The sequence below is a fragment of the Anser anser genome, assembly GCF_964211835.1.
Source record: "Anser anser genome assembly, chromosome: Z".
NCBI classification, from domain to species: domain Eukaryota; kingdom Metazoa; phylum Chordata; class Aves; order Anseriformes; family Anatidae; genus Anser; species Anser anser.
In genome coordinates this window covers 50,358,939-50,591,407 of record NC_139723.1, presented here as the reverse complement: position 1 = coordinate 50,591,407, position 232,469 = coordinate 50,358,939, and the positions used below count along the sequence as shown (strand labels likewise).

At 40.5% G+C, this 232,469-nt stretch overlaps 3 protein-coding genes and 1 long non-coding RNA gene across 16 annotated transcripts; 1 reads left to right on the top strand and 3 right to left on the bottom strand.

Moving 5' to 3' along the window:
• Positions 1 to 13,910: 13,910 nt before the first annotated feature.
• TJP2 (tight junction protein 2) lies at positions 13,911 to 79,644 on the bottom strand. Of its 5 annotated transcripts, none has more exons than XM_083817082.1 (24): positions 78,835 to 79,644; positions 65,654 to 65,774; positions 37,540 to 37,593; positions 35,400 to 35,524; positions 33,164 to 33,266; positions 31,845 to 32,418; positions 30,292 to 30,395; positions 29,991 to 30,144; positions 28,863 to 28,971; positions 28,627 to 28,766; positions 27,856 to 27,922; positions 25,656 to 25,806; positions 24,753 to 24,861; positions 23,844 to 24,054; positions 22,443 to 22,630; positions 21,274 to 21,369; positions 21,087 to 21,166; positions 19,827 to 20,037; positions 19,305 to 19,405; positions 18,718 to 18,930; positions 18,239 to 18,349; positions 16,915 to 17,250; positions 16,384 to 16,469; positions 13,911 to 14,834 (listed from the first exon to the last, which is right to left on the bottom strand). In XM_083817082.1, exons 3-24 carry the CDS (start codon positions 37,582 to 37,584, stop codon positions 14,666 to 14,668), a joined length of 3,483 nt encoding a protein of 1,160 aa, XP_083673208.1. In that variant the 5' UTR covers positions 37,585 to 37,593; positions 65,654 to 65,774; positions 78,835 to 79,644; the 3' UTR covers positions 13,911 to 14,665. The 5 variants fall into 5 exon arrangements, with proteins under 5 accessions (XP_083673208.1, XP_083673209.1, XP_083673210.1 ...); XM_083817083.1 differs by lacking the exon at positions 78,835 to 79,644 and adding an exon at positions 78,244 to 78,708; XM_083817084.1 differs by lacking the exon at positions 78,835 to 79,644 and adding an exon at positions 78,265 to 78,708.
• On the top strand, positions 79,518 to 82,787 carry LOC310889522. Its single transcript, XR_014576600.1, has 2 exons — positions 79,518 to 79,658; positions 79,881 to 82,787. It is a non-coding gene; the product is annotated as an uncharacterized lncRNA (long non-coding RNA).
• FXN (frataxin) lies at positions 81,892 to 93,974 on the bottom strand. 5 transcript variants are annotated; one of them, XR_014576597.1, is made up of 7 exons: positions 93,624 to 93,974; positions 92,448 to 92,530; positions 90,941 to 91,061; positions 87,377 to 87,474; positions 86,863 to 86,971; positions 84,644 to 84,726; positions 81,892 to 84,048 (listed from the first exon to the last, which is right to left on the bottom strand). XR_014576597.1 is itself a non-coding variant. In XM_083817093.1 (6 exons), the coding sequence occupies exons 1-5, from the start codon at positions 93,750 to 93,752 to the stop codon at positions 86,863 to 86,865; spliced, it is 540 nt and encodes a 179-aa protein (XP_083673219.1). In that variant the 5' UTR covers positions 93,753 to 93,974; the 3' UTR covers positions 83,912 to 84,048. The 5 variants fall into 5 exon arrangements, 4 of the variants coding, with proteins under 4 accessions (XP_083673218.1, XP_083673220.1, XP_083673219.1 ...); XM_083817093.1 differs by lacking the exon at positions 84,644 to 84,726 and having other exon boundaries at positions 83,912 to 84,048; XM_083817092.1 differs by lacking the exons at positions 84,644 to 84,726; positions 86,863 to 86,971 and having other exon boundaries at positions 93,624 to 93,842.
• Positions 93,975 to 97,548: 3,574 nt separating this feature from the next.
• PIP5K1B (phosphatidylinositol-4-phosphate 5-kinase type 1 beta) lies at positions 97,549 to 210,523 on the bottom strand. 5 transcript variants are annotated; one of them, XM_083817088.1, is made up of 16 exons: positions 210,362 to 210,523; positions 207,610 to 207,826; positions 176,606 to 176,687; positions 174,300 to 174,368; positions 155,349 to 155,479; positions 143,504 to 143,621; positions 138,938 to 139,090; positions 136,670 to 136,969; positions 123,039 to 123,250; positions 121,547 to 121,630; positions 121,391 to 121,439; positions 120,772 to 120,856; positions 117,648 to 117,803; positions 116,738 to 116,882; positions 106,377 to 106,494; positions 97,549 to 98,291 (listed from the first exon to the last, which is right to left on the bottom strand). In XM_083817088.1, exons 4-16 carry the CDS (start codon positions 174,366 to 174,368, stop codon positions 98,289 to 98,291), a joined length of 1,623 nt encoding a protein of 540 aa, XP_083673214.1. In that variant the 5' UTR covers positions 176,606 to 176,687; positions 207,610 to 207,826; positions 210,362 to 210,523; the 3' UTR covers positions 97,549 to 98,288. The 5 variants fall into 5 exon arrangements, with proteins under 5 accessions (XP_083673214.1, XP_083673216.1, XP_083673213.1 ...); XM_083817090.1 differs by having other exon boundaries at positions 207,781 to 207,826; XM_083817087.1 differs by lacking the exon at positions 207,610 to 207,826.
• Positions 210,524 to 232,469: the final 21,946 nt, after the last annotated feature.

Sequence of the window (232,469 nt, the reverse complement as noted above, 5' to 3'; positions counted from 1 at the left end):
AGGATGTGTGCAGATCTGTCAGCTGAGACTAAAAGGGATGTAGTTTTGAGAACTGGCCCTGGCTTACTGACCATCCTCCTTCTGTTGGCACAATCCTCATGGGAAGGGTGATATGGACATTTAGAGGAGGAATTTTTCCTACTACCAGAAGTTATCTGGACATCACAAGCTAGCAGCAGTGGAAATAAAATGGATGAGGAAATGATGAAAGGGGGACTGTGATGGTTCCTCTTCCTTTCTTAGTTAAGTCCCACTTTGGGAAGCAATAAATACCAGAAATGCAGGGGGAAAAAAAAAAAAGGAAAAAAAAAAAAAGCCCTTGTTAAAGAATTCTTGCAACTACCTTGTGGGTGATCTCTCTCCATGCCATTTGTCATTTTCCTTCCAGCTAACTTGGGGAAAGTCATGTGGACATCCCCTCCATGCACACGCATGGAGAGAGACTTCACCTGTCCCCCTGTGTGGTGCCTCAAAAAAGCTCCACATCAGCTGGGTTCTGCTTCCCAAGTGGTGGTGTCGTGCTGGCTTCCCACCATATACTTGGGTTCCTAGGGCATGGTGGGGGACTCTTCACGCCCTGACAAAATACCTCATCCCTTTCATAACATGGCCGGCACCACCTAACACACCTGGTCCTGGCTAGGTGTCCCCAGGTTGCCATCAGACCATTTGGTTCTCCTGAAACCACAATGTCCCAACAGTATTCCCAGCCACACCACAGTGAGGACTTCCTCCAGTACCTCCCTACACCTGAGGAACCTTGGGCCACCTGACACCTCCACAGTCCCCCATGTCCTGACTGCCCTATCTGCTTCCAGCTACTGTGAAACACCAGTGCCCAGTTCTCAGGTTTGGGTACCCACATGAAGGTTGCCCACAGCCCTTACACATAGCACAAGCCTTCACATGTGTGTGTGCTTCCACATGTCTCCCACAGACTGGGCCAGAGCACCAGGGTGCCATGTGTCTGGCAGAGCAGAAGACTGTGCTTAGGAGGGCACATAGGACAAGGAAAGGCTATAGCTGATCCTCTCTTTTCGCTTGGCTAGGAGACACCCCTGGAGCTCACAAAAAGTGGCAAGCCTGACAAAGGCCTCTGCTTGAGGCAGGCAGAAACTGGCAGCTCATAGAGGGCTGGTGAAATGACAGCACTCTGTACCACATTAACAGACACATCCCACTGCTCTGGTTTTGTTGTTGTTGTTGTTGTTTTTGTTGGTTGGTTGGTGTTTTTTTTGTTTGTTTGCTTGTTTTTTAATTTTAATTCTTGTTACTAGAATGTCCCGAAAGGTTCCTGCACAGCAGCATTTTTTTCGATTATCTTTCCATGAATCTGCACCCAATTAATGCAGGTATACCCTGCTTTTCCCCAGTTGCTCTGAATGACATATACTTTTTTCATATACTGAAAGGCACTGGGGGTCTTGTTCTGCAAAGTAAAGAGAGGAAAAGTGTCACTCCAGGGCTGGAAGGAGCCACAGTGGTCTACAAGTGTCTTCCTCTGCCAGCCTGGCCCCTGCTCTGGGACCAGCTCCCGCCTTGGCTGAGGAGATGCTTTCTCTCTGCTTCCCTTCTCCCACACCTGGCCTCTAGAGCAGGGTGGGCAGGATCCCTGATACCAAGGGAAACAGGGCCATGGGAATGTCTTGCTGCAGAGCAAGGTATTAGCTGTCCTCCCCGCCACCTCCTGATCAGCTGGTGCTTGATCCCTGTCCTGCCACCCCTTCCCTTCCCTGTGTCCTCTGTGTGGGCCATGTGGCTGTGGAGCACTCCTGCACATGGGGTATCTATGTGTGCTACTGCGAACAGTCTCGCCCTGCCTGTCACTGTCTCTGGTTCCACCAGTACACTTCTGAGTTGGATTGGCCCCATGGCTGCTCCAGTGACTCCAGCTGATACGTCCAGCACATTTGCACTAATAACAGCAGCAGGTGAATACTCACTGAAAGCAGCTATGACCATCAAGGAGAGGACTGTCATGGTCCTCTTCTTCAGCGTGACAATATCTTACTGGAAAAGGATAGACTCCTGATGTTACCAGTGCTCAAGAAGTGTGTTTGACCCCTTTAGGGGGTATTTTCTCTTACAAACTGAGAATGAGTAACTTTTGAAGTCATCTGCTGTCAAACAACTGACAGAACAGACCCCAGAGGTGCAGGATTCCTGTCAGCCCGCTTCAGCATGTCAGGCAGAATGGGCTGAGAGGAAGTGCTACAAGAGCACCCTCAGAAAAGAACACCCTCAGAAATTCGCTTTCCTCCTCTGGGAAGAAATCAAACAGGTAGAACTGTGAAAACCTAACCAGGGAAAGACACACTTGGGCTGTCTTTGTGGTCCACCTGACTTCTCTTTTGCTAAGGAGGCTGACTGTGTAATATTTGAGAAGAAACTCCTCTTGTATTGGTGTGTCCTCCACAGGGCCGTGTGTAGCAGCAGCCATTTAGTATGCCTCTCACCAGCCTCTGCAGCTCCATACCACCTCCGCCAAGCCAGAAGCCGGTAAAAGCAGTGGTGAAGCCTCCCCCGGCAGGGGCCCAGCCCTGACACCAAACACTCCTTAAGCTACGCTTAAGTTAACTCCCTGGTGGCTGAGGTTTTGGCCAACGACCTATGCACACAGAGATAAACTGCAGCCCTGGCAGCATCCAAGCTGGTGCCAGTGAGAGCCGTGGCCTCCTAGTGGGGAGCACCGCCAGCCTCCCCTACCCACCCTGACCCAACTGGCATCCCCGACTCTATGGCAACTTTGGACAGGTACTGGACTCACACGGTGGAGATGCTGGCGCTGATGCGTCCCTGGAGGTAAACTGGGGCAAGAGTGTGGCGGTAACAAATACAGAGAACCATTCCTGGCAAAGATGCAGAAAAAAAGCCTGAGGATACTTCTCCAGGACACCTGCATGGGAATGAGTCAGACCCCTGCAGGGAGCTGGGCCTCAAGACTCGATCTGGCACTTGTTTTTCCAAGAGAGGAAGACCTCCTCCAACCTCCACAGCACAAAGACTTTTTGCTCCTGATGTCTCTGCCTGGCTGCCAGGGAGGTTAGAAGGACCCACAGCCTCCCCTCACAGGCCTGCAGGCTAAGCAAGGGATTTGGGGCAGGAGGAGAAGCGTGGTGGGGAGAGCTTCTTTACACTGACTGGTATGCAGGTAACAGACCTGTGGGGCCATGGGAGCTCCTGCCCTGAGCGTCAAAAAAGGAATGCTGTGAAACAGCTCTGTGTTGGCTCCCAGGCCAGGTGGCATCTGTTTGCAGACAGCAGGAGCTCCCTCAGTGGCAGAAGTGGGAGATGGGAAGGGCCCCACAGGTGCTTCAGCGGCTCGCCCTCCTGCTGGAGCTCCCATCCAGTGCATCCATGCTACTGCTTGCAGCGGGCAAATACTCACTGAGAGCAGCTACAAAGGTCAGACAAAGGAGCATGCAGAGCCTACTCTTCCTTTTGGTCATCTCTTTCCTGAAAAAGGGAAAGGGAGTCCTGGTGTTCCCTGTGCTCAGGTTTTGGAGCAGACCCCTTTAAAGAGGAAATGACACGTTGAGAAGCAGCAATTTTGGAGGTTGGCCACTGACAAAGAACCAGCAGAGCATCCCCCCCAAGCACCAGGCTTTCTCTAAGCTACCTTCAACACCATGAGTAGAGCTTGCCAAAAAATTTTTCCAATAGCACCTCCAGAAAAGGCGTTGCAGTAATCCAGGGCAGAAAGCAGGTCTACCAAGGGAAAGCAGCTCTTGGTCAGGCTTTGTAGTGTGCTTTATTTTTCCTCTGCTATGGAGGCAGACCTTGTTATACTTGAGATGAAACACCTCTTGTTTTGGGACATCCTCCACTGGGAGGGCGTAGCAGATGCAGCCATTTACTGCTCCACTACTGCAACTCTCACAGCCCCCCACCCTCACTTCCCAGCCAGAGTCCTGGATGATAGGTTTTGTCTACTGTTAAGTGTGAGTATGAGGACTTGGCTCCCATTCTCTCTCAGGCAGCTGCCATAGTCCTATCGGCACCCAGCCTGCTGCCAGTGAGAGCCACAATCTCCTGGTGGGGAGCACCGGCAGCCTTCCGTACCTGCCCTAGCACACTGTCATCCATGACACTATGGCCACATCAGAGAGGTGCAGTACTCACACAGTGAAGAAGCTGGTGCTGAGGTGTCCCTGGAGGTAGACCAGGGATGAAGTTGGAGTGTATACAACCCAGAAGACCATTCCTGGCAAAGATACAGAAAAAAAAAGTCTGAGGATCCTTCCCAAGGACACCTGTCTGGGAATGAGTCAGACCCCTGCGGGGAGCTGGGCCTATGCGCAGCCTTCCAGGGGCAGTGGCAGGGGCAAGGGCAGGGGCTGTGGCAGGGTTGTGGTTATGTCCTGGAGGGCTAGCAGCCCGGCAGTGGGGCACCAAGGGCCAGGCAGGATCCCCTCACAGGCATTGCATTGATGGCATGTCCTGGGTAAGAGGTCAGCTTGAGGCTTTGGCCTCGCAGCTCCTGTAGTACTTGGGTACCCCGTGCTTGCTGCACCATCCTACAAAGCCTTGGCAGAATGAGGCAGCGCAGAACTTACCCTGAATTTCTGCAGCGTCACAAGAGCAGCTGGCTTGGCCTCGCTGCATCATGCCCTGGGCCTTTTGAGCATATGTGAACCTATAGGAGGAAAATGACAGAGCCCTGCTGTGCAACGTCTCAACGTCATGGGAGCTAAGGCAGGCTGAATCGGCAAGTGTGGAGGCGCTGGCTAGAAAGCACGTCTTAGGAAGTCTCCCAGGAGATATCCCCACCACAGTGAAAACTGGCAGAAGCAAGAGCAGCCAGGCAGCACCTCACTCCATGTTCCCTTGGCACCCTGAGCCGGTGCCAGCAGCAGCACCAGTGCAGTTGAGTGAGGAACCTGGAAGTGCTTTCAGCTGAACTTCTTCCCTGCCCACAGTAGGCTTCCTGGGAAGACCCATGGCTGTTGCTCTGCACCGAGCCCTCTTGGCAACCCCGCCATGTCCTGTTCAGCCGCACCGTATCTCTGCTTGTGCAGCCCACCAACTCATGTCCCCAGGATTAACAAACCCTGACAGGGTGCTGACAGCTCCTCTGCTTGCTGGGGATCTCGGTGCCCCTCATGTTCATCCCCTGACACCTGTCAGGGAATGAGTCAGACTCCTGCAGGGAGCTGGGCCTATTCACAGCCTTCCAGGGGCAGGGGCAGGGCTGTGGTTATGCCCTTGAGAGCCAGCCGCCTGGCAGTGGAGCACAGAGGGACAACTCATGTCTCCAGGAGTAACAAACCTCCCTCCTACCTGCTCTGTGGAACCTTGCAGGTCCTGGTTTCTGCCCCTGCTGGGTTGCTGCCAGCTCCTCTCCTTGCTGGGGATCTCAGTGCCCCTTGTGGTCTTGGGGGAGCCTTTCTCCTCCCCAGGGCACAGAGAAACCAAGCTCTCTCCCAGCTAATGTCACCTCCCCTTCAGCTACAGCAATGCTGCTGACCCAGGGCAAAGACACACAGCAAAAGCCCCAGACCAATCCCCAGAAAAAGCGCGCCTCCCACGGGCACACAGCCACTGGGACAGCACGAGCTCCTCCACCAGGAGGAGCACGGTTCATGACACCGTAGTAATTTCAACTACTGCTAAACAATGCAGTGCTTCCCGAGCGCCAGGTTTCCCTGGTTTCTCAGTGTGCCCACTGAGGAACGTAGTCTCAGGGTAGGCAAGAAGCTGGGAGAGGACAGAGCTGGCACAGCTGACCCAAAACGACCAAAGGGCTAGTCCATGCCATTTAATGTCTTGCTCAGTGAGACTGCGGTTTTAGTCCTTCCAAATCGGCCATTGCTTGGAGATTGCCTGAGCAGTGGCCTGCTTGTGGTAGGTGCTGAGTGTCTGCCATCGCACTCTTTTTTTTTTTCTTCCCTGTTTTCCTTCACTCACTAAACTGTCTTTATGACAGCCATCAGGTCGTCTTGCGTTTGCTCTTACCATTCCACCCCTCAGCCCGCGGTGGGGGGAAGAGGGAACAGCTTTGCGGGTGTCCGTTCAGTCTCAACCCCCTTCACCTGTTCAGGCGGGTGTTGGCCTCGTGCTGATCGCAACTGGCAGTGCTGTGGGAGTGCGCAGGGTGGGGAGGGGTGGCGTGCTGGCAGCGCAGGAGGAGTTGGGGGCTGCCCTGAGCCGGTCACAGCAGTGTCCAGCTGGCTCAGCAGCAGACACCACCAACCCACCACTCTGAACGGGCCAGCAGGTTTCCTCCTCCAATGCTCAGGGAATGAATGCCTGGGCAGGTCAATGGCAGGCACCCTCCACACCTCCCTGTGCTCCTGAGGGCCTCCTCACACCTCTCGGATCCCCTCAGTGCCCCCCCCCGCCACCTAACCCAGTGTGGGCCCCCTCCACCCAGAGTCCCCTGTGCGGCTCGGGCTGGGCAGAGATGGAGGCCAGACCCTGTGAGTAGGGAGGGCACCATAAGGTGAGGGTGTGGCCAGAGGAGGGCCTAAACCTGGCCCTGGCCCTGCGGTGCCAGCCTGCCTCCAGCACCAGGGGCTGCACAGGCAAAAGCAGAGCCACGGCGCCCTCTGAGGGGAAGGGGGCATTGCTGTGAGGAATCATGGCCTCCAGATAGTGACTGGCAGCAACGCCATCCTGGGACAAGGTGGGGGCACCTGGAGTGCCAAAATGTTAGCGTTCATGAAGACACATAATCCACAAAGTGATTATATGAAGGTGCTTTATTAGGCGCCGGAAGTTAGGGGCATGCCTGCCCAAATCTAACTTCGTCTGATTTGTTCTCTTAGTTCTCTTTTATCTCCTAAGATATTGTATATGCATTATGTTTCACAACTCATCTATGCATGTTCATTTCCTAGCTCCACCTAGCCTCGCTTCATATGCTAATTATCAGTCCTTCTGCACTTGCATACTACTCTCTGGTGGTCGTCCGGGTGGTCGTCGGGATGAAGTAAGATGTCTTCATCAGAATTGAACTTTTTAAACTTTTCTTCTTACGCATGCTCTCTGAGCCCTCGGTCTAAGTCCAAACCGCAAGGTTGGTTTGATCCAGTTCCCAGGGTCCAAGAGACCCCAGTTATCTAGATGTCTTGCAAATTGAGCATTCTTTTAATCCTCCTTACTCCTCATCATGAATCGGTTTATTCTCTCATGCTACCCTTGCACATATATTTTGTATCTTCCAAGCGCAGCCCCGGAACAGTACATCGCAAATGTAACATATTAAGCAATATTGTATTATTTCATCTTCTATTACTAACAAAAAGACTAAATGTCTTTTATGTGTCTCTTATGGCAGCGTTGTCTCCTTTAGTTACGTTCGGAGAACACTCGGGGTCAGAGTGAAAGTGAGGAATTTCTGTGTCAGGCAGAAATAGGCTGCTTGGAGAAAGCCTACGAAACAGTAGTGCTCTGCATCACATTAACTGACACATCCCACTGCTCTGTGTTTGGTTTTTAATTCTTGTTTCTAGAATGTCCCCAAATGTTCCTGCCCAATGGCATTTGTTTCCATTATCTTCCCATGAATCTGCACCCGACAGACGTGTACACACGTGAAACAGCTACGTCAGACCCAGCCAGGAGAAGGGCCCTTGCAGTAGAGAAGTACCCTGGCTAGAGGCTGACCATGTAGTACTTGAGAAGAAACTCCTCTTGTATTGGTGTGTCCTCCACAGGGCTGTGTGTAGCAGCAGCCATTTAGTATTCCTCTCGCCAGCCTCTGTGGAGGACTTGTTAGTGTTAGGTCAGAGGTTGGACTAGGGGATCTTGTAGGTCTCTTCCAACCTAAATGATTCTGTGATTCTGTGCCCTTGCCCTGCAGAGACAGCACTCCTGTAGCTGAAGGGGAGGGGACATCAGCTGGGAGAGAGTTTGGTTTCTCTGTGCCGTGAAGAGGAGAAAGGCTTCCCTAAGATCATGAGGGGCACCGAGCACAAGCCTTTCTTTGCACAAGCCTTTTTTTTAGACAAACTATTTTCTTTGGAACAGTAAAAACTTGCATCCCTCTCTTCAGCTGGTACAAGAACCTCAAGGATATTCTTAGTGTCTTAATTTTGTCTGCAAAATATTATGTCCAGCTATTCATCAAATCCATTAATTGGATCTTAATTAATTGGATTTTAATCCAATTAAATCCAATAAAATCCAACATAAACAAACAGCCCACTATCTTGAAAAGCAAAGAAATGTTTCCTAATGCCTGGCCCTCCCCTGGCACAGCTCCGTGCCGTGCCCATGCACCCTGCCATCAGTGACCAGGAGCAGAGACCGGCACCTCCCTGCTGCTTCCCCTCCTCAGGGAGCTGCAGGGAGCCGTGGGGTCGCCTCTCAGCCTCCTCTTCTCCAGGCTGATCAGCCCGAGTGTGCGCAGCCTCTCCTCACGGGCATGCCCTCTGGGCCTCCTGCCGGCCCTACTGCCCTCCTATGGACACCTTCAAGTACCTGAACACCTTTTTTATGCTGTGGAGACCAAACTGAATTTCATTCCCTGGAATTAAATTAAACAGGTTTGAAACCCCCTGTTAAAATTCCAGCCTACAACCACGTTCAAGGGGAACTAACAAAGAAAATTCAGTGCTGCTTAAGCAAGTGCAATTTCTTTTTTTTTTTTTCTTTAATAGCAGCAATGAACTTACGCATGTTGAGCAGCACAGGAGCAAATAGTTTTTAAGTTTGGTTCTATTGAGTTATGTCACAAAATATAACTTAACTAATCCAGAACCCAACAAAATAGGACAATAAAGAAAGAGCTACTTTGTCTTACGCATTCTATCATGGCATAGAGAAAGCTGGCCATTCCAAGACCAAAGTCTATTCTGTGGATGCTAGCTGCTATTTGGTTTCTCTTAGAATTCAGACAAAGGAGGTTATACTAGCAAAACTGAACAGACTCTCCTCATCCTACGGAATACCAAAACATTCTTTCAAAGTTCAGACACCCTAATGCTCCAAGGAGAGCAAAAGCTGAACATTTCTCCCTTTAATTCCATTGTTACCTTGTAAAGGAGTAGTACTTGTTCTGTGTTACATGGCACTTCAGAAAGTTCCAACACCTGCTACTAAAAAATTGGCTGAGCGAAATAAAGCCACATACTGCCAGAATTCTTTACAGACTGGATTCCAAACTCAAGAGCAGGTTAGGAGAAATGGCTCTGTCTTCATTTCTGCTTTGCCACATGAACTCTGAGTCAACCCATCCCTCCACCACCAACCCTCTGGACCACTCTTCCTCCATAGGGAAAGAATAAAAGTAGAAGAAGAAGCAATCCTGAATTTTCTCTCACTCCTACAACAAATAAGGCAAACAGATGAGCTTCACATCAACATTTAGTTTTGTGTGTCATCCACAAAAGAAGTTCTTCCTCATATGGAGATGAAACCCCCTGTGGTTCAATGTATACCCATTAACCCCTGTCCTATCACTGGCCACCACTGAGAAGAGTTTGACCCCATCCTGTTTATATTGTCCCCTCAGGTATTTGTAGACGTTGGTAAGATCCCCTCTCAAACTCCTCTTCTCTGAGCTAAACAGGCCCAGATCACTTGGTCTTTCCTCATAGGACAGATGCTCTAATCCCTTAATCATTTTTGTGGCTCTGTGCTGGACCATCTCTAGAAGTTCTGTGTCTCTCTTGTACTGGGGAGCCCAGAACTGCACGCAGTATTCCAGGTGTGGCCTCACCAGAGCTAAGTAGAGGGAGAGGATCACCTCTCTCGACCTGCTGTCCACACTCCTCCTGATGCAGGCTAGGATCCTACTGGCCTTCTTGGCCACATGGGCACACTGCTGGCTCATGGTTAACTTGTTGTCCACCATAACTCCAAGGTCCTTCTCCACAGAGATGCTCTCCAGCAAGTTAGCCCCCAACCTGTACTGGTGCTTGGGGTTATTCCTCCCCAGTTGCAGGATCCTGCACTTGCCCTTGTTGAACCTCATGAGGTTCCTCTCCGCCCAACTCTCCAGACTGTCCAGGTCCTTCTGAATGGCCACACAGGCCTCTGGTGTGTCAGCCACTCTGCCAAGCTTTGTATTGTCTGCAAAGTTGCTGCAGGTACACTCTGTCCCTTCATCCAGGTCATCAATGAGTAAGTTGAATAGCACTGGACCCAGTACTGAGCCCTGGGGGGTCACCTAGCCACAGGCCTCCAATTAGACTCAGCACCATTGAGCACAACTCTCTGAGCTCTGCCATCCAGTCAGTTCTCTATCCACCCCACTGTCCACTCATGGATCCCACGCTTCCGGCACTTGCCCAGGAGTATGTTATGGGAGACAGTGTTGAAAGCCTTGCTGAAGTCAAGGTAGACAACATGCACGGCTCTCCTTTCATTCATCCAGCCAGTCGTCTCATCATAGAAGGCTATCAGGTTGGTTAAACACGACTTCCCCTTGATGAATCCATGTTGATTGCTCCTGATCTTTTCTTCCATGTGCTTAGAGGTAGCCTCAAGGATGAGCTGTTCCATCACCTTTACAGGGATTGAGGTGAGGCTGACTGGCCTGTAGTTTACTGGGTCTTCCTTCTTCACATTCTTGAAGACTGGAGTAATGTTGGCTTTTTTCCAGTCCTCAGGCACCTCTCCTGTTCTCCAAGACCTTTTGAAGATGATAGAGAGTGGCTTAGCAATAACGCCTGCCAGTTCCCTCAGCACCTTTGGGTGCATCCCATTGGCGCCCATAGATTTGTGGGTGTCTAGCTTGCCTAAATAACCTCTAACCCAATCCACTTCAACCAGGGGAAAGTCTTCCTCTCTCCAGGTTTTCTCTCTTGTTTCCGGTAGTGCATGGGGGCTAGCCTTAGCAGTGAAGACTGAAGCAAAGACGGCATTCACTAATTCCGCCTCCTCTGTATCCGCCACCACCAAGGCACCCGCCTCATTTAGCAGCGCACCCACGTTTTCCTTGGTCTTCCTTTTACTGCTGATGTATTTGAAGAAGCTCTTCTTGTTATCCTTGATGTCTCTTGTTAAATTTAATTCTAAGCAGGCCTTAGCCTTCCTCATTGCATCCCTGCATTCTCTGACAATGTTCCTATATTCCACCCACGTGGTCTGTCCCTTCTTCCACATCATGTACGCTTCCTTCTTCTGTTTAAGTTTTCCCAAGAGCTCATTGCCCATCCACGCAGGTCTCCTGCCCCCCTTGCTTGTCTCCTTCCTTGTAGGGATGCACGGATCCTGAGCTTGGAGGAAGTGGTGCTTGACTATTAGCCAACTCTCCTGGGCCCCCTTTTCCTCTAGGGCCCTGGCCCAAGGGAGTCCTCCAATTAGGTCCCTGAAGAGGTCAAAGTTTGCTCTCTTGAAATCCAGGGTTGCAAAAAAAACAGGGCCTGTGAATGCGAGGCAACTTGCAGCTGCCTGTAGAAGGCCTCATCCACTTCCTCTTCCTGATCCGGCGGCCTGTAGTAAACACCCACCACCACGATGTCACCCCTGCTGTCCTGCCCTTTAATCCTCACCCAGAGGCTCTTGACTTGCACTTCGACCCCCTAGGCAGAGCTGCATAGATTCCAGTCGCTCACTCATGTAAAGAGCAACTCCAGCACCTCACCTTCCTGGCCCGTTTTTCCTAAAAAGCATAAAGCTGTCCATGGCCACATTCCAGTCATGAGAGCTGTCCCCTCCTGTCTCAGGAACTGCGAAAAGATCACAGACCTGGAACTGCACGCACACCTCCAGTTCCCCTTGTTTATTCCCCATGCTGCGTGCATTTACGTAGAGGCATTTGAGTTGGGCTCCCAATGCATCTGCCTTTCTGGATGGGGCAACTATAACTCGTCCGTGTGGGCCTACAGCAGCTCTCCTGTTAAGCTCTGTTCCCTCTCTAGGCTCTGGGCATCCTTTGCTGGCTCTGGTGTTCAGCTGGCGTGAGCGGGATGGCATGTCATCCCGTACCTTACCGCTAGCATCCCTGATGATATCCCCCTCCACCATCGAATCTAGTTTAAAGCCCCACCAATGAGCCCTGCCAGCTCATGACCAAGGACCCTCTTCCCCCATTGGGAAAGATGAATCCCGTCCGAAGCCAGCAAGCCTGGTGTCATGTAAGGCTTCCTGTTACCTAAGAACCTAAAATTTTGGCGATGACACCAGTCACAGTGCCACATGTTAATGGATAGTATCCTTCTGTTCCCATTGCTGTCAGTACTGGGGAGAATGGAGAAGATGACTTGCGGACCCAAGTTCCTGATCATCTGTCCCAATTCCCTGAAGTCCCTTTTGATTGCTCTCGGACTATGCTTTGCCATTTCTCCTCCCAGATGTAGGACCAGCAATGGGTAATACTCTGAGGATCAAACCAAGCCGGGAAGTCTCCTGGTGACGTCTGTAACCCAGGCCCCAGGAAGGCAGCAAAATTCCCTTAGAGGATGGTCCTTCTGTATGTTGGACCCTCTGTTCCCCCTACCATGGAATTACCACAACTAAACCCCACCTTTTCTTCCTCCTGTCTGCAGTCATGATACAGGGGGTTAGCCTTTCTGACCCTAGCAGTATCTCTGGTGCAGGGGAATCATTGCTTTCTCCATCCATCAATTGCCTTTCAGCCTCCAGGGCCTAGTACCTGTTGCTCAGGTGTACATGATAGGGTGAGATGGGTGAAGGCGGATTTCTCCTGCCACCTCAAGTGTGGACTTGTTTCCAGTCGTTCACATCTTTGCAGCTTCTGCCTTGTGTCTGCTGAGGGACGGATACTGCATTCCCTTCTCGTTGGGGAATTCCTGGTGCCTTTTCTTGTTTAGAAGAGGCCAGAGCTTGGCACCATCCTTCTATCTCTCTCTTGGTATTCCAGATGCCCCTCAGTTTTTGCACCTCTTCTTGGAGCTCAACTACGATGCTGAGCAGGTACTTCCACCTGCTCACATCTCATGCAATTGCTATCTCTGCAGCTGCCCTCAGCACTCCCTGCAGCCTGAGACTGGACTTTTTCAGAAGCTCAGTTTGGGTCCCCACCTTCTTTTTGGCAAGTGTGATCATGGCCTTTTGCCGACCAGTTTCTGTGACCGGTCTCTCACAGAAGCTCACCGTGACCTAATCACACGAACTGCCGCGCAAACTGCCATGCCGTGCTATGACTGCCCCTGTTTATGCACCCTGGTCCAGGGGCTGCCTTTGTACAACAGAGGAGGGGCCCTCCTGGCTCCACCAACGCCTTGTCAGCCACCCTTGCGAGAGCTGCCAGGTCCTGGTGGTTCCCTCAAGTGGCCTCAAAGCAGAAACCCCCCTGCCCGCCACGATCCCCCGCTGTGCTGCAGGACACATCTGCCACACAGCCGATCGCCTGATCATAAAATGATCGTGACTCATTTTAGCATTCTTATACTCAACCAAGCTATTAGCTACAATCTGATGTTTGCAGTACATAACCATTGCAGAGACAGAGTTGTGATACAGGTATTTAGGTGAACCCACATCTAAAAACAGCTGATACAAAAAATGTTTTAATGTCAACAAATTCTCCCTTGAGTGTAAAAAGGCTTAACGAAAGTCAACTACGGTGAGCAGCCATTTCCTCGTCTGAGATGCATCTATTCCTTTGTTTCAGCAAGAAAATTCTACCCTTTGTACTTTTTAAACAGCATTAGGAAACCATGTTTTCTATAGTGAGTAAAAATAATTTTTCTACAACCTTTTAAGAAGTTCTGTTCCATATAGCAAATTAAGGATTAAAAGAAGGAAAGGGGAGGCAGAAGTTAATATGCTAAGAGCTAAATGTCATAGTTCTGTGTTGGTATTATTTTAAAATAGAAAAAAAATAGATATGATGCTTCAAAACACTAGGAAGATTTATCAACAGTGCAGTTTTCCAGTTACTCGAATAGCAGAAGATGAGACCTGGAACCGAACAGTGCACTGCTGCAAATACATTTACAGAAGTCAGAGGTTCTAGCAGACTAATGCTGTTCAGAGGAAAATTACGAAACACAAGATTTGTCTAGAATATATCCTTTATTATTTGCAGTCTGTGAAAATTTTAATACATGATTGAATTTCTACATCATTTTCTCAGTTTCAGCACATCCTGGTCTTTTCCAATGAACCCAGTCAATTGCACCTTTATTATGTACAGTCAGAATTTATGACATATTGCATATACATCTACAAACTTAGAAAAACAACACGAAAAGTAAATTGTTGCCATTAAACTGATAAAAAAGTTAGGTAAAAGAGTCAATCCCCCTTTAGTGTGTTATGACTTTGCACAAGTATCAGATGTCAAAATGCACAATTTAAAATGCTTCTTGTTAAAGGCACTTACTGTTCTTTAAATACACTTTCAAATTTAGTTCTATTGCATCAAAAAGTGTATCTCCTGGATCATACTTTCATAACACAGCAGAACAGCCCCAAAAGGCAGCATTAATAAAAGGAAAAAAAAAAAGGTTTTCATCGTGTTAAAATATTAAAATACTAAGAATTAACACAAAGTTTTAAACAGGATTTGGTCCTTGTAAAACAGGCAACAGCATTTAGGCAATAGTGATTTCTTTTCTTAGATGCTAACAAAATAATATCCCCAAAAAACAAAGTCTTCCAGTTTCAGTGTATGGATATGTCTAAGTTGTGTAGCATACCTACTAATGATCCCCAACAAAAACATAGCTTCTCAAGACTAACTACTGCTCCACTTTGGCTGTGAGAGAAGAAACCTCAAAACAGTGTTATACTTCACATACTAGAAAGCCTACAATTCTGTGTCTCTGTATCTGGATGGCTGTCCATAATACCCCTTTATAGAGTGGTCTGATAGCTGCCGGCGGTACTCTTCCTCCTCCTCTGCATCGCTGCCACAACTGCCACGATTCTCTAGGTAAGGTCTGGTAGGAGGTTTCTGTGGTTCTGGAGGTCGGCAGCTAACACAGCAAGACAAGAGAAAAAGAGAGAGAGTGTTTACTTCTATTCTGAAAAGCTGAAGAAAATATATATCCAATATTGATTTTACGGCCACATACAACCTAGAAAGGCACATGGAGCACATGAAGCCCCTCCTAGCCCTTTTCACAACATCATTTGCATGGCCATGGTAAGCCTCCACACAGAGGCATGTTATTTCCAGCAAGCCAGAGCTTCATGTTCTGATTTGATCCACTCAACATGCCTGGAAGAATGACAAATCTAAAAGTATTAACTGCTCCACCCCTCACCCACCCTGTTCAAGAGCTTTACAGTGCTTTATTCCCTGAGCACAGAGGTTTTCAAGCTCCTGCTGCTACCCCAACTGACTGACATTTTCCTCACACTTTTTTGCACCATTCTTTCTATGCCTGCTTCCTTTTTATGCATCTTCAGTCTCCTGTCTCAAGGTCTGAAGACTTCTTGCGTGACATTTCTTAACTTGACAGACTTCTCTCTTCATTCAAGGTTCTTACTAGGGCTCTTATTCTTAAAAAATAAGCAGAAATAACCCGTATATTTGCTATTTATACATTGCGATGCTACCCATTTACTGTGAGACTAAGCAGATATACATAGATAAAATCTGCCAAGGAAGGGCATTTCCCCAGTTTCAAAAGCCATTATTTTTGCAATTCCATGCTGTACAAAAATAATATGTTGCCCTCTTTCCATACTGCCTCTGTGCTCAGACACTTCTTCAAGGTCAGTCATTAACATTTCTCCAACATGGCAGCAGCACTGATTTCTGTAATTAAGCAAATAACTCTGGATATGCAGTTAAAGGTGACTTTTTTTTACTACTTCTTAAAAAACTTGTAAACCTACATAAAAAGCATGCTGTTTTGAATCCAGCAAGAAAACCTGTAATTATTACTTTGTTTTCAATTTTTGCATTTTAAATTATATACTACGACATCAAAGGATTTGACTCTTTAGAAAGAAAATGTCCCACTTCTATTGGTTGTAACTAAGAAGCAAGAGAAACTCAGACCTCTGCAGAGCAGAAAACAAAATCTATCACACAGTGTATTAGCTCCTGCATAGGTGACTACCCAGGGGTAAACTGACACCATGATCAGCCGATCCAAAACTCACTGAATTTTAATGAAAGACTCTCCAACTTTCATGAGACTCCAGTCAGATTCAAAAAAGAGAGTTCTCTCCTCAGCTGTACCTAGATGATTGACTTCAGCAAGGTTTCATCCTTGGTTTCCTTACCCACACAATAAATCTGCAGTTGACTAAGCAGTTAGGTAATTAAGCATTAAGTAATTACAGTGTTTCTTCCTAGGTAATTCAAATACTATGAAGAAACTAAAAAAAAATCCTGAAAACAAAAAGTTCATTGAAGTTTTGCCCCACCTATACAGTAATCTTGGAGGCACCACAACAAAGCAATATACCAAAGTAGGATTGTTTTTTATGAAAAAAACTGGCAAGATCAGTTCCTTCTTGCTGGTGAAGTAAACAATTTAGACAGAATACTACAAATTGGATATACCTTACCTCATGGGCTGGGGCCAGTTCTGTTCAGACTTCTGTGTTTTGACAGGGACAGCATAAATATCCGGGTGCTTCTGGGCTATTTCAAGCTTTAAAAAAAAGTTGGAGAAAATAACTGTTCTTTCTTAGTCTATCCATTAAAGAATCCTAGACTGTAGGTCTAAGCAGGTCACAGCAACATCTGAAACAATTAAAGCATAAACTGAAAACTACTCCTTTTCATATTCCTACAGTTGCATGATCTTTTGCTAGAGTACTAATTAAAACTACATGTGAAAATGATGGAGTGCCAAGAGCAGCAGGGTTTTTAAAAGACAGCTTGCTATAGCTACAATAAGAGGCCTAAAAAAATATAGCCTCTTTTTAAATCCAAATCTTTATATTCTATGAAAGAAATGATACTTCTATTTGTGTGGGTTACCACACTTCTCCCCCCAGCATCAACACAATGCAAGGGCAAGATTTTCATTTTCAGGATGCAGGCTGTTTTGTATGCTGGAAAGTACAGCAAGGGGAGAGTGCGTCTCTTCATACCCTGGCATTCTGGGCCTCTTGTAGCTCTTGCATTCTTTGCATCCTTGCCTTATGACCCATCTCCTCAAATATTTTGACTTTCCTCAGCACAGATTTTGGAGTATTTTCTTGTTCACTTCCTTCCTCTTCCAACTTTTCCTCCTCTTCCTCTGCAGTTGGGACTGCTGGCTGAGTGTTTCTCAGGATGGGCCGTCCAAAAGCAGGTTTCATAGAAACAGGTGGTGGTACTGCTTTAGCTGATGCAGTTGAAGTCTCTCTGCTGGCATTGATGCTACTTGTTTTGGAGTCAGAGTTTTTGGGGAAGTCATATTGATCCTCTTTGTTTTGCAGCTTCCCCTAGAAGTATTAAAATGCAAACTATGTTTACAATAGCAATTTCATGATTTTTCATTGCAAATGAAGGCTTTAATCTGAAATTAATCATTTTCCCTATGTATTTAACAGGTCAATTTTCATCCAAAGCAACACTTGAAAAGGTACTTGAACTGCTGCAACATTTTGGCCATACATTCATAAACTACACATCACCCCATAGAAGAGTAGCACATTTAGATTTGTTTGTACAGTTCTACGAAGATCACCAGAACTATAACATGTCACAGAGGACAACACAGAGAATATGGACCTCCCAGGTGATTTGTCCATACTGCCTAATGCAGAATACCATTCCCTGGAGTTTAGGAGTGCACAGAGCCTAGCCTGTTTTCTGTTCCACCATTATTTTCCATACATGTGTCCAACTCTGCCCAGTCTCCATTGTCAAAGCACACTGAATGTATTTTGAATGCAGACTTCAAGGGCACCCACCCTCATAAAGAAAAGACTTCGGAGTAAGGAGAAATCAGGAGTTGAAGGAGTAGAATTAGGACTCCAAGCACTGTTTTTTTTTTTTTTTTTTTCCCATGTATCATTTTGGAGCAAGGTTTGCATAGCCAGTTAATAATTTTTAGTGATGGAGACTGACTTAGTGATGGAGATGGTAGATTTTAATTTTGTACTTCACAATAATGACCATCAGATACACTTTTCCTGATGATTAGCTTAGATTTGTTTTTGCTGTTCTAAAAAAGGTGCCTTTCAATTAATTAGCATAAACAAAGAGGAGCGTAGTTCCTTTTCCAAATAGAGATCACATGTATTTGAAGACAACTGTAATCCCTTTTCTTTCTGCTAGGCTCTGCAACCCCTTCCTTCATTTTCTCTCTCTCTCCACACTTTTCTTGTTTTCTAGTATCTGATCACTCTCCTTGCTTTTCCTAATGTGCCACCCTGGAGTTTCTCCAGAAAGCAAACTCTGTATTCAGATCTGGTTCTTCAAATTTACCTTAGGTGGTTCTGGCTTGAATGCTGGAGGTGGACTAGGTTCTCTAAGGATCTCCCTGCTACCAGCTTTCCTCAGCTGAGCTCTTGGTTCCGAGCTAAGTTTCCTTACGTTCTATGGAAGAAAATAAGAGGTAAAATCACCGTAGTATCCAGTACTCAACCATTTCTGGTCTCTCTGAAGTTTACTATTTCGGAAACGGTAACTGAGAGTCAAATGACTGACAGCCATCTGATCACAATCACTGCAGATATAATTGCCAAGTTGAAGGTGATGAGACATCATCAGGAAACCTATACAGTTAGGCAGAAAAGCAGACCTATTATTAACTTTGCTCTACACTAGGTACTTCTGAAACACTACTACATAATGCTGCAGTTTAAAGAAACTGCAAGAGAAATCTCCTTTTTATTCCTACGCCATACATACTGGGCTTTCATGAAGTCCAAAACCCAGCCTTGTTGAAAATCCAGGCATCTCACCTCCTCGTGATGCGCAGGTTCGGAGGACCGGCTAACAGATGAAACCCTTGGTTCGTCCAAGGTTTCATCCAGTTCATTGTCGGTGTATGCACCTCCTTCACCATCTGTATCTTCTAAGTCGCTGATCAACCGACTATCACAACTCAAATAGTCAGCACCCATGGCAGTAAGGTAAGACATGCGATCATCTGCATCATCTTCCATGCCATCCATCTACAGAAAAGTCATTAAGAATTAAGGAATAAAGACTAAAGAAGTAAGAATTAGAGTCTAGTTAGGTCTCAACATCATGCTGAACAGCTCCTTAAAAATGATCTTCCAAAACCAAAAGAAATCTTAATGTAGAATCTTAAAGGAAAGACCTGTAAAAGTCCTCTTTGCCACTTTCCCTTAGCCACAGCATTAGTGATGAAAGCTCCAAATTATAACAGAAAGAACGATAATAGATCATTTTTGGTTACAAAGACAGACATTAACCCACTCCTTGTCCAATTTATCCAGTGTAGGCAAACAAAAATTTGAACAATTTTTCCCTCAAGAAATTATCTTGAGACACCTGTATTGCTTCGTGTGGACTGGCTGCTTACCTTTCCTTCTGATACCCATACTGCTTCACCTTGCTGTTGCTGAATTGTGTCTTTCAGACTACCGTACCAGCTGTCATTGGCTGAATTCAAATTGATGGTGGCTGTAAAAATTGAATGAAAAAGTATTTATACACTGCAAATGCAATGTGATCGTTTATTTGGTCTTTTCTGTTTAACTTTTTGTTTTAGTAAGGTGAGTGTTAAACAGATACTTCATTTAGATCACTGACTTAAAGTATTTTTATTTTATTGTTTGTCCACACCCCAAGCTTATTAACTGACTTACTCATCGCCTTTGAATGACAGTATGCTGATTTTCAATTTCTTTTGTGTTATAATTTGGCAAAACAAGGAACTCTGAGAAGAAGTCAAAGAAGAGATTGCTCATGACTGTACTTTCACACCCATTTAGTTCCAGCCACATGTGAGTTAATATACAGTGCAGTAAGTGGATGTCTGAGACTTACACAGTTGCATCCACTATTCTCTTGGTAAACAGGTTTGACACACATTCTTCCTTACCTGTGAAGAGGTGGGAACAAGTTTTCTTCAGCTTGTTTGCTTGCTCATAAAGCTTCCTTGAGCTCTTGTTAGATGTGGAACATAACCTTTGTCTCATGATTTTCACACCCTGCTTACTGTCTGGGTTAAAGAAGACTACAATTGGAAACCACTGGGTATAATTTAGGAGATCCACTGCTTTAGGAGTCACATCCAAGAGAGCATGTTTATCCTGTAAACAAGAAAGCTCAGTCAGTGTTCTGCCTGTGGGGAGCAAAGGGCAGTGAATGGCACCCTAGGAAAACTAGGATGCTTTCCTCCACGAGGCCATAACATGTTGGATTTTTTCCCACAGTTACATTACATTCAGAAGCCACAGCAGGCAACCTTTTACCTTCAGCTCCATTTTTCTGAACAACTTTTGCCTGAATGTCCACATTCTTATGTTAATTAACTAACTCTTCTGTTAAGTTAAATGTACATATTCCACCATATATATATATATTTTAAAATAAGTTGTGGAATTTTCTCTTGCTTTTCTCTTTACCTGTCCATACCACAGCTTCCACTGTCACAACTCTTCTGGGTACTTACTGTGGAGTTTTACCTACACTTACTAATTGAGGTAAATCTCATTTTTTTTTTCTTTATTAGCCTTCTCAGGTACTTCTAGTGTCAAGATGAATGGGATGTGTGCTGTGGTGGGGCCCAAGCTCTGAACAGACTTCTGTGTGACATTTTAACCCCTTTGGTACTGCTTTTATTGGGCTCAAGGCAATAAGCAGCAGGGTACATTCCTTAGCCTACTTTTTAAAGTGATTTGATTACAACCTACCTATTTGATCTCTAAACAGTATTATTAAAACAGTCATTGCAGTCCCAGTAGATGTCACTTCGCTTCCCAGTTACCACTGTATGAATTGAATGGGAAGTGATTGTGATAGCTATATAAAATGCTACATTTCTGATGACAGTAAGGCCAGCCTGGCAAATTCAGGAAGCATACAGTACAAAGTAGATGTGCCTCTGCTCAAATTTAGAAAGGACTGAAATAGGAGAATTTAATTTCTAGTGTTAGGTTCACCTCCTCATTTAGAGGACAGCTATCAGAATCATAGAAATTGTTCTTGAACACATTTCAAGACAGCCCTATCGTTAAGCCAACTCTGCTTATCAAAGAAATAGGTGTAGTGAAGATTTGAGGTCTCTCAAGTTTTAGGAGCAAACAAATCAAACAACATGCCTTTAAGTATAAGCATTTTTCATAGAGAAATACTCTACCTGTTCAATGATTTGCCTCACAGTGTTCAAACGCACTACCCCAGTTGACTTCTCTGAACCTGCATCTCTGGGCTCCGTCTCTGCAAAGACAACATTTCAGTTCATCTATAATAGCAGGGAGGCTATGATTATCAAGTTACCCATTCTCTCATTTAAGGATGATGAGGAAGCTAGGAGGAGAGCTTACTTGCTGTCTGGTATAGGTGAGGCAAGTCATTTGACAACTTCTCCATAGCAACATCTGCAATAGGGCCAAATATCACAACAGGTCTCTTAAAACCAGCTGAAAGAAAAATATTTGGAGAAAAGATAAGCCTGGTAAGATTGGTTTGATACCTACACATAAAGCAGCAAGATCCTCAGCTAGTACACAAGGTTAGGAACTCATTGAAGATACCACTAAAAAACATGTAACAGATTTCATTTATTTAGTCTGTGCAACAGTATAATTCATTTAGAAAGCTATCAGCTGAGAAAGCATATTTTAATTTAACAACTTTCTTATTTCTCCTAATGATGACAGTTTGAGAAGATTCTACATTCTAAAAATACAGTGTATCTTCAGCTATCTTTCCATCCAGAAAAATAGCACGAACCTTGACCTAGTGGAATTTGTGTGAATAAAGATACAAATGCTATATCAGGTGCAGAGTAGCCTAAAGAAGCAAAAGAAATGCATAATTCTGTTATATTTATGTCAAAACAACTGTAAGCATAGTCCGTACAAATTAGTGGGTGAATGCCATTCCATTACTCAGTCTTCATCTTGACATCTGTAAGTTTCTTTAAAATGTTTTACTGTGATTTTTTTTCCCCACAATACTATCATGTGCAAATATCCAGGAAATTATCTCGACTTGCCCAACATCACTAGCAATATAGCTAATTTAGAATGAGAGCATCCAGAAGAGATGGATGTCATCAACCTTAATCTACTAAAGATAGTTGGCTTTTACTTTCTCTCAAGATACTGTTAAGCGGTGCTTATGAGCAAAGTAAAGATGGTGATTCATCTCAGGCACATGGATGGTACTTTCCAAGATAGACACACAGAAGCTGAGGAAACAAACAAAAAAAACCCTGCTTGTTCCTTCCCTTATTTTAAACCTTTAAATCGGCATGTGTAATTTAGAGTCAAAGGAGAACAGCAGTTTAGAAAACCTAGAAAGCTTTCTTCCTAATGTAGTTAATAGCATCCAGAAATCTGCAGTCTGATAAGAACATTATCCCTTTCTGTGGTTCAAATCTAACACTTAAGCCTAAGTTGTTCCAAATCACTTATTTTGCTAAGCAGACATTTGGACACTAAAACAGCCAGCAATAAATAGGCACCTGGTTCAGAGCAGTCTCACTTACCCTCACGCAACTGAACTCGCTCATAAGCTGGGAATTTTGTGCTCACGGATACAATAGCTGTCAGATCTTCACGACTCTTCCTCAGATTCTTTTTCACTCCAGATCGCTGGCCACGCGTTCTCCAGAAGTCTGCCCTGTCACTTGAGCCATCTTTTTGAGCATTTTGAACACTGGCCATCTGCTCAGCTCTGACAGAGAAAGCACAGAGCTCATTTGTATGGATCTAGTCAAAAAGGGCAAAGGATCTTTCACTGAAGAGCTGGGTTTTGAACTTGCAACTGGTAATTTGCCAGCCATGAACGGGAAGTAGAAAAATACAAGAATTCAGGTTCTTTTGCCTTGGAACAAACCCAGTTAGAGTCAAAATGATGATCCAATTTGCCGCAGCTACAAGATTGCTGGATCAGCTCACAGGTCTTAAACTGAAAACTCATACAAGTATAAATAAAATACTGCAACAGTACAGAACTGGTGAGAAACTGATGGCCTAAAAAGTTACTGCCATTATTCTCTGCTCCATTAGACCTCTTAAGTCACTGCAGCATAGAAATAAAGGCTGGTTTGGTAAGATCAATTACCAGCAAGGACAGAATTTACTAACCAGGAAAGGGGCAGGGGAATCTCATAAGAAGCATATTTCAGGAACTTCTGTATGACACTATTTAGAGCTTTTATTTTTTTCCCCATCATAAAACCATGACCATACTCAAGGACTGAAAGCCTACAGTCTAAAAATAGCCTTACTGATTTTTTTGCTGAAGAATTTTAAATCTTTACTCAATGCACAAATTATGGACACTTGTTTTGATCTCACAGTAACTTCTATTAGGAAAGTATCATTTAAGCAAAAACCACTGCTGTGTTTTACTCTGTACTTATAAAAATAAGTACTATGGTTACCAAGAAATATTAGTTTGGAATACATTCTTGAAACATTTTCCATAAGAATTAACAAAAGAAGTTCAAGCACTAGAAGTTCTTCTAAGAGATTAATTATCAGAGTATCTTTGCAAATACAGTAGTGAGAGCTTTCTTTTTTTTTTTTTTTTTGAAAAAAAAAGGACCCTCTACCCATTTTGTAGAAGAGGAATTGAAGCCACTAATGGCCAAAGATTGACTGCTGAATCAGAAGCTCTAGGTCTGTATTCCAAAGATCCAGTCCAGTGTGCAGGCAGCACAATCCTCTCATCTTCTCCTCACATAATACCATGGTTCTAAAATCTACAGTTTTGCAGGCACAACTATTGTGAAAATAAAGACAGAACAAGTTCTTCGTTCTTGCAAGGAGGGAAAAAAAAGAGGTATGACATAGGAAGCAAAAATGTTTTGTAAAAATATTAACAAAATTATTACTTGACATTAATGGTGACAGACATTAACAATGACAGAATGTTTACTTACCTGCTCTTATTTGGAATGAGGCCCTTTTCAAGTTCATTTCCAATTCTCACAGCTAGCCAGCTTCCCAGTTTGCCATCATACAGTGTATCAACTACTCTAAAGATCTCCCCTCTGGTGAAAGCTAAGCTCTGTGGTGACTCTTTATCACACTCAAAGTGGCTTCTGATGAAGAACGAGTCTCCTCTGCCACAAGCCATGATGTCTCTGTAGACTGAAACAGGAACTCAATTTAGTTTATAATTTTTACACTTGAAAGAAAGATTAACCAATTATTCCAGAGAAGAGTTTTGAACTTCTTCCACTCCAAACAAAAATATGCAAAAATCAGCCTCCACATCCATTGTTCTTCACGAATATTACCAAAAATGTTCTGTATTTGTACACATATAGCCCTTATAGCAGAACTTGCGCCGCGACAGAGCAAAAGGCAGCTAGAGTACTTCAGTATTACAGCAGGCTATGTCTCCAAACAGGAAAGCAAGAGGTACTGCTTGTTCCTTAGCCATTTATCAAATTGTCCATTTGCTGCTGCCTGACTGTGAATACCTTATGACTGCCAAGGCACAGCTGAAAAGGAATGTAAACAGCAGATCTCAGGCCAGCTGCTACGTGCAGAAAAGCAGAAGGAATAAGTACTATGTTTGGAAGATTAAGAAGAGATGCTACTTGCTAGTAACAAAAAAGGTAGAGAAATACTCTGATAAACATATCACGTAGGCACCTCTATGACTCTTGTGGTATGGAAGACAGCTATCTTCTAAACTTCTGAAAAGGAGGGTGACTAAAATGCTACTAAGAATAAGCAAGAGAGAATGTATTTGTGGTTTCAGTGACAAAACAGAGCTTAACATCCTCCTGATGACTGCAGAAGCTTCATGGATATACATACTTTTTGTTCAAAGCACCTACCTTCATATTTGCTTTGAGCCAGAATTGTCACCGTTTCACCTTTGGGAATTTCTAAGAGGTACAAAACAGCATCTTCCCGAACAATGCCTCTGAAGTCTTGAGTGTTTACCTATGTATAAAAGAAGAAAATAACATCTGAAAAAAAACCAACAATTTAAAAGAAACACCCAAAGCTTTGTTTCACTTAAAAAATCTTAAATATTATCTTCCTTTATTTTATATACACACACATATATATAAATATTTTCATATAATATATATATATAAATATATATAATATGTATAATATATATTTATTTCATAAATATTTTCATATAATATAATGTCAATATAGATATTTTATCCAGCCATTCACAGTAATCTTTCTGAAATAACAATGCCCTGGATATGCACTGCTAGACTGTTTCTTCTACTTGAACAGTCTCCATAAGGCCTTTAAAATAAAACCTATCAAAAGAGAAAACAAGCAGAAGAGAAAATTTGATTAGCCTCCTATCTGAATATTAAAAAAAAAAAAAAGAGGACAAAATGGCATACGAAAATAATTCAGAAACTGGGAAAATTAAATTGCTGTTACCCAGGGAAATTAGAGAAAGATTAAAAAGAATACTGGCCTCATTTTTTTCCCTCCAAGACTGGGAGGGAAAATTTATTCTCTTCCATCTTGGGACTGTTTTTTTTTGATTAATATTTCTCCTATCTCCCCCTTCCACAGAAGCTTACACAAATCTATACCTGATATTTAATTTGAGTTGTCCTTCAAAAGCTGATTTCAGTGAAATCTCTCTACCACACATACACATATCAAGAAATAACTTGCCTGAGAACATAATTTCTTCCATATTTCCACTAAGAAGCACACCAGAAGAATACAAAAGTGGTCTGAATTCCAGGAACACATACCTTAAGAATCTGATCTCCTTCCTGCAGTCCTTCCTGATCGGCTGAGGTCCCTTCTTGAATTCCAGCAATAAATATCCCAACATCATTTCCACCAGCCAGTCGTAGACCCACACTGTCCCCTTTCTTGAATCTCACCATTTTTGTATTAGGACTACAAGATTTACAAGCCAGAAAAAGGAAGTAAGGCCAGATGTTAGGCATATGACAATACTAGGTTGTCAAGGGTAAAAAATTGCAACCGTTTCAACAAAATCATATTAGTAACATTCTTATCCCCTTTCTCTCATTAGATAGGCTACATTTACTCAGGTAATTCTTCAGAGAACAGAAAGCAGAGAACTTGCATTTTTCAAAGTGGAAACTTAACTAGGAAGAGAGACCAGGTGACACACATTGACTTGACAGAGCAGGAAAATGACTCTTAGTTCCTGAAGTCCTGAAATCATTCCCAACCTACTGGATCTTCTCTCAGCTGAGCAGCTTGGTTTGTTTGGTTTTATTTTGGTTTTGTTTGTGAAAACAGCCTGAGTTATGAGTAATCACAAACAGTTTTTTCCTCTAAGCATCTGAGAAATGTCATACAAATTTACACCTATTTTCTTTGCAGTTTAACATTTATTAGATTACATGGAACTCTTCAAGTTTTCTTGTACAGAGAAATACTTCCAAGTATATTCTATTGCTGTGTTAACAACCATACCTTTCATATTCCAGAGAGGAAGAGGTTACTGAAATAGGTTCAGTGTTTTTCCTGTCAGAAAAGCTGTATGCCTAAGTGACCTTCCAACACAGAGGATAGTACTTATCTGTCAGCCTTTCTCAGTAATACCCTAAGCCTGTATTATAAATTTCCCTTCACCAAAATAATCACTTGATTAATTTGTACATCAATGACAACACATGCAAGGTCCAACCTCAGAAAAGATCCGAGGAGAGAATCTATTTGAGAAAAAATCTTCAAGCTACACAATCTTTAGGCTTTCCCGTACAATCCTAGTATTCCTCTACCTTTAATTTCGGTATTTGGAAACTCTCAAAGAAAACATGCAGGTTGATTTCATATCAATACAGCATGTAACTTTTAGTATCTTAACTCTTATGGAATCAACAGTACCAGATTGAATTTACCCACTTTTAAAAAACATCACATATGCACACCCCTTGCGAGTAATATTTCGTTCATTTAGAGCAGAGATTAGAACTGCAGTATGGCCTGCATAGGCTTGTGCAGAAATGCAAATTTCTGTATACAAGTTTCCAGCTTTTACAGAAACACATATATGTTTGGCCTTCTCTTGCAATAGACTTGTTTCCAAATTAAATAGAGGACATTCTTTTTGTATATTAGTATTAAGAGAAAGAGGAGGGTTGTCTTTTGTGCATGTATAAAATAATGAAGAGGTGTAAAATTCTTTTTATGCATGCCATAGCATTGCACAGGTTAGAATGGACCTTTACTCAAAGCAGTTTGTGCAGGGCCTTGGTCAAATAAGCTTCTGAGTATCTCTGGTGGTTGACATACCACAACATACATGGGATAGCTGTTCCAGTGGTTAAGCACCTCATAATAAAAAGTTTGCCCCGTTATATCAAGCCAGAATTTCCAGTGTTCCAACTTGGGTCTGTTGCTCTTCATTCTACCACTGTGTCCCTCTGAGAAGAGTCTGGCTCTGTTTTTTCTACACCTATTCATTATGTAGTTGCAGACAGTCAACTTTGCCTTCTGTTCTCTCTTCTCCAGGCTTAACAACCCCTACTCCCTTAGTGCCTTCTCATATGTCATACGCTGAAGCCACTGACTCTCTTGATGGCTCACGGGTAGACTCTCTCCAGTATGTCCATGTCTTTCTTGGCCTAGGGAGCCCCAAAATGGACAGAATACTCCTAATGCTGTCTAATAAGTGCAAAGTAGAGAAAAAAATATATATACCATTTTGTCAGTTCCTCTGCAAGCACAAAAGCACAGGGTGTTTCTATGCCTTCCAAGTAGAAGGAAAGTCCATACCTTCCACACAGAAAATTCTAAAATGAAGTTCATCCCAAGTACTGTCAGTTAGAAGGTACATCATCTCTTCTCAGCATTAAACTATGAAGGATATCACTCCAAATGGGCAAAAAAGTCCAAACATACACAATCAAGAAACGGGTGCAGGTAATGAAGAACACTGAGTGCAAAAGAATACAGCAAGTGCCTCCTTACCCATATATTGCTTCATCTTCAGGGCTGGGTTTAAGAATTGTTCTTGCAACTGGTTTGGGTTGAGACACTGTATATAAAAAAAGCAAATGGAAGTTATTAAGCTATTAAAAACAAGTTATAGCAGGAATTTTTAGTGATCAGATAGCAATCGATCTCCCCCATGCCAAAGATTAATACAGATTTTAATGTAAGGCTTTTTTTTTTTTTTTCCCTAGAATTGATTTACTTTCCACCCATCCATTTCCCCCCCTTTTTTTCCCCTCTAATTCTTGAAAATACAAATAGGTCAAGGGAGGAATATAGAACTCTCAGGCAATCCAGATCAGACTTCAGAAATAGCTTCACTTGGCTGTTTAGGGTACCAGGCTACAGCAGAAGAAGATCTAGATGAGTACTTGCTTTTAGAGGTTGTAATTCTAATAGACAACTGCCTTCAGGTAATCTCAGGTGTTCCTTCCTTCTCTGCACCACAAAGCAAAGACAGACTTCCGTGTGCCAGGATGGGATTAACACGAAAACTACACTAAACACGTGGATATGATTGAGAGAATAGAATTTTGTTGTCACGAGATGAAGACAAAGGGGGAAAAGGAAGAGAAGATGATGAAAGTGAAGGCAAAGGAGAAGGAGAAGGAGAAGAAGAAGTAGAAGAAGGAGGAAGAGAAGACAAAGATGAAGGAGAAGATGAAGACAAAGGATGAGAAGACGAAGGAGAAGAAGACAAAGATGAAGAAGAAAAAAAAGAAAAAGAAAGAAAACTTCAACTCTGACCTGCTGCATCATCTTGATACTTTGGTTCTTTGTTTGTGTCTACAACTGTGACAGCAGCAGTAGCAATGTCACCAGTCGATTTAAATGGTGTAGGCATTGCTCCCATCCTGGACATCCTACTGGATGAATCATCTTTTGCACTAAATGAGAAAAAAAATACAGTTAAACCAGTTATCAGTGCATGTATTTTAAGCATTTCCTTGATAGGCAAAATACTAGAAAAGAACACTTCTTACTTTGGTTTCTCTTTTAGTTTTTCATTGGATGAATGTGAATCTACATCAGAATGATGTAATCTGTCATCTTGAGGGGAGAATGATCTGTTTGACTCTATTTCCGAAATATCTATAAAAACAGTAACAAAACAAGAAATGCTTGTATTATCTGCGCATATAATCACCACATTTATTTACAAAAGCTTTCAAATATAAAGTAAGTTGACACTTCAAGACCGTTTCCTTTCCAAGTTGGATTTGTCTAGGATTCAAAAAATGCTGTATGCTTTTTAGTGTTTCTTCCCCCTGGAAAATAGCTCAGGAAGACTTCACACAACTTTTGGTAAACATGGACACACCACACAACAGCTATGACCAGAAAATAGCCTGATTAGCTAGCGTTAACAGACGTTTATTTGAGCTCTTCTGGAGATACAGAAACAGAAGACTACATTAACCACCCTTGTTACTGCTTTTCAGTCATGAAACAAAATGGCCCTCAGATTCAAACTGTATCTGTCATCACAGTAAAACCTATGAAGAGTTGTTCTGAGTATGCTGACATCACAGAAGCAAGTATCTTGCATTATTTAATATAATATCCTGCTCCCCCAAACATCCTGAGGCCTTCCCAAAGCAAGATTATGTTGTGAGATACAGCTCATGCACTGTCAGAGATCACTAGTACGGAACAGATCCTGGAAATGGAAACCAGTTGTCCAAGGGATTTAATTTTCTTTTGTCCTGACCATTTTTCCCTCCCATTGAACGCTGTAATGAATGTTAATGCCCTTGGAAGGAGAGACCAGTCCGTTCCATTTGGTTCTGAAACTAAAGCCTTTTATTAAAGCAGCTGATTTGAATGTTATGAGAACAAAGATTGATTTTGCCTGATCACCATTGCTTCTTCTATCTCTGCTCCCACACAAAATGTATGATTACTACAAAATTCTTCTTTCACCTGAAAGGAAGTTGGCTTGATGCTTATTTGGATAGTATTTAGTTGTGTATGCATTCAGTGTTTTTTTATTTTTATTATTTTATTTATTTATTTTTTAAGAATCTCATGTCACTATATCACAGAAAAACACTAGACTCCAATTTATCCCTGTAAAGAGACAAGAACTTTTTATCCCCATTAAACCTCACCATCCATTTCTGAGTCGCTGTCATTCAATGAAGGAATGTTGAGCAGTGTTTGCTTTCTGTCCCTGAGGACAACCAGCTGTAGCTTTCCCCGTGACTTCTCAATCAATTTTCGGGCATCAGATAAAGACATGTTCTCTGTCACTGTACCATTGATCTGCACATAAAAAGGCAACAATAACACTACAAGTAAACAAAAAAGTCCATATTGCACTGAAGTGAACTTGACTATAAGATGACACAATCCAGAGAAGCCATTTTAACAAATAGCTTCTACATAGCTAGCAGTTTAACCAGAATGTACCTTAAGAATGATATCCCCTTCATGAAGGTTGCCGTCTTTTGTTGCTAGGCCAGTACTGGTCATTTCTTTTATGAAGATCTGACTTCCAAGCCGAAGACCATATTCTAGAATCAGGGAAATAACCCGCTGTAGCTTAGATGATGAGCAAGAATGCATTTTTCAAAACAACACTATGTACATGCAGTATTATACCATGAGAAATGTAAATGGGGACCCATTAAACCTACTTAACCTCAAGCTTTTTCCTATTTTAGCACTGTCACCATAGCACAAAAAATCAGCAGCCCAAAAACAATCACACACAGATGACTAGCCTGCACAGTCAACAGCAAAACAATGCCTTTGTTGCAGAGGTGCTCATAAACACACTGGACTAGATTCTCTCCATATCATATTTTCTATGGTGTAGAAAGGCGTGGTAAAGAGTCAGAAAGTGCTAAAAGAAGGCCTGGTTCTTTTACCAGTTGTTTCATGCAGACCCTCTCCTATCTGTAACAACCCAATAACATGTCACAGTTGTTTCAGGCAAAAGGAAAACAGAAAGATAACATTGGTTTTAAAACAAGCATGCCCTAGAGCATTAAAGGACAGAAACACAGTCACCTACTTGAAAAAAAAAGTCACCATGTTTGAGAGAATCTGCGAAGTATCCATATGAATGGTAGAAATTATTACAGAAATACTGGCTACATGTTGAACTTTTTAATAAAGACATTTTAAATTTTTCCTTATTTGTATACTTATCTGCATTATCTTTGCAATTTTAAACATTCTGTGCACGGGAAGAACAAGAAGGAGGGACAAGCACCCTTGCCATAGTTGATTAAAAAAATAGAGAATAGCTCCTGTGTACAAAGATTACACCAGCAGAAAATTCTTCCAAATCACAACAGGCACATTTTAAAGGTATATAAAAAAAAGAAAAACAGCAGCACCAACACTCAGAAAAAACAGAAAAGGTGGAACAACCTAATCTCAGATATGCTTTGCAGCACAACAGTCTTTCTTTCACAGCACATTATAAGATCACACTTTTGGCCGCCATCTACACACTCCAACACTCAACAAGGAAAGGCTGTTCCAGTTGTTGCTATTTCAGTAACCATTAATTACACTCTGAAGTATTCAGAAACAAACAATCCTTGGAACCACTTCTTCCCTTCAGTATAATTAAATTAAATGCTCTATTAAAAGCAGAGCCTACTGTTCACCCTTTACAATTACCCCTTTTGTAGATGTGCCAAGTGTAATCTGAATCATGATCAGATCCATGTTTCTCACCATATTCAGAAGAATAGGGAGGAGAAAATGGAAAACCAAAGGACACAGAGGCTCGAAAATACTGAAATTATGTGGGTGAGCAGTTTATTGTTCAAAGGTGAAGTCCACAGTTCTGGGGAAAAAAAAGCACCCAAAACCAGTCATGGAAAACGAAAGAACAACTTAAGCAACCAGTGAAAAAGGCCAACATTTACATTCAGTGCCACTCCTGCCCCCAGCAAAATAACATGCTGCATTGAAAGCCAATTCCTCTATTCCCCTCCTGTACCTACCTTCACTGTGTTTGCCTTTTGTTAAGAGAACACTGATCGGTCCATTCTGGTCCTGCGGTCCTAGGTACTCATGTTGATGGTGCATTTCCGGCGAAGGACTACGGGAATGAAGCCTGTCTCTGCTTCGGCTCCTCACCTCCCTCGCATATCTAGGATCAGGTTGAGATCCATGACTGTAACTGGGTGGGCTGTAGTCTCCTCTGTAGTCCCGTTCATAGCCACCATCTCTGTCGATGCTCCTTCCCCTGCTCCGATCTCTTCCATAGTCTCGATCCAAGCTTCTGTCAACACTCCTACCACGACTGTGATCACGGCTGTATTCCCTACTATGGTCTCTGCTTTTGTTGCGCCCTCTGTCTTCATCATCTCTATAGCTCTGATCCAGGCTGTTTCCCCAGCTTTGGCTGCGCCCTCCATTGCCACTACGCCAGCTTCTTTCACTATAGCCACTTCGAGCACTTTTGCCATCAAATTCTGCATGGTCATCCATTACATCTAAAGCTCTGTCCTCATAGTCAAGGGAGGGGCTTCTCCTCAAAGCAGCAGCCGGCACTTTCCGTGGTCTTTTCACTACCTGTTCAAGGCAGGATGAAACAAACAAACAAACAAAAACCTCCAATGGTCAGAATGTGACATTTGACAAATTCTTCACACTTCAAACAGAGATGGGGAAAAACAGAGAACCTGAAAACCCTGAATCACTGCAGGAGTGTACTTATCACACTGGAAACCAGTCTATTTACAGAACAACCAGTAGATGAGATTATTTAGATGTACAGAAGAAATACTTACTAACTAGGAGAATAATAATAGTAGGAGAATTAAAAAAAAAATAAAAAAACAGATCAGCAACCACGTGATTTTACCTCTGCAACAGACACACTACGGATGTTTTCTCTTTCTCTAGATGACTTCTAAAAATGTGACAGCCCCCTCCAAAAGAGATGTAGATGCATCTCTCAGAGAAAGCCAGTCTGGACAGCAAATTCTTGGACAAGGTCTGTGTATGCTGGACATAATTTTACTCAAATAATTTCATTTTTTTCAACTACCACTCATCATTCAGTAAAATTAAAAATTGAAGACAAATTTTATTCTCAGTTTTTCAACAAGATAACTTTGTGATGCTGTAATTTAACTTCCATTTGCTTCACCTGTATGAAGTATGTCTTTGCTTTAGTTTATTTACTCTGTATGTTCTATTGAGCAAATGCTTTGCTTTATGCATTTATAGTCCATTTCATAGAAGAAAACCAAAATCTTGGTTGGTTACACAGGTACATACCACTGTACAGTGAATATATTTGTATTTTACTTACAATGGTGGCCACTTTTCCACTTTTCCTAAGCTGTTGGACTGCAAAAGAATGTGGAACATTTTCCATTGGGGTCCCATTAACTATGACCACCCGGTCATTTTCTCTGAAAGAGGGGAGAGAAGAAAAAATAAAAAATAAAAGTATTTAAGAGAGGCTTTCATGAAAACAGCAAAATGCAATTTTATTTTTTTCTCAGGGATGGGGGTGAAGACAGACCAAAGGATTTCATTCACTTTAGGTAGCATTTTTCACAGCAGCATAAGGATTTCAAGAGAGCTTCAAATTGCTGCACACCATAGTATTCAGACAAATCCCTACAAAGTACCACTGTACCACACAGCACACTCTTCTGAAAGACTGGTATTCAGGCCCCATCTACACTGGAAGAACATGATTGGTCAAAACAAAACCAAACTCCCCGAAAGCAAAATGAAATAAACAGAAAAACAAAAACCTAAAAAACAAACAAAAAACACCCAAACAAACACAAAAAACCACCAAACCACACAGACCAAAAGAGATTACAGGTTCATCTATTCCAACCTCCTGCATGTCTAATAGACCATTAAGACAGACTTAGCCACCCCTAAGAGACAAACCCATAATACATGATAAATTACAAAAAAATGTTTCTTCCCAAAAGGATTTCTGCCCCCAAAGTACAGGAAACTAAAAAAAAAAAATAAATCCACCACTCCTTATATTAGTTTGTTTTGGTGATAGCTCAGTTACTAACCTTGCAGTTAAAGCATTAGTCCGAACAAACACTGGCTACTGTGCCTTTTTCTGCTAGGTAAGAGAAATGTTTAGTACCCATTATTTTCTCTTAACTGTAATCAAGTCACATCACAATCTTCTTTTTAAATAAGAAGATTACTTATTTTAAGCCTCTCTCTGTAGGGCATTTTCTCTAACTCCTGATTTTTGTGCGTCTTTTCATAACCTTCCAATTCCTCTTACTGGAAAAGTATTCCAGAACAGCACACTATATTCCAATATCAGTTTAATCTGCACATTATGCAAGTTAAAATAGCTCTCTTCACAGTCTGTGTACCCAAATATAACACTAAATAATGTTACAACACTACATGGAGAGCCCACATGTGGGTTCACTCTACTCTAGCAAGGCTTGCAAGGCTGTAATACCCCACACCTTGAAGGTTGGGCTTACATTCCTTAAGTTTGCTGGAGGAACAGCTTAACCTTCAGTTTTCTTTAGAATGTGTTCTGTCTGCATGTCCACAAATTGCTTAGTATTGCCTTGTCATCACCGATTTACTTACGATCACACATAATTTGCGGACATGATTTTATTCCCCAGTCATAGATGATTATGGATCAATATTTATTATTGTGGTGTTGTATAGGAGTCACTGTTTTAGATGAAGGTTTTGCAGGCTTATGTTGAGAACAGTTTGTTACATGCTCTGCAATACATCTCTTATCTAGTCCTTCATTAACTACTCAGTCAGTCTTTTCATTACCACGCCAAATTTATGTTTGGCTAAATGGCCACAACCCACCCACTCTTTTGAGCTACTATTACTGTGGAATTTCATCATTCTTCCAAACTGTCTAGTCCTTATCAAGGTATTCCAGGATGAAAAACTGATCAGCAGAGGACTAGAAATTGTTCATCTCAGCCTACAGATTTCAAAATACTTGTCTGTGATAGATGTTGCCTCACCAATGAATGCACTATCAGAAGGACTACCTATAACCTGCATTTTCATATTTGTTTATTCCAACTATAAAATAAACATTTAGCAAAGGCTTCTGTTTCTCTTCCCTGCCCCATTATCATGCCCAACATGATAAAGGTTGAGACCTGCTGTTGGGCTCTCTATCCAACTTAACGCCATTCTCTTGAAAAGTAATGACTGACCAATATGTTTCCTGGAGGAAGAACAGGAAGAGTGTTTTGAGATGCTAAGTATTTCCACGGTTCATTTAGAAGATATACAATCTTAAGAGAGACAGAGCTGACTACAAAAGCTTTTCAACACCACTGAAATTTATTTGCTTAAAAATAGCAAAGAAACACCCCCATGGCTTTTTTTTTTCTTTTTTTTTTTTTTTCCTCCCATTTAAAACAGACATCTAGGTCTTCAAGAAATTATCACATCTCAGTTGGGTTAAACCAGCAGGATGTCAACCAAGCCCGATGAAGGTTTTACGTATTCTACAGCCATGACCCTCAAAATACGTCAGACAGAGAAAAAAAGACTTTGCTTACTGAAGTAATCCATCTGCTGGGCCACCTGGGAGAACATCTGAAATGACTATCGAGGTTTCACCATTTTCAAAATGTGGGTTATCTCTGCCACCAGAAACTGCAATCCCAAATCCTCGTTTTGAATCCTTTGAAAACAAACAACAAAATTCAATTCCATCAGAAGGCATTTTGATATAGAGAAAGAAGAGCAGCATGAATGTTCTATGATGGCACTCTACCTAGATAGTATTTGAAATATGATAGTTACATGCTGAGTTGCAGAAATACACAATACCTCTAGATTTAAAAAATAATGGATTTATGTAGCAAGAAGACATGTTCTTGTGTTCCAAAACCTCAATCTACAGCCTTGTGATGGTTAGTAATTAAGCAAAGTTCTCACTAACTTAGCCTACATTTTGCTACATCATCCCACTGGTTATTCATGCCAAATTTATTGTTAGATATATGACTCTATTGTGTTTGTGATGCTTGGGGAAACCAGAGAAGCATATTCAGTGTCTCACCTTCATTACAACTGCTATATAGTCTTTAATAACTACTTACTCCTCCGTCAGTATAATCAAGATCATGGCTGACTACAAAAAGCAAGCAGTGAACTTGTGATTGGTCTGTAATTATCCTCTCTCACAATCAAGCATTTTAAATATGTAATTCATGTGCAACCTGCCTTCACAGAAATGTCAGATCTCTATAAACTCTTATGTTTTGCATTCATAACATTAAGGAAGTACATGTGAAGGAAGCATGCCTGTAACACTAGACCTTAAGTGTTAGTACAACAGAACTGCAGAAAAGGTGTCCACAAAACTGCATCTTTTTAAACACAGATTTAATGTTATTAGCTATTCAATATAGACCTTCTATCACTAAAAACAAAACAAAAACAAAAGCACAAATTATGCCACATTTAACACTTAAAAAATGTTTTTAACTTACAGATGAATTAATACTCCAGGTTAAAATAGCACTTTTCCCACAACTCAGCATGTTTATGTTATCACATGCTAGCTTGTGCTCCACTAATTTCAATATTAAGTGGGTATTTATTTGAGAAGGTAAAAAAGCAATGCTTTACACTTGCTGCGCCTTAGTTTTACAGGAAGCAGACTGACACTTCAAGCCAAAGCAATATAGAATTAAAAATAATGGTAGAACTCATCGGTAGTTGAGTTGGACTTGACAGAGGAAGTCCAATCGGCTCATACTGCGTAAGTGGCAAAGGGTTATCTCTGAAGCAAAGAAGTAGTTTACAGGTTATTCAAGATCTGAAAAGTTTGAAATTACAACAACTAAGATCTCCTTCTGCAGTGTTTTCTCCTGTCTATCTCTGCAAAATGAAAAACAGTTTTTCCTCAAAAACTCAGCACATAAGACAGGTTCTGTAGGCAAGATGACTCTTTTACCTCAGGTCGTGGTCATCAAGGTGATTTCATTGCAGAACGCATAAAAAAATGTTAACAGCACAGGAAAACCTACTCATCGAACCCAGATCATCAAAACAGTTGGGAAGACCACCACTGCTGCTGAAGGACACATCCTGTACTTTGTTATGGTGGCCTAGCCATGACAGAACTCAGAAGCAAGAGATGTACTTTCTTTAACTCAAAAGGACTTAGTATACGTTGAGTATAAATTCATCTTTTCTTAATGTAACTGTTAAGGTAGCATCTGTAGCCCACATATTTTAGAAATTTAGATAACAGTAATTTTCCACTAGATTCTACACTGCTAGATATGAAAGATATGAACAAATCAGAGAAAATGTGTTTAGTGATAATTATAAAGCTTGGACATTAACTACAACTGCTTGATAAAGCCATCTGCTTTGTTTTTAAGGTTATTCAATGATGAATTTGGCTTTGTGGCTGGCATGTGGTATATTAGACTGTCATAACCAACATGAAATAAAAGCAAGTATAGCACTTAAATGGTTAATTTAATTTACTCTTAACATTAAAGAGTCACATTATAGTATGAGTAACTAGCAATTAAGCTTTAAAATAGAAAAGATATCTGATTTGCACAAGACATTAATCATATTCTTGACTCATATATGATAATGACATTTATAGTAAAACATATTTAGACTACTGCAGTAATTGAATATTTGAAAACCAAAAATATAACAGGTGCTCACCTTTTGTAAGGTCACAGTGTACTGTTCCCATATCAGCTCTTCCATGCCTGGGGCCTGTTGCACACAGAAACCAATTAGCAAAACACAAAGCACACAACAATCTAAACTGTGAAATACCCCATTAAAACACAGATATAAATATGATAAAAATAAATATATATATTCTAAGCATTTGGTAGAGTTAGTATGAAGTGCATGTATTTAATGATTATTTATTTAAAAATGGAAAAAAATGTTAATAGACTCAGGTTGGTAGACTGTCTTCAAATTTCACTGGTTTAACAGTTCATTTTCTGGAAACGTTTCATTCAGCGTAAGCAAGTCATTCAGATCACACTAGCATTATATAGTCCTGATTCAAATAACACAAACTCCCTAATGAAGATCTCTCCATACCAGTATACCATTCAGCAGTTGAAACTGGGATCTTCAAAACCAATAAGCCTTCAGATCTGTTCCTTTTAGTACATGTGGATTTAACAAATGCTAAATCCACCCCAAATTACACAATTAGATATTTTAATTCCCCTTCTGAAATTCAGTTTTACAAAAAACAGTTATCACTATATAGCACTGGTATATCCATTTCTATGACACTTCTCAAAAATCCTTTTTTTTCCCCTTCCACGTTTCCAGTTAAAACTGATCCAGAACTGACCAGTTTATCTTACATGATATAACCTGAAATCTTTCCAATATCATAGCTTAAAATACAATACAGAATAATCACCCAGCTGTGATTCATCATATAGTAAGTACATAGCCAGCTTCTGGCCTTTAAACCAGGAGAAAAAAGGAACCACTGTATTTGACACTGAAAACTTTCACAAAGCAAAGCACACTTTTGCAGAAGAAAAATCCAAGCACTGCATGAGTATGTGCATGCATATACTCAAGCCATAGATTTATGTGTTTTTACTGCTGAAATAAGACATCTTTCTTGATAAGGTAAGAGTTTTGTCAGGAAGCAGAAGTTCAGACAGAAGCTTGCTTTTGACTTAACGGCCTTTATAAAGGCTTTAAAGGGATTACTGGCAACTAAACTCCAAAGAAAAAAAAACACAAACAAACCAACCAACCAACCAAACAAAAACAGATAAGAGATGTGACACAAGAAGAGTATGCCTGTTTTAACAAATCCCTTATTTTTCAAGAGTAAATGTTTTCTGGCAGTCAGCAACTATTTAACAAGCCATGGAAGCCATTTATCAAATGCAAGGAACACCACAAAGTATTCTCCCAATGGATTTTGAGCACTCCAAAGCAGAATGAAGTTTATGTTTTCCATTGCACGGTCACCACATTAAAAACCAAACATCAGTGTAAGTCCTGCTTGGAGTTCCTGAAGGAAAATGCAAAATATTCAGCATTCTTATCAGCAAGTTCACAACACTGAATGATGTTAAATATGCATCAATACTTTTCGCCCAGAAAATGGACAACACTTTCTAGTTTCTAGGACCCTTCAGGTATAATTAAAAACACATTTCACATGGCTGTTAAGAGAGGACGTCGTATTAAAATTGACACAGGTAAGTATTTCTAAACTTCTACTTGTCTAGAACAGGTAAGAATGCGTGGTGTTTACAACTTATTAAAACATACATGTCCTGGATATGTTAATTACTCTGTTTGCTGAAGCACATGGTGAAATTATTTCCTCTGATATTTCCATGTTAGCAGCTGACATATCTGACCCTTCAGCTTAGCTGACACTGAACTGTCTCACTACATACATTCCCTTACATAGAGGATGTCTATGGTAAAATAAAAATAAGGTAAAAATAAATAAATAAATTCCTCCTTAACTACATGCTTATTCTGAGCCACTGTGATAAATAGAAGTGACTTGGATTGCCTGTTTTGCTTGTAAGAAAATGGATAGTTTGCCTACTAGTGACCCTTGGTTACGCCATTACTGTCCTACTTTTCTATATGGTATTTTTAAGCTTTGCAGAAAAACAGTCTGATCTAAAGAAAGGCCTCAGTGTCATTTAAATTCCAGTTGGCTTCACTGAAGAGAATTTTAGAAATGAAAGGATGAAATGATGGGTAAAATTTAAAGGACAAGCATCTGGGTTCAAATTTTGCAGATGCAGGTTAGATGCAAAATCTTCTCCATCCATCTTACTGTACACAAGCCCAAAACAACTTACAGGTGTGACAAGAACTTCACGTGTATTCAATTTGCTCTGCCTGCGGACCTTACCAACACGTAACAACCCAACACACTGAGACCAGCTCTGCGCAGACAAAACAGGGTGCAACAGGCAACAGCTTGCTGCCCTTAAGGGTGCAGAGCAGCACCCTCACCCTGCTCTTCCAGCAACTCTAACATCAGGTCTTTGATATTCCATCTGCTAAAGGACACTCTGAGAGAAACGACTGCTTATTCAGTACAACAGTGCAGCAAAGGGACTGAGGAAAGCATAGTAAAGATACTGGAAAATGGATTTATAGGTATGAAATGGCTAAGCTGACAGGAATTTCCTCCAAGAACATGATGCCTCCCATCCGTAGTGGCACAAGTAGAACCTTCTACACAATGGAAGAGATTCATTGTGTAGTAAGTCAAAGCATCGTAACCTAATGTACTTAAGTTTATTATGGTCTGACAAGCAAGTCTTGCGGTATCTGGAAACAAAAACAAGTAAAAGAAAGGAAAGGAAACTACTGCCTCTACGATTAAGAACCTGCAAGATGTTGAGCCGACAGCATCATGCATCTGTACCTTGAAGGAGTTCCTCAGAGTATCATTTATGGTCTTCAAGTACTTCCTTTGCAAATTTGGGGGAGGGGGTGTATTTTTGGCTTGGAGCTGTTAGTAAGCATCAAACAAAAGCCAATTAAATAATTCACTTTGTAATTTGTAAGCAATACATTTTTAGAAACTGCTCCTCGGGAAACTGCCTCCCAGTTGCTGTATGCTATATTACTGAAGGAAAGTACAGGATGTACTTGCAAACTGATTTTGTGCAACATAATTACCAAGACAACAGGACCAGCTCTGCCCTACTGATAAAGCTATGCAGGCTATGTAACACAGTTCAGAGAACTGAGTGGTCACCTTGGAAGCCCGTAAGGCACAAAACACATCTGTACTCCCTCAAATCTCTAAGCAATAATCTCTTTAACATCATAAAAAGTACTGCTGCTTGCCATTGCCACGATACTAACCCATACTGACAGATTAATGGAGAAGATTGAGAGGGAGGGAGAGACATGTTATAAATCACCAGTTGAGGACTTCATCAAAACCACAATTAAAGTCTCCACCACAGTAACAAAATTCCTGTTATTCCACATCTAATAATGCCTCTCCTCTGAAGGCACCAAGTGGTGGGTTACAAAAACCCCCACACCCTTGCCAATTTCTTCACACTTCATCCGCAGGATAACACAAAGGCATCCTGAGCAGCCTGGATATCCTTCGTAGCATTGCCACTTTGCTGCAAGACTGCGCATCAGAACACTGGCGAGAGAAAGGCAGGCTGAACAGTAAGGATCCCACCTCCAATTACCAACAGTAACTGCTTTGCAAGGTTTCACACAGATAGCAGCTAGCTGCAGCAAACATAAATTACTGCAATTAGCTAGTCTATATTCATTAGTGACTAAAGTCAGTCCACTTCTAATTAGAACACTGTGCTCAGGATTTGCTTAAATCTGCCTAATTCTCCTATACCCAAACGATAGGTACTTTCTACGTGCCCAGAACAGACCGCTTAACCGAATCTCTGGCAGGACACAATGCAAAGTGCTAAAATCACCCGCGTGCTACGAACAGGCAGCTGTTGCAACTCCCACTGACAGTCGTCAGAGATTTATTTATGCAACTCCTTGCTACTGAGAGATGACCCAAGCCAGCTTCTTTCACAGTGAAAGAAAAACAGCACCAGAAGACCTGCCACTGCAGTCATCTGGCTATGAAAGTGAGTAGGAGCGGGAAGGAGCAAGGCACGGGGTGGGGGGTGGGGGGAGGAGGAAAGACCTGGAGCAAGATGCAACAAAAAGCAACTCACGTGCCCCCTTAAAATCCTCAACTTTTTGACTGCATGTGACCACATTCTCTGCAGAGCTTGAGCCGTCTTCATTGTTGCAGGATATAATCTGTTAGGGGACGCCGTGCATCCCGGTCTTTTCATCTGTTTCTACCACTCAACGCGGTTATGTAATTCTAATACAATAGTGGCCTACATACTCAAACAAATCCTGCTGCCCGTTTCGCACAGAAACACATCAAAAACACAGCAGGGAAATCTGCTCGGAGTTTCACTAACTCTCACTTTCAGAGGCCCCAGAGAAACCCACGAGCATATCCTTACGTTTAAAAATAATAAACGTCATTATTATTTTAAGTGTCAGGAACAGATCAATATGTAGCAAGATATTCTTCTTGTAAGCACATATTGCCCTCCCCCCTCTCCCCCCCAAACCAATCTGAAACTTTAAAGAAACGGGGTACTTGCAATTTCAAGAAAGACGTGTGGAGAAGCACAATGCAGATTACCCGCAAGTTTATATTCTGACTATAGCATTTCATAGTAAAAATTACTCAAGTTAATGGAGTGAAGGGTATTTTAAACTGTATTTATCAGCCTCTATCAATTCTTAGCACTTCAACTGCTGAATCTGGAAGTCCTTATGCAGAAATAAGTGTAAATGTGCAAGTAATCCCTTCATCTGGACATGTAAAATTACATTTAAACACTGGCAAGACTGGTGACATGGCTCCAGAAAGCAAAAAGGCAGAGAGCAAGCAGTTTAAAATGTGAAACAGACAGGAAGCCATGCCAAGTGCACAACACTTCTCCGTGCAAAAACCCCATCCACAGACCGCATTTTTTCAAGAGCAGAGGAGTTTTAACTGCTGAAGATGGACAACAGTGGAAAATGTGGAGTTTAAGGTTCTTCCATTAAAAGACCAACTTCAACTTCTGGCATTTCAACTGTGACCCCATTGACCTTTTGCACTTCCTGGCACAAGCCAGCAGAACTGGAGTGTGCAGAGCTTTGTGCCTGAGCACTCGGCTACCGAGGGCAAACACTATTCAGGGAAGTGCACTGACACCGGCCTCTGGCTGGGGGCCCCCGGCTCTGGAGCAAGTGTGCTGATGGAATACCGTCCCGGGAGCTTGGTGGAAATAGTTGACATCATCGCTGTATTGCGTTTACGTGGTAAGGCTTAGGCAGCGGGGGGATCCAGGGGTGGCCTTTGTGAGAAGAATCCAGCAGCTGCCCCATGTCAGATAAGGGCCAGTTTCAGCCGGCCCCAAAGGGACCTGCCACTGGCCAGAGCCAGCCAGCAAGTGATGTTGTTTGCGCTTCTGTGAGAGCAGATTTAAGAAAGGGGGAGAAAAAAACCTGCTGTGCAACAGCAGCTGGAAGACAGAAGAGTGAGAAGCAGCCCTGCAGACACCTGCAGACAGTGCAGAAGGAGAGGAAGGAGATGTTCCAGGTGCCAGAGCAGTTCCCCTGCGGCCTGTGGAGAGGCCCCTGGTGGAGCAGGCTGTCCCCCTGCAGCCCATGGGTCCCACACGGAGCAGATCTCCACGCTGCAGCCCGTGGAGGAGCCCCCAGTGGAACAAGTGGAGGTGATCTGGAGGATTTTTTTTTTTTGTAAATCACTGCCCCAGTAGATCCATGGTACCTACTTCTAATGGTACAACCACCACTGTCTTTTGACTTTACCTGCCTGACTCTTTGCAAAGACTAATGGAAACTATCTAAAGCCTAACTTCACACACAGCACAAGATTACAGTTGTACTTACAAGCCTTTGACATTCATATCCATTTCCCAATTATCTACAAACATTAGAAATTGAAGCTCCTTTTGAAGAAAAGCTGAACTCCAAGCAGTGAACCACACCTTGGTTCTTTGTCTATCCAGAGTCTATCCAGAGTTTATCCAGACAATAAAGCATTTGTGATTCATGTGGGGAGAATAAATTAAAAACTAACCATGATGATCTGTTCTAGAAACCGGGACTGTGAGAAGAGAGGCAGAACTTCGAGAAAACTGCAGAGTAACCTCAGAATGTCACAATGTTCTGGCAATAGAGGCTTTTCCAGTCAATCACATGAGCAGCTGAGTGGAAATATGCCATAGCTGTTTCAAGATGTCAGCAGCATTCCTGGCCCCAAAGGCTGTAGACTGCAGCAAAGGATTGAGAAACTGCCCACATGTTGCCTGCCTGTTTCAAGGCAATTATATGATACAGAACTGGATTACACTAGATTTATGGGCATTCCAAAATTCTGATCCGCTTCTGCTTCTGGAGGACCCCCATGAGACTTCCTCAACAGACAGTGGAGGCTGAGTGAAAAAAAGAAGCAAGCTCTGTACCGGTTTGTGGTATAAAGGTTCACACTTGCTCTCTTTCAGCAGGAATTTTGTAGGCTGTAGCGTTCTAGGCTAATTAAAGTTGACTATGAAAAGACAATCAGTTAACACAAATAGCGGATCCAGAAGCTATCAAGCGTTCTGGATTACCACACTGAAAAATGACTGAAGATGAACTGCACCTTCACCAGGCCTTTCATCCTGTTGTAAATAAGGGTACTCAAGCCACTTTGAAGTAAGAAGGCTTCAACTTAAGTGTTTTCATTAAGTATCTGCATATTATACAGATGTATGCGTAGGATCTAGGAGGATGAGAAAAATTATTTATCTGTGGATTTTTATAATAAAGGCAACATCTCACAAAAGAAAAAAAAAAGAAAAAAACACTTAATTGAAATATTTCCTACTTTTTGTGTAGGAATAGTGCAACTCCCAAAAGAGCAACGGATTGTACTTAAAAAATGGGTCTCCAGAACAGTGAACAGTTCAGATTAAGGGAAGAGAAGTGTTAGAAGGTGGTTTGCAAAAGATAACCACTAGGAGTAACACTAAATTGCTCTTCATCAAGGCAGAAAACCTTTTTTTTTTTCCCCCCCTATTGTCATGAAAGAGAAACACACATAAGGGGTAACTCCATGTTAGAAGACACTCTGTATTTAGGAACATCAGTCCTACTCCCACATTCGAGTAAAATCAAGATGGCTGCTAGTGTCAAGATGGGTATGCATCAGGATGCAATAGCTAAAAAAGAAAAAAAAAAGAAAATGCAAGCCCTGTCACTTACTGTACAAGTAAGTATACCTACAGCTCAGCACTGGAATGACATCTTTTGAAGAAGAAAAACTCTTTCAAGAGGAAAGAAGCACTGTAACAGTCTCATCTTCCCCTTACCAGTTAAAGCCTATACATTCGATATAGCTTTGCTTTTTCCCAGATTACTTGACAAAAACAAATACTTTGCAACAGGACACAGCAAAGGTAACTTGCTTGTAACAAGCAGACTGATCCCATATTATCAGATTTTTATTTACTAGGAACATGAGCCAGCAGTGTACCCCGGTGGCCAAGAAGGCCAACAGCATCCTGGCCTGTATCAGGAATAGTGTAGCCAGCAGGACCAGGGAAGTGATCGTCCCCCTGTGCTCTGCTCTGGTGAGGCCGCACCTCAAGTACTGTGTTCAGCTTTGGGCCCCTCAGTACAAGAAGGACATCGAGGCCCTGGAGCGTGTCCAGAGAAAGGCTACGAAGCTGGTGAAGGGCCTGGAGCACAAGTCCTGTGAGGAGCAGCTGAGGGAACTGGGGTTGTTTAGTCTGGAGAAGAGGAGGCTCTGGGGAGCCCTTATTGCTCTCTACAGCTACCTGAAAGAAAGCTGTGGGGAGCTGGGGGTTGGCCTCTTCTCACAGGTAACTAGTGATAGGACTGGAGGGAATGGCCTCAAGTTGCACCAGGGGAAGTTCAGGTTGGAAATGAGGAGACATTTCTTCTCAGAAAGAGCAGTCAGGCATTGGAACGAGTTGCCCAGGGAAGTGGTGGAGTCACCGAATCACCGTCCCTGCGGGTGTTCAAGGAAAGGCTGGACGTGGTGCTTGGGGACATGGTTTAGTGGGTGACATTGGTGGTAGGGGGATGGTTGGACCAGATGATCTTGGAGGTCTTTTGCAACCCTAATGATTCTGTGATTCCGTTGCAGAACTGAAGAGACAAATGGCAACAGTACTGTTCACCACACTACTTGTAACGCTAAGTGACGAACACACATCCCGGTCCCATTTTCAGTGTAGCCCTGCTACTAATTCACACTGCAATGTTCCAGATCTTCTAGTACACAATTACTACTACTTTTTTAAAAGTCAAAGGAGATGAAAAAATTGCATACGTGCACAACATCTCCACTGATCCAGAGCTCTGATAAGTTGTGTGCTTTTTAATTCAAACTGTATCACTTAATCCAGCTCACAGTGTGTGAGTGACATATGAAGCTTAAATGCAATGAAGGATATCACACGATCTGCCCATTATGGCAGTCCCTGCACTGGAACTCTTAGAGTGGTTCACAGTGGTGAAATCAAAATGGTTATCTTCAGCTCAAAGATTTTTTTGCAGAATTTTGCCTGGATACAGTTAAAGCTAGAAACACAGGATTTGAGTTCTGCAGGTATTTAATTACTCTTCAATTCCCTATAATAAATGGGATAACAAATAGCCTGGATGCTACAAAAAAGCCACTACAGAATGTGGTATTAGAAATCCTTTTGCTGGATTACTGAGTAAAGCACATAATCTCCGAATAGTTTTATTGATTTTAATTATGTATTAAAGAAACTCCTAAACAAAACCAGGGAGGTTGTACATATAATTGTCTGTGCAATGCATATGTCAGTCTCATTTGGAAAAAATATTAACTGTTTTTTTGTGAAACTTTTTTTTTAATCTGTCAATGTCAAAAAGATACTGCATAGGAAACTTGTTTCCCTAACATTTAAAGCCTGACACTCACCAATTATCTTGAAGACTCTCAGAAAGCAGACTAACCATTTTGAGGGAAAGAAAGAGGAGTATTAAGAATTTCCAAAAGCACTTTGAGTTCCGGTCACTTTAGAAAAAGCTAATAAAACCCCCACAAATATTTTTGTTCATTTGTTTGCTTGTTTTCTTAAGATGATTTCTTCTACTCAGGCCCACCAAGGTTTTTGTTTCTTTGCCTCTAGAAACGAGCATCTTTGGGAAATTCATAGAAGACAAGCTGGCAAGTTATTTCCTCAAAATGTCGACAATCCATGCACGTTGGGAAAACGCAGAGCACAGACTCAGTGACCGATTCACAATTAATCCAGAGAGCCACTAGGTGGTGCGGTGATGCTGTAACAGAGGCCCACGCAGTCCCCCTTGCTGCACAAAAAGTTAAGCACAGCAGTTGTTTCAAGTTCTCAACTTCAGACTATCACTTTCGCACACAAAATGGCAATTGCTGTGAAGAGCTGGACTCATTATTATACAATATCTTATTTTTCAGAATAGTTTGGCATTTGAGCGATTTTCATAAATACAATCTGTATAAATAAAATAAAAAAAAAATCTTGAGAAGGGCCCAGTATCTTTTTAGGCTAAAATCCTACTTTGAAACTTTTATTTCAGATTAAAAATGACAAGAATCGCTCAGGAGAAGAGCACCTGAAGAGTGGCACAAAGAAATTCCAGCCACTCCAGCCAGCTTCCTCCGGGCCCGACTCAAGATGTCTCAGTGCTAACACCTGTAGCACGGGGAGTAAACAAGGAGTTAGCGATGTGCACGCCTGCGGGGCTATGACCTCATCGACATTACACAGAGGTGGTGGGACGGCTCCTGTGACTGGAGCGTTGGAATGGAGGAATACAGGCTCTTTAGGAAGGACAGGCAGGGGAAAAAAAAAAGGAGCAGCTGGAGTGCGTGGAGCTCTGCCTGGGGATGGGTGAGGAGCTGGGAGAGCTTGTGGGTCAGGATTAAAGGGAGGGCAGGGACAGGTGACACATCCTCTTGGGGGATCTTCTTGCTAGAACACCGTGGAACAAAGCCCTGAAGGGAAATAGGACCCAACAAAGCCGGTTAATATTCAGGGATTACCTTGAATATTCTGGTGGCCTGTGACAGGGTTACAGAATTGGTGGATAGGGAAAGAGCATCTGATGTCATCTACCTGGACTTGTCCAAAGCATTTGACACTGTCCCCATGATATCTGTGTCTTTAAACTACAGAGACATGGGTTTGACAGATGGACCACTCAGTGGGTAAGGAAGTGGCTGGATGGTCGCACTTAAAGAGTTGCAGTCAGCAGCTCACTGTCTGAGTGGAGATCAGTAACAAGTGGTCTTCCTTAAGGGTCAGTACTAGAACAGGCGCTATTTAACATCTTTGTCAGTGCCACAGACAGCATGATCGAGTGCACCCTCACCACATTTGCCAGTGACACCAAGGTGCGGTCAACACTGAAGGGAAGGTATTCCATCCAGAGCAACATGGACAGGCTTGAGAGGTGGTTCTCTGAACTTCTTAAACTTCTGGAACTCAAGAAGGTCAACAAGGCCAAGTGCAAGGTCCTACTCCTGGGCTGGGGCAATCCCAAGCGCAAATATAGGTTGGGCGGAGAAAGGATTGAGAGCAGCCCTGAGGAGAAGGACATGAGGGTGGTGCTGGATGAGAAGCTCAACGTGAGCCGACAATGCGCACATGCAGCCCAGAAAAACCAACTGTATCCTGGGCTGCATCAACAGCAGTGTGGCCAGCAGGGTGAGGGAAGTGATTCTCCCCCTCTGCTCTGCTCTTGTGAGGCCCCACCTGGAGCACTGCATTCAGCTCTGGGGCCCACAGCACAAGGAGGACATGGACCTGTTAGAACTAGTCCAGAGGAGGGCTACAATGATGATCAAAGGGCTGGAGCACCTCTCCTACAAAGACAGGCTGAGGGAGATGGGGTTGTTCAGCCTGGAGAAGGCTTTGGGGAGACCTTACAGCAGCCTTCCAGTCCCTAAAGGGGGCCTACAGGAAAGCTGGGGAGGGACCCTTTGTCACGGAGTGTAGTGATAGAAGTAATAGTTTGAAAATAAAAGATGGTAGGCTTAGATTAGATATAAAGAAGAAATTATTTACTATGAGGGTGGTGAGGCAGTGGCACAGGTTGCCAGGAGAAGCTGTGGATGCCCCATCCCTGGAAGTGTTCAAGGCCAGGCTGGATGGGGCTTTGGGCAACCTGGTCTGGTGGGAGGTGTCCCTGCCCATGGCAGGGAGTTGGAACCGGGAGATCTTTGGTTTGGGTTGGAAGGGACCTTATTCTATGATTCTAAAAAACTAATACCTTGTTTTAACAGATTATTTATTTATTTATTTATTTAATCTCAATTTTTAGGAGCACATATTCTATATGATCAGGCAACCATGCTTTTTTTTAAAAAAAATCAGCTTTGTTAAGTCACTTTCTTCCGCAACTATGCCATGGATTAATCGCACAGATTATATAAAAGAAATAGACACGTCCCCCCAGAACATTTATGTTCTGAAAAGGGAGAAACATTTAGTACTCTAGAGATAAACCATGCATATTGCTTATCAATCCTACCAAGACCCCATGGAAATGAGTAGCAGAAAAATTCTGAACAAGAATTCTAAACCAATACAAAATGACTCATATAAAGTTAGCAACACCACATTTCAGTACTAACAATAAAAAGAATCACTGTCGTGTTTTTGGAGTAAAGCTTTTTATTCTAGCCTACTGTTTGACCTGAATGCAAGTAGTTAAGTACCTTTACACTTGCCTGCTCCTACTTCTCATCAGCAGAATGATGACACCTTAAAGGACTTCAGACACAGTTGTAATTTCTTGTTAAACTGGAAAAGGCAAGCAAAACACACACAGGAACTTTCTAAAGTCCATTCACTTATATTCCACAGTATTTGTTATCTCTGCCAGTAAGAATGAGAGTTAATCATTCCAATTCAGTACCTAGAAGCTACATAGGATTATGTGGTGCTTTTTAAAACTATAATGTTTATTGCACAACTATGCTTTTAACAACTGCTCCTTCTGTAACTATTAGAAGAGGACAAATGCAAAAACAGCCACCTGAGCTCTTCTGAGAACACGCTACAAAGAGCAGTCCTTACTTAGCACTGTCATAAGGAAAAAAAGATGCGAAGGGCAAAAAGAGGTATATTCCCAGTAGACTGTAACAAATTCAGAATGTAAACTCATGATCAGTTTACAACCTTGGCATGCTACACCAAGAATATACATGCAAAAGTTCTAAAAAGCCTGGGAGGGGGGTGGAAAGGATAAGCAGAGTAGACTACTTTTCTTACAACTGAATTCTGTTGAGCTTAGATACATACACATGCATCAAAGAACAGTACAGTATCTCATTACAAACTAAACAGAAGTCTATTCAAGAAGAAGAAAAAAAATGATTGTAACCAGAATACAGCTGCAAGATCCACAGGTCATACCTACCAAAAACTTAAAGACTCTCAGAAATATGGCTTAGATCTATTTCAGGAGCAAGTCCCCTCAAGTATCTTTTGCCCAACAACAGTTCTGTCATTACCCTACCGAAATTATGCCTCAATTGTTCTGGTGCTTCCCCCAACAGGAAACAACCAATTGTTCAAAATTTGTGCAGGGAACAGCTTCAATTGAAATACAAAATTGCCATTTTGGAGAAAACATATCCCATTTCCAGGGGGAAAAAAGAAGAGCAAAACTGTATTAAATTATTTTCTTCATTTTTCAGAAAGCAATTTCTGCCTCTTGAGAAATAACACTTTGGAAACTAACATTTTTTCCATCAGTTTTTTTTCCTCTTTTTTTTATTTTTATTTTTTTTGATTTTTTCTGTTCATGTTGTTTCAGAGGAACAACAGAAATTGCTTTCCATTAGTGTTCTGGGACGTGCAGCATCGCTCCAGCAGCGGAGCCCTGGAACGTTCACTTACTCTCCCACAGGCACTGCAGGGGTCCTAAAGGAAAGCACAAGCCTCACCCCTCAGCTCAGTGCGTGCTCAGTCTTGCAATGAAGTGTTTTTCCCCACCACCTCTTTTCAAAATAAATGCTTCAGGACATAAGAAGCTGCAAATAGAGCAATTTCAGTTGAAGATCAAAACTAATCTAGGTAAAAGGCCGCTAGATCAATAGCACTTGAGTTTGCAGCATATAAATTACCTTCACTTTCCAGGGTGTGTGTGTGTTTATGTATATATGTGTATATATAATATACACACACGCACTGTTTCTTTTTCCAAAGTTTTCCTGGACTTTCACTTGTAATACCGTATGGAATAAGGTACTGTACACATTTTTTTTCTGAATTCTACAAAGAAGGTAACGACAGACAGGTCGCTAAACTTACAGTCCCCCTAATCCAAAATGGCTTTAAAGGTTGTCTGACTTCATCACTTCTACTTACTTTAACTGTAAAACCTAAAGCATTTATTTCCATTCACATTGTTGCTGTACTTTCTGCTCTTTAAGATGCTCATGCAAACAAAGTCCAAGAAACAAAATGCAGTAGCAGTTTGTGCACAATCTAAGTTCAGCAGGACACTTTTTTCTTAGCAACCATAAAAAAACTCTTTGTACTGATGCACCTGTGGGATGGGGAGGTAAAGCTCAATAGGCATAGACAACCAGTTTCATTACACTAGGTAAATTAAATGTCTTTTTATTAGCTTAACTGAAAAATGTAAGTACAGCTGCTATTACCCAAGTGTCCCACTTCAGAATCTGCCATTCTGCGCAGCCAAAGTGTACATTTTACACTTGCATCTTAAAAATTTGAAAGAAACAAAACCCAAAGATATCCATCCTGTGCATGGATACAATTTACAATTTTTATTCAACTTCAGTGATGGACCTTCTACTGCTATTGTTTCTGAATGCTTCTGCTCCTGGCACCCATATTAGAACAGGAAATCAAGGCCTAGAAGCAACCAATTCTAGCATCAAGCAACTACTGCTGCAAAAACCTGTTTCTGCTATTCCATGACCCTTATAGACTCTGATTGCATGAATGTCATTAGTTATCCAAGAAAATTCCCAAATTTGAGAAAAACAACCTGGTTATTGGTCTACTGCTTCATGTAACTTGTTTGTTAAAAGATCGATGCATCGCTGGGATACAATCCAATCAGGTCAGCATTTATATTTAATTATCCAGTCATAATGCAAGACAATTCAAACAGTTGTACAATTGTTAGCTGTTGAGCTCAGTCCCAAACCACATTAGATTTTCTTTCCCTGTTAAGTTTTCTAGTTTCCTTTGTTCTAAGTCTATTAATAGGAGAGTGATACACCATATTCTTACAAGCATTTTGCTTTTGTTCAAGCATTCCTGTGGCAGTACAATTATGTACGGCCACATTAGCTTTCTTTTCTTGTCTGGCGGAAATAAACTTGAATAAGGTTCTGTATAGTGCAGAAGTTTTGATGGTATATTGAGCTTTAAGACTACATCCTACTACTACCACAACATAAATGTAAGAGAAGGTCACTGTCACACAAGGTAGATTTAAAAAAAAAAAAGCTGCAACTTCATTTGAATGCCCATAATACTAAGAATATAATTCAGACTTGTTAAAAAATGTTAAAAGTTAACAATTAAAAAACTCAAATCTCTGTAAAATGAATTCAGTAGTTTTGAGTGAAGTTGTATTTTCAGTATCATTCAGATAAATACTACAATGACTTGTGTATCTTGTTTCTTACCTAGCTCTTACAGAGCCACTAAATTTCTTAATCACCACACAGCAAAATTATTGATCATTCTGCTGCCCTTGTTTTAAAACAGATTCCCATTTCTCTGATATTCCAGCTGTCAAAGAATTTTTACAGTTCTGTTTTCTAGTCCCACTGCTCAGACCTCTCCTCCTTCCTCTCCTTCTGCCACCTCACTCCTGCCCCCAATGTCTTAAGCAACCCACCTCTCCCTCTCAAGATGTCTCAACAGCTTACTCAGCCATGCCAGAAAACATTGCTGAAGTTCACTCCTAAACTTTAACATATCTTGCTCGTATCCAACACAAGGCCTAAATCTGTTGCAAAAGGAGTTCAGCATTTTTTCCTGACATCCATACAATGTCTCCTGGGATTGCATTTGAAGGGTTGTAAGTCTCACACTGACACTCCTCCCAGTACATGTGGAAGAGGAGGAACAAACAAACAAACAAAAATATCACTCAGTTTTGTCCCAACGCGTCAATTACCATGAGATAATAGGTTAAGCCAGATGCACCTGCTTAGCAAACCACATTCAGAATCCCTTTGCTCACAGCAAAGTTTCCCCCTCGGGGCCTCCTGAGGACTATAATTGCTTTTTCAAACAGTAAAACTAAGCATAAATACTCCCCTCAGCTCTGCATATTTCTGGGCCAATTCCTCCAGCACCCTATGATCCCATACAAAATTGCGTTACACTGAACCTCACCACATACCTGATCACACTCGTAGAATACTTTAAGATAAGAAAGCAATAGAAGGGAAGATGAGGATGGAAAAATTTCAAGTGCTTTCCATTCCTTCTCCCCCGTCCTTTGGCAAGGGAGGATGTGAAGCTGAAGTGTCACATGCAGTTATGGACTAGCACATGACATTGCTAACACCCAAACACATTGACATAAAGAACATTTGAACCCTCCCAGCTTACGTAAAATACCGGAGTGATTTCATGACAGTAGTCAATCAATCACAGGAGGAGGGTGGGGAGGGAGGAAGAGTGTGGACTGAAGTCAACCACCCCTTTTTTCTTCAGTATCAAGCAAGTAACTTCCACTTGGCTGATTTGTTCCCATAGCGGTAATCTGAGTTTATCTGCAGCCATTCTTGCTTCACTTGAAAGGATGCCAGCAGAACAATTTGAAACTACAACCCCTTGATGAAATCTTTCTGCCCAGTCAACTCTTCTCTTGCATGCAACGTCAGTGTAAGGAACTTCAGGCATCTCTCCAAACGTTAAGTGAAGCCAAACTGTCTCACCCCTACAAAACGGTGTCATTTCCACTGAACTGCACACTGAAGTGCACAAAGGATAAACTGACCAGAACTGAATCAGCTGAGTGACAGAGCAAATTTTATTCCTCCTTTCACAACTACTAGTCTCTCTCATAAATCACACGAGGCTTTGAAAGAACCGGGAAAGAGCAAAAATCTTTCTGCGCATGTGGCTAAAAGGAAATTGCATGGCTCAGAATCGCCAGGATCAAGAAATGCTTCCATTCAGTTATTGCCTAGAGCAAAGCTCAGTTCAGCAGCAACTTCACTCTCAACCACGATTCAGAACAAAGAGTTTTCTTCTTGTAGTTTGATCCACATAAAAGAATATTTTACGCTCAAGGACTTTCTGACACAACAAGCAGGAGCAAACCATGATGAAGTGTTCTGGTTCCTCCCCTCTTAAGAAAAAAACGTTACGTACCTGTCTATAGGCAAACAAGCCTTATAAGAAGGCAAGAAGAATTAAATCCATTTTCAAATCATTGTGACCCGTGACTTTTAAGTCCATCCTTACTGCTGCAGAAAACATAAGGAAAGTATTCACTAGCTTCTACAAGGTAAAGCAGGAAAAGAAAACTTAGAAAAGAATGGAAAATGGAGTCAAGTTATTACAAGAGGTGGGAAGTTGGTAAATGAAATTTAATGAGTGCAATTCCATAGTTTAACACCACAATACTGTTAAAATGGCATCATAACAACCTGTCAAATTAAAAGGTAAACAGAAAACAACAAACCATGCACTTGAAGCATCCTTGTGTGTCAGGCTGGATTATAAATATTTCTCATAAACCCAAGGGACAGCAAAGGCTGATGTACCAACAGTACGCTGGTACAGGGTTTTTCCACATTTAATCAGTAGCTTGGCAAGTGTGTCCAAGGCATGTGACAGAAAAACTCCCCACCTTCTTCCTCCATCTTCTGTATCCTTCTACTTTAAGTTCACTGGGCACTGTCCACAAATAACCAGGGGAGCGCAACTGCCAAAGGATAGCTTTTGGAAATGCCAGCAGGCATCCATCTGCAGTCAACGCTCTGCATTAAAAGTCTGACCCCAGGCCTTTTGCAGCCTGACCTACTGTAGTACACCAGCCACGCCGAGATAGAGCACACACAAGTATTTGTCAAGCTGGTCAGCAACTGGAGGGGAGTTGCTGCCAAAGAGCAGGGTCAGGAACAACATCACCCCCTTTGATGCTGAAGAGCAAAACATTTTCAGGAAATGTGAAGTGCTGGAAAACAAAAATTTACAGCCAAACCATAACCACTACATAGGTCCTCAAGCAAAACAATGCTAGTACAGATATACACAGAAACAGGAGTTGTGATGGCACCCTCTAAGGAACACGTGCACACATTACCGATCAGCTATGCTACTGCCACTTTGGTTGTTTAAAAACGTTCCCACGCAACTCTTTGAGCAGAAGAATCAAAACCACTGACCATTTTTTCTACTTACGGAACATAAAGTTACGTAGGAAAACAAACCAATTGATAAAGTAAACTGTTATTCATTCTGTCCTGCAACTCTTCAAAAAGCCTCTGAAACACTGTACAGAAGAACCGTCAGCCCTGGCCACTAGAAGAAACGCACATTATCCAGCAGATTCTTGCAGTGCTGGGATGCAGAAATAAGTGCAATCGGTGCCAAGCGCTGACCCTGGCAGCAAGCTCTGTAGCTCAAAGGCCAACAGTTTGTCTCTGAGAGCTCTGTTTGCAAAGCCTGGAATGACAGTCTATCTGGACGTACCGCGTTCTCTGCAAAAAGCTCATATGGGCTACATATCCTAAGGAGCAAGCACCTGAAATGCTTTCCTATCATCTACTAGGTATGCATGTGCAAAGGAAAGACATGGCAGGCTGAATAGATACATTAGGAAATCATAAATAATAGGTGTATCATTTCTTGTAGATACGTAAAGATGTCGTTAGATCAGAGCTGTGGTTCTGCAAAGCTTTCTTTTTTTGGTGCTGTTTTGTTTCTTTAAAAAAGAATCATATATTGAAAATTCAGTGGTGGAAACACTAAGCACTGTTAATCAAATCTAGAGACTCCACCAGCAGAGTATGTAAAAAGATACTGCTCTCTGCTTCACAGGACATGACAGAAGGCACAAACATACACACCTGGAAAGCTGCTGACAATCATCTGCCTGCCAAATTAACTGCTACAAGTGCAGGCCTTCAAGGAGCATTTTCATCTTCATTGTAGTTTTAAGTTACTGGATAGAGGTGCCTGGAGGGTTCATGAAGGCATCTCCCTCACTGTTAAGGAAGTTAGATGATACTTTATTCTTGCATAGCATCAAATGTAATTGCATATATGTATTAGTTTCCATTGTACATTCCATCTAAGATGTGTTTGGGAATATAATGCTGCCTTAAGGCAGATACTTGGAGTCCCTGTCTGTGATCAGCCTGGGTCACATAAAACTCTTATCAAGTTCTGCATTTTGATGATAAGAAATACATTCCAAATACAGGTTTAAAATACAAAATGATTTTAAGTTCATTTACATTTTAAACACAGACTTGAATTCCACTATATTATTTGGCTTGTAAGCCATATACAGCTCACTTCATTCATAAAAGAGTTCTGCAGCATCAATGGCATTAGCTTCCCAAGAAAACACTAACTTAGTCCTTTGTGTAGTAGAAAGTGGTCTTTAAAACGTTTCAAGTGTCAGTTAAATCTGCATGTGCCTTACCTTTCTAATAACCATAAGCTGTGAAAAACAGAATTCCTAGAAATAAAGTCTCAAACTTTGTATTGTTGGAATAGCCTCATTAAAAAAATATAGCAGAAACTAGAAGTCATAGCTGTAGTATCTCGCTAGATCATTTTTCTGTCTGCGACAAAATAACGAAAAAATTGTTGTCTTTATAAAAGAAACAGAATTACGGACTTTAATAACCATAATATAAAGAATATAACCATTGGAGGAGCCACACTTACAATTTCTCCCCACCAACGTTCAGTACGCTTAAGAAACTTTAGCTCTTTCACAATCTCTAACAATAATAGGAAGGAGAAAAGATCAGCCAGAGCTCCCTTTTTTGTTAATATAGACACTGCCACTGAATTCACAGCCAAAGCAGACTAATTCCAAACTCTTAAGGGCTTACAGCTTCCCCCCCCACCCTGCCGCCCAACATTGACAGAATCAGGTCCAAAAAGCAGCAGCCATTTGGAGGTAAGGAGAAAGAGACTGGCAACAGGTCTACCAACCCACCCTGTGCTGAAATACACTGCAAGTCTTCCACTTCGGAAACAATTCCATTTTTCAAGTATTCACTGAAATAAATTGATGGTGAGTATAATTTAAACAATAGCCCTCTAAAGTGTTTATCTGTAAAAGCAAAACTCTGCTGTAGCTCAGGCAGTAACTGCACAGTGTCAGCCTCTCCGCTCACCTCCGGTCAACATGCTTCAACCCCGTTCTTGCAAAACCCCTGCAAAGCAAGTCACCAAAACCTACTGCCGTGGGTATTTCATGCCAAATCTCTCTCAACAGAACCACCAGCACACAGCTACTTATTAGATGCACTGCAGCAACAGAAATGTTCAAGCACCACGGGAACCACATCAAAAAGCCAACAAGATGGATTCAGAAGAGGCAAAATGGATAAACACAGCAGATGAGGAAGACCACAGAACAAGATGGGTGGAATAGGAGTGGGACGGTTACCCAGACTGACTGTGTAAACCTTTCTGTAGGACTTCTTTTGTTCCCCAAACAAACACACAAAGCATTAACAGGTAGTTCACTCCAGGCTAATAAATACCCATATCCCACCTAGCATGTGTTACAGTTAACACAGAGAAACACCATACACAAGCAGTATACTTACAGTACTAATTGTCCCAGAAGCCACAAAAAAAACCCCTGTTGTTTACCGTGGTTTCCACTCACACTTTTGCAGAGTGAACATGTGTGTGTATGGTGGGCTCTGCTTTCTGCCTGCGCACCATACCAGGTCTGCCGTCCTGCCAGGCAGCCTCCGCCGCCCTCGGGTGCTTTGCAAGCATATCAACTGCTTCCCTTACAAGACAGGTGTCAGAAAGCATGTTTTCCCACTAAAGCACACAGCCCTCTACAGACTATTAGTAGGGGCTCGGGAGAAGGAGAAGAGATTGATTTATTTTACACTGTGGAGTTTGCTTCTCCACAGAAGCAGGATTATTTTTGGTTAAAACGCTGACCCACGCCCCCTGAGCACAACCAACGTTTGAGACACAAAATTCCGCCCTTGCCCTCCCACGGTGCGAGGAAGAAGGCAGCGCCCCATGCCAGCCATGGCACACGCAGCCGTGCCCCCAGCGCTCTTCGCTTCTGCTCACCAGCCTGAACCTCCCAGCTCCGATTTAACTGGGGGTGCATGGAAAAACACAGAAAACGGGATTTCCACGGTCTCTCAGCCTCAGCTGGCCAGCTTGGGTGAAGAGTGACCCTGCAATCCTCCAGCCCACCCTGCGCAAGTCCTCCACGTCGGCTGCACGTGTGCTGCTAAGCGGGACACCACGGCCCACGACAGCAGCTACCAACACCCGCTGCACCCGTGTTTTGTGCGCGTCGGGCGAGGGGAGGCTACCGACCTGCTCCTCCCCTGCAGCGGGCCCGCGTGGCTCTCTCCCGGCGGAGCCCTGCGTCGCTCCCATGGTGACATGGCCGGGCCACCCGCTGCCACGGGCGATAACGGCGGAGCCCACCGCCCCGCACACCCCCGCCAGGAAGGGCTGGAGGGAGCCGAGGGGAGGTGGTGGCGGGGGCGGCCAGAGCCCGGCACGGACAAAGCCGGCACTGAGGAGCCCGCCACAGAGAGACTTTGTACCGCCGGGGCCCAGCCGCCCTCAGCCGCCGGCCAATCCGGCCTGCGGAGGCCCCAGGGAGGCGAAGAGACATTGTCATTCTCCCTGGGATGAAAAGAATTGTTATTCTCCCTCTACAAAAATATTTCTTGTCTTCTTGCCCTTGGCAGCTGCCAGTAGCTGACGCGTGTCACGGGATAAACCAGAGATGTCCTGGGTTCAGGCCTGGGTGGGATTTCTGGAAGTAGTGCAAAGCTTTTGGATGGCACCCACAGACCTGCTTTATCAAGCAGAAAGGCACCCATCACTTCTACCTTTTTGGTCCATATGCTTCCTGAAAGAAAGCCCCCCCCAGACCTGCTGACATCCCCAACCCCACAGCCTCCATCAGGTACCCTCCCATCACCTAACAATCTTTCCATATCTGTCCCAAATACAGCAGTGCTGCAGTTAATTCAGAGGCTGGATTGACCATGTTGTTTTTGAGGCCATTGTTACATTTTTTTTTTTTTTAAAACGCATGCTCTTGAGGTAACAGAATTCTCAAGGGCTTTCAGAAATGACTGGGCATTAAAAAGGAGAAGACTGGCAGAAGTTCAGCCGCACTGTTGTATTCACAGACACGGATTCTTTTCCCAGTGCTACTGTCTTCCTGGGGCTGCATTATTTTGGGTGGATGAGTCAATACTTGAATCAACTCTTGGAAGGAAGAAATTAAGGAGGACAAACCATCAGAGAAGAGATTTCTTAAGCCAACACTTTAAAAAAAGAATGCAAACAGCATGTTACTTTGTGTGGCCTACCCTCAAATTTGGAGAGAAAAAGGCAGTAAAATGCCAGAGCATTAAGTTGGCTCTTCTTTCATCTGGTTTCTACCCTCAAGTTTTACAAGTAACTGACACCACCCAACTTCTGTTGAAGTACTAGCAGTCCAGTATATGTGCAAACATCAAGGTCACTAGGAAAATGAAGCACAGAGACCAGTCTCCTCACATAAACAGGGTAGAGTGAGATACGAGAGCAGCATCTGGCCTCAAGAATGTCTTCGTGAGATGCAGCAGGGCCAGGCAAACCTGCTCTAGGCACTGCTGAGCACTTCTGCACATCTCTGAAATTGAAGACAGCTTTCTGAAAAGCTAGCACAGGCTGGCAGTATCAGCATAGGACATTATGCCACTGCTTCAGCAGGGAAAGCCACTACCCAATACACACCTCCCTGAAATGACTGGACATGATGACAATTATATGGGCTAGTTTTTACTTTGATAGAATACAGTAGGATTTTGCTGCAGATAAGTAGACAGCTTTAAAAGCAAGAATAGTTTTAGCCTGATGGCAATGTATTCTTGCAAAGAAAAGAGTTGACAGGCACGAAGTGGGACAGGGAAAGGAGAAGCCACGAGATCACTAACGCATTCTCTTAACACACACGTATCAAGTTCATGGCAGCAAAAAGTACGGCACCAGCCACCTGCAACTGCTTCCCTCCACACAGGGTCTGGCAGGGGACGAAGAGCCAGCTCTGCCAGCTCCCCCTCTTGACACAGCCCTGTTGGGAGTGCAGGCAGAGCATGTAAGCCTGTCCCATGGCAAGACTGAGGAGGATTGCTTCTCATTCCATGCAAAAGCCATGGCTTGGCCTAAAGCCTCCTTTTATCATGTTTTGTGACTATCAAAGCAACATGGTGTTAACACTAACAGTGAGGTCATCTGACTTCACTTCCCTGAGCTGCAAGGCTGCCACCATGGTTAACACACTTCGCTAGCCTGAGGTAAGTGCAACACAAATGCAGGAACTGACCACAGTTATGCAAGCAAAACAGATTTGTTTTTAATCCTTTACCACAAATCATCACCTGGGAAGGGCCTATCAGTTTGTCTCCATTCAATTTCCTGCAATAACAGATGGAAAACAATTCATTTGGGCTTATAAGAATATTTCCTATGTTTGTCCACAACAGTATATTGGACATGTAACTTTTTCTGCTTTTTTCTTTTCTCAAACCAAACAGCTACCCTGCCACGATAGGCAGATAAATTGTCCTGTAACAGCCTGAAAGAGTGAGCAGTGACTCCTAGTGCTCAGGCTCACACTAGAGCTTGGCCAAGTGCCCAGATGCCCATACTGATGTGACAATCAATGCAATCACAATTTACAAGCTATTCATCCTACAATTAGTCCAAGAGAACAGACTTTAAGGCCTTCCTGGGTGCTTTCTTCCCTTTGATGGAGCTATCCTCCCAAGGTGGGTATGTGGTTGGGCCTTAGGAGGGGAAGATGATGCCACTGAAACCAGAAATGGAAGGATACAGTACAGCAGTCTAACCAGTGACAAGAGCTGCAGGAACTACTCCTCTGGCACAAGTTACAGAACTCCTACAGCAGGAAAAGGAGAGCAGGTACTCGAGGCACCCAATTGACCTAACAGCTATTCCACTGGAGGACAGCATCCCCATTCTCCTCCCTTGTAAGCTATAGGGAAGAAAAAAAAAAAAACACAAACCTAAACCACAGCTCAAACAAGCACATCTTTAAGTGTATAATTAGATACACCTTCTCTTCCTGACTATTTGTACTGAAGGCTACAAGACCCTGTCCATCAATCATGAGTGACTACACAGAATATGTGCAATCTAGTCAAAATTAGCTTGGGACAGCAGCACAAGCAGAAGAGGAGCCAGAGACCCAGCAGGACAGTCTGTTCTGTCTATGCAGGTCTCTGCATGCTCAAGAGTGAGTGTCTGGAGGCAGGGCTGCATTCATCTTTCACTCCTTCTACTTCAAAGAGAATATCTAGGTGCAACTGAAGTCAGTCCTAGAAAGGATGCTGTTTCATGGAAAGTAATGGCTGGTTATCAATACCACGTCAAAATTACATGCATCAGACTAACAATGTGCAGCTCTGTTCTCAGCAGTGTTTAGGACCAGCTATTCTGCATGTGCAACAACTGTAAACGCAGTATTACATTCCAGGGATTTCATGAAATGTTACATAGTTGTTCAGAGAGTTTACTACGAACTTCCATGGAACAACTAATCATTATTAATTGTATGAGAAGCACGGAAATAACTTTTAATGACCACATTTTCCTACTGAGACTTTCAGCTTAAGTAATCAAGGCAGACATTGTTTGACTAGGATCAGATTCAATCCACAGTCTGTGTAGCGCTAATTTAAAGAGATTGCTTCTGCAGCTTGAGTCATGTAAAACCTAGGATGTATTCCATAAATTATCTAATTTTACTGTGAATGCAGTGGTTGTGCTGCTTCTACCATCAGCAGAGGGAACACCCTTTTACCATTACACGACAGGATGCAAATTTAAAACAAGCAGCAGCCTCCCAGTTACTCCTGCCAACCAAACAAGGTAGTCCAGCAATTTGCCTGCAGCAACCACGAGCGGTTACGGTGTTGTGACATAGGTGATCTCTGCTTCCTTCCCATCCTCTCCACACCTCCAATCAAGCCTTTTAAGTGGCCCCTCTGACAATCATACATATTTAGTTATTTGTTTGTAAGCAGAGTTCAACACTGAACAGTGCTAGACAGCATGTCAAACAAGCAAGCTTAAAGAAGTGGGAACTGTTTTCAGTAAGAGACACTGGGAATGTACGCTGCTAGTCCACCTATTGAACTGTCTGAACACAGACATCAGTTTTGCTTTTGTTTTTAAGCATGATCTTTTTAAGCATGATCTTTTAATGAAAGGCACTGTAGAAGTTTCTAAAAATACCATGTTGCCAAACAGCCTTTCCCCCTTCCAATCTCTTTAGACTGCTTTTTGTCATCAGTCTGCAAAATCACACAAATCAGTCAGCCCAGTCCTACTTAAATGATTCATAAATCCAATTATGCCCACTTCTTTATATAGCGAGCTACACCCTAACAGATTCAACCTTCAGGATTAGAGGATGTGTAGGTAGGTGACCTCTGACTCTCTACCTGCTCAGGACATACATATGGTTCAAACAGCTCTACACAGCAGTTAAACCACGTGAATGGCACAGTAATCTTAATCTGTCTTGAGGGGACGGGAATGCTGCAAGAAATGCTGCCCCGAACTTGTTACTGTGTGTAGGAGTGAATCCAGTGGCGTGCCACCAAGGTGGTGGGGCTGAAGAACTGACCCTGCAGCTGGAGGCTGTGGGAGCAGGGCTCGTTCAGCCTGGAGAAAGGATGGCTGCAGGGGCACCAAGCAGCAGCCCATCAGCACCGATGAGAGGGGATCGAGGAGATGCAGCCGGGCTCTTAACATTGCACATGGCTGGAGGACAGGAGACAATGAGCAAAAGCTCAAACAAGAGAGGTTGGAGCTACAAGCTATGCAGCTTGTAGAGTCAGGAATGTTGGCCATCTCTGGTCTACTGTTAAGGATGCAGAAATATATGTGCTCTCCATGTTCCAAAGCAGTAATTCCAAGGCTCTTATTTTAGAAAGCATAGGTGTCCTTGTAAGAAACATTGCCCAACTTAAAACTGCTCCTATGCTCCACATGTATTTTTTCTGAGGTAATAACCAGTACAAAATTATTCGCGGTTCACTAAGCCACCTCTTTCGACCTTCATGTGGGATTTTATTTTTTGCAACCTAGACATACAGACTTAGACATTTTGCAACCTAGACATTTCAAATCAACAAAGCTTAAAAGACATTGGTAAAGATTTAGAGTAAGATGCAGCATCATTCTGAGCTAATGAAGTTCAAGTTCACAAAAATCGGAAAAAAGTACTGTGACAGATCTGTTACATGATCAACAACTAGGACTAGGAACAGTACTACAATATTTCTTACTGTTAATTTCTGTAACATATAGTATATTTTTCTCAACGGTTTTGAAATCTTGGTCTTCAAGTCTACTAGATGTCACACAAAGATTCCAGAGGTTTATTTTGCTGAAAAACAGCAGAAGACACTGCTTGTTTTATGTTGCCATGTCTTTGAAAAGAACATGTGAATTAGTAGATAGATGCATAGCACCTTTCACAGGATAAATAAAATCAAAACAGCAAAGGCATTTGGTAACAGGCACTAACAGAAATGATACCATTGAAAATAAAGAAATACAGCTTCTATTTGTCCTAAACATGTTGATACAATACATTTTCTTCTCTGCAATGTTTTAAACTGTACAGTGTGTTCAAAAGTATACCGGTAAGCAAATGAAATACTGTGACATAATGCTAGAGCGTGATGCCGGGATGTAGCAGTGACTATCTCAAACCTTCTCTCTCATCCTTTATAATAAAATAAGTTTACCAGTAGAGTAAGTAAAATTAAAACAACTTCCTCTGGCATATGCACTTCGACCTCTATTAATTTAAGAAGCTAGTACTGTTATTCTAAAAAACAAAACAACAAAGTAGTTTAAACAAAGTCAAACCACATAAACACGCACTGTGTTTCTCTTCGAACATCATACAAAAGTGCATATCAACACTCAAAAGAATCTCTCTTCTTTGCCCTCAACTTGCTCATTTTACACAGAAGGCATCACATGAGCACATTCTGGTTGAACACTCATTTTGCTTACATCTCATTTCCTTCCTCTATCCTCCATTTTCCTTGACTGCTCCTTGCAAAGCAGTGAAACAATCTTCTGCTTTTAGCAATTTATCTGCCTTCCCTCACTAGAAGTCAAGCCCTTACAACATCAAAAACTTTACCATGGTAATCAATTCTTATGGCACAAATTAAGACAGCACAGTAAAGAAAGATCCATTTCTCATGCAGCTCATTATACTTATTAAGAACAAGTAAAAAATATGCAGAATGCACAAGACATAACATACTCAAAACATTCTTGTCCATTTTTTTCCTGATACAGAGGTTAATTTAAAAAACAAAGCTCCAGACAGCAGCTCTTCAGCCAAGTTCGTTCTTTAGAGCACTAAAGCTCTGCTTCAAAGCTCTGCCTCTCCCTATCCTATTTATACTGGCAAACCTCCTGCTGAAGAGCTCGTTAAGAAACAAAGCAGTTCTGCAGCCCTATTTAGTAATAGCAAGGTCGCACACAGACTGAGGTATTGTGACCACTTTCTGGGTGCCGCTTTTCAGGAAAGACTGGAATTAGCTTGAAATTAGTCCCCCTACACTGAGAGTCCAGGGAAAAAGAGAGAGAAGAACCATCAGTGACAAGGCAGATGGACACAGCCACCCCAGTCATTTGCTTGCCTATTCTGTAACTCCTGGAAGCTCACAAGCTGGGTGGCCGGATGCAACCTCTGAAGCATCTTTTTCTAGGGGATAACTGGTTCTGGAATTCTGCTCAGAGTTGTGCTTACATGTACCCAAATCCCCTGCTGTAAGGCTTGCTTACCATTCAACTTGAAAGTTTTTCGTTTCAAGGGAACAGTGCTAAAGAGTCTGCTACAGAACCCAGCTAGAACATTCCTGCCTATCCATGCTTCAGTGACATTTTCACGTCATATTTTCCCCCACACTGCTCCCTGTGAAAACAGGGCATTGTATAAAATAACAAATAAGCAAGCCAACATCTTATCTTTTTTTTTTCCTTTTTTGTTTGGTCTTTCTATCATGTCTTTAGAGTCTTATTAACCAGCATCCTCTCCCTTTACTCCCAGAACATTAACCAAAGCCACTCATCTGTTAGTTTAAGTATATCACAAATTAGGAAGACCAATTAATACCCACATTTCCAAGTAAGTAACTAAAGGAGCAATAGCTATTCATCTCTCAGGAATGAAAGATAAGTCAATTTTAGCTTCATAAAACCAACATAAAGATCGTTTGCTCTCTTAAAATTGTCATCTGTTAATGACTTACAAAAACAAGCCAAGCGTGCTTGACTGACACATAAAAACTAAGTACGCATTTTATATTCTCTCTGGAAGCACTTGAGAAAACGTTTCCAGTGTAAGATTAAGATGCCAAAAGGATTATATTTACCTTAATGATGTACTATAAGAAAATATGCAGCAAAACAACTCTCTTTGTGTGTGGCTATTCTGTTTCCCAGGACTCTACTGAGTCACTAAGCAATTCCCATTAATATTACCCTCTGTGCTTAAAGTAATTTATTTATTCCCAAACCCACGCTAAATATTTATATTTGCTGAAGACACCACCATAGATTAAATCCATTCTTTACCAATGTTTAGCTAAGAGATGAACTAGTCCAGGCCTGTGCGTTAGTATTTGCATAACTTTAGCACAATATTGAGTTCATTGCAGAAGTCTCTCGTCTTCTGGAGGCCTGTGGTACATCATCAAGCTTTCAGTAAGTGTGCGTGTGCTTGTTCTATGTTGCTACGGAAATCCAGAAGAACTAGTTCTGATTTCAATATATTACTTACTCTAGTGAGTACTGCTTCATAAAACCTTTTAAAAGCATAGCTTAAAGAATGAACGTGACAGACAGAGAATGACAAGAATCCATCATTTCAAAGTAATGACTGGTTCTTACGGATGTAACTTGACCACTACCTTGTGAGGAATGTTGATTTTTGGGAGTCTTGGTCTGCTTGCTGTGAGATGCTTCGGGCGTGATGTACAGCCGTGCTCCCAGTCCCACTCGCAAGGAGATGGCAATGCAGCACTGTGCTCCCTGAAAAACAAAGCCTCATTTTAGTTTTGTGTAATCACAAGAGAACAGACTGAAAGCCTGGGACACTAAAGTCCTTGAGATAAAGAGGATACACTTCCCCGGTTGGTTTGGCATGCTTTAGCTTCCCTGGCAGTCGGGTTGAAGCAGTGCTCGAATGAGGGAGATGTCCATCCATTTTACACTTGCAGCAACACTATGAACTTCAAGTCAAGCACTGTTCCCCATCAGGCGCCCACACAGGCCTGCACACAAGGAAAAAATGCATTCTTGCAAGCTAAATAAGGTACAGACAGGAAGCATGCTTATTTTCCATTTGTTGCACTTGTCTTCTCCTTAAGGCATTTGGGCCTTTTGTTTTGATTTATTCTTTAGTCCGATTGCTTTGTTCGCACAAGATTGTACAGAGCTAAGCTAATAACAGCACTCTGTCCTAAGTATAACCTCACTAAAAACAGATGCATACGCTCAAGTTATTTCAGTTGGTAATTTAACAGCTCCACTTGCCAATTGCAACCTCATTTTCTACTCCTTCCCCTCCCAGGACTGCTTAACAGGCCTCCGTTACCACTCCGCCGCGCAAGCCGTGTGTCAGCTTCCACTCAGCATTCCTGCCAGAGGGCTGCACCTCTCCCCACCCCTCGTCACAGCCCTTCATTATCCTGTGAAGGAGAACTGAAAAATGAGTGGTTTAACTACAGTGAAGGACAGACTTTTGACAGGAATAGAAACAGAAGCTAGCAGTTAGAAATTTCTTTTTCCCGGCACATCTCGATTGCCTTAATTCCTCTCAAAGAGCATCTTTCCAAAGTGTCCCACCTTCAAAGATATACCCAGACTTCCTTAGAAGCATATTGTATTTCAAAAAAAAGTGTTTTGTTTTTTTTTTTGGTTAATAATCCATAGCTGCTTCTGTATAGCAGGAAAGCCATAAGAAATATGATGAAGGAATTTTGCTGAACTACAGTCTACACCACGTTTTATTGAAGTGTCTTCTATGCAGCACCCACTTCTCCCTGAGTACAACCATAATGAGGTCCCAGATTCAAAAAAGGACACTTCAGGCATCTAACATTTTTAAAAGCTACAATTGGTCTCATTAACTTCTTCAAAACCTCACAAATGCAAGCACTTGCCAGATGTCGCATTGTCAAGCTAAAATGTTGTTTTCCATCTCTGCTGACTTTTCCAGCATAAAAGCACCTTTCTCAAAGTAATATGCTACTCTTTTTAATCAAGGTAGGATTTCTGAAGTCACAGAAAAAGAGAATGCTTAATATTAATTTCTATTATCACCAAAAAGCAACAAGAGCTACACATTATGAACAAACATCAGCTTCATTGTTCCAGTCTTCATCATTCCAGGCTGTATGCAGAATAAATACTCTTTTGGAAGCAGCAGGAAAGTTACACAAGGAAGCTAAAACTATACTACTATTAATGTTATAATTTGCCTCTCTGTGAAGATGCCAAAACTTGTAAAAAAAAATCCATCTGCCACAGAAATCACATCACCATTCCAAGCAAAAAAATGGAAATAGGAAAACATACTTTATAATGCCTTTGACACAGAAATGTAAATGAATACCTTAGCAAAATAACGTATTTCCGTTTCACAACTTTCAAGTGATAGCACTGGAGCTGGCGTCACATTCTAATGCTAGTTTTTGTCTTAGGAATAATAAGAGCAGTGAAGGAAAAATTTAAGTTAGGAATGCACATGAATTTGTGCAGTAAGGAGTCAGATGAGGATCTCTACACCTTACATTCAGTATTAGCTTTTGGAAGCCATCTCATGATCTTAATATATATATAACGTAATTATATATTATTATTAGAAACATATATATGCTTTTAAAATGCTTATTTTGATTTTTATATGAACCTGAGAGTACCTCTAGAAGCTGAATGAGAAGCAGATGTTAACAAAGTGAATTATTAATTTCCTTATTCCAGTTGTATAGAACAAGCAGTCTGCAGCTACAAAAAGATCGGTGTTTTTTTCTTGAACTTAGTTCACTTTGCAGCAATAATTTGTCGCTAGCCTTTAGTTCCCTGAAAGATTTAATGAAAACATAAAAGAGATCCCGATTACAGTCCAATGACAACAGCTTTTCTGCTTTTGTGAAACAGTTGGAATAGCAAATCCAAGTGTAATCCAGATACATCTTAAACAGCTTGGAATTCGAGGCATATATAACAATTGTATCGACTAAACCTCTCTGTGAAAGGAGGAGATGCCTGATTAAGGACGCTGGAAAGAAAAACAAAGATTAACAGGCTAGTGTCTTTTGCACTTTGATACTGACGGTCAGTAGCAGGTGAAAGAGAAGCAACCCCATGTTTGAGTTACAAAACAAAAAATAATGGGTGCCAAAGTTAGCTAGTTTCATTTTTGGACGGCTTGTTTCAGGCTGCGACTCTGGCCAAACAAGCCCACTTGAAAACAAAGAGGAATTCTGCAAGAATGTACTGCTACCTTCCAACACAATTCCTCACAGCATCGAGAGCAGTCATGTAAACCTTTCGTCAACATGCAAAGAGAGGCTGAAAAATTCTAAGAGATTGGCATGCAGATAACTTACATGAAACAATCAAAGGAAGTCACAGACTGGGACACTCCACTGTCCCATGTCCAAATACACTGTACTAAGAATCCCTTTTACCAGGCAGATTTTATATACATATATATGTATACAAAGCTCAACTACTCGTTAATTCAATACCAAAACCCTAGGACAAACTTGCAGAATTCTTGTGTTGGTAAGAGCCTGGAAACTGTTGGCATCAGTGTATTTTCTAGACTAGTTTTTGTGGGTTTGGAGATACAACTGAAAAGTCATACCGTGGTCTGTGTTTGAACTGCTTTTACTGCTGCTGTTACTGTTAGAGGAAGTGCTCTTGTGGAAAAATTACAGGAGAAATCTGAGTTCAGTCACAGCCAAATAATCACATTTTTACTTCAAACTTGTGTTTGAAGGCTGGCTTACACAGAACTATCCCAAAACAGTAGAAACTTATCTAATAATTGGTCTTGAACAAAAGCCTGCTGCATCTTGCACTGTGCCTGAAAAAATGAAACAGCCTTCTGATGCAGAACAAGAATATGGGAGGCTACAAAGGCTGTGACGATGCCCATCCATCGGCGCTACTTATACTGGGGCAAGTGGGAGCGAAATATAATCAACTCCCTTTTCACGCTATTAGTTTTTGATAGAAACAGTGATGAACAAGATAAGTCTAATACTCAAGTTGTGTTGTACAAGAAAGCATTCTATACTGTTACATAAAAAAACAGAATTGTCTGTATTTCAGAGTCAGAATATTTAATACCCTTAAGCGATATATCTTTTAATAATTAATGCTTCCCCCTCAGAAAACCGAATTCTTAAGTATGAGCAACTCCTGTTTCCTAGCAGAGAAGGAAAGTTTTACACATGCAGAAAAATGTTCTTCTCCACTTTTACAAGCTGTTAGTTCTCCCATAGGTAAGACTAAAATACACTTTTTTTTAAAAAAAAAAAGGAATGGGGACAGCAGACGGACATCCATACAGCAGGTTTAGTAGTGCCCAGCAAACACAGAACAACTATTTTGTTTTCTTTCTGATGAGTATATACCTGTTTATCTTTTCTGTTCTCAAGCAAATTCCTGATTTAGAAATAACGTCTTCTCCTGATTATTCTGCCAGCCAAGGACAAAAGGTACACAGAAATCTCAAGCAAAACCACAAAGTTTAACTACAACTGCAGAAAACAGATTGCTTGGAAGCTACAAAAAAAGATTACCTGTTCAATGAACGATATACCTCTTTTCGGATGAAAAGTTTTCAAAACTGCAAGGCAAGCACAGATTTTCCCATTATTATTCCCTGACAGTATTTTAACACTTACCCTGGATGTTGCCACAGGTTTGCATGTCTACCCTCAGGAAGCAGCTCCCTCTTGTTAAGGGGAGTAATTCCTATTGCTGCTTCTAAAATAGTTATATATTTCTTGTACCGCATCCTCTCTCAGGAGTTTCACCACGCTAAGTTATCACCCAAATGCAGTTTCTGCAACTGAAGTCATGCCTCTTCACTTATCTGAACTGCTGTTTTTCAAAACATGCTGCGAGTTTCAAGCACATAAACAATGCTTTTTCCCCCCTCTCCCAGGCTTGGAGAGTTAGCAGGAGAGAAAAACCAAAGAAAAACTCCCACCAGATTCCCCTGAAACGTCATTGTTACATAATTCGATCTTTGAATAAGACACTAATGAAAATGATTGAAGAGACAATCACGGTTCTAAGCCTGGCCGGATAATGCACACTCTTCAATTGACTAATCCTTTGCTAAATCTCTGCTGCCTATAATCTTCCAAGTACTAATGGAGCCCTAGGTAACTTCTCTGTCAAATCAATCCAGGGAATGAGAGAGATCTGCACAGAAAACTTGGGACATTTTTTAGACACTGGAAGACAAAAACAGATTTTTTTTCAAACTTTCTCCTCGCCACCAGAACTCAATAGAAGTGATATCCAGTCAGAAAAGACACGGATAAGCTTTCCCTTTCTTTACTTGTTGCAGAATTAAGAAAGCTAAAGACTCCATTACAATACCTACTAGTCGTTCAGATGCATCTCACACAATGCCTGTCGCCACTTTCTACGTCAAAACTGTTTTAGCCATGAAGTAGGTGGCCTCAGGTACTAACTACAAAGGCGGATGTGGATGTACAAATCGCAATAATAGTGATGTTTTGGAAGTGCTGCAGCACCGCCAAACGACAGTATTAAGGAGACTTTGTGGATTGCAAGAAGACCAGCTAAGGAACTATTTTGATGCTATTCAGACACTAAGAGAGTAAATATGAATGTTTTGTATATAATTTTAGTGTATTAACTATATTACTACAAAGGTGCGTAACTGTTACACAGAAATGTTAAAAGAACAGATGGGACAGGAAGTATTTCTTCTAAAGCCTTCAGCTACAACAACTCCCTCTGTACACTAAGTTATTCTCTATTCTCTTATTCCTTCAAGGGTCTGTCTTGAGAACAGAGCTGTTTAATATCTTTATCAGTGACATAAACAATTGAGTGCACCCTCAGCAAGTTTGCAGATGACACCAAGCTGAGTGGTGCAGTCGACACAACAGAAGGAAGGGAAGCCATCCAAAGGGACCTGGACAGGCTGGAGAAGTGGGCCCATGTGAACTTCACGAGGTTCAACAGGTCCAAGTGCAAGGTGCTGCACCTGGGTCGGGGCAATCCCAGACATGAGCACAGACTGGGAGAAGAGCTCACTGAGAGCAGCCCTGAACAGAAGGACCTGGGGGTTCTGGTGGACAAAAAGCTTGACATGAGCCAGCAGTGTGTGCTTGCAGCCCATAAGTCCTGGGCTGCATCAGCAGAGGGATAGGCCGCAGGTGGATGGATGTGATTGTGCCCCTCTGCTCTGCCCTTGTGAGGCCCCACCTGGAGTGCTGTGTCCAGGCCTGGGGCCCCCAGCACCAGAAGGACGTGGGGCTGTTAGAGTGGGTCCAGAGGAGGGCCATGAAGTTGATCAGAGGGCTGGAGCACCTCTCCGATGAAGAAAGGCTGAGAGAGCTGGGGATGTTCAGCCTGGCCTCTCACTGAGGCCTTTCAATACTTAAAGGGGTCTTACAAAACAGGATGTAGAGGGACTCTTCACTCAGATAATAATGATAGGAAAAAGGGAAATGGTCTTAAACTAAAGGAGGATAGATTTAGATTAGAGAAGGAAAATCTTCACTGTAAGGATAATGAGGCACTGGCACAGGTTGCCCAAAGAATCAGAATCATTAGGGTTGGAAAAGACCTTCAAGATCATCTGGTCCAACCATTGCCCTACCATCACTATCATCCACCAAGCCATGTCCCCAATCACCATGTCCAACCTCTCCTTAAACACCCCCAGGGATAGTGACACCACCATGTCCCTTGGCAACTTGTTCCAATGCCTAACTACTCCTTTTGGGAAGAAATTTCTCCTAATTTCCAACCTCAACCTCCCCTGGCCCAACTAGAGCCCAATCCCTCTAGTCCTATCACTAGCTACCTTCGATAAGAGGCCGAAGCCCAGAGAAGCTGTGGATGCCCCATCCCTGGAGGTGTTCAAGGCCAGGCTGGATGGGGCCCTGGCCAGCCTGATTTAGTGGGTGGCATCCCCGTCTATGGCAGGGGTGTTGGAGTTAGACAATCTTGAAGGTCCCTTCCAACCCAAGCCATTCTATAATTCTGTGATCTCAAATGAATACTAATAGGCTATCTGTGGGACTAATCTTAGAAGAGCAAAACAAAACTAAGCCTTTTTTAGATTCAGGGAGTACAACTACAAATGACTGACAGAAGGAAGCATTCAGTTTCCACCTACCTACTTGCATTCTGACTTGTAAGAAATATGGAGTCTGAAAATTTGTGATGTATTAAGAGAGATAATTAACGTATTAAGTACACAGAAATGAAATTAAGAAAGCAATTAACTTTTGCAGGTCCCAAAAAAGCACTTAACTACAACTTCAAACATCTGTATAGAAAGTATTAAGAAGCTTAAGAAAGTCAAGTACTACTGGAAGTCTCTAAGGACAGTTAATATCATTAAGCTTGCATGCATCCTGGCTTTTGATAGCTTTGTCAGATCTATTGTGAAAGCAGTATTGACTAGGAAAGGAAAAGACAAGAAGGAGGCAGCAATTCCATCTTTTCAAGAATCTTCTAACTGCAGTAATCTATGCCAATATCCAATTTTTACTAGAACACAAAAACAGTTTGATCAAACCCAACCTTCCTTCAAAGTCAGTTTTGTCATCAACATCAGTACTACAGCAATTTCTCCTCTGAAGTGCTGTTTCTTCTTCTTTCTGTCCTCCTCAGCACTTTTTTGACCCTAAATTTTTCCCCTTATAGATCTAAGGAACAGATCTCCCTTACAAAAACTTCCTGAAAGTGTTTTTTAAAGCCAGAGCCATAAGCAAAGTTTAGAAACCATTCAGTGCACCGTTGGACCATTCTTTGACTCGCTGGGGAACTAAATCTGACTAGAACAGGTGCCTCACGGTTAGCCTTGTGCAAAGCTCACAACCACATTCCTACAAGAAACACAAGCTTCTTCCAAGTAAAGTATCACGAAATCTTCAGATATCTAGAGGGAGTAAAGACTGACTCACCGTTTATCGACTTCCTTCAACTTTGTTTGAAAATAGAAATTCAAAGCTACTAGTACACCCATTGTTATTGAAGGACTGCTTTTGCAGAGCAAACAAAAGCTTTAAAATATACCTTCATCCATTGTTTCCTGTTGAGGAGTTATCATCCACTCCCCTTCTTCTGGTTTAGTATTTTTTTTCAGGAAAAAACATCAAGTTTTATTGAAAGAACATAGCACATTCTTCCTAACTGGGAACATACAAGTGAACAAACTTAATCTAAGAATTAAGCTGTTAAAGAAAAGTATGTGTCAACTTCAAGAACTCGTGGTCCTCAGCTATATCCACACAGATAACAGCAAACCACCTCAGAGTTCAGCTAAAAAGATTATTTGCTTACTCAATGTATTTGTACTCTGCCAACCTTCTCCCCATAGATTCCACATTAATTACTTACTAATCAGTTTACAAAATAAAGACAATCCAGTAACATGCACTTCCATCAAATGGATACAGTGATATATAGTGCCACAGCGCACTGTGGCACTGTATCGAGGCTTGGAACCCATCACTGTCTTACCAAGCTATGCTGCTATAGGGAACAAGGACGCATGCAAACTTTAAGCTTTTCCTATACCTGTTTCAAAGTCCCCTACTCTTTTCTGTCCTCCTTCTGTACCCTCTTCTGTGCTTCCTTAGCTGCAGCAGAAAAAATAAACGTGCTGGGGCAGTGATTTCCACCCTGGTGAACTTCTACAGAGGACTTCTGCAAAAGCAGTTCAGAGTATTTTCACTGTATTGTTCAATGTATTTTCAATCATGTTAGAACTGAGTCTAAAATTTTTGCAGTGGATGGTCTGGAAACTAAGACATATTTCAGGGAAAGGGGAAAGAAAGATGAAAGCTCTTTTCTGCATTGAAGAAACACTTAAGACATCAAAGTGAAGGCATCCTTTACTCTAATCCACAATGGATGAAAACGAGTCATGCTCTCTTAATTAGATGTAGTGCATATTTCTTGTAAAACTGATGACAGAAGCATGATCATATCTTCAGTCACTTCAGACCCAACCCCAAAGGAGACAACAGCTGTCCACTGAAGCCAAAAATTACTTTGGAAAGAAAGAAAATTCTTTTTTTCCTCATCCCTCAACAAAACATCTCTCCAACACCTACAGACCAAAGAATTCTGTCATGAAGAGAGCAAAAAACCAAAGGTCTTCTCCTACGCGCTTATTGGGTGACAAGAATAACAACAACAACAGACAATAGGCTTCCAGAGCAAGTGTTTTGTTTGGGCTACACAGCTAAGAAACAGCAAGGGAAACAAGTCAATGCCTATGTAAAGCCTGATCTGTGGAAACAACCTTGAGGCAAAGGAACATCAAGGTTCAGATTTTGTATTTCTTTTTGGGAAGGGGGTCATAGGGGAAAAAGTTTCATGGAAAGAGAAGAGGAGGACTTGGAAGCTTCTTTCACACAGCTTCAGTGGCTGCAACTGCTTTTGGCCCCTCCCTGGAGAGCATCTCTTGCCCGAACAGCCCATATGTTCCTGGAGATTCTCAGAATCAGCTTATACAAAGTTGTGCTAAGGAGGCTAGAGACACCAGCAGTCAAATCTGCCAGCTATTAGGCAGAGCTAGATGATGAATCAGATGTTAGAACAGAGAGAGCACACTGGACTACAGACAGCCGTGCTGTCAGTGACGTACGGGAGAGATTTATCAGTTTTCTCTAATGATCTCTCACAAAAAAAAAAAAAGTACTAGCAGGGCAAAGCAAACAGCAAATAGGTTGAACAAACACACGAAACCTTGGTTTACATGAACCCGAAGCACTACTGAGCTCAGGCTCAGTTTATCAATACAAGGGGGGCTGATGTTAAAGAATTAGTTTGGCATGACAGCGAAATGACAGCAAAAAGATTCTGGGAGAAGCATTACTGAGCCTGTCTTAGGAAAAATACAAAGTGGTCCAAAATATCTGATCTCATGCCTGGCTTAGTGGAAACATAGCCAAACCTAAACAGAGATCTGAAATCTGAAATTTCATGTGCATATAGACCACGCCTGAGATAACGTGCATGCCTTTAAGAAATAAAATGAAATTTCTCAAAAGCAGTTCTGGATTGCTAGTCCAAAAGAGGTGCAGGCAACAGTACAGAAAGAGACCAGGCTCTAGGAAAAAAAATCTGAACAGAAAGGGATTCTCAGACAGGCTGGCTTTATGTTTTTCCTCACATACCTCTTACTGACCCTTAATATCGCATCACACAGCATTTTTGTCTTATGATGTTATACATGTGAAAATACAGCACTAATGAGTTTCATTCTTTCCACGGCTCCAGATTAGGAACTGCGGTTATCTCTGAGGTTCCAACACTCAGATACACAATGACAACCTGACCTAATTTCAGGAAGCCTTGGGTAGCTCATGTTTCCTTAAAACAAAGCATGCAGCTCATGAATATACAGCAGGGTAGATGCCATACAAGATATCAGGCCAGAGCTTCCACAGCTCTGTGATTTTTAAGATCATAAACATTTCAAGTACGCTCACAGCTGCAAGAGTCATGTAATGCTGGACAGAAAGGAGAAGCCACACTCCACATTCTCATTTGAAACAGAAATACAAAATATCACCTAACATCATGCACTTTCAAAAAGCAATTATCTAATTCAAACCAAGAAAACACACACTAAATTATTAATGTTTGGGCTGTTTTTTTAAGTTGTAAAGTGATCTGTAGTGGTCTCAAGCAAGTTATAAATCACAACTTACGTATTCACCCCCCCCCCCCCCCCCCCCCCACCCAAAAAAAAAAAAGAAAAAGGATTTACTTCTGAAGTGTGACCTAGCTGTAAGGACATCCTCAGTGATGATCCTCAGTGAAATATACCAACCATTAGAGGAGGAGGAGAAGCTATGGAGAATCTGCGGACAAGGAGCAGACATACTTGAGAAGGGAACTGGCACAAGAGCCTAATACAATGCTGCTCTTTCTGAGGAAGAGGGTAGGTTCAGATAGTTGAAAAAGCAGATGGTGGTTGAACAGTTGTATTACGGCAAAAGCATCAGGGAGAGAAACCTGGGCAGAAACGATAAACGTCAGTACTTCCTTGAGGACTGACAAACAATTCAGAGTACGTGCTCATGGGACTGAAACCAAACATTTAACTGTGAATGACGACATGCACCGGTGCACTGCGTCAGCGTGGCCATGCAAAACCAGCAACACCCACTCGGGTGCTGCCGTCTTTATGGGAAACTCCCCACTTCCAGGCATTCTCCACTACAGCAAGATCCACGGCAGAAGACAGACTTAAAAATTATGCCCTATAGTCTCACTGTCGTAAATGTTTGTTTTACAAATCGATTTTCTCATTTTCAAGAAGCCATTCACAGAAATTCACTGCAACGCAGGATTATGATTCACAGGCCTTAAGCTGCTGATCTTATCCAAGATCAACTATCAGATTTAATACATTATTATTTTTTTTCCCCAGGAAGGAGTGTTTTCACACCTGCTTGAAAGTAAGCCAGACCGGAAAATTTCTAACTTCATCAAACTGTACCTGCTATACCATGTCAGTGCTGTCTTTCCCCCTTTATTGGAACAACTAGTCCCAGGACTGCTACAAAAGCATGAAATCAACACAGCCAAAGCCTGATAAAAGCTAGACTGTCCTTGAGACTGTAAATGCTGTTATTTCAGCAATTAAATGAGAACAGTCTTGTAACAAGAGTTTCCTTTGCTGTACAAGGAAGTTTCGGAGACATACAATGTTGGTAACTCAACATACACGTGCACACACAGACGCTTACTGTTGCCAAAATTTGTACCAAGCTGAACGCTGGTTTGAAGGAGTCCTGGAATATTTTGTCATTCCCCACTTGAAGATTACTAAAATTCAGGAACTTTCAGATGCTTTTACGCATCTAGATTTTGTAAAGGTATATCTCAGCTTGTGAGCTATGCCAATGCTTCTATGTTATTTTAACTACTAAGAAAGATTTCCTGGTTGTCCTTACAAGACGCTGAACCAGGAAAGGGGGGGGGGGGCGCTAAGCAATCAAAAAGTATCAGAAACTTAATTACTTTGATGCTTCATTCTGAAGAGCTCTACTGAGATTATAGTTCATGAAAAGAATTGGGATCACTCTAACCCTCCCGCATACTTCCAAATACTTGTCTTTAGTCTCACAAAAGCCCTGCGCAGAGGCGCTGAGTGCAGCAGCAGTTGTTGGCACTGTAATTTGGGGCAACGCAGAACGCAGCCGAAGTTGGATGCAGCTTCTCCAATGCCCTGTCAGCACCTCTGAAGAAGGGAAGAGGAGACCCTGCCGCTACTTGAACACTAGGCACAGGGCATAACAAGGTGTTTGCATATAACAGTCTGTAAGCAATTATAACCGTAAACTTACCTAAAAGTCAAATACATGCAGAAAGCTTCCTCAGAAGCCTGATGAAAGCCCTCCTAAGCACTAGTTTACACTAAGTACAATCTTCCTGACTATCTCTAAATGGCACACGTGCTTGCAGCACGCGCAGCAGCTCAAACTCTTCTCAAGAGCCCTGATGTCCTATCGGCTGATATGAATATGCACACACGAGCTTCCCGTGCTTCCTAATACCTGATCCCGTGGATCCTGACAGGCGGTGTTGCCTGGAACAGCTCGCACACGAAGCCTTGGGCTACCAACACTTCAGGAAAAAAAGAGCAGCAGTTTTATCGGTCACTGCATACGTGGTTGTCGCTTTCTTTTCCCCCCCTCCCCCTCTGAATCACAGCTGAATCACAGCCCTGAACAACTGCCTCGGAAAAAAAAACAAACAAAAACAACAACAAAAAAAAAGATTTTGCTGCATAAAAGAGAGGCTAAGCCACTTTAATTTGCCCCGATCCCACCCTGGTAATCACACCCCAAGTTGAAACCCAAGCAGACCTCGGGTGGCCCCTGCTGGAGCCCAGCTGCGGGGCGCTCACGCAGCCGGACCCGGCGCCAGCCGGCACACCGCTCCCGGCAGCGATACTCAGGCGCCCGCAGTCGGGAAGCGACACGGGGTGGGGGGGGGGAAGCGAGAAAGTTTTCCGATACCCGACCCCGAAACTCCTGCGCGCCCGGGCAGCCCGCAGCTGCCTCCCCGCCGAGCAACACACCCGGGGAGGCAGGGCTGAGGCGGGGGCGAGCCGGGGGGCGACCCGCCCCGACGCGGGCACCGGGCGCGGTGTGGGTACCGCGGCAGCCCCGGGCTGGCCCCTTTGTCCCGCAGCTCCTCTCCCTCAGACCTCCCCCGACCGGCTCGGCTCGGCAGGACGCACCTGCCCGCCGGGGCTACTCGCCTGCTCGCGGAGGTCTCCCCGGTGCAGCGGCAGAGGGCGGCCGGCCCCTCGCCTCACGCCGCCTCCCGTCCCGTCCCGTCCCGTCCCGGTGCCGTGCCCGCCGAGGAGCGCGGCTCCGCTCCCGCCCCGCCGGGCGATTTCCTGCCGGGGCGCGGGGCGGGCTCCCGGGCTCCCGCCCCGCCGCAGGTGCCGGCCTCGCCCCCAGGTGGGGCGGGGGGGCCGGGCTGGGTCAGGCCGAGCCGTGCCGGTGTAGGGGGGGGGGGGTGCGAAGCGCGGCCCCACCTGCGGCCGCCGCCGCCCCTTCCCTCCCCGCCCCGCGCCTGGCGGGGCTGCGGTGCCGCTGCCGCCCTGCCGGCCCCGCGGCGGCGAACAGGAAATACCGGCCCCAGCCCGGCTCCGCGCCGCTGAGTCACTCACGGCGGCGGGGCCGCCCCGGCCGCCTCGGCCCCCGGCCTCTCGCCGCGCCCCCCCTCGGCCCCGCGAACTTCCCCGGCTCGGTGGCCTCTGAAGAGCCGTGCGAGGAGGCGGCGCGGCCGCCCCACCGCGCGTGGCTCTGAGCGTCCTCCTTGCCTTTTGTCCCGGGAGAGCCCCGGCGGAGGTCCCCCCGCGGCGCTCGTCACCCTGCGAGCCCTGCAGTGCCCCCGGTATCGGCTTTCTGCGATCGCTGCTGTCCTCCTGCAGCGGGAACGAGGAAGGCAAGACCGAACAGCCCTAACTGGATTCTTCGGAGTCGTGTTTCTTCTCCATTGTGCAGCACGAAATGTCACAAAGAATTCCTTATCTGCCCTCTGCCGCGGTTGAACCCCACGCCAGCTTCTCCAAAGTTAAGCCGTGCTCTCCCTCAATGTCAGATCTGAGGAACAAAACCTGCTCGGAGCTCCTCTGGCTTCGCGTTAGCTGCCCTTGAGAAAGGGCAGATGGTTTTTCTAGTTGCTAAATATTCCAGATTCCCAAAGCATTCTTAGTTCCGACCTAGTTTCTTCCTCGTTAAGCAGGTGAACGGCATGTTTGTGCAGCATGCCTCATACAGAAACCAAGATAAAGAAGGCAAACAGTGCTCTTCGTGAAGGCGCTGGACTTTGGAAGCAGGCCCAGCGAGCAGAAAGAGCCCAGTTTATTGATACCAAATACCAGACTGTGTTCAAATGTTATTTTGAAAAGTCCTGCTTGTAGCTACAGTTAATAATTAACATGCATGCGCATGCTGTAGTCTTTGACTGTTCCAGTCTAAACGCCCTAAACGGAAAAAAAAAAAAAAATTAGAAAAAGGGACTTCAGTAACTTGATGTTTTCTGTCAGCTATCGAGAGGATCTGGGATCAGTAAGTACTACAACATTGTGTTCAAGCAACCCGAATCGAGGCTTAAGGAGTGGAAACTTAGTCTGACATCCAGGTATGTGTCAGACTATTTGGTTTACGCTGTGCTCGGTGTCTACTTCCTTAATGAATGTTTAAAAAACTTCATTTGTTAGTTCTATAAATGTTTTCCTTTTCTGAAGACGCTTTTCTAACAGTGGCTTTATGATACTTAGTTAATGGCTCTGAAATGTTCTGAAGAGGAGTAATAATATTATCATACTTAATGTATTCCTTTTTTTTTTTTTTTTTTTTTTAGTAGGACAGTAGAGAACACCGGCGGCTTGTACAAGAATATACATCTGGAAACTAACAGTGTTTACAAAAGTACTCATTGTAATACTGACCACGTAGCATAACTACCATGACACAATTTTTAAAAATTCAGCAAATTGGAGAGGGCAGCAACGACACTATATGGCCTGTTTTAAACATGTATTGTTTCCTCATCTAAACTGTGTCTGTCGTTCCTTAAGCTGAACTCCAAAAAAAGGTTTGTAATTAATAACTGTTTGAAAAACTGTGTTTGTTCATAGCTCTGTTTATTCTTCCCCCAGGAAAACAGTCTCCAATGCCTGTCTCCTTTGGTAGAGGTCATGAATCTCGCCTTTGTTTTACGATGGCCAAGAGTACAGTTTACATAAAAGACAATTTGGGATAGAGAGGAACATAACTCTAGACAACATTTTCTTATCTTTAAACAGGAGTTAAATAAAAAGCCTCAATAGCAACATGGACTGGAACATCTGCTTGATTGGCTACACTTGTAAGTAGTGGTGTGCAGCGTGAAATTAAAATATCATCCCCTAAGGTGCCACAACATGATGCCGCTTGCCTCTGGTCTCTTCGCTGCCCTGCCACCAACGTCAGCCAATGTGCACAGTTAATCTCTTCCTGATAGCCTTTTCTTCTGCTCCTCCCATGCTTCCTTTTTTATTTTGAATGTTCTTCCAGGTATTTTGGCAAGCTTCTGCCTTCCTTCCAAGGACTCACTCCTGCAAGACTCCCACACATTCCAGAACTGGTTACCACAATCACAGAGTTCAACCATTAACCAGAAACCAAAAGTAATCAAACACTCCCTGCAATTCCCCTACCCTTACTCAGCTATCAGCTCTTCGAGACCGGTCAATAAATCCCGTTTACTGAAGCTGCTAAAGGACTTAGGGAATTTTAAGGAAACAAGACAGGCTGATTTTGTCATATGGAACAACCTTGCAAGGAAGAGATACCATTGCTTAAGAATTACCACAAGCAGAAAGGAAAATGAACCAAAAAACACCAGACAAGCACTTAGGCACGTAACTCCTGCTGAACACATGTAGCATTTCATGACCACCACAGATGGGGAGCAGTTGCTGTAAGCTTAGCTGAACTACATGTATCTATCAAGATTTCCAAAGAACTCCTTGGCACACAGGAAACAATTTTAGCAAGGTTAGAAATGCTGGGACTTTGGAGCTGCAGGACAGAAGCAGACAAACACAATCACTGACTGCACAAAAGGGCAATTAGGTATTGGTGAAAACTCAGATGTACCTTAAAAAAGAACAACACGCCTCACTTTCTCTGAGTATCGAGTATGGTTTCAGATGTCAATATTCATCTTTCAAAAGCACTCTGTGCTTTCCTTCACTGAAGACAGAGCAACTGTCTTGTGGGGAAAAAGCCACCAGTAATACACCAATTCTTACTGATATTAACCGTTCATAGTGAGTATCAGAGGATTTTCCTTCAGCTATTTCCAGAGGAGTGAAGCAGGAAGCAATTGACATGATGTCTGTCAGGTTTGTAACTGTGGAGCAATCTGCTACTACAAGTAAGTTACAGAAGTAAAAAATAGTACAGAAGCCCTATTTGTCTTGGGGCAATATGAAGTCTGTCACCAGGATCTGAACTCCTCCTGTGCCTCCACTGCACAAGCATGGTGACTGACGGAGTCCTCATCCTTACTTAGGATTTCATGCAAGCATTAGAGCACAAATGAATCATGTCTTACGATTCATTTTGTGTATGGGGATAAAAAAACCCTCATTCTAACAAGCTGATGCTATTCATCTTCCCCAGTTGGAATAAATCCAACTGTTACTCAGCTAGCTAAAACCAGGAAATTGTTTGCCTAAATAGCAGTAGCATTGTGGATGAAAGGGAAGGCACTTCAAACATGAAGGTTGGAGTGCTCTTAAAAACCCACCCTGGCTGGCCAAATTCTGAATAGAATCTTTGCCGTAAGCGCTTTAAGAAACACAAATAATCCAGCAGCACAATACGCCCGACCGCGGTCTTTATTGTCATAGTGGGAAATCAAACTTTACACAATGAATTCAGAACTCTACATGCAATTTTATTTTGGTGTGAACAACTGTGCCAGATGAAAAGGCACAGAGAATGAACCCCAAAATATGAATCAGATGCATGTTAATGAATCAATTGCATGCAAATTTCTTGAAATAATTTTTGGAATAGTCAATAGGAAAAAATAATTACACAAGTTATATATGATCATGCAAAGAAAGAAGCAAGAGGAAGTATCCTTGATTCTAGTATCAGATAATTAACATCTATCCAGATGTATCTAAGTAACTTTCTCAGTTACTAGGAGACTGATTGGAATACTATTGTTTTCCATGTGCTGTAAATTATTTTTACTGTTCTAAATTCAAAACAGCAAAAACATGTTCTGTCTTTAGCTTTCATTTGAGGGGAAAAAAAAAAGCCTCTTTTATTCCTACATTACTTCCTAGTCATTTTATTTACTTCATCCAGTAGAGTATATATTTCAGATAATAGTGACCATGTAAAATTTTGATTGAAAAACATGTAACAGTTTGCACAATTAACATGATCACAGTTTGCGCACTTAATCATGATCTGGTTCCAAGGAAATGGTATTCTATAATTAACAGTGGGAAATAGCTAGTAACAACATATATTTTAAATATAAGTACTGGACAATGATGCTATCTAGCTATTGTTCTTCTGTAGCGGAATTAATCGCACCTGTAATAATTCCAGCTAGCCAGAGAATCATGACAAACTAATCAGAAGTGTCAGAGGAACCACTAAGAAAAGTAATTTGCAGTGAACATCTTTTCACCCCATGATAAAAATATGTTTACAATATGGTATAAGTTATCTCAAGAATCAGACAACAACTTTGTGCTCCCATTTCATAGGCAATTCAAGAATAATCAGTGGCAATAATACGGATACTCAATACAGCAGTGCAAGTGTTAGTGTTCTTGTGGTTCAACGTTTTTAAAACTTTTTGGTGTAAGATCTGGAGTATAATAATTTATTTCATTATCTCTTTCTTTTTTTAGAAACCTATCTGAAAACCCAAAGGGAAATGTTTCTGCATGAACATGGTATTAAGGGAAGTCTCATATAATGGTTAAAAAAGATAATCCAAGCCCACTCACCTAAGAAATGCAGTGGTGCAATTTTTGCTATCATGAAAGGATCTCCATTTACCTTAACTAAAAAACAGGCAATAAATTACATCTTTTTACTCTGTGGAGAGTAAAAACAGGAAGAGAAATTCACAGTAAGAGAATAAAGTATTTGCAGAAAGATTGCTGCACAGCTTAAACATTACACACCAGCCTTTTTGAGTTCATATGATGCTTACAACCATACAGACCTGTTGATAGTTTTAAGTTTAGCTCAGAAAAATATCCCAACATAAAAGAAATGAGAATTTGGAGAAAAGAGCAAGTTCTGCAATACTGAGAAAAAAATTACATCCATCACACAAAATGAAAAGTTTCCATCTGTCACAGTCATTTCCTTTATGACACATTCAATTCGACTCCTATGCCTTATTTACCTGCAGTAACATTAAAATCCCATCAATAGCAGCAACTTTTACTTCAACGCATCAAAGTACCACAGCTTACATCATTGTAATTCAGAGGCATTTCTTGGTTTTGGGCTAATGTCTCAACAAAAAAGTTTGACACTTGTACGCTTGTCAGAACTCACCAGGCAGGCCAGTCCATGCAAAACTACAGACAGTAAGAATCCACAGCTTCTGCGGTAAGAAAGTAAGAAATGCAGTGACAGGAAGGGAGACCTCAACCATGTGTTCAACCATGGGCATAGATTCAAGCACTGACACAGAAACCCAAATGCTGAGCACTTGAGAAAAATGTATTATTTTCATATTGCTGCACAACATGGTGATGTCAGGAAAAACAGTAAGCTCAGGTACTCAGAGAACAAGGAAGGGCTTGTGCTTAAAGTCTTTAAAGTTCCATGAGGTAGAATATCATCAAGTATCTTCTTTTCCAGAATATATTAAGCAGGACAAATCCAATTTAGTTTTTAATGCTGTTGAAAACTCTTTTGATAGTAGTTCATGAAGGGATACTCTATCATGAGAATACACCCAATTCCGTCCAGTCCAGTCATAGCGCTTGGGCCCACTAGAAAGCAAAACACATGCTGTAAGTACAGATTATTCATGGAGAGCTGCTGGAAGCATGTACTTATAACGTAACCCAGAAAGTGCCCAGGACAAGGAAAGAGAGTGGAGAAGGATTTGTGTGGGGAAGCGGAGCAGCAAAGGCCAGACCTGCCTGAGCCATTTAACAGATGTATCTGAAAGGTGACACGATCTTTCAATATTGACAAGCAGACACATGCTCCTTTCCTTCTTGCTTTTGGCACACATCTCCCCACTTTCCTGCCTTACCCCCCTTCTTCCCTCGCCCACATAATCTTCTTGCACACAATTATTACAAAGGATATTTGTGTGAGGCTGAATTAATGCTGTTGATTAGCTGATACAGCAGAGTTATGTGCAGATATTCTAAACACAGCAGAACACATACCACCAATCTCACTTTCTTTTTGGATGCAATAAAAGAATTTACCATCCGAAAGCACATACATTGCCATGTGGGAGATTTACACGAAAATTCTGTTTTCCTCTATGCTATCATATAGTTTTTGGCTTGATTCTTCAGCCTTACATTAAACATCAGGAAATAACTTGAACACCTGGGTTGCATTACAGACCTTTGTATCCACCTAATTCTCCACATCTGAAACAGGAGCAATGACTGACAGGTGCTCACTACTGTTAACATCAGCTACAGAAGCTAAGAAAAGAGAAAGGAATGGAATGTTCAGCAGGGATAAACATCACTCTTATCCTTGAACTTAAACTGATAGGACAAAATGCCTTGGAACTCAGATGACTGCATACAAGGTCTGCTAAGAAGACAGACTACACGTACACGAGGACAATCTGCAGACTCTCTACAAACATAAACACTAACCTGAACCTCAAATACCCTGAATAATTCACCGTATTTAAATGACGAACTTTCAGACCACTAACCAAACTATGAAGTCACAGATGCAAACAGAAATCAGAATGACTTCCACTGATGTCTCACTTGCTGTACGTGAACTGGGAACTGTTCTGAATTGGGATTACGTGCTCCAGTCACTTTACCATGCATTTCTCACTTGTCTTTGCAGAACAAGTATATGTTTATACTGCCCTACAGCCAGAGAGCAACGGAATGGGATGCAGCCATTCACGAAAACCAGGCTAAGACAAACCGTTGAATCAACGAAGGCAAAGAAAAAAAATTGGTCATTTGAACTATTTTTAAATGTTACTTAGTAACTATTAGTGATAAGGTCGACATATGAAACACCTCCACAGTTCTCTGACTCTTCAAAATTCTGTAGAAATGCGATTTTTTCATTTACATTTATCATTTAATGATCTTGTGAGCACTAATAAATGCCTTCAAAGGCTAAGTATTAATTTCTCTCTCAGGGAAAGTCTGCATACATTTAAAAAAAATAAGACAGAAGAACCAAAATATCACCTTAAGGCATTATTAAGGTTCAAAATTCATTGCAGTCAAGGGAGCTAAAAGAAATTACTGCAGTTGCACTGCTGGCAAGTTACAGAGGCATCTTTTTTTTTTTTAATTTGTCAACTAAATTAAGCTATGGAAACTCAAGTTCATCTGCATGTATGATACATGATAGCAAACAGAAGGTCAAAAGGATACAAAAAAAATATTTCTCATATCTTCAGAATTTGTCTCCCTTGGGATACATTCTCAAAGACTCAAAATTCTCCATTCACTGTACAAATTTCACAATTATAATATCAACTGCAAGTGATCACTAAGAGTAACGTTTGCTTCTTCCCCCTCCTAGTATATTGCATTTTAGCAGTACGTCACTCCAGATCGTACAGTATTTGCTGGAGTTGCAACATGTATTTTCAGAGGTTAGGAAATAAGTGAACGTGTGATCGTATTTCAAGAAACACTACTGTTTACTGTATTACCAGTTAAGCAAGCACAAAATGGAATGCTCGTTGGTGAATCATTTTTCACAACAGATGCTGAAAAACACCATCAGAAAATTTTCAAGTTTCTTGCATGTATTTTTATTCACCAGTGGAACAACCAAAGATACTAGCGCTTTAACACATATTCATTCACAAATACTCTATTCTGGTGCTTGTACATCTTTGCTCACAGAACTCTCTGAATTTTGGTTTCTATAAATGGTTGAAAACTTTGTGTCAGGGACCCGAAAGTCCTCTTAAGCAAAATCGAGATTCAGGAATTGTTTATTGCAAAATATATGAAATGAATGAGTGACACACAGCCCGCATTTGTCTGAATGATACGCTTGCTAGGCCAGTGCCTTAAAAAGTAACATGCCTGTTAAATACATTATTTTTAACAAAAAAGGATTCTGGGACTGGAGAGGAGGTTAACAGTAGAGAAAAATGACTAATAAAACGTGCACCAATCAGTACTTAATTACCCTAAAGTGAAATTAAAATTTTCTTTAGGTAAATTTTTTATCTATTAAAATAGATTCTCTTGAAATCTTAAATTCCCTTGAGCTTCTCTCTTTTTTTTTTTTTTCCCCATGCAAACCCTACTACGACATTTTACTACTGCAAAACCATTCCCGGTTTTGCAATTACTACATTCTTTATGAACAGCCTTCAAGAAGTATGCCTACGTAGTTACTGGGTGTGCTCATATTTTCCAGCTAGCTGGTTCCTTCACCAGTAACGGTGACTGACTCCCTCAGTTCTCTCCTTGGGACAGTGGCAGAGGACACATTAGTTTTTGAAGGGGGAATCAGCTTCAATATTTTCCCACATATCTGGCTGCCCCGGCAGGTGAAACCAACCAGAAAACCTACAATGGATCAAAACATAGCATTAGAGAAGGCAGAGGGCACACCTAGCCAAGGCTTCCATGAAGTGCAGGAGCTTGACAAAAACAACTAGTGGGTGAGCACATAAACATATAAAGCAGGAAATCCCACAAGCTTGAAGCGGAAGGAGCCACCCTGTTTAAATACAAAGAGTAGTTTAGATTATAACATCATCATTTCTTTTTCCAACAGAAGTTTTTGTTTTCCTTTTTAATCATGGCTGTGTTATTTTTTATTTTTTATTATTATTATTATTTTTTTCCTGAGTAGCCTATATTCCTGTAGATAGTGGCTTTGGACTGGAACAGAGTATGAAAATTCTGTTAAGCATTTCCTGGATTTGGGCATATCAGTATACTACACCATGCCCCACACCTCAGTAACAAAATCTTAGTGAACATTTAGATTAAATCATGTTTTGAGTATATACTGGAGAAAAGAGCTATTTATGGCATTACATAATCCATGCAAAGCTAAGAAAAAAGGGGAAGAACATTTCTACTCAGTCTTCAGATGTTACATACCTTACACATAACTTACCTAGTGGGTGAGGACAGCCAAATCTGCCGGTTTGGTGTTTGTTTATTGATTACATATGTTCCCATGTCTCCACCTAATTTAACTGTTAAAACTCCACTCTTAAATCACAAAGAAAATAGTGAAAAATTTAAGTTTGTATCCTGTTACTTGACAAGAGTTACATGATCTGCAGTTTGTAAACAGAAACTTACACATCTGTATCACATTCCCAACTATTTTCCAAACAGTAACAGCTTGGAAGAATGATTGTTATGAATCAACAATGTGTGACAATACCTCAGACAACCTGCATATCTTCGAGCCTGACCTAGACTTTAAAACTTCTGGTTAGTTTGATTTAGTGTGTTTGCACCATTCACAATAGCACTACTTAAATAATACTCTTGAGCTTTGACCTGTCATCTTGAAACTGGTAGTTTATTTTGCAGTGACTAAAACATCACTCAAACCCAACTTTTTCTACCCATGAACTGGTGTGGTTCCAAATCAAGAAGATTTATCTGTCGAGACTAAATTCCTGATCCATCCGCTTTTACCTAACTTTTCTTTAAGTAACTGTAACAGTTTCCAAGTGAATAAACACAACTCTTTCTCCAGTAATTCTGATGAAGTGCCTAGATCCTGAATCATACCTAAAAAATGTTCCACTTCTAAACTCCAGGTCTGTTTTGTTTTAGTTATGCCAGCTTCAGACCATTATCCTAGTAAGCATTTCTGTTCTCTATCTTACTCACATTTCTTAGTGACAACATGATTCGTATTTCTCTGACATTTTCACAAGTGTGTTCTGAAAAGCAGCTGACAAAAATGTTTCTGTCTGAAGGAGCATAAAAGAGTAACAACATTTGGACCCGAGTTAACCTACAGATGATTTGAATTTATGCTGGTTAAAAATGGCATCCCTGCAGAACATAATTTTATGATTCAGTTAATAGCTTAGCCATATTTAATCTACAGCTCCTCAAACACATCACGTGCTATAGCACAAAAAAGCTTCTTCGGTGCATCCATATTTTTCACACCTTAGAATATATTAATAGAGCTACTGTTGCTACTAAGGCTATTACCTATGTAAAAACACTTAATTGTGGGAAAAAACATTTTCATTTGTGACTGCCTACAATCTTACTTTGTAGCCGGTGCAGCAGCTTAGAGCCCCCTTCTCTTACAAAGTAATTCAATGTTACTGATTTCTGACATATCTCGAGGTTTACCAGCAATGAAATAATATTCTCAAGGTCTGACTTTTCTTTACTCCAGTCTCCACGCTCTTACTTGTACTGCTAGATTATAGATTTACAGCTGTGAGCAATAAAATATAAATAAAGACATCCCTGATTAATACTGCCATCAGGTTGCCTTGCTGGTTATGTTAATTCGGAATTGGTTTAGAAGGGCAAGAAGAGCCTACTTCTCTGGTTGTCATCAGTTCAATCTCTTCTATATATCATCAGTCTTAGATCTGTAGATAGACAGCAGAGTAAGAGCATGTTGTGCCCTGAATACAGATGTAAAGGTGTCAGTATTCTTCTGTGCGTTCCTTAGTGCCATATATAAGTATTCAGCATGATGTTAAGCTGTATGCTACAAAAGCACTGAAAATAAATTGGTTTCCAAAGAGTTAACAAAATTTTATATCATCACTTACATTACGTGTCAGCTGTGGCAGAATACTGTTGCTCTGTCATTGCAAATTAAGTAAAGGTTAACTTCTAGTGCTGGGTTTTTAAAACTTTTAACCATACATGTGGCAGTACTTTTGAAATACTAGAAAGGACAACTTGAGCTGTTAGGAACTTTAAATGCAAGATACTTTGATCATATTTTAAGAAATTCTACCGCATGTGTTTTTTACTATCATATGAAAGTTTTGGGGCTGCTGGTAAAACGTATATATTCCTTAAAAGAGACTTTTTTTTTTTCCTCCTCCTGGACATGAATATATAACTTGTGAAGAAATGAAGTTTATTAAGAACTCATAGGTATAGGAAGACCTTCACCGCATTCGCCACCTTGTGGCTTGCTGCAGCACTAGCCCTGTTTGTCTGGAATTATCCTCGGTAAACCTGGCACTATTTAACCCTTAGCTCTGAACAGAAACTTTCAAGGCAGTATGTCATCGTACAGTCTGTGCAACAAAGGGGTACACGTAAAAGTTAGGATGGATGTACAAACAACTCTTTAGAGCCCCAGACGGAGTCAATGTCAAGCACAAAACACTCTGCAGTGCCTGGAGATAAAATTATGGCAGAAAAGAATTCATAACCTTCAGATAACAAACTGTTTAAAAATACTAAAGAGGTTAATGATAATCTTTTTGCTAATGTTTGTCTTAAGCTCTTTAAATCAGTCTAATAGATGATAATATGCTGAAATATACTGAATAGTAATGGTTAAACAATTCATTGCTATTCACCAGAAAAGTAATTAGACATAACGTTACTACACATTCGATTAAAGCAAGGAATAATATTTGCTAAGTGCAAGAACAGAATCTAACAACACGTTACTGTTTATCTTAGCTATGAAGAATAAATAATAAACATTATGATGACACAAAGTTACACAGGAGAAGGTCTAAAAACTACAGTTGTGGTTCTTTTTTTGTTTGTTTTCCCCCAGCCCCTGTACAACCCAAACCATCTGGTTCAATGTCCTGAGCATAAAACCTTAACTGACAGAGCTGGAAGAAAGCAATCTCCAAATGGTAAGATATGAACAGGGCGCAGTAGTTATGCAAAATAATAATTAAAAAAAGCTTTATGGAAAGACCTATGCTGCAGACAGTGGTGTAGGGAGAAATGCAGTTTCCTCCAAGTCATGTGTAAGACTGTACGATACAATCCATTTCAGGAATTTTATATAAAACTAATAAACTCCTTAAAGAAATACAATGGCCATTTCTGATCTGTCACTTTGTAAAGCAATTTGAGTGGGTGACCTATTAAAGGCTCCAACTATCACGCTATCAGACACCCAGCGTCTCATGTGACCGGAGCCTATTCCCTGTGCACGCTCACTTCTCAGTTTTGCAACAACCTGTTGAGACATCCTCTGTTGCTCCTCTCCACCACAGGCTCAATCTTCATCAGCGCCAGATAAAACATAATCTGTCATGGCTGTTGAAGGCACATGCTCCCTCTCAGTACTCATGGCCATCAATGAAACTGCTCTACCAGTAACATGATTTACACATACTACACCACATAGGCCTGCCCTAGCATCTACCTTGAGGGAACAGGTTGCTGATTCCAGAAGTCAATGTAAGTTTAGAAAAATGTAGAGGGCACTGTCGAATCAGAAATCAGTTTCTATCTCCTCTTGGGCTCAGTCATTATTCTATACTATGCCTTTCCCTACAGACTAAACATTTTAAATCGTCAAATCAGATAACTGCATGTCACTTCTTACCAAAATAGTCAGTAAAAGAGGCGTATTTTTAGCAGTAAAGCTGTAAAAGAAATACTTTTTAAGTTCTGTCCCTAAGGTGACTAGTTTAAAATTCTCTTTCAAAGAAAAAAATCTACAGTAATTAAAAGTATTAACAGAATCTTTAGAACATACCCCTAAAGAGACATCGTAATCTTCTGGGGTAAAAGGCTTATCTGTTAGGTCCTCAAAGAAATCTGCTAAGGAGTCCAGTGTTTCTTCAGCCAGTTTTTCGTAAGTGGTCTCATCTAAAGAGCTATAAACAACATACAATCATATAATTAGGAGGAAAACATGGACTTTTTCATATAATTTTGCATTTTCAGAATTTTCATATAATAAAAAATACCAAGACTGTGTCCCTGGAGGACACGGAAACCACGAAACAATCACATTAAACAAGTAGTTATTTTTCTTAAGGTGATGTAGGTAGGTAACAACACACCTTATAAATGGAGGTGGAATTTTAATATTTGGGTAGTAGAGAACTCCAATTAAAGACCGTGTACTTCTTTTTTTAGTGACCTCAATATTAGGAAGATAGAGTTAGGTGTCAAAATAAGGCATCTTCATAAAAGGACTTTCTGTAAGAACTAAGCCATAGTTACTGTTTGAAACTCTATGGATAGACACAAGACCCTCCTGTTTAGAAGCACAAGTAATTTGACTATAAGGAACCAAATGTAGCTACAAGCAGAGATTTAGGAACATCAATGTCAAATGTCACATCTACATGCAGCATTTGATTTCTCCCCTGGAGTTACCAATGCAGCCCAGTAACTGGATATCATTTAAAATGTACACAGGAACTAATGCTTTTACAATCAACTTCTTCTTCAGCGTCTCAAAACACCCTTGTAGCCATTACATAAGGCTTACAACACTTATGAAACCGCTTCTGTTATCCTCTTTAAGTCAGTAAAAAAAAGTTAGTGGGAGCAGTCTAGAAATGCAATCAAATCACCTAAGTTTTTCTATCTGTAGCAGTGTCAACTTTTAACTGAGTGTGTAGTTGGTATCTCTATTAACAGACAATTTGGTGAAATCATTTGTTTTGCTAAGAGATATGGCAAAACAGCAGTTACTGTGATCTATGGGGACTTGGTATCTTTCACCTGATGTAGAATGTACTCTTTAAAAACGTTTCTTATTAGTCAATTACTAAAACACACTCCACACCACTTATGTCAGGGATACCACAGAAATACCCAAAGTTCTGGAGAACAGAAGGCCTTAGGATTAGGCAGGACTCATGTACTGAGTCAGGATGCAATTCAGGTACTTAATGGTAAGCGCCACTCTAGACATCTGCACAATACTTCACTGGGCCTCCAACTGCAGCACTGTACAGGGAGAAGTCTCTCATGGGTACCGTGTCACGTCCTGCCTGTGAAAGGCACAAATTTCATGTTCCCTGACATACACGAAATGGTGCTAGACACCCACCTTCAGGTACAGGAGTTGTTTCCTTCCCAAACTCACACAAAATGATCTTCCCTAGAACTATACTTTTCCCGTGAATCACCATATCAACATTATATTAATTTGATAGCCGCACCATGTCTACAATTGTTTTAAAATGCAAAGGCAGTATTTTCATATGAATAATATTATCTCAGAATATTCTCAGAATAAAATTTACCTTCTGTCATTCAGAGTTCCTGCATTTCTTATATTCATAAACTGAACAGTCCTGCTCTTCAGCTCTGAAGCACATTGTAACTGCTGTTGAAAATATGTGTAAGTAAAAGGGAATTAAAAGTTAAAATACGAAGATTATGAGTTACATACTGGTCACACAAATTAAATAGGTTGGAAGACCTTGCCATCCTCAAGTAAAATATTTACATTCTGTATTACAGAGCTAATACAGAAAGAATTATGCAGCTTTAGTCCCTGGATGACTGAGCCAATCTATAATATCCTTGTTTTCTGTTACAAGCTAGTGAGAAAAAAATTAATTTTAAAATAGCTATTTTCTATCGCTATAACACAGAATTACAGAGGAGGCTCAGACAACTGGTTTAGGCCAGGATTTCTACAAGCATCAACTACTCGGACGCTTCACTGTCAGCACCCTGTGTCCCCCTGCCAGCAGCCACCAGCACATCCAAATGAAATGCACAGGAGCCCCGAGCGCTCCTCGCTTACGGACGTTAAGAGCTGACTTTCACCACTTGCCATATTCCAGATCTCTTCTCTGCAACAAGCTGATTTATTTATAATTTCTCTCGCGTTTAAAGGAGATTAATACAGATCAAAATGACAGAAAAGCTGGGTCAACGTGTGGGCAACCTGAGACAAAAGGAGAGCGACGGGCAGCCGCCCTGAGGCTGAGGAAGGCACACATCAACGCGGGTGTGAGTAACGCTGATCCCCAAGTGCAACACGCTCGCGGGAGCACCCGTGCTACCTGCCAAGAAATGCAGGCGGCATGCCTGCCCTTTGCTTCCCCGCCCACGCCACGACGGTGCGTGTTTTCGGCTGAACGGTTAGGACAGCACTCCTGCTGCCTTTCCACGTGCACGCACAGGGCTTTGCCGACCACCACAACGCCCTGAGCGGCTGATGATGAAGCTCTTCCTGCACCCGGAGGCACAGCACCCCGGCACCCCTCCGTACGAGGACACCCACCTCGGCCGCCGCGGCCGAGCCGAGCCGAGCCGAGCCGCGCCGCCGCTCCCCGCGCCCGCCCATGAGCCGCACTCGGGCACCTCGGGCTCCAAACCCGCCGGGCCGGAGGAGCCCCCCCCGGGTGCGCGGCAGGCCCGAGGCCGCCCCGCTCCGTCCCCTGGCTCCCTCCCGGCCTCGCACTCACCGCCCGGCCCCGGACGGCGGCGGCGGCGGCGGCCCCCTCCAGCGGGGCGCCCCCGGGGCCTGCGCTCCGCCGCCGCGCCGCCGCCCGCCGAGCCGCCCGCACGGCGCCGGCCGCCCCCGGCCTCCACATGCCGCCGCCGTTCGCTGAGGAAGCGGCCGGGGAGGAGCCAGCACGGCCCGGCTCGGCTCGGCCCGGCTCGGCCCGGCGGCGGCGAACGGGAGGCCGCGGGGCCGCTACCGCCCTCCGCCGGCGCCGCGGGGAGCAGCGCGGCTGGGCCCGGCCGCCCCGAGGGGCTGCCCCGGCTCGGGCCGCAGGCCCGGCAAAACAGTCTGAAATGAGAGATACTTGCGAAAAAAACGTTACCCGTTGTCCCGTGAAGGGGAAATGAAGCACGCTGTGTGCCACAGCCGGCGTGTGTTTGGCGGCACGTCTGAGGAGAGCTGTCGGTCTGCTTCAGAAAGGAGCAGAAGGGCTGGTCAATTTCCTGTTTAGTTATTTTGTTGCCGATTATATTGCGTTGTTAACGATGTGCGAGGCTGCCAGGAGTCGCAGCTAGGCGTCTTTTATTGTTACTTGCATTAAAAAAAAAAAAAAAAAAAGACTCACCAGGGAGATGAGGGATAAAAATTAACTCTGATGTGAAAGTTTATTAAAAAATAAATAAATCTGTGAGAACACAGAAAAATTTCACTTCAGATCCTTCCGCAGAACAGGACTGTAAGATGCAACAGATTGCAAGTAAAATCATAAATACATAAAATGTACAAGTACTACTGTTTGATTACTGTGTGCTGCATTTTTACATGTCTAAAACTCTCACTCGAGTAAACAGCTGGCACCTCGCAATGCTTTAGGAAATAAGCCGTCAGCTTTTTCAGCAAAACTTAGCTGTTTTTTTGTTTTGTTTTGTTTTGTTTTGTCTTTCACTTTAAGCCAAAAACCCAGAGAATTCAAGTAGGTTGTGCAAATTTCAACTGAGACTTTGAAGCGTGTAGTTAAAAGTGGTTTTACCAAACCAAGTAACTGATCTCTGCCACCCCGTCTCTTTCCAGCAGTGTCCTGAGTGCTGTTTAGTTGCCAGTGCCTTCCCTCAGACTGTATGGGGGCCTGCGTCCTTGTTGCATTCTGCCACTGAAGTTTTTATATGTCATCTAGACACAAGATGCTCTCTTGTTCCTTGAAGACTGATCCCACATGCTTATCACTACTGGAAGAAACTAGTTGTGTTTTTGCAGCTATAGTGGTCTAAATGTTGAGATAAGGCTTGCAGGGAGAAATAGCTTTTATCAGTCAAAAAAATACGTTAGTAAAATAAACAGTTCCTTTTTCATACGTTGGTGGGGAGAGGGTAAAGCAGCTGGAAGAACGCTTTTGTTTGTTTGTTTTAGTAAAAGATAGTGTTTGCTTACACTTTGCCATTCCTATACAGCATCCTATATAGTTTGCCATTTCTATAAAACATTTTCTGGTGGTTTCCAGGTAGTTTCAGTGATTTCTCTTTAATGGTGATATGCATGAGAGTCATATGCAACTCTCAGTAGGAAATGCCCATCTCTTGTTTCTAAGTTAATAACAAGTCAATAAATTAGAGTAGATGGAGCATTATCTTCATTATTAGCAATCTCACTCTCAAAACTCAAGAAATTGATAACAATGTTCACGTTAATGAACTTCACAGTGCACTACTACCAGAGACAATTGTTTCCACAACTTCGAAAGGGTACGAAGAATGTGATTTTTGCAATGATTCATTACGTTTTTTGTCATGATCCTTGTTCCTTAGATTAACGTTCATACCACAGCACGTTGCTACCATTACTTTTTTAGGCTGGCATAAAACACCCACCAAGCATTTCCAAATGCAGACTGGCTGCAGGGTCAGGCCTTGTGCCTTTAGTCTGCAAAGAGTCAGTGTCTTTCTGTGAGCTACTGCATGCACCCTGGCAAAAAGGGGTCAGCAAATGTCCTCTGTGTAGTATAGCTGGAGTGTATGACCTCTTTTATATGACCTTTATCACTGTCTAGCGTTCTGGGTTTGGGCAAGTAATATCGAGTTATATGAAATGAACTTACCTGAAGCGTAAGGAAAGGCAACAGGAAAACAGGGGATAGGAGTTAGTGTTTTCAAACTGCTGAATTCTAGTGCAAGGACACAAAGTACTCTTTTTTTAATAACGGAGGATGACTGTTCAACGCTACTGGTAAAGGCAAAGCTCAGTCTCTGAATACTATATGATTAAGTTACAGCATCAAATACACGTATCTGGAGTTATTCTCTATGTATCAATAAGCAGGCATCAACCAGTGCTTTTTCTTTCTGGGCAGTTTACAGGGCCAGAGCATTCAGATAGCACTGCACCATGTTTGTGCCCTCATTCTTCAAATTTTGCTCCCCGTGGTGAGTTCCATCTGTTTAGACCTGGATAAATAGTCCAATATATCAATTTAATACCCCAGGGAGCTGACTATTTATGCCTATGCCATCTGTACATATTTTATTTTTACTTGACACGTATTGCCATATCCTCTTCATAGATAAACGTCTTTGATTTTTTATCAAAGTACTACCAATGCAAAATGAAGAGAAATCAGATACCCAGGCATTAAACATACACATCCTAAAAGCCTTTTGTAATCTTTGATGTTTAAAGTTTTACACCATTTCACGTGTTAGAGAAAGAAATGGATTCCAAGTTATTGATCATTAACATTGCTTTGCTGTAATTCCTCTTCCCCCTCCGTGCAACCACAGAGTTCTAAGTCCATGTGCTTTGGAGGTTTTCCCAGTACACTCCATAGTCTATATAGGATTACTTTTTGCAAGTATTAATTACTGCTTTCACTTATAAATGACTGTTAAAAGAGACTGTACACAAAGGGTAGTTCATGCTCTGAATCATTTAGTACAGGAATACAGACATTCTGTTTTGGGTCAGAATGGTTGCATTTAAGCTGTGTGTCCTTTGGAGTCTTCCAAAGGACAAATGATTTGGACACTACAGACTGCTAGATAACTGGGGAGAAAGTGACATATATTTGCCTTCTGGTGCTTAAACTAGGAACTTTTTTTTTTCTCCACAAATAAAACTGATCAGAAATATCTACTTTGCACACGGACACCTTTTAACTATACTATACACCATGCATAGTTGAGCAGACACTTTATGTAAATGTACATTTTTTTTTGCCTGTTGGGCATGCAGATTTGTCTCTTGCATTTCTAATGCTGCAGAATTATCTTGCTAAGATGAAGCAATCTAATTTTAAAGCCTGGAAAGGGTGTAACCATGGGACATAGGCTCTAGGTTAATCCAGAGACTCTACATTTTTGGAAAAGAAAATCACTTGACCTCTACGTTTCTCTATTCTGTGCATGGTAAGTGAGTAACACGCCCCTCCCTGTTAAGATTATGGGATTGTAAAAAAATCCCATATGGGATTGTAAAGTGCCAAATTCTGGTTTTGGCAATTCAGCAGGTTTAATAGTACTTATTCCTACAATAAATATTATTATCAGTTACTTCTGCAGTCTTTCAAAGTGACAGCTGTGTAGTTTTCTTTAAAAACACTACTGCATCAAGTCTTGGATTGATGATCACCGGTGCTTGTGATCGTCTCTCAGCCGCCAGGGAAATTAAGGAAACCAGAACAGTTTTTATATTTATCTTGTAACAATCGCTTGTTGAAATGAATGAAAAACGTGAAAAACCGAAGAAGCAACACCTACTGAGTGCATTCCTTTGCCTTTTCTGCTTAATGTTACGATTCCCCTCTTCATTAAAGAGCTGGTAGGAGATAAGTACAGATGCCCTGTTACAGAGTGGTTGGTATATCTCTTGAGATCCCTCTCAAGCTGTTTCATCAAGGTAGAGACGTGCCAGAACAGTAAGTCCCGTACAGACCACGAGCATACTGACAGTTGTGATAGTCTTGAGAACAAAATATTTTATTCATCAATAAAACTATAGTTTACAGTAGTATTTACTAAATAAATTATATAATTTCTCTTTTACAAGAAATAAACTAAAGTTGAAAATATTCCAAAGACAATATATATACACAACATAAGGCCTTGTTATAAATAACATCTTTTCTTCTTTTCACCAACAGTGAAAATGTGTTTAGAGGTTCATTTTCTTCTAGTATGTGCAGAGGCTTACCCTAACCCTTGCATCAATTCCGATTTCCACAGACGTGGATCTAAGTGATTACAACTGAAGGGTGAAAAACATGTGAAATTAATTATATTCACCACTGTGCTTATTTTTAAATAGGTAAAGCAGATAAAATATTTTGCTTGTGCCTAATTACCGAATGCATGCAAATGAAATCACTAGAGAGCTGATAAGAAAATATTACTTTCAAGTCGAAAAAAGGTGATTGGCAATATAGTAGAAAGCAGCTCGAATACGCAGGTCTTCACAGTTCAGCAAGCAACAGCAGATGATAGTGGAGTGTGGAATGTTTCACATCACTTTTGCCAAGTCCATCAATCCTTTCTATGGTTCAAAGATCCTGACATTTCTTAGAAAAAGTTCAGTTGATTATTATTCTTTGACTATTAGGCTCAGCAAATTCCTCCTTCTTAAATCAGGAGTGCAGAAAGTGCTCTTCATTAACCACGGTCACTTCTCTGTCCTGGTTTTATTCTTCATGTATTCTTTATTACTGCAAATACAGAAATAAGAAGCAAAATCAGGAGTTGTGTTTATTTGCTTTCTTACAGAATTATAAATTGGTAACATTTTAGAATTATAAATTGGTAACATTTTTATTCACCTAAAGAGGATACAGCACAGTTCAACAACGATCCTATATTTATCTTGCCCCCTAAAAGCAAAAGCATTGGGTATCTTTTTTTGAAGGCAATCCAAACTGAGGACACTCAGAAGTTCACAACAGCTTTTTTACCTTGCAGAAGTGACTGGGGCTCAATAGAAGTGTTAGGGGACAAAAGTGCAGTTTTTGCGTGTCTTCTGTAAAAGTCCTGAGAGCTCCTGCTGGATACTTTCCCCGTTGAAAAACCACACCTATCCAAAATCTTTCAAGAACAACTAATGTTCAAGATCATAACCAACTTCTATTCACCATAAATAAATAAATAAATAGATAAATTGACTTGCTATTAGTGGTTTAGTTTTCTACAGTATCTTCCACAGAAGCAGCTGTTAAATAATACAAATAGTTGATCACTTCTTAGTATATCTATTGAGTCAGAGATTAATCGAGGAGAGGCTGTTCTTTGATGAATGCTTTATTACTACTATTTAAACTATGCATAAACTGACAGCTGAACAAAATCTTGCAGCAAATTGAATGCATCTCAGCTAACGTATCCGACACGGGGGAGGACACAAAAGCAAACTGATAACAACTGCAGTGACCCCACTCTAAAACCTCCTAAAAACATAAAGAAGCTCTCAGTCCCCATTTACTAAGCAAATTTTTAAGGTCAACTTTAAATTGTACTTTTACGTGCAAGGTTTTAACTAACCTTCAAGTAGTTCAGCAATAATTTAATCTTGTCTGGAAACAACAACAAAAAAAGCTCTGAAGGCATTTTGAAAGCTCATCTTGAAAGTGAACACCAGTAGATTTAAATCAATATTTTAATTATGACTTCTAGCCTTAGACTTTGAACCTGGCAGAATGATACTAAAATGTTGTAAGCTTTAACCTGCCCCTGTATTGTGCACCACTGTTATGGTCAGGGTGTTCATAACCTTTGATGGTTAACAAAGTGCTAATTTCTCAAAGAGTATTCTCTCTCTAGCAATGAAAGACTACATGCTGCCATATTAGCACCTGACTGCCTGCAGATAGAAAAGTAGTCAGTGGGTACTTACAGGATGCAGAACAATTGAATATGCAAAGGGAAATTGTTGGACAAGTGAGTAAAACTAAGGTAAGAAGAGGATGATATGAGGCTAACAAGAATTAAAAAAAAAATTAAGATCAGTTTGGAGAAAAAGGTTGAGAAGCACAGGGTAAACACAATAATCCTTTATGAAGCTGGCATAAATTACTCAAAATTTTCACTGGTTGCATCTAGTTTGTGTCTGAAAGCTCATATCCTGAATGACTGCAAGTCCATTTCTGACAGATATAATGGTGATTCAGCACAACTTCAGACCCTCTGGCTTTATCACTGCTTTTCACTCTCTAAGGAGATCAGCAATATTGTTGATGCTAGCTTTTTGCTATTCCACTGGTACAGTTTTGACTAGATTATTCTTGTTGCCTTACCTCTGATCCTTCCAAAGCAAAGGGATTAAGGATGCAAAAACTATCTGCAAAATTTGAATAACAGAATTGGAAAAGATTGCCCCGACAGAAACATATAGCAACTGCTAACTGTGTGAGTCAGTCACAGAAATGCTGTGTATGCGGTGGGATTCAAATGATCATCTTTGTGTCAACTGCAATCCAGTTCTGTGCATATTATCGTGGGAAAACCTCCATCTACTGCAGTGCACAGAACACGAACCTCTGAGAAACTCTGTCACCACTGCATATTGTATGGGTTACTTTAACCACTGGTGTAGGAAGCTGCACTTTCTGAAAGAGACAGAGTTTGGCCACAGCAATCGGGTCTGAAACAATAGTTAACGTACAGATGACTCTACCAGATGGATTCCTGCAATTACTGTCTGAGATGTCTCGCACTGCTTCTGTAATATATTTACAGTATTTGAGCCTTTTTCTGTTCCAATTCTTTTTTCACAGATAAGAATAAATTGATTTCTTCATATGGTTGACTTTCTTCATTAAAATCCTCAGGGCATGAGAACTTGTAGTATAGCAGCAATATACACTGTCATTTTAGCACTTGGCTTACTCCCATAATGTATTAATTGTGATATGAAATGGTATGTTTTTAATCTAATCAAGCACATAATCCCAGTATCTGATTTTCATGGAAGGGAGACTGAAGTGTTGCTTCCTGCATGACTTTGCTTCTGCAAAAACACCCCTGCCAAACTATATTCCAGTGCTTGGTTGTTGTTTCACCTTACAACAGCCTTCAGTTTTATGAGAGACAGACTCTTTCCCTACTCTATCTAAGATGATAGGTGGATGGATAGAGGGATAAAATCGGTAAGAGAGGAAAGGAACAGTTGCCTCACTGCATGGAACAACTAGGTTTTCCACTTTCAAACTTAAAATAAACTCTACTTCGAGGGATGACTGCTTGATTAGTTCCAGTATGTGCATGTAATATATTAAGGATTATTCTGCTCTCAGGGGATACTCCTTATAAGTGTCTGTAAATGAGGAGGCCTAAATTCTCTTCTCACAGTCCCAGAATTAACATTCAATCTACCATGCTTTTTCACCAATATCTTCAGTGGAGATGGTGAGGCAGAGAAACTGAAGGAACCAGAAAGACAGTAATATATCTTAAATTGAGGTATGCATCACAGTGTGACTGTACACTTAGTAGCTTGTTCTTAGATGTATCCTGCTTAGGAATTGCTTTAACTTCAGGCACAATTGTTACTGCTTCACAGCAGCACTCTGAAGAAATCTACAACATGATTGGAATCAAATTAAATTTTATGAAAGACAGAATCAAAAAGTTCCTGAATGAAAAATGCCTTGTCAAGAAGTTATGGTAGAAGGAGAATCCCATACTTGAAGTATCTGATGAGAATCATAGAAAGGCTTGGTTTGGAAGGGACCTTAAAGATCACCTAGCTCGAAACCCTGGGCAACCTGGTCCTGTGAACAAAGCCCCATCCAGCCTGGACTTGAACATCTCCAGGGATGGGGCATCCACAGTTTCTCTGGGCAACCTGTGCCAGTGCCTCACCAACCTCAGAATAAAGAATTTCTTCCTTATTAACTAATCTAAACCTACCCTCTTTTAGCGTAAAACCATTATTTCTTGTCCTATCTGTACACACCCTATTGAAGAATCCCTCCTCATATCTCCTGTAAGCCCCTTTTAATAGTAGCAAGGCTTCTATTAAGGTCTGCCTGAAGCCTTCTCTACTCCAGGCTGAACATCCCCAGCTCCCTCAGCCTTTCTTCATAGGAGAGGTGCTCCAGCCCTCTGATCATCTTTGTATCCCTCCCAGGTGCAGCTCCTTGCACTTAGACTTGTTGAACCTCATGTAGTTCACATGGGCCCACTTCTCCAGCCTGTCCAGGTCCCTTTGGATGGCTTCCCTTCCTTCTGTTGTATTGACTTCACCACTCAGCTTGGTGTCTGCTGCAAACTTGCTGAGCGTGCACTCAATGCCATTGTCTGTGTTATTGATGAAGCTATTGAAAAGCACCAGTCCCAAGACAGACCCCTTTGGGACATCACTTGTCACCAGCCTCCACCTGGACATGGAACCATTGACCACCACTCTCTGGGTGTGGCCTTTGAGCCAATTCCTTATCCGTGGGAATGGTTTATGCTTCAAATCCATATCTTTTCAATTTTGAGATTAGAATGTTGTGTGGTACTGTGTCTAAAGCCTTACAGAAGTCCAATATCTGTTCTACCATTGAATTACATATTTATACAAGCAAGAACCCTTTAACGTTTTAACTCTCTGTGGAGTAAGATTTCAAATTCCTAACTGTTTTATAAAATCTTTTCTTATCTTTCTGTAATACTTAATTAAAAAAAAATAAAGTAACTGTTTTTATAGTATTTTCCACTGTTTGGTATTAGAATATTTGGAAATAACTTAGACTGGCTTGCACTTACTGCTCAGTGCAGATCATGTTTTAACCATGTTTTATTAATAAAAACTAGAATGCTTCATTTAGGATCTGGGTTAAAAGATTTAAAATAAAATAAATCAAAGGAATTTTAAAGTAAACTTGGATTTACTGACATAACAGTGCTGCTTAGAGTCATAGGTGCAGTAAATGCTGCTTTGCTGAACCTGGTCTTTATTGACAACTGAGGAATTCTATGCCCAGACTGGCCTTTGAGTTGCAAACTCAAGATGTCTCTCTGTGTCCTAGAACAAAAATTCTTGCCACTACCAGATAAATTCTCAATTTTGACATCAGCTGCGGAGTGCAAGTCTGCATAGGTTTCCCTTAACATAACAACCCCAAACCAATGCCCTTACCTGTAGGAGGAGTTTCGTTTTTTACAATCTCTGTTCCCCTTGCCTTAATTTACTGTCTGGATTGGTATGCAACATTGTTCAGACAAATGCCATTTTAAAAGTGTATTTATAATAAGTTATGACAATGCCATTTAACTACTTTTTTTTTTCTTTTTCCATTTATTGGATCAAAAAATCATAGCTCTTAATTTACTTTAGGACAAAAATCTGTCCAAGAACCTTAGCATTTCAAAGCAGGAGACAAACACATCAAAGGATTAGTGGAGTGATAGAAATTAAGCAAATTAAGATGTTTTCCATTATAATACCTAGCAGGTAAGACTATAGCAGCTTGCCTTGTAGTAGAAAAACAGAGAAGGATTACTAACTAAAGGATTAAAGGAAAACTGTGAATGCCACTTACAGCTATGTCTTCACCAGTGCTTTTAAAATGTCAAAATGTATCTGGTAATGTTTTTAATTGAGGGTTAAAATCAGCTAATGTAAACATAATTGATTTGCTTTATTTTTGATACATATATTAGAAATAACTGACCTGTTCCTCCCGTTCTTGAAAACATGCATCTTTCCCTTCCAGTGTGCATTTAATCATCCTCCTACATAAAAACACAACTGCCTCCTGCCTCAGCAGCAGTGAATAAAGCCAGTAACGCATCACTAATCCTTTAGTCTCAGACTCTCCCAACCCATGACTGACTGTTGTTGCACTGTCTGCTGAAGGATATCAAGGGGCCTTAGGAAGTAAAAAGCGCAAAAAACAAATACCTTATTCTATTTCTTTCCACACACACCTCGGCATGCATGCCGGGGTAGATATGATAAAGTTACAGCTCACTTCCACAGTAATCTCAGAATAATTAAGGAGACAACAATATAGCGCATGAGACAGAACCAAGACGGTAGGGAGAGGGAATTTCTCCAGATGGGTTTGCCACCAAAGAAGTAACATGTGCTTAGCCATAGTATCTAATTTCCTTGAAGTGGTCAGCCATGGCATACCTGGAGAATCTACGTTGTCTAGATCACTGAGTTTCAGGTTTGTTTTATTTAGGATGCAGAGAAAGGGTGAAGCTAGGACAAAAAAGCATCTACGGTTTTCTCCACTTAAGACTAATGTATTCTTCCAGACCTTTGCTCATGGGAGTAAACACTGGATGTTTGTATAACCTGCAGAGTAGGGTTTTATTTATTTTTCTGTTGATACTGATTAGTGGAATATACATATACTTACTGCTGTCTCCCACACATAACAGTAATGAATGTTTTACAAGTTCCAAACTATCTAGAGTTAGTTTCACTATCACACTTGTAATGTGTAAGGAGGGTTTTACGGAAGGTATTACCTATGCTTGTAATTAGAGCTTTCAGAACATTCCACTATCTGCCTGATAGAGTCCAAACTTCAAAAAAGTTCTTCCCAGTGCTGAGCAGGGTTAGTGATCCTTGTTTCCAAATTGGCGAGACATGGATTTGATGGATGGACCACTTGGTGGGTAAGCAATTGGCTGGATGGCTGCGCTCTAAGAGTTGTGGTCAATGGCTCACTGTCCAGGTGGAGCTCAGTAATGAATGCTTGTCCTCAGGGGTCAGTATTGGGACTGGTGCTGTTTAATGTCTTTGTGGGTGACATGGACAGTGGGATCGAGTGCACCCTCAGCAAATTTGCCGATGAGCGCAAATTTTTTGCTCATGAAGCCCCACCTGGAGTCCTGCGTTCAGCTCTGGGGCCCCCAGCCCAAGAAGGACATGGACCTGTTAGAGTGAGTCCAGAGGAGGTCCATGAGGAGATCAGAGGGCTGGAGCACCTCACCTATGAAGACAGGCTGAGGGAGTTGGGGTTGTTCAGTCTGGAGAAGAGAAGGCTCCAGGGAGACCTCACTGTAGCTTTCCAGTACCCAAAAGGGGCCCACATGAAAGCAGGAAAGGGACTCTTTGTCAGGGATTGCTGTGATAGGTCAAGGAGTAATGACTTGAAACTAAAAAAGTGGAGATTTAGAGTAGATATTAGGAAAAAATCATTCACTCAGAGGGTGCTGAGGCACTGGCACAGGTTGCCCAGAGCAGCTGTGGATGCCTCATCCCTGGAAGGGATTCAAGGCCGGGTTAGATGGGACTTACAGCAACCTGATCCAGTGAGAGGTGCCCCTGCGCGGGGGTTTAGAGCTAGATGATCTTTAATCATCCTTCCAACCTTTCCAACCCAAACCATTCTATGATAAACAAGACTGTTATAAACCAAAATCAAAAGTTTTCAACAAGTGGTTTCTCTGTTAAGTGGGGCCAAGAAGTTAGGCTGTACCTGATTACTTGTCCATTTCCTGAACATTTCAGGATTTATTGTCTCTCTTTACAGACTATTCATATCATCATCACATCAACACCAGGCCCACAGGAATAGGCTGGTTTAATGGTCTACTTGTGGTCAGAGTTAACTAAGTGGTTCTGTATCTAATTGGCTGCTTGTACCTGCTACTGTTGTTCCAGCGGAGGCAGGGTAGACCAAGAAGTTTGTTGGACTATTAAACTATTAGCTATGAAGTGGGTACTGTATAAACTCAGTTGTTGCTGGCTAAAATGAAAAATACATCAGAAGCACAGCCAACAGAGAGCAGAAGGGAGATCAGAAACTAATGTGATTTGGGATCTCATAAAAAAAAAAACAGGAAATTTTAAAGACAGGACAATAAAGAATGCAGTGAACTTCATCTAAAAGGAAAGCAACCATGACTGTGTGAAACGCTTGCTAGAAACTAGTTAAAAGTCTTTGCTTTTCTCCCTTACTCTCTAGTACTATTTTTGTCACAAAAGTCACAGACGTTTTTTCATGAAAGCAGAAGTAAAATATGACTAAGATACCAGGATTGTTTAATTTGTACTCGAGGAAAACAAACCTTCAGAAAAGAAAGGCCAAGCTTAACACACCTCTGTCCTATACTTACACTGAAATTTTCAAAAGGGTCTAGAAGAGCTAGATGCATAAAACTTCAGTCAAATACAACAGGCATTGGGTGTCTACTATCTGTATGTCTGGGGGAGAGTGAGTGCACAGCTGTGTGGGGGTCAGCTGCCCACCAGGATTAAACCACAACAGCTGCAGATAACAAAAAATTTTAAATGCCATCACAGATGATATGAAGACAACCAAAGATTCAGACTTAAGCTTATTGCTCATCTTTCAGCAGTCAGATAAACTGCTCATTAGGAGCCAAAGCAGCAAAGAAAAGATCCTTTTCTAATTCCAGCCATAGCAACTGGAGAGCCTTTCAGAACAGAAAGGGGAGCCATTAACTTACTTTATATTGAGCTCTACTTCACTGTCTTTAAATTCACTTATGTAAATACAGTACTTGTCTCCCTGGGAAAATTTACTCTCTCCATTGTGGAATATTCAACGTGAAGAAAGATTTTTTCCCCCTCATATAAGCATGAAAAACAAGTAGTATGCCATTCCCCCCTTAACATTAGGAAAAAAAAAACTTCATTATTAACAATAATTAATCGGCACATAGATTCCAGAAGGATTTGCTTTGGCAAGGTATTTAAGCATGTGTCTCATTTAAGAAATATCTCAGTGAACCTCTGGTTCTTTAAGTTCAGCATTTATTTAAGTCCCTTGCTTAGAGTCAGTCAGAGGAATTACAGAAAAAAGCCCACCAGAAACAGTTTGACAACTTACTAAGTAGACATCCAAAACTGAAGCATTATCATTTTCCGTCTCCAGTGTGCTCTGTTCTGAAGTCAAATAGATGGCACTGTCTTCTAAAGTATATGTTGAACTTGAAGGCAACCCTTTACTGGAAAGAGAAGGGAGACTGCAGTTAACAAGCAATACAAGCTGCAGAGGAGCTCAGTCATGGCTGAAATTTTAAAATTTCTCTCTTAAACATACAAGCTTCAAATACTTGAAAAGAAGAAAAGCAAATCAACAAGTATAGGTATCTTGACAAAAGCTAGTTAATTGGGGTCTCATAAATTACTAGCAAACAAACCACGCAGTTTCCACTACAGAATTAACTAAAATGTTATCAAGAAGTAATACAGTTCCTGAACTCTACTGAAAGAATTAAACTACGCCACAGTCAATGTGGGATAATTTCATTAATTTCAAAAGAAGCTACTTCCACATTTAGCAGCATTTTAAAATTTAAAATAGGGGGAAAAAAATAGATTCAGTAATTAAGCAAAGTAGCATTGGACTTTCTCGGGTAGATAAGGGATCACCGGCAGCCAGCAGTTCAGATATGAAAGCAGGAGATTCATGGAGCAGATACACTTTATTATCTCAATCACAGATATGATTTCTGTTCTCTGCTATGGAGAAAGGATGTGAAACTACAGATGGATCTGCACAGTAATCTTGTTTTGCTTTGTAAACACTGAGAACTGCAAAGCTGAAATTGTCAAAGGTGTTCTAATGGAGTTAGGCACCCATTATCACCCATCTACTAGCTGCCAGAAACTAATAGACTCCAGGCTGCCTTGAAAACCCAACTATCAGTTTTGCAGACCCGTATTTCAAATGGTGGTCGTTACCTATTTACACATGCAGGAAAACAAACAATTCAGCATTATAACTGGATATCAAAACATGGTTACAGCCCATAAATGAGGAAAGGAGAATTAATTTTTCCCTCCCTTTGGAGTACTTCATACTTAAGATATGTTTCAGATTGAGCATAATTTCAGAAAGAATAAAGCTAGTATCCAAAGTAGAAAACAATCACAAGTGCTCAACAAAATAATGAATCATTAGTCATCCTCATGTCATATTAGTATTAAGTGCACAGCACTACATTTACCACATCATAAAGCTCCTTTTACTATATAGCGTATTAAGCATCTTTTCCATAGCAAAGATATTTCTTTCGTCCGAAGGGTGATCCAGCTCCCACTGACTTGGTACCAGTTTTCTAACGCTCTGTTTGTATTCTATTAAGCAACATTTCAGTCACATCAGTCTTCTGCCAACACTCATTTTCCTGAAGGGGAGGGGACAGACAGGAAGGGAAAAAAGGGTCTGTTGCCAAATGGTGACTATGGTTTATCATCTCCCACAAAATAAGCGCTATCATTAGGCATACTATTGGTAAATGAAAGAAAAAAAAAAACAACAAGAGTCACTTTTGCTTGCAGAATTTTGACACTCAATTCAGGCTTCAGAAGGTGCAAAGGCACCATATATGAAAACCACATGACAGAAGATGAATGTGCACAGAGCAACTACTACTGCTATAAAAATGTGCGAAGCCAATGGTCAACCATTCTTTCTGGAAAACAGTGTTCTGCATTACTAAGAGCTAGTCAGGCAGGCTGCAGTGTATACCTGGCTTTCACTCCTGCATCATTTCAGGTTTAAAAGGAAAAAAATTGTTGAAGTAGTTATTCACTTCACGTACATATTAGGCCACATCACTGCTACCTTTACTGCTATTATTCTTGACTTCCTGCACTTGCATAAACCTTTGCACTCAGACTAGGTGAGAGATTCTCCAATTCACACCATTGCATTTTATTTTATAACCTTTATGTATCAGAAGAGCAAGAACTAGTTGACCTATTCTTCTGTTTAATTCACTGGCTTACTGTTACACTTATTTTTCTTTCTCCCTTTCCTATTTTTCTGTTAGAAAGCACTGTGCTTCCTTTGCTCCTAGTTTGTTAAGCTGTAATGTCTGTTGCTTCACAGCTTGTTCTGGACTGCAAACAATAGCAAAGTGCTCAGTTTTGGGATTGTTAAACTACTGGCTTTGCCTATAACACATAATAAAGACCATGCCAACTGCCCTTCCGGCTGTGCCTCTTTTTTATGGAAAGCAGTGCGTCATGCTGGGTCTGGCTGCTACAGAAATCCACCATACAGCCAGGCAGCAAATGAGGGTTGACACAAAAAGAACATGGAAACTGTCAAAAGCAGCTCCTACTAATGTCACTGTTTGGTTATTCACTAGTGAACTTCCTAAAAAAGAGACTTAATATATAGAAATAAACAAAAAATATTTTTATATTAATATACAGAAAGAGAAGGGAGAAGAGGGAGACAAGTAGGTACAGAGTAATCTTATGCAGAGAAAACCAGCAGGGACTACAGCCCCTTGAACAAAAGCAGGCATGAATGAAGAGAATGGAATAACAGAAATGCCACTCTATTTTTCTTACAATCAAATCCTCACAACTTATTTGCGTATAACAATCCTCTTGCTACTGTCACTTTCACACTGAATAACTAGAAATCAATTCTACAAGTAGGGAAGACTCATTTCCTCCATGAAGAACTATTTGCAAAAGAAGTGTAGGAAAACTTTCAGGACAGAGTTTTGTTTCATATACCTTAAGTTCAATAAATGGAGACTTTCAGAAGATTCCAAAAATTTTCTAAGAAAAATCTTAATTTTATATTTAAAAGAACAAATACTGTTCTTTTTGGGAAGCCAATCTACTATGCATGTAAAGGAGAAAGTAGTAATTTGATGAAACTGCCATCTTAATTTGCACCTGGAGATGGTGTCAGTCTGAAAACAGTAACTGGAGAGAGTTCAGCTCTTGGTGCACAGTCGCAGTACAGTGCTTATGTGTAATAATGTAATAACACCTTCTTAGTTAAGCTTTTTAGTTATAAATCATTTCCATGTCAGGATACCACAATTATTTTGTTTATTCAACTTGCCTCGTAATGACAACATGAAGAAAATGCATCCCAACTGGATAAGTGACTATGAAATACATAAAGATATGCATAATAACAAGAGTTCCAATTTTCCTATGAAAAGGGAAAAAGCAAGAAGCTTTTTTCTTTTCTTTTTTTTTTTTTTTTAAAAAAAAAAGGTCTCACTGTTAGTTTTAACTTGGATCCTCTTTTGAGAAACACTACACATTTTGACCTTATGATGAAGTAAGGTGAAAAGCCATACTTTGACACTTCTAAATCAGCACACTTCAACATATTTAAAGGCTCACATTCTCTTTCTCTTGAGCAGAAAATAAAACAAAACCTTCATTTTTCAAAGTCCTTCTAAAATGCTTTCCTGGACACAAAGTGCAAAATATTAACTTAAAACGTTAAAGGTGGTCAGGGATTGTGATTTACAAATATGGAAAATCAGGGTGTTCTTAAGCAGGAACAGTTAAATTAGACTGATTTTCTGTGGATTTGTAGAGCAGTGTAATTCTCATACATTTTAATCTAAGGATAATACATGCAAGATCCTATTAAGTTTCTAAGGCATAAAGAAAAAGAACTACCCTTTGTCAAGAAACTAGCATAAGTATGCAGGATTATCTAAACAAACAAAACCCAACCAGCCAAAAGACCAGCCAAAAAACCCTCCCAAATTTTAATTGCTGTTTCTGTCCTTCAGCATATTTTACTTATACTAAACTGTAACCAGTTCCTGAAGTGACAGCTTTAGAAATGAAAGAGTTCTGCTCTCTTAATGGAAAAGAAAATCTGCCTCATTACAATGTGTCTACTTCTAAGTCAGCCTTCAAGACAGGTAGGAGTCTTCAGTCTTCCTTACCAGTCTCCATGGCCTTTGAAGAATGAATGGCAAAAGCTATGCCAGGTGGTCACAACTGATGGAAGCAGAAGTTCGAGGTGTTTTTTTTTTTTTCCCCCCTCCTGCACTGTGAAGAACAGCTCATGTATGAATATAATTATCAGCTTCCTTCAGATGGGCCAAAATACACGAGCTATGAATTAGAATGAGCCACTACGAGTCCTGTTGGGAAGAGTTATAATAAAAATAGGCTTTGATGTCTTTCACTGGATGTCAAATATCCTTTTCTGTCACATATCCCACAGAATATTTATGCCCTAAAAGCAGCACATTTGCAATGTCCAATGTGTTTGAAAGCTGTTATATAAGCTTTTGAGAAAATTATCAGCTCATTGCATCATGACCTTTATAATCTCTTTACAGAAGCTACTCAGAAAAATGTTTTGTATATAAATGGGCAGTAAAACTGTTGTTCTGATGTACAGCTCAATACCAAACACTGCGGAAAATCTAGCCTGCATACATATAAGTATGAAAAGGGACAACAGGTTTTTAAAAGCCTGTTGAACTAAGTGCATTAGTCTAATGTTTACAATGTAAAAATCACTTCTAAAACACAACCTCACATTTAATTTTTTATACATTTCATGCATCTGAAAAAAAAAGTGTAATATTAAAAAAAACTTTGTCAGTCATATTTTAATAACGCTGTTTACAAGCGTGAAAACCATAGACCTGAAAAATCATAGAATCATAGAATGGCCTGGGTTGAAAAGAACCTTAAAGATTAGTTTCAACCCCTCTGCCATGGGCAGGGTTGCCAACCACTAGAGCAGGCTGCCCAGAGCCACATCCAGCCTGGCCTTGAATGCCTCCAGGGATAGGGATAGGTAGACATGACTGATATTCTAAATGTTGTTTCTGTATTCCAAGTGAAAGAGAATGACAATGAGACTCCACGTTACTAAACTTACACTAATGGCAAATCATGACATGCGAATCAGTAAGCATCCCAGTTACATGAAGGTGAAACATACACTCCTTTGCAGTTGCCAATTAGAATCCCAAGACCTGTCATTTTTGCAGCTGACATACATATATAGTTGAAAAGCTTGTAGGTACACGCAATTAGAATTTAGGAACTCAATCTGTATTTCAAAATCCTGAGTAACCACGGTGAAATCCACTGGGCAGTGCACATCAACACATACCAGCTCAGGGAGGGATCTACACATGAAGTCTGTTCTAAGATGTTCCTTTGGACCCTCCTCACCAGAAAGAATTAAGGTCATGAAATCAGACTTGTAAGAATGAGTGTGGAATATGAAAGGCAGCATGCAGAGGGACAAATTATGCAAGGAAACATTTGCTTTTGTATTAAATAACTGCTATTACCACATGCTCATCTGTGCATTTATCGGAACAATAATTTTAAATTTCAAGTTAAAAAAAAGTACAGGCTTTCTTTTCTACTTTTTAACCACTAAATCATTTCCAGTAACATTTCATTTAATCATTTATAAAATATATATATTTTTTTTTTTCTGTGAAGGAAAGCATCCAGATCTGATTTTCACTTCGCATTTTAAGTCAGAAACTGAAATTTTATATTTTGGTATATGTCCAGGACAATCATTTACATGCCTGAGACAGATTCCCTCTTCTATTTCCACAAACACTTCATGAAACATCTCCAATAAGTCTAAACATTAAATTTTGACATCACTGGAGGGGGGGAGGAAGTCAGTTTGCTTAGATGACATAGTTCTTTTAATGCTAATGTATATAATAAAATAGACTGTAGGATTAAATGAAAAATATATTCGTCTTTAGTCCAACATTGCTTTTTGATGCTACTTCGAGATTGCAGATAGCAGTGTTCTGCCCTTTTAACCAATATTTTTCAATCTGTTTTTCTGCTAAGTTTTTTTTTTTCTCTTTTAACCTTGTCACAGTATTGTTGATTCAACAGGACATAATGGATAAGCAGGTAAATTGTTTATTTGACTAAGTACCCCTGAACTTAAGTCACTATGCCTTTGTATCTAGAAGTGTTATCTGCTGTAGCTGTAATTCTATACTAGGATGTAAACAACAGCAACAAAAAATGGATGGTGTACCTTAAAGCATACAAAGCTCTGCGGATACGACAAAATACAGCTTCTACCAGCACACTAATGAGAATTAGAAATTAGTCTTTTCACAAATTAACTGACTGAGCTGCAACCAACATGTACATGGAACTTCTGCATGAGTAAAAAAAAAAAGAATATAATCTCTTAATGCAACATACTTGCTGGAAACGGTAACTAAAAGTTCAAATTACTGCAACAGCCTCATCATAGCTGCATTGGTGATCATTCAGTTTCAATGCAGACTTCTAATAGGACATTCAAAGACAAATTGGGAGTGAGGGGACAGAAGAAGAAAATAAGAGAAGACCCTATATACATGGTGTATCAGAAAGAGCAAATTAGTGGAACACAGGTTTTGTACAATTTCCATGATGCACTCTGTTCTCATCCTTAATTTTTAGACTGAAAAAGAAAAGCCAAAAAAAAAAAGTTACTTTCTCCCATTCAGTAATGATCATCCACAAGTGTGCTCAAGTCTGCTGTTGCCCTCACCTTCCTAAAGCAGTCTATTTTATCTTGGTTCTTAATAAAAAAAAAAGAGAGAGAAAAAGAAAAAAAAAAGAAACCAGAAAGAAAAAAATAATGCCATCACAGCAGAATGGGGAAAGCCTTATTTTTCTTTCAACTACATATTACATGTTGCTTCAATCATAGTCAAATTTTCTTTCTCTCCCATGGGGATTCCCCCACTGTCTCAGTGCATCTGTCCACGAATTAGAGCTTTCAATTCTTTTTCCTCCACTTAGTTGCTTATTTACATTCAGTTTGCAAGAATTTAATTCTCTTTTAATCAAATTCAAGCAATTTTTTCTAAGCTTCAGAAGCTAAAGGTGGTGGGTGGACAGACAGAACATTTAAACATAACACAAAAATTTGCCTATATAGAAAGGCAGATGCACAAAAGGTGTGTATTTCTAACAGCAGGAAAGTTAATACTTACAAATCCCTTCCAAAAACAGCAGAAGCTTTTACTCTTGTTTTCTGAGCTGTTTTAGAAAGGGTTATTTGATAAAATGTCAAGTCTTGGGATATATCAGTTCAAAGCTAGGGAGTTTCAGGAAGTTTTGACGGTGTAAGAGAAAAAAAAAAACCAATCCCTTAAAGACTTCCAAAATTTCCAGTGTTCTGCAGTGAAAAATAGCAATGCAAACAAACAAACAACAACAAAAAAGAAACCTGCAAAGTTGTTACTTGAAATTGAAATGCAGCAAAGAAGAAGAAAGAGAAGGCAGAAGTCCATTCTACATATACACCTTACACAAAGAAGGTACAGAATACATGAACAAGAATTATATTTCATATAGGTTATTTTCCTAGGCTTAAACACATCAGGTAATCCAGTAATCCTCCCTATATAAACCACAGGTTCTTTGTGTAGGTCTACAGACAGAGAGGCAAAGTAACCCTTTATGTATCATGGGATTTTATTTAGGTTTGTAACTGGAAGCTGTGAGACCTTCTGTAAGATAGACTGGAAAGAGAGTTTGTTGTTGTTTTCTTAAACAAAACAAAAAAATCCTCTTGTTTAAAACGTGTCTAGAAGCACCTGTAAAAGCATCAACCTTCTCCAGTTCTTTGCAATTATAAAAGCAATGTTAACTGAAACAACAGACACAATGCTCAGGACATTCCAATTTATCATCTGTAATTTAATTCATCAATACTCACTATGAAAACTTTACCTTCAGAGAAAAAAAAACACATCTCGTATCACTTCTGCTATAGAAGTAATGCCAGATATGATATGTAAGAATTGCCTCTCCTAAAATAAAGCAAATAAACTCTTTCAATTAAGGGTATTTAGACTCAAAAATGAACATATTTTCTTGTGGAAAACACATCTTTTAAATCTTTTAATTACTGAAATAGCTCTGTGCCACATATAAATTTACTTGAGGTGGAGTGGAAAATCTTGAAAGCCTACATTTGCTGAATAACTTATATCACATGATGTTTGCTCACTTTCTCCTTTTTACTAGATGAAGGTCCTTCTGTGCTGAAAAATACAGCCACCTTTCCCCCCCTCACTTCTCCTTCTTTTGCCACTCCTTCTTCACACTGCCAGGGTAACACCTGAAATCTCCTCTACCTCTTCAAGGACTGAGGAATAACTTGGTGAAAAACAAGCAGCTGGCAGCCTGGACAAACACTCCTAATAAGCTATGTGTCTACGACTGCTGCTCAGTCTCCCTGTTTTGCTGAAATCTCAAATCCCTAACCACTGCTCTGTGTTATCTAACAACTGTGACAGTTCTAACCCATACCAAATCAGGATTATATACATGCTCCTCAGATGATAAAGCCTCAGAAGCCAGCTCCAACTCCGCAAGTCACCACTGGATAGCCACACTGGCAGCGGCTCCTCACTCAGACCACAAGTGCTAAGCACCCTCAAGGTGATAATGAGATCCTTTCTTGGATAAAATGCCATGTGTCTCTCCTTGGAAAAAGATTACATTCATGGCCGATAGAAACAGAGGGTAGTTCTGAAAAACTGAGGTTACAAATGCGTGTCTCAAGGTATTGAGATGTGTGCCTCAAGGTATTCAAAAGTATCATTGCTCTTTTTTTTAATGGGGCATACAACAGCATCTGTCTTCTCAATGGTATCGGCACACACTGCTTATCAGCATTAATGGCAGTCAAGGAGCCATCCGGACACTGTACTGTTACTACATATGCAGGACTATTTCCTTTCAATATCATATAACAGAGATTTTTAAGTGGTTATGAGGAAATTGTTGTACTACCTAGTTTGTGCTAGGACACTCTGAAGGAGGAGGAAAAAGCCTGAAAAAGAAGATGCCAAACTGTGGTTCTATTGAAGAACTTAAAGCAGAATTTCATAGTCGATTACACAGTTAAAGACTGACAGCAGGCTTACATTTGTAAACAAATCATTCATTCAGGCTTTGTTTCAAAGACTGCTCCAGGCTTTACAGTTTAAACAGCAAAATGCTGAGTCTTGCAGCACAGCGTTTTGTAACGCTCAAAAGAAGAACTCTAGTGAGAAAAAACTAAGGCATGTAAAACTAGAGGCATCATTCTGGCTTTTTTTTTTTTTGATTTATTTTCCTACCAGTTTTTCTTATTGTATGACTGAAGTGCCTCCAATATATAATAAAAACAAACAAAACTTCAGCTGTACATATTATTAGTAGCATATTTCTTAAAGTTTCTATAGAGGCTTTTTGGGACAACTTGTCATGGTTCTGTAATTAAAAAATCTTATTTTTTTTAGACCCTAAACCATACCTCATTCCAGAATTTCTTTTTTAGCAAAACATCAGACCTATGGAATATGCCACATCAGTGAGATTTATTTCAACTTAATGAAAATGGTACCTGCAAATATCATTTTGATCAAGCAATGCTGCAAGTCATTTTACCTCTTATACAAAAGCAATTGGTCAAATTTTAATAGGGAAGTAAAATTCTACTGCTTCAAGATTACTTGTAAAATAACTTGATCTTTTTGGACAAAATGCAAAGTAAAGGACTACATCTCAGTACATGAGTAAGCTTACCAAATTTATATAGATACTGTGTAGTGCAGGATTCCAAATTACTACAGAGAAATTCACGATACTTGATTTCACAAAAGATACCCTTCCTGACAAAAACAGATAAAGAAACACCTAGTCTGTGATACCGCATATGGCAAATGATCTCTAAGCAGGCAAGACAGCACAACACAAAATTTCCTTTCAGGCACACTTGGTAGAGTACAGGTACACACAATCTCCCAGAAAGCTTTACTGGCACAACAATGGTATTGGGCAGACATGACTACAAGGCATTCAAACACAACTCAGATCACATCCAAGCTAGATCACAAGTGTCTACACTTTCCTTGAGACCTTCTTGTTTTCATCTGTCTTAGGTTAAAATTAGACAGGCTCTCATCACATCCATTGGAGAAGGCTCATAGAAATGCACTTCAGAAATGGTCACTTTGAAGGAATGTAAAGAAGGTCATTCAGCACTCAACATTCAGAATAAATATCAACTTGAAAGCAGTTCCCTTTTCCTAACACATCAAAGTTTTCTGCAGTCTTTTCAGGCTGCAGCCAAGATACAACAAGTATTTCCTACCCTGATCTTAGTATACATTGGCTTGTGGAACAAGTTTTCAATGCCTAATTTAGTTTTGCAACATGACAAAAAATCAAAGGTGTACTGTAATATTTATGCAGTATTTATGCATTTTATTTTGTGAGCTCAGTGCAAAATACTTAACAGGTCCTATGGCGTAATGACACCCCTTCTTCACTGGTGATGGTCAATATTGATCTACAGAGATAGTTTCACATTCTGCATTTTCTTTTGCAGAGCCTCCTCCCATTGCATACATTGTCAGACTTTAACCAGAACAGTGGGGAGTATTATTCCATATATACAACCTTTACCTGCTAGAATAGAGCATAGATTGATCACGTTGACAACGCTCATCTGCATTCAAGGAAGAAGAAGAAAGTGTGGTTGCCAAAGAAGCTGCTTCAAACAGAGAAGGAGTGCTTGGCACTAGATCCGGTCGACGGCGCGAACCTAGTACTAAATTCACAGAAACAAAGAACAATATTAACAACTGTCATTTCAAACTGGATCAAAGAATCTTTATGCAAGTGTACGGAGTCACCTGCTGCTCTCACCAGTTTCTTTAAGCTTCTTGATGTGTTTGAATTGATAAGATAATGATACTCATGTGCCCATACCCACACTCTTTCACACTACGGGGCAAATTACAGTGCTAGCCAGTACATTTCTGCAGATGACAGAGCAAACCCATGGGCAAACATTAAACACTGGTATGAATATCTGATGAGTTCATCTAAGTTCCAGGACTGGTCTCATGCTGTGAGGGCCTGGTTTTCAGATGGGTTTAGGTGGTTGGTTCTCCCTTGTGTCAGGCTGCAGATGCACTCTGAAAGGGGCATACTCTGTGTATCTCTTCAGAAAACCCCGGGGGAAAATGAACTGAGCTCTAAAACACTTCACATGACATGTTCATTTAGAAATCACAGAAAAGAACAGTACTGGCTCTGGCCTTAATCTACCTCCTGTGTTGAACATATTGTTTTAGGTTTCCCTGAAAATGAGGAGAACACTAAAATTATATTAAAACCTCAATTCTGACTTCCTCTTGCTCCTGGAGGTCTATTCCAACAAATAGATCTAACTGCTCTTTCCCTGTATTAACCAAGAATAACCCAAACCTCAAGTTTTGAAAGATCAGCCAAATTGGAGACCTTCTAGTTCAGGCTTATACTAAAATTGCTTTAAAAACACTGTTTAGGCTGTTGATTTGAAAGTCATTACCTTCCTCATCAAGGCTGGAGTAGCTTTGTCCTTCAGTAATAATGCCATGTTTCTCATCCTTCCAGTCCTGGCTAACAGCATACACTATTTCTTGCGATGTTGCCTTTAGGGCCGTGATGGAATTGCACCGTTTCTTGGAAGGAGAAGATCTTAAAGCTGCATTACCAAACAAACACAGGTGTTGAATGAAGTCATCTTAATCAACCTGCCTACCTTTAACAGCATACAGAAAGACAAGCCATCTATAAAGCTAGAGTTTCTGGACACAGACCAAGAATCCAGACAGACTGTATCCATTCAAATACAATATCACTTATCAAATAGCTTAAACCAAGAGCCACAGGCATTGGCTATTCATCTATGAGTGAAGAACTTTAGTTTTTTTCTGAAGTTCCTTATTGACAAAAAAAAAAAGTCAAGTCAGTAAACCAACTTTGACATCAATAAGATACAAATCTACTACGTAGCATCAACCTGTGTAATTAGACACAGAAGAAAACACAAGACAGGAAAACTGAAAAGTTTTGGAGTATTCTGAGAGGTTATGATCACTTCCTTGACCTGTGAGAAGACACGAACACTCCTATTTTATTTTTGTGAAAGAATGATAATGCATTTGAACTATTGATCTATATAAAAGTAGATTAATAGCCTTGTATGCAAATCAATGACAGTGGGATATTAGAACAGGTTAATAGTCTGGAAAAACGAGACAGACAAATTAAGATCAGAGAGAAAATAAGGCATAGTGTCCTTAATTTTACACTGTAGTTTTCAAATACAGAAAGGGTTGAATCTTGTGCTTACATAAATCTAGAAGTAAAAAATAGAAAGAACTGAAAAAAATACTCAAATGTTCAGGAAATGTATATAGCTACAAGATAAATTTAGTTTGTTCAACAGAGAGAAATATTGAGCTCTGTACTGTTTATTCTCCATCAGTATGGAAGAGTTCCAGGTAACAAGGCCTTTGGAGTATATCTCAGACGACACAGCTCCCATCAGCTCTCTAGCAAAATTATTCTATGGTTTAGGAGATCTCAGTCTCAGGAGCCTCCTTCTTCCTTTCATCTGAATTTTGCTTCGTTTTTATCACATTAGCAAACAGTGGATTAATACCATAAAATTATCATAAAGTGGTAATTTTAAGTTCATATACTACATCATTTACCCGTTCCAAAGGTTTTAGTATTTAACACCTTAAGTTGTTAGCTTGTGCTAGTATTTGCAGTAATTCTCCTTTCACTTAAATCTCATTTAGTTCTATCCTTTATTTGCATTTTGTTCTACTTCTCTCCGCGTGGGCTTCCTTCTCACTCAGATAACTATTGACAATGTTAAAAGAGACCAGCCTCACACTGATCACAAAGGTGTTTACAAAACACCTTTCATCAGTTTGACACAATGCTATAGCCTCAATACTCTTCCTGTGGCATTTGAGCCAACTGTCTGTTCCACGTATCAACATTCACCTCCAAACCAAATACACGTACACAAGATAAGATTATCATAATGCTAACCAGGATGTTTCTAGAGTATACGCTTCTCTATCAACTACACAGTTCTAGCCAATCAATCTGTATTTATTTGTCAGGAACTGTGCTTTATGAAAAGCCATGAAACTTACAGAACACTATTTCCTAGAAGATAAATGCCTTCTTTTACCAAATGGGAAAAAAACAAGTGCAATGTCAGCACCTCCACAGATTTAAAAAATAGTTTAGCAGTAAAGCAGTAAGTTAGTAATGGATGATACCAACTGCTTTGTTTGTCTTATATATTACATTTTTTATACCACCTGCCACGATTGCTCAGATAACCAGGACAGCTTTTCCCCAAACTGCGGCTTGGGACACAGTGAAACCCAAGCACTCATCTGTGCCTTGCTGGTATATTCATCAGGTCTTGCTTACAACTTTCATTACTGCACAAATGTTGAGCACTTCTCAGCAGTCACCACCATTCTTCTCTGCATATTTGATACTTCAGACTGAACATCCTTCCAGTAGCATGACCTATTCTATTCACAGAAGAATTATCCATTGACTCATTAATAAAAGACTCTCCAAAAGTCTTATTTTCCTGAATACTTGTCACAACATAGCATGTATATGTAAAATCACTAGGGTTAATTCAAGTTTTCTCTACTTCCTCTACAACTCCCTCACTCTACTTAAAAAAAACAAACAACAACAACAACAACAACACAGTTTAAGTTTGGCTTCTCTCAGTTTTCTCTTTTCTCCATAAGTCCTTTTTCTCTTATTTAGTAATTTCACAAAGTACTTATCATCTTACTGTTCTTATTTCTTGTTGTTCTTATGGTCTGCAGAGGATCATTTTCCCCTTCAACCCCAATGCTTAAGAGGATATACAGTTGCATGGTCTACTTTAAGTTATATTAATAATTCATTTTATTTCTGAGAAGTTACAATAATCAATAGTTAATTTTAACAGTAAATTGTTGCTGAAAATTTTAAACTGAAGTCTTAGGACAGCTCTTGGTGGTAGTGATATCCTTTTGTTGTGAAGGTGGGTGTCTATCGGCATTCTCCCTGTTTTTTTAACCCGTACCTAATAATGGTAAAGTATTAGGCAAAGTACTTAATAATGGTATGTAATTTACCCTTGAGAATGAATTAAAAGATTAAGGAAAGGAGAAATGGATAGGAAAAGCATATTAATAGTGAACTTCCTGTTTTTTTTCCTGACAAAGCACAGAAGAAATCCATATCAAAAGGAAGAATGGCTACACTCAAACATGCTAGAAATGGTATTTAATCAACTAATGCAAATTAAATAAAGTGAATGGGGGCATTTCTCTGAATAGATGAAGGATTGGGCACATAATTAGCTCATGAGATTTATCTTGATATCAATGCCAATATAAGGGAACCTGCCTTACCTTCAGATACCCCTGATAAGACAAAAAATACATAGCAAATAATTCTCCATAATTCTAATAGTAGGATACAATCCCACTAGACCCAGTGAAGAAACTCAACTTCTGGTAATGTAGTTACCATGTGATCTTGAAGAAAGATTTATTCTATTGTCAAGATAAAAGTATTATGAAGTAATGATTATAAAAAAGTGTCTAGAAGAGCAAAAACAACTTTCTTACCTTGAAGTTTCTTGAAAACTCTGGTACTCATAAATTTTAAAAATCTGTCTGCATAAAAACTTGGTCTGTGCACTGAAACTGTGTCCTATAAGATTGAAAAAGTTCTCAGTCACATTTTCCACTTGAAAATCAAAATCAAATTGTCAAGAGAAAAGCTCTACACCTCTGGTAAATTCTATCATATATTTCTGTCTTACACAGAACAACAAAACCACATCTTTTTTTCCTTTAAGGAAACTTGGCTTAGATGAGACTTACCTAAGTTAGACAATTTCATTTATGAAATTTTGTGTTATGAATTATACAGCCACATTCTGTAAAATCTTTCCAGAACCTGGAAATGCTATTTTTCACCTTACGTACTTTCTTCAATGTCTTGCTACATGACTATTGCCCTGAGTAAGTTATAAGGGCAAGATCATTTTATTTGCTTTTTGAAAGATCAACAACTAAAGTAAGAGCATTAATTGGGAAATGGATCTAAAAAACTTCAGCAACACTCTAGATGATGTGGTGATGGCAGACTACAACTATACCAGAGCTAGCTCTTCCCTGGTCAACAGAAGTCAAATTTCCATTACCTAAATATCAGCAATTAAAAATATATATATATATTTACCCCATCATAAACAAGAGCTTTCCATGAGTGTTCCAGCTTCTTCATTAACCTAAGCACATAAAAACAAAGTCAGAATTGCTTTATAAATATTCCATACTTGTAAGCAATTTTCGAATATTTTATTCAATAAAAACATGAAATTCAACTGCCACTTACCTGTAAGACTGTAGAATATCAATAATACCCATAAATAGAAGCAGCTTTTCTCCTTTATGGCTTTTGGCTGGAATACCTCCCATTCTGACAAAAACAAAACAACATAGTTAGATTGTCTTTTAAGAGATCTCTGATTTTGTCGCTTAGCAGGTGAACTGTACCTACTTAAAAATCCAAAGAAGTAATGCACAACTTTAATGCCAGATGTCACAGTGCAAAGTCAGTCAGATGTGGGTCCCTTAGCAAGCAAGTGATTTTAAATGGCAAACTTAAAGTGCCTCAGATACACTGGTAAATATCCATCATAAACAAGGAATATCTTGGGATGACTTTTAGATAGGACTGGAAATCCATGGAAAGACCCAACTGCTGCTTTCAGCAGCAATACTGCATTGCTCATGATCTGGGCAGCACCACATTATCACTACTGTTACATGATACCCAGTCTTGCATATATAATAACCACGGGGACTTTCTCAGATGACCTGTGTAATCAGTCTTAGCTTTTAGTAAATAACAAAAAACAAAAACAAAACAAAAGCAGAACCTCCCCCCCCCAAACCTGCCAGTGCAACACCTCTACCACCATACAAGGGCATTCACAATGATCTGTGTGAATGTTATACTGTAAAAACTCGTTGAAATTCAGCTCTAACTTATATCCTAGACCTCTGAATATTTAGAAACTCTATTAACGCTAAGTATCATAATTCTCCCATTTGTTTGCTCTAGGTTTGAACACACTTCTGTATCATCAGTTGTATTTACTAGAACAGCTCCCTTGAGAACCATGAGAAGAGTAAATCCTTTGAATGTGAAATTAAACCCTTATAATCAAGAACTGACTATATAGAATCGGAATGGTGATCATAATGCTCCCACTAATATGGGATGTATTTCAAAAGAAACAGGAGAATAATTACTGTCTATATACTTAAATTTCTACTGCACTTTTTGCTAGATAGAAAAAAAGAGAAAAGCAGCAGTTTTTAATCTCAGGAAATATCATACACTGATAACGACTGTACTACAGTGGTTAATTAATGATCCAGTTCTACACATTGAGCATATTACTTTAAGATGAAAGTAAACACTGTAGAAACATTCATTTCAATGCTAATAAATAGTTTTTGCTTATGGGCCATCAGGCTGTTTCTAGTTCAGATAATATCCGGGACTCCTGTAATGGCTGTCTTATAACATCTCTTTTATAAGTGAATGCATTTATGAAAAATGCACCTAAGTCACCTGGAAATAAGCAAATTTGCTTTCATGCATTTAAAGACAATCAGTCAACAATCGAGATCTTTATATCTTGGTCTCCAGCAAATCTTGATGGTGTACCTTTGAAAAAGTTTAAACACACTATCTTTTAATTCCTGAAATGCAGTGGTCTCTTGAATGTTTTGCCAGTCAGTACCAATTGGCACAGACTGAAGAAAAATAATGTACAATTTTGATAGCAACCTTAAGAGTGCGTTACGGCACTTACGTGTTTGTTGCCTCTGTGACGACAGAGTCCCCTGACTTCCCAGGCCCCTGTATAGACTCCATGGCTGTGGAATAGAGAACCTTCTGCCCTCCAGGACGTTTTGCATCTGATGCATTCTGGGAAGTCTCACCCTCTTTTTCCTTCATGTGACTGTTCAATATGTGGATTCCCAGTAGAAGGCTGTAATCCATGATCTTGAAACTTTCTAGAACCTATCAACATAGAAGAACTAGCTGTACTAAAACAAAAAGGGCTATATACAATGTCCATTACGCATCAGTATTTTGAGAACCTAAATAAAAATAGGCCTTAAGAACACGTTTCTTTGATTAGTAAAATGTGCACATAAGTCAAACACCAGTTACCTATTTATCTCAACCTTCTTGTAACAAGTGAGGAAAGAAAAAGATACATAGCTGAAATGTAACACAATATCCACAATTGTTTTTATTTATAACAAATAATAAATTAATAGTTCCACTACGTATTTATGAACTACAGTTTTTTTTTGTTTGCTTTTAAGTCACCTGTAATGCATGTTCCAGACTCCTTATTGAGTATTTTTGCCTGAACTAAAAAAAATTTACTCTCCTTCCACCTCCTGTTTATAACCAAAAGAGCATTCTTGGAGAATTTTCAAATGTCAAAAAAAAAAAAAAAATTTGCTATCTCTCTCATTCATTTCTTCTTTCATGCTCATGTATCATGAGTTTCTAGCCAGTTACATCAGCATTAAATCTGGCATACTTCTATTAAAAGTTCAAGTCAACATGTAAACATGTGAAATAAAACAACCTGCAATCACATCTAGCAGTATAAGGAAAATGTTAGCTGACACAGACTGAATTAAATGTCCTGTAAAATGGCAGTGCTACATGGAGAGAGAAAAATTGACAGCAACCAGGAAAAATAGGCTGTGCCATTCAACTTTCCTTTACTTCATGCATCTCTGCAATGCTTTATGATATGATTTGACACACAATACCCAATGATAATGGTGTAAATTTTGGCACTGAACCAAGAGGCAGTAGAACGTCTTTTTACCTGAACAAGAACAAAATGTGACTTCATAGTGATAACAAAGACCATTAACTCCAAGTACGTCAGCTGAATGAAGGCAGTCAAAGCATAAATATTCTTACACAGAACATTGAGCTGGTTTCTGAACTCTAAGACATATATTGCAAATCTAAAATGAGATTTCTTGATAATCACCAGGGAAAGTTTAATCACCTGTGAATTTGTATAAGGAAGTAAAGGTAGTCTACTACTTAACAGTCATCTTCAGAGATAATTTTAACTTCGATGACCAAATATATATGCAAAGAGGTAGGAAAGCTCTGTTCCACTCCATTTGTATTTCTTATATACTTGTCAAAGTAACTAGAAGCTGAGTTCTTTCCTGTCTCTGGCATTTATCTTCCATGAGGAACATAGTGGCTTAATTTTAGCACCACTGTTAGTATGTAAAGCGAAGAAAGCAAGTATAGCACAAAGCAACGTAAGTGTGGAAAGGCATGGACTCATCCCAATTTCCAGAGACAAAGAAGACTAAAAACCATGGTAGGTTTGATCTTGCTCAGAGTAATTCTGCACCGAGGTAGGATTAGAAAAAGGCTGCTATTTATGGCTGTCAATACTCCAGAGCATCCTTTGATAATGGAACCCACCCAGGGTTTCAGGACACAATAAAAAAGCATATTCTAAATTATAACACGACAATGTAATGAAATGTTATTACTAATTGTGTGTTGGTGGCTAATAACTTCCCATTTTATGATCGTGAATTGCAAGACTAGCACAGCTAATGTATATAAATGCAAATACACTAGTGTCAAATAAATTCTGTAACTTCCCTTACCATTTGCTAGTTACTAACCTTTACAAAGGCATTCTCAAAGACATTATTACATAACGCAGTCACTAAAAATACGTAATCAGTGGATATCTGCCACCACATACTGAATTAGTTTCTGGGTTGGCTGGAAAAAAAAAAAAACAAAACAAAAAAAGCAGGCCCAAAACCCCCAGATCAGATCTCATCCTCTATAAAAATGATTAGCTCAACAGATCAGGTAATAACACTGTTTATGCAAAGCCAAATTTCAACAGCTAGCTGAACATGAAAAAAAGTTTAACCACTTTTATTTTACAGTTATAAACAATCTCTGGAAGTTTTGCACTCAACCTATTCCTTACTCTTACTTATATTAGATATGCTACGATGTAACTGCATTAATTAACTGCATAACCTACATTTAAGATTAGATCTAGCCTCATGGAAGGCTATGGTATAATATGCTGGATCTTCTTCCCCAGGGACCTGTTTTGTGATAAAATGAATCTTTCTGACTACATCAACTCACCACTGTCACTTAAACCCATACTCCTTATATAGTACAATGGACATAAAATCTCTATTTATTACTTTGTTCTAAAATCAATGAAGAAAAACACCATAAAAACAAGAGGCCATTTTGTTATTCCAATTCATTATGAAATTGAAGCATGCGCACATCCAATGGATTACTGAAAAAGACAGCGTATGAACTCCCACCCTTGTCCCCCATAAACCTTATTCGTGGTCCTCTAAAGAGGCATGACTGTTTAGTCTTCAGGATATTGTAATATGATTTGTCTCTTTGACTGTGAATGGGCTTGATACACATTTCTGATTACTTCCCCTTAAAAATTTGATCATCAAAATAGACACTCCTAATGCAAATATACATCTTTTGACCAGATCTAAGCATACCTCATTGACCTGTCTGTGTCTAAGGAAAATGCTGGTAAAAAATTATTACCCATAATAATAGGAAAGAACCTCAAATATCAGTGCTGAAGAAAAAAACGTCAAATTCTTCAGCCTGCATCAAGACAGAACTTTTACTTCAGTCAAGAGGATTTCTAAATGAAGGTAACTGAAGGGTTCTCACATACGTATCATTAACAATTTTTAAAGTAACAAATCATGGTTATTTGAAAATGTGTAAATAACATTTTGCAGACAAACCTGCACAAATGAAAAGGGAAAAGTCAAAGAATGCAGCACATCAAACTATTTTTGAACATGCAGCATCTGAAGAACACAAACAGGTATAAGCCTTTTCCTGTGTCAAGTGTTGCTTGCAAATAGTTCTGCTGATTTTAGATGAAACTGCTTTGATAAATGGTATCAAGTTTTTGCTATAAAGGTACTGAAATGAGTTTCTAATCTATTGGGAAAAAAAAAAAAGATCAACACTCAAAGAACTCAATCCTATAAAGGCATATACGTATAGCAAAATGAGCAAGCTCTTTAAAATACCTGATGTCATCCATGTGGGATCACTGGAAACCAACGTTAATGCTCAGAAATGTGCCCCTTGTGTAGGTAAAGTGAGAGAAATTCAATCTTTCTTCTTGTAACCCCTCTGAAATGCACCTTGATAGCAAAATAGCACTAGGAAATTTCAGCAAGAACATTCTTGTTCGTTTCTACAGAGCATGATTGGTGTATTTGATAATGACAATCATAGAATCATATATATATGTGTGGGGTTTTTTTTCACTAGCTACAAAGATTCACACATTCAGCAGTGTCGTCACCTGGTCACCATGTGCTGTTTGCAGGGCTGGTTTTAGCTGCTGTGACTACTTCCAGGTGGCAAGCCTCACTCATTCTGTTCTAGTCATACGCACTCACTACTTTGCATTCACACTATATAAAAACCCCGTAAAATGGCATCACAAAATACGTTGTTTTCTGAACAGGCAAAAATAACTCCTTGAATCAGATTCTCCCTTCTCTGTGCTAATCAGATGTTAAAGTGTTCTGTGAATCATCTTAGACATAGCCACATTGAACAATCTCAGCCAGTGACTAACAGAACAGAAGCACGTACTTCTGCCACATTTTCATTTTTATTGCAGACGCAGCCCAAGGTGTTTACTGTCCGACAATGAAATCTGCATTCATGCTGTTAACCACAAAAGGCAACTACATAAAATTGAAGAAAATATTACTCAAAAAAGGCTAATTTCAAACATTCAAGAAATGCTAAAACTTAAGAGGATAACCATGTAGGGAAGCATTTCCACTCCTATACACATTTCAGAAAGGGACCATAGGAACTAATCTAGCAGAAACAAGATGAATTTAACACCTAATCAATAATCATTCTCCAACATAAGGAGATATATTAAAATAAAATAAAATAAAATAATAATAAATATGGTCTCACAGATAAGCACTTAGAAAAAAGTGTGCGAATGTCAAATGTGTAGTGATGGGACAGGTTTAGAAGTAATTTATCCCAAGAAAATAAATCCCCAACCATTCCAAAGCATTATGTGGAATCCCTTCCCATTTCAGTAGAAATATCAGAATCACAGAACATCCAAGTGGAAGGGACCCACAAGGGTCATCAAATCCAACTCTTGGCCACATATGGGACCACCCAAAAATCAGACTCTGTGTCTGAGAGCGCTGTCCAAACACTTCTCGAACTCCAGCAGGCTCAGTGCTGTGAACGCTGCCCTGGGGAGCCTGTCCCAGTGCCCGGCCACCCTCTGGGTGCAGAACCTTTCCCTAGCACCCAGCCTGACCCTCCCCTGTCCCAGCTCCATGCCGTTCCCTCGGGTCCTGTCGCTGTCCCCAGAGAGCAGAGCTCAGCGCCTGCCCCTCCGCTCCCCTCGTGAGGGAGCTGCAGGCCGCCATGAGGCCTCCCCTCAGCCTGCTCTGCTCTGGGCTGAGCAAACCAAGGGACCTCAGCTGCTCCTCATACGTCTGGCCCTCTAGACCCTTCACCATCTTTGCAGTCCTCTTTTGGATGTGCACTTATAGTTTTATGTACTTCTTATATTGTGATGCGCCAAACTGCACGCAGCACTCAAGATGAGGCCACACCAGCGCAGAGCAGAGCAAGACAATTCCTTCCCTCAACCAGCTAGTAGTGATGTGCTCAATCCACCCCAGGATACAGTTGGCCATTTTGGCTGTCAGGGCACACTGTGTTGACTCGTGTTCAACTTGCCAAACCAAAACCTCCAAATCCTTTTCTATGGGGCTGCTCTCCATCCTCTCATCCCCCAGTGTGTAGGTACAGCCAGGGTTGCCCTGTCCCAGGTGCAGAATCCAGCACTTGCTCTTGATAAGCACATTGCTGGTGATTGCCCAGCCCCCTAAATCATCAAGATCTCTCTGCAAGGCCTCTCTATCCGTGATGGAGTTGATCACTCCTCCCAACTCAGTGTCAGCCACAAACTTACGCAGTATACTTTCAAGTCCTACATCCAAGTCATTTACGAAATTGTTGGAAGAGAACTGGCCCTAAAAGAGAGCTTTGTAGAACCCCACTGGTGACTTTCCATCAGCCTGATGTAGCACCATTTACCATAACTCTTTGAGGCCAACCTGTCAGACAATTGTTCACCCATTGTGTTATGCATTTGTCTAGCTTTATGCTGAACATTTGGTCCAGAAGGATACTGTGAGAAACTGTATCAAAAGCTTTGCTGAAATCCATAAAGACTACATCAACTGGCCTCACTTCGTCAACTAGGTGGGTGACCTTGTCATAAAACGCAATTATGTTCATTAAGCAGGACCTTCCCTTCATGAACCTTTTTTGTCTGTGACTGATGACTCCATTGTCCTTCAGGTGTTTTTCAATAACTCCCAGAACAACTTTCTCCATAATTTCACCAACTATTGAAATGAGACTGACAGGCCTGTAATTACCAGGGTCCTTCTTGCCCTTCTTGAAAATTGGAACAATGTTTGCCAGCTTTCAATCAACTAGGACCTCTCCAGATTCACAAGACTGCTGAAAAATAATTGAGACAGTTCTCAATAATGACATCAGCCAGCTCTCTGAGTATCTTGTGATGAATCCCAACGGGCCCCATAGACATGCATGCATCCAGCTGGAGCTGCAAGTCCTGCACAAGTTTGAGGTTGGCTGGGAGTTAATTGTTCCTGCCGTCATGGAACTCAGGGTAACAACTCAGGGCACCTGGGGTCCCAGAGCCCATCATCTGTTGAAGACTGAGCCAAAGAGGATATTAAACATCCGTGTTTTGTTTATGTCCATCTTTGTGAGGTGACCATCCTCATCGAGGAACAGAGTAATGTTTTCTCTGGCCTGCTTTTGCTGTTAACGTATTTAGAAAAACCCTTTTTATTATCGCCCACAGTGCTAGCCAGCTTCAACTCTAATTGCTCTTAGGCTGCACAAATTTTCTCCCTATAAAGGTAAACAGCACCTCTGTAGTCCTCCCATGTCGTCCAACCTTGCTTTCAGTGACCATACACTTTCGTTTTTCACCTACGCTCTAGAAGATCCCTGCTCAGCCAAGCCAACCTTGACTGCCCCACCTGCTTGACTTCTGACATTTTGGAACTGCCTGTTCCTGTGCTCTTAAGAGGTGGTACTTAAAAACTGACTGGCACTGATGGAACCCAATGCCTTCAAAAGCAATTTCCCAGGGGACCTTACCAACTAGTTCCCCGAGTGGTCTGAAGTCTGCTGTCCCCAAATTCAGGACTGAAGTTTTGGTGGCACTTTTCCTTCTGTCACCAAGGATTTTAAACTTGACTGCTTCAGGGCCACAATCGCCAAGATGGCCAACAATCGCAATTCAACACACGAGACCCTCTTTGTTCACAAGCAACGGATCTAGGAGAGCACTTTCCTAGTCAGTTCCCTTATTAGTACCTGTAACAAGAAGTCATCATCGAGGTGTTTTAGGAATCTCCTGGACCTGTTTGTATCAGCTGTGTCATATTCTCAGTTCATTTCTGGGAAGTTGAATTCATGCATAAAAACAAAGGCAGCTGATCTACAGGTATCTCTTAGTTCTTTAAAGAATATTACATCAGTGTCATTATCCCGGCCAAGTGGTTTGTAGTAGACTCCCACAATGACATCCCCTTTATTTGCTTGTCCCTTAACCTTTATCTTGTAACATATTGCTAGCTAATACTTTTAAAAATTACAATCTGGTTTCTTATTTTCAAAGTAGAAGAGGAAATTTGAGGCTTCAACTTATACTGCATGTGAGATAATATATAAAGACACAAGACATCTGCAGTATCATTCTACGCACATGCTCCTCAAACTACCATTTCTGCCCTAGAGGCCCTTCATCAAAGATTAGGGGATCTTCCACCTCCATGCCATGACATCTATATTTTCATAACTGCTCTTTGCTGCATTTTAGTCCTTCAAGTAGTACTACTCTTTCGAAGGACATGCTGTAAAAAGGGTGACTGAAATGATTTGGGTTAAAGAATAATCTGCATAAACCCTTTGGGATAGAAAAAGAGCAAGAAAATCAACAACAGCAACAACAACAAGGAAAACTAAGGGTTTTGGAAAATCCTGTGAACAAATTTGATCATACAAGGTCTCCTATAGTTGCTACAGAACAAAAGAGGTGTGCATTTATGCAATAAAGCTTCAGATTTTTGCAGCAACCCATTAAAACTGCAGTTATGAAAGTATTAGCTGGATCGGAAACTTATAAGACCCTCCTTGTCCTCAACTCTCAATTTCCTTGTCTTTATAGGCTTCTTAGTTAGTCAGGTTACTAATAGGGGATGGTTGGACCAGATGATCTTGGAGGTCTTTTCCAACCTTAATGATTCTATATTCTTTGTTTATGTGGTAAAGGAAATATGCAGACTTTAAATAACCATTCAACTGTCACTAGTAAAAACCTTTTGAAATGATTTTTTTTTGAAATTAAAAGCCACATGAACACAGCTGGAATAACTGTCGTTGCTTCTGTAGTAGACGTTTTACAATGCAGGTACTAATATATTAATTATTCTAATGTTAACTTAAAAATGAAAAATAGGTAACCACATATATTTGTTTAGAACATCCTCTAAAACTTGCATAAAATACTTATAAATGTAGAGAGCATCCCTAAAAAACTATGCCTGTTGCTTTTCCAGCAATCGGATCATTTCCAACCATTGTTACTGAATGCTTGAAGGAAAAAAATAAAAACAAACAGAAACAAAATGGTTTTACATCACAACAAGTAAAAATATTTTTGGTAAAGTGCAATTTTGGAATAAGTAGGCTCAATTTCCACTTAAAATTATCAGAAGGGAAATTTGTTATTATAAAAAGCTGAACTCAGTCATTTGGTTTGCAATTCTACTTTAAAGTCTTAGCAGCAATGCATTTTGACCCTTACATCTTGAAAAATATTAGGTAATGAGAAAGAAACAAACGTGACTTGAACCCCTATTGCTACCACCCAAAAATGGCATTCAGAAAATCTAAATTTCCAGATAGCATGGTGATACTAGCTAAATAATACTCACAAAACTCCTATAAGGCGCTTAGTTATTATCCCTTTTTTTTTTTTTGGATGCAAAAATATGGTATGGAAATTAAGGACTCTTCCACAGAGGGAACATTGACTCAGTCTTCATACATCAGGAAAGGTTTTCGTTTCCTCATCAGTAGTATGACTTCTTAAGGAGAGGAGTGAAGAAGGCAGAGCAAAGATGACTTGAATCTCACTCTCAATATAGCTAATTTACAGAGGAAAAAAGAAGGTCATTCTTCCAGCCTCATGAATTTGGAAGAGATATCCCCAGTGAAAAATCATAAAACATGAAACATCTCCAGGCATAATTTGCCTATTCATAAATCATTAAGCACTTCAATTGATAACTTGAAAAAATCTCTTCCTGTTGAAACAGAAAATCTAATCACTTAATGCCAGACAAAACCCCTTAGTCTTACAGTGAGCTGGCTTATCTATTTGTGCAAAATAACTTTTGTCAATGTAGTTATGAATGTGATAGGTGTCCTTTACCTTTCTAAGGTTTGAGAGAAGACCAGGGTTTGAGTTTATATAGGCATTGAGTTTATAGTATATAGCATATTATGCAACGTGCTTCATTAAGAAAAAAAAAGTCCTTGAGTAACAAATGAAGATCACTAGTGCTCTTATAAATTGTCTCATTTCCTGCCCACCTCCTCTCCCCCCCCCCTTTTTTTTTTTTTTTTTTAAGTAAACGGAGAATAAATCTTAACTTCAGTTTTCAGAATATCATGTATTTGCAATTTCTCCAGGGAATTATATCCCAAACCTTAGGATAAATAAACACTGTTCAATTTGCACAGACAGTGTTTCCATCTCCAATATTTATATACATCAAAAAGTGTTATGCAAGAGGAGGGAAAAGCACAGGGAACTGCATACTTTCAGATGAAAATAGGTTATCAGAGCGCACACAGATAAACATCTTACTGAGCAGACATTAATAGCAAAGTAAAGAGCGAAAGGAATACTATTTGTAAAAATCTTTTCAATTTGTCCAGTTACTACAGCAAACTGCATTTACATAAACCCTTACTAGCCCTTTTCAATTTTATTTTGTTGGATTCAGCAGCAGATGGAAATGGAAAACACCACCAGACTATTTTTAATAGAATACTCCAAATTCCTGCATGTGACTAGTTGACATTCAAGAACATGCTTCACATACTCACATATATACAGCAAAGATTTACAATAAAAAAAAAAAATCCTGTAAATACCTGTTCTCCTAAAATTAATGTTTACTGTTTAAAGTTGCACTAATGTACTTTGTTGGGTTACTATATGAGTTTGTAAAAGAGTATCTCTGCACAATCATGACACTGCCTGTTTTTAAAGGTACTTCCTTCTTTTTTCCTTTTGATGAACAGTTACTAGTTCAATAGTTTTTCTGCATTTTAAGGGTCTACAGGAAAGAAATTAAGGGTGGACCAAATCCTGATGAGATGTTCTAGTGAACCTTTCCTACAGTAATTTTGGCATGTACATCCATAAAACTCCTAATTTTTATATGTGAACATCAAAAGACTACCTTTGTTACATGTGTGTTTGGACTGTGAATTCTCTGTACCAAAGGACAGTCCTGGTGTCTTCTCCTATGCTTTCTGTCCAGAAGAGAGGTAATTGGTATTTATGAAATTGCTTAAGAGCTCTAGTAAAGATCAAGCATATAATAATGGATGCCTTCAATTTGGTAACACCTATGAAAAATAAAATACTAGTATTAATTCACTTCTAACCTTTCTCATACAAACTAAGTCATGCTCATGTTACTTTTACCTAAAACTACAGTTAGCGACATAGCTTAGCCTTTATCCATATTTAAGTATTACTACGCACAGAAAGAATTTCTGTGGGATTAGGTGTTTATAAGAAAACACAAGAGAGGTAAATTCGACGTGGAGTTGAATTTTCTGTACCTTTAAAAAAATAAAAATGCACTGTAAACTGTCTTTAATACCTTTATTGACTTTAGTTTTGCTTTGTATTTGCTTAGTGATAAAGCTTTTATTTCTTTGTTTCATTCATGAGTGGAACAGCTTCTGTTATTATTTGTAAGACTAGAATTTTATTTGGAAATTGGAGAATCTGCCTTGTTTTTTAATAATGTTACAAAATGATCAGAGTAACTACAGCAGTATTGTTAAAATAAAGTACAGATTAATAGCAGAATAGTTATAAAGGTAGTTTAAATCACTACCTTTCAATACTCTCAATGTTTACCATTGTACAAAATACAGGCACATTGGCTTTAGAAATTAAAGCACTCTGAAGTGAATAAGGCTTTAAATATAACATTTTCAAAAAAGGTGTTCAGACCAGTGAAACATTTATTACTAGTACCATTTGGCTGTATTCCCTCCCTGCCCCCAGTAGCTACAATAGTGCCTGCTCACAAGAATATGATAGCTATATGAAGTTTCCATGATAGTCTGAAATTTGAAAGCGAGTTCAAATTTTCAATTGTATGACTTGTATTGTACCATAAACTGAAGAATGTTACATCCTTATGAACACTAAAATGTTATAATTCTTCATTTAGATATGCTTCAAAAAGCGCAAAAAAGTATGTGAGTGAAGCTTTCAGATCCCTCCGCCTTGAGTGTGAACATGACAAGCAGGGGATGCAGGAGCTGGATGGAGAACACTATCAACCTGTACTTGTCCCAAAGCAGAGAATCTGGAGTGGACGCTGTAAGCAGCAGCCTGCGGCAGATCACCGCAAGCCCCTCAGCTCCATCCTTTAAGTGGACAGGTCACACACATCTCCTCATCAAAGCTACAGAGAGCTGTGACACATGACAGCTAATACTCAGCCATGTCCCACCAGTCCCTTTTCTGCTAGTACAGCTCCGGGGTACTGAGCTCAGGGTCTTCCAGCAGCCCAGCTGAGGAGATGTATCGGGAGGCCAGCCTGGCTAAGCAAGGAAGCCACAGCGTGGCTTGAGTGTGAAAAGGCAGTACACAGGATGGGGAAAATGGAGAGGCTACAAAGGAGGAATTGAGACATACTGCCTTGGCTTGTAGGTACAGCAAGTATTGTCAGAGAAGCCAAAAATCAGCTAGAGGTGAGACATGCAAGGGGTGCCAAGGAAAGCAAGAAGAGCTTCTACTGCTCCGTCAGTGCTAAAAGGCTGACCAAGGAGAACGCAGGCTTGTTGCAGCATGGGGTGGGTGATACAGTGACAGCAGACCCTCATCACCTTTTTTGTTGCCACCAGAAGGGTCTGCCAGGACTCTTGCTTAGTGATGCGGCACAAGGAGAAAAGGAGTTACCAGTTGGGGATGTTTATATTAAAGAAGCAAGAATAAAAAGCATCGCTTACTTATTCTGATTGTAAATTTGAACGTGAAAATACAGCCTAAATTTAAGCAACAGAGAAGACAATGACTGAGTGCTGAAATACTGGAAAGATCAATAATTTCTTCCCTTTAATGAATTCTTAATTCCAATGTCTACACTAACTTTCTTTCTTTGAAGTACAAGGAAAAGTAGAGATTACTTAAAATTTTGAAGCTATGAAAAACTAGGTCAGTTATCACTTGTGCTAAATAGCCATCCAAATACCACGTGGGCAGAAAAAAGCAGTGGCAAAACTTTTCTCGAAATGCACAGAGTGCTTCTAAACTTGCTAAAGGCAGCAGTACAAGGCAGGCAGGTAGATCCAACCTCATTTGTTAAGCAAATTCAGCTATGTGAAATATGCTCCCTTTGTTTTACAACACAGAGCAGGGCTTCTTTAAATAGAAAATAAAAGTTGGTTTACATTTTATTTTTTGTATATACATACGTATATAACATTATATATGTACACACACTTGCTATATGTAGCATATATGTGACGTATGTATTCATGCATACACACTATTTAAGGATAATTTTCTTCTTTTCTTTTATAACAGTAACATTTAGCTGGGCCTTTAAGAACCCCAGGCTAACATATGAGTTATTGATTTAAGATTGCACACTAATCACACTGAAAAAGCTGATGTTTAGTTCAGCACTCAAATAACACATGCCAAGATTTTACAAACACTTTCTAACAAAGAAACTGTAAGAGTCCTCCTTTATATGCAACAGTTAAATGATTGATTCTTGCTTTTACAATCACATTCCCTCTTCTAGATTCTTTATTATTTTCCACATAATAGATTACCTCCCATGCTTTCACTGCATAAGTAACCTTTGACAAGTTGGGGAGAATGCACAAATGGGTGTCCAAATCCCCAGATGTGAATTACTGATGCACTCTGTATTATCATACGTGGCAGGAGCTCAGGAAATGCTCACTGCAAGAGGCTACAGAAAGAACAATGCTTGATGTTAGATAAATGTCTCACGCTGAATATGCAGCTGAATGTTAGGTCACCCAGCTTTACAAACCTAGCACAAGACATTGCAGACTTCTGTGTTAATTAAACAAAAGGTACTACTCATGCAAAACCAACACTATCCATCTTACACCACAGGTGGCAGTGAACAACAAACTGACGTTCAGGATGCCTCTTCAGTGTAATGAGTTCAATCTACCCATTCTGCTGTTTTATCACCAACTTGTTAGAATTCCCTTAGACAAAGCTGGATTTTCTTTCCACATCCCCCTTTGAATCTTGTGAATCCCTGAGAGACCTGGATAGCTCCCCTTTTTTCTTACTTTGTATTTTCTTACCTTTGCTTTTACAGAAAAAAAAAAACCTGCAATTTTTAAAACTATTCTCTGTCTACAAGAGACACTGATTTCATTCACCAAGTTCCTCCCAAAGGATAATGGCAGACATCCTCTCCTGCCTCAAAAATCTTATGTGGACATCAAGCACTACCTTTCAGCTTGGGAAGAAATTACTTTGCTCCAGAACTAAGACTGCTGCCACAAGACACCACTTCTCCATTCAGTTTGCTAGATCCTGTCCACTTACAAAGAGACAGACTTACCAAAGCAATACAGAGCTTGTAGCTCTAAATACACTTCTATCATACGTCACAACAGTTCTACTGTTGCTGTGCATCAGAAAAAAAATCATTAAAATCTCTAAATTAATGGAAAACAACAAAAATAATAAAAATTATACAGAACTACTTTCCCAGATTAATCTGTATTTCCATGAATAGATCGTAGGTAATAAATTTAAGTAAAATACAGTCTTGATCAGTGTTTTGACAGCCATAGTTTTTCTAGTTAAATTGCACGGAAAGGGACTTGGAGGTTAAAAAGCACAGAGAGCCATGTCTTGTTCCTTGTTTTGCTGAAGTAAGTCTAGAACAGATGTGAACACAAAAATTTAAAGTCAATATTTTTACTCACTTGACAATCCCGCTGTAGCGTTTTCATTAATGCGCTGTGAGTTTCAGAGTCAAAATACAACCCTTCATGCATGTCTTGCAAGAAATCCAAATCTTTGAATGTTGGGTTGGACTTCTCCCTCTCTTTTCTTGATGCTCTCCTTTTATATGTGGAGCCTTTCAAGTCGTATGTGAAATGCATTTTCAAGGCTCGTGGCAAAACATTGTTCATTACAACAATTCTAATATTAATGCCTCCTGACTGAACGCAGTACAGCCCGTAAAATTTGGGTAGGAGAGTCCTTGGATTCTGGTTCAGATTCTAGAACAGAAAGAGATATTGTTAAGTATGTTTATTTTAAAGAAACTTACATGCTTGAGAAAGTGATTTTTATGCCAAAGGACATTAACAAATAGCAAGAAAAAAGGGCATGTTTCCCTATTCAGTACAGTTCCTTTGACCAATTTATTTTCTTTGTGGGCCCAAATTTCAGAAAGCTAGTATAAACACAAGAAAGTAACTACTCTGAGTTGAAACTGAAAGAGAGGTCTATAATAGGTCAAATCTACTGTGAAGCCCAGAGCACCACATACCCAGGCTGTCTTTCCAGTGTGAAGGGTAAATAGAAGTCTTACAGGAAAAGAAATAGGATTCTGCTACCACCGTACACTGTTTCCTGCCAGGTGGTTCCAACCTAGTGTAAACTGCCACAATCATACTCCCTGACATGCACTGTCCTGAAAAATATGACTGAATCTCTGATTCCGCTTGTATGCCAGATTTCACTTTTCCACGTCCCATGAAAGCACATACTGGGCCAAACCTAAACATATCCCAAAGATTTAATTTATTATTCTGACCTGAACAACCTTTGCATTCCACCTGCTGGAAGAAGTTTGGGTCAAGTAAAGTTCTCATTGCTTTGACCTGGATTCTGAAAAACAGAAGCCCTGTCTCCATGCTTTTCACAATGAGGGTGAGTGCCAAATGACCAGGTTGTCTCCACATGAGTCTGAGGTCATAACAGAATCATGACTGACCATCAGAATAGAAGGTGTGAAATTACCCAAATTCCACAGCAAGTTAAAAAATAACTAGAAGGTGGCAAGAGAGATGAGAACAAAAAACCTTCCTTCTGAACACAACTACTCTCAGTTTTCGGCATGAAAACCAAGAAAGGGAAAAACTACTTCAGGTTGTGCATTATTACTAAAGTCAAAACATACAGCTACAGGAACAAAGTACTGTCATAGGAAACAATCTCAGTGATTAAGGTTTTACACTTTGGAAACCTCTGCATATGTTAACAGTGAGAATGAAGACCTCAGAAAAAAAAATAAGGTGGTCTTACATCTACTTGTAATAATGATCAATTCAAACTTATGCTGAGATGATTATTCTGATTATGAACAACAGAAGTACCTGCCATCTTTTTTCTTTTTGATGCTGTCAGTGCACTAATTTTTTTTAAACAAACACTGAATCCAATTTACATTACTGTAGTAATGATGATATTCCTCATTTTTAGTGCAAGTGAGAGGGTAACTTTTCAAGTGTTTACTTAAGAAAGCATAGAAAGAAAAGAAAATCAGGCCAACAGTAACAAGCCTAATACTTCAAAGTTCTGTGTACTGCCCAGAAGAATCTCTGTTTACATGTATGTTGAGTGGCCTTATTTTTAAAAAAAGAACATCTTAGTTACATTTATTTGGGATTTATGGTCTCCCTTTCTGATACCTGATGAACATAAACCAAGACAATCAACTTAGCATTAGCTCTCAAAAAAGCTCTACTTCAAAATTAAGTTCTGAACAACTTATAGTTTTAACATCACTGGTTTAATACATGAGAAATGGAAGCAGTCCAGAAACAAAAGTGAAACTGACCGGTCTAGTTTCTTTGCCCACTCTGAGTGAAATGCAGAGGGTAGACAAACACAAAATGGAGAAAAAAAGTTGAATTAGAAATTTAGGAAATCTTTGTTTAACACTAACTTATTAGAAAAGCAAAGTTTGGTATCAAGTCAGAAGATGATATTCTGCTTCATCTTGAATGCTAAAGAACAACTGTAATCTTAAATTTATTCTTGATTTATATCTATTCTTTCTATGGACGTGGGAGTACAAAGTCAAAAGGTAAAAAATGTCAAAAACATATGACAAATATGGATAAAGTTACTGAAAGATTTGAAGACATCAAATGAAACTGAATCTTTAGAAGTGTGAAATGAAACTGGAAAAATACAGGTAATGATTTATAAAGATAGGAAAAATGTCTTCAATTACTTACCATATAATAACCTGGCAAGAGCTTCTGAAGAAACTCAGCCTCTTTGTGTTGAACTGTTTTGATGATGAACTCGTCATCACTAGTTACAAAAAATAAGGACCCACTGGCACCTGGATTGGATAACTCAATTAAAGGCTCACTGCAGATTGAATACTGAAAGAAATAAAAAATGGTTTTCATTGCCAATGCATGCACTACTTATACACAAGCTTAATACAAAGAATTGCAGGTGCAAATAGACACGGGATAATTGGGGAGCTCTATCCTTTGGGCTTCAACTGCAACAAAACCACTGTACGGCAGGCTGGGTCACAGTAATCTGTCTGAGGACATGCTGCACAGCTGTGGAAGAAGCAGCTGTAAGCTAAGCATACAGTCCTTTTCCATGTCTCACTGCACCAGCTGAATTCTCACAGGAGTGAAGTGGGCGAGTGAGGTGGAAACAATCCATCCCCATACCATCAGCACTGCAAATGCAGAAGCCCTAAGATGACATTTTCTTTAAAACCGTTCACGTTTCACATCTGTTTATGACGCACATGTGGGAAGTACATTACAAAAAGCCACAGGAAGTACAGGTATTGAACTTCATGAAAATAGGCAAGTCCTCTTCTGTGCAGCTAGGGCTGACACCATTAGCATAACAATCTCAGTAAAACTGCCAATGTAGTTTTCTGATTAGTTGCCTGCTTGAAACAGGAAAACTAGATGTCAGCAAGTACAAAAAATTGCTTTTTGGAGGACCATTACTTTGGATGTTTAGACAGGCTCTCTCTTCCACAGGGAGACAGTAATATTTATGATCACATTACGGAGGAAAAAGTAACAGAGGACTGTTCTTTCCTAGTAGACCCAGACCTCACACAGAGGCTCATGTTCATTTATTAGACCTCCATTAATTCACACTTTATGTTCCATTCAAGCTAAGTGGCGAAGAGATATTTAGCTCCAAAACCATAGAAAAATCTGTTTATATTAAACTTGAGAGTTTATTTAAAATATAATAACATTAAACTTTGATTCACACAATCTTTTCCTCTGTTATATATCAGCAGCTTTACACACGGAGATTTAGCACACAGTCCAGTAATTTAAGATTTCAGTCTCTGAAAGAAACAAAATTACACAGGCCCTGAATTGTGAGCAATGTAAGCACCAGGTAATTATTCTGTGCAGAGCAGTACATCTTCTGTTCTTATCAGAACAAAAGGAGTAACTGTTTCAGTAACAAATACCTGGTTTATTGGGTCAGTGCCTGAGATGAGTTGAGCAATTCCATGGGAAAAAAACAACTTACCAACCAGTTTTGTTTGCTGAAAATGGCTTTCATTAAATTTAACCAGAATCTGTCCCATGATTTCAGAGAGTTGTGATAGCAAAGAAAATTGACCCACAAAAATGTAACAAGCATGTTTTTTTTTTTTTTTTTTTTAAACCTTTATCTAAGGAAGCACACTTTCTATCTACTCAAGTTACTACTTCATGCATTTTCTTACAGTGGCTCTGGCTCAGTCTTTTCCCACGCTTGGAATTTTTAAAACTTTTGCATGCTATAAAATTTTTGCCAGTTCCTCTCTCCGCTTCTGCGGTTCACAGTTCCAGTTCATAACAGAGATCTTCCCTATTCATCCTAGCATTGCAGGAGGAGTCTAAGGATAGAACAGCATTACTGGTCTATACTGCCACAAGCCTTCAGAGCGAAACAGCAGTTGCATAACAATCTCTGAGTTTTTCTTGCCAAAATATAAAAAGCTTCATTAACAACTTTCGTTGTTGCATGCATTTGAAACCAATTATCTTAAACATTAAAGCTCGACAACACAGTTTAGCATAAGCAAGAATTACTAACCTATAGTGTCTGCTGGTCATTTCATGGTTTAGTTCATTCCTATAAAATAAAAGTCTACGCACCAAACAAAGAGCCCACCTAATTTTGCAACTGGAATTGCTGGAGAGTAAATTAAATTAAAAATGAAAAGTAACAAAATCCCTCAAACCACAGCACTTAGGGACTTTATGATCAAAAAGTTCCTGTATAAAATGTCAGCACTACATAAGGTTTCCAATTCAAGGTGTCAATTTCATTCTGTAAGTTGTTCAAATGCATTGATTATTGCCATCCAGTCTGATTCTTACAATGCATTACAGCTCAACCTCTTTGCCAAAGGTAAAACTGTAAATCTCTGAGCTCTGTCATTCCAAATTAACCACGTAAACCTTCTTATACTTGTTGTAATTTATCCTCTCCCCTATTTAACTTTACTTTCTCTTCAGCCCCAGTTGGACAATCAGTTTGCACATTGTTACTGTAAAGTGTATTATTTTAGATACTGAAAGTGAATTGTGGTCACTGCATGACAGACAGATCCAGATTTCACTAAAACAAGTGGGACTGTTCAGGCAGGATCCTGACACGTGCTACTGGGAGCAATACTGTGGTCACAATCAATAGGGAAAAGGGTTCCAAACTAAAAATAGTTTTGTTTTATTATTTGATTTTTGATTTATGGCTTGGTTTTATGATTATAATGACTTCTCTGATCACATCTGCCTCTGGACCACAAAGGACTGCAACCTGCTCTGATTGCAGTATGATGCCCATTTAGTCAGAAACAAAGATGAATTCTAACTTGGTGTCAGAGCAAGTATAAATGTAACAGCAACCTGCATCAGTTACAACAACACTAAAATTCCAACTATATTTCAAAAAAAATACCTGTTTGTTGAAGGAAACATGCTTCTGTATTTTAAAGAAAAAAGGTGGCACTTAATATTGAAACTGCTTAACTCTTAACTCTCTAGAGTACTGCACTCAGCCTTCCCTTAACCTAGGTAGGAAAAGGGGAACATACAGCAACAGCACAAGTGTCCCAGACACATTGACCCAAATGCACTGTGCCGACACTGTGGTACAGAGAAATTTAAATCTCCCCTCTCACCAAAAATCAAAAATACTTCCTGAAGTTTCTTAACAGCTGCCCAAATTGAATGCCAGTTTGGAAATAAATAATAATTTTAAAATGCCCATCTACACTGTCTGCATGGAGACAGGAGGATAGATTCATTCAGCTTTTGACCACTGAAAAACATGCTTTCTCCATTTCTCTCTCTTCTGAGAAAGTTGCTCCTTTTCTTTGGAAACTTATCAAGGTGACAAGCTGTGCAGAGAGCAAAAGGATTCTAAAACAAGTTGGAAATTTCCATCAGGAATTACTTTTTTTGTAGCTAAGCAGAGTGGCACAAATTTCCATCAATAGCAAGTATGGTCTTCCTGTAATCTTTAATTTATGCTACTGCAAACAGTTCTTTAGATGTAATAGAAGTTGCAGGTGACAGTAGCTTTACTCTACTAAGTACAGTCTTTTCGAGCAGCTGGTAACACAGCCTGAATACTTGGTCTTTCTCCAGGTCCGTAAAAGAAAATAGAACATGTTACATAAAGACACCTTTATAAAACTCCAACCCAACATTTCCTAGCAACTAACATCTGTAATTCAAAGGAATGATCTGCTTTTACACATAAGTATTGCTCTGAGGGCTAGTAATACAAAATCCATACACGATGCTATAGAGTTAAAATCAGATGCCCACATTCAACCTAAATAAAAGCAAAAGCAGCTACATTTTGCTTTTATGTTCATTGTCCACAAAGGGAAAAAAAAAAAAAAGCTTATAATGTACTCAAACACACTGAAGTCAATGAAGTAATACGTTAAGTGGTATTTCAGCATCATTTAATACTTTTTTTTTAATGCATTTCTTTCAAATTCCTTTGGTTTAAAGAAACTCATTTATGATTAATACCAAAAAATATTTAAAAACACATTCTGAAGAAGTAAATAAAATAAAACAATAAAACTGATGCACAAAACTGCTAACTTGTACAGGGACTCTGATTTGCTGGGTGGACCAGCATGAGATAGACTGGACATGAGACAAACATCTAGAAAACAATCCAGCTGTTCCCTTTCACCATACCCTTTGAAAAGCAGAAATATAGGAGAAGCAATGTAAGTGGATCCTTGTCTCTGGCAGTGCACAATCTGGTTCCACCAACTAAAGCCTGCTCTTATGACAACAGCAAATACTTAATATTTTTCTCATGTAAGCAGCTGAACAGCAAGGAGGAATAAGTCTGCAAAGTATACCGATACTGGAAAAAAGAAAACACTAGACTATTTCTTTCTCAGGCCCCCATCCCACTTTTCTCAAGGTTAGATGGGAACGTTTGCAGACAAGCATGTATTTAACGGAGTAAATAAGTTAAATAACAGAAGAGCACTTGCACACAAGTATTGATTATAACTTCTCCAGAAACAATGACCTGAATGAACAGTAATACTCAAGTTACTTTAGTCAACTAACGAGGCTTTTTTTTTTTTCCAGGAACTTCTCAAAGACCAAGAATTAAGATTTTTGTAAATCTCTAAAAATATTCACTTATTAAACACTACACACACAAAATCTATACCCATTTATGCACCATTAAAGCATCCTCCTCTGTCAGTACAAAACAAGTATACATTATAATTATTCGTAACTCATTGAAAAACTACAAGCTCTTACCAAATAATCATCAGGCTTGATACCAAAAAGTTCTCTGAAATATCGGAAGGCAAGAGGTGCGTATGTCTTAAATCTGAAGTCAGGGTAATGATGAGCAGGGGTGAGATTGCTCCCTTCACTGAAAATGAAAATAAAACAAACCCAGTTATTATTGAGCAATTTTTAGCAACTTTCTGTAAATCTCGTCCTTAAATGTAAAGCTATCTCAATCATTGGCCTTGCTAGACAAGAGTCATGAACACAGACAAATGTGCATTTATGTATCACCACTCATCAATGTAATACAAATATCCGTGAGAGGCAAAGCATTGCCAGCAAATTCCTTTTTCTCTCCTTCAAGTCATTAGTCTTTTCACCATCATTTCCACATTCATAAAGACCATGTTTAAGCTACTGCTACAACTTCACACATCCATCCAGGGTAAGCCAGTCCAATAGCTTACTAACACAGAAAGGGTCACCCCATTTCATGTAAGGCCTTCCAAAAAGCTTGGAAGTTAACCCAGAAAAACATAACTTCACACTAGCTTGGTGACCTGAACTGGTTCACAGGGGAGTCAGATAGACAGATACTGAAAACACTAAAAATGCAAAACAGATGAAAATATACTAAAAAATGAGACAGTACAAAAGAATACTGAAGCACAACAAAGAGGACAACACTGCGTTGCCAGAGCAGTGCTAAGGAAGCAGGTCTACCTATCTTTTTTTGGTGCCAGCAAGCTTTGACTATTTATGAAACTCCATCCCCAGCATTAATTTCTTCTGCAGGTTAATTACAGTTATGGTACTTCTCTCTTCCTTGCTAATGCAATACAGGATTGGAAAGACATACTAGAATTGCTAACCTTAAAGTGTTTTTTCTGTTTGCCTGTGACATTGCATTTTTTTCCTGCCTCAGTCTAAACCACCACTAGCTTACATGCTCAGTTAAATAAGGACACAGGGTGTACACATTGTGGGGAATTCTGGAAAATGGTATGCAGTTATACACAAGATACAGATTCAAGCTAGAAGAGGCATAGAGAAAGACTACTGTGGTGACCAATCTGGCAGACAGTCTTTCTTAAAGGAGCACATGAGAAGAATGTAGCCCTCCTAGATCTTTTCCTTGTTTTACAAATACACTTTCACTGTGTGTTTAGGTTGCAGTTGTATGATTCTTGAGATGAACACTATGCTATTTAAGCTGAAGAACAAGGCAGGAAGATGTTGCCAGAAGGAAAAAATATATATATTAAAAACTGCCTGTTTTTATTTTAAATTTTAATTTAATTTTAAATTTTTATTTTAAATTTTAAAAAGGCTTTAAACAGAAGAATAATATTCTATACTATGATTTCAACACAAGCAAGAACAGCATTAAGACAAGGCTTGGTCAGTCTGCACAGGTTTATAAATAGTTGAGAATAAAATCCATAATACTGGACATGGTGGCCAAAACAAGCTCCTCTGACAACGCTTTATCCATTTCGTTTACCCTAATTAAATTATTCAGAGATGCAGTATGTACCTATATGCTTAGCAACAGGAATATACAAAGAATTCAAAGAAAAAAAAAAAGACTCCAGGAATTCACATAAATGTGAAGAGGAATGAACTCTCAGTAAATGTCCTACAAAGACTAACTTACGTATCATGAACTTACCATCAACATATCTAAAAGCTTTGGTTCTGTACAATCAATGGTTGTCCTATGAACTTGTCACCTACCAAATAACAATGTGATAACAGAAGCCTACCCCAACCCACTTAGCTGCCCCTGCGTGCATACCACCAAAATCCACCAGAACTGAACTGCTGCCAGCTAAAGGGTTTGAACTGGACGGGAAGCTTTCTCAGGCTCCAGAAATGCACTTTCTTTAGATTTTTGAATAGGAGACAGATAAAGGAACAAAACTGATTTCTGGCTGGAAATCACATGTCAAAAGATAGCCATGGCTGAGCAAAGATGCATACAAAGACAATATAATACCGGTATTTCTTTGATTGCAAAACCACATGGTTAAGAGCTGGCAAAGGCTGCCTAGTCCTAATGAACTCATTTGCACGTTTTATAGTCTAACATATAACAACTCTAAGGTATTAAAATAAAATCCATCTATATTTTATTGTTCTATGATATATTAAAAAAGAGAAATCAATAAGCTACTAGGCTAAATGTGGTATTTTTCCTTATAGTTAAGACTGGCTAATGATTTTTCTTACAAAGGCTTACTTTCAGTATGCCAGTCTTGCCTGACATGAAGCTTTGATTGACACTGAATTTTTCTGTAATATGGGGATGACAAAGGATAAATATATAGTTATATTGAGAACTTGGGGCCACATTTGTAAATGTATTAGATTGTTTTAAGATGCAGACAAGAAGAGAACAAAGTGTTCTTTGATGAAACATCACATCCTTGTCACAGAAGATTTATCATCTAAACTGTATAATGAACCTCCTGCCTTCTAGAACATACCTTTATAAATCTGCTTCCTGTAGCTATAACTTAACAGTGTCTTTTGTGTAAGTGCGGCAATAAATATATTACATGTCCTTGCTCTACTAGAACATGTCCGTCCCATCGTTGAAACTTCACTAGGGTAGGAATGAAGATAGGATGTTTTCTATGCTAATATCATGGGCCCAAGCCATTTCTTAAACACAGTATAAAGAAAAATGACGACTAGTCAAAAAAAAAAAAAAAGGTTCTTAATAGCTCCAGAGATGGACTGTAATGCATAGTACATGGAAATTTGTTCCAGAAAAGCTGGAAAACAGAGCAACTATTTTTGTACAGCACTGACACAAAGAACAATTCCACGTACCTAACAGCACATAAGCTTACTTTATTACAGATGTGGTAGTCATTTCACTAAGCAGATAAGTTCCTTTATTCTTTGTAAAATTATTACTAAAAAATTCTTTTTTATAAGGATCTGCAGGGTTTGTTATCATACGCTACAGTTTCTGCTGATCATATTGAATAATTTCAGTTTCTTTGCCTAATAGAATAGATTACAGGATGCCAATAGTAAGCTTGTCTCTGATGTAAGAAGCAAGCTTGACAAAAACGTAAGATTTCTTGGTTAGCTTTCTGGATGAATGTTGCTTTTAACAGAAAAAGCCCTCTGACTTCAAGTAGTTTCCTACAATAATGAAAACTTTTGAAATCCTTGTGCCTAGGTATGCCCTTGCTCTCACCTGGAAAGGACAGTTTCCAGTGACAGTTCCATACTGTTCTGTTCACTCTTGATGTAAATACATCTCTACCTTACTTTGACATGAAATTGTCCACAGTGTATCCTCTAACTACCCAAAAATCACTTGTAATAGATAAGGATGCTATGCACACTATTTGCAGGCAAAAGCAAGCCTCCAGGTAAGTGCATTAACTCAACCCACCGTAAAAATTGCAATAATAAAATAAGAAGATTCCTCTGTTTTCTCTCAAGAAATAAAATACACCTCCCACTCTATTAGTTCCCAAGATGATTTATTCTGTGCTTTCTGCTTGCATTTTGCTGGGGAATTCACTCATTCATTCATGTGCATTTCACTCTGGCTGGATTAAAGAATATGTGCAAAGTACTTTGTATTATAATTTCTAATCAGGCTAGGTAGTTCCCAGGGTATGGCTATGTCTGTATAGCACATCAAGAAGAGTACCTGAGATTTGCTGGAGAAAATCTAATCTACAAAATGGAGCTTTGGACATAAAAGAAATGCACTCCATAAAGAAAGGCGGCAATCATATAAATTTCCTCTCGTGTAGTTTAGAGCACACATCTACCAGGAAAAAGAAATGACTTTTAATACCAGCTTTGATTCCTGCAACCTTGAGGGAGTCTAGTCTCTGTACATGAGCTATGACAAATAACACAGGCTTTGGAAAGTTTATGAATCAATTGCAACTTATGAGGTAATTTAATAATCTTTCCTGAAGACCACACAAAAGTAGAAGACTGGTAGTTAGAACAAAAAGGAGAGATTCATTTTAACCTATGCAAGTCAGATTTTAATATCTAAAATAAAAAAAATTAACATTTTCTGGAAGGAAATAGGAGAGCTGGTCACCTGGGATATGGAGAAGGCTGAGGTACTCAATGATTGTTTTGCCTCGGTCTTCACCAACAAGAGCTCCAGCCACATGGCTGAGGCCCCAGAAGGCAAAGGCTGAGACTGGGAGAATGAAGAACCACCCTGTATAATAGATGATCAGGTTCAAGACCATTTAAGGCACATGAAGGCGCACAAGTCCATGGGACCTGATGAGATGCATTTGTGGGTCCTGAAGGCAGATGTAGTTGCTAAGCCATTCTCCATCATACTTGAGAAGTTGTGATAGTCCAGTGAAGTTCCCACTGACTGGAAGAATGGAAACATAACCCCTATTTTTAAAAAGGAAAAAAAAAGGGAGACCTGGGGAATTACAGGCCAGTTAGTTTCATCTCTGTGCCTGGCAAGATCACGGAGCAGATCCTCCTCGAAACTATGCTAAGGAACATGGAAAATAAGGAGATGATTGGTGACAGCCAACATGGCTTCACTAAGGGCAGATCGTGCCTGACGAATCCGGTGGCCTTCTGTGACAGGGTTACAGCATTGGTGGAGAGGGAAAGAGCAATTGACATCATCTACCTGGACTTCTGCAAAGCATTTGACACTGTCCCCCATGACATTCTTGTCTCTAAATTGGTGAGACATGGATTTCATGGATGGACCACTTGGTGGGTAAGGAATTGGCTGGATGGCTGCACTCTATGAGTTGTGGTCAATGTCCAAGTGCAGATCAGTAACGAGTGGTGTTCTTCAGGGGTCAGTATTGGGACTGGCACGGTTTAATGTCTTTGTCAGTGACATGGACAGGGGGATCAAGTGCACCCTCACCAAGTTTGCTGATGACACAAAGCTGTGTGGTGAAGAGGGAACGGATGCCATCCAGAGGGACCTGGACAGGCTTGTGTGAACCTCATAAAGTTCAACAAGGCCAAGTGCAAGGTCCTGCATCTGGGATGGGGCAATCCCAAGCACAAATACAGTCTGGGCAAAGAATGGATTGAGAGCAACCCTGAGGAGAAGGACTTGGGGATATTGGTGGATAAGCAGCTCAACATGGGCCAGCAATGTGCGCTTGCAGCCCAGAAAGCCAACTATATCACATCAAAAGCAGCGTGGCCAGCAGGGCGACGGAGATGATTCTCCCCCTCTGCTCTGCTTTTGTGAGACCCCACCTGGAGCACTGCATTTAGCTGTGGGGCCCCCAGCACAAGAAGGACATGGACCTGTTGGAGCGAGTCCAGGGGAGGCCACAAAGATGATCAAGGGGCTGGAGCACCTCTCCTGCAAGGACAGGCTGCGGGAGTTGGGGTTTTTCAGCCTGGAGAAAAGAAGGATCTGGGGAGACCTTATTGCAGACTTTAAGTATGTAAGAGGGAAGACGGGATGGGACTCTACCAGGGAGTGTAGTGACAGGACAAGGGGTAAGGGCTTTAAACTTAAAAAGGGTAGGTTTAAATTAGATGTAAGGAAGAAATTCTTCACTCGGTGGTGAGGCACTGGAACAGGTTGCCCAGAGAAGCTGTGGAACACCTCCAGGGATGGGGCATCAAGGCCAGGCTGGATGGGGCTTTAGGCAACCTGGTCTGGTTGGAGGTGTCCCTGCCCATGGCAGGGAGGTTGGAACTAAATGATCTTTAAGGTTCCTTCCAAACCCAAACAATTCCATGATTCTATGAAATACATATATTTTTAAACAACAGTATGTGCATCTTAACCTTTCCTCTAGTAAATGATGTGGGTTGATTTAAATGTAGGTGGTGCAATATCAAACTAAAAATGAACTAACACCAATTATGTTTTCAATGGCTAACCCTGTGGCTTGCAAAAATTCTGCTAAACACGACACCCACGTGTTCCTTGGCAGCTTTTCTTTTCTGTGGCCTCTCCCTGGTGGGAAGTGCTCATGAGATAGCACACTTATCTGAAGGTGCAGGGAAGATGAGCTGCATCTCTTGACAACAAGCATTCAGCAAAGAGCAGCGTTAATATTCTGTGATGTAGCTGTTTACAAAAGAAATAGTCATAGTATAGTTGTGGATCCACACATAACCCTTCTTGTATATAAAAAGGGTAAAGAGAAGGAACAAAAGAAGAGAAGAATATCAGTTCTTTCATGTGACAGTAACTTTTTTTTCAAATCTGAAAATCACAATAAAACGTCTAATATTAAATGCTCCCAGCATTAAAAACTGGCAAAGAGTATCCAATCTCAGTGCTACTGTTCTTGGAAAAAGCTGCTCATTTATAACCCATCAAAATGTGTTCAAGTGCTACTAACTGTATACAACAAATACATACTCATAGACCAGAGCTAATGTAGTTCAGGCACAGCTTTGGCATATTCATTTCCTACATACTATTTCAGGGAAACAATTGTTTCCCATATAGTAGAAATAGGTATTATGGCTACCTGTACAAATAGGTGTGTGTTTGCTTTTTTCACATTGTGGGATAAAGTCCAGTGGTAATATCCTTGCTTCTCACTGTATTTGCTATATTTTTGGTTACTATTTACTCTATGCTAAGCAGTCCCCTGCAAAGGCAGCTGTAAAGTAGACCTGTGAATTGCAAATAACTTCAAAACAAGTCAAGCCAGTGGTATCTGTGGAACAGCTGAATACACAGACATTTTCTTATGATGATGATATGACTATTTAACAAACAACTGGAGATGCATTTAATGCAAGGGATCTCAGAGTCCTTTAAGAATAGGTAAGTAGGTCTATAAGGTCATGTAACCACACAAGTATCCAGGATATCTCAGGTTTACCAAGAATTTGATACTAACAGAAGTGGGCAAGACCAGTAGTTCACAATGAATGTGGGTTTTGCTTTTGTTGCCACAGTATCACCGTCTCAAATACTATTTGTTTTGAAACAGGAAACTAACTGCTTCCTCCTATTTTTGCTGTCACTCTACTCACAAACCATGAAAAGCGTGTCGTAACTTGGGTCATCCTGCATATCTCTGTGACTGAAGCACTAAAAAAAGAGTATTTCTTTATAAAAGGTGGAAGGCAGCCTTCTTAGTTGTCTTGTGAAACTGCCCAATTGGAAACAGATACGCTCACATAAATCACACAACAACTAAGTGTTGATACGAACATTTGAATCTATTCACATGTAACTTTCAGAGTATTTTATGCTTCGTTAATTAAAGAGACACTGTTCGGCCCATCACAAAACCTATGATACCTGTTTGGTACAAAGACACTTCCAAGGCCAAGTGTCAGTTTTCCTCATTTTCACAAGAAAAAAACATACCAGAAGACAGAAGGTCTCTGAGGTAGGGTAAAACCCAGACTGCCTAAACATTGCCCAAGCTTTTACTTTTCTTAGTACTTCCCACTACTGATTTGGGCTGTCATTCAAATGCTACTGTACCACCGTACTAACCTTTGGATATTAAATAGCAGAAAGCACTGAATAATCTTTTCATTAGCATCAGAAGAGAGCAATTTGCAATTGAACCAGTTCCTCATACAGATGACTGTAGCTGCAGGGCACATTCAGGTCAACAACATGTAACAGACTTAATATTTTAATTAGAAACCACAGCAAGTGTTCATAACATACAGGGTCTAGATCCTGAAAATACAGCATATTAGTGAGGGAAGTGCACAAGACTGATTAACAGCTTGCTGCAAAAAGGTCAAAGACACAGCTGTGCTTAGTAGTGGCCTGTATCTGAAAAAACAAGAAGAGATGAAGCCTGAAACATACTGCTTTTTTCCAAATGCTCTGAATTTCTGAAGCTGCAGACTACTGACTAGCCAAAGTTGGCTGACAGTATGGAGTGGCTCGTCAAACCACTGCAGAAAATGTGCCTACCTATTAAGTGTCTGCTGGAATTGCTTAGCAAGCTGCCCACATTCCCAGCTCACAGGCAGCTGCACAGCCACATGGCGCAGCGACCAGCTTGAGCCACCACTGCCAGACACAGCTGGGCTGGTTAGCTTGGCACCAAGGCTTTCCAACCATGGCCACACTACTTGGAACTAGCTCCGAATTTAAATTAGATAGCTGTCAAAATACTGCCGTATCCACATTGCACAAATGATTGATTTGGGAACAAAATGTGACACCAAGAGATGAACTGGTTCCAGCAGAGGCCAGGGGCACTGAGCATAATGCAGGAAGACAAGAAAAAGCCCCACACAGCTGAAATATGGGACGGAGGAGGGAGAAGAGAGAGCAGGCAGGATGCACAGCTTTCCCACTGAATCCTCCAGCCATTGTTGCTGTAGATAAGCACCAGATAAGCAAATCCCTGTTATATTTTCAAAGCAGTGTTTAAAAGCAGTTTCCCCTGTGGTTTCAGCCTATGCAGGGAGTTAGGCTGAGACTTCAGATGTCGTATCTTCAGAATCAACTGGGTCACTGCAAACTGCATTTGTTTCTTTTTTTTTTTTAGCACAAAGGGCACATTTGCATAGTGCCATTTGAACTCAGTCTGGACCGTAGTTCTAAATACACCCTTTTATAGCAACCCCTATTAATACTTCACTTAACTCCCAAAAGCAACACAGTATAAACTCCCTATTAAAAAAAAGGAAAGTCACAAAAGGGAAAACGTGAAGCAAAAAGTACCAAAGGCACTTTCCCACCTCCACAGTTGCCACAATGTACAAATGAAAGCAAGCAACTTTGCAATTCAAATCCACTCACTCTGCTAAGATACCCATACTTCACTGAGAGTCACTTCCTGAAACAAACATCTAAATGAATCTGGGATAACCTATAACCCAATTAAACACAGTTACAAAGTAACTCTGAGCCAGGCATAACTTGCAATCTGTGGGTTAATCCCGATTTACAACAGCTCCCACAGTATGTAGTGCAATTATATTCGATTCTGAACTGACCATTTTTCCCTGCCTCTTTCCTCCCTCCTTCACTAACTGTGAACTGTGTTGAAAGTGTTTTCCTATGGTTACCAAAGCTGGGCTACAGACAGTACTGATGTTTACTTCGGGGTTGAGGGAGATGCAGAGACTATTTCTCTTTGGTCACTTATTGAGTTTATAAACAGCTGTTAGCTTGTTAGCTATTTTTCCCTAAAACAGCTCAGATGATATTGTTTTGCTCACTGGAACACAGCCTGCTGTTTCGCTGCATTTCTCATAGGTCAGGCCTATTTTATCACAGGCACTAAGACAATGTTCATGTTGCTGTTAAAACAGCAGGTGTGCCTGCAACTGTGCAAAACAACTGTTTTCTCACTTCTCTTTCCAAATCACACCTGCCAAATCTGGATGTCACTGGGGAATATCAGGTAATACCCTACCTGGAGTTGCAGCTAAATTATGTATACCCCAAGCAAGAGTAAAAATGTTGCTTCTTGCTTGGTTACTACTTTCAGCACCATGCTTGATGCACTGCCTTGACAGGTTCTCGTCCAGCTGCAGGTATTGGGCAAAAGGATTACTTCACCTCAGCTTGCTCTTGGATGCTCACCACCTTCCAACAGTAGTCAGCCCACTGCATCTGCTGATGTAACTAATTTGAACTTACGTCTTTCAACCCTGACCAGTCCAAGCCAAAAAAAAAGAACCCAGAGAGGACATGTAACCTTATCTTTTTACCTCCAACTATGGTAATGAAGCCAACTACAGATATGACTCAGGAATTATCCATATAATGCCACCGTTAAAGACTCAAAATGCCAGCACCCTTGGCCATCAGGAAAGAAGCCTGTATCATTACACGTAATACTAAGTTATTATGATTTATGCAAATTAATACCACCTTGGATCAAAAATGCTTTAGATGAATGTGCATGTTATGTGAAGACAAGAGAAAAACTTTAAATGTGAAATTTGTTTGTTAGTTTAAGAAATGAAGTGTCATGGTTGTTTTTAAGAGACTGCTATGGACAGCCAATTCTTAGTTTTAGAGAAAGTATTACCAGCTAGGGCTATGTGTAGAAAGGCTCTTTATTATAGACAAGATGAGTTACTATATTACGTACTCCTGCTTACTAGACAGCTATTCAAAACCAAGAAGTCAGACCACTTGCTGATCCAGCCATTTCTTTCATTCATATCATTTTCCTTCTTTTTTTTCATGTATCTGTCTAGAAAGGTGCTACTAAAGTTTTTATGATAAATTTCATGTTACTGCAAACAGGCTATTACTTCAGTCTTTGTTCTCTTTCTCAGCCACAAGGGATCACTCTTAGTTCTCCCTTAAAACCAGTACCAAACAAACAGGGAAATCTCTTTTCTGAGTGTACAAGCATGAAAGTTTCATAGGTGATTACAAACCATTTTATCTTACTTGGCTTTTGGAACAATGTTAAAAGAGATACAGATTAGACTTTTTTTTTTCCCAAAAAACTTGGCTATATAATAAAACAGTTTTATCATGTATATCTCATTGTGTTTCATGAACAACAAAGTCAGTATCACAGCCAAACAAACAACCACAGAATCCTGCACAGCTGTCACAGTTGCATAGTTTACAAATATGATGGCTCATTCCATTTTTCAGAACAAAGAATACACTTATTTACATGATATGCAAATTTCTCAGTTGAAATTTGGATTCTTTAACAAAGAAAAAGTTGAGGTTACAGTGTATGAAAACACATGCACACAGACAACATATCGATGTTTATCTAATCCCAAAGAGAAAGACTACGAAGTTGCATACAGACATTACAGTTAACAAGAAAACACAGGATATGGGATATCCTTGATTCCTACAAATGTAATGTAAATGCTTCTTTTCACATAAGAAATGCCCCTACTCCTTAAAAGATATCTCAGTTCAGAGGAAATCAGAAGTTGAAACTAGAAAATATACTTCAGCGGAGATCAACTTCAACCTACTACAATTACTTTGTTCATTGTCAGTTTAAGTTCCTGTTTAGTGACATTAATAATCTCTAAACATTATTAGGAACAGTTTATGAAGTAACATTCAAATTGCAAATGAACCAAACTTCAAAAAAAAAGATTTAAAATATTCCCAAATTCAGGAATTACTGCATAGATACCATCTCCTTAAAAAATAATGGACACTACTAGTACTTAGTAATTCTGCAAGTCCAGACAACACCAAATAGAATACATCCTCCTGGTTTTGAAACATATGTTTCCTATTTTCCTATATCTGCTTTATTTGTTCGTACCATATGTAACTTGGAAGTTACATGACACTGTACATCAGCTTCCAAACCCACCAAATGAAGATGACCTTGATTTCTCTTATCAGTGTAACTGTATTATTACAGATTCTGCATCATCATTGCTAAATGCAAGGCAGTAATGGTGCACAACTTGCAGTCTGCTACTAAGAGCCAAACCTAGTCATAGGCTAAAATCCTGGTTAGAATGCTATACTAAAGCTAACATCTTATGTTACTCTTAACCCTGTGGGACTGGAATTTGCATCAATTTTGATAACACCTCAACAAAATTGCAAGTACTATCCTCAGTTTTTAGAGCCCAAACTATGTTTGTGAATGCTGGACATAATACTTGCTTGTGTATAGATCCATCAATCACTTTCAACTGTAGTTAACAACTCATTTAGTTGAAAGTGTAACAATTATTTTCCTTCTCTAGATAAAACATGCCTCAACTCTTCAGTTGAAGTGTGATCTTCCCAGTTTTCTCCCTACATTCATTTTCAACGACAACATGAAGACAGGAGCATTTTCAAGTTCTCCTACCTCAAGCTTACTCCAACCCCATTTTGTCAGAATTGTAAACCAATCCTTATTTGAAATATTTAGGTAGAGTTTCATTATGAAATTCTGCAAGAAAGTAATTTGAATAGGCTTGTCCTTACCTGGGTAGGAAGACACTTTCCACTACGTAGAAGTCTTGCATAAGAACATCTCTGTCTGGTTTTGATGTAAGGTTTCCTACTGTGTATCCTATTCCCAGCTGGATAGCACCTTTAATAGCTGAGGATGCAGTCTGCATAGAAAGTAAGAATTCAAGCATCAGTTTGCTACAAACAGATTTCTGTTCTTCACCAGTAATATAATACACTAAACATGTAATCGTTATCACAATAACAATAATACTACATCACCTTTACCTCCTTGCCTTCAAGAGCAGAGAACTCTTATCCAGAGATTTTTTTTTTTCCAATTACAAGATTAAAAAGAAATACTATGCTGTAGCAAAAGCCACAAAAAACTACTCTCTGGTTGTACAGACTGAGAACTTTAAAACTGTCTAAAGAATGTAGACATCAGGTTCTAACTTGGACACTTCCAATATAATTAGACATCCAAACCCCTTCCGGAGTCTGAAACTGCATGCATCCTCTTCTGGAAAAAAAAAAGTTACAAATTCCATGGAAACGTACACACATGCCAATGTGTAAGTCATAATGCTGGCTGCTGTTCTACATACAAATTCTGGATACAAATTTATTTACTAAGTTCTGGTCAGCAGTCAGTACAAGAGGTGCACTGACTGGGGGGAATCCAGAGAGAAACCAAAGTGATGAGGAAAGAAAAATCTCTATAAAAATCTATGCACAGAGGATGAAAGACTTAAGTGACTTAGATTCAAATAACAAGGTTTGCAGGGGACAGAAGGGTTCAAATGGGCAGTGCCAGATTGTTTTAGACACTGTATATGCAAATTGAGCTCATCTCTGAAATTTTCTCATGCTGACTAGACAATCCTGCTTTGATGGATAAAAAAAAGTGGTAGAAGTGAGTCAAGATAAGAACTTGCCAAAGAAAGGAACTCTTAAGAAAATATGGAAAGAGTGGCTAAAGGAAATTCCTGGTGTTGTGGTTTAACCCGGCTGGCAGCTAAACACCACACAGCCGTTCGCTCACCCTCCCCCCTCCCTCTCTGGGATGGGGGGAGAGAAACGGGAAAGTGAAGCCTGTGAGTTGAGATAAAGACGGTTTATTAAGACAGGAAAATAATAATAACAATAATAATAATAATAGTGATAATGGTAATAGTATTAACAATAATAATGTGTAAGAAAACAAGTGATGCACAATGCAATTGCTCACCACCCGCTGACCGATGCCCAGCCTATTCCCGAGCAGCCGGCCCCCCCACCCCGGCCAGCCACCCCTATATATTGTTTAGCATGACGTCAGATGGTATGGAATACCCCTTTGGCCAGTTTGGGTCAGCTGTCCTGGGTCTGTCCCCTCCCAGCTCCTGCTGCACCCCCAGCCTGCTCGCTGGCAGGACAGAGCAAGAAGCCGAAAAGTCCTTGGCCTGGTGTAAACACTGCTCTGCAACAATTAAAACATCAGCATGTTATCAGCGCTCTTCTCATCCTAATCCAAAACATAGCACCCTACCAGCTACTATGAGCTACTTAACTCTGTCCTAACTGGAACCAGGACAGATATCCACCCCTTATTCCATACCATTTATGTCATGCTCAGGTTACACTCTGTCCAATACATTCTAATTAATCACCATTTTCATCTATGATATATAGCAATCATGGTAGTGATGACATACATTATTATATAATAATTAACATACTACAATTCAACTCATGGGCTATTCTCACCCAGTATCAAATCCCCTTGAGGTACACACCGGACCTCCCCATTCTTTTGCATTACCCACCAAGTGCATCCAGGTCCCTGAGCAAAAGCAATTCCACGAATAGGTTTGCCTTTTCCTGAGGCAGGAGTAGCCCAGACTGTTTTACCCAGCATGTTTCTTACGTGCACTACAGGAACTTTATCCCCTTCTACAGTGCGTAACAGGTTTGATTGGGCAGGTCCAGCTCGGTTGGCAGATCCCCTGGTATTGACTAACCAGGTGGCCTTTGCCAAATGTGTATCCCAATTTTTGAATGTCCCAGCACCCATTGCTTTCAGTGTAGTCTTCAACAGTCCATTGTATCGTTCAACTTTTCCAGAGGCTGGTGCATGATAGGGGATGTGATACACCCACTCAATACCATGTTCTTTGGCCCAAGTGTCTATAAGGTTGTTTCGGAAATGAGTCCCGTTGTCTGACTCAATTCTCTCTGGGGTGCCATGTCGCCATAAGACTTGCTTTTCAAGGCCCAGGATAGTGTTCCGGGCGGTGGCATGGGGCACAGGATATGTTTCCAGCCATCCGGTGGTTGCTTCCACCATTGTAAGTACGTGGCGCTTGCCGTTGCGGGTTTGAGGGAGTGTGATGTAATCAATCTGCCAGGCCTCTCCATATTTATATTTCAGCCATCGTCCTCCATACCAAAGAGGTTTTGACCGTTTGGCTTGCTTGATTGCAGCACATGTTTCACAGTCATGAATAACCTGTGCTATAGTGTCCATGGTCAGGTCCACCCCTCGATCACGAGCCCATCTGTAGGTTGCATCTCTACCTTGATGGCCTGAGGTGTCATGGGCCCATCGGGCTATAAATAATTCACCTTTATGTTGCCAGTCCAGGTCCACCTGAGCCACTTCAATCTTAGCAGCCTGATCCACCTGCTGGTTGTTTTGGTGTTCTTCAGTAGCCCGATTCTTGGGCACATGAGCATCTACATGGCGTACCTTTACAACCAGGTTCTCTACCCGGGCAGCAATATCTTGCCACAATGCCGCAGCCCAGATGGGCTTGCCCCTGCGCTGCCAGTTGTTCTGCTTCCATTGCTGTAACCACCCCCACAGGGCATTTGCTACCATCCATGAATCAGTATAGAGATAGAGAACTGGCCACTTTTCTCGTTCAGCAATATCTAAAGCCAGCTGAATGGCTTTTACTTCTGCAAACTGACTCGATTCACCTTCTCCCTCAGCAGCTTCTGCAACTCGTCGTGTAGGACTCCATACAGCAGCTTTCCATCTCCGATGCTTTCCCACAATACGACAGGACCCGTCAGTGAACAAGGCATATTTCTTCTCATTTTCCGGTAGCTTGTTGTACAGGGGTGAATGTCCAAAACACTGGAGGTGACCACTGCTCTAGAAACCTGCCCATATCCTCCCACACTCCCTGCCACTCGCAACTATCCCGCCTCAAGACAGATCTCCGGATGAGATTCCTAAGTAGTTGTTTAACCCTCCACAAAATCTGAAGCGCATTCAGGAGACATAACAACAAGAGCAGGCTGGTCTGAGTATCCCAAGGATATTCAACATCTCGGAGAACCACCGTAACTAACTCGGGGGATAAGAGGGTGGTGGTGAAGGAGAAAGGGAGAGTGAACAGGTAGGGAAACATGTCTTCCCCTGTCCCCTTCACAGATTGGCTCCCTAACGAAAACAGGCAATAGGTGTAATTGCTAATAGTTTCCGAGATATGGGTTCCAAAGTATAGAGTCGACGTCAGTGCTGAGTACAAATACCAGGTTAAAGTCGTGACCAGATATTTCATCATTTCATAAGCCATTGTTACACCGCACAGTACCATAACAATCTTAAACCAGGGCCCGGAAAGGATAAACAGTGCAACAGGGAGCACATACAGAAAGTAACGCACCATAAAACTCAATTTGGAATACAGGTACAGCAGACTGGAGATTAAGGCAATCAACATCGTGACTAGCAACTATTAAGCAGGTCCAATACTTATACCAATTTTAGTTTAACACACTCTGGTCAGATTTGTCGATATCTCAACCCTTCGGGCCCCACGTTGGGCGCCAAAAAGACTGTTGTGGTTTAACCCGGCTGGCAGCTAAACACCACACAGCCGTTCGCTCACCCTCCCCCCTCCCTCTCTGGGATGGGGGGAGAGAAACGGGAAAGTGAAGCCTGTGAGTTGAGATAAAGACGGTTTATTAAGACAGGAAAATAATAATAACAATAATAATAATAATAGTGATAATGGTAATAGTATTAACAATAATAATGTGTAAGAAAACAAGTGATGCACAATGCAATTGCTCACCACCCGCTGACCGATGCCCAGCCTATTCCCGAGCAGCCGGCCCCCCCACCCCGGCCAGCCACCCCTATATATTGTTTAGCATGACGTCAGATGGTATGGAATACCCCTTTGGCCAGTTTGGGTCAGCTGTCCTGGGTCTGTCCCCTCCCAGCTCCTGCTGCACCCCCAGCCTGCTCGCTGGCAGGACAGAGCAAGAAGCCGAAAAGTCCTTGGCCTGGTGTAAACACTGCTCTGCAACAATTAAAACATCAGCATGTTATCAGCGCTCTTCTCATCCTAATCCAAAACATAGCACCCTACCAGCTACTATGAGCTACTTAACTCTGTCCTAACTGGAACCAGGACACCTGGGAAGGCAAAGAAGGTTGTCAGGAAAGAAATATCTTCCCTTAGCATTGTATATTTTCTCTAATTTGAAGACACTATTTTGATGCCTGTTTTCAGGTTTTATCTCCCACTCACCAAACCAGAGATTGTATCAGCAAAGCAAAAAACACCAGAAGCTCCATGATCAGAACTATTGCAGCACTTGAACAAAAACATTTCAGAAATGAGTGGGAATTACATAAGAAAGAGTTAATGTATACAAAACTACTTTTGTTTTAGTTCTCAGAACAGCTTATGCCAGAGTCACTGCTTATTTTTAGAAAAGAAAAGATGGAGATGTGTAGTTCCTCATTAAGACTGCACACCAAGCAGAACTTGCACTTTTATAACAGTTCTGAACAGGCAATTTGGTGGGAACAAACAATGCCACCATTCTTAGACTGATACTTTGACTAGTAAAAAGATTTGGCTTGTGTTGTAAGAAGATTCACATTTTTCCTTCCTAAAAAGGCCTCTATTCATGAATGATTAATGACCAACAAAAGCAGTAATTACGTAACTTTGATCAAACCAATACACATACAAAAAGAGTTTGTGCTTCATAGCTGGACCCCCATCCTGTTCACTGCCACAGTGCGGGACTATGTCTGAAAACACAACATAGATAACCCAGTGCTCTATTTTACTGATGAGACAGGACATTCAAAAAAACAAACAAACAAAAAGGCAGGTAACCCGGTAATGTGATTCCAAGAGGACAGAACTGGATAACCATTCTGGCACATAAAAAAATTCTGTAGGATTTCTGCAAAAAAATTTCTGCAAAAAAAAGACCTTATCTACAAGGTTATTTTCTTGGGAATTTTCACTCCTATTCAGGGGTGACATTAGTAATCACCCATAATCACAGCACTGGGTTTAACAGAAAATCAATGTTATTAATTATTCAGGATATTTTAAAAACTGTTTTCAAACAAATTGATAGCAGTTACAGCATGCTGAAGGCAATTGCTGACCCAGGTCAAGTGCTTATGAACTACTGTCATGAGTTAACAACCCTCATAAAGGCTGGTCAACCAAGACTCTTACAAAAGGCTATTTTTTGTTTTCACAAGCCTTAAAATGAAAACAAAACAAATCCTGAAATTTCTCTCAATACAAATGCTTGTTTTGGTCTATTGTTTATTATTATTATTATTTTGTGGTTAAGAATGGAATCCAAGGAGGAGAAAAAGAACTGCTCCTCAGGCCTTAGGGGAAATGTTCTCGATTAATCCATTTCACTCCTTATATATATATATATAGGTAGACACTGACTTCCTATATATATATATATATATAGGAAGTCAATGTCTACCAATGCAAATGGCAAATATCCACTCTCAGCATTCATTTTTCCTTACTCAGGCACCTCTTCCAATGCCTATGAAAGCAGCGAAGTCTAGTTTCAAACCCAAAACCCTCATATCTTTCAATTCCTCTTAAATACTCCCTACTGTAGAGAAAGCAGTAAAGTTTAGCAATCTTCTGTGCCAAGAATTCTCCCTTGTAGAGACTGAAAAATATATATATATATATATATATTTTATACTGGTCTCACGCAGATGTTCACAAAATTGCCTTGGGCTCATGTATCAGCTGTAACTGTGCAGCAACTCTTGGATCATTTACCATGTTATCATCACCTTCTGAAGCTCTAAGAAACCAAAGAATGAGAATAATCAGGAAGATGAACAACTTCAGTTCATGAATTAAATAAGCTGGAACTAACTGGATTCGTAGCAAATAATGTATGCCCTGACAACTATCTTTGCTACCCAAAGTGGCATAACAAAACAAATGCCTATCATCCTCCTTTTACTGATTAGGGTATTACTACCTACTGCACAGGTGCACTCAATGTTGGGTTTTGTACTGACAATGAGAAAGAAACCCATAAAAATATTGCCAGTTTCAAACTAGACTATCTTCTACTGACCCTAATACTGCAAATCCTAACATGTCAGGCCTGAATTTGTCCACCTCTGAAACATTAACAGCATAAACTTGAATGGGCATAAGCACATTCTCATTTTTCTCAGATCCTAAGTGTTATTGACTTATAACAATACCTACTTCTAATGCTACTGTTGAAAAAGAGATTTGCTGTCCACTCTCCAGCCCACAAAACATATGCATGCTACCCATCACACCGTGCCAACAACAACATCTATGTGGCCAGACAACAAGTTACAAAAGGGCTGATACAACAGCAAGTTTTCAGCAGGATCAGTTCCCTGATTCACATAAACAGTTATGTCAGCTGCCTAGCTGAATGCAAGTATCACACTCTCACAGCCTAAAGCAAATTTATGCTATTTAAGGTTGTCCTTCTACTGGCTGAGGGAGTGTAAGTGAAATCTGAACTAGCAAAAAGCCTACCTCTTCAAAATTAACATGTCATCACTTCGTGAATACATCCTAATAGACACTGAATGGCACGCTAGCTCAGTGCTTTGTGTCATATGGCAATCACATTCTTGACTTGGTAGTGGGACCCCTGGGCTTCTTTTCAATCCACAATCAGCATCGGGTATAGTTTCTCCCCAGCCTAGGTTTTCAACAAAAGTTATTTCAGGAGAGAAAATGTTTTCGCATAAATTCAGGTTAAATGTAGATACTAAGACATAAGGCATGCAAGTATATCAGTAAGGATAACTATAATTCCTGCTGCCACAGAAACTGAGAAATTGCCCATTTCCTGTACTTCTGCCCTTACCTCCTCCACCTCTCTCTCCAGAATGCCAGTGATTTAAAGCAGGTAGGGACAGTTCTCTTCCACCTGCCACCAATCGCCTGTTAAGTGGGAACAGTTCAGCAAAGGAGAAAGAGATACATTTCAGGAAGCGGTACAATGGTGATAGAGTGCTCCAGGATCCTCCCATGCAGAATTCACCAGTCCCATTCAAATTAAACACAAGTGGAGTCACCGTATCTAGATTACTCTATATAGAACCACAGACTTGTGGAATGGTTTGGGCTGGAAGGGACCTTAAAGGCCATCTAATTCCAACCCCCTGCCATGGGCAGGGACACCTCCCAGCAGACCAGGCTGCCCAAAGCCCCATCCAGCCTGGCCTTGAACACCTCCAGGGATGGGGCAGCCACAGCTTCTCTGGGCAGCCTGTGCCACTGCCTCACCACCCTCTGAGTAAAGAATTTCTTCTTTATATCTAATTTAAACCTACCCTTTTTAAGTTTAAAGCCATTACCCTTTGTCCTGTCACTACACTCCCTGGTAAAGAGTCCCATCCCATCTTTCTTGTAGGCCCCTTTAACGTTCTTGAAGTCTGCAATAAGGTCTCCCTCTCTACTCTGATCATTTCTGTGGCCCTCCTCTGGACTTTCTGGTCCATGTCTCTCTTGTGCTGGGGACCCCAGAGCTGAACGCAGTGCTCCAGGTGGGGCCTCACAAGAGCACAGCAGAGGGGGGGAATCATCTCCCTTTGAACAAGTCAAGGTAATAGATTAACAAATAATAGTGGAACTTATTGTAACGCTTTTTTTTATTTTCTCCTCAATCAAGAGAATACCTTCACTGTGTCTCATAACGCTTAGATAATTCTACCTTAAATATTCCCATATTTTTTATTTTAGTCATCTGCCTGGCTTTCCATGATATGAACATACTGAAAATGAAACTTTACTCTTCCACTGCTGCCTACAGCCTCTCCACAGTTTTATCCCTGCATATAAAAGATTAAAAAGTCTTCATTCTGATGAAATGTTATTTTTGCCCCTTTTTGTCACAACTAACCATATCTTTACTCTGTATTTGTCCTATATCTTTGCTAAAAGGCCCATAGAGATGAAAATTGATATGCAGAGTCAAAAAGCATAGTGAAAGGCTACAGGGTGATAAAATATACCACAGTACACAGTTCAGAATACAGAATATCTGCATCAGAAGTAAATATTTTACAGTAAATTGTGCTGTTACATGAAGTATTGTTCTGTACAGATGGGTCTTCTACTCTCTCTACATGACTCCAAGCTGAAATTGTTTCAGACTAGCAAAATAAATGAAAACTTAAATCCTTTCAAATCAGGTATTAAGTTTGAGCATGATCCCATAATCAGGACTTTTATACTTCTTTTCCTACAAATATTCTTTTTCAAGCTAGTACTCTAAAATTTATATTTGTTATTTTCATTAAAAAAGCATTAACCAGATAGATATAACGTGTAAAGACCATTTACGTTCAGGGAACGACAACAAAAAAAAATAATGAACTGAAGCTATTTAACAACTGGGTACAGGGCTATTGAAAAGACTATGAAAATATGTCCTTTAAAAACAGGGAAAAGAATTCAGGGATGACAATAATACAGGTACTACAGTTACTAGAAAGTATGTTACATGTTGCCAGATAATTATTTCCATTACAATTTGAAGGTCATTGCAGCTTACACATAAATGGCTAGCAAACCTAACTAGCCACTGATTTGAATGGCTGGCAAAGCTAACTAGCCACTGTGTTCACAGTGAACAAAGAGTTTGGATACGGTAAACATGTTCATCCTTTTAAACATTTTTTCTTACAAGTTCTCTGTAACTGAATGGGGATATTGCTGTCAACAAACAAATTATTTAAAACAAACAAACAAACCATGAACAAAAAGCAACTCTGTGCGACACAGGCTTCATTTAATTTTATAGTAGTTCCCCTTACTCTTATTCACAAAGCTGTTTTCCCATTCTTCTCCCACAAGTAGCTCGTGAATAATGTAATTCTACATTTTTGCTTTCTTTAAAAGTAGACATCCTAGGAATGCCATATAGGATTGCGTGGATGTAAACTTTGTCCTTGCTTATCTGTTTGCCATTTTTATGACTCATTTTATTGCAGCTGAAGCTTAGCCTATGAACTTTCTGGGTCAAAGATGGTGATGCCTGGCTTATTGCAGGTGCTATAAAGCAGCTGCTATAATGGTCATACTCTTTGCCTCAGAAACTTCACCCCATTATCACTCTAGAAGGCAAGATATTTGCTTTCTCCCACCCTCTGTACTACTGTAATTCAAATAAATACAGGTAAAACAACACAGGTTTTTAAACTCTGCTTAATGAAATGATAGAGATGCCTATTTATGCCACTTCTGTGAATGAGACTGCGAGCAGACAGCATCTGAAGTGAAACCACCATTGATTAACACTGTTCTACAGCTATGCTTCCCACACAGTGGCCATTAGTTCATTTCTTTCTACTACTGTCTGTGGAGAAAAGACTGCTCTTATCTCTCTCACCAGCCCACTCTGCTGCTTGGAGGGACTAGATCAATAAACTGGTTGTCTACCTCACATTACCTTGTTAAAATACTAGCTGGTACTCATTTTCATTTAGTTGGAAAACTTAGCTCATGAAAGAGGTCACACTCCTCCCCAGCTTAAGATTCTAGAGCTTCAGTAGACTTTAATTCTTTAATACCAGTTATTTCGTAACACTACAAGAATGCATTTTCACTTTGAACCTTATAAATCTATTACACTAACCTGAAACCACAGAGAGAGGCATAAAGAACCTGAGGTTGGCAGTAGAGGAAAAAATTCTGAGGAAAGATATTCCTTGACTCGTTATTTAAATTAAGACACAATGCACACACCTCAAATTGTCAATTACTTAGATTGCTGAGACCATAAACATTGCTCCCTTGTAATGGTACTTCAGAAGGGGACTGGTGTAAAGTAACTGCATATAGAAGCCCTCCTGCAAGCAGCATACTCAGTGAAGTAAAATAAATAAATAAATAAATCCACAGGGCTTCACTTCATCAAAATGATTATAGCTGCGTGGATTTGGACAGATCTGAATTGTCTACTACAAGTAAGCATTTGTTCTTCAGTTACACTGGTTACCGTAAGTACCTGAAATCTGCACATACTACAACTTCTATGCAAACACGGTTTATCTTTTAAAGACCCCTGAAAAGAAATTAAGCCTCCAAAAATAGTGTCAACACTTAAGCCAAACCACCTGAGGAGGGTGCCTGTTGAAAAACAGTATGTCTTCTTCAAGCAATATGCAAAAAAAACCACCTTTTTTAACATTAAGAAATTGCCATTTGATCCAGGATGTATGGGTAGTAATTGTACAGTCCATTGCTTTTGCACTAGAGCTCTCTTGCCTTTGGGTGCTTCCTGCGCTTAAAGTCCCATTGACAACACTTCTTACATCTGCTTCTGTTGATGCTTCTGTAAGTGGCTACCATATCTCAGCATGCTCTCTGCAGCTGCCACATTTGAGCTATGTTAAATTACAGACAGGGACACTAAAATAGGACTACTAGAAAACTAGTGACTGAACTGTTTTTCCTGTTTCTCCACACCTTGGAGTAACATGGTACCCCTTCACTCACCCTTAAGGTTACACTGCCTATCTCTCTGACAGCTGCTTGCCCAGCTGCTACTGGTCACATTTCATTAAACTGGACTTCCGTCCATCCCCCTCACCTCTGGATCTTGGTGCTGGGGGCAGAGGTTAACACCTATTCCTAAACTGCTCTTCCTACAGGAAAAGTTACCTTGTGCTGCTAGTCTGCTTTGCAAGAAGCAGCTGGGACCTCCAGATGAAAGCTATGCACAATGTTTTTCTTACAATAAGGCAATTCATAACTCAAAATAAACAGAAAAACAGACAGGCATCCAGATGTAAGCAGAAGTAGTGTCACAGACCTAGCAAAATAAAAGGCTGCAGCAAAGGGTAGAAATATCCAGGGTACACCTACTCTTTCAGAAAGCTATTCATTATACTGGTCAATGCCATATTCTTTGGCCGTTCTTCTTCTTTGCACTCTAGAGCTGTGCCAGAGTACAAAGTAATGCAGCACTACATGCTGCTCTACAGTGTTGGCTGTGCTTTCTATATTAAACGTATCAATAGCCATGATCGTAAAATATAAATAATAGAGCAAACCTTTATCTAGTTACTGTTCAAAATTGGCAAAAGCTCTTTTCTTGCCTTTTTTTTTTTTTAATAATGTTAATAACTTTGCTGGGGTGTTCTCCCAGAAAAGAAAACACACCTATGTTAGATTCTTTCACTTCCAGCTCAATTGCTATCAGAATGATTTTATCACCCAAGATGAATATGATCTTCCTTCATATTTCAAAATTGGATTCAGGTGACTTCATGGTTTTCAGTTAGTTATTTCTCTATTTCAAAACACCTATGCCAAAGTTTCAGAAGTAGCCATGAATCCAATTGCTTTAGTTCCCCTACCCCAGGCAAAAAAAAAAAAAAATAAAAAAAAAAATTGAGTACTCTAAGTTTGGTAGTAGCCATTGCTACAAGCAAAACCATTACAACCAATTTCGTCAATATCTTTACAGCTGTACAAAGCACTCAAAAGTATGCCATTGAAAGTATACATTCCAGTGCAGCACAAACTCCAGGAGGGAAGTTTCATTGTCTGCAACAGCAAGTATTCTATCTGTACACATCAGACTCAGGACATAACCCAATGCCATCAGTGATGCAGCAATGCTACTTGTACACGTTTGCCAGCTCTAACAATCAGTAGCTGACTTCCTTTATTCAGATAAATTCCCTCTGCTCCTGGGCAAAGTGACTCACACATGATGTGCAGTTTTGAACAGATTACGTAAGATGCTTGCTGTAATACACTAGAGAGTAGAGCTGTAAAATATGTAACAACAGGAAACAAAGTCATGCCACACATATATGCATGTGCGGCAGCATTCAGATTACAAGCAGAGATTTTGGTAAACCAGTAGCAGGTTTCCACAAAAAGAGCACTATGTATTCTGGTGTGATTTTCTTATACACACTTAACATGCTCTGACAGACCTGTCTGTGCCTCATTCTTGCTACCAGCATATTGCTACTAGCATATAAATTTCAGAATACAACTGAAATCTCATTTGTCAGAAAGCAGATTAAGGAACAACCGTGTGATTGAAGACACTGAAATGCAAAAGCTGCATTGTGTGTCAGCAGATTCTCACAACTGAGTCTGCAAAATATCAGGAGGAAAATAAAAGAAGTGGCTATTGCATACTTGAGATTTCAGTGACAAAACTGTGATGGATATCCACGAGAAGCTACACTCTGGTGACTACATTTTGCTGCCAGGTCTCCTTGTTACTTTGCTTAAGATCTTCAAGCATCAGATGATGCAAATAATCTCAACTTCTCAATTGTTTCTCAGTTTCTTTCAAAAAAACCCAACAAACAAAAACAACAACAAAAAACAACAACATCCAGTAAAACCAACCAACCAACCTCTCTCCACCCCGCCCAAAGCACCTTCAGAGTTTGCATACTTTGAGATTTCTTTGATCTCTAAATTATTTCAATCCTGTACCCTAAAAGCTGCATTGAACACACAACTGTGAAGCTTCTCTTCCTTTAAATGTATTCTTTGATTAGAATTATTGAAATGTTTTTATGGTATTCACAATGTAAAATCAATAACTTCATGAAATTTACAGATGCAGAGAAAACCCAGGAGAAGTCCCACAGATACGCTTGTAGCAAATGTCTACAGTTGAACAGACCTACAGATACATCTTGAATAACACCATTTTAAATAGAGGATACACAAGGAAAGGTTGTGGTTTTCAAAAGGAAAAAAAGCAAAACAAAACAAAAATACAAGGTTGTGTCATCTTTCAAGGACCTTTACTAAATAATATTAGACAATTAAAAGGTGGAAGAGCTTCTATGCCAGACTGAGGTGGCAGAAAAAATATATTTAAAATATCACCTGAATGAGTAAGAATGATTCAAAACAGAAACTGTCGCACTGTCTTCATCTACTTATGGATTTCAGAATCTGTACAATTAGGATGTTTTTATCAATGGTTGTGCAAGGCCCTTCACAATGTTTTAGTAAACTAAGACTTTTTTTGGAGCTCTGAAGTATTCACATTCGTGCAGCTGGCAAGGAACATTTTCTTCTGCCAGGGACGTGGGCCAAAACATTAGTGTTGTAGGAAACTGAAGAAAAACATGCTTCATGAATTCAGATAAGGACGTTACCTACCTCTATTTTAGCTGAGCTAAACAAAATCAAAAAGGAAATACTTCAAGAATCTGACGTCCCAGAAATACAACTGACATGCCTACAGGCTACTTATTCTTACAGAAAGCTTTATCCTAGACAAAGTCAGAGATGGTCTGCCAGAGAAAGATTCTTTTACCTGACTCAGCCAAACTTAAAAAAAAAATATATTACCGATGTTTGTAATAGCTCTTATAACTAATCTACATAGATTGAAGACACATTTGGAACATACTGGTACTGCACAGCAAAGATACCACAGAAACAAACTTTTCCATTATTAACAAGATTCCTTCAATACTGGTTTTGTCTGGGACAGAGTTAATTTTATTCCTAGTAGCTGGGATGGTGCTGTGTTTTGGGTTTAGGATGAGAATAATGTTGATAACACACCAAAGTTTTAGTCGCTGCAGAGCAGTGCTCACACAGAGCCAAGGACTTTTCAGCTCCTTGTGCTGCCCTGCCAGTGAGGAGACTGGGGGTGCACCCAGAAGGGAACAAAACCAGGACAGCTGGCCCATGCTGGTCAAAGGGAAGTCCCACACTCATGCTCAGCAATAAAAGCTGGGAGTAAAGAAGTGGGTGGGAGGGGATGTTTGGAGCGATGGCATTTGTCTTTCCTGGAAGTGGCTGATCATCTGCCTGCTGGTGGGAAGTGGCGAATGGATTCCTGGTTTGGCTTTGCTTACGTGTGCAGCTTTTGCTTAATCTAGTAAATTGCCTTTAGCTCAACCCACAAGTTTTCTCAGTTTTACCTTCGTGATTCTCTCCCCCATTCAGCTGCAGGGGAGTGATGGAGTGGCTCCCCACCAGGGTTAAAGCACAACACCTTCTTCCCCCAGGATGAACAGGCTAGTAATCCCTTTGTGAACTCTACTGAGGCCAAACAATACCATAAAGAGTTACAGCGTGCCAAAGTATACTGATGTATATACACATAGAAAGGATGATCACTTTTTGAAGTGTTCCCATTTTCACCAGTGAACGATTCAGATGCTTCTTCTTAAAGAACTACAAACTAATTTATCACTGCTAACCAGTCCTCTAAGCACTAGATGAGTAGAAGACCCGCAGCAGTGCGCAGCCTGACTGCATGAACAGGATGCAAAAGGCAGAGTTACAGAAAGGAGATGAAACAACAGAAAAGACAGCAGATTAGTCCTTAGGTTCAACTCATCCTAGAGCTGCTGCAGCAGTTGAGTCCCACATCACTAGATACAACTGTAGCTGCATAGCCCACTCACACTTCAGTCAGTCCAGTTGCTGCTTAAAGCAATATCCACATCAGCTCCGGAGACTTCAGAAGGTTAAGTGATCCACAAGCAAAAGGTAGTGAAGGTTTTCTACATGCTCCAGCAGGAAGTTGTTTTTCTTCAAACAGCAATTACAAATACTTTGTTCTCTGATGGAAATGTGTTTTAGTAAGCCATCATTCATCTCTGTGTCAATTAGACTGACTGTATTGTGCTAAGGAAAGCAGTGCAATTTACATTAGAAGCAAGCTACCTTTATCTCCAAGATAAAATAATGATATTTAAAACTTATATAAAACAGGTCAAACCAAAAGTCAACCATTTACAATTATTTTCTCTAATTTTCCTTCATGTTTTACTTATGATCGTAAGGAATACCTGCATTTTCAGATCAAGCAATGAAAACACTGTTTAATATGTATTGATTAGTTAGGTTTATTTCTCATTGGATCTGGCAAATGGAAAATGCCTCTAAAGCTATGACATTTATTTAATTTTCTCTTATGGGTCATTGAATTTTACATCGGACATTTTCCATGCATTATGTTTCCCATTTGTATGCGCTTATATATATATATATATACACACACATATAATGCATTTCTATATATATATATATATGATGAAAGTTGCACAGACGTAATCCTTGCATGCTATTATGAAAAATGGACACAAGATATAATCAATCAATATATAATTAATCAAAATGCAAAATGGTTTAAAGCAAAGTCAGTTTGCTTTTTAGATGAGATTGAGAAATGCCCCCTCTCCCCAGCCAACATGCAAGGAAAACATAACCCTTCAGTAAGGCAGTATCAGCACATTACTTATCCCTACAGATATCATTTTAGTTTTGGCATTACAGTCATTCCAACATACAGTTGAGTATCTTCCCCCCCCCCCCCCCGAGAAGCAAGCTCCTTTACAACTGCTGGGACAGAGAGGCTGAAGAAGCACCCTGGGGCATTTTGCTCTGTGAGAAGACGAAGCTCTCAAGGAAGACTTTAAAGTTAAGACCAAACCACACAGCTCATGAAAGAGCTGCTGCTGAGTTCTCATGTGCAACCATGTGGCCAGGAAGGCCAACAGCATCCTGGCTTGTACCAGGAATAGTGCAGCCAGCAGGATCAGGGAGGTGATCGTTCCCCTGTACTCTGCTCTGGTAAGGCCGCACCTCGAGGACTGTGTTCAGTTTTGGGCCCCTCAGTGCAAGACAAACACTGAGGCCCTGGAGCGTGTCCAGAGAAGGGCTACGAAGCTGGACACAAGTCCTGTGAGGAGCGGCTGAGGGAACTGGGGTTGTTTGGTTTGGAGAAGAGGAGGCTCTGGGGAGACCTTATTGCTCTCTACAGCTACCTGAAAGGAAGGTGTGAGGAGCTAGGGGCTGGCCTTTTCTCACAGGTAACTAGCGATAGGACTAGAGGGAATGGCCCCAAGTTGTGCCAGGGGAAGTTCAGGTTGGAAATGAGGAGACATTTCTTCTCAGAAAGAGCAGTCAGGCATTGGAACGGGTTGCCCAGGCAGGTGGTGGAGTCACTGTCCCTGGGGGTGTTCAAGGAAAGGTTGGACATGGTGCTTGGGGACATGGTTTAGTGGGTGATAGTGGTGGTAGGGGGACGGTTGGAGCAGATGATCTTGGAGGTCTTTTGCAACCTTAATGATTCTATGAACCTAAGCAGTGCAGCCCACAGCAGGAGATGTGGGAGAACGATATTGACTCTTCCTTCACTATGCTCTCTGCTTTGGAAGCACAACCTTTTACCTGGGGTAGTGTTGAGACTGAAATTGTCAGCACATTTCAGGATGATTATCTCCTAGTATTAACACTAGAAATCCGTTCAATCACCCATGTAAATCTTGGCATTACAACACTTTTCTTATGTCAGTGTTTCTGAACTACCTGCTAGTTATCCATTCTGCCCCCAGTTATCCTACCGGTCTGTGAACCCCCTACACCCGCATCTCATGATACAACTTCTTTGGCTACCAGACCAATTACTACACTGTCTTTCGTGGAACACTTCAGTGGTACAAATAGTCAAGGTCAAAGACATACACCCAGGTCTAATGTCACACAGCCCTTTATGAGCTTACTCAGTCCCATCTTAACGGCAGATACACAGCTGCCTCTTGACATTAGAGGTCAAAGCAGAGCAGATCTAAAGCCCAAACTGTCACAATTCAAGCGAAAAACTGTATTTTGCCCATTTTAAGATGAAGAGCATATGCTTCTTCACCTTTAATATGTTTTAAAAAAATATGGAAGGGAGGCCTCTGAGAATGAGTTAACAAGCACGGTCTGACCTCAGATCTACACGAGTATCTTGTCTAAGCATTCCCACTGCCATCAAGTCCAGTGGTAGACAGGAACAGGAACTGCCCAAGTAGCTGAAAAAGCATCAGCTGAGGAAACAAGCTTGTCCCCAGCCCAGATTTCTGGAGGAAGTGGCACAGGAAGTCACAGATCAGAATGGCAAGAATTTTCCAGCCAAAAAAATGGCATGAAATGCCTCTGTCAACTGCACGTCCTGCCAGCCTCATCTCACAAATAACTTTCTAGACAAATGCAGTTGATTTATCTGGACTTCTGTAAGAAGTATGCAACATAAGATATCTGAAGAAGGTGAGAATTAAAAGAAAGTGCAATGTTTGTAAAGAATTTGGCTTACAAGGAGAGAGATATTATCAAAGCAAAAGCATAATGAAAACACATGCTACCATTAAGCTCTTTGTGCATTGATTATTGGGTCACACTGTTTTTTATTAACATTGGCACAAAAAGCAGAAGCATAATCACAACATTTGGTGAAAACACTGAACCATAGGGTATCCACAAAACAGGATGTTGAACAGAGAACAACTGGATATGTGAATATCCCTGAAGGAATTAAACTGGCGTAAGATGCAAGTACAGACAATTGGCAGCTCCGGGGAAAGGACAGAATTTGGAGATGACAGACTGTGATCTCCCAGTATTGTTTTGTCAGAGATGCATTTCTGATAAAAACAAAAAAGAATTGTTGCCATGTCAGGAAATCTTTTCAAGGCTTACTCTGGAATATTTTGAATTTAGAGTTGAATGGGAAAAAAGTAGGGCATGTAGGATGACTGGGGGGAATGGCAATTCTCCCTTGCTGGGACTACCAGGTTTTGTATTGTCTAGTCTAGCAATATAAAACTGTGTAAATGTCCACCTTGGGCTCAAGAGCTTCTTTTTCTTTCCAGTACCAAAGTGTCAAGAGCAATTTAGACTGCGATATTTTACGGTTATAAGCAGAGGAACCAAACATAACCTGTATCTAAAAAGAAAAAAAGCATTTTCTCAAACACTATTTTCTTTCGTTTCTGAGAAAATTACCAGAATGTTAAGGCCAGCTAGATACTTAAAATGCAGATGACAACAAAAGGACTGGGAAAAGAAATATAGCTTAATATTCTCCTTGACTTCACCAGCATTGCTGTAGGCAACATTCAGAAGAAAAAAAACAAACAAATGAAAAAAACACCCTAACCTATGGTATATACTCTAGGACCATGCAGATCTCAGTGCTACATTACAGGAAAAAAAAAAAAAAAAAAGATAAATCACCACTTCGAGATAATCTGTCAGGAAAACGATCAAATCCAGCAGCCAACAATTGGTTTATGTAAATATGTACACGTACATGTGTACATATATCTTGCTTTATTTACCAACATTTCTAGGTGGACATAAATAATGCTGCTCTCAGAGAACCAATGAGAGAAAAATCAAAACCAAAACCAATACCACTTACCATTACAACATCTAAATAGCCTTATACTCCTACTCTTGATGCATACTACTACATTAATTATAACATCTCTTAACATCTCTTTTTTAAAATACAAGTCAAACAAAAAGAGCACTCTTTGGAAAAGCACTTGGAGGTGGTAAGGCAAGTATGCAGTTCAGACATATGGCATAGATGTTCAAAGCATTAGCCAACTCACCGTACTACATTTTTGACAACTGTACATGTGCCCAGCGTTATCTCTGTTGCTAAGAGCAAAGAATTTCCACCAATCTAGCAAGAATATGTATTTTAAAACCTTATTGAACTAGCTTTCAAACAGTCAGCTCAGTGGGTAGAAATGTTTTACAATTTCACAAAAGGGGTAAAATACTTTCAAATAATCCACGGAACATGCTTTGTTTGTTCTTGTTCTGAAGCATAGTTCACTCACAGTAGGCTTAAGTTCTCAATATGAAAGGAAAAGAATGTAAGGAAAAGGTTGTAAGTCTTATTTACCTTTTTGTATGTTTTCTCTTCATTTGGCTTTCCAGCAGTAACATCTCCATTTTCAGTAACAGACGACATCTAATAATAGAAGCTTAAGTTATAAATGAAATACTTGCATAAGTAAGCATTCAAAAAAGATCATGCAATCTGTTGTTGAATTCTTACTAATGTCAAACGTTTTAGAGGACGGCAAGTCACCAAGTTACTGACAGTCCATGAGGATTCTCCTCTTTTGATGTTAACTTAACCTTCCCTTTTTTTTCTGGTCACTTGCTCAAAACAACGTCCAGAGTTGCAGAAAGTAAGTATTTTAGTTAGGATCACCTTTCCCCCTTTATAGGGGGAGCTCAAACTGCACTGGCATAGCCTATTTGCCCTACTGCAACTAAAATTCACTCTTCATTTCAATTATTGAACTAATTGTTAATTCACTCATTTTGTTTTACACTATTTTGTATCTTTCTCTTTGAATAAGCAATATTCTTTTAAGTATACAAGCATACCACCTATATTCCTTGCCTTATTTTTTCCTGATTAATTCTTGTTCTGCTCTCTTTATGCACTTCTCTAAAACTTCTCAGCTCTAAGTCAGTGGGTCCCAGACTTTGTCAGTTAGGTAATGCCATCAGCAGCAAAATGACATCCCAGCTGTGAGCAGGCCACTATCACATTCAGCAGGAGCCACACCTACCAGTTTCATCCTCTCTTTACCAAAAGGGTAAATATTTTTGCTGTGCACACTGAACTACTGTACAACTGTCAGCTACTCTGTGGCCCTCCCTTAAATAAACCTTCACTTCCTCAGAAGCAAACATCCTAACGTACCTTGCCATCCAGGTGTGTGCACTCTACTCTCACCTGACCTCTCCCAGCCCCACCTATGGCCTGACCCAGAGACAAAGCAACAGTGGCTTCCCACATCAAGGGGTTATCAGATGCCAGGAACAACAGCTCAAGCACTAGATACCTTCAGATCAACCCATTCACCACCTGCCTCTCACCGGCAGGGTTGGGACTGCTGTTATTGCTGCCACTGCTACTGCCACCAGCACGATCCTCTGCCACTGACCAGTAGACACTGCACTGGGTCTTTCATGGTACATGCAACACCTACTCGTTTAGCTCCATCAGTGAATTCAATTACTGTCATGTCAATGTTATCTTTTGGATTATTAAAGAAATACTAACTAACACAGGGACTGACAGCAACATTACAAGTTACAGGACAAGCGTTTTTCACCATCTCTTTTCTGTGAGTACTTGACTTCACATCTGAACAGTGGCAGCTGTAGTTTAAGTCAACTTTTCATTAAATTGTCTTAGTTTCTAAATTGTTTGACTGGTAAACTCTTTAGAGAAGAGTGATGTCTATTTATTAGATGCCATAAGGTGGCAACCAAAAAGAGGAGCTCCTAGACATGCTGCAATGAAAAAGGATAGGGTTTGGTAGACTGACTAGATGCAACATTTACTGAAACTCAGTGGAATTTTACTTTCCATATTTTTTTTCTAAGTTATGTCAATAATGCAATCCTCTCCCAAAGCAAATGTACTTTCTCATTCTGTTTCCTACAGTTTGGTCACTGTACAGTTTCAACAAAATCAATATGCTGATCACATTCATACTGTCTGAAATTCTCATTTTGAGCCAGATCTTTGAAATTCTGATTTTCAGAGACAACATTTTTTCATGACTCTTTTCAAAAAATCACATACATAAGAGAGGCAAAATTTCCTTGTTGCTGAGCCACTATGCAAGCACCTTACATATCTGCTGTGCAAAACCAGTACTCAGAAGGATCCCTTTGGGCGGGTATTTCCAGGCAGAAAAAGACAACATTCTCTCAGGCCCATGTCCAGCACATGACTTATTCAACATGAATGTCTTTTTGTTCACACCCGTGTTCAGCTCCACAGGAAGACTCTTCAGCAGACTGCATGGGATGAGCTTGAGAGGTACAATGATGGACAAAACTAAGAGGCTTGTGAGCTACATTTTCAGTGGCACATCTCAGAGACTCCAAGTCTTTGGCTGCACTGACACTGTATCTCCCCCAAACAGCAAGGAAGTATTTGACATTACATCTTGTCATGGTTGTAGAGCAACATTAGATCAAGAATAAACCAGTAAGCTAGAGATCACCTGGGTCAGACACTCAAAGTGTGGCTGTCAAATTAAAATAAAATTTAATAAGCAAAACAAAACAAAAAGCACATACACACACACACACACAAAACAACTCAAAAAGCTACAAGAAAATGTTTTAAAATCACCCTAGATTTCACTAACACTTTCACAATGTAAGTATACATACCCTTATAAACACCAGGGAAAGTCATCTGGAGCTGAAAGTGATAATCAAGCCATTCATCGGCGTTGTTGATGTTTTCCAGAATCTATTAAAAGAAAAATCTGTTACCGTCTGTCTGCCATGACAAACATACACCTCACAGAATAGCATTAGACTTCCTTCTTCCATTCTTCAGACGAAGTAAGGATCTAGCTAGAAGCAATGCTGTTCAAGAACTGTCTCAAATAGTTAGGTCACTAATATGTCAATAATGTACTTAGGACACTAGCAATGTTACAAAGAATAAAATCATTGCAGTTCAACTTGCCTCTGCCCTAGAGATGTCACTACTACGGCACCAGCATCCCTACTATGAAATTTATATAGAGCAGTTGACATACATGCTGTGAAGTGTTGTGAAATTACATGCTGTTTTCCATGAAGAGTTTCGAAATTAAATACTAATCTGTATCATCCTCTTTCCCTGGGGATAGCCCAAATTCCACAAAAAAGATAAGCAATGGGAGTGATGGTTTGCAGGACTGGATTCTGAATAGTTGTAGATAACAAGTAAACTCATTTTGGAATTTTTTCACAATGGTAGCTGCTGTCAGCATAATTTCTGAGAACGATGTTGAGGTAAGCAATTTCATATTTAAAATTATTTGAATAAACATGAGACATATTTAATAGTCAAACATTATTCAATACCTCTTTGGAATGAACTCATCCTCCCATCTTCTACATCTGTTTTAAGCTACATCAGTAAAGCTAGTCCTCAATTTAATTTCTCAGCCACATCGGAAGAAAACAAATCTCATTTGTCCTTAATCAGTACAAACTGCATCTTGTATGTAACTAAAAATTGATTTAAAAAAAAAATCCACAGCCCTTGTTCACTGAATTTAATTTTCCAATAATCTGAAAAGTATCCATAGCACCACTAGCAAGCCTTTTCATAAAAGACTTCAAAACAGTATTTACCTCCCCTTCAGTGATGCAGAATAAAAATTGCTCTTGAGATTAAAAACAAAAACAATAAATGAAGGGACAACACAGAAACATAGGTGGCTGGATTCTCTGAGAATAAAGGCTTCTTTAGAAGCATCTTTTGTAAGGTCACATACCAGTATTTTCCTACTACAATTAGCTACATTGTTCTTTTTAGCCTTCAAGCAATTAATGTATCTTAATCAATAATTTCTTTACTTGGATAGGGACTGCCATCATGGTACACATGAAACTTCTACTTAAAGACAACTCAGTCCTGATAGCTATTAAAACTGCCTGTAGTTTATCTAGCTTACCTATTTATAAATTTTATGTCATTAACTGATCAGCGTTTGTAACTCTATCAGTACACAAACACAGACATCAAGAACTTCTGTTAATACAACTTCTGTAGGAGGAGGAAGACTCTTTATTATACTGATCGCTGGGTAAAACTCTACCTAAATCATTGTCCTCCACACACACGAGATTATCAATACAGTATCCTCTACTACTCCCATCACTTCCTAAAATAGGATCACACATACGCAGCATAAGCCAAACACAAATGCAGCATGGAAACTTTCAGTAAGATGCTGGCTGAAGAAAACACTCAAGCCAGATATGGAAGAAAAGCCTGATTGTCCTTGGTACAGTCAGATAAATTATTTAAGAACGCCTCATCCATGTGAAAATACACAGCTATAATACTGACAAAGATAGAAAAACAGACAGTGAGATCCCAGCTGCAGCAACTACCAAATACAAAAATTCACACACCATGAAGAAAGTGATTTTTTTTTCTACCTACGCTGGTTTATTTCATTCCTAGAGCCAGCTAGAATTTTTTCAGTTCCTAGTCTTTCGGAAAACAGATCACACAATTCTGACTTAACTGGCATTGTGCTAAACACCTTTCAAGATCTTCACACTTAGACAATGATCTCATATTTCGTGCAAATAATCTTTGGAAAAGCCAGTGTAACTTAGAGTGTTTTCTCCCTGCTCTGCAGCAACTTTGTGTGCTCTGCGCTGTGTGTATCAAGAGCTACTGTTTCAGTTCTGCTGAGCTTTAGCAGTGCAAAGATGGGCTGCAACTTAGAGTTTTGGAACCCACTTCCAGGCTGAACTATGACTGATTGATCGATTGATTAATTACAACAGCAGGGAACTGCCATAACTAAAGCAGCAGGTCTCTGCATGCATCTGACAAAGGGCAGACTCACAATGAAGTATGGCTGGGCAGGGGGTGAAGCAGGAAAACATCTAGTCAGAAAAATAAAGTGGGTATTCAGAGAAAGACTGGGCTGTGCAGATCTGTTGTTGAATTTCTCAGACATCACACATCCTATGTCATGGCACAAAACAGAAACATTAAAATCCAGTAGAAATTTAAAGGGCATGAAAGAGCACAGAAATACACACTGATGAATCCTCCACTTAATAGCACTATTTGGTTCTGTGTATTTCAGATAATCTGCTTATTAGAAATAGATACTTTCTAATTCTTACAAAGTTGTCTTCCAGAAAGACACAAAACCCCCAGAATGGGGAAGTTTACTCCTTGAAAGAGCATATATAATTTCATATTGTATTCACTACAAAGATATTAAGTCAACACCAGACCAAAAAATGAAGATAAGAATAATTGTTTTATCCACCCTTAGCAACTGCAAGTTTTCAATTTAAGATTGCATTTTTGACAATGGCAGCTTGCCAGAACAACGTGTAAAGGTTTTTTCAGACATGTCTGCATCTGTAAGCAGCATTCGTAGTGAATTCTATTAAAAAGAGTAACCATTACCACAGTTAATACTTTGCTAGCTTTTGTCCCTCCTTTGCTGCTTTAAGGCAGCATCTCTTAACACAATTAGGAGTACAACACCCATTTCATTTACCACAAAACTCACTTTTACTCGTAACATTTGCCCAGTCATACTTTTTCTCGTGGTGGTAGCTGTGAAGAAGCTTGTCAAGTCCGTTCCTCAATTCAATAAAGACTTGCGTATCTATCTGGAAAAATACTTCACCAAGCCACATGGAGCACAGAGTCAACGTGCTGCCAGGTTTCAGGTACAGTGTGAAAATGGAAATCTTCATCATGCAATGATGTAGGAAACGGAAAAATTTCCAAACCAAGAATGCTCCACAGAGGAGGAAATCCACCATGACTTATTCATTAATGAAAAGCTACTGTCTTCCTAGGTGCTTTCCTCTTGAGATGCACTGATTCCCTTTCTCATTGCCCCCGGCAAACAGAGAGCAAACAGCACTGTAACATACTCCTGCCTCCTCATACTGCACTTTCCACTTTCAAACCTTTTTCACTCTTCTTTTCCTTTACCAAACCCTCTAGAGTTTTTAAAAGTAAGATTCATTGACCAGACAACAGGCATAATAAATGCAGCTGCCTAAAGCTTTTTCATTCCTCTATCTCTCTGTTTCAGAAACTGACATCTAGTAGGCAGTGTGGTCAGGGCTTGGAAGTTTAAAAAGATAGCATAACGTGGATAAAAGACTTTCATTAACTACCATATTCTCACATCACCACAGGAAACAAAAAAAATATGAAAAAAAGAGGAACTCCAAGAGCAAATGACACTAATAAAGCTAACTCTCTTAGCTTGGGACAAGGGGGGACTAAGACTGCAATTACAAAGCCTCCCTCCTGTCTAGATTCTCCGGTAACTACTACAGCATATACATCAGTAGCAGTATTCCCTGTTAGGTGTCATCTCAACTTGCCTATTTTTCCATGAAACTTGCTGCAATCCTGTGGCACTGTAATATTTTGTTGACACTGGTCAATTAGAGCTGACAACAGCTTTCCCCCTTCCCTCCGCAGTAGAATTTGAAGAGTAAAATTATTTTTAAGATTATTTGTAAAAGAAGAGACTTGGGACACACAAAACATCCTCTGACACATGTACAACTTTCATGCATACATCTTGTTTCCATAGGAATTTAAGTTAAAAATATCAGTGTGCTTCTGGGTGTCCCTGGGAACAGGAACCGAAGAGGGGACCTCGAAGGTTTTTCGTGTTATGCTATTTTCAGAACACTCAGGAGGTAGCTGAATATTTAAAATGAGGTGAAAAGTGTGACCTAAATTGTTAGAACTTGTCAAAATCAATACAATCCCCAGGCAGAAATTACATGCTACCCCCTTTCCAGAGTTTTTCTTTAAGCTTTAAGATACTGCTAACTATAACTTTCATGATTTAATTGCCTCTGTTCTAAGGTGAATGGACAATTCACGGTGGTGCAAGAACCTGCAAGCAATGCTAGCATTGTGCCAATAAGCAGATGTAAATAAGAGAAAGGAAGCATAATGTGGTGTCATGTAGAGAATAAGAGAAGAGGTATTTCAAGAGACATAATATAGCTTTCTCAATGGTCATAATAAGTTAACCTCATCTCCAAGAAACTCTTAATTTTAGTTAACGTTCTTTGCACACGAGCAGCAGGACAGTTACACAGCTCTTAAGGAAAAAGTGAGGTTTTTCATGTGGCCACTTCGATATAAAGTCCATAAAAATCATGTTCCCCCCCCCCTTTTTTTTTTTAAAGTATCCCAGACACTAGTCTGTGAAATGGACTCACTTCCTTATAGCTTCCTTAGCTTCCTTATAGCTTATGGTTACAATCATGTAGCCATCTAAGATCAAACATTCTTGCATGTCCACATACCTGAAATATCCCAAAGCTGGTATCTACAAACCAATATATCCTGAGAATTAAGTCAGTGTTTACACACTTCAATGCACATGACAATCATTGTAAGTTGACAAAGCTTTAATTCTGAAAAGCTCTATTTTCCTCTTTCAATTTTCAGATTCAGAACTTCAGTCATAGTTGCACAGCTATCTGGTCCTAATGCCTGTTTTTAATCTCTATTGCCAGCTGCCATTTCAGCTCTTCCCGGAAGCACTGAAGGATCATCTCCTTTTGTCTTTCCAGACACCAGCCATGAAAGTAAAGGGAAATTTTTACTGCATCATATATACCACTGATATACCCTGCTAAATATGTGTCAGAAAAATATATTGTATGAATTGTGAGAGAGGGTAGGAAAGGAGCTAAAAAACAATGGTTAGGTCTGTTATCCTGGCAAGTCTACCTCCTGCCGCCAGGCTGGTTATGGCAGTTTTAAGTGTGATTAAAAGTCAAAACTTTTCGGTGAGATTTGTGATAGTACTGTAAAGGTTTGTGCATTAGTGAAAACTGGAAAAGGTTTCCCTTTTAATTCAAAAAAAAAAAAAAAACCTCTTCCCGCACCCCTCCTTCACCCCCAAAATGGAATTATTCCTAAAACAGCCTAGCTTATTTTCTGCAGTTTCAAGCCCTGGCTAACCTATAAATCTTTCTAATTACTTTTTCTATCTTGCCTGAAAAAATTAGAGGGACATGCATATAGCACAGAAAGCAAATGATGAAATGCGTATCTGAAGTAAAATGGAAAAAAAACAAATTTGTTTCTTCTCATGGTCTGCATGATAATGAGAGGGCAGCAGAAAGGCTACAGAGAAAAACACAAGCAAAAAGCATCATAAACCTGTGATTCAGATTGTTCGCGTAGTTAAACTATCTCATCTGTTCACGCCACATTTGTTGACATAGCTTAATACCACACATTAATTTCAATGGCCTGTCAGATTTTTAGGCTCACAGTAACTAACCCAAGCACAGTGCTGAGATTCTGATACTGTTTGATTCTCTTGGCAATCCCCATTTCCAGGAATATAGGATAGCATTTGAATTAAAACAGACAGGAAAAAAAATGTAGCAATAGGAGAAACAATTTTAGTTTGCAGGCTGAATTTGAGATTTATCTGAGTAATTTGAGCTTTAAAGCTATATATGTTTCTATCGCAATTTTTTGATTCACTGTTAGAAGTATCACATCAACTACCCCCCCGTAGCTTTCAGAAAGGCAAAACACATTAAAAGGTAGAACATCAGCAAATATCACCTCCATCCAAGTTTACAAATACTCAGAATACAGTTTAATTACCTGGGAGATTTGAAAACTTACAAAAGCCCAGCCCTCCTGCACTTAAGGTGGTATTAATTGCACATTAAGCTGTTCTCTGGTTCAAAACATCCTGCAAGTGCAATAACCACAGAATCACAGACCACAACAACATCACAAGTTATAGCTGCATATTCTATTTTTCACAAAAAATCACATTATTCATTTTGAAAATAACCTGCTGTGGTTTTTCATGGAAACTTGCTTAAAAGAATGGAAATAAAACTTTAAATTTGTGAAAGTAAACCCAGTTTACAAATGCTTGGAAAAAGCTTACAGTGCTCCTACAACAAAGCATGCCTCTCTCCATTTGTAACTTCTTTGTTTTTGAAATTCTACATCACACAGATAACTTGAAAGCCTTCTAGAAAGTATTATTTTTTTCTCTACAGAATGAAGATCTGAATATGATAATTTAAGTCTTAAATCCATCTCACTACCCCGATGCCATGACTTCACTCTTCCCACTGAAGTATCTCTTACATCTTTCCAAACACGACCTGTAAAAGCAGAGCAAACTTTCTACTGCATAGTAGGTGGTGTTCATGCATTAAGAACTACGGGACTTTTCCAAATCACTGATACTAGACCAGCAATCAGAAAGAACAAACATTTGATCCTTGACATAACTGACGTCACACTGTGTATTTTGCAGAAATTGCTAACAAGGCCTCCTTTTAGAGTGGAATGGCCTCATTAATTTCTCATTATTTTGTAACAGACCAAAAGCACACAAAATAGAAAGGCGTATGTGTACATTGCCAAAGAAGGGTTCCCAATTTGTACTCATGTTTCAATAATTGAGATTTCATATTCCAACAGTAACATTTAAGAGATTAGCAGCCTTTTTAACAGCCAACTGCAGTGGGAAGGTAGAAGTATCTCAAAGTCCAGAGTCAGAACTCTGCTCCATTATTTTGGGAACTTCAATATGACAATGGTCCTAATGCTATTAGCACATACCAGACACTGCATTATTTTGAAATAAAATTACCATGCAAGTGCATACTCTCCAACTAATTACTCCAGCATGCTGGGACAAGTGATTGATTAACAAAGCAAAGAACACAATCAGAGAAAAAATTCTTCTACATTTGACTTTGCCTGTACATGGAAAATTGAATGGCAGGAATCACATGCCTGTGGCCATGATGTCTGGAGGGAAAGCAAGTCAAGAAGCATCACTCAAATAATTAGGAAGTGAGATCCAACAGGAATGATGTCTCATTCAAGGGAAAAAGGAGATCAGTTGAAGTGTTACTTATTTTCTAAAGGAATGAGACAAACACAGATGCAAACAATCCCAGCTTGCTGGATGGAAAATATCTATGAAAGAGGAGTTTGGCCAAGCCATCCACTTTAGTGACCTCAAACTCCAGAAAGAGTTGTACAGAAAATGGAGAATAGGTCAAATGCCTAAGGATAAGCATACACAGTGTAGAGTGAAGACATAAGACCAAAGGCAAAAAGCATGAAATGAGACAAGAGACAACCAGAAATGAAAGAAAAAATAAATAAATGCAGCCAATAATTTTTGAGACACAAGACAGAATTTTTCTTGTACTCTTCACACAGGCTTGAAAAGTCAGCCATCACTGACACCACTGGACTTCAAAATACACAGTATACCTTTGTAAAGACTTCACAGGCATTGGGCATGATAAATGGTTGCAAGCTATCAGCAACCACAATGTGGTAAGTACTCATGCTAGAGACACCACAGGAACTTTTCAAGTTTTAACAAGGAAGTCCCAGAAACAGAGTAGACGCATCAAAGATAACCTGATAACTAGCAAACACAGGGGAAACAAGAACCAATTGAGTCCAACACTACTTCCTTCTCTATCAAGTTATCATGTGGAGTGTTCAATGGATCTGAAGTAGAGGCAATAAGAAGGCTTCAGTCAAGTTTTCAACAGCATCCCATGAAACATTCTCAAAACTTGCTTGAAAAGATGGTCAAGGTGGAGCTCTTCCAGAGCATCAGTAAGGTTCAGCTGGAGTACTGCGCCCAGGTTTAAGTACTGTACTTTAAGAAGGCCGGAGTAAATTGGAGATCATCAAGGGGTAAGAATGAAAATGGCTAGAGATTCAGAACGTGAGCTATGCAGGGAAGTGTAGAAGAACTGGAATTCAGTCTAAACAAGAAAGAAAAAAAGACTGAGGAAAGACATGATAGCTAAACACAAATTGATGAAAGAGGGAAGGAACAATCCTGCTCTCAGGACCAATAACAAATTACTATTATGAGAAACGTGTATGAAAGAACAAGAACTTGATGTTAGTTGTAATGCTCTATTTCAAGACATTTATCTTTTCTCCACTCACCATAACCTCAACAAAATGTCAGCCGTAACACTTTTCTTCACCAACTCAAAATTACTGTGCAAACATAACCACATAACAGAAACATATAATGAAGAAAGATAATAGAAATTAATTGCTTATCACGAACATTCCCAAAAAGATTGTTGGCAGACAACATGCAAAAGCTGTGGTTAAAAAATTAACATGCAGTAATACTGGCTGCATAATTTGTTCATCAGTTTTCCACAGGTTAGTCACAACTTGAAAGTGAAATGCCTCTGGGAATTATTGAGTCTTTTAGCACATTACCACATAATCAATCCTAATAGTTTGCAGAAGTAAATCCTGTGGAAACCTGGTACTGATGTTGAAGTGCATTCTCATGATCTTGAAGTCACCTACGTCTTCTCACCTGGTTCCTGCAAGCGTATCTTTTTTTTATATATACATCTTTAACTGAGTGTTAGCTAAGCTTAGCTTTTCGGAAGCCACATTATCTAAGAAATGCAAGTCTTTAAATTCCTGTTTTAATCTCCATTTGAGGGCCCATCCATATAGCTGCAAAAGACGGTTGAAGAATGGAACAGATTGCCTTTGAGGATGCAGTGGTAATGTTGGAAATTTTAGAATGGATTAGACAAATATTTTAAATGTAGTTGATACTGTCGAAGGAAGGGAAAGGTCTTGATATCCTTTCATGGTCCCTCCTAGCATCACCACATAACATTTAGACTGTATATCTGTAACAGTCACATTTGGTGTTCCTATCTTCCTGCCTTCCCAATATGCATTTGCTAGCATCCTTATTATAGCACCAGTGCTCTTCAGGCCTCAGAAAAACTCACCTAGACAATTAAAGTAAGAAGAATGTAAGCTATCAGAAAATAATAATCATAATGGAACTCCTTATAATTACGAGCACAGTTTTCACATGAACTCCCGTAAGATAAGAAGAAACTGTGAAAATGATGAGGAAGGTGATGCAACAGGTCACATGCCCTTGGTCCATGCTGAACAAGAGATCCATTGTCTCAATTATTTCAATCACTTACATACTTTAACACAATCTCATAACTGCGTTTCCACTTGTGACAAAACTAGGAAGAAAGTCTGGGACAGATGAAAGTAGTGCTAAAATCAGCATTCAAGAGGCTGTGCAACAGCACCAGAACAAAGGTAAAAATTAATTTAGAGGAAAGATCTGCGATAACATGTCTAAGCTTAGGTTCCTAAAGGTACATTTACACAGGTGCCTAGCCTTCCTGAAAACCAAAGTTGTTCAAGAATGGATATAGAAGACTGAGGTAAGCACCAAGTTTGAAAATCACATCTAAATTCAGATGAGAGACGCTCATCATTAAGTCACTTTATGGAACAATAAGTTTCATTATGACTAATTAAAAAAACACTGCTTTCCCTCAGGAAAGTTAAGACTGAATTAGCAGAAGTTTTCCCTGGACTCTGCCGATTTAATTTTAGTTAGAAATTAAAAGAAAGCTGACTATATTCTCAGAAAAAAAAGTAAAAAAAAAAAAAATCCAACCTCTTGTACCATTCTCACTACAGAACAACTGCTACATCACTGAAATTCCTTTGATTAGATCGAGTGTTCTCAGTTTCCTATGGAGCAGAAGTTGCTCAGAGACCATTCAGAAACATATGCAAACATATGGAAAGGGAGAAGATTATCCCATTTTATGAAATAATTTATAAAATACAAAGCTGGAGCCTTCTTCTGTTAAATAGGCCTTCCTGAGTGTTTCATTTTAAACTACAGAGAAAACTTCAAGGGAGAAAAAAATAATCTGAGAAGCTGCCTCAGGTAAGAGGCAACAATAATAATAAAACAAGTAATGCAGTAAAATCAAATTCTGAAAACAATTAAAGAAAGAATTACTCAGCATACATGGAAATAGCTGCTATTTTTCATGGCTGCTGTCTATTTGTCATCAAACTGAGACTGAAGTTTTATATCCACTGGAGGAGAACTACACCTTTAAGTGCAGAAAAACAACTTTTTTTTTTTAAATGTTATGCCACACTCTGACCACCTTAACTGCTTTAAATGTAAAGGTTACTACTATCTACAAGTATTAATACTTACGGATACTTAAGATATAGTAGCACAATAAGGAACTGTATACTTTTGTTCTCTTAGTCAGTCAGACTTACATTGGCAGACGAGAAAGAGCAACTGATTACATTTTTCCTGACAGCCGCCTGACAGTATGCTGAGATTTGGCACTCCTCTGAAATTACAAATACACTTGTAATGTACTTTAAGAAACAATAACACATTAGTGTACATATGCAACCTACTGACGTTAAGAAACACGGTATACTTTGGCAAGGAATATACACAGCTCTTTTAAGGTATGGAAACACAGCCACAGAATTTTTAAATGGCAATACAAACATTTTCAAATAAACATTTTAAAATAGTTATTTACAGCCAAGTGGTATAAGGGGACTGTTTTCCAACAGTCTTTCACTTGCCAAATGTTGTGGCTTAACCTCGCAGGCAGCTCAGCACCACACAGCCATTCACTCACTCCCTACTCCCCCAAAGTAGGATGGGGCAGAGAACAAGGAACAAAAAAAAAAAAAATAAAAACTTGTGGGTTGAGATAAAGACAGTTTAACAGCACAGAAAAGGGAGGGATAATAATAATAATATAAAGAATGTGCAAAGCAACTGAGGCACACAATGCAATTGCTCACCACACACTGACCACCAGTGCCCAGCCTGTCCCCGAGCAGCGCGTCCTCTCCCCTCCCCAGCAAGCCAGCCCAGTTTATTGTTCACCATGACATTATATGCTATGGGACATCCCTTTGACCAACCTGGGCCAGCTGTCCTGGCTGTGTTCCCCTCCAACTTCTGGAGTGCCCCCAGGCTCCTCACTGGCAGGGCAGCACAAGGACCTGAAAAGGCCTTGGCTCTGTGTGAGCGCTGCTCTGCAGCAGCTAAAACATCGGTGTGTTATCAGCATTTTTCTCAGCCTAAATCCAAAACACAGCACTGTACCAGCTACTAGGAATAAAACTAACTCTGTCCCAGACAAAACCAGGACACAAACCCAAACTGACTGACCCTGAACATTTTTGTCAGCAAGAATATGAAGTTATTACCCTACAATAATTACACCAATATGAGCATTATTGTATAAGAAAAAAAAAAGACAAGTTCATAAATGGTATGTAAGGCACCATCATCATCTCCTTCCCTCCAACTGGCTAGCTGCATTGTTGCTTTTTTCATATTATGGGAAAATTCAAAATCTTAAACTATAACAATTAGCAAAGGACACATTTTCACATAAATCAGTATTTTAATAGCACATGGGAGATAGCAAAAACAGCGAGAGTGGGATTTAACACAAAAATGAGACAGCTCTCCAATGACCACAAGCGCAAGTGGTACAAGCACTTTGTAGGAAAACGTAGCCTGACACTACTGAATTTTAACAAGAACGGACCAGAACCTGTCAGATTTTCCTAAGGAGAATGTGTACAAGTTTTCCCACAAATGAAAGAGGTCTCTGACTTCTTGAGAGGTCTAAATAAGATTTTTTTTGCTTTACACAGAAGCCCTCTGAAGAACTAACTGCACCTCTCAATGCATCATTATGAATAGTTAAGAAAAAACATACACTGTTATCTGTAAGTCTGTTAATAACCCTCACCACAGTTTTCAAAAGGTAAAAATAGAGCTTGCAGCATTTAGAAAGAAAAAAAAAAAAAGCATCAATCACACTATCAGAACTCCATCCCTTTTTGCCTGATCCATATCCTTTTAAGAGTCATTAACTAAAAAGAGATCAAAATTCCAGCAAGATAAAATAGTCACTGGCTATGAATATTTATGATTTCCATAAACTAAAGTGAAAAAAAAGAGATCAAACAAATCAATTGGTTCTTCATAGGAACAATGTGATCTTATGATTTAATGTATGCAATATGATACTCCAGTTTCTGATATGCCTTACTTGACATTATCAGCTGGAATGTCTAATTAAATAAATTAAGTACCCTTTTCAGCCTAGAATTTGTTACTGGATTGTTATTTTTTTAGTTCAAGGTGACAAAAAACAGTATGCTGAGCATTTTTGCATGTATTTATAGAAAACTGACTCTTTATAATTGCTGTTGCCAGTGTGCACTTATCATCCCCTAAACCTCTGATGTTTGTGTCCTGTTCGTAGGGGAAGTAGCCTGATAAGCTAGGTAAGTGGAAAGGGACGGTCATGAATATCTGGGATTGTCTAGCTAAGCTTTTGTAAATAAAGAGGCTGGATTTCAGTTTGCTTGCAATATTGTAAGATCATTGTACTGCAGACCTGAACAAGTTACTAAGGACCACCAAATAGGGGAATGAAGAAAACTGATATAAATAAAAGCAAACCAGACGACTCTGCATGCTTAACCCTGCTCACCATTCTGGCAGGAAGAATGGACGTAAAACAGACAGCAATTGCCCCTCACTGCAGAAGCAGGCACAGCAGAGGTTACAAAAACAGTGATGGCAGTGTGAACAGTTTTCCTGCAAAGCACAGGGTCATCCAAACGTTTGTTAAAAAAAAGCCATTAGTTCAAGAGATCAGCTAAAAATCTTTACTGAAGTACTGTATCTGGCGTGTTTGTGTGTGTGTGCGAGTTAGCGTATGCACATGTGAGAGTGACACATGTAGAGGAAGGCTAGACACTAAGAGGCCTCACAAAACCAGACTGAAGGTGCTAGACCACAAAAAAGCTGCTGTTAGCTAGCAGCGTCATCACTGGTCTGGTAAAGAAGCCAGAAAAGCTTGACACTACCCATACCTCCCTTCAAAGCAAATGGCTTTCAGCAGAAAGCACTGGTTTAGAGAGGCATGACTTGGCTTACAGACACAGGACCAAACTTGCGTTTTGGCTCAAGGATGAAGGAGTTGCTGGAGCGATGCTAAGTGAGGCTACGAAGGACAGAGACACACAGCCTTAGCCTGGCAGCTGGTAGCAAACCGCTGTCCCCTCACAGACAGACAGAAGCACTGCATGCTTTTCAGTTGATTCTACACTTGGAAGTTTATTTATTACTTCCACGATTTGGGTAAAATAATGAGCTTGTCTAATTAAATAACCCATGATTACTTGCTCTATTAAACAATTTGCCTCTGTCGGTACACCTGCCTGCCCGTGAACAGCCTCTTGCACCACAGGGGCAGGCAGCTCCAGACGAAGGTTTGGAAGGAGCTCCTTCCACACCTCCCAGGGGTTGTGGAGCGCAGGGACCCTGCTCAACAAAGAGCTTCCAACCTTCCGAGAGCTGACATTTGTCAGGGTGGGTGGATGGCAGAGGAATCAATACAGGTATTTCATACCTGCATGTCATTTATCTTAACGAGGGAGTCAACCATCCACCTTTCTTTGCTCAGAACGCAACGAAGGCTACTGAAACTCTGTTGTTCCGTGCTTGCCTTCACCTTACTCATTTCCTGTGCAGTGTTCATGTCCTCACAGCATGAAGAAGAAAAAAAAAAAACAGCCGAGGAACATACTTTGTTTTATTTTGAAGATTCCAGACAAAGAACAGACAAGAAGGATGCAAGTGAACAATGAACAATTTGGGATGGGGAACAAGAAAGGAAAAAAAGAGAAAAAAACAGGTGAAAAGGGCAGGGCAAGACTCAGTAAGAGACTCTGCAACATTGAACTGGGAGTAAAAGAGGAATGGAAAGGAAAGATAGCTGAAGTGCAAGAAAGCCAGAGTAGAAGAGAAATAAATGCGGACAGGCTTTCTACTTCGGTCTATTATAAGCAGACACGCAGTGCCATTAACTTCGTGTAGTCAGAAAGAATACTCAGGGGAGGGGGAAAAAAAAGAAAAAATCAGTAAGTATCTTGTAGCATAGAGTTATGGTGCAGGGAAAACAGCAAAGAAAATTTGATTTTATCCCCATGACGATACAGGTATTTTTGTCCCAACATGCAGAAAGTTCAGTTCATTGTGAAGCAGAGATATATACATTTAGCTCACAGAATAGGCTTTGACATATTCAGTCCTACCTGGTTTGCCTATTGTCAGGTGATTACTATCTCTGCAAAACGGCATCGATCCACAGTCAAGATGAAGGAGGCAGAACAACGCAAAACAACCAACCAAGCTCAAAATGCAGTAGAGCTTTGCAGAGGCAACTGCTCCAACTTGCTCCTGAGTTGCAGAAAAGCTCACAGAAACCTATTTGCAGAGGGCCATTGGAGGAGCCTGTGCAAAAACACCAGCACCAGCTTGTGTAAAAGCCTGTTACTGCTCAGCAGATGTGAGCAGCGTGCTATATTAAATCTCTTCTGCTCATACTGAGCTACTGTGAAATGACAGGATTGTGTCTCCTTGGCTTCATCGCATTCAAATATCAACTGTTATTAGGTGGAGGTGGACAAGAAGCTACAGAGAGAAATTCAGCCTTCACATTCAGCAAAAAGTCACACACACATGCACTTTTTTTTCCCCCTTAATCTCCTCTACTACTTGGTAACCTGCAGCTGGTATACCTGTGTCATATGTGATGTTTATGACCCTTAATAGTGCACATTGGTGCATGACATTGTGTTCTCGAACTCTTCAACAGGATTTTTCATTTCAGGCACAGTTTCTGTTGTTTGAAAATGGCCACAATTTCAAACAGCCAAGTCAGAGAAAATCAGGGTTCCACACACCTCTCCTGAAAAGTTACAAGTCTTTACTAATGTTTCACATCTCTGCTGGTTATCAAGCTTCCTCACCTTCCTCTGGTAGGCACTTGAGCACCACTGGCTTGAAGACAAACACTTACCCTTTCTTGCTGTCATTTCTTTATTAATAATAATACATTTATATATATATGTGAGCCACTGCAAAGTCTGAAGTATCTCAGTGAGGAACATGTCAAGTAGAGAACTATTTGCAGATGGATCAATATAAACTATTATCCACATGTATAATTTTGGCTAAGATGAAAGCAATCATATGAAGAATTCTGGCACCATACAATCAGAGCAAAAGGAAAGAGTGCTTTAATTCTCTAGGTTGACAGCCAGATGTAAGCTTTATAAAAAGAAATAAATGTGTGCAAGAGTTCAGCAAGATATTAAACACTATCTCTACTTTTCACAGTACATACTGTCAATAGGGGAAAATACCCTCCTACACTGTTATTTCAAATGCATTGGTTTCTAATAGAAGATGCAGGTAACGCGTGCTTTAAAAGCTTGTACCACACAGTTTCTTCACTGCCCACATTTGTGATGGCCTTCCAAATGATGTTTTGCCATGCAAAACACAAGGAACTGGAAGTCAGTGTGCACAATGTGCTATAGCAGAAAGTAACATCTGCATGCAGAGAAGAGTCTTTACTTGCATATTCTCTGTGCAGGATAATTTAATGGTTACAAATGGAACCTTTGAGCTAAAGGGAGCAGTCAATGGGGCAAGATGTGAACCCGACATGCTTGAACCTGTATTCATTTTGCAAAAGTTCTGTGCTACACTGTAATTGCAAACTAGCTACAAATACATCATTCATCAGGCTCATTCCTTCATGTGCTCACTGAAATTGTTAAAAGGCTATTTTTCGTAATACTGTTTCCTATTCAAAACCTGGACTGTACTGTCATTTCAACTGAGCTACACTCCTACTAGACAGCTTCTGTTTTGAAGGGTATTGACTACCCACTCTCACAACAACAATCTCTAGATACCATCAAATGGTCCTAATGCTCTCAGAATAACTTGAAACAAATTTCTTTTTCCCATTTTGCAGTTAGTGGTTTTAATTCTTACCAGGAGAACATGTATTTGATAATAAGGGGAAAAATCCATCATGATTTTCTTTGCCATCTCCAACACCATGTGTCAAATTAAATTTGTTAATATTTTTGAACTTGAAGATAGTCCGTAAATATACTGAGTAGGCTTTTTGCAGAATGCACCATTTTATCAGTGTTATATTTGAGATACGAATCGAAGAACTGTCCAAGTTAAAACAACATCATTTTAACTGTAGTGTGTGTGATCTTCTACCAGCAAGCTTCACCACTACATTCTTACACTCAACTTTGTCACTGCACACTGCCTCAATATAGTTTCCTCCTATCACTTGGCACCATGCAACGTTATTTCCGCAGGCCTGTAATATCAGTAAAGGTGCAATGATTATGCCAAGACTGAATAAGTGAATGATGAGCTGTTCACACCCACTTCTTCGAGGTGTCTCTCTGGACAACATTTATAAAATAATTAGGAACAAGCTTAAGCATCCCGAGAGGTGGATCAAAAATAAGAGGATGCTGTTTCTGAAGAAGTATGTCCTCCCTAATTCCTGCACCGCTATGGGCTTAGTTTGGATTACTTACATCAACATCAACACACAGTGTTTCCCTGTAAGAAATCACAAGATGAGACAAACAACGGTGAAGGAGCCTGTCAAACCACAGCCATTTTACTCAGATTTGATTTACAAAATCATGAAAATAAAATTACTCCTATGCCTAGCAGCTTGCAGAAGTAGGCCCTATTTAAAAACAAAACAAACAAAAAAACGCAAGTGGAGGTACCTATGTCACAACCTGAACAAAGATGTCAGCTGCAACAGCTGCAGAAGTATCCACACAAAATGTGATCAGCAAGACCTATCCTAAGGCAAGAAGAGGAAACCACCACCTTCCTGGCACTCCACAGTTCAGAGGTGTCTAACAGGAAACTACTCAACTGCTTAAGTTAACTGTAAATGTAAAGACAGTCTTACATGTGACACTTCCCATCAACAAGAAATTCTCACCTACTAGGTCATCAACACTTGCATCTTCAGCTAAGAAATAGGCCCACCTCTTATAGGAAGAGATTATTTTAGTCAGATAGTCAGGAACCTGCAGGACAAAAAGATCCCTCTAATCATGGAAATGCAGATTCTCTGACATCCTTACTTCCTCTGCAGAAATATAATCCTCCTGCCACTTTCCTTATTCCCTGCGTCCAAAACCAAAATTACATATCAGCCACACTGCTGCAAGGATCACCTGTTTAAAAGCTAAGTTTTAAGTTTTAAAAGCACCATTACTGTTGCTATTGCTTGTTTTGACTTTGCTTTGGAAGAAATTGGAGTGCCAAAATTAGGGTGCATTCTCAACTATTCAGAATCACTGAATTCACAGATGGCAGCTGATTGAATCACCCCGTTTTGTACCGGGACTTTGCAGAATTGCAGTTTCACTCCTTCAGACTTTTGTAAACATTTGTGTAATAGAGAATGGCTCCAAAAATACTATCAGAAACTCTTCCCCCTACTGTATGTGTATTTGTTAACTCTGCTGGGTAAGTATGAGAACAGATGCCTTACCAGTTCTTCCCTTTTATCCTAATTTTTCAAATATCCATTTCTATCTCATCAGCTCTTAGGATGTGGAGCTCAACTGGGTTACTACTTCTCATGCAGTAGATGAGAGCAGCAATGAAGACACCAGCAAAACTTTCATGTTATTGAGTTGATGAGATGAGTGTTGCAGAAGAGGTTTTATTTATTTGTTTATATTAAGAGCTAATGGTCCATAAAACCTTTAACGCATACTCATGCTTTATTTTTTTCTAGGTGGAAAAATCACGCAATATATACAGGTACAATTAATCCGATTTTCCAATTTAAAGAATTTTGTAATAGTCATGAACTTAGAGTGAACCCCAAACTGTGAGACAGGTAGCTAAGAATCCTACACCGTTAAAATGATGTCCTTGTTTCTAACACCTATTTGATGTTCAGTACAAATTTTGCTAAATGTGTACATTCAATCTGATTTTATTTTGAATACAATGATATCAAAGAAACCATGTAGCATGTGACAGCTTACTGTTGCCCGTTAGTTAGCAGTGTGCTTTTTAAGATTTATTTAGAACACAGAATGACTTGTAATAAAAATATTCACCTGAAAAAAACGTTCTGATCAGGAAAAAAGGATAGTTACAGCGAGCTTATGGCATAAAAAAAATGCTTGGATTCAGAAAAAGTAGGAGGTTAGCAGCAGTAACAGCATTAGAAGCGTGCTGGGAGAAGGCGGCCTAAATCATGAACAAACAGAAAAAAAAAGTTTTTGAGCTTTCTTTACAACTAAAAACATGGTTACAATACCATGTAGTAGCTAATTATAGTCTGCCTATAACAACAATATTTACATTTCATCAGGATACCTGTTAAAAGAAAAGAAAGAGGTAGAGTTTGAAGGTGTGAACTTTTCACAGGCTTGGTTATTTTTCTCCCCATGATATATCACTTTGTTGATAAATGCACTTCTCAGTTTTGTTTCACTAGTTATTAAGAACACATTAAGGTAATATCAATTCAGTGTCTTCTAGTCTGACAAAATTTGGACCTCATTATTGTTTTTAAAAGTTAATGTTATCACTAGCATTTTTTCTCGTACATATAGCATCCTATATGATCCCCAATTTAGGGCATAAAAGTCCAATGAACTTCACATCTAACACAGGTGCAAGGCTACAGAGAACTCTGTAAATGTTGCGTCAAACAAGTGTATTATGCAGATCTCAAGAGAATAAGGAAAACATGAAGAAAAACAGAAGACAGGAGAAGTAGGTCACCACTCTAGATGATAGCCTTGGTGGACATAGAGCAGGCAGGTGACTTATGGATACACCCTGCCACGGAGAAGAACAGACAGAGAAACCATGCGTGGGCCTGCAACAGACTGCAAAATGGAAACTTTCACTTACCCAACCTGCAGCTGACACTCTCTCTGTGCTCTGAGTTGCTCCAATGCTAAAGCTCTTTATTGTCAGATGATTTGCATGAGTTACCTGTTCTGCACAGGCCTACGACAGTTGATTCATCTCCTATGAATCAGCTGGAAAAGTAAAACCATGCAGGGTAATAGGAGATACTATGTAAGGAAACACTACAAGAAAGAAAACTTGAGCTTTCTGACATGAAAACATTTTAAAAATGATTTTTAGTTGCACTAGTACTTTTTGAAGCTGCTTGTAGCACATACTCAGAAGCAAAGTCCTGTTGTTAAGGAACGCTGTTTTGAATGGCTCTTTTAGTTGAAAAAATACACGGCCCTTACATCACATCTGTAATATACCATAGGTCAAGAAAGGACTAACCTGTACCACTTTCTATAAGAGAGTCCAGTAATAAGCATAAAGGAGGCATATTTACACTTACAAAAGCAGCTCAGTTTCTTACAGTCCTGTATGAAAATACTGTATTTTGACAGCTTTAAAAACACTTATTTGAATGGTTTCAGGAGTTACTAGTGCTTCCTGAAACATTGTAAATGCACAAGAATCTTTTTTCCTAATTGTGTTTGCAGTCTGTCTGCATTGCGGGTTGGAAGAGGAGTGGGAGGGCTGAAGAGAAGTGAGATGAAAGCAGGCTTTACTGAAAATAAACCAGCTTGGTATTCTAGGTCACTGTTCTCCTCAACCCTACAGTCTGCTTCAGTTTTTCATTAAGCTAACACGTAGTCTAACTTTGCAGGTAGATGGCAAGGATCAAATGCCAGTCTTCTCCATCCATTGGCAACACAAGTTGCAGATCAGTCAGCAGAGAAACAGACAAGCATATCTACCACCTGTTCATTGCCTTTGCTGGTAAGAGAGAGAAGGGGGCAAAACCACCTTACAAACAACTCCACCCACCTACCCCACCGAGAATCCATACTCCAATTCATGATCTAGAGGTATACCACTTCAGAAAAGTTGTGGATTGTAAAGCAAATTGCACTTGACACTGGACATATGTCCCTTGTAGACTTTCAACACCCCCCCAAAAAAAAAAAAGACCAGAGACTGAACACCCTGACAGGCTTTAACCTTCCCACCTCTGCTGTGAAAAACAAATTTCCATCAAACATCAGCAGGAAACAAATTGCTATTGGTTTTGGCTTCTCATCGTTCTGCTGGACACTGACTAAAGGTAGCAGAAAGCAGAAATGTAATGGTGTACACTGCTCTTTCTCAATAGTTCACACTTAGCCAGCAAGATAACTGAAACAATTTCCCTTCCCCTTTTTCCCTAGCATGAACTCTGTTGGCCAAGCAACTCAAGGCTTAAGCAATGTTTGCAAGCACTGAGGGTACAGCTTTGCCCACTTTACTTGATAGCCAAGAACATCTCAGAAGAGGATGCTTATTGGCTTCATGACAGCATAGCGAAGCTCTCTTTAGTGCTTCAAAGGTGACTCGATATAGTATTTTTCAATTCCAGTGTCTCAGTTGCCCAAGAAACACATACAGTGTGCAGTTCACATGCTGTTTACAAGCTCTCTCAAGTTAAAACATCAAGAAGGTCCTATGCACTTTAAAGAATATCCTCTAGGTTTCCTTCCAGCAATAGGATGAGCAGCAAGAGACAGAGTCACTCCTGTGGACAGCAACAGACACCTACAGCATAAGCAACCTGTTAAGCATCTACATTCAAAGTTTAAATCATGCAAGACATATCCAAATTCTTACAGTCATCATAAGACTGTGGAAGAAAAGAGCCTGCTTAATCATTCTTACATTTTGGAAGAAAATGACAAAGTTAAAATTGCAACAAATGGAGTTACCTTTTTTCCCCTTACATCTAATAGCTGTTGCATCTGAACATCTGAAGCGACAGTTCACTGCAGTATCTATTTTCAATGCAGAGAGCCCTATGCTCTTGAACATAATGTAAATGAACAGATGGAAGGACCAACAATGACCTTACAAGCTCCCAACCCACTGCTGGCTTGTCTAATTATTCAGTAATTGCCAAGTATGATTCTCAGACCGCATGGGTCAATAGAACAGACACAGCAGAATATAACGTATTACTTTATGGGGACAAATAACAAGTCACCTAATAGAATATACGGCATGAAATACATTGACAAGGTCCATTAGATAGCACAGGTGTTTCACAGCAACAAATTTAACACCATGCTGCAGGAATTTGCCACAGAAGCTACAGCAGAAGCAGATGCACAGCCAGCATTTGCCTACCATGCACACAGACAGATACCACTGAGCACCCAGCCCCACTTACAACCTCAAGCTCACTGGAACAGCCATGCAGACAGACAGACAGAAGCCCTCGCCATAAGACGGTACCCTTTCCTATATTCAGAATGCTGTATTTATTTCTTCTTTTTTTCAGTTAGCCCTTAAAAGCAGATCTCTTACAACTTTTGTTGTTTAGTCCTTAAGAGTCTCTCAAATAAAGGGGTGAACCCTTGCACCCTTCATTTCCACTCTAAGAAACAGGTCCCAAGGGGTGAGCCCTGGTTTTCTTCTCATATCCCAGACTTTAAACTGTAGCTCGTCACGCGGAGTACAGAGTTGAACTTCACAATATAAGCACAGGCTTTAAACAGTAAGTGAAAACTTATTTTTGATTAAGGCTAGGCCATGTTAATGAGCTTTATGAAATGCTTTTACACTCAGTGCCTTACAGAATAAACCTACACAAACAGAGGTTACAAGAACCATTGCAGCTTGCTCAACTCCTCATTCCCATGTACCAACTAGCTTTAATTCTTCAATAAAATGCAAAGTTGCATGAGGTGTGCTCTATAAAATTTGTGTTTGTAAACTTCATATGTATTTATTTTGCTCCTGCAAATCCCACTTCCACTACATTATCACCATAATACCATCCTTACTTTGCAGATGCACACTTTTACATAGTATTTTGCAGTTTGCAAAACACTTTGTAAATATCATCTACAGCTGATAGGTGGAAGCAACAAATTCACAGAATTAATGTTTATACTAAAAACTGAGGTCCCACAGAACAACTCTGATCCTCCTCCTTCCTACATCAACAACTGCCTCGTTTCAGTTTGCAGAAATGCAAAACACCTAAATTCAAAATTGTTTGCTCCCAACCTTTTCAGCTTTCTTGCCTCTAAATACAATAGTCCCCACTGTTTCAAATGTATTCTGCATAAAAACATAAGATAAACAATACTAAAAAAGCGCTGCAAGGAAACAGATATTTTTGCTACTACAAGAAAGTTTTAATCCAATTATTGAATTCATATCAGAGGTTCTTCCCTTTCATCGATAATTTTCCTAGACTTCATTGCAAGTGGAAGAATTAAGTATCAGTTTTCACTATTCCTACTTACTTAACATCCCTCAAAATACTTTATAAAAACATTTCTATTTCTAGTAGTTTTTATATAGTTTGTGATGCTTTACCACAGTATTTCAATGTTGCGAACACTGAGAAAAATGTTCACCTTTTAACAAAAAAGACAGAATTCCAAAAGAAACCTCCTGTCCCTGTTGTGACAGTTTCAAGTTAAACTCTGCTATTAAGGTCTGTGTAAAAATCAAGACGTTGCTCAATAGCAGCGAACAAAAGTATCCTAAGGCATCTTTTGCTTTTAACTCAATTTTTGAGGCACACTCCCTCAATTCAAGGAAAGAAAGATGGTATTCCCTCATGTCCTTTACCATCATTTGCAGGTATACCAAACCAGAGCTAATACATTCTACTAACATCACTTTCTGACAAAAAAAAAAACAACTCATTAATGGTTTCCCACCATGGTCTGTTATTAGACCTCTAGCTTCAGCTGAAGGCAGATGAAAGTGCTACTGGCATCTTCAGCTACAGTTTAACTATTCTGGACAGAGAATGTGCATGTATGCTTTCATGTTTGTTATAGCTAATGATGCTATCCCGACAATGCACATTAAACTGGACATTTACTGGAGATTAAAAAGATGGATTAAAAAAGATTGGACATCAAAGCAAATAAGCCCACAAGGACATATAGAGTAAAAGATTTGAGGGAATTTCAGATCTTATTTTAGTTACATAAATTACTTTTAAATCAAAGTTCTATAAAATCTGAATGTACAACATATGAATAGACCAGTTAATGCTCAATTAAAATAAACAGAACACCCCAATATTAAATTCAGGCTCTTCTCTGAGTCCCACACAACCAAGGGGAAATCCCTCTGAGTTTTGCAAAGTCTTATGAACTGTTTGATGTTATTGTCTCCGGTTGACATCTCCGATCAAGTCTGTCTGGCACAGGGATGCGGCCATAAATAGGCAAGAATCAACTCAAGTAAGAGCTAGTACAGTGTCATGTATGAAAAACAGATTTAAAGAGATTTTATCATAATTGCTGTGGTTTGTATTTCTGAAATAAATCACTATGCTGTTTTATTTCAAGTAGTGTGCCTCAGGGTAGGAAAAAAAAGAATAAAAACAGATTAGTCTGCAATATCTCCCTTTTGAAAGGCCCATATACAATGAAGGCTGGAATATGACCTGGCAATATAAGTTATTATTCAAAATAATGAAGTTAAGCAATTTTGCTTCCAGTATACAATTAATACAGAAGTTTGTATTATCCCTACAGTTCTCAGTAAATGCCTTTATTTAATAAAAAGATGTCTGTTCATTAGCCATTTTTTTTTAAACTGAACTTTTAATTACTCAAACGCAAACCTTAGAAGAATGAAATATGCGAAGCCACACTTCGTTACACAGTAATACCACATCGTGACCAAAGAGATCCCAGTCCTCCAAACGTGGCTGACTTCGACAACGCAATTCCAAGCCAAACAGAGACCCAAATCAGCTGGGGATCAGGCAGGTGCACCAGTCCTTTACAGTAACATGTGACATACCCCGACACACGTTCCCCTGCTGCCACGCATGAGCATCAAGACAGGGCTGGTATCTCACCTCCGCCAGTGGCTCCCGGAACACAGTTGGCCACGGCGCTACACCGGTCACAATGCCCAGTCACGGCCACAATGCTCAGCTATGGCCACCGCCTACACAGGAGACATGCTGACACGTGCGGAAAAGCTGTGTCTGGGTGGGAGCTCCGTTCCCTGCAGGGCACGCACCTAGCAAGGGCTTGCTAGCAGAAACGTGCAGACTCACATCCCACCTCCCCAGTACCTGCCTGTGCCACAGGGAGAGCGAGGGATGAGACGGCCGTGAGGCAACGGGAACAGCGTGACGGTGTGGAAAGGCCTGGTTTAGGTTTCAACACCCTGTGTTCACGAATGGTCCCTTCACACCAAGCTGGAGCTGTGACCGAAGTGGTGAGATGCAAAGGGTGCTCCTGAGCAACAGGCAGTCTCTGTGATGTGCGCACACCACCTGGGAGGAGTCAAGGCGAGTGCTAAAGGTGACTGCACTTAGTAATTGTACAGATGTTCACGACTACCTACCAGTTAATGATTGACCTCCAGGTAAGGTCAAGCAGCTGTTTGCAAATTCTCATTCTTAAATCACAGATAAATAAATTCTAGCAACAAAAACATAAGGGTGGGCACTGACGATGCACAACTGCTTAGGGGCTGCACTGAAGCCACAGTCTAATCATAAATGTGCTTAAACTATGGTGATGTTTCTTGAGCAGGTTCAAAGACGAGTTCTGTGGCACACAGCCGCTGTAGGGATCCTTACACAACTTTTCTTCTGGAGAAACGAAGGCAAACAGGGTATTGCTCTCTAAGAAGAGGTTGGCGTATCGATCTTCAGATACATTTTCCACCCTTTAGAGTTCCTGTCACCGCCCAACATAAAGCACATGAAGCAGAAAGAAGCTGGGTAGTGCCAAACATAGAGAAGACTTGTCAAAATAAACTCAGAGGTGCGAACCATGCAATGCTGTTTGAGCTTTAGTACAACAGAGTTCAGATCCCAGAGAAATGCAGCTAATTCTACAAATTGGAGTCCTTAAAGACAGAGCAGACCATGACTCCTTCTTCTTTCTAAACCAGATTGCTAATGCCTCACACAGTTAGAAAATACCATTAATGCTCAGTCTGAAAACTTCAAGGTAACGATTGCCTCTCTTAGTTTTGCAAGCTAAAGTTATGTGCAAACACATTCAGCCTTTCTAAGGCAAGCACAGAATCTCTTAAAATTAAGAGCAAGGTAAGTGCACATTAGTGCCCCCCCACCCCCCAAAAAAATTTATACAGAAAAGGGAAAAAGTGAGAGTGCTAATTAGCAATGGAATAATGACCTACTGGATTGCTATTGGGAAGATGAAAGTAATTGATCAGTTCAGCTGCTAACAGAAGACAATAGTCCCAATTTGAGCTGCAGCATGAAGAACCAGTACCTGTGAAGAGTTGTCTGAAATGCTCCTTTTTTTACACTGATGTTTTGGATGCCAGCTCTTCAAGAACCAATACCACGAACCAGTAACTCAGAAGAGTGGTTTGAAAGTCAAAGCTTTTACACTGAAGCTTTGCATACTAGCTCTTAGTCAATTCGAGCACAACAGGAGGGCTTGTGCTCACTTAATAATAACCTAGTTAGCCGAGGTAAGGAGACATTAATGAGGACAACACTGCTTTCATTGCAGGCTATATAGGCTGCACATGACTCAAAGTATTCATTCACTACTCAAAACCTCAGGTTTTGCTCATCTGCTACAAACAGATAGTCAAATAAGGTAGACAATGCTAGGTGGGGTCTGTCTGTCTGCAGAAACATTTCAGGCTCCAGTGTAAGTGTATACAAAGTACATGACAAAAGTAATATACAGGTACACACCAACACACAACAAGAATTGTTATGCTCTCTAGCACTACTGTAACCGAAAGGAGCAGAAGCAATCTTGTAAACCCTAAATAAAGGCATGGGACAGCCTTACAAAACATCCAGCCTAGTTAAGTACTGGTATGTTTCTTGGCTCTTTTGCATGAGAAGACTACAGTATGCTAAATCTGCTCTTTAACATATGCAAACAATTAAAATGTTGCTCCACAGCTCAAAATTAGTTGCCTGTGTTCTACATAATTCCAGGCAGAGCGCTTGGGACTCAGAATAGATGACAGTTTACAGTGCTCCAAGACTTAATTAACATTTTGAGCTAACAAGTAGGACGCTTCTCCGACTGTTGGAGTTTCCTTTTACAAACACTGAGGCATAAGTTTGAATAAAGCATCCTTCAGAGTACATTTCAGATGTGAAACAACACATGAACCATCTTAACCTAAATATTTATAGCTACAAACTATTTGTTCTTTAAGTCCCAGCTTTGAAACTTGACGTTTGAATTAATAAATAAATAAAAAATGAACTTCATAATGAACATTTTAACAGGTATTCCTACATAAATGAAACAAAAACGATTTACTATTTATATTTCTATTTAAGAGGTTCTGCTGAATTAGTACGACTTATTTTATTGAAGAGGTCTGAAAGTTTTGGTAAGCTTTTTGCAAAATTAGTTTAATTTTTGGTAAAAAATATCAGTAAAGCTTCAGCTAACTTCACTGCTTTATCTAATTACAACAGAATTTTAAAAGGTATCAAAGTTACACAGGCATTTGTGTTTTCATTCGGGGTATTTTTAGTATCTCATAGTTGAATTCCATTATCTGCACACCCAGCAACAATATTTTCTGTATTCTTCTGCCTTGACGTGACTGAAGTAGTCCCAGCAGCACCACATCTCTGTAAGAGATGACCACCACATATTTCAGCAGAAGTACAACAACCTGAGAAAAAGCGATCCTGAAAGAGAGCGATCCTTACACATCCACAGTCCTGGATGAGTCCAACTATTTCTTGTATGAAGATTGCAAAGCCCTGAAGCAAATTAAGGTTTCAACTCAGATTTCTATTGCTACTCAGAAATATGTAGCAATATCATTTGCTAATAATTCCGTGTCCTACTGTAGTGATCTATGAATAGCTGGCAAAGGCTTTACAGTATAAACAAAACCCAGTAACATAAAATGTACAAGTATCATTATTTAATAAGATGACCTGTTACATCATCATGTTTGTATTAAAAACAAAACCAGAAGCTGTGGACACCCATGAAAGGGTTTTCTGTTTCCTAGCCAAAAACCTCTTCATAATACTTCTTTGTTTCCGTGTTGAACAGAGTGACTGAACTTCATGGGTGTCTCTCTGCCCTTCCAGGATCTTCCACTACCACTCTGAATGCAAAGTTGACTGGGGAATAAAGGGCAAAAGTACCAGTCCCTCAAAGGTTTCTGTGTGTGCCTGTCCTCATGTACCACAATGTACCTTACACAATTAACCATACTGACTTTCACGTGAGTTAAAACCAAGGAGAGACAATAGCCCTGGCAGAACCTGGGTGCCCAAGTTTGACCTAAAGGCATGCTCCTCAATGCAAGGTAAGTCACGCTCCATTTTCTTTCCAGACTACTCAGCCAGAGCACAAACAACACCCTCAGAGCCACAGAAGTACCATTTTACCTCTGCAGAGCTGGGTGGACTCTGTAGGAGACCCCCACACCCCACAAATCAGAACCAACCCCTCTTCTGTCTGAACAGACTCACACAAAATATACCACAAAGCAGAGAAGGTTGTTAGGAGTACCCACGGGTGTAGATCTGCTGGTTATGCTTTGTACTATGAAGAAGATGAGATGAAGTCATCCTTAACTTCAGTCATGAGCCAGAAAGACTACACTGCATGGAAACCCCTCCAACAGCCGCAAATATAAATTTCTAAGTCTCTTCTAATATGGGAAGCAGACACCCTGGGGGAAAAAAGCTTCCCTAGTGAATCACTGAATAGGATTATTTATTGCCTTAGTGACGATTTTTTAGGATTATTCAGCAAAAAAATATTCAAACAAACCAGTACACCAGCCCTCTCGAATCTGTGAGCGATTAGAACAAGTAAGGTCTCACTGAAGCCTAAAGTCTGTGACACACTTGACCCATCTCTTACTCGAATTCTGAATGCCAGAACTAACACTGAAGTAACTTTAAATAATAAAGTGATCCAAAAAAAACTTAGCTCCAATAACAAAACACTGACAACAAAGTTCAGCGTTTTTACCTGAGGTTGTTTTGGTTCTTTCACAGAAGTTTAAAAACATCACTGTCTTTCTATTGCCAAATACTGGCAGATAAAGTGCATACCACTGAACCCGCACGCCTCTACAGAGGAGGAAGCACCAACAAGCTACATAGCACAAACTGACGTGCTATAAACCTGGGCATGGTCTCATACAAAGATTACATCGCTCTCAGGCAAAAACACCTGATGCATGACACATCAAAAACAAGACAGAACTCTAATTAGGTACAAAGGAAAAGAACATCTGCAGAACCTTTCAATGTACAAATCCACAGAATCCTACAATCTTTCTACTTAATTCAATCATCCTCTGAAGGTTTCTGTATAAAGCCATATTAGAAAGCATATAAAATTCTAAATTCCCTTTTAAAACCCTACACATTTACAGCTTGGATTAGGGAAGGTACATAAACATGAAAATTCTCATATTGACACCCCCCCAGATGTCTTCATTAATCTTCTATTTGGAGATTGGCAGTAGTGGTGGCTGCATGGGATTTTTAAGTTATCCAGACAAGAAGCTGGCTGCCCCCACATTTCTCTGGGCCTGGAACGCTTAGGATAGTTTAACAACAACTGAGTTTGCTGGAGAGAGAAAAAAAAAAGGCAAACAATAAAAACCCATTTCCCAAATGTTGTAAACCAACAGATCGCAAACCATGCTCCAAATCACTTAGAGACCAGCAAAAACTTTTAGTGAGCTAAAGAAAAATAAAACCATTTGACATGCAGCCCGTGACCCTACTTGTTGCCTTAAAAGTCAGCAGTAATTAGCACACCACAGTTTGAGACACGCAGTTAATCCTATTCATTACCTAAAAAAACCCAAACCACCAACTTGAGACCTGAGGAAAAAACAGCAATTTGTAATGAAGCCAAGAGGACCACTCTCGCGGTCCGTGTGGCTAATGGCAGGAGACTTCATGAGTTACGGGACTGTTACTCCAGCACTGGGAAAACAGTCAGCAGCAGCAGCGAAGCCGCAGGGGCCAGAGCCTAGCGCAGGGCCCCAGCCCCAGCCCGGGGCAGGTGCCCCCACCAGCTCAGCACCCTCAGCACCACCCTGCTCCCCCAGCTGCCAGGGCTAGCTAGGCTGAGACCCGAGGAGTGATAGGCACACCCCTGCTACAATTAGGCTGTCATTTAGCTGGCATTCAGCTGACTCACACGGGTACCCCGGCCAAGAACGTCTCGTGAAAACAAACTCGGCAGGAGAAATAAGCAAATGACTTTCCCAGATAGAGAGGGACGGGAAGTTCTGTGCACACAGCGGCCCAGGAGAATCCAGCCCGTCCACTCCCCTGCAGATACAGCTCTGCCCAAGGCCTTTGCTACGGTACAGTTGCTGGCAGAGAAAGTCCCAGCAGGTGCACAAAGCGAGACCCGGACCGTGATGCAGGCTGGGCACCCGGTGTGGGCAGCAGCTGCTGCAGCCAAGCACATTGCCTTCTCTTGACTGGATTACAGGAGGGCTGACAGAAACCTCACACGCGGTTTTCTCAAGAGCTAAAGAAGCTGAAAGGTCTCTACCTGTTAATTCCACATCTCTACCATGTCCCCACTGCTGTTTGCACACCCCTCAGTTCATAGTGCAACCCTGCAAGTGGCCATACCAGCAAACTGCACCACTGAAAGAGCTAGCCGAGAAACAGCTCTCCTCCACACCAACTTCTTTTGTTCCTGCAATTATTCTTCACTCAGATCAGCTCAGTGATCTGATATTATCACAAAGCCTCACCAACAGTTGTGCAACCACAGCCAAAAAAGTGGCAAACTGCCATAACAGCTGTAGTATTTTATGTCAGCTCTAGTGCTGAAGGCAACATCCCATTACTGCTCATCAAACTATAAACTTAAATGCTAGCAGTTTCCTCCAGTTCAAATGACATTGCCATGTTTTGGGAGATGTAAACAAGATTTAACAATTGATTTTGTAAATTACAGCAATATTTCTATTGCTGAATGGTATTCAATTTTTCAACTATTTGTGTAATCAAACAATCTGTGTATTTGCATCCATTATACTTAATATAATTGTGATCATGTTCTGAACCTCCATCAAAGGACACTAAGTTAGGCCTTCTAAATTATAGTTTCAAGTGCAGGAAACCTGCAACTCAGTAATTCTGTACAGTAACAAAATCAGTCAAGTGGAACCAAAGTCCGGATCCCCAGGCTGAGTTTTATTATGAACAGTGAAGTGGTCACCACTAAGAGAGGACAGAAATCTTCTTATTAACACTGGGATGTGATCTCCAGACACACACTTCTTACATAGCACTGGTTGAACGTGGGGGATCAGCATTTCAGCCTCTGTGCTTACAATAAAGATATTCCTCAGCCCCAAAGAGACACTTTAAACAGTGTATCACTACCAATCCTGTCTACAGAATTTCAAGTACTGCAGTAACAGAGAGGACATCAAAAACAAAGGGTGCCAAACACAGGGGGGCTGGATGGATGGTATGCAGTCAGACAACACATGAATATTGAAGACAGAACTAACAATAAAAATGAGCAGTTAATAAATGGCAATCATCCAGCACTTGCTTTACTTGACAGAACTGCCCTGTCTGTGCACGCACACAGCACCACGCAGTCAGTTTTACAAATAACTTCCTTCTTGACTATGATACAGATCATAGCCATGTCACACTGAAAAAAAACTAACGCTAGCTTACCATTACCTTTAATTGTAAAAAATCTCATGTTTCAAAATTAAAAAAAAGTGCATGTCTGGACAATGGGGAAAACACAGAAGGCATACGCAACATCTTCAACTTCCCCCTACTTTGCTGATCACAAATAAAACAGTTTTACAGCAAGGAGGAGATAACAGTAAAAATGGTAGACATTGTACCTTGCAACAGGATGATATAGTTTTTTAGTTCACAACTGAAGAATGAAGAAGGAAGATAAAAGATAGGGTTTCCAGCTCCCTGTAGGAGGACTTGAAGTTTCTTTCCCCAAAGAAGGAGTAAAAGCTCTTTCTGAACTGTACAAACGTGAAGAATAAGAGAAGATGCATGACCTCATAACCACAGCAGGAATCTGCGATGACACATCGGACACTTCATCTATTTAGGGAAAATAAAATTCAGAGTATCAGTGGCGCAGGCCCACAACAAGCAAGTATAGTACAAGAGGGATTCAAACACAAATGACACCTAGAGGATGATGAATGGCCTGGTCTGTAACTTAGACCAGATGGCAGGGAAGGTACGAGGAGCCCTCTTCCCAATCCCTGCCTAGCACTGTCAGCGATCCCTGTGGGTCCCTTCCAACTCAGGATATTTCAATGACTCTACGATTTAGAGCAGCATTTCATTGCATTTAACTCACGCTGACTCTGCTACTCAGTTCTAAGCTATCGGGGGCTTTGAATATTACAACATCTACCAAATTGCCCATCTCTATGCTTCTAAGTGCACATTTCATTTGCCCTGATCTGTGAAGTTTGCACTTTAGCTTCTGCCGTATATAAATTTCAACTACAGCACCATGCAACCACCAGCAGTAACCAAAGGCTCACATTGCAGCAACAACCAGTACACATTCTGCAAGAAGAGAAACGCCCTGAGTAACACTTAGCCCGACACCATGTCCTGCAGGATGCCGAAAAATGCACAGAAACTGCACCGGCTCTCATCTCCCCTCAAAACCCAGCAGAAGAGTTGGGGGAAGAAGGGGAGGCAGCCCCTAATGAGCAGGTGCCCCTGGCCTAAGGAAAGGCTGTTGCCAGCTTCTGTCCTGTAGCCCCTGAGAATGCCAAGGCACTTGACATGCCTTGGTTACAGGGACTGTAAACACACAGAGCACACGCCGTATACATGAAGCTGCAAGAATCAATAAGCGCTTTCTCAACAATATATGGACCACATTATGCAAGCTGCAAAGAAAGTATTTTTACAGTTTCCATCCCATTCTGCTGGCGTCAAAGAACAAAAATATCCTTAGCTACCTCCAGGCTTGGTAGGAAAAAATAAAGAAAGATAATCGATACCGCTCCATAAACATACAAACACTTTACAGCAAAATGTGTAAGCATATGCTTATTCTTAAATGCTGTGGTTTGGTTCTCCCGATACCAGGAAGACCTGACTACATAATTAAGATTACGAACAGTTGGTGCCCTAAACTAGCACCAACTGAAGTCAGTGAAAGAAACACCCCACTGTTTTTAACAGCTTAAGGATCAATTCCTAAACTTAGAACATGATTTTCCACTCCATGCTTTATCTAACTGGGGGAGGGGAAGAATCCAGGAAAGAGAGATTAAATATGTTGAATAAGAAGAGGGGAAAGGAACGTTTTTGTATGCACACTTCATTTTTTCCAAGATATATTAATTATCTTCTGATAACTGAATTTTAGAAAAAAAATAGATTTGAATATTTGTGCTCAATTTTTTCATCACCAATTCTGAGATAGCTACAAGGCAAAGGAGTACATTAAGAATGGGAGAAACTATCTCAGTGGAGGAAGAGAAGTTAAAAGCTATTTATTTTCTTTTAAAGTGCTGGAAGAGTCAGAGTAGCAACTGTACCAGGCATTCATCAGACCGTGTATTCTCTGCTTTGAAGATCAAAGAATTTTGAGAGACCATTTAACGAACTTTATTACAAAGCACCTCTATCATAACCATGGGACAAACAACCTATAAATTTACACTGGGACTTAGAAAACGTGGGTTCTACCATTTACATTCGCTAACTCCCAAACTGCCAATGCTCATTACCTATGGTTCAACTTGAGAAGAGTTTCTGTATTTTCTCTTTTGATCCAAGCCCTCCTCTACCTTACATCACCCAAATGCCGGCTCAAAACATTTACATAAATACATAATTCTCTATCAAACCAGAAGAACTGTTCCCTCACCTCAAGCGGTATCCTTTCAGGAGCAACATGAAACAAGTATATTTACATTTCCTCTGGGAGAGCCAACACAGCACAGCACAGAGTTTTCCTAAAGCAACAGCATGTACCAACCAGTAGCTCAGTCTTAAAGCAGCAGCACCGAAGAGGAGGGAAAAACACACGATCACCTAGGCAGGGTACTGGAAGCACTGCCATCAGAGGAAAGCCAGCCTCACGGTGCTAAAAGGTAAGTTTACCATTCAAACAGCTCTCTGCCGCCGGGCTGCCAGCATCTCGGGGAGGTCTCGGTCCGCCCGCACACGCCGAGGGCTCCCTCCGCGGCTGCCGGCAGGGCTCAAGGCACGCGAGCAGCCCCGTCCATCGCGGCGCAGCCCGGCCCCGGCCGAGCGGTGCCCGCCGCACCCGCACCGAGCCCGGCAGGACCCCGCCGGCTGGGACCCGCGCCCCGCTAACGGGGGGCGCTCGCTGCGGGCCGGGGCCCGCTTCGGCACCGCGGCCGGGCTCGGCGGTGCCACAGAGACACAGCCGGGGCTGAAGCAGTTTCAGCAAATGAAAACGAAAGGAGAGGGACGATGTAAAAATAAATAAATAAATAAATAAAAAGCAGGCGCCCCAGTGCGCCGCGGGGGTCGGGGCGAGCAAGGGAGGAAGGGAAGGGGAAGGCGCCCGCCTCCCGCGGCCAGCCCCAGCCCGGCCGCCCCAGAGCCCCCCGAGCCGCCGCGCAGCGCCCTCACCTCCTGCTCCGGTGCGCGGCGGCGGGTGGCGGGCACGGCAACGGCACCGGCAACGGGCACCGGCATAGGCCCCGGCCCCGGCCCCGGCCCCGCCCGCGGGCCGGCTCCTCCCGCCCGCTCCGCCGCCGGGGGCCGGGGAGGCACGGAGGGGCCGCCTGCTGCTCGCCCGGCGACCCGAGGGCGGGCGGAGCGCCCTCCCCGGCCCCCCCTCGAGCCCTGGCTGCAGGAGGGGCCGTGGGGCGGTGTGGGGAGGTGTGGGGCGGTGTGGGGTGGTCTGGGGCAGCGGCTATGCGGGGCCCGGCAGGGCTGCGTGGCACCTCCATGCCGGAGGGCTGAGGTGAGGGGTGAGGGAAGGGGGTGTCTTGCTGCAGGCACAACGCTTCTGCAGGCTGGCCTGCCGTCTCGGGCCAAGCCTCTCAGCCTGGGGTGAAAGGCTGGTGGGTTCACCAGCGCTCGCGGTCCTGCCATCGTTCTCCGGCCACTTGCCTGTCCTGGAGTTCTGCCTCGCACCCAACACTGCTTTAGGGCAGGCCACCAGGGAGCCTGTACACCCCGAGTACACCACACAAGAAAAGTCCCTGGAAAGTCATCCTACGGGGTGACAGAAGTCCTGGTTGTTAATCCCCATGGCATCCCGTACTTGCCTCATTCGTGTTTTGCAGGCCTGACAGCGGCATAAGTGAGGAGGATGGTCAGGAAGGCTGTAAATGTGTTTAATCAGTGTAGATGAAGGAACGAGAAAAGGAAGCTGGGAGAATGAACACACAAACAACAGGGTATTGGGATGACCATGGCCTTAACACTGCTGCTTTCAGGGAAGTATCTCTGGTGGCTGGCTTTCCTGCTTACCTGTCAAGGATGGTGACAAAGCCTTAGCATCTGCTTAGGACCTTTCCATTCCTGGTAGAGTAGACTACTCCCAAGCTACACAAGCTGAATGCGTAATAGCTGTGCATTTATAGCTGTAATTACTGATATCGGATAGGCTGACTCATGCGCATTGAATTCCAACTGCAGAAGGAACTATTGTATGTATGCACATTGAAGAAAAAAATCACAGCATTTCAAGGTGCTACTTCCATTTTGCTCATGATTCTTACTCCACTCTGGTTTTTATCTGCTACGGTATTTATAACGAATGATAACAGAACAATTACCTTGTATGTTTATTCAAACCAACATCCAATAGTCACACCATTTCAATGACAATGGCTTCTCCAAGAGCAGCAAGAGAGGTTTCTGGTAGTCTCATTCCCTGATGCTTCATTTTCTACTTTTCACACAAGTAGCACGGTGGCTCATAGACACCGCAGTCAGATGTGCCATCTGGCTCAGCTCTGCGCTTTCGGAGTGAATGACACTTTCTTAATGTATGCAAAATCTGCAGCACTTGACTAGCTTGTGGCGATATGAGTGTTTGGAAGATTAAGGGTGAATAATCTAATACAGTCAGGGCCTCTCAAAATTTCCGTCTGGTCTTTAAGGTGGACTGCATACAGCAGCGACACTGGTTACATGTGGAGAACAGGAAACAACAAGACCCAAGCCCAAGAAAAAAAGCAGACAGAACTCCTAACTCCTCTTCATGCAAGAAGGCATCCTAACGTAGGAGGGACTTTCTTCCTTCTTACTGCTTGGGGCTGAACCAAAGAGGTACCTGAATGTTTTTCTCCGTCCTTGTGTATACCCAGTCACGGTGTTATATTAAGTAAGAAGACCATCAGTGAATGACAAGTTACGAATCTCAATGACCATGTTCTTCTCCTCACACTGCCAGGGTAGTGGCTAAGTGCCCTGGGGTCTGAGTGTAGTATTCTGCACAGGTATATGAAAATCAGCCTGGTATGGGTTGCCACCAGCTGTGGTAGTAGAGAGCTCCTTATGATCCAATGGTCTTCAGTTCTAATTTCAGCATAGTGCCCTGCACCAAATTCTGTGCTTACATTATATGCATCATTATGCTGCTTACCTTATGTGAGCTAGCTAGGTGACTGCAGAAAATCTGCAACCATACGTGGTAGTCCAGAACATTTTTCTTATTCATACAATCACTCTCGGATGGGATTGATGGTGATATTTATGTAGAGGACTTATGGCTTTGAAATATTAAAGACAGTCACAGTTTATTTATTTCTTCCACAAAATACCTGAGATGAGAGAAATACCATTATTTGGTTTTGTAAATGGATGACTGAAGACATGTATTGACAACATGCTAAAGTCACTTTTAAGATTCATAGTTCTAGATCAAAAGTACTGTGGCAGAGTGATGATCTAGCATAAACTCACATTGATGGCTCAGACTCCTTCAGACAAGCACCATGCACAGATATTGTTTTAGGACCACGTTAGTAACTTCATTTATAAGTTCCTTTTGGCATTCCATACCCAGTAACCATAGACTAATTCTTGAAGAAAAGTCACAGAGAGGAAGATTTTGCTCTCCTCAACATTCAGAAAAAAGAAACTAAGAAAGGATGCCTAGAAATCTGAGAATGTAATAATGGGGAGCTTGGGCCCTTCTGAGAAGCAATGGGTAACAAAATCTTTTGCACCAAAAGTTTTCCTCTTGATTGTGATCTATATGGGGATTAAAACTCAAAGTGCTTCAAGACTGACAATTCCATATGTTAATTTGGAAAAGCTTTTTTTTTTTTTTTCCTTCTCCTAGAAATGTTTAGAACTACAAAGACATCTATTTCTTCTCTTTATTAAAATAAGCAATTTTCTTCCCTCTACCATGTTTCTCTCCTGCTATGTCTTTGAAGATTCTGCAAAGGTTACATTTAAAGAAAACAACACTGTTTTCCAGTTGTACTGATCTGATCAGTTTATGAAAATAATTGCAAGGACTATATATTAAAATAACACTAAGCATGCTCATTAAGTATGCACTTTCCAGGAAATTGAAATTTATCAATCTCTTTTATTTGTCTAAGCATTCAAAGGTGTTTCCTCCATTCTGTCCAGTAACTTCAGATATCAATAACTTCTTACATACTTATACGCTGTCAAGGAGATGTGAGCTCTGGCATATCAGGGTGTCAGCATTAAGCCTGAATTTTTGTTCACTGGAAACAGCTGGAGAGAAGGCCTTATAAGAGGCCTCTGAATACTTTTACAAAATCAGACCTTGTTTAGTAGGAATTACCTAGTTTGCTTATGACTTGCCTTCAGAAGAGCAGAAATCTTTGGTAGCTAAGAACTAATTGCTTGTTTTCCTAATTGTTTTGATGCTAAAGGAACATCTGAGATAACTGAGCAGAACTAAGCACTCAGCTGTGCTCTAGAAATGAGAGTTCCCCGTACAGGTATTTACGTGAGCCACTGTAATTCAGACAGCATCTGTCTACAGGTTGGCAAATCAGTCATCTTGATGCCTTCCTTAGAAGAAACCATTGATATTTGTACCATTGAAATTATTATTCTGAATAGAACAAGCACACTTTTATGGATCTAATGCTATAGGAAACTGACTCCTGCTTGAGTCACTTTCTGCAATCCAGACAAGTTTACAAATAAATTCATTTTTTGGGGGGATTCTTCATCTAAGACTCTCTCCTCTTAGCCATCTGTGTATCCTTACCTTTGTCCTTGTTAGTGAGCCATTCTGCTACAAGCTGGGTTTCTTTGGTCTAACTATGAGGCTGCAGACCACGTGTATATGGTGTTGACAACATGTATACAGGACTTCCAGTCTAAGTGTTGGCCATTGTTTACTACTTTTTGAAGACAATCATATACTCTAGGCCAAGTCCATGGGGGAAAATGTGTATAAGAGAAAAGAGGTTGTAAGAACTTTCAAAAAAGTGAAAGGGGGAGAAGCATCTGGGTGATTTAAAATGCAAGCACTGCCAAACAGAAAAAATTCAAAGTCCTAGCATTCATTGATTAAATATCATTTTGCCACATGTGCACTTGAAAACAGAGCTCTCCTAGCTGTCAAAAACCAGGTGACATTGATTCTGTTTCCCAAGTTCAGAAAATGTGTCGCAAGTGGTTGAATCCCTAGGAAGAAGAGTCATGGAGAAAATCCAAAACAGTATTTTCTTTTTATGTGGATTTTACTGTTCAGGGAATATAGATGCAAACTGAATAAAATCTTCAGTGGAGGGGAATAAATTAATAAAATACTAGGGTAAATGTCTGAGCTTTTTTATTCACTAGTCTTCTAGTTTCATGCTTTTTAAAATAACACTGAAATTAATGAAAAGATGTGATTTTTGGTGAAAGGATTATTTGAATTCAACCTTTTAAAGATCCTGCAGATTCAAACTGAGATTGCATTAATAAAGATTTCACATGTTCACTAATAACACATTCATTAATTTACAGTAGTCTATGTTATGGGTTATAAAAATCCTACTTCATGTGTGAAGCAACCTGACAAATGAAAAATTAATTTGAACACAAACTATTATAAGTTTGCACCTTTATATTCTAACAAAACAGGAGTTACACAGAACAAATGAAAATGCAGGTACTAGCCTGTACCATGCACCCTGCTGACTCCTACTGTTCTCTGTGGCTTTCTCCTTTATAGACCTATATCTTCTCTTTGAGATACAGAACCTAAGTATACTCTGGTGTGAGTGCATGCCTCAGGTGTCTCTGATGGCAGAGTATAAATCTCTGTTTATTCTGACTGGTTGAAAAAGATCGTCTGCCAGGGAAAGCTAATGCCCATGTGCCATCTTCCACATTGAGAGATGCCTGCTCTCATGCTTGGGATTCTGCTCTCTGTGATAATGAACTATTTGTTCTTACATTTTTCAATGCAGTTTTATGCTTTTTGCTTTAAAGGGTATCTCAGCTTTAGAGAAAAATATGTTCAGAATTGGTGTCAAGGACTTCAGCCATGAAGTGCAGTGCATTTTCTATGTTTCTGGTGCTATTTAGCTGATAAACTCTTGATCTTGAGGTGCTATGCACATGGGTGTAGAGCTGTGCTCACGTGTATCGGTGGGGAGGAGAAAATTCAGTTTCTAAGTATTTTCAGAAGTGCCTTATTCATGTGTCGGGGTGATATCTTTATGTTTCAAAACAAGAAACTGCATCTGGATGTGCATGTGCAAACAGTTACATTCAAGTTTTACGTGAACACACTTCAGAAATCCTTTGAAAGTGCGCATCATGAGTAGCTAGTAGCAGGTCAAGAAATCATAGCTTAGAACTAAATAGGAGCTCTGAACTCTGAGGCGCCTTCTGTACCGGATGGAGGTAAAAATCTAGCCCATGCATTTTTTCTATTCATATTCTTTTATAATTTGTAATTGCACAGGAACAGAGTTCCAACATATTTCTCTTTCTATTATACTATCATACAATCATATGGAAAAGCAAATGCTGGTAAATACTTTTCTTCTGCTGAGGCTAGCTCCTATGACTTATATGACACAGTACAGTGCTATGCAAATATACTAAAGCAAACTCTGGCACCAGATATGATAGAGTCACATTAGCAACTTTATTAGCCCAGACAAAGGGCCATACTAACATACTTACACAGCTAGGGTTACAAGAGCAATGTCTTCCAGCACTGTCTCCAAATGGTGATAATCAGGCAGACCGTGGTTTTGTAACACTGCACAAAGTGCTGCATTAGTCTATGTGTGAGCAATCAAGCAAATGTTCTGTATACTTAACAAGCTGCTTCTAAACCTGACATGAGTAAGCAAGCAATACCGTGAATTTTCTATTAGTGGAAAATGCTAAAAAAAGTATTAGTAATTGTCTCCAGTCACACACAGACAGAGAGACAGAAACACACACACACAAGAACAAAATAATAAGCATAACAGAGAACAAACAAAAGCAGGAACACACAAAACAAGCTTGTAAGATGTTCAGTGTTCCTTCTTCTCATCCACCCTCAAAATCCAACATATTCAGGAGAATTTCTGCCAGACTGTCTGAATCTTCTTGTGACTCCACTCAGTGAAATAGGGTACATGGAATACTTTTAATTGCAGAGAAACATATCTGTCATGATCCTTCAAAGGTTTTTACAAGGACTGTGTTCCTCAGATAACTCTCTGCACTTGGATCTTGATGTCTGAACAGAACATGGTCAAAGATAACGAGACACTGTGCTGAAGAAAAGATGTCTTTGAGTAGAGGTCATCAATGAGCTGTTGATTATTCATCCGTGTTCCTGAGTTCCTGAGTTGCACGTATTACATAACTGCTAACATTTCACATACTTCTGGCTGGGATATCTCCTGAAAACACTGCTATATAGGATTATGCTAAGATAAAAATGTATCTTTAATCGACTACTTTTACTGTAGATAATGGCGTCATTTCTGCCTCAACATCTGTGCTGAGCTTCTCTGTGTTATTTATCACTGTATATCAGTATTCAGGTATGACTTAGGTCCGACGTTGACACCAAAACCAATAGTTGTTTTATGATTGCATGGAGATGTGGAGAAAGTTTCCAACCTGGTTTCCCTTCTTGGGTGTTTATTACAGTCATGACTTCATTTCTTCTCTTTGCTACCTAGAATTGAAGAGGTATTTTTACAAGTAGATGACTGAAGAGTGGTTTTCTTCTTTCCTGAAGAAACAGGAAAGCTTTATAGGGAATAGGTCTGCATGTCTGTAAGAGCTGACACCTTTGACCTAAAAACACCTGGGTCTTAAGGAACCAGCATCTCTTACGTTTGTTGCAGAGTAAGGAGAGAAAAAACATAATAGGCTCATATTCTTGTTAGTGCATGTGCTTTCCAATTTTCATTGGGTTTTTCTTTATGCATTCAAAGAAAAGCTGTGCATTTTATGTGTGTTACTTGATTAGGAGTAAATAGAAACTAGGGCAGTAAGAGACAGTCATTTAAAATAAATCTGTAACAGAACAGAAAGTCTGTTTCTTTCACCTATATGTATGCATGAGGTGTCTAGCTTTCTTAAGCTACACAGAACTAAAATAAGAGCTCTCTTACTTACAGTTGGCTTGGTTATAGTAAGTAACTTTTTTTTTTTTTTTTGGTAAGTTTTTCACCTTTCTACTCATTATTTCCTGTTAACTAAACATACAGCCTCAGCCCCCTGAGAGTTGAGGTACCCATGCTACCACAGGGCAAGGTTATTTTGCCCCAGAAATTCTTTCCTAACAAAGTGGCTGGTAGCAATGAAAAGACCATTTTCTGCTTCATTCTAATATATGATTAGCAAACTTTTCTGTACAGTTGACTTCTGGTCTGTTTATACAGCCCCGCAAACTTGGTGTGGGCTTCTCATGGAGATAAGATGAATCCCTATGCATGGGTTTGCAGGAATGTTTCAAACTGTTTATAGCTGTCCCTGAGGAATACAGTTGTCATTATGATCGAATACTTGAGACTTATTAATATTAATAATCTTGCACAATCAAGATCCACCAAGACTTTGCTACTGGGCTGGAGACGATTATGTTGCAAAAGCCTAAATTTTCTAGAATTTATGTCTGTGAATGATTTTAAAGATAGCCTTTTCTATTTGGACTGAAGTCAAAAGTGGACAGGAAAGGAGAGAAGTACACTTAAATTCCAGATGTTATCTCAGCACAGGTCCTGGTTTATCACAGAATCATAGCATCATAGAATGGTTTGGGTTGGAAGGGACCTCAAAGATCAACTAGTTCCAACCCCTCTGCCATAGGCAGGGAAGCCACCCACTATATCATATTGCTCAGGGCCTTATCTAACCTAATCTTGAACACTTCCGGAGTTGGGGTATCCGCAACCTCTCTGGGCAACCTGTTCCAGTGCCTCATCACTCTCTGAGTGAAGAATTTCCTTCTAATCTCTAATCTAAATCTCTCCTCTTTTAGTTTAAAACCATTCCTGCTTATCCTGTCATTATCTGATTGAGCAGAGAGTCGCTCTCCGTCTTTTTTATAGGTCCCATTTAAGCACTGAAAGGTCACGACTAGGTCACCCTGGAGCCTTCTCTTCTGTAGGCTGAACTACCCCAGCTCTCTCAGCATTTCTTTATAGGAGACGTACTGCAGCCCCTTGATCATCTTTGTGGCCCTCCTCTGAATCACAGAATCACAGAATGGCTGAGGTTGGAAGGGACCTCTAAAGATCATCTAGTCCAACCCCCCTGCCCAGCAGGATCACCTAGAGCACGTTGTGCAGGATGGCATCCAGGTGGGTTTTGAATATCTCCAGTGAAGAAGACCCCACAACCTCTCTGGGCAACCTGTGTCAGTGCTCTGCCACCCTCAGTAAAGAAGCACCCCCTCGTATTCAGCCAGAACCTCCTGTGCTTCAGTTTGTGCCTGTTGCCTCTCATCCTGTCACTGGGCACAACTGAAAAGAGACCGGCTCCATCCCCTCGACACCCTCCCCTCAGATATTTATAGACATTAATGAGGTCTCCCCTCAATCTTCTCTTTTCCAGGCTAAATGGGCCCAGTTCTTTCAGCCTGTCCTCGTACAACAGGTGCTCCAGTCCTCTAATCATTTTAGTAGCCCTCCTCTGAACTTGCTCCAGGAGCTTCATGCCCCTCTTGTACTGGGGAGCCCAGAACTGGACACAGTACTCCAGGTGTGGCCTCACCAGGACTGCGTAGAGGGGGAGGATCACCTCCCTTGACCTGCTGGCAACACTCTTCTGAATGCACCCCAGGATACCGTTGGCCTTCTTGGCCACAAGGGCACATTGCTGTCTTATAGTCAGCCTGCTGTCCACCAGGTCTCTTTCTACAGAGCTGCCCTCGTACAGGCCACCCCCAGCCTGTTCTTGTGCTTGTGGTTATTCCTGCCCAGGTGCAGGACCCTGCACTTACCCTTGTTGAACTTCATGAAGTTCCTCTTCGCCCAACCCTCCAGCCAGTCGAGGTGCCTCTGAATGGCAGCACAGCCCTTTGGGGTATCAGCCACCCCTCCCATCTTTGTGTCGTCAGCAAACTTGCTGGGGGTGCACTCTGTTACATCATCCACATCACTGATGAACAAGTTGAACAACACTGGAGCTGCTCTAACAGATCAACACACTTCTTGTGCTGGGGGCTCCAGACCTGGACACAGTACTCCAAGTGAGGCCTCACAAGAGCAGAGTAGAGGTGGCCAATTCCCTCCCTTGACCTACCGGCCACTCCTCTGTTGATGCATCCCAGGACACAGTTGGCCTTCTGGGCTGCAAGTGTGCACTGCTGGCTCATGTCCAGCTTTTTGTCCACCAGAACCCCTAAGTCCTTCTCAGCAGGGCTGCTCTCAGTGAGTTCTTCTCTCAGTCTGTACTCATGTCTGGGATTGCCCTGACTCAGGTGCAGCACCTTGAACTTGGACTTGTTGAACCTCATTAGGGCCTACTTCTCAAGCTTGTCCAGGTCCCTTTGGATGGCATCTCATCCTTCTTTGATATCAACTGCACCACTCAGCTTGGTGTCATCTGTGAATTTGCTGAGGTTGCGCTCAATCCCACTGTGTGTGTCATTGCTAAAGATATTAAACAGTACCGGTCCCAGGAGAGACCCTGAGGGACACCACTTGCCACTGGCTTCCACTTGGACGTAGAGCCATTGACTACCGCTCTCTGGGTGTAGCCTTCAAACCAACTCCCAATCTGGAGACCAGGATGTCATGTGGGACCATGTCAAAGGTCTTGCAGAAGTCCAGGTAGATGTCATCGGTCGGTCTTCCTTTGTCAGCTGATACAGTCACTCCATTGTAGAAAGCCACCAGATTGGTCAGGCATGTTTTAGCTTGGTGAAGCTATGCTGGCTGTCTTGGACCACCTCTTTGTCTTGCGTGTGCCGCAAAATTTCTTCCAGGAGATCTTTTCCATGATCTTGCCAAGCACAGAGGTGAGGCTCACTGATCTGTAGTCCCCTGGGTCCTCCTTTCTACTCTCTTTAAAAATGGGAGCGATTTTTCCCTTTTTCCAGTCACCAGGAACTTTGCTTGACTGCCAGAACTTTTCAAATATGATGGAGAGAGTCTTGGCAACTACGTCAGCCAATTACTTCAGGACCCTGGGATGCATGTCATCAGGCCCCATAAACTTGTTTGTTTAATTTCATAAGGTGGTCTCGAACCGTCTCTTCACTTACAGTGTAAGGGACTTTGCTCCCCCGGCATCCATATATGAGTTCAGGGAAATTAAAGATTTGGGAAGCCTTACTGTCAGTGAAGACTGAGGCAAAGAAGTTTTTGAGTACCTCAGCCTTCTCCATGTCTGTCGTTACCAGTTCACCCTTCTCATACATCAGAGGGGTACACTCTCCAACCACTTGCTTGGATAAACCACAGTGAATACACGACCTGTGTTCAGTGAAATAATATTGAACTTCTCAACATTAGGCATCACTTATGCCTACAGACTCTTGAAGTTTCTCTTTTAAATTAAACTGCTTTTATGAAACAGAAAACAGATTAATCTTTGTGGTTGCTGCAAATGGAAGTCTTTGAAGAAAAACCGCAATCCTACTCACACATGCACAGCCCTGGACACTTAATTTTTATTAGAAATACTTCCAGAGGTGTACAGAAAACCCTGGAAAATGTATATAATTGTGTTATTATTATTATTATTATTATTGTTATTATTATTATTATTTTATTCCTGTATTATTCATTAGTATTTCAGTTTTTGCAATGAATTCCATTTTCATTCTTTTTTTTTGCTTCCTGTTCTTAATGTTTTTTTGTTTGTTTTTTTTCATTATTGCTTTTCATTATTTTTTTCAATTGATTCCTTTATTCTCCTCATGTTGTCCTTGTAGGGTATTTTTAACAGTAAATATTTCAGGCTTTGTTTTAGTTTGAGGAAATACAGTCTCTCAAAGCTAGGTATTGTGGTTTCCCTCAGCTTTTGCCTATTCCTCTTCAGAACACAAACATTCTTTTCTCTAGTTAAAGGTGTGCAAATATATTTATTTTACTAAAACTTCATAAACCTTGTTGGTTTTCTGGGTGGAGCTAGAATCAACAGTAAAACGAGAGCTAGCCAGGGATTTGTTCATAATGACTCCCTTCTTTAAATGTTGCACTTAGAAACACTTCCTGTCAGTATTTCACTTTCTCATTTAACTGATGCTAACAATCAGAAGCCAACATACTCATTACTCTTACTATTAAGTAGAGCTCACCAACTTCCACCTAATATAAGACTTACAACAGGTCTTAAAAATCCCGGCTGCTAAACGCCAGGCACTGTGTGAAAGCAGGAATTCGTGCAAACAGAGGAATTCCTTGCACAGACAGCTGCAAACTCCTCAAGTGGCAGCGGTGCAGCATGCCTGTTCTTCCCAAAGGCAAAGAGCCCCTGACACGATTTGTTACTTGAAGGGTCATGATCTGAACCGGAACAGCTGCAGCTTTCCATATATAGGAATGCTAAATCTATAGTGGTGTGTGTATACCAAGATCTCACCAAATTTTTGGGTTTGGCTATACAATCACCCTTATGCTCTGTGTTTATTCAAATGGATCAGTGAATACAAACTCATCGTTTAACCTTTGGGGATGTGCTTAACATTATGTTAGGTTTTTCAGTATTGCTTTTTGTGTTGGAGCTTTTGTTTATCTGTCTGTCCGTCTGTTTATCTGTTTGTCTCTCTCACCTTTTTTTTTTTTCCCCCAACAAAGTTATAAGTTCACTTAATGCGTTTATTTCAGTGTTACCATAAATTCAAATTCCACATTTATAAGTTACCCTTAAGTTACCAACCATTTAATACTAAGTTGGGTATATCAGGGAAGGGATGAGGTATTTTACTCTCAGCTCTTTAGTGACAAAGGCAACAGGAATTTAGTCTTGACTGTGGTCTACAAACTTACTACAGTGTACTTCAGAACACCAAGTTGTTATTTTTTTTTAAATATTCTCAGACTATTCCAAATTATAATTTAAATTTACATTTCTCAAGATAACACTGACCTCATTGCCCTGATGTCTGCTGTCACCAGGATGATATTCATTCCTATGACAAATGAAAAGGTTAAAGGTAAGTTATAGAAACTATATTCATTATCACAAAGTACCTGTAATTCTTGCTAATATAAAGCTAGGTAGTAAATATTTAACCAGTTAGTATCCCCCAAGAAACATATTTAGGAAGTTTATTTGATTAAACACAATCATTCCTTAAATATTTTTATGGTAGTCCTTTAGCAAAATAATTCAATAAAACCTTACCATAAATAAACTTTACCATTAACTGAAAAACAATACCCAGAGTCAGAGTACTGTCATAAAGTTTTATTAATGAGCACTTGTGTTTCAAAAGCAATTGCTGAAGTAAGCAATGGCTTAAGTGCTTTAGATTGTTGTTTTGACCTTGTTAGAAGTTATTTCACTTTCACAGTGATTGTGAAATTCCTGTTATCATTTGTAAACTACCCTTGTTAACCGTGTTTGAATTGCATCACCATGTTAAATAAAAACATTATTTTAGTGTACCCGCAGGGTAATCTAACATATTTTGAGTCAGCAGCTTTTTGGTGGATGGAACCTTTTTGGTGACAGTTCATATTTGGCACACTGACAAATTCTTTTAGACCCTGGCTCAACAAAACCTGTGTTTTCCAATTTTTTTGGCAAATGTCTAAGGGCTAGAACAATGTTATGTGCTGTAGCATTTGTTGCAAACCAGAAAGAACATATTAAAAAAAAAAAAAAGATTTGAGAAATTGGAAAATTTCTTATTCTCCTGGTAGAGAGACCATTCAGGACCTTAAGGTTTGGGTCAAGATGCTGTTGGAATTGATAGCAAAATCCTAAATTATATTCACTGGGTCATAATAAACAAACAAACAAACAAAACAAAACAAAAGAGTTCTGTGAAGCTACTAAAATGATAACATAAATGTAGCAAATATAAGCTATGATTAATTTCCTTTTTTTTTTTTTTCTGGTTGGTAGCTGAGCACCTTGCATGTGGTTTTATGTATCTTTAAGATAAACCAGAGACTGAAATGCAAAACCCATTGTATAGCCTTATTACAGAATTTGTCACAGTTGAATGTCTTGAATACAGAAATAAGGGCACTGATTACTACAATCTGTACATGTATTTTCTACCATTCCCCAGACGTCTTTTGTGAGAGATACTAGTCTTCAAATAAGTCTTTGAGGGCTGAATTTACAAGATTGCAATCTAAGTACACAGTAAGTTTCCATTTGATAAAATTTCAGAAAAATGGTAGGCCAGAGTTGTTACTATTTGTTTTTTAGAACTGAAAGTATCTGCTGGCTTTATGCAAACAGTCATAGATAGAACTTTTTGTTTATTCAGGAAAAAATGATGTTTTGATGCTCTGATAGTCAGAGCATCATGTACCGGTATTTTTCTATTTCAGTGGCATGTCCTCTGAGGATTTTAGGACTGTGTTAAATGAATCAATCTTTTAGACTGGGCAAAGGACGAGGAGTCCATCATACAGCATCTCTACAGCAAGAACCAGAATCAGGGTGGCTAGCACCCATTAATGCAGTAGCCAAAATCTGTCATTTATTTAGGAATGAATTTGAACTATTGACCTAGAAAGATATTCTGTCCCATTACTAACCCCATGACCTCATTAGTTCCCAAGATTTCTGATCATTGGAATTAAGAGGAATGAGGTCAAGGGAATTTCACATGATGTGTGCATGTTGAGGAAAGACTCTTTTTACAATTAAGTTAAGAAAAAAGCATATACAGAAAACTAAATCAGTACACACATAGGAATTTAGCACTGAGAAAGCCTGAGAAAGTATGCAGACAATGCTATAGTCTTTAGTTTGGGGAAATTTTCATGTTGATTAAATTGCAGTTATGAAGTCTTAGGCTGCACGTATGAAGGAGAATAATGCTTGCAACTGCTTTTCCTAAATAATTTGTTACCAGTAGCACAGTTTTCAAGATGCAACCTTCATCTGAGCACTCAGAGTATACAAAAGTATGAATATAGTTATATATATCCCCATGTTACCCCATGTATCCCCATGTTACCTTCACCAGAGTACAGAAATGACAGTCCACAAACAGTAAGCAGAAAACGTGAAAAAAACGTGAAAGAACTTACTAGCTGCAGCCACTGTTCTTGCACAATGTTGGTTTCTTTTCAGGCTAAATGCATTGTCTGTTTTTAAAGAAAATACTAAATAACAAATGAGCATTTTTTCAATGTACACACATATAATATCAAAGCTGCCAAAAAAAAAAAAAAAAGGCTCTGAGTGAATATCCATAACAGTCTCCTTCCCAACAAGCTTTTTGCCAGGTCCTCAACTGCACAACTTGCCTTAATAATCACTTGGGAAGAAAGATGGAGCACATCCTACGTTCATTAAGTGTCTGACTCCAAGCAGCCAGTTAAATCTTCTGACACTTCAAAGTACCAAAATAAGTGAGCTCAGGCCAACCTGTTGTTCCATAAGAAGCCCAGTTCCCTGTCATGCGCTCCCTCACCTGTCTGCTACAGTGTTATATGAAATAGACAGAAGGAAATCTTGTCATAGGACAACTTAAAAGCTCACTCATATATGGAAAATCTTTCAAAAAGCAAATCCCTTAGGCATTGTTTTGAAATGTGTACACATTTTTTCTTCTTTTCATTTTATCTTTTATTGCTGCTTTATCATCTTAGAAAAAGCGTGAAAATGGAAGAGTTTTTCATGGTGTTATTTGAAATAGTATGGAAGCAGCCATTTGTCTGAATGTCAGTTATATCCTATTGTACCGTTAACCCACAGTTCGTGGTACTTGCCATGAATATTAGATACAACTCTGTTATAGACAAAATGGAAATTGATGGGGGGGATAGGCAAATAAATAAGAGAAAAACAGTGTTATATAAAGTGAGAATGGAAGTAGAACAGAATGAGAAATAGAAAGAAAATGATACACTAACAGGGAAAAATAAAAGCAGAAACAGCGTATCTTTGCACTTGCCATCCATGGTGTCGTGCATCCACCCTACAACTCCTCAGCTGCAGAGAAGAAGGAATGATTTCAGCGAACTATTTCATATCTCCACCACTTGGCAGGTATTATTATTAAATTTAAATTAGCATGACAAAGGAAAAAAACAAAGCAAATCACAAAACTTTATTTCTAAATGTCCAGGCCTTTCACAGCACAGATACAATAGATATATATGCAAATAAATTAAGAAAATTAAAATGAACTAGAAAGGCTGGAATGATTGCTGTCAGCAATCTGATTAAAGGCTTGAAACTGCTCATTTTGTACATGTAAACTTGTATCTTGACTCAGTTTGAAACTTGTCTACATTTAAAAGTTATACAATTATATAATTAACCAGAGTCTTGATGGTGCTCATGCTGTGTACTCCGTAGCACAGTGTGAATTTCATTCCAGTTGCATTTGGACAGCAGGGGAATGCACCCAGAGTCCCAAAGTCAGACCGTGCAGGCGAAGAAGTACACTCTTTATAATGCCATTGACAAATTCCAAATAAAATTTAGAAATAGAGGAAGTAATTCAAACCAATCTATTTCTCTGATAAAACAGATCTATTTCTCTGCTAACCCGTTTGAAGGATGTCAAAGAGGGTTTTCCCATAGTTTTATATACTTTTTTTTTTCAGATACACAATTTTTTGTTACTTAGGTGGCAGTTGCTCTTAATGGCACAGATACGCAGCCCTGAGTCTTGTTTTCAGATGTGTTATGCAGTATCATTTTACAGTATCATGTAAACTTTCAGACTCTCTGGCATACATACAAGCCAAAACAAAGGATTTTGAGAGTGATTTATCAGGAAAGCAAGATTTTCATATTTGATATGCTCATGGCACTCCCAGTGGAGTAGAGGGAAATTATGTATTTACATCTAAGGACATAACCTCAAAAAATGTATTCCTCCCTCTGCTTATCAATAGCACCAAAATTAACTCATCTCAAACTGATGCCCTTTTAGTCAAGTGGTATTTCACTGTCACACATTAAGATAAACACATAATTTCAAGTTCGCCATTTGGAGAAACATGTGAAGGGGATTGAAAGAAGCTAAAATTATCATTAGTTTTAATGATACAGCTTGTAAGTCACAGTATCTTGGTATCCAAGGAAACAACTCCAGGCTGTAACTTGTGGCTGGTTTTCTTTTCCATTCCTTCTCCTGGGACCATAAACTGCATGGAAGATGGTTGTGAAGATTGTTTGAATGAGGTGGTCTTTACATCCTTCTTTGCATGGGTGTGTGGGAGTACCTAGACTATCAGAAGAGAACTACCTGAACAGAGATATGAAAACAAAGTGAGCTTTGAGAAACCCAGAGCTTGTGCTTCTTATTGCCCCCAAACCTTCCCTCCCCCCCCCCCCCCCCCCCCACATTTTTTTCTCTTTCCCCCTGGTCTTGGGTACAAATTTCAGAAGTATTCAAGGCCATATTACATTTTCAAGATGCTCAACAAATGTAATTGCCACAACATAAGTTTACTAATTGATACATATCGTAATGTTCCTGAAATATTTTGTCTACCACATTTAACAATAAAATTCACAATTGTCATATCTTAATGGGCAAAGTACTGAATGTCACAACAGAGAGTAGCAACTTGCTGTCAGAGCAAAGCTTTGGCAGAGAGGGGAGCGTATCTTCCTGACACTGACAGGAAACATAGCTGTGAAATGAGCAGAAGAAAAATCCACTGTTACTCCTAATACTAGCATAACTTAATGCCCTCTGCAAAAGCAACAGACTCTGTTATCCCAGTCATCAGGTGCAACTTACCAGCAGAGGCTGCCCTACTAGTATAGTGACATAGTTTTAGATAATTTGAAAGTATTAATCTGCTTGTAGTCAACATTTCTGGAATAGCACTCATGTAGCCTGGTTACCTGAAGATAGAAGGGGCTACTTATGAGGCCACCAAGCTCAATTCTGTGTGGTAAAGTGTGAACTTCTTGATTTCTAAATGTGCTCCTTAAATATCCAGTTAAAGGTCAAAACACAGTGTAATTAGCTACCGCAGGCCCTTGAGCAACACCTGGGTTATGAGGATGGTGGTTCTGTAGTGTTGCCTAATGCAGAGTGCCCTGGACAGTGAAAGCACCACATGGGTGACTGCAAGCACCATGGTGCTGCACCCATGCTCCCAAGTGCTGCTGGTCCTCTTGGTCCTCTGCAGAGTCCCAGCGTGGCCGCCAGCTCCTCTCGTGCACCCACCACAGACTTCCACCTGCCTCAGCACTGCTCCTGTGGGCAGCCCACCCCATAGCCCACCCAGCCCCTGCTCTGCTACTGGAAGCAAACCTTTCAGTCATGCTGCTGGTGCAGATGTTTAAGAGAGGGAAGGATGGCAATTTGTAGGGCAGTGATTCATTTCATTTTTCCCCGTGCCTGAGGTGACAGATTTGTTATTACTATTTTCCATGGGTCCCCAAGTGTGTAAGAATGAGATTTGTACAGTAAATTATAGGGATAAGCTGCACGGGAAGTTCTGCGTGATGTGCACTGAAGCTCCATGAGCAGAGCAGTGGGTGTTCTCCGGGCATGCATAGCCAGCACAAAATCCCACAGCACGTTTGTGTTACGTGGCACTCTACAAAGAGGCAAGGGACAGGTCCGCAAGGGAAGAGAGGGGTGAGAGACGTGAGGATGCCACACTTTGTGCACGATGAGAAGATTGTTCTTGCTGGGACCAAGGCTGATGCGGGAGCATTAGGCTGAGACTAGGTGCAGCCAGGATTTCTAAAGGTACCTGTCTGCAGGGGAGTGCTGGCTGCAGCCTCTCTCTGCTGGGGGATGCAGAAGGCTGCTCATCAGCCCAAACCCTAGCTGTAGTGGGGGCAGACCAGCACTGCACTGAGCCCAGGCTGATACTGCCTCTGGAGACATGAGGCTTTCATGGCTAACAAGATAAGCAGAAGACATTTATGTCTGCAAGAAACACAGGGGGCATGCATTTGTACTTTTACCTTGCTGCTTACAGTGGGGGATCTGTGTAATTCCAGCAAAGCATGCTTCCCGAATAGCACCGCCATTCTGTCAGCAGTGCTGAGGCGACGGAGAGCCCTGGTGGCATGACAGAAACAGGTGGACTGTGCTAGGATTTACCAAACGATGACCCAGCTGGCCTGCAATCTGCAAAGCAGTTGTAACTCTTACAGTTTATAACCCCCTCCAAAAATGTGATAGACAATTACCCCTCTCTCTTGCGGTGGAAATGGCCTGTTGTCTGAAGCAGTCATCATCCAAAGGTTAAATAGCTTTTTGGGAATCGGGTACTATTCTTAACAGGTTTATAAACAATAAGTGATTGCTACAGCTTCCTTAGTTGCTCAGCAGAGTGGTGTCTTGCTGTTGCAAGGTGTTTTGCAACTACAATGAATTGTCTGTGGTGTCACTGTAATTAAGGATTTACTGTAGTCATCACAGGGTGAAATTGCTTGGTCTGTCTAATGGGAAATCTGATTAGATGGCTGGAATAATACCTCTGACTTGTAAACAGCTAACAACCTCTGCACCCACTTCCTACACACAGGATATTACTTCCAGTACGTCCCTTGGGAATCTGTTTCACACAGTGATACAGTATTGCTTTACTGTTTAAGATATTGCATTTAATCATTTATTGGATTTAAACACTGGATATTCTCTGTTAATTCTTGTCATCTCAGGTTGGCTGTTCCTTTCCTTATGTGCCACAGGAAGCACGATCAAAGAAGGCATAGCATGTCCCTAGATGATGCCATGACCAAAGTTGTAACCAAAGTACTGGAAAATCATAGAGGTCTTGGTAACAAGTGCTACTGGTCTGCAAAAAATTTCACCATTACAGTCCAAGCAGAAGGCTTGACATTTTCCCCTGCCACTTATTATAACTACTCATTGCTGAAAGTAATTCTGATATATAATAAGCATGCAGGTCTGAGGAGAAACAGCTGGATGCCTATTAGCAATGAATTTGTTTCAGAGTTATAGGTTGCATTCCACAGCCTTTATCCTCCTCCATTAAAGTCAGCAGGGTTTTTCTTTTACTTTAACAAGTGCAGGACTTAGTCTCTTGTGACTCTTTTTTCTTGTTTTCTAATTACTAAACTACCTCCTGTGTTGAGCAAAGCAGTGCTGTTACGCCATTACCCTGCCTGGGTAAACTGTGGGGACAATTTACCCAGAAACTGCTCAGTGAGAAGCTGTCAAATGAATTCCTGCTGCTTTCTGTTACAGCAAAAAAAAAAAAAAAAAAAAGGCGGGGGGGGGGGGGGGGGGGAACCCTCACATACTGTCATTAGCATCACTGGTGCCATGACTGCTGGTCTCTGCTGTTCTTACAGGAGCATGATTGCCGCAATTTGATTGCTGCAAAGTCACTTTATGAGAAGCACGATGGAGCAGGGTATTTGGCAGCTTACAGCATGCTACTTACTTCTCTCTGACACAGAACAAGACAGTAGTAGTGGTGCTATTAGTGTTAACACAGCCATCTCCAATAAAGTGGTTAGCAGACCTGGTGCCCAAGAATTTCCAATTTAAGGTACACAAGCAAATAAAGCACAAACCAGGGAAGCATCTGTTCACAGGTGGAGTGCTTCCTGTAACAGATGGGTTTTCAGGACCATTTCAAGGAAGGAAAGGAAATTGGAATAAGCTTTTTTTTTTTTTCCTTTCTTCTTCTTTTTTTTTTTTCCACATTTTGTTTTTATTGGTGTGTGCAGTGTGTTTATGAACAGGGGAAGAGACCTTCAGGTCTGGGTAGCTTTTATTAATCTTTGACAAACCTGAGGATATGGAAAAAAATGAATAAAATAAACAAGCAGATGTATGGTGGCAAGTTGCCAGGTTCTGATGAGCTCTCATGTGAATATGATTAAACTTCAGCAGTGGCTCTGGTTCCCACGCTTGCTGGTTTATTTAGCAGTCTCCTAAATTGCTCCCAAATTCCAAAATTGAGGGGGAAAAGTATATTTCACTGGCTTTAGAATGAAGAAACCCCAAACTGTTAGTCCTTGCTGTAGATCTACTTCCCTAACAATCACTCACTGAGGTTATGGGGTGCTTCTAATCACTGAAGGGTCACGCAGGGTTGTTATTTCCCCCTCCCCTCCTCCAAGTCAGACAAATAACAAACCTTCTACAAAGTTTTGAGTATGAAGCACCTAGACCTGTCATAATGAGAACATATTTTTTCAGATAAAAGGATGGGGGGGTTCACAGCATTTAGCTGGGCTGGGAGGTCAGAGGTATCCAAGGAATATTGAAAATGACTTGGGGCAAGGGGCTGCATGCTCTCCTAGAGGAGCTGCTGCAGCGTGGCCGTGCCTGTGGCACAGGCAGCTGGGGAGGAACAGCCCCCACTCTTCTTTCTTTGGGCATTGTGGCAATCTCAGGAAACAGTCCGTCTCCTGCCTGTGTGCCCTTCTACTTCATCACAGCTTGAGATCTGTAAGCACAGAGCATGATACTTTAAGAACTGTGACAAGTATTTCTATTGCTCTTTATATTAGGTGTTGCACCTAAACATTTTTAGTGCAAAGTAAGCACAAAATATCTCTAGTATCTACTCAAATTCCACAAAGAATAATCCTGTTCTTTATAATTGAAAATGCAGCACCTTCCTGAAACATTAGTTTCATAGTCATGTTTACTGCCCTGTGGAAAGCAGGGATTCCCTGGGAAACGGTTATCTGCTCAGCATGATGTTTTTTCCGTATTTAGCCCATAGTTATATCTGGAGAGGGGGGGAGTCAGAATAGGCACAGGAGAAAGGGATTATGTATTTTTTTTCTGTTTAGTTTGTACATCACCTTTTTCAAAGCCATTCATCACAAACATGATCTCTCACAAATAGAAAAAAAAAAAAAAGATATGACTGAAGATTTCAGCCATTTTCCAAAAAAAACCCTGTTTAATTAACATTCATGGTTCTGCTGATTTTCACAGAAGCAGCAGGCAGTGCTGACCAGTTAACCAAGGAGTAAAACTCTATACATGGAGGTACATATGATGTTTTTCCACATTTCCTACTGAAACCTTATCTCATGGCTTATCACACAGACCAAATAAAAGTGGAATTCAATTGACGTCACTTCATGCTACAATATTAATGGACCTAGAAAATATCTGCCCAAGGAACTTGCTGATCTTAATGTCTTCTGTGATATCTTATCTAGGGAAGAATTTTGTACTTGCTCACACCATAATCTGAATAAGTAAAATAACAAAAAATAAGAAAATGTTAGGTCATAAATTCCAATTATAATTTTGCCAAATCAAAGTTGTATGTATGGAGTATGAATAATTAGTCATATTTTCTAAGGAAGATTTTACATGAAAAGATGGTCATCCTATTTATTGCTTGCCAATTAACTCCTCCCTTGTTTGGCACAATTTTTAACATGTTCATGTGCTTAACTAACCAGGTTTTTTGTTGTGAAATATTCAAACCATTCTTAAAGTTTACAATTGCCAGGAACATAACATAAAATACTTTACTGTCACTAAACCTCATTCACTCAACAGTACTTCTTACTTGATCCTTTATTCCTGTGTACAACTTCTGATTACAAATCCCCTAGTAATATACAAACATAATCGACTTTGTAGTGTGCAGACCACAGGAGACCTCACATCACCCTCAAAAACTGGTACTTGATGCTATCTGTCTCAATCCTCTACTCAGGAAAAACACTGCATCTTCATGGCTCAGGCAGTTCGGAACTAGGAAGAATGAGATATTTTGGTTAAAACACAATCCCGTACACACTTACAGCCTAATATTCAAACTTGTATCAATGTGGCAATATTTCTCTTTATTTTTATTGTTTATTGTCAGTCACATCACTGTATTTTCTTATTTTAGCTGAGAAGCAAAAGTACCAACAGAGCCTGAGAAAAATCCCTTCTGCCTTTGCAGGCTGGATGGGAAGCACAGTCTCAAGAGAGATGAGTACTATTTTGGTCTTGTAACCAGAAACATTTAAATAGGTTGGGAAGAGACTCAAACCTATGCATTGTATTTCACAAAAGCAGAGAATGTTTGAGTTTGGAAGTGGCCTTTGGAGGCCATCTGGACCAACCTCCTGCTCGAGCAGGGCCACCCAGAGCAGGTTGCCCAGGACCATGTACAGGTGGCTTTTGAAGATCTCCAAAGAGGGGGACTGCACAAGTTCTCTGGGCAACTTGTGCCAGTGCTTGGTCACCCTCACAGAAAGAAAGTGTTTT

Coding starts and splice junctions, on each gene's coding strand:
- PIP5K1B (XM_083817088.1), bottom strand. CDS start 174,368: ATGTCGTCTGTTACTGAAAATGGAGATGTTACTGCTGGAAAGCCAAAT. Junction 136,970..138,937: donor TCTTGCCAGGTTATTATATG/GTAAGTAATTGA, acceptor TTTCTGTTCTAG/AATCTGAACCAGAATCCAAG. Junction 106,495..116,737: donor TCTATGCTCTATTCTAGCAG/GTAAAGGTTGTA, acceptor TTCTCTTTCCAG/TAAAGGGTTGCCTTCAAGTT.
- TJP2 (XM_083817080.1), bottom strand. CDS start 69,777: ATGCGGTACAAGAAATATATAACTATTTTAGAAGCAGCAATAGGAATT. Junction 30,145..30,291: donor AAGGGGATATCATTCTTAAG/GTACATTCTGGT, acceptor TTTTATGTGCAG/ATCAATGGTACAGTGACAGA. Junction 28,767..28,862: donor AAACTAAAAGAGAAACCAAA/GTAAGAAGTGTT, acceptor TTTCTCATTTAG/TGCAAAAGATGATTCATCCA.
- FXN (XM_083817092.1), bottom strand. CDS start 93,752: ATGTGGAGGCCGGGGGCGGCCGGCGCCGTGCGGGCGGCTCGGCGGGCG. Junction 91,062..92,447: donor GGAACTCTGAATGACAGAAG/GTAAATTTTATT, acceptor TGTTGTTTATAG/CTCTTTAGATGAGACCACTT. Junction 87,475..90,940: donor ATTACGATGTCTCTTTAGGG/GTATGTTCTAAA, acceptor TTGTGATTTAAG/AGTGGAGTTTTAACAGTTAA.